Source organism: Excalfactoria chinensis, chromosome 4 (genome assembly GCF_039878825.1).
Source record: "Excalfactoria chinensis isolate bCotChi1 chromosome 4, bCotChi1.hap2, whole genome shotgun sequence".
NCBI classification, from domain to species: domain Eukaryota; kingdom Metazoa; phylum Chordata; class Aves; order Galliformes; family Phasianidae; genus Excalfactoria; species Excalfactoria chinensis.
In genome coordinates this window covers 34512839-34758848 of record NC_092828.1, presented here as the reverse complement: position 1 = coordinate 34758848, position 246010 = coordinate 34512839, and the positions used below count along the sequence as shown (strand labels likewise).

Genomic DNA, 246010 nt, shown 5'->3' with positions numbered 1-246010 from the left:
TGGCAGTAGGATGGGACTGGCTCAGTTCTCCATTTATCACTTGTATTTTAACTGAATTCCACCAACAGCTGGAAGTGCTCAGATCTCTATACTGAGAGCATGCTGTACAAACAACTCTGAAATAAAGGTAAGTGGCTTTACTGCATACAGAAAGAGGCTAATCAGTGAATTTTGATATTGATTTAAATAGGAGCAGAATTAAGCTGATTCTCCAGCTGAGTTTCAATGCTTGCTATTATTTTCCAAAAGCAAGACTACAGCATTTTCACAAGTTTAGATCAGGTATTTTTGCTTGTCTGCAAGAACAATTCATTGGAAATTAGTCCCTGTTTGGAAAAAGAAAAAAAGGACATTTTTGTGTAAGTTCACTTTTAACCCTTCCTTACACGAATAATCCGTGCTACTGTTGGAGTGTTGGAGTGTTTCTTATATTTCTGTTTTTCAGGTAATGTAGTGAATCTATGCACAGAATTGCAGCATGGATTTTTTATTCATGTATGTATATTTTAAGTAGTCATATTAGAGAGTTCATACTCAGGAATTATTTATCATTCCTTGTTTTATCAACAGTTCAGTATTTGGGCTGACAAATATCAGCAGAGAAAAAAAGCAACCAGCCAACCAGCCCTGTGGAACCCCATGGAATTGTACACAAATTAAAACCTGTTCTAGAAGATGATTTCCTACAGCTGCCCTCATGGAACTTTTCAGATACGTAGCACAGATTGGCAAACTGTGGTCGCAAGGATTGTTCCATGGGCTTTCATAGAACTGCCATACATAGGTACTACGTCCGTGCATAGGGAATAGGAAGTGCTAAGCATTGGAAATGCTTTGCAGTATCTTAAATGGAAAATAAACTAAGTCCCTAATTCGGATGCATTCAAGGCCAGGCTGGATGTGGCTCTGGGCAGCCTGGTCTGGTGACTGGTGACCCTACCCATGGCAGGGGGGTTGAACCTACATGATCATTGTGGTTCTTTTCAACCCAGGCCATTTTATGATTCTAAGATGCTATAGTTTGTAAGTTCTAATGAATACTTTCTGTAGCATTAGCAACCTCACGTCCTGCTGAAAGCTAAATTATTGTTTGTAAAACAAATTAAGGCTCACTCTCCTTATGCAATTACATCAAAAATAAAAATTATGATAAAAATTAAAATATTCAAGATTGGATCTGTATACATGGATCATTTGATCAAGCCTGAATCCCCTCTTGGGAAAGGTATCATTATGACAACCATTCTTCTTTTCTTCCCAGTGCATCTTCTATAACTCTGGTTACGTCTTAGTCTCACCTGTATAACCCCCTTTTCTCCCCTTCCCCCTGTTTAGGTATAATTTTGTAACCTCCCTTCATGAGCAGAGTTCAATGCATGCGAGATTCCTGCAGGCCCACACACCTAGGTGAGACAAATGAAATCAGCATACATGAATAAGCACCTGAGTCAAAGCTTTGCCTGAAGTGTTTTGCAAGATTCATCACTCTCATCTACTCTCTCCCTCCCATGCTAATCAGCAGAATCCTGTCTCTTCCAGGCTGGAAGGGGGGAGAATAAAAGAGCTTAGGTTAGGGAAAATGAAATTTAGCTGTTATTGCGATGCCAAGAAATGTTAGCTAGGCAATGAAGGCAGTCCTAACCAGATGGGCTGAGCATACTTTTAGCCAATCCTTCCAAAGGATAAAAGCAGCCAACTTATCACAGCAACAACGAATTTTCAATTAAAACACCTCCATAATGAGTTTACTCTCAGGCCAATGGCTTGTACATATTTTCTTTTTTTTTTTTCCAAAGACAAAATGAACTTTCACCAGTTCTAACAGTTTCTAAACTAATGAACGTATGTAAGCATAGATGATAGCCCAGAAAGAACAAAGAACCTGTGTGTAACATCCACACACAAATGCAGTGGACACATGCAGTAGCACAGTTATTAACCCTAGCAGAGCATTCTTTAACTATGAGTGACTGAGGTACCAACTATATTGCAGCAATAATGCTTTAATCGCAGCTCACTGGAACTAGAACAAATACAAGAAACACCAAACACTAGTACTTGCCTTTCCTTAGCACTGGAGCTCATTTGTACTTATAAACAAAAGCCTCCAACCCCTTCAGAACACTTTGGACGTTGTTAAAGGAAGGCCCCTGTTTAATGGATGGGACCCATTAAACACATGGGATCCCTCACATGAAGAAGAAAGCACGCTTCTCTCTCTGTAACTCATAATGCAAGGTTGTGGCAACACCGATAAGCTCACCCAGATGAGTGTTCTCAGCCAGAAACATTTGGGGAGAAAATAGATCCTCTGGAGAGGTGAACCTAAAGCCTCGTGCTACAGACAAGTTGGTGACAAAAGGGTGTGTGCTCCATTAGGCAGTCAGACTTGGCAAAATATGAACAGCATCAACTGTGGTAAGTTAAAAAAAAACAGCAAAAAACCCCAAGTTGAACAATGTGAGACAGAGACAAAACAAAGTGCTGGCTGTGCTGGTGGGAGGAGGAATCGGCTACGAGCAGGTCACGCAAAACTCCACAGCTATGGGAATAAGCAGATTACCATTCAGAGCACACGGAACTGGGATACAACTAATCTCTCCGAGACATCTCTCTTCGCGGCATTTGTTTCCAGCCCTTTTGTTTCCCGCAGACCTCTCACCGGCTTCCCGCACCCTTCTGCCCCTGGCCGCGCTGCCCCCGCCCCGGTCCGGCTGTGCCCGGGCTCTCTTTGCCCTTTGTGAGAGTGTCAGAGAGGTCCGGGGAGCCCCTAGCTGGGGGGCACTGAAGAAGGTGGCTGTAGAAGAGTCCCGTGCGCGAGGGAGAAGCCTGGGAGTTGGGGGGATACACGGCGGGACGGCGGGCAGCAAGAAAGGCGGAGGGCGGCGGGGAAACAGGGACGGCGGAGGAGCTGTGGCGGCCGGGGATGACGGCCGAGCAGGAGGCAGGGGCCGGGCCAGCGGAGGGCTCGGGGCGGGTGACGCACGGGGCCGGGAGGCGTTCGGCAAGGCAGCGGCAGGTAGCGGCACACACCGCAACGGCCGCCCCGCTCGCCCTTCCCCCGCACGCAGCGGAGCCGAGAGGAGGCGGCGGGGGGGATTAGCGGGACGCCGCGGCCCCGCCTTCCCCCTTCGCATCCCGGGCGCGATGAGAAGGGGAGATGGACGCGAGCCGGCGGGACTGGCACCATGACATTCGCCGGCTTCGTGGTGGCGCTGGTGCTCGGGACGCTGCCCGGAGCCCGCGGGCCGGGGCAGGTCTCCGCCGGCCTCCCGGCCGCTCGCGCCCCGCCGCAGCCCCCCGCCGGTTGCCCCGCGGGGCACTTCGCCGCGCCCCAGCGCCCCTGGCCGGCTGCGGCGCCAGCCCTTCCGCGTCGCCGCTCGGCGGGCAGGGTGCCGCGGAGCCGCCGCAGCTCCTGCGCCCCGCCCGGCGACGGCGGCCGACCCCGGTGCGGCCCTGGAAGCGGCCGGCGCCGGGCGGAGAGGGACCGCGCCGACTGCGAGCGAGGTGAGCGGGGCAGCGGCGCTCGGGAGGGCGGTGCGTGCGGAGCTCCGCGTCCCGGAGCGCGGCGGCGGCATCCCGCACACGGCTCCCCCGCCGCGGTCTTTGGAGGGACTGCGGGTCGAGGGAGGACGAACGCCTTTCGCCACGGTGAAAGCAAAGGATTTTCTCAGAGGGGGTTTTAAACTTTGTAATCAGCAGCTGCACCGGCAGCACGAAGGTACCACGTCGTTTTTTCCTGCGTTATGTTAGAACAAGGCGATTCGCGTTCAGAAGCGGTACCCTAAGCATTCAGCTAGGTAAGACTCGCATTCCCGTCTTGTAACCGGGTGCACTTCTGTGGAGAGTGGCTCGGTCGCCCTCGCATTCTTGTTACATTTTGAGATAACGGGGTTTGCATGTTAGCACTGGGGGCTGCGGGCATCTGTGAGCCCAGCCCCTCACAAACCCTCCTAACTGAACCCGCTGACTGCGGTGGAAGTTTTCATTCATGAGGACTGAGCAGCGATTCCAACACTCAGCCCTCAGCTTCAAAGCTCATCGGCGTTGGCAAGCCCCGCAGAGTAGGGGGTTCTATTTACCGCCGGGTTTTGAATGACTTTGCTAGAGGGAAACATATTTTTCAGCATCTCTTTGGTATTATCTCCTACCTAAGAATTCTGTCCTGTCTGTATCCATACTAAAAACCGTCACATTTGACTATTGCAATGAAAACAAAGACTGTCACCCTTGTTGCCCTTCTCTCCATATATCTTGTAAAACCTAAAGGTTGGCAAGGGATTTAGTATTACTAGTTTTGTTATTCTGAGGGCAGATCTTTCAGATCTCTGAAGAGGACGGATCTATTTCTCTCCCAGCAATAATCCTAGAAGACGTATCTATCAGATGCACAGCTGAAAAAATATTATTTAAATTATACGTAATGGTATAAACTATCACATGAAGAGCACATGGAGGCACCAAGGTCTGTATTGTGGAGCTATACTTAAGAAAAGAAGAAAGTGGCTTCTGAAGCCATGTTCAAAGTCAATGCTGTACTCCTTCGAGAAGACAGAGTGATGTTATGCATTACAGATGTTTCCTGGGAAAGAATACCAGGCAGCTGATGCCATGGTGGAGAAAACAATAACTAGACTAAGATGAAAAGAATGCAGAATATTTCACACCCTTTAACTGGTCTCAGACTGGAAAAGGGTCCCACCAGTTGCGTTCCTAATTTAGTCTATCATATTTATAGCTTTTTTTTTGGAATGTATCAGTTTGGTTCCCAAAGTACTCTGCAAGGATTTTGGACTCGTACATCAGAGTAAGGATTAATGTACCATTTTATTGCTGATAACCCAATTTTGCGCTAATTTAAATGAATTCTAATTCTGAATTCCTTTAAGTTTGGTAAGAACTTGATCAAGTAAAAGATGCTGGAAGTACTGCATGATTTGGGTTTAGCTGTGTTTCTTCACTCAAGATTGTTTCTTGTCTTTCCTTTTTGCCCAAGAAAAAGAAAATCCAGGTTAGCCCTTGTTAAGGCAGAGGACAGAGCTATGAACAGTAGGCAATACTTGACAGCTGAAAGGTGCTCCTTCTGTTTGACTCAGCAGTGAGATCTCAGTGCCTTCAGTGGGCCAAAATCTGTCCAAGAGTCTTTGTGGAGGTGATACCAAAGAATTATGGAATGCGTGTATGGTGGAACATGGAAATAAGTCAAGCTGTTTGCCCTCCAAAAAACATTAATATAACTTTGGTCTTGAAATATGCTCATTTCTCACAAGAAGAGAAGAAATGCTAGTAGGGCTATGTTCTGATGCAGTTTTTAGCTAGAGAATGGCAAACTGTCTTCCTGTCTCTGTTTTAGTACATGTGCTGGGGAAACCCACACTCAGCTTTAGGCACTCGCAATTAGTAAATACCATATCGTGTTCAGTGCCATAACTGTAAATCTCCTGGATTTTCTAGCTTGAATATTATAACTAATGTGCAAAGTTAAGTGGCTATACTTTCTGCATGTGTATATATTAAAGTGCTTCATATTTTAACAGAAATGCTGAAAAATTAAAAAAGAAAAACCCTTTGCAATTACATTAGACAGTACCAGCCTAAATTCAGTTTAATAGTTTAATAGATTTTGGTGTTTCATTTCCTTCCTTCTAAAATGAGAGACATCTGGGTAATATTTCTTATTCATGCCTTGAAAACAAGTAAACCAAATGCAAATATACAAAAATTATAATGATTGACCAAGGAAATCATAAGGGAAAATAAATGAGTCTGAGAGTATGCTGTACAAAGAACCAGCCTAAGTCTAGCACAAGGTAGTATTCTAGGTACTGCTAATAACAACTTACCTGTGCATACCCTACTCATGCTTCAGAAAATGAAGCCCACCATACACAGTGTTTATGGGGCACGTAGCTGCAGTCTTTTGCATGGTATGTTATGCTGTTACACATTTAATTTAAAGCTCTTTGAGTAAGTTAGCTGTTTTGCTTCATTTTACAGAGGAAACAATAAAAGGAAGGGTCAGTGTCTTGCCAGTGGTCACAGTACCAATCAGTGTCAGAAATGGAAATAAAGCACGCATCTTCAGAATGTCCAGACTTTTCTTTTAAATCTCTTTTATCACAGAGTGATTCCACTAGTGCCAATCAAATAATGCTTCACTAAATGCTTCCAGGCAGTTGATGGAAGCTATTTTGGGACTTTCGTGTTTCTTAATAGCATAAGGTTAAAGAAGAAATCAAGCATGATTGTCTATTTTTGCCTTCTAAGGCTGAAGCAGCTCTTCTGGAACCACTCTTATTACAGTTGCACAGCATGAGACCTAATTTTCCACAGCTCTGTACCATATAAGACAATTGCAGTCCTTTAGAGCTTATTGCATTCCTGAAATTTCAGTTTACTTTTTACAAAGCCTTAAGCCATTGATCATTGATATGATGAACCTCACTGCTGCAGAAGAACCAATTCAGCACGCTGAATACATATAATATTTATGAAACTCCTAATATAAGATTATCTGAGTATGCTATGTACTGAAGTTCTCATCTTGGATCTTTATAAGTAGTTCTGACAAACGCACCATTTTTCAAGGTTAAGCTACCACGAGAAAATAGTTATAACTTTAGACTGAAAGCAGGGCTTGGGAAAGTGGTAGGCAATGGCACCAATCACAGACAGAAACCACCCACAGTTTTGCTGAAGTCAGTGGGGGTAATTTCTTTGATTTCAGCTAGTCCTGATGTCAGAACAGAAGAAGAACATCCATCTATTTGAACTGGTGTTAGATTGGGCCTATCATGCATAGGTTATTATTATTTTCCACATACCTCACGTAAACCAATAAATTCAATTCATTCTGAAGCTGGGACAGATTCATAGTATTCTGAATCATCCACTAGTGTTCAGACATACTGCAACTTGTAATAGGGTTATGTGGGACATCCTTACACTTAGCATGAATTTGCACCTTCCTAATTGACTCAGAGGCAACAGAGTTGGAATCTCAGTGCAGCGCCTTTCTTTGGCACTGTCCCACACTGTAACACCTTGCAAAGGAAAGCAGAAGTAACAATTGCTGTTTTTTACAAATTTCCACAATTGGAATACTACTTTTGCTTTGCTGCAGACCTCTAATTAGAGAGCAGGTAGCATCAGGGGGGAAGGCACAAGAAGCATCTATTCTGATCACTCTTGAAAATCTGCATTTACAGCCAAGTTACAAACCCTTGAGCTCAGGTGTTTACAAAGAAAATACTGGTGTACTTTCACCATGAACACCATAAACCCCACTACTGTAGTACTTAAAGGAGTGGAAGTGATTCTCATTCTATGTAGAAAACAAGGTTTGAAGTCATCCAGCATTCCTAGGTGTAGGAATGGTATGGAGGAGTCCAAGGGACCACTCATGCTGTTTACAGCACAATTCCTTTAAAATACTTCTCCCTTTTAGAGTTAATTAAAAGTCTGCTAGGTGGTTTTCCTTTGCCTTTTTTTTCTTAATTACTCTGTGTCTCAGCTTGTGCCTATGTGGCAGGTGTTGCAGAGCAAGTCTCAGCAGTACTCACTAGATACCCTTGTTTCCTTCCATTTGCAAGTATAAGTTTATCTCTTTTAAACAATAATAGCAGATCAGGAAGATTCTGACTTGGGCACATACTAGGGCATCTAAAATTACTAGACTGTGTGTAAACCTGAATTGACCATCCGTTATCTTGGGTAAAACATAATTGAAAGAAATGCATACATTTTTGAGCGTATGTAAGTGAAGATGGTAGCTAAGTATTCTTCAAATATGGCTGAATGAACACTGTTCGCAATATGTGTCCTAGAGCTGATTAGCAGGCCTGCTTTGTGCTTCTGTGCTTTTGTCTCTAAATCTCATGAGGTCAGTTCATTCCTCTCGGATGTGCTCCTTCATTTTTCTGACCAGTGCTGAGAAAGGTATTGAGAGCCATGGGCAGGATCCCAGTACTCAGTGGACAAGGGAAGAACCACTGATTCTTCAGTAAGGCCCCAGAGGGCTGAGGCTCTTCAGCCTGGAGAAGAGAAGGCTGTGGCCTTTCAGTATCTAAAGAGAAGCTTTAGGAAAGTAGGCAACAGGCTCTTAAGCAGGGTCTGTGGTGACAGAACAACGGGAAATGGCTTCATGCTCAGGGAGAGTAGATTGAGGTTAGATATGAAGAAAAAAATCTTTTACAGTGAGGCTAGTGAGGCACTAGAGCAGGTTACCTAGTGTTGTGGTTGATGCTCTGTCCCTAAAGACTTTCAGGATGAGGCTGGATCAGGCCCTGAGCAACCTGATCTAGCTGTGGTGTCCCTATTCACTGCAGGGGAGTTGGACCAGATGGCCTTCAGAGGTCCTTTCCAACAGGACTCTACGATTCTATTATTCTAATGTTGATCAGCTTGCAATTCCCTAAGGTCAATTTGCACATGAAACATGAAATGCTTCATTATAAAATAAAAAATATATATGTATTGGAAAGGAAAAATAACCTACTGAAGTGAAATGATATATTTTAAAGTTCTGTTATGTTTTATGAGGTATCCACTTTACTGTAATTAGTTTATCTCATGCTCCCATAAAATAACTGCCAGTAGTCCAAATACCGCAACATTCTGAATAAGCTACAGAATATGTTACAAACATTTTCTCAGTAATTAGCTATTTGATTTGTTTGCTATGTAATTTTCTTATGCTAATCCATACTTCAAAGCATATATAAAACACATAAAATATTGTATCATTTACTTTCATTGGATTCAGTGCTAAAATACTGAGCAAGAACTGGACTGGACTTAGAAAAATACTAAGTCTCCCTTCAGAGATTTTTCAATTTTGAAACTTTTGTTAAAAAAAATAATAAAGGGGGGTGGGATTACTTACTGTTTTGCTTGAGCAGTGAATGCTAGCTTTTGCTGTAGGTAGTTTAAGTTAGGCACAGCTGTAGGCATCAACACCATCCTAGAAGAACAATGAGTCAGCATAAACCATCGTGCTAAAATTAGTTTTATTATACCATACGTTCAGTTAACTCTAATAAACATCAGACATAATAAAATGTTTAATGTTAGCTACCTGTAAGAAAAGGCTTTCTCTTTATTTCTTTCTAAATTACAGTTGACAAAAAAAGAATATTTTAAATTTGTTAAAAATCTACCTTTATGTATGGGAAATTGGTAATCACAGCCTGAACCTCTGATTAATCAGCTGAGGCAAGTATGGGGTCAGCTGCAGGAGCACAGGTGAGAGTGATGTAGCTGTGCTCCCGGAAGGGGTGGAGCTCGACTCCATCCCCTCTGAGACCTCATTTAAGGGCTGACTCCCACTGAGGCAGCATCTCTTGGAGATTGCTCATCAGTGAGGACTGCCCCAGCTTCTTCAGCCAAGGCACCACTGCTGGTGAGTTTTCCTTTGTTTATTCCTTCTGTACATTTGCTACCATCTGTATATTAACAACCAATACACTTTAATAACAATTGTGAGTATCTGGTTCTTCATTGTATTTTCTTGTGAGACAAACACAGGTCTGTTGTGTATGTTACTATAATTCATAAAATGCTGATGTTCCTATAAGCAGATGCAAATCTGCAGGAAAAAGGCAAATCAAAGTATTTTATTGACATATTACATGATTTTATTTTTTTTTAACTCCTCATTTATTAATATTTTCTCCAAGGTCTTGTCACAAAGGCTCACAGAAACAAGATTCTGTCCTTTCCAATCATTTTCCCTTCCTTACCTACTAATACCCACCTCAGTAGGGAGCAGAAGTCACCCAGAGTTCTTTGGGGAGTTGGCAGCAGGGTAAAGTCTGTTTTCTTTATTTAACAGTATGTGTCCACAGGTCTTCATGCTTTTTAGACTTCTTTCATGAGTTGTCTATCAGATGGGCAAAAGATTTCATATTTATTTATTTTTAATGGTTGGGAAAAGACATGTTGACATGCAAAAGCTGTCTCTTGTATCATCTTTTATTCTGTGTACAAGAACAATTTTTTTTCCAGTGTTGTCTCTGGGAATTCTGCAAATATAGGAAGAGCAGTGACCCATGTTCTGCCATGGAAATCATAGAAGATAGTTTTATTCTTCATGTACTCCTTTATTGAAATATTTTCATATATATAGTGTGTTATGTGTACCCAGGAAATTGCACTGATACAATAATTACGCAGGACCTTAAGCAATCATGTACAAAAATAAACTAATTTTTGAAGATGATATCTTCACACTCACTTTCTGGGATGTCAGTAATCACTTTGCTGTGACTAAAACTGATATTTCAGTTGATGATAATAGTCTACACAAAAGTCAAGTGAAGAGCAGAAATAAACAAAGTTCCTGTACCTGTCGTTATGTGACAGAAAAGCTTAAAGATTAAAAATATAAAGACAGGAAAACAAGGAGCAATATGGCTTTACTGCTATAATTAAGCCATTTATAGTCCCCTATGCTGAATGATAGCACACACTGTAGCAGGAGTTGAATAACTTTTGTTTGTAAATTATTGCACAGTAAGTACTGCTGAGACAATAGAAGGCAAAAGGAACAGACAGAATCAAGTTTGAGGTTAATTAATCCCTCGAGTCCTTTGGCAGTCATTTGACTCAGTGGTTTTATAAACTGCACTGAACGGAATTAAAACCAGAACACAATCTGTGTGAAAGCTGAGGAAAAAAAGGTAGATCTACCTATGATTATTATGATAATTGTTATTATAATATACACATACATGAACACATCACATGTACAAGGGAGACAGGTACAAGGGAGACAGGCACAAACACTGACTTTTCTCTCCTACTGCTAAAAACCCTGCAAGCTGGATGATGATGTAGCTTCTGATTTTAAGTAGATCACAGATGAGAGGCAGATGGATTAACTGAGATTTCAGGCAATATTAATGCATGCAATTAGGTTATGTTTTATAATTTAACAGAAATGTATTCTTTCTTGTTGAATTACTGTTCTGACCTGCTTCTGTAGAGTTACATCTATAAACAACTTTTTCACACCTTTAAGAGGCACTTGTCTACATTCAATAGTAGATGCATCTTGCACTTAAAATACAGTCACTGTAATACAAGAATGCAGAATCTATTAATTTATTGGATTTGTCTGTTGTTGCTCCCAAGAAACAGGCTTTCTTTTTCCCCATGTTTAGAAAATTCCTAATACATTTAGCTTGTTTTGTCTGAGAATTTACTAAAGACTCCTCATGAATTAATATAACCATCATCAAGTGTTTTTCTGTCTGAGAACAAGTCTGAACAAATGCATTCTTTGGCTAAAATAAACTACTGACATCCATGACAAGCATAATATTACATGGGTCAGAGCAAAAGCTATGCAATCCATGTGGTTGTTTTCTGATTCTTTTAAGCTGGATTGAATTATGTGGAAGATAAAAACATTTCACTCACATACGTTTTGCTCACTTGATTAGAGGTAAACAAATCTAAATATTTATGCATAGTCTGTACACACTTTATTTTGGTGGCTAGACCTCAGCATCTAAGTTGTAGCATCAGAAGGATCATAAAAGTGATGTAGCTTCAGTGTAAGAAGCAAAAAGAAAAGTTATCTGCTTTTGTATATTACTGTATAAGAATGTTAGACATGCCAGTGTACACAGAAGCAGCTTAACCAAATAATGCAAAATAAGGTGGTAGTACTTGAAAAATTCACTCTGCAGAGGGAAAAAAACAGATTCAGAGTCCAGAAGGTAGGACAAATTATATGAGACGTGGAGCATCCTGGAGACCTGTTCTTTTTGTGGATTTTTTTTTCTTTTAAGCTTCAGTGAGACTCCAAGGTGGCAAGAATGAGTTTGAAGGTACAGTGGAGGTTTATTTGAATGGAGTCTGGGGAACAATCTGTGGCAGCCACTGGGACAATAATGATGCAACGGTCATATGTCGACAGCTTGCACTTGGGTAAGTTTTTGTCTGAGTGAAAATTAGTGGACATACTTTAATGACATAACAGTATAAAGGGGAATCTTTTGCTTCCTTTAATTATGTTACATTTCAAAGAGGTCGGTGTGAAAATTAGCATTTTGTTTGAAAGCTGCACGTGGGATCTGAAAAGGAGTGGAGGGAGGGTAGATGATGCACTTTCAAAGTAAAACAAATTCTGCTTTAGTAAGCAGCCAGGAGATGTCCATGAGGAGAGAAATACGAGGTCTGATCCTAATGTTGCCTATGTAAGTGTCAATTCAGAGTAGCTCTTTAAGTTACCAAATCTTAAAAATATAAGTCAGAATTTGCTTCCTCATGGTTTCTTATCACAGGAATATTCCCTATTCCCAGAAGCATGGTTTTACCCTGGTAGTCATCCCTTATATCTTGTCAAAAGACAGCTGGGACTCATCCTAAATTTTTGGGAAATGGGGTATTTTTGCTGTGCTATCCTCATACAATTAGATAATCTGTATAGTTTACTTTTAGTGTTACAAGGTGATAACTAAACCCAAAGCCAGGCAAATATTGTGGCTTTACATTTTCATGAAAATATTTTACAGAGTCACGGTAATATTACACAGGTTGAAAGTCCGTCCCTGCATTGTGCTCTCAGCTCACTGTCCTTATTGACCGCTGTTTCCCATGGCTGTCAAAGTGGATGTAATCAACAGGACCCTTCACCATAATTTGGTCCTTAAGCTCTACATAAAGCCTAATAGTGATGCTGCAGTTGCTATAGCAAGATTGAACTGAGGAAAAGAAGAAAATGCCCATATCCACAGGAAGTTTTAAAAATAAAATGCAATTTCAGCTTCTAGAAAATCAATGTCATCTAAGCTAGGCAAAGGCATTACTTTGACTACCCTCCCCCCTCACTACTCCATTCAGTTTGTAGCTTCTTAATAAGCCCCAAAATAGAGCTGGCTTATTGCCTTTCTAACATTTCTTACAGTTACGTATCAAAGGAGTGATTACATTTGCTACAAGCAGCAGGGGGCTAGTATACCATACTTGCACTGTGGCATTCTTAATGATTATTCTACTTTTTGAGACTGGAAGCCAGAACAAAATCTAAGCTGTTTTATAACATTCAGTTCTAATCTGGACACACCATGTCAACTTAAAAAAATATGAGGATTAGACAGGATAAAAGTTTAGCCATCTGGAGGCTGTGATTTTGCTTATGACTTGAGCTGTCTACATGCAACGTTCCCTTTCCTCATTTTAATTTATTTTTGCCATCCATACCCATACCAAAACCATTCCAGAAAATGTTTCAGTTGAACAAGACCCTTATTAGAAAAGTAGTTCAGTGGTACGCATGAATGGCTCACTCTTGTCAATAGAAATGACTTGAATCTGAATCCAGGCCATAAAATACCCACACAAATAGTAGTTGAAACTTTCTATTTATGCTCTGTTGAGTGTTTGATAGAAATTTGAATCTGTATACAAGGTGAATTCAGTAGGTATTACTAATGTTTTTCAGGTCCTTACATTTTTCTGTTCCTTTTGATTTTACAATACTTGGATGTTGTTTTTAAATTGTTGTTGTTGGGTATTAGATGGAAGATAAGGTAAGATTCAGTCTGGTAAGGAACAGAAGGTGTTTATAAGTGTTCAGGGTGATGGAGGGTTGGATGGCTGGATGGACAGACGCATGGGAATGGCTGAATGGACAATAATGGATGTGAGAATGAGCTAATAGAATATGAGGTGATTTCACTACCCCACAGTCATAATCATGTTATATGCCATGGACATGTACTGAGCAATGGGTAGTGTTAATGGAACACAGGAGAGGAGAAAAATGAAGGGCCCTTGGTGTTATCTGTCATGGAAGTATATCTGTGGTAGGATGATACTATAGTTCACCTGTGGAGTGTGGAAGGACATACTGCACTGATTTTTCCTGTCAAGAACTGGGAGAACAGGAGTATGGCTGGCTCTGCCAGGGCACAGGCCGCAGTACTAAAATATCTCACAACTAAATGGCAAGATCTGGGTTACTCTGTGACTGCTTTGTGCAGAAGACTGCCCTGAACAGGAAGAAAAAGCGATGACTTTACACTGTTAAAGAATATTCTTTCTTTTCTACCCCAAGGTTTTTATCTGAGAACCAGGAATGAATAGATTTCACAAACAGATGTTTCACTCCCTTTTCCCCCAGCTCAAATATCCTACCTGATTATTTTTCTTACAGTGAAAAAGGTACATCAAAACACATACCATTTTCTGAACTGGGCCTTATTCCCGTTTACTGGAGTGAAGTGCGTTGTCGTGGTGATGAAGAAAATATACTGTTATGTGAAAAAGACATCTGGCAGGATGGAATATGTCCTCAAAACATGGCAGCTGCTGTTACATGTAGCTCTTCCCTAGGTAAAAAAAACAACAACAATACAATAAAAACAAAACATGGTTTGGCTAACTCTTTCCCTTATTTAAATGCATGCAATAATAATCAATCCTTATAACATTAGAAAAAGGAAATCTTATTAGACTTTCTGGTACGGGAAATTAAACAGATCGACTCATAGCACCATTAAGTATTTCAAATTCTTCAATGCTGTGCAAGCTTCAACAAGCAGAACCACCATTTACCCTTCCATAATCAAGAAGCAGAATGTTTCTTTAAGGTCCAAGTTTTGAGGAAGGGTGAAGCAGCAAGGGACCTTTCGTCCTAAGTGTTAGTGAACATTTTGACACTTAACTCAGATCAGCATGTTTGCAAAGTAGTTTTCATCTACTGAGAGCGGACCTTAGAGGAACAAATTTCTAGCAAGTTTAATTTCTGGTTTCCCATTGAATTAAAAAAAACTAATTGTAGTTCTTGAGCAATATCACAGAAACCACTGAACTGTCTTTTGTTTTGTTTTTCTTTACAATCAAGATAACAAAATGACCATTTCCTATATTTCCTATTTGATTATAGCGTCTGTCTTTACTCCGATCCGGCTGGCTGGTGGGAACAAGGCTTACGAAGGAAGAGTAGAAGTCTACCATGCTGGCCAGTGGGGGACAATCTGTGATGATCAGTGGGATGATGCAGATGCTGAAGTTGTCTGCCGGCAGCTTGGCCTTGGGTTTGTTTTACTACTTGTTTTCTACTCTAGCAGCAAAGCAAGAGAGGTAGTAAGACACATGGCCTAGAGTTTTCAAAAGATGCTCCTTTAAAATTGCATTAATACTTTGAAGCAGGAACGGCACATTTTTGGAAGGGTCAGGTACAGTGCCAATACTTTCAAGTCTCTAGAACTTTGACCTATCAGATCCAGTTTTCAGTGGCAAATGATATGGTATATGATGTAAATGTGAAACCATAAGACACACAAAGGATCTTTCTTGGAATAAATTCTGAGTCTTTAGTGAACATTCACTACAATTTCAGTAAAATGTCAATCAAAAACCTTAGGTACATATGAGGAGGTTGTTTTTGGTATTGAAATCTTCGCATCCATTCTGCTGTAAAGTCTGACAATCACTTTGCTTTGGAGCAAGAGCACAGCTTTGTCAGAAAGAATGTGCTTTTTGGCATGCCCATGAGAATCAAGGTTTAAGCCATAAGTCTCAGAAAACTGTCAGTTTGCATGGGCTGAGTAGACAGTAGTTTGAAGTTTCAACAGTTAAAGTTTTAAGTGATTCTATCTTAACTAAGAATGGTCCATAATCCAAGTCATAGCAGCAGAACGGGATTTTCTTGCTCCTCTTCTGAATAGCCAGGGGCAATTTTGATAGGACTCAGCAGATGAATACTCAGTACTTAAGAAAGATGCTGCACAACTGGGAGGCAAAGAGGAGAACTGTTGTGTCAGAGACAGAGGAGATGAGGACAACTGGAATGAAAGGCAGAAGAAAAATAAGGAGGAGAATGTAGAAAAAATACTACACTGTAAAGCTAAGGAGGAATGGGGCATTACTTCTGAAACAAACTGGTATGAGAACTAAGCAGGTCAGTGCAGACGAGAAAGGAAAAGAACTCACCTGCTCAATGCTGCTGAGATGTAACAATATATGTCTGTTTGCAGAAAATATACATTTTTTAACTATTACTTTACAGCCCCACAGCTTTAAACTAGCCCTTTAGTAAGGTAATTCACTGTATCCAAAACTTAACTACACCCCTCATGGTAGTTGAAAAAGAAGACAGGTACTGGAAACACTCCTACAAAAACACATTCCTGTATGACAGACACAGTGCCTTTCCAAACAGAAATGGAAAAGTCCTGACAGCTCAACAGCTGTTGAACACTGTATGATTTCTGTAATGCTGAAATAATGGACTGTCTTCAATTCATGCAGGTTTTTGTGTTCAGAATTCTTTACTCTGACATCAGCAACAAACACAAGGACAGTCATTGGTCTGCCTTCTGTTCTTAGTTCTATGATTAACTTCATGCCATTGTCAAGTCACTTAAAATCATTTTTTTTTTTTAAATTACAAAATGTAGAGCAACCAAGTTTATCTGCTTCATCAAAGTATTTGAGGTTTGTTTAATGTGCTACTGAGACCAGCAAAGCAAAGAAAGTCACTAAAGAAATATGTAGGATTACCACACATGCGCATTAAATGAAGATTGCAATTAGAACCCTCACACCCATTTGTAAAGCTATAATCCCTTCTAGGAATAGGATTCTTGAAAAGGAAGAGATAGAAAAGGAAAATGATGTAAATATGAAACAATAAGATTTATCTTTATAAGCATATTGAAACTGTGGAAATATTGCAGCGGTATGTTTAAGTCCAGCTGTTGCTGGACTTCAGCTCATAATGAAGTTGTCTATAGAAGCACACAGATGTAACACAGGCTGCACAGTCAGTTACCCCTGCAGTAGATTTTCAGGAAGTCCTATTTGCTTTTTTAGAAGCCAGATATATAACATTTTAGCTGTTTCCATTGCCTCTATGACCCTGGTTTGCTTGTACTTGTCTCAGTGTTTGCTACCTCTTCACAGGGGTGCTGCCAAGGCATGGAGCCAGGCTTACTTTGGAGAAGGCTCAGGCCCTGTGCTGTTGGATGAAGTGCGGTGTACAGGAAATGAGCTATCTATAGAACAGTGTCCAAAAAGCTCCTGGAGGGAACACAACTGCGATCACAAGGAAGATGCTGGTGTTTCCTGCACACCTCTCACAGGTACTTCAATTACCAATAAACACACAAGAAAAGCAGTGACAAATGTAGAACTGACAGCACTGGAAAGAGAATTTTTAAAGTTTGCAGGTGCATAAATCCCCACAGTAATAACACATTGTAGCAGTATCAAAAAGAGCTGGCTGTTGCCTGTGGAAATTCTACAGGTACAGCAAATCCCATTATTTAACACCAAGCCTTGGTTCCTTTGCAACATGTTAATTGAGTCTATCTGCATAAAAGCAATGGGAAATAACAGAATATATAAAGAAGACAAGTTGTATGTATGAACAATGAAACCACATACTTAGAGCCTACTTCTGTGAACTTGGCATGTAATAAGGACTCGGAGATCAAAATCTTGCACTAGAGTGGCTGTGTTACACAACACTTTACAATAACCTGGATGCATCATGGCATCTTACACATCTTCTCATTGAATGGTACCTAATGAACAGCACAGATATAGTAGTTTAATATTCTAATGAGGTGCACTAAATGTAATGATATTAATTTTATTTCAGAACAGTAATTGGACCTCAGAAAAACTGATTCTTACTTTTGTTTTTCCTTGCTTGTTAATGACACAGATGGTGCATTAAGGCTAACAAGCGGGAAGGGCAGTCATGAGGGACGCCTGGAGGTCTATTATTCTGGGCACTGGGGCACAGTCTGCGATGATGGGTGGACAGAGCTGAATACACAGGTGGCTTGCCGGCAACTGGGATTTAAGTAAGATTATTTGATATCAGATATCTGACTCCTTGACAGTGATGGTAGATATTTATGTGAATCCTATATTCTTCAAGAGTCTGTTTTTTTAAATATTAGCTGAGCGCTTCACGGAAACTACTGAGTTAAAATGCATTACAATCTGCTTCCCTCAGTCTCCATGAGATATTTATGGCCTCAATTTAGCTAGAGCAGAAAGATTCAGCTCAGTCTGTAATTCAGCAGTCTTCATTCACCAAGTTCCTTCCACTCATGTGTTTTGGCTAACCAATCTATAGAGAAAAAAATGATTTATTGTATTCTAGTTTGCCTATAAAAGTTTGTTCATTCAAAATCTTTGCTCATGAAACAGTAAAAATTAGATAGACTTTCAATGTCAGGACCTAGCTCAAAAACCTCTCACAGTCCTGAGACACTGTTAAGTATTGACTAACATATTTCAGAAAGCAGTCATTTCATACTAACTGTGTTTAGAAAAAATACACTCTCACTATGTAATTGTTACCTTGCCTTCATGTTCAAAACAGTCCAGACATTCAAATATTTATGTTATTAAGAACATGACTTAAGTATCAAAGTGAATGAGACATTATATTTGATTGAGGCCTTAATCAAAGGTAATGCATCCTGAAGTCTGCATTAAAGTAACAGTAATTCCTTAGAAATAGAGATTACCAGGGAAGAAATATGTAGTGTTCTCATTTATTTTAATGCTAATGGAACCTGCTTAATCATGGTTATTTCTCTCCATTGTTGACCTTGAGAAATCATTGTTTGTCAAGAAATATTTCCTCCCTAGTTGTCATGACACTAGTGCTGAAGTATTACATACCCTCTGACCAAAACGTGTATGTATTTGTTGAGTAGGTATGGAAAAAGTGTGCCTGAGAGCTCCTCAGAAGGAAACTCTGGTCCTGTCTGGTTGGATGATGTCAGCTGCTCTGGGAAGGAAACAAACCTTCTGCAGTGCTCAAGGAGAGAGTGGGGAAAGCATGATTGCAGCCATCAGGAGGATGTCAGACTCATTTGCCATCCAGATAACAACAGCCATAAACTCTTGCTTGGTAAGGTGTCTCTTTGGTAACATCACAATGTGAGTATTGCTGTAGGCACATAATCCAGAGAAGTACAGTGAACCTAAGGGTGCTTAAAATCTTACTGTTTGGCAGATGTGTACGAAGACGGATGAGGAAGGGAAAAAGTTCACGTTTCTCTTGAAGATTATAAGTAATCAGGCTTTGTTTAAAGGAACATAAACAGCCAAAACAGTAATAATCAACATAGATTTCTAAATTAGCAAGTTCAGATTCCAGAGATAATGTTCTCTAAATCTTTGTCTTCATTGGATTTTACATTTATTTTGCCCTTACTAATGGTCCACTCCCTGCACTCAGCACTCTCCCAAATTCTAAGGAACTGTTCCACATTATGGGAAATTGGAGAGGAACCTGTGCATTGAAAAATACAAATCAGTAGTATATCCCTCTATGTTCTTACATTCAGATAGTCTGAGAAAAGACAGAGAGAGAAAGAATGTAAGTTCAGAGAGAATGGGAAGAAATGGTGAGAATATGAAAATCTTTCTGTATTACTATGGTCTGTCATTTGGATTGTGCCTGTGTAAGTGGCCCACACTTACTAATGCAGTCAGAACAATACTAAACAGATCAAACAACATGCTGAGACTATGTTGTATGAAGAAAGAATGAAGAGATAAGAAGTAACTAATTACATAGGGGTATGACAGGTCAAAATATATACACATGAACTCCAAAGATTTCTAAATCCACATATAGATAATTAAACAAGAATTACCAGCTATCAGACATGTAAAATAAAAAACTGGAACAATTGGGTTACTCGTCTGTTCTGATAATCAGCTTCTTTGACAAAACTGTTGCCAATATTTCTTGAATTTTAACCAAGTATATTCTAGTCAGTTTTGGAGTTAGAATTAACAAGGAAGCTAGTGAAATGAGATTCGCTGCTTCTACTGAAGTCTAATGGATTTGTATGCCCCATTTCTTCAAGTTCCTTGGAAATTAGGCTTTATTACCTGTTCTTGCAACAATCAGCACTTCCACATGCACTTTTATTCTCTCTCTTTTTTTTTTTTTTTTTTTTCCTGGTCTTTACAGCCTTTTGACCTGTAAGAATCCAATGAATGTTTTACATTGCAGTACAGTTCCGTTATGTATTTGATGATGTCACTGTATCATATTTTGCAGAGAAAGATTTCCTAGACCAAAAATAACAGGAATTCAAATAATCATGGCTGTCTTTACAGATGCAAACCATCTGTGCTGCCTTGCTTAAGTTTCTGTAAAATACAGTCTTAGCTGAAGGACGTCCAGTTCAGTTAAATGCATCCATATGGCAGCATTTTCACATCTCCCATTACTGGATATTAGTTCTGTGCTCATAAATATATGTATACTAGAACACAAGCAGATGAGATAACAATAAATTGGATATAATGCATCACGAATATCTCAGGCCTCTAGCTGTGTCATGTAATGTACACCTAAATCATATCCTTCTAGGATAACTCATCTGTCATGAAGAGGGAGTATCTAACTCTTCCTGACTGGACAAGAGACAAGGACTCTATCATTGCCCTTCACTTTCTAGCACTTACAGGATTAGACAAGAGCAGGAACAGTTTAAAAGATGTGGGACTGGCTTCCCAATTATTCAAAACAAGGAAGTCTAATTAGAGTCATAAAGATTATAAAGTATGACACAAGAAGATTCAGAATGTGATTCCTTCACTTAAAGAGAACAAAGGGACCTCAAAGGAATCTGTAACTCTTTCAAGGATTCTTGCAATGCCAGCATGCTATAAAGTAGTTTTAATGGAAAGGAGAATCAAATATGTACTTTGCTTAATGATTCAAAACTTAACTACAGGCCGAGCACTAAACAACTCACAGTCAATTAAGTCTGACTAATCCACAAGTGATATTTTGTATTATAAGCATATCTGAATTATTTAAAATGCTAGAAAAATAAGCACACTGTATTCTATTAGGACATGCTGTATAGATCGTTATTCTGTTGTACAAAACATGCTACAGAGCACATATAACAAGTAAGTAGTAACATTAATAAGTTCAACACAGCGCTGTACTTTTTTTTTAATAAGATTGTGGTAAAATGTGTGACAACAATCATTTTGAGAATGGATTTATGAACTAAGGTATGGATGAATTCATCCACAAAGGTTCTGCAATGCAAATGTGTCCCATGAATGGCTACCAGATAAAAGAAACCTGTGGTGCCTTTGCTGTTCTGAAGAAAATCGTTCTGTTACTGCTGTGGTGAAATTATGCATTATGCCCTTTGCGCTATAAAGTTCAAAGCACAGAGATTACAATAATATTTCACATTGTTTTATAATTTGTACTGACTGCTTCCTTTTGTCAGACAGGGATAAGTAAAAGACTAACGGCTGACATAAAGCTTGCTGAACATCAGTTAACTCTGTGTGCTCACTGTGATGGAAATAAAAGTACTCATTGTTTCTCTTATGGGCTAACACCTGTAATTTATTCCCAGGTCCTCCCATCAGGCTGATGGATGGTGAGAATAAGAAGGAAGGACGAGTAGAGATTTTTTTCAATGGTCAGTGGGGCACGATTTGTGATGATGGATGGTCTGATAAGGATGCAGCTGTAGTTTGTCGACAGCTTGGCTACAAGTAAGGAAATCCTTTGAGCTGTTCCTCATTGCTCTATATAACAATGTTGTGCAACTAAATATCACCAAACTGTGTCTGCCTACATAATAGATCTCTTTTAAAATGTGTCTGTTTGGCATAATTATAGAAAAGCTTATTTATACCATTAGCATAAAAAATACAAACAGTCTTAAGATTTCCATTAACTAGCAAAACAGGGAAAAGGAATTTTGATGCTAAAAGGCATATCAGAGTGATTGGCAACTAAAAGGCAACTTAATGCTATTTATGAAAATAATTTAATCACAAGTCAAATATTCCAGATTACAAAGCTGTTATTTAAACGTTGTTTATTCAAACTATGTTTTTATTTATCATTTACGGTGCTACGTATGTCTGTAGGATACAAACACATTACACACAATTCATTTTTTTAACCCTTGGTTGCACTAATGTCCACTAGGTGTAGATATGATTTCAGCACTGATTAAGATTTAGCCACACCAGCTAATCATTTCCCCATTCCACAGGGCTTTTCTTTCATTTCCTGATCTGCCTAAACTTGAAATTTGATAAAATCGTTATACAAATGATTGACTTCATCCTACAATAATCTGAATAACATAATATATGAATAGACCTGATGGGACAAAATCCCCTTTATCTAAAACCACTGCAAAAGATAGAAGCCACTTCTGAACTAAGTGACAACTTTCATGAACATTTTTTGTAATGAATCATATTTATCATAGTTATCCCAAGTTGGAAGGGATCCGCAAGGATACCTAAGAACAGTAAAAGTAACAGCTAAAGGACAAACATATAAATAGCAGGACCAATATGAGTGGAAAGATTTCCAGAACTCTAGTGAAACATCTTCTGAGTGGATCTGTTAAGAAGTCTGAACTTAACAATTATTTATCCCTACCTTCTCCTTTCAAACCTCTGCAAAGACAGATAGTTGTCTTATTTCTGAATTTCAATCACGCGAGAGACCAAGGGCTTACGATTATAAGAGACAACAGAAGACATGTTTCCTGAAAAACTGAGGAGAAACAAATTTTTGAAATCTAAAATCAGGTTCCACAAATTGGTAAAGTTTGTTGGAAATGGATCTTGGCTGTCTTGTGTTTAGACAGTGGCTTTTCACAACTGTGACTACACTACCACATGCTGGAATTGCTTCTGGGAGTTCATAAACAGATCTTTGTTAAAATTCAGATTATATTCAGTGTTAAGTTAAATGTTCCTAAGCACAATTTGGGCTTCTAGGTTCACATATGTAAGCTGGGGGATGATTAATCTTGATTCTTTACATTATGACCTTTTCCCAGGAGGAGCTCACAAAGTGCCTAATAATAATGTTAACATCAGGTTTCATTAAGACTGATCACAGAACTAAACATTATAATTCAACTTCCTTTATAATGCTGTGTTTAATTCCCAGCTCTGGGGAATCTTGAACATACTTAGCCTTCCATCACATTCCTTGGGAAAAAAGAAAAACAGATTTATTATTACAAATGGGAGAAAAGACTGTCTGTCTTTGAAGACTTACATAAACAAAGAGTAAAGATTGAGAACATGGAACTAAGTTTATATGAATATATTATTCATAATGTCAGAGGCTGTCTGTGTATCTGTTTTATGAAATCCTGTTTTGGGAAATTCTCAGCTACTTATTAGTGTTCATTTATGAGGTGGAAACAAGAGAAATTCTGAGTCAGTAAAATCACTCTGTTCAAAGCAATGCCAGTTTTAAAGATGTCTCATTGAGCTAGTTTGTCAAACAGGATTAATAATGAAAAAAACACAATACAAAGAGCATTAGAAAAAAAAATGTTGGAAACAAAAAAAAAATAGCAGCCTAATCTAAGTAATATTTGTAGAGGTTAGATGCTAAGAGAATACACACCTTTTCTGAAGTACTGTCTAGTATGTGATCAGTTTAGTGTACAAAAGAGTATTTTAATAGAGTGAGCGAAGAGAAAAGGAAGGTTTTAGAACCCTTTGTGTTTTTATAAGTAACTGTGCTAATAAAACTGGACCCTTTTCATTTACGTCAGGCTTATAAGAACATACTTTCCCACTCACTCTCCATCACAAAAAAATAAATATCCTGCCTTAGTGCTACAAAAACTATCTCCTATGGGAAAATAGGTATTTTAGGGAAGTTGGTTCCCTGAATTAATCAACTAGATTTCTTGATTAACAGCATTATTAACAGCAGTAATACTGCTTCTGAAGAGCTTAGCCTAAGTATAATGTGGTGATTTACAAGAAAGTAGTTTTCAGTACCCTGAGCAATTTTAGAGCCATGCACTTGGGCAGAAACTTAGTATTTTGACACAGAAATACCTAAACCAGGTAAGATTTTGCTATATTTGCTTGTGCTATCCCAGCATTTTCTAATATCATACATGGACAAATCAGCTGCCCATGAGTATGAGGGAGTAAACATTTTTCATCCAACATTTTATCATATTATCCTTCACAAAAGAAAATACCTGGAACAAGAAACACATTGTTTGTGATTGACAAGTTAAATCATACTAAACTCATTAGGCAAAGCTTGACCTATACTGGTTTCAAAGTCAGTTAAGGCTTTGGATTATCTGGTAAATACATGGTGGCCATGGAAATTAAAAAATGTCTAAGGACAGTTGACCTTGTGGTATCATCTCTGTTTGCTGGTCTGCATGCATCCCTTTCCTGGTTTTCTATAATTTGTGAGTTCTAAATAACGGTTCCTACTTAGAAGTCATGTGCCCTTAAATATGTGGTAAAGAAATCCAAATAGGCAAGGCTTTCTGTGTGCAAGTTCAGTAAAGGAGGAAGCATGAATTATAACATGTTCTATATTATGAATTATATGAATGTAGGCAATAGAGTTTGATTCAGCCACATATCCAGAGGGAAGAAACTTTGTAAGCGATATGACTCATCAAAATTTCTCCCCATCAAAGAATTCCTAGCCGATGGAAGGACGTAACTCAGAATCATATCAACTCTTTATGACATTCCCCACATATCTTCCTCAACACTGCAGGTATAAAAAGAGACATGAAAATAGAGATGGAAAAAGAAATATTTTCCTGCCTAATGTGCCTTCATCATTAAACTCTCTTTTTCTATTCTGGCATTCATTGTACATGCAGTTACCCTTCTGTATACACGGAGGTACTGTGCTGTTATTCAGAACTCAGTATATTATATCACAGCAAAATATCTGTAAAGCTCTTAACTGATACATAATCTTTTAATTCAGACACACCTAAAGCAGATTGCCCAATTCTCTACAGACAGCTGGGTTGTTTCCCACTAGTAGTTCCTTCTTACTCTCAAAACATATAGAGCAAAACTGCTGTCAAGATACTATGAAGTGTATTGTAAATACTTAAAATATCTATTGCAAAAGTCACCAAATGAAATAAATACATGAACAATTCATGATTCTTTCTTTTTGTTTGTTTTTGAACTGCTTGATCACTCACTCGTTTGGATAAAAGGTTGATTATTCAAAAAAGGTCATTCATGCAGCAGGCTGAAGGTACGTGGCACTACATACCTACAGGGATCAGAACTTCAAGCCACAATAAAATGTCTTAGTCTGACATTTAAATAATTAAGTTTGATATTTACCCTTACACAAGCATAGGATTATTTCTAAAGTGCCTTGAGTGCTACTGTTTTGGCTTTGGCTGGGATAGAGTTAATTTTCTTTGTAGTGGTTGGAAGGATGCCATGTTTTGGATTCAGGAGAAAAACCAATTCTGATGGCACACAGACATTTCAGTTGTTGCCAAGCAGTGCTTACACTAAGTCAAGGGCATTTTAGCTTCTCACACTGCCCTGACAGCTTGTTTTACCTTTTTCTGATTCTCCTTCCCATCCCACTGTAGGAATTTTGAGTGAATGACTGCAAGGTGCTCAGCTCCTTGCTGGGTTAAACTGCAAGTACCAACTACTTGTGATGATTGGCCCGAACCTTTCCAAAATTCTGACATTTTAAATACTTGGACATTCTAGGGAAGTAACTGTACTTGAGAATAAGAGAAGAAATTATGGTTTGGTACAAGTTTAAGGAATAAGGAATATCTAGGACCCTCCATAGCATCTCCATGTTCAGCTTACCTGCATCAACTACAGATGCAGTCACAAAAAGTCAGTGAAGCTGGGGCTTTTCTGTCTGCTTTATGAGGCATCTGGGAAAAAGTCAAGTTTCCTATGCTTTGAGAAAACAGGTTGCACACAGTCAATACAGGTTTCATGCAACGCAGAAAACATTCACATTTCTGCAGTTCCCTTCTTCCTTTCTTTGCCTGTAATTGCAAACTTCCCAGTCATAACCAAACTTTTCATACTTATTCAGTTGTTAATTAATTGCTGCTTCAAAAGCATCCAACCCTCAACTTTCTTCCCCCCCCCCTCCACAGTACTTCAAGAGTTACATTTCCCTGTCTTCCTCCAATTACAGTGCAGTTTTAGAATTCACCTACATAACACACTTAAAAAATGACATGATTTGTACTCAGGATAATGAAATATGTTAATAACTTTTAACATCAAATAGATGTGTAAATCATAGCTCCTATATCCTGCAAAGATAATTTCTTAGTTAACTAGTCCATCTTACTGAGGGAATCAGACCATTAAAAAAAATATATTTTTAGCATTCACAGATGCTGTTTAATATGAGGATTAAAAAGATTATAAAAAAGCAGCTTTTGCATATTTTGCTTTATTGTAGATATTTGTAATGCCTTTACAATATAAAACAGTTGCCACACTGTGATCTGACTAGAGGCAGAAGAGCAATTATAAAACATTAATGAATTGTAGCGATTTTGTTATTTTTTTTCTGCTTCCTAGAGGAACAGAGGCAATGAGAAGGAAATTTATCACCTAGTAAATCAGCAACAGGACTTGGAATAAAACGTCGGTATCTTCACTACTCAAACTCTCTATTTCAGCTGAGTAAATGTGGAACCTCAAAAGTTTTTGATTAAAAAAAAAAAAATGTGTTTTGTTTGCAGAGGTCAAGCGACAGCAAGGACGATGGCATATTTTGGGGAGGGCAAAGGCCCAATCCATGTGGATAATGTAAAATGCACTGGAAGCGAGAGATCCTTGGCAGACTGCATTAAGCAGGACATTGGAACACACAACTGCCGTCACAGCGAGGATGCAGGCGTCATCTGTGACCACCTAGGCAAGAAGTTCCCTGGGAACAGCAACAAAGGTGAAGTCCTGTTTTGAGCACTAGACAAACATGTTCAGGTGGGGAACTGTCATAGTAGGAAGAGATGGAACCCAACAATCACACCTTACAGAGGAAACTGTTATATGAAATGAATTAATAGAAATAAAAATGGTGGGAAATTATATGCCTTTGCTGTTTCACCTTACTGCTGTGCTAGCTCTGCTAACTAATCATGAAGACTGTTCAAGTGATACAGAGTACTTGTCTACCATAGTTCACAGTAGTCATGTTTGTACAAGGGATATAAAAATACAAAAGGATATACAGTTACTCTCAACTTTTCAAGGCATAATGTATCTTCAGCTGAGGTTTGAAACCTATGTGGTCTGACAAGTTCTGCTTTCACTTACACCAAGTAAGGAAGAGCCCTAAATAAAATTCTAGGAATAATTCCAGGCGTACAATTGAAAAGCAGAAAACAACTGTGTAAATTGCTTTGTAACCACATCAAATAAATAAGTAAATAAATAAGATAAAAATACTCAGCAATAAAGAATTCAGTGATCTTCCCCAGAGCAAAATTTGGTTGCTAAAAACTACCATGAAACAAAAATCTTCCTTTTTGGTTAACTTTAATCACAGAATCACTTGCTGAGTTTAACGTTGTCTATATCTCCCTTTCTGGCTTAGATTCTCTTGCTTCTGTTTGTGGACTGAGGTTACTACATCGTCGACAAAAGCGAATAATTGGTGGGAAAAATTCTTTACGGTAAATATTTGATAAAGAAATGCCATTTTCACCTAACACACGTATTTCATAGAATCACATAGAATTCATGGAATCAGAAAGTGATCCGCTGTCAAAAGAAAGCTCAAAAAGAAACTGGATCCAAAGTTAGTAAATTTTTCCACCTTTAAATCATTTGCTACTGGTAACTCTAAGATAGCATGCTGGACTAGATGATCCTGGGAGGCTCTTGTACTCCAGCACACCTATTCAAGCTGTCAGCAGTCAGAAAATATCTAGGCCTACTAATAGCTTTTTCTTGGATGTTGATGTTGCTTACAGGTGAATCTCTATTTCCCCTCCCACTCACTCTTCTCAGACTGAATATTCTATTAATTTATTAAAATACTGAAATCAATCTATCCTATCTTAATAGGCCTGCAAATACATATCCCAGATCTACTATCTGAAACAAATGATCATAGCCTGAATTAAGGTGTTTACGTATTACTTGTGTTTTCTACAGTTGTTTTAGACATCTGCTTTGTAAACATCCATGTTCAAAGAGTTCAGAATCAACAAAGCAGATCATAATGCAAACGTGAAAGGAGGATGGAATAAGTTTTTCAAGAAATTCCTTTTCCTCTCTCCAGTTGACAGATGTCTGGTTTGTTGACTTAGAGAGTATTTGGCAATGAACTCACAGAATGTATTTTTGGAAAAATTAATACAATCTGAGAAGAAAAAATAAAGCTAATTCATGGTGGGAGGAAGTAACCAGCATGCTGGGTGCCCAAACAATCCATAGAATAATCCTGACCATTGTTAAATGGAATTCTGAATGCTGAAGGAATATGAAGGTATTCTCAACTGGTAGAAAACACATAACATGCTTTGTAAACGATGCCAGTCAGACAAGCTATAATGGACTTACATTCAAGGTAACTTACAAGCTACATTACTCTTCCATCTCTGTACCCTGCGAACAATGTCTGTGTTCTCTGTAGGGGCGGTTGGCCATGGCAGGTTGCACTCCGACTGAAATCGTCTCACGGAGATGGAAGACTCTTGTGTGGTGCTACTCTCATTAGTAGCTGCTGGGTCCTCACTGCTGCACACTGCTTTAAAAGGTTGGTCTCTTTTTAACAATAAAGTGTATTTTCAGACTACATATGGTTACTGGAATTGGGCAAAAACATTCTGGTTCAGGCCCATTGAAACTGTTCAGAAGAGTAAAATCTTTGGTTTAAAAACACAAATAAACAACCTCATTTGCCACCAAATAAAAATAAACAAATTAATTGAAAACTATTCTAGATGTCCTCTCATCCAAGAGATTTATGTTCAAAACATCAGCATCTTCATGGAAAAGCATGAATCTCGTATTTTCATGTGCTCTTTTCAGTATTTTTGAAATCAGGAATTCACTGCCAATTAAGTTACTGTAGTGTAAGAATACCAACTTGCAAAGTATGTTAGTGTACTACTTTAAGTTTTCAAAGCAATTATTTAATTGAACTTTTAAGGGCTGAAACAAAAGCACAGAAGAACTACATTGAAGCTGAGGAAGTGGGCTAGGTTTTGCACAGGTGGGCTGCAAAAGTTTAAACTTTGGACTTAGAGCCTTTCCTTTTGCACTGTACTAAAGAAGAGACAGACATATTTTTAATTAAGTTAAAAGACTTAATGTATAATATAATGTACAAATACTTATTTACTTAAACTGTTACTTTTGCTTAGTGCCAGATGCGTATCTTTTTGTTTTCACGTTTCAAGAAAATCGTGAGACTTTCTCCTTAGTAGTATTTCAGAACGAAATGGTCAAACTCCATAAGAATACAGCCTGTTTTCACTGATGTCCCACTTGTTTCTGTGGAACTATCAAAGCACTCTAGCTGCTATTACCAAACTTTATACAAAATGGCTTCATGTTCCTTTTCAAGCACAAGGAAAAAAGGGAGATCACAGGAAGGCACTTAAAGTTTCTGCATGCAAATCAAGATCTGATTAGAAAACTGATTAGAAACTCATTTGAACACCTTTATGAGTTTGATGAAACAAGTTAGTTAAATGCTTGTAACTATTCTTACATTAAGTAGTCCCCATAGCATACATGATCTGCTCTTCCTGGTGCTTGTTAATTTCATTGGGGCTCCAAGTTACAACAATGTACTGCCAGAGCATGTTCATTCCAGACATGTTCCTAAACGCCAACATAAAAGGGACTGGTTATGGAAAAAGAGCAAGTACACAGCTATAGGTCCTTGTTGATGCATCTACTTGGGGGTATGCAGCAGGCTATGATAGAACTGTTTTGCCTTAAAAACTGTGCCATCTAATTCAAAGCATGCAACTCTGACAGTCTGTGGATGAATTACTGTTCACTGTAAAAGAGAGTAGATACCTTTGGTTCTCAGCTGGCACTGGATAGATAGGACTGAACTTCCTAATTCTCTCAGAGTGATTTTCTTTAGGGCTAGGATAGGCTTCCAAGAGCTATATATAGATCAAATGCCTTCTCCACATACTTGCCATAGAGAGACAAGAGAAAGCGCTGTATATCATTTCCTATATCCTGGAAATCAGAGTATTGCTTAAATAACAAAAGTGAGCTCAACTATACTATGGAAAAAAATTAACCTTTTCTGCATGATGGTTGACTACTTCACTTATTTTGTGTACTGATGCTCTACCAGGATAGTTAACATTTGGCAAATGCTACAGGGGAAGAAACATCTACAGACAAAAACATCAGTTTTAAATGTGTATGTCTTATGTGTGTAGAAGTGCACAGAAGTATGAGAAATCTGTGCAAAGGCTGCCCCTTAAACCTCTCACTAGAAGCTAATGAAGTTTCACACATCCACATGAGAAGCAGCAATTCTCATTCTATTACAGAACTAAAAGCAGTGCTTTAAACTAAGACAGGTTTTCCTGAATCTCCATTCTTCATTATTCTGCTTTAAGTTAGCAGCATCCATCACGATGAAAAATAGCAGGACTTAAAGGGAGCACCTTTCTTTTTGCTAAAATCAAGGATTTAGCATTAAATGGAAGAAGCAAGCTTTCTACTACCTGATATTTGGCTGAGAGGAAAGCACTCTCACTAGTCCTAAACAACTTTCTTTTGCGCTTAGTTTCTTTCTTTGTTGTTGATTTTTTAAAAGAAAACAAACAAAAATCTAGATCCTTTGGTTACTAAATCAGTTTAGGAAAGAAGTGTTTTCATTTCTCATGTAAGTTATGAACACCTGACACATTTGTGATGTTATAATCTTGACTTCTACCAGGTTTTAAAAAAAAGAAATACACAACCCCTTCTCGCTTCCATATGCCATTAAATGTAGTGGATGGAATATATATAATAAATCATGTACTTGATGTAATGGAGAAGGCCTATCAACCAAAATACAGAGGCATCCATTACATTAAAAAAGAGATTTATACCAGGGAAAATCACTGTTCTCTATTTGGGAGCCACACTTCTATTCAACCACTGACAATACACACCTGCCAAGTATTGTCATTTAGAATATAAATTAAAAAAACAAACCTGTATGTTCTTGTAGACAGTGATTGACACGAACGTTCAAGTACTTATTTCATGCACAAATATTTCAGAAACTAAAAAAGATCTGCCTAGGACTTATATGTCATTTGCTGCGTGGAACCAAATGTACTATAAACTATGAAACAGTATTTTCAGTGACTGTTGGAAATGGTTTTGGCATATTATGTCAGGTAAAATCTATTTAATGCTAATAACCTTGCATATTTGTATTCCAGTCTGGTATTCCACTCAGACATATGCCAAAAATCAGAAAAATATTACTCTCAAGCATTCAAAGGTAGTATCTAGCAATAAACTGTGGGGCACAGAATCCTATTTAAAGTAGTTTTCAATGGCAATTAAGATGAACAGTTATAAACAGACTGTAGGAAGGAAAAAAAGTACGGAACTGTTTAGTATTTCTACTTGTGCAAGGAAACTATAATTTTACTTATTTCACCAGGCTCAGTTGCTGCTGAACTGCAGGGTTGAATGCCATCACACAGTTATGAAATTTGAAGAGAAATATATAACAGAATGAGATGTCAATAACAAACAATAACTCTTCCACTTCCTATTTTAGTAGGTTGTTTGCATCTACATTAAAATATTTCAAGTGAAAATAATATGAAGCCATTTTACTGCAATAGTAAGGAAAGTACTTTCTGTGCCAGCTTCCTTTTCTAATTTACTGTGAGGAAAATAGATCCTACAAAGTTGGCTAATGCATCAGCTGAGGCTGTTTGTAATCTCACCCTGTGCCTGAGGTGACACCGGAGAAGTACTCAGCCAGCTGCATAATCCATCCCAGTATTAAGACATTCTGAGCATTACTTGTGTTCTACAAATAGATTTTGTAAAACTGAAAGAAAACTGTTGGGTTACCCTTACTAAGTATATTCATAATGCACACCATATTCATACCTTCGAAGTAAATGCCAGTCATGGCAGATGACCATAAAAAAACTTGCCTATGCAAATACATGAAAAGGAAGATAAACTAATCTGAAACATCAAGACAAGTTCTATGGTACTCTTTAGGGAACACTCGTACTTCAGCCTGAGTACCTGAGAAAACAGTTTTATTCTTTTAAAATAACTTGTTGGTATTATTACATGCAAACAGTGAAGGCACTGATCCAATCTGTGGCTATGCTTGCGATCTGACTTTGCATAAGTGAGCCCTGTTTTTCCTAATCTCAATCTCAGGTATGGCAATAACACTAGGAACTATGCCGTGCGAGTTGGAGATTATCACACGCTGGTACCGGAAGAGTACGAGGAAGAAATCGGAGTTCAAGAGATTGTAATGCACAAAGAGTACAGGCCTGATAGCAGTGACTATGACATTGCGCTAGTGAGGCTACAGGGGCCAGAGGAACAGTGTGCCAGATTCAGTACCCATGTCTTACCTGCCTGCCTGCCGTTAAGGAGAGAGAGACCACAGAAAACTGCTCCCAACTGTTACATCACTGGATGGGGTGACACAGGTAAAAATATAATGATTTCCATGCACTGATCACACTACCTGAGGTTGCTTACTGAAAAATCAATCAATAAATGAGTACTTAAAGAAATGCTAAAAATTGAACAACTTTATTCTTTTTATACATGGAAATATTCTCTTCTGATCCTTAAACAGGAACAATTTGTTTACTTAATTTACTTTGCGTTTGAAAAGTGGCAATTAACTACATGACTCTAAATCATAAAAGCAGTCAGCATAATAGCCTATTAAGGTTAGCAAGCAGGAATGAAAACCTTCTTTGTTGCAATGCTCACACCAGATAGCAGATCATCACACCCTGCCTCAGAGCATAACTAACAGCTCTCATATTCAGGGATTTTAAGGTGGATACAAGAAATATTATAGAAAGATTTACTTTGATAGAAAAATGCATAGAAAAAATATGCGTAGTTAATTTTTTTTAATGACAGAACACTGATAGTATAAATTGGCTTAAATGCTATTTATGTTTCCAAGACAAAGCACCACAACACGGTAATTTTGGTCTTCTTTCCAGGAAGGGCTTATTCAAGAACATTACAACAAGCTGCTATCCCCTTACTTCCCAAGAGGGTATGTGAAGAGCGTTATAAAAGAAGATTCACGGGAAGAATGCTCTGTGCTGGAAACATCCAGGAGCAGAAACGTATCGATAGCTGTCAAGGGGACAGTGGAGGACCACTGATGTGCGAACGTCCAGGGGAAAGCTGGGTTGTGTACGGTGTGACCTCCTGGGGCTACGGCTGTGGAATGAAAGACTCTCCAGGTGTCTATACAAAAGTTTCATCTTTTGTACCCTGGATAAAGAGTGTGACCAAACTATAAACGTGCTTAATCCAAACCAAACTTTAGTAACAACATGGATAAAGCAGGACAGCTTGAACAGCACAGATTGCACAGCTGGGGCCCACTGTGAGTGGAAACAGGCACATTTTCCTGATTTGTGTGTTTTGGGGTTTTTTTTTGGTATTAAATCCAGGCTGAATACACACAACCTTTCCAGTTATGGATTACTATGCAAACAAAATCCTTCTGTGTCAAGGAAGTTTATCTTGCACAAACCGAAGATATGAAGAAAAGTGACCTCCAGCTTAGAGTAACATTAGAGCAGGAGAGCTAACGAGTTCACTAACGGATCTGCTATCCACAGGAAGCTCCAACCTTTTATATAATTAATAACAGACCTCAACGTTCATTTTTAATTCTAATTTATTTAATCAGTTCTTGACTGCTTTCCTATTACTCCTATGACCTTATACTCAGTACTCTAATTTTGGCTGTTGTTTTACCAGCTGATGAGACCAGCTGGTAAGTAACTCGATCTATACATTAAGAGTTAGAAGGAAAACAGTTGCCAATAATCAGACCTCCACTTAGACTGAAAGATATTCTTACACATTCTAGCACATTCCCAAGTAGACAGCATGCTGGAAGGTAATTAATTTCCATGCAAATATTCTACACAGCTGTACAAGTTAGATAAATGCTGGAACTATTGAATACCTGGTGCCTGTCTGAAAAGATGTACAATGTCTTAAAGGATTATTTTCTAAGTACTCAGACAACCCTGCCATGTTTAGGGGCAGTGCTATTTCAGGTCACTCATTGGAAAAGTGAAAATTCTTTTTAACCAAGAACTACACAAGTTTTATTTTTTATCCAGCAACTGCTCAGCTTTGCTGTAGTAATTCATGATGCCACGTGAAGTTGCAAGACAGTCATATGGACCCTAATGCCCTTTATGTTCTGAATATCATTTAGCAATATCCCTTTGCTAACTCCTTTTAAAAACTCCTCCCCATGGTGCGAAAACCACAATAATTATAAAAAAAAGCGCATCTAAACAAAAATACTCCATATCAAGACATATAGAAAACAACTTTTACCTTTCTTGAAACAGCCACTCCACTCACCTTAGAATCACAGAATCATTTAATTTGGAAGAGAACAGAGATCAAGTCCAACCATTAATGTGACCCAGGAGTCCCATTGTTTAAACCACGGCCCTTGGTGCCATCCCTCCTGGGATGGGGACACCCTTCACTTCCCTGGGCAGCCCATCCCAGTGCTCGTCTTCTGGTGAAGAAGTCCTTCCTAATCATCATAGAGAACCCAAGAAGGAATTACATTTCAGCACAACCCCAATTGATAGCAATCTTTGAAACAGAAGAGACTAGCTACAATCAACAGTGAAGCATGAAAGCTCAGTGCTTTTACAGAATTTTCATTATGGTCAGCTGAACTGCCTGCAAGTTTACCCTACACTGAACTTTTAGCAACAACGCTTCTTAAAAAGATGAAAGCTCTGTGGGCTGTGAAACACCCCAGTGAGTTAAGTGTGGCAGCTGTGTGTCACTACATAGTGATTGTACCAACTGTGACTACCATTTACTGCTTTCCTGGTGTTTCCTTTCCTAAGACACTCAAGCTGTAACAGTATTGCGTGAAAGTGGGATGCTCCAATTCATGTTGTAAGTGCGCATTCATTCATTCCTGTATGCTTTTATGTGTCTCTGATGTTTTAACCGATATCCAAGACAGCTCATTTGTGACAAGTTGCAATAATGTTGCAAGTGATTGTAAAATTGCCCCTCAATTTCTCTCCTCAAACTTACTGGCCCTGTTAAGGGCCACTAAATATCTTGTTGGAACTGGTGCTAAACTAGTACACACGAGGTGCTTGTATATATTTTAGTTTTCTGTAAAGCTGCACTAGAAGTGTGAAATATATTATTTAAAAACATAGTACTGCGCTCACCTACTGTTAGACTTATGTGAAACTCTCCTAGCAAACTGTAAAGCTGTTTACATTTTTACTATATGTAACCCTTTTAATGACATAGGAAGTAAGCCTGTCAAAAGGTATCTACTTGTACAGAACTTTACTCAATAAGACCCGTGATTATAAGACTTGTGAAGTAGACAACACAATGCAATAGGTGTGATATACTGTGTAAATCATTGTAAGAGTTGCACCATGAAGTGCAATACTTAAGGAAAAATATCACGTCTGTACACTAAAGGTATTAACATTTCGATTTAGTAAGATAGATCATTAGTTTTGTTTTCTTTGGGTGCTTTAATAATTAGAAGTTGAAATGCTGCACTACAGTTCCCATGCAGACAGCATGCTTCTGCTAGTTTCTAAAGCGAAATGAAACTGTCCTTATGTTATACCATTCTAATTCTTGTTCAGTGAGCCTGATGATGTAAATGTGAACAATAAAAACTGCCACACTGATTGGAACTTTTATACATAATGTCTGAGTGGATGTGGCAAGAACATCAGTTGTGGGTAAACTTCTCAGCTTGCAATGAATTCACTAATTAACAAAGGTATTCCACACAAAGTTGGCATTATCCAAGTTGGCTTATACATTTCAGAAGGAAAACATTTAATTTTCCCATTCTTCAGTTCTTTTATGAATATGCATTAAGTGAAAACATACAACAAATGAAACAGAAAGCATCCACATTCAAAAATCACTATTTCCTCCCTGCAGCAAGTAACCACATGCCTTCTGGAATGGGTTCCAAACTGCATCAGTCAGTTACTTCTTTGCCCTGAAATTATATAGTTGAAAATACAGGGCCCAGATACCAGATGAATACACACAGCAAACACATTTGGCCCCTCCTCAGCAACCCTGAAGTCCACGTGCAGGCCTGGCCGTGGTTATCAGTACACTTGTAAGGAAGAAGGGACACTTGCAGTGTAAGTCCATATCTCTTTATTGACTCATCAGTACATATGGATGCTTTACATTAGCATGTATTAAAGTTTTAACTGCAGACATTCACACACCTTTTAGACTTAACAAACTTACCTTCATCTTCCGCAGCACACTTACACTCCTAGCAACAACCCTTCCACAGTGCTATAGCAGCAGCAGAGCCACCGGTGAAAGCACAACACTTCTCCAGATTAGCACAACTGAAGCATGGTCAGCTACATAGCCAGAGTACAGCACAGTCACTAACTACTGAGATTATAATAGCATAAAACTTGGTGAAAGCCTTGAAATGAGAGCACCTAAAGATCCTGGAAGGCAGCACAAAATATGCCAACATCCTTCTAACTACATTCTCTTTTGCACAGACTGATTCCACGCTAATTTGAAATGCAGTACGCTACATCCCAGGCCCTCTGTGCTCTCTGTAAATAAGGGGCTGCAGAGTATCTAGGCTCAAGGTTTAAACTTGATTAGAAGAGTTCATTTGAGTCTAAACTGAAATAAAGGCCTAGCCTAAAAGTAGTGCTTGCTTCCCTGTTTGAAAACCAGAATACCATTGCTTACAAAGATGATTAATTCTATAAGACTACTTATCTACCTTCAAAGTAAATAAACAACAGAAATTCTAGTCACAGTTACTCCAAAAGGGTACAGGTTGAATTTAGACCCATCTTCTTCTGCCATCACAACTCAAGAATGTTTTTCCCCTGTAAAGAGAAGTTTGATGCAGTTTAATATTGCTACACAGACAGGACCAGCAGACATTACTGAACAGCATGGTGCCTTCCTAGAAGCTGTACACTGCTCTCAAACAAAGCTATTGGAGGCCTTCCCCCCTGCTTCAGATCACTGTTTGTACTCACTTCACTTACTAAGCAATGTGCTTACAGACAGACTTGCTCCTTGCACACACCGCTCAGGGACATCCATGGACCCAGATGTCTCCAGTTTAATAGGCAAAAATACTGGCAGTACCTGTCTTTACCACAACCCAGTCTTCAGAATGCACTGAACACATCCACACCCAAGCCCAATTCTTCCAAGTAACAACAGACTTTTCCTCTTCATTACAGCTTTTTGTCAGAAGATAATTACACAAAACCAGGTACACTTTCAATAAATAAAAATCAAGCTCATATCTTGATTTCAGTGGTGCTCAGATGGGTCTCAGCAGCTTAGTCACTAAATGCAATTAGTAAGCTGCTATTATTCCCACTCAAAAGTTCTCTATCAGGAGCTCATAAGACAACACATACCCAGCCACGCGGTGCCTCTGAGGACATGAACTTTTACGCAGCCTCCACACTTCCGGCTTCTGCGATCTAAGAAAGCTTGAGAAGGGGGGAAGAACTACTTACAAAACGGAGCTTCGCTAAGTTACAATGGAAAAACAAACAAACAAAAGCATCAGAAAAAGCCGCCAACCCCCCGCGCCACGAACCCCTGCCGACTCGGTTTGTTACTTGCCACAGTCAACGACTACTACCAACGGGATGGTAGAAGTTTTGCCAATTAGCAAGAAGCTGCTCTTCCATGCCTAGGAAGGGGGACAGCCACGAGCGGCAGCCCCCATGGAGTCATGGAGCGGCCCTCCCCCACCCCACCACATGGCGGCCGCCATCTTCCCCACCGCCGGCCGCTCGTACCCCGCCGCACCTCGCCCCGCCGCCGCTGCTCAGCGCCCACCCTCCCCTTACCTGCAATTGCTCCGCACCTCTGCCCACCTGGCTCAGCTCCGCCGGGTCCCAGCCCGCTTCTGAGCGGGTGAGTAGGACCGATGAACCCAACGGCTGCGCCAGCGCTACCAGAGAAACCCCTCAGCCCGCCTCCCGCGCTCGCTAACGGCTGCCACACGCGCCCGCCAACGGTCACTCCCGGAACCGGAAACAGCCCGCCACCAGGCGGCAAGGGCGGGAGAGGAGAGTGGCCCTCCCAGGGGGCGGGGGAGCCGCGCCGTGAGACAGCGGCGGACGTGGGGGGCGGCAGTGTGCCCTTCACACCACGTACAGGCTTTATGGTGCTAGAGCTCTGCCTGCAGAGCTGCAGCGGAACAGCGGGATGAGGGTTAACTGTAAATGTGATTTAAACCTTTCGTTTTATATTTCGCCACCGACCATAATCTTTAGGCGAATCATGTAGGCCACATCTGGTAGGGAAGACTCATATACTTCGGTAGAGCTCTGCTAGAGCTTGTGCTGCTGACCGCTCTCCCAGGCAGGCAGATATCTGAGCATTTGAGTACAAGAGCCTCATTTCCCAGCTCAATTTCTCAACGCAAAGAGAGGATCAGAACAGAAAATGGGGAGTGATGAAAGAAAATATTAAAAAATAAAGAAATAAAGAGAAGAAAGAGATTGACAGAAAACAGGCTGGACTATAACCAAGCTCACAACACTCTAATCCATCACACTTAGTTTGTCAAAATTCCTCCTTCATTCAGGTTTCCCTAGGCCTTGGTTTCACCTGTTAATTGCTTTCCTGTGTCTTGTCCCTTGGTACTGATCATTGTGCCTTCTTCATCCTTTTGATGCCCACAGACAAAAAAGTGCATATTTAGCCTTTGAGCTCTAAAAGGTCTGGGACTGGTAGAACTGAAAAGGAACATTAAATGAAAGCAGAAAAAACTGGATACAGAGGTCAGGCACAGCAAGAATCTTTGCTCAGCTTTTCTCTTATTACTGTTCTATTTCTGTTACACTTTGATATTATTGAGATGGGCATTGGAAGTTTGCACTTCTGAATACTACATCATTTCTCTGTCATGAAGGAATATTTTGTTTACATGCTTACTATTTTCTACACGTGTATGAAGATGTCACTCATCTTTTACCCATCTAGATACTACAGTTGTTGATAACAGTGAATTTTCCTTTGGAAACTTGCACCTTCTTTTAGAAGTTCCTCCTAAAAATGTTTTCTCATGTCTATGGAGGCACAGCTATTGAATCCCACAGGCAAGCAGTCTGAATAAAGTCTGCTTGTTCTCTTAAAAACAGTAAGTTGTGGAAGTGTTTCTATAGCGCATTAATGACTCCTGGCATAAGAGGTAAAAACTGAGCAGGAAGCAAAAGCAGTAAAATAAGCAGCTGCATACAGCGGTAACATTCACTTACAGAGGGAGAAAGCAATATTCTCCATCTGTGAAAACATTCCGTGCTCGTCCCATGCTTGCGGATTGTGTTATAACTCAGTAATAGCTGCTAACAAACCTGGAAAAGGACAGCTTTTATGAACGAAAAAATGACTTCCATTCGTTGGTACGTTTTCTTAACAGAGTTTATTGTTGCACTTCAGATACCATGCCACTATCAGAATAATAGCTATTTTTCATTTTAAAAAATTTTGAGAAAAATGTTTCCAGCAATTTTCATTCAATGTGAATGACAAAAGTATTACATCTATAAACATTGAAATATCTATTTACTTTCTTCCTGAGGAAGTTCCGCTTCATTAAGCAATGAGGAAGGATATGCTGTACACGATAGTCTGCAAATCATTGAAATGAATTCTTTCTGCACAAGTAGAACTGGGAAGGTATCACAGTATTCCAGGAATGTTTGCTCAAATAATAATGTGAACTCGTATCAGGCTCTGTGTTTACACCCCCTAATGGTCACTTTCTACTCACACTCACACTCTGATTTTTAATGGCACGGATATTTGAGGAAATCAAATTTCAGAATCAGAATTAATGAAAATAAATGTGAAGCTCACATCATCAAGCATTTGTTAAAATAACTGCTTGTGCATTTATCTACCAGGTTAACACAAACCACAGCTGTATAACCATCCACAGTAGAACACTTGACTTTGACTAGAAAATATACTTGTTTTTTTGTGACAGAGTGGTGTCTTTTTAGAAGTGATAATATTGATAATTTACTTCTGAGAATTAAACACTGACTGTAGGGAATTTGTAAATAGGTTCCAGTTCTCAAGTAATTCATGCTGTATGACTTGCTTACTCAGCTGTACTCACGTGCATCCCCTTATCTGGGGAATAACATATGCAGCTGTGGCCTGCACGTTTTGCTCAGACTCTTACTTGTTCACCAAGATGACTGCATGTTAAAAGTCATTCTGTTTTTAAAAGTTTCCTGTTAAATGTAAGAACATAGGTAAATAAAATAGTTATGGAAGAAAAAAAACACAGTCTTCATATTGTCTTTGTATAAACCAGTAATAACCAAACATCACAAAATCAGAACTGCAAAGACTCCCTAGTGGTTAGGCCTTACTTCTCTACTGCTATTGAGTCTGAGAGGACTTAGCCAACCTAGCTTACAAGCAACTAATGGTCTGCATCTAGAGATGCTAGTACTAGACAGATGCGTCCTAATAGATTTTGTGAGTTAAGATTCAAGATAACTCCCTTTTCAGATGCGCAGCACCAGGGCCAAAAGGTCACATTACTTTGTTCACAGGACTGACCCAAAGCTACCACAGGAATTCAGTGAGGATTTGCCTTTATTCCAACAAAGGAAGGACACTGGGGTAGTAGAAGAGCTCCACCCTACTGTTCCTCATCAGGACATGAAACTCACTACAGCACTTCTTCACAAAGGACGAGCTATTTGACCAGATTCCTAACAAACATGGCAGAACAGGCCACAGATCTGAGACATGTTGCCTTGTCTGTAGCAAAATACCTAGAGGGCAACCAGAGTGTACTTACTCCCCCAATCACTGCTCTCTCCTTGGTGCTTACTTATTCTCATTTTGAAGGGGCCTAGATTTCACAGGGAAAGAAGACAGGAACAGAGTTTCTGAAAACAAAGATGGAAGTACAAACGCGGCTGAAGCTCATCCTTCCAGTGTGTAGGAAGTACTCAATTTGTGAAAATCTCAGGCACTTTGTAGTACTTTTTCCCATTTTCTTCTGATTTACAATTTTCTTCTACCTTAAATGTTTGAGTGATGTTACATCAGATTATATTAAGGATAAAATCAGTCACGTCAGGATGAAAACCACAGGTTATTTTCTCCAGTTATTCAATTTACTTGTAACAAATCCATATAGATGCTTGTAGGACACAAGCTGTCCGTAGCATGCAGAGGATTTGCACTTAGAGATATTCAGAATACAAAGCATTTCTTTTATCAAATAAGACTATTTTAAAACAAGTCAGATTTTGGGTCAAACCTATATAATAGTGAATATCTAAAATGAAATGAAAACTTTTATTCTCTTATAAATAATAAAGATGTTCATCTTAAAAGTGCCTACTCTAGCAGGTCCTCATCATTAATCATGCATATTCCCTTAGCAAAAATGTGCCATGTAAAGAATATTGTTATATACAACAAATTTGTCTGGATTTTTTCTTTACAAGCCTATCAAAACCAGGTACTACAGTGACAAAATCAATAAATATTAAAGATTACCAGCTAGGGGTACAGTACGGATCTCAACATCTGTTTTCTATTTAGGGAATAACAGACTGGTTTCCATTTCATTACCTTGGAAGTTAAATTATATTATTACATAAAGGTTGTAAAACAGCACTGAGACATTTTTCCACCACTTGATGCATACTTTTAACTAATCACCCTAAAACAAATTATGACAATAATACAGAGCTACCGTGAAAAGCATTTCATTTAGTACTGCTGTAATCTTTTGTACTCCCTACCTCTTTATGCCTTTAGAAACATTCGTAGCCAAAGTTCAGTGGAGAGACCTTAAGGCCATACTCAGCTGAAATTTTCAATGATCTTTTTCAACTTTTAAGTATGGTTGATTAGACTTTATCTCACATTTAAACTGACGCATTATGAGGTGTGTCACTGAAATGTATCACAAATGTAAGGCTGGATACGTGTATTTTTTCCATGATTAGAGCCTGATTTTCTACCATAAGCTGTCTTAATTTATCTTTCCTAAAGCTTATTTCTAAACTTTAATACCAAGCTACTTTAAATGTGTGGAGCTAGAATCATTATTTGCAACTAGAAAACAGATTTTTGCAGCTGACGTAAGTTGAAGGTGACTGCAAGATGCTACAGTTTTGATCAAATTGAGGGACCCTGGAAAACACAAAGCACAGATTGAAGGCAAATAAATTAAGCAAAACCAGTAGTGCAAATTAAGGCAGTCTAAGTATGGATCTGTTTCTGCCCTTTATCAATTTTTCATTCATTTCAGTGGAGTCATTTCTCATTCACAGCAATGTAAGACCAGAGTGCAGTATCCAAATTTGGCTGCTCACAGAAGCAGGGAGTGAAGGACTGTTGATTGTACTGTTTCAGTCTGGTTCACAATTGTTAAGTATAATACTGCTCACAAGGATTTTATTGCAACATTTGTGCTTTATGTATCCAATTACATTTCTGTTCAGATGCAATATACATTCCGCATTTTGCAATTTCAGTGCAAAATCAGACAGTAGTTATGAACACAGGCCCTTACTGCATTGTAAGGGTTTGTTTTTACAGGCTATAGGTAATTTTTGTCTTCTTTTCTACAGTACTCTTGCCTGTGGATTCCAGATTTTGTTGCTGTGCACACCTAAGTAATGTATGATAACTGTACTTCTCACACTTATTAGAATATACTTCAGGTATTAACAAGCTGATTCCAGTGGCAGAAGTACACTTGGCATTTTATGCTACATTAAATTTTCTTATTTTATGCAAGACACGATAATCAAATACTAAGAAAAACAGCAGTCTAACAGTGGGCTACAAAGCCTACATGAGACACAATACTTTTAAACTGATATATAAAAATGTAAGTATTTACCGTGAAATCAGACAGGTCATGTACCTCTGAAGCTTATACCAGCTGCAGTCAACTTCCACATATGTGCACAGTAGTCCACAACTCCACAGGCCCAGAAATGTTAATGAGAAAAATTTGTCCCACCAGAATGCTAAGAAACACGTGTATTTTCACAATCCACATGCCAGCATATGGAAGTAATTTCTGTCTTTTACTATTTTTTGCAGAGGTATATTTTCACAAGACTCTGGTAGCTGCTGGAGACTTTGGGTAGGATGACAGACGTGTGGAAGAGATTTCAAAAATGTCTTCTTTCAATGCTATCTTACTTTCTGTAGTTCCTGTCTCAGCCACGATGGCAGAGGTTGTCCCAGTTTGTGTAGGAGTTTTGACAGTTCCACATTATGATCTCTGTAGTAGCTTGACAGAAAAGCCCTGCACTGATGGATATAAAAGCAGATATTTTATATTTAATAAAATGTTGTACTGTAATGGCTGTAAAGTTTGTTTTACTGGTGTCAAAACTTTACTTTCTCCTATGCAATTTATATTCTTTTACGCTATCTACTGCATCCAAGTTTATCAATTAATCGCTGAACATTAAAAGGTAGTATCAAGAGAAACAAAATATATCCAAAATGAACATGAAGACAAAGCAAAGGATCTGAATTTGCTCACAGATAGATATGTAAATTAAGTATTGTACTGAATCTGATATTCAAATTCACTTAAGTGTGATGGAAACCAGGGCTTGTAAAATCTCTTTCTATATAGGCATCTGGCAATTGGTAATACCGGTTTTATCAATATTTAGAGTTGAAACATACTGCATTAAACAAATACAGTCTTATCTCTGTTCAGAAGCCTTGGCATCCAGTGATTTTATATCAGTATAATTCTGTTGGGTAGATTTAGGTTAGATGTTAGAAAGAAGTTCTTTACCCAGGATCTGGCGAGGCACAGGAACAAGCTGCCCAGAGACGCTGTGGATGTGTTCAAGGCCAGGCTGGTGGGTAGCCTGATCTGGTGGTGGGGGTCAACCTGCCCACGGCATGCAGTTGTGACCAGATGATCTTTAAGGTCGTTTCCAACCTAAGGCATTCTGCAATTCTATGATCCTATTGAGTTCTGTAAATTGCTTCTGACTTAAGTACCACGAGAAAAAGAAATCTGGCTTACTTGCCAGTGCAGTGTTAGCACTGCTGTTCAAAATGCTTTTATTTGAATTTTAGTCGGGCTAGGTGAAACAGGAATACAGGAAAGAATAAACAAGAATACACATAAAGACGTAGCTAGAAAAGGAGACTGAACTACCATTAGATATTGCTTGCAGCGTTTGATCTGATGGATTTTGATTTTCATTGGAGCATTTGTCTGAGGAAGATATTTATGAAATTCACGGAAACAGAACCTAACCATTCTCAGAACTTTCTATGAGAGTCTGCCCTGGTCTATCGACTCTCAAAGACAAGGGAACAGATACAAAAGCACATATCTGATCATCACTGAGAAAAAACCCACTCTGGAGCTTCTGCTACTTAGCTCACTTAGGTAAAGGGAATAGGTTTCCAAATTAATTTCAGAAATTTTTGGAGGTGCTAACTTTATTTTTCTAAGGAGCACCAAGTTTCTACATATAATAGTTTCAGAGAATCATAGAATCACAAGGTTGGAAAAGACCTACAAGATCATCCAGCCCAACTGTCCAGCTACCACCAATAGTTTTCACTAAAACATGTCCCTCAACACAATGTCCAAATGTTCCTTGAACACCTGCATGGTTGGTGATTCCACCACCTCCTGGGCAGCCCATTGCACTGCCTGACCACTCCTTGGGAACAGCAGTATTTTCCAACATCCAGTTTCAGTGTCCCCTGGCGCAGCTTGAGGTCATTTCCTCTAGACCTATCTCTAGTTACACTAGAGAAAGTGTTTATAATAACTTTAGTTCTTTACATCTGAAATAAAGAACTGAAAAAAAAGTGATGCAATCCACAGCTTCTCTAAAGAGTTCATTTGTAGTCAAATAATCAAGGCTACTTAATTCTGTCTTCTCTCTCTTCTTAAGATTTGCCTGTGCAGTGTCCCAATAATGAGAGCTAAATCTCTGTGTAATGCCAATGAGAATAATGGTTTACCTCCGAATCCATAGGAGGGTATTTTCTACCTTTGCTCTTTCCGAGGCATTTGGTCTTTCCTTCTTCCAGAAGCTGACACCAGAAACCTTTATGTGAATCAAACCTGAAACAAATAAAGCAGAAACTTAATAAAGTAAGTTCACACATTCCTATTTTAAGGTCTGGAAAATTTTCTCTTCTGGAAAAGGCATCAAGCAAGTGGGAAACATAGAAGATTTAGGGAGTTAACTAGAGTTGGGTGCAGACACAAACGGTGAAGTAAATGAAGGGAAGAAAGGAGAGAAGCAGGTGCCAGTACTGCAGTGTAAAGGCTATGAGATGCTGCAGGGATGATTCCTGGCATCAGCTGAATGGACAAACTGATATCAATACATTTTAACTGAACAAGATGCTTTACTTCTGTGAACATTAACTATGTTCAGAGACTGACATGAAGGACAATGCATGCTATAGAATTAGATGCGGATGGGATTAATTCATAGTATCATGGACAAAGGCTTCAGTATTAAAAAATAAAAATATAAGAAAATCACACACACACAAACCAAAAAGCAAACCACCACCACCAAACAACAAATAAAAAAGTCCAACAAATAAAACATGTCTTCAGTAGACTCGGCTTCAATACACTCAGACACCCACTCATATCAATTTCATGGAAGATAACAGACTCATACTGAGAAGAGTAAATCTAAGGCTATCAATCTCACTGTAAGGGCAACCAAATCTAACTGTCAGATTCCAAAGCATTTGTGCACATATAGAGTGGATGCTATATTCCCGATCAATACTGTTGATACTTGCAGCTCATGTCCAAAAAGCATATATACACATATATATTTCCTTTCTTTTTATGGAAGTCAGCATTCCATGTTCCATTTACCAATGGAAATAAAATTCCTAAAATTCCTTTTTATTCTCTGTGCTCTTTGTGCATTTTTCAGATATCTACTCCTGTAACAGTGAAGCTCCATGTTTAGTGACTAAGTGTAGATCCACTGGAAATCTATTCCTCTACTGTGTTCTTCTCTAGACATTGAAGAATACATCCTACTACGGGGGGAGGGTACGAAGGTACGAGGTACGAAGGTACGAGGTACGAAGGGGGAAGGGGACAAAATGAGGGCCGCTGGGTCTGAGGTGGCAGTTCAAGGCTTAAAGCAGAGCGTGTTGGGTGCTGACAAAGGGGTTCAAAGGCATGGAGAGAGGTGGGGAGATGCTCCTTCTCTCAAGTGCCTGTATACTAATGCGCGAAGCATGGGGAATAAACAGGAAGAATTGGAGTTTTGTGTGCGATCGCATGGCTATGATCTCATTGCGATCACAGAGACGTGGTGGGACAGCTCGCATGACTGGAATGTTGTCATGGAGGGCTATGTCCTTTTTAGGAAAGATCGGCTAGCAAGGCGGGGTGGTGGAGTTGCTCTTTATGTGAGAGAGCAGTTAGAATGTATTGAACTCCACCTGGGGGAGAGTGATGTAGCAGTCGAGAGCTTGTGGGTGAGAATCAAGGGCCAGGCTGGTAAGGGGGACACTGTAGTGGGTGTGTACTACAGGCCTCCTGATCAGGAAGAGGAGGTTGATGAGGCCTTCCGTAGCCAACTGGAAGTAGCATCACGCTCCCGGGCGTTGGTACTTTTGGGGGATTTCAATTATCCAGATATTTGCTGGACGACCAATATGGCCAAGCATGCGCGGTCCAGACAATTCTTGCAGTGTATTGAAGATAACTTTCTAATGCAGATGGTCGAGGTACCGACGCGGGGCGGGGTGCTGCTGGACCTTATTCTCACCAACAAGGAAGGACTCGTTAAGGAAGTAAAAGTCGGGGGTAACTTGGGTTGTAGCGACCATGAGATGGTGGAGTTCGAGATCCTGAGCGGAGGAAGCAAAACAAAAAGTAGGATTGCTACCCTGGACTTCAGGAGAGCCAACTTTGATCTCCTCCGGGACTTACTTGGGGCCATCCCGTGGGCCAGGGTGCTAGAAGGCAAGGGGGCCTGTGAGAGCTGGCTAGCATTCAAACGGCTCCTCTTCCAGGCTCAGGATCGGTGCGTCCCTGTAACTAAGAAGTCAGGAAAAGGTGCCAGGAGACCTGCGTGGATGAGTAAGGAACTCATGTGCAAGCTCCGCAGAAAGAAGAAAGTACACGATATGTGGAAAAAGGGTCTGGCCACTTGGGAACAATATAAGAATGTAGTCAGGGACTGCCGAGATGCGACCAGGAAGGCTAAAGCCCACCTGGAGCTGAATCTAGCTAAGGAGATAAAGGATAATAAAAAAGGGTTTTTTAAGTACATTAACAGCAAAAGGAAGGCTAGGGAGAATGTGGGCCCCATACTAAGTGAGGGGGGTGTTCTGGTAACGGGGGATGCTGAGAAGGCGGAAATACTGAACGCCTTCTTTGCCTCTGTCTTTAGTGAAAGGGCTCTCCCCCAGGAATCCCAGTCCCCGGTTGTTGATGAGAGAATCTGGGGAATGGGAGATTTCCCTTTAGTCAGGGAAGAGGTGGTCCGTGAGTGCTTAGGAAACATTAATGTCCATAAATCCATGGGACCTGATGGGGTGCACCCGCGGGTGCTGAGAGAGCTGGCGGAGGTTATTGCTAAGCCGCTCTCTGTAATTTTTCAAAGGTCTTGGAGAACTGGGGAGGTGCCTGAAGACTGGAGGATGGCCAATGTCACCCCAGTCTTCAAAAAGGGCAAGAAGGATGACCCGGGTAATTATAGGCCAGTCAGCCTCACCTCTGTCCCAGGGAAGGTGATGGAACAGCTTGTGCTGGATGCCATCTCCAGACAACTGGGAGAAAAGGAGGTCATCAGGAGTACTCAGCATGGGTTCACCAAGGGGAGGTCGTGCTCGACCAACCTGGTGGCCTTTTATGAAGATGTCACTGGCTGGGTGGACGGGGGGAGAGCGGTAGATGTAGTCTACCTTGATTTCAGTAAGGCTTTTGATACGGTCCCCCATGACATCCTTATAACAAAGCTGAGGAAGTATGGGATAGATGAGTGGACGGTGAAGTGGATCGAGAATTGGCTGACTGGCAGAGTGCAGAGGGTTGTCGTTGGCGGTGCGGTGTCTGGCTGGAGGCCTGTGACTAGTGGTGTCCCCCAGGGGTCTGTGCTGGGTCCAGTCTTGTTCAACATCTTCATCAACGACCTTGATGAGGGGATAGTGGCCACCCTCAGCAAGTTTGCTGATGACACGAAGCTGGGAGGATTGGCTGACACGCCTGAAGGCTGTGCGGCCATTCAGAGAGACCTGGACAGGCTGGAGAGCTGGGCAGTAAGAAACCGGATGAGGTTTAACATAAGCAAGTGTAGAGTCTTGCATCTCGGTAGAAATAATTGCATACACCAGTACAGGTTGGGGGAAGACCTGCTGGAGAGGAGCTCTGCTGAGAGGGACCTGGGCGTCCTGGTGGACGACAGGTTGGCCATGAGCCAGCAGTGTGCCCTTGTAGCCAAAAAGGCCAATGGCATTCTGGGGTGCATTAAAAAGAGCGTAGCCAGCAGGTCAAGGGAGGTGATCCTCCCCCTCTACTCTGCCCTGGTGAGGCCTCATCTGGAATACTGTGTCCAGTTCTGGGCTCCCCAGTACAAAAAAGACAGGGATCTCTTGGAAAGAGTCCAGCGGAGGGCCACAAAGATGGTGAAGGGCCTGGACCATCTCCCCTACGAGGAGAGACTTAGGGAACTGGGTCTGTTTAGCCTTGAGAAAAGTAGGCTGAGAGGGGACTTGATCCAGGTTTATAAATACCTGAGGTGTGGGAGCTATAGTGGCGAGGCTGGTCTCTTTTCAGTAGTGCGTGGGGATAGGACTAGGGGCAATGGGCTGAAACTCCAGCATAGGAAGTTCCGCACGAATGTGCGCAAGAACTTCTTTACGGTGAGGGTGACGGAGCACTGGAACAGGCTGCCCAGGGGGGTGGTGGAGTCTCCTTCTCTGGAGATATTCAAGACCTGTCTGGACGCCTACCTGTGCGACGTGGTGTAGGGAGCCTGCTTTGGCAGGGGGGTTGGACTCGATGATCTCTAGAGGTCCCTTCCAACCCCTATAATTCTGTGATTCTGTGATTCTACTGAACTTTGATGAGAAGGAAAAGTATCAGAGGCTTTATTATGTAGAAAGCTTTCTCACAGACTAATTAGTATTTTAGGAACATAAGAACAAGTGATAATGATGATAAAATTAACTCACGTTAGGGCTTCTGAGTAATTATAATGAGGAGAGACTCCCAGAAATTTCTGTACTTCATCCATTACAGTAGATGGGTCAGTTCTTAGCTGCTGTCCATCAATAATTAGCAACTACAAAAAAATAAAATAAATGGAAATATAATTTAAAATTCATTATGTTAAACTTCAAACTGAAACTTTCACCTCTGTCACACTCCTTCATTATACGGAGAGTACCTTCCCAGATAATTAGTTCAGTTCTATTTGTCATGATCATTAATGATCTGGGAGCACAGTAAATGGCACATTAAATAAATCTGAAATTCAGCCCATTGTGACAACAGAGAAATAGCACTGAAGGATCTGGAAGGGTAAGAAATACTGGGAGGAAACTGAATGAGATTTGTCCAGAGAAGAAAAAAGGTGTTAGAGTTTGAAGAAATAAGCTGTTAATTCTCACAGACACAGGCATTTATGGATATATGTTAAAGTCACACTGAAAAGCTTGTCGCTGGAAAAAACAGTGCCGCAAAATAAAGCCAGCAAACAGTAGGCAATGTTAGGATAAACGCCTTACTTCTGAGACCATATAAAAATACATGTTATGAAAACAGTCAAACAAGCAAACTTATTTGAGAATAAGAATAAAGGGAAATGTTAGAATGACCTTATGGCAGGAATGTCATAGATATGAAATTTGCAACATCTCTAAGGCCAGGAACAGGTAAGAAATTTGTTTTTGTTAAGTGCTTGATAGTATATACATTCCCACTAGGCTACTTCAGATATGGCTAATCCTTTTCCTTTCATGTGAATCTTCAGGGCAGTAGACAATAAGTGAGGGTTTTATGTCTAAATGACCCACTGAAGGTGCAGCATGTTTGGGTCTTTGAGACTGCTGGAAGAGAAACTAAGTCCCAAATGGATTAGGCGAGCATTCATTTCCTGTCAGTTCAAACAGTTCACCTCTTTCCATCATGTTTTAGTAATGAAAAGGGGGGAGCAATAGATTCCCAGGTGGTTCTGGAAATTCTGTCCTAATTCTGTATGCAGTGCTGAAGCTTGCTTTTACATTTCCACACAAGGAGAGAGGCTAAAATCCTATGATTTGCTTCCAGGATTGGATGAAACTTAGTAGGTTTGCAAGACTATAGCGTTTCAGAGCATAAAGAGAAGGCAGAAAATATATTTTCTTTTGAAAGATCAGTCACTGGAATTGCCCATATACAGCATGTGGATTTAGAGATGTGGATTAGTGTAAGTATCAAGCTGTTCAGAAAGCAGCAGCTCATCCCAGAAGTCTTTCAAATGAGATGCATTATGACTGCTTGAGCCCCCAAATGATCCCACTGCTTTCCTAAGATGTAAGCTCTGAAAACAAGCCTTAACTGCTTTGTAGATCAGTGGTCAAAAATTATCCCTAATGGGGAATATTTCCATCCAAAAGAAAAGAAATGAGGTTTCTTCCTTAGTATTTAAGAAACAAATAGAGATAAATTTCTGCAGCATTCCTGCTTCTGCCACTCAAAAAAAAGATTTGCAAAGGAGGGTTTTGCCAGTGTAACAAAAAATCTTAGGAGAACTTTACACCTATGCTTGTTGCTACCTTTACCACTTAATATATACCTGTTGACTCAGAAGCTGTTGATCAGCTGGATGTTAGGAAATACTACTTCTCTGAAAGAATGGTCAGGCACTGGCATGGGCTGCCCAGGGATGTGGTGAAGTCACCAACCCTGGAGGTTTTCAAGGAACATCTGGACAATGTGTTGAGGGACATGGTCTAGTGAGAACTATTGGTGATGGGTGGATGGTTGCACTGGGTGATCCTGTGGGGTTTTTCCCAACCTTGGTGATTCTATGATTGTAAGCTGATCACATTTTAGGAGTACCTTATGTAACTATTCTCTGATTCAGCAGTTCTTTAAACTTGCAAACAAGTTCAGATAAAGCCTACAACACACTGTTGCTTTTGCAATTCAAGTGAATCTCCTAATACTTTAAAAGAGAAAACATAAGACTATAGAAGCTGGTTCTTTGCTGTCATCATCAGACATAAAATCTGGCAAAAAATCCAGTTGCTGATGTGCATCGTTCAGTACTCATGGGTGATTCTGGAGATAAGCCAAAAAAAAAAAAAAGATGTAGACAATTTCATATGAGTACAATGATAATGATGGAAGTGCGCATCTCATGAATTCTGCAAGGCTGGCCCAGAAAAGTTTGTGGAGAACAACGCATTTAGAGGAATCAGAGCTTCCTTGGCACACTCTGGGAAAACAGAAGGTGCAGACTCCAGACAAACTGTCTCAGCTAAGCAAGTCCTGGATACACAGAAGGTTCACACTGCAGCCAACCTCCCTCGGCTAAAGTTAACTTTCTATGTGAGATGGGAAGTAATTGAGAAACTTGATCAACACGGGGCCAGAAGGAGACCAGTAGTTTGTTATATGCCAACAGAAGTTTGCGGGGGAGATCCAGTTTTCATCTGTACTGAAGTCTATAGGTCCACGAACATACACTCCTTGAGGCTACCAGACACACAGAAAAACTGATCTCAACATAAAGGATTTATCAAGGATTCAGGATCAGTGACAGATACCAAAATGTGTAGATTATTAGAAACATCAAAATACCAAACTTCCACTATATGCATGAGTCCCAGTAGAGGCCCTGATATGTGGATGCACTGGTATGGGCAGCAGTGTGTGGCAAATTTCAAAAAACAAAATGTGCAAAAGAGAAAATAATGTGCAAAAGAGACTCAATAGTTTCACAGGTACAGAAAAGTCATGTCAGGCAAATCATAAATTCATCTAAAAAACTGGTGATGCTTGAGATGGCAAACACACTGATGTACACAAAGGCTTTATCTATATTGTTAACTACAACAAAGCAGAGACAGTCTTCTGGTCTTAAGGCTAAATGGCACAAGTATGACACAAATTCATATTGCTAAGGCCTTTCACCTGCAAAACCAAATTGGCTGCATCAAGAATACCTGACGGTATCAGTTCTTGTCATCCTTTGTGCTGTGATCTGAAACTGCCTGGCAAAATACTTTTTGCTATGGATCCAAACTTACAGAAATGTCTTAAAAGTCATGTGCTATGGACAGCAGTGGGCCAGTGTGTGAACTCTTGTAACAGTACCATTAATTTACTACTATAATCACAGCCTAATGAGGGTGAAACAGTGGGAGATGACTGCATGAAAGAACCAAGGACTGTATGAAAACAATGATGCATTTAAAAATTAAGGCATTACAGCTTTGCTAGATCACATTCATTCCCATGTGTTGTTGCCTCTTTTAGAAGGAAAAGATATTGCTTACACCCCAAAGTCTTCTACTGTCAAACCTCCTTGGAAGAGAGATTTTGCTCCCCTCCCTCCTGTGTGGATTAATAAACTTTCAGGTTATTCAGATTTGTTTTGCAGAAGAAGCTCTCAGCTGTATGGTGTGAAGGCATGACATCCCCAGCAATGTCAAGCCAACTAATTAGAACATGTCTGTGAATAATCAATGGCTTAGAACATGCTAGTGTGTACCTGGGATATCCCTGAGGATCAGCACTCACTATTCCTCCAGAATGTTATTTATATAAGGTTAGAATGTTGAGTTACTGTCTTATTCACCTGATAAGGTGGGAAGTAAGTTAGCCATCTCTCAATATGTGTAGCATACCATCCAGGTGCTAGGCATCTCTTTTGGAGAGCTCTAAGTTCAGAAGGGGCTCGAGGTCCAGCTGTGATCACCTGATAGAAACTGAATTTCAGGGCTGCAGGATCTTCGTGTGAGCGCTGATGCTGTAAAACAAGTTGCAGTGCTAAGTTTTACAGACCACAAAAGTTGTGGAAATAAGAAAAAAGCATTCAGTCTTACTGACCTTGCCATGAGTGATTGTTCACATTAGAAATTACTTTAAGAAGACCTTATCTGTATTACTTTGCTGTAAATGCTGAGATAAACACTGCTTATATATAAATATATTTTTTGTATCAGAAGAAATTAGAAAATAAACTGATACAGTAGCAAAATAGAATGCATAAATGTTTACTTTTCACTAAATGGAGCGGCAGCTTTTGTACAAATAAATTTGACATGTTTATTTTTTTTTTTCCCAGCTTACTCAAAAAAACTTAAAAAAGGAAAACTTGAACATTGGTATTTATGAGAATCGTTGGAAAATTCAGTGCAGAATTGCTCTCATTAGATTTCTAATTCAAAGCAGGGTCAGCTATGAGACTGGATTTATGGCTTTGACTTCATCTCATCAAAAAATAACTCAAAATTGATCACAGAAGTTCTAAGAACTCTGTTCTCTTTGGAATATTCTTTTTAGTGTTTTTATTTTTTCAAATTCCTGTTGAAATCTTTGGACCTGAAGAACAAAAACATAAGTCAAAAATATTAACTAGGATTAGGATTGGAGAATTTGATTTTGAGCAAATCTCATTATATGTGCTTTAAATATCTCACATATACATATATAGCAAGGTAACTGATATATAGATACAGCTTTCAATTGTATGCAATTGTTACATTGCTAAAATATTAGGTATGAAATACTGCACCATGTAAGGGATTTCATCATTTTTTTCGAATGGAATTTATGTGATATTATTATTGTAAAATAGTAAACAATTACTAAAAAACCTAAAGTTGTAAAAAGAAACATCGCTACCTTAATGTGTCCTAATCTTTCAAAACATGTTTACTGGAGATCCATGTTTTGCATTCAACTAACCTTCATTCATACCTTTTGATACTATGCCACTTTCTTATGAACTCCACTAAACACTTACTATGCTTTGTATAAATATTCCAAATAACATTTGGGAAATCTTATTTTTATGATCTGCAAAATACACCTTCAGCATTAGCATGGCTTCCTCCAATATTATAACAGAAAAAGAAATTTCAGTGCTTGAATACTTTGAAACAGTAAGATAAAGTGTTGTAATAATGTTTTCCAAGGAAGCACTCAGTGCTGACAGTGATTTAAATTTGAGGTCCTGCTTTTCATTGCACTTCAGCCATTTTTTCTTCACTGATTTTTATTTTAAAAAGGTGTTTGCAAAACAAGATCCTGGGCATATACAAATCTTATATTTTGAACACACACCAAATAAATGCGTGGATAAACTAGTATAGCTGTGTGTTGATTACAAACATTAATCATGTAGGAGAGCACTCTTACATGTTTATACTACAGGCAGACTATTGAAAATGTGATTTCTGGTACTTAAACATTTAAATTTTCCTTTCAGATGTTTATGGACAGATACCTCAGCTCATTGTTAATGATATACGGAGCACGGACTGACCATAAAAGCTTGTATTATCCAAACTCTTTATATATATGCAGATTAAAGGAAATACAAAGAGGATTCAACGTCAAAACCTGACATCTTTATCTGACTTGTGCCTGCCCATGTTCCTTAATACACATACCTGATACCAGGAATATGCCCGATCAGATGGGTCGATGAGGATGGTGATGATCTTGGCCTTGGGAATGAGGGAAGCAGCTCGCTTAGGAGCTTCCTCAGAATGAAAATAGTTGGCACTTTTCTCGAAGAGGAAGTCAGTGGTGACATTGGAAGGAGCAGGGAAGAAATCCATGTACCTAGAAAAGGAGCATCATTTTCAGAATTACTTGGAAGCCACAGAAAAGTTGACAAATCCGTTAATTGTACTTTATTCTACAATAAAATAATGGCTTCATGGCTATAAAAAAGCACCAAGAAGCTTACATTGTATTTTGATCATATTTTTCGCGCTACAAAGGCTCATCTTCTCACTACACATAACTGCATTTGCAGCTAATTTTTTCTAACTGGAAGAAATCTTTACAGCATTCATGTATCTTTTTCAAATTAGTGAATTTTCACTTTTCAGTAAGGACAATTTCCTATGAATGTCAAAAGTAAAACAATGAGTATTCCAAATTTTATCCCTTGCAGACACTAATTACAGTGCAAGAGAATAACAAAAAAGACATTTTCTATAAAAACTGCTTTTACTAAAAAACACAACAGACTTTGTTATTGTGGGTGAAAATCCACTAAAAATCCATCACAGCTTCAGCAGGTAAAACACTTCTAAACAGTGACAGCATCTTTCTCTCAATCACGTTTTTGTGAAAATATAGGTTGTATTCTTTTTAGTTTCCTTTGTGAGCAAAGGTTTTGCCAATCAATTCCCTCTGTCACATACAGATTTATTTTTTTTTTTACTGTTGGGGAAAAGAAGAAGTGGGAAATGTTCATCTTAATTTTTTCAGCTCTGTGCAGCCTGGTCTGGTGTTTGGCGACCATGCACATAGCAGGGGGGTTGAAACTAGACAATCACTGTGGTCCTTTTCAGGCCATTCTATGATTCTATGATTCTAAGTTTCTAGTGCTCAGACCTTGTTCTACTCATAGGACTGAACTATTCTTAATACAAATTATAGACTCTTGGCTTAGAAATCGTGACCACTGCAGGCTCAGTGAGAAAACTTGATAGGATGGAACTGACTGATGCACAAGCAATTTTCCTTAGGACACAGACATAACATGCATTTTTCATCAGGGCACACGTATTGTTAGCACACAGGCACTGATTGCAAGGTACTTTGAGAGAAGGAAGGATATCACCGTGGTTTAAAGAAACCAAACTCTGTGATACTTGATTCTGAGAAGTTAATTCTTATGGGCAAATTTGATTGACTTCTTCACTGGCAAAGCCGGAAGGTTTTAGATAAACTTGTCAAAAAAAAATCTGTAACAAGGTTTACATAAAGAAATGCACAACTAGTCTATTTGAGCTTCTCTGTATAAAGAACAGAATGGCCAGTTCTCCTCTTACTGTTCTACCATCTCTACTGGGACACTGCAACATACACCACTACTTCTTTTACGTGTTGAGGTTGCCAAGGTTCTGACATCTGAAAGAATGTCTTAGCTTAGCTTTGTCAAAATGACAAAGGCTAAATCAGTCAGCTCTGGCAAAGAGCTACACCTTCATCACCATAAAATAAATTGAACCGGTTGTTACATGCAAATATTCTTGCCATGAAGGAATCCTAACTAATTAATGGACTAATGAGGAGAGACCTTGTATTTAATTAATGTTTGGTAAGCTCATTATGTGGCAGCATTAAAATACTCTATCAGACTGAAGGTCTGAGGAATCTGTATGGCACACAGAATGCAAATCTAAGAGTTAAACAGCTACACCGTAGGGCAGCTCTAAGTACTGAATAGTGATCTGAAAAGCTGGCAAGGGTGAGTGGGGCATGTAGCACAGATATACAATAGCCAAATGTATGATTTCCAGAGAGGCCTGATAAAATTATATAGTTGGTCTATTAAGTTGACCACTGGGAGCCTAACACGCTGTTGCTGTGATAAGATGAAGGTAATTTGGCACATGTCCATTAGATACATCGTATCTGCTTGTTAGGGAAGGGATTAAAACAGGAGGGAGAGAAGCAACAAAGTGGCCTTCCTGCCACATGGAAATGATGATTTTGTGGAAGAACTGTCTCACTGCCTCCATCAGCACTATACACTACGCCCTGTTTGCTTGTCATCTTCCCTGACTTCAAAAAGCTTAATAGCAAAGATTCAGCTCTCTAATTTCCAGTTGAGCCAGTACCTCTCAGTTGGTAATAAATGGGTGACTTACAACATTTTGTGGAAGAAATTGCTGCATCAATTATAACTCTGCAAAAACTAAGTGACTTAAAAAGAAATTGGATCCAACATATCTGCTCTAAGACCATACAACAGTGCTCATTCTGTTAATTTTATGGATGAATACAAAGTCAAAGGCAATAAAACTTCTTTCCCTTAGACTGGAGAGAAAAGAGAAACAATAATATTTTACTGGTGCTCCCCTACCACTATAGGATGTTACTGCTATTCATCTGGTAGTGTTTTGCACTGTAGCACAAAAAATCAAGGGTGTCGATACCTCTGGTGATTCCCTGGTAGTCAAAGTGAACATGGCAGCAGTGAAACATGCTCTTTTTTTTCTAGTACCACTTATGTACCCTACGGAGCCATTAAGATTCTCCTAATTACTAGATCCTTGAACAACATTCTGAGTCTTTCCTTCTCTCACTATTACCTGATTGCTATTCCTAAACTGCACTTAAAAAAAACAACAAAACAATAACAACATATATTTTTCCTCCATATATTCAACTAACAAACATCTCTGTCTCAACTTCAGAGGTAAGTGTAATAAGAAATAAGGTCTATGTCATAGAAATAATTACAATTTAGCTATAAGAACTCACAGAATTAAGAAATACACATTTTGTTACTCTTTTTGCATATATTAATATCTGGATATTAACAAGAGAGCCTCAGTAAAATTACTGCATTTATGATTCACAGCATGATTACTATTCATCTGCATTTACTTAACATTCCAGAAAGATACTAAAGGTTATTTTTTTCTATCTCACTCTTTATATAAACAATTAACATCACCAACAGCAATGTCATTTTTGTATTGTTCACAATATATAAACTTTTATATTTATACTAATAACCCATCTTACCAATCAATCCCCCTGTGGTAGTTATTTCTATTAAAGAACTGTACCTCCTCAAAGGTTTTTGGGCTGGGGGAGTTACTAATGATGGAAGGGTGCATGACCAGGAACAAATACAAGGCGGTGGTACCTACAAACAGGACAAAAGTCTAAGATTAATATATGCATACACATATATTTTATGGGTCATACCCTCAAGTGGACTAAACTAGATTTATTATTTTTCACTTTAGTGAAGGAATGCTCATTTATGCCACTTATGTCTTCAGTGCTTTTAAATCAAAGGTATTAAAGGAACTTTGAATAGCTAATACAGAGCAGCATGACAATGCTCTAATTTGTTATTCATGCTGACAAAAACTGCCTTTTAAAATTGATTGATTATTGTTACAAAAATAATTCAAAAGTCTTGTACTCAGTAGCTAAGGTGAAGGTGAAGGTGAGAAGAAGCAGATATACAATCTTCTAATTACAAAGAAGAAAATTAACCACAAAGTTAAATTATAAACTATCACAACCTTGCAATTCAAACTATCCATTAGGAACTCCTTGACTTAAATCAAATGCCATGAAACAGCAAGTTTCTCAAAGCATGGCAAAAGCAGCACAGACAACATCTTGCAGTTAAGAATCTTCCCCACTTGAGAAATGGATGTCTTTCCTTCCCTCAGCTTTGACAAGATCTTGTCAAGTTTGCTGATTTCTCATTGTGACTCATTTGAGATACAGCTTACAGAAATCTGACAGACACTGGAACACTGCACTCATTTTAAAAATGTTTATGGTCTTTTATTGTAACTTACACTATTAAAACACATTTGAATGTCTGAAAATAAAAAACGCTATTAGATGATCACAGTCTCTACAGAGCGCTCTGAGTAAAACCTGATTAATCAGTATAATTACTTGCATTTACACATAGCCTACCTTGTTGAAACAGGAAAGACTCTTACCAGTTTTCTGAGGTCCTACAACCAAGAATTTTGGTAATCGATCACAGGTTTTTTCTTTAGACCAGATATCTCTGTGCCGTTTGTCATCACAGGGATTCTGAAGTAGAGAAGAACAACAAAGAATTTTACTAGTAATCATACCTGATAAGGCTGTTAAATTCTGTTTTTGTTGATTACCAATCTGCAAATGTTCTTACAAAAAATATTGATTTTCCTTATGAGTGAAAAAATGTTACGTTTAAAGGAATTATTTCAATAATTCAGAAATATATTTCCAGGGGCGACAAGACAAGAAACTTTTTTTTTTTTTTTTTTTTTTTTTTTTTCAGAGAATTGTCAGTAAATTCAGGAGAATTATGCCAAAGACAAATCTGATCCAATGTACTCATGATATAGGAATAGTTCAAAATTGATCAATCAGTTACATAAAAATTAAGAAGAGTAAAAATGTTAATGAATTCTCTTCTTTTTACATTACTATAGCAGGTATTATTCTACAGTAGCTGCAGCTTTTAAACTAAAAGAGAAAATTAATTATAGTTTAAGGATTACCATTCACATATACATCTGCTGATCCCCTAGTTCAAATCAGTACAGAATACTGAGTCTGAAGCGAGTCCTGATAACAAATAGTTATCATTTGCTATCTACTGGGGGGAATCAGTTTATATCTATTTTATGAATACTTCTTGCAAGTAATTTTTGAGACTGGTCTGCTGAGACAATGAGGATTACCAAGGCTGAAAAAAACCCAAAAAGGGAGCTATTCAAGCTTATGCAAATTATAGACATAAGACACCACTTCCAGTGTATGTTAGTCATTGTTGCCGGCAAATTTCTATGCTATGTTATTGTAATTATTCAAGTCCTTTGGCTACAGGCTAATTTCCATTTTCTAAATTCATGTTCTCTTAACATTATGCAGAGTTCTTGGCATTTTTTCCACTAGTTCAATGCTTTATTCAGTAACAGTAAAAATTTCAGGCTTCACATTTTAGACCAGATTTGCAATCTCACATTCAGATTCTTACTAAGTTGGCAAATCAATATCCAATGCTAGAAAACATTTAAATAAGCAAACTTAAATGCATTTTTAAGTTTGATTTAGTAATGCTTGCTCTCAAAATATTTTGAGTCATCTCAAAAGGAGTCACCACAGCATCCATGTAGTGATTTAGATTTCTGTGGTGCTCAGACAACCCACAAATTGATTGAACTGTCACCGAGTGGGTGGAAGCAGAACAACACTCCCAGTTCCCACAGTAATTTCTCTTTAGAGACCATGCTCTTATCACTGGGTCACTGGCTGAAGAAGCCATGTCAACTGCAACGGTAGCACAGGCTGCAGCTTTAGCACATTTCACCTTCCTGATACATTCAGTTTGATCACTCATGAGAAGTGGCCTAATGAAGAAGCACAACTGACAACATCAGTGTGTTAAGTGCTGGTCAGGTTCTTGCTTGGGCACTTCTCAGCTTTCTGTGAATAACTTTCTACCATATTTATACTTGGTGAGTCAATTTTTGTTTTAAGGTAGCCATGGTCTTAGTGCTCTATGCTCTTTTTGGATACACTTTTCTCTTAACACATTTGGAATAAAGTTCATGTCGTTAATGGTCAATGGCTAAAATATACACAGACATCTCTTTCAAATGCTTAATTTCTGCTAGTTACGAAAGAAGAAATAACATCAGCTACCTTTCCTGCATTTCCCACTATTCTACAAACAAGCCAAGTCACAAATAGAATGAATTAAAGATAATCTTCACTATGTGTATTATTAGCACACATTACTTTTGCAACCTTCCTGTGGAGATTAAAACAACTGGGAAAACTGCTTGGACTGAAACCCGCTATTTAAAAATACTGCTCTCCTTCACAAGAAACTAAAACAAAGAAATTCAGAAACAACAACAACAAAAAAAAAAAACTATCAAGACAACTTTATTTTAATTTTATTTTATTATTTTTTTAATCCTTTCATCAGCAAGTCTGCCTACCTGCCAGAGTGGGTCCTTTTGCTCAGGGAATAGCTCGAAGTACTTGCGAGCCAGTTGAACTGGAGGAAGAGTTTGCAGTTTCAGGTTTGTCCAGGTATGAACAAAGTTGGCCAGATTCACAAACGTATACAACCCCAAGCGGTCATTTCCGTAATTAGACAAGTGTGTCATGAAGATGCTGATCTTTAAAATAAACACCAAGAAAGTTTGCATTGAGTCACTGTGTCACTAGATGGCAGTGTAATCACAGATAATATAAATCTACTTTGCATTCTGCTCTTATTTAGAACTCCAAGTCTTTGATCACATCCATACAGATCCTGCTGTCTTTGCTCTTCATACAGTAACATCCTACTTCTCAAGTCAGCTCAATGGAATCAGTGAAGGAAACCACAGAAGAGGCACCATGAGCTGTGTGTGAACTAGGAAATGCCACACAGCCCTGGGGTTGTATAATGTTTACATAATCTTTAGGAAAACTCACTTAATGGAGAACACAGCAGAAGTATTACCTGTAGGTTTACTTCATGTGAAATACATATACTTTAATATTAGAAAAGCAAATTCTGTTTTAGTGGAAGAATTGCAGCAATTTAAATCTTGCTGCTCCAACTGTAACAGGATATGTAACCCATCACTTCTACCAAGCGAGTCCTCAGACTCTGGGCAGATAGTTAAAACATATGCAGAAACAGAAATAGAAGCATGACCAAGTACTTCCAAAGTGCATTAAATGTTCCCCCATCCAAGCAAAAAAAGCACCAAGCATCCTTCACTTCTCTGTCAATTGTAAGGCTGCTTCTAACACCGCACTGTGAAATTGTGACTTGGATAAATCCTCCAATGCTGCAACATCAGCTTCAAATGCACACTAACACTCGACATGGAACCAACATCTGCCATCAGGTTTCTTTCCAGAAGGAGAGAAACATAAATTGAATGCACATAAACTGTACTGCTGAGCAGAGCAGCAATACAGAGTGTCAGACTGTCTCCCAGAGGCTGAGGAAGCACTGCGGACTGAAACCTCTGCTTTGAAAAATGATCTGTTCTCAAAATCATTTTTTACTGATGAAACACGCTATTCTTACACTGAAATCTGTGATCTTTGGCTTCTCTAGGATGTTTCTTTCTCCCTCCCCCTCTTTTTTTTAAATAGGGAATCTATCTCATGACATATTCTCCAAACTCAGTTCCATTAAAAAATAGAAACTCAACTCTTTTTATGAATAAAACTGCCAATGCCTTTAATGGCTTGTTTCTATTTCAAGTGAAACTTAAAGTAACCACTTGAAAATTAAAAAAAAAGCTCATCAAAACTTGAATTCTGAAGTCACTTCAGAAACTGAAGTAAATATTTTGTAAAGGAATGCCAGCCTTCAGCTTCAAAAGGAAAAAGAAAAATGTAAATTTGGAATCCACGCCATGTTCTTCTGTCTTGGACTATTTCATCACTGGCTTCCTAAGAAGCCAAGAACTAATTTTCTTGAACACCTCACTGTAATGCAGTGTATTACTTGCAGTGAATTATACTGTGGAAAAGATGTTCCATCAATAGTGTCATTTGGTGACACCTCTTTGGCTAGAAAGTAAACAGAGTATTTCATTTATTTTGTCTGACTTCAGTACAATTAGGAGACGCATATTAGTCATTAGGACACGATCTTTCATTTCAGACCGCAGCAAACATGGGTTTTTTTTTGTGGTGTTGGTTTTTCTATTTTTTTTTTCCTCCCCTAAATACTCCCTTTTGGTAACAAATCACAAGCATTTTGCCAAATCTGCAACCTTCTTAAGATCCCTTTTTTATTTTAGTTCTTAAAGCAGGAACAGACCAGCCACCGGATTGTCATTCTCAACAAGGAAACAATCAGAGTGGTTCTGTAAGAAAGGTTAACCTGCTTTCTTGACAACCTCCTTCTTTTCCACACAAGTTGACCTCTGACATTTATCAAGTCAGTTCACCTCCTGGAAGCTCCCTCCCTACATGCCAAAAACTTCAGCACTGCATTGAAAGAAAAAGCAAAAGAACTTGAAAAGATTCCTAGTTCGGGGAAAATATGTATTATTTTTTCCCTGAAGGGAATTAATTGTAATTTGAAGTGTATTAGAAAGGAGACTAAAACGTTGTTTGGATGCATCACAATAAATCATTTCCATCATACAAAGCTGTTCCAAGGAAATGCAGAAATATCAGAGACTTTAGCTCCCATTATGCAGTCTTTTTTTACATCAAACAATTTATGGTTAATTAACAAAACGATGGAAGATCAAATGCTGTTTTAAAGCACTCACAACTACACCTTGCAAAGGTACTTCCATGCAGCATCAAAAATATAACGGATAACTGATTACCTTCCCAGAATATGGGAACAAATGTTCTCTCCTCCTGTTGATACTGTGCAAGCAAACTCCCAGCACAATCACTACCACTGTGCAGAATCAGCAAACAACAATCTTGTGCTTCATAAAACAACCAAAGACTGCTGACTCTACTGGGTGTATGTGGCAAGGTCTTGGTAGCAGGGGCTACAGGGTTGACCTCAGTGGGCAGAGCCCAGCAGCTGCCCCAGAGCCGGTTCTGGCTGTGTTTCTCTGAGAACAGAACACTTCATATATCACACACTCTTACAGAAAGTGGCTTAGGCTGTGATGCCAACTTACCAGACACTGCTGCTGTTTTCGGGGCACTCCTGGTGGTGGGACAACAACAGCTACATGGCCACAGCATCAGAGAGATGGACAAGCTTATCCATGTCTCCCCAGCTACAGGAGAGTATGATAGCCAAGTACCATTTGAATGGGTTGCACCTTGGTGTGGGTCCCATTGCAAGAGATGCTGAGTTGCTGGCTATTTCCTTGCACCACTTTGAGCAGAACTCAATTTATCATTTTGTAGGGCAACACAGATGCTGGAAACTTGTGTAATTGCCTTTCCATTTACAGGTGTGCAGTTTCACATTTAAACAAAACAGGGTAACTATTTTTTGCCTTCTGTATTGAGTTACGATGCTTTGTTTCATGCTATCATATATCATATCCCAACTTTTATTCAAGCAAATTCCAAATAATGAAGATGATCACTTTTCCATGACAGCTAATGATCACTATACTACATTACTAAAGATTTACTCTCTTAAAACTACAGATTGGGAGATATAAAAGGAATCCTTTGAAGGCATCTCAGAAGGCTAGACTAGTAAAAACCACTATTTGTTCAATCATCTTGCACCCCTGGGCATTGCCATATAATATAAATAGAGCTTCATATATTTCTTTATTCCTTCTTCAAAAGAGAAGCAGCTGTGAATGGATTTATATTTACTCTAACAAGCATTTTAGCCTATCTTTCAGTTAGAAAGACCCCATTTGATTTTATTATTTTTATTTCCCTTTTAAAGCTATTTCTTTCTGGGCATCTCAGCATTTTCTTTATCTGAGTGCAAGAAGGATCATCCTTTTTAGCTGTTCCTCATAAACAAACTATCATCTTGGTTGCACTTCAATGCACTCTCCACGGGATTTAATATCTTTCATGAGGGGACTGAAATGGAATGCAGACAATATTTAAAATGATGGTTTGGGACTAAACTGGGCCTCTGGGCAGCAGCTCCTTTTTTTGTTCCCACCCATCGTCAGATCAGAGCAGCAGAGGCGCTCTCCTGTACTCTGCATTCTCACCGAGCCTGGCAGACAGCTGTATCCTGAGTTCCTTTCAGCTGCTTCTCAGCACTTCTGTATTCCTTCCTGAGAATGAAAGGGCAGACCACTATTTCTGTTTTGCTCTCCCCCTCATTATTATCCCTGATGATATTTGGGATTCTGACTAGTACTGCCGTGATGCAGGGAAACAAAGACAATCATTCAGAAGGAACAGCCTTTATCTTTCTGAACGTTCATTTTGTGTTTCATATTTCCTCACTACATTTCCCAATTAGAGGCAATAGCTTCTAGGTCAACAAACTGCCAGGAAGACTGGGATTGAGTTGCCGGTATTAAATCACATATATCAAGAACAAAGAAAACAATAAATGCTTGACAATTTACACCAACCAACCAACCAACTAAGAAAATACACAAAGAATTATCCAGCTTCTAGCAAGGGAAGTTACAATCACAGAATCTTTTGAGTTTGGAGGGACCCTTATAGGCCTTTTAATGAAGTTAAGCACAACAATTTAAAATGAAGTAAAAATAATGACTGACAATTGGGTGATGATATAACAACTTTGCTAGGCGCAAGAACTGATAAATTACCAATTTAGAATATTGTTGCTATTTTAGCTGCTGAACAAATATTTACAGGCCACAAGAGTATGTCTGACTCTCAGAACACCTATATTCCAATTAATTTGCATCATGTACACTCTGTTTGCAGTTCTGATACTGTCTCTGTATTACTCTGAAGAACTTAGTTTCAGGTATTCAGAGACTCAGGAACATCAGGCTTTGCTCCATTAGACTCACAAAGTGATAGAATAAGAAATTAGATCACAGTCTGTGCTTGAACATATATTATTAATTGGTTGAAACATATTCCCTTAAGATCTGTATGCTACCAGAAAGCTGCGTTCAATTCCACAACATAAATATTCCAGCTTGCATATCACTACTTGCTCCTAGGCAATACTGCTAGTTCTGCAGCTGCCACAGATCTACCCACTTGCAAAGACAGTAAGTAAGCTAGTTGAATTTGATTTACATAGCAGTACCTGCACTATAAATGTGATGGAGCCAGGGAAGATTTAGAAGATCAAACAAAATTACAAATTTAGTAGTACTGAATTGTTGGTCTGACAGTCAGGAAACTTGAATTTATTTCCAGCTTTTGCACAAAGTTGGGTGTTGTTTTATTTTGCATTCTCCAAAAACTGTGACTATGCTTGTGATGCAATTTCCTAGCTGGTAACAGTCTTATTTACAAGCCTGCTCAGGAGGCCTGCTTTACTAACAGCTGTAAAACACTTCTACCTGGCTTTTCATTGGAAAAAATTTTGGAAAAGCAGTTTTCTTCGTGCCCACTGTTCTTCTACTGTTGGAACTACCTCTAGATAGCTTGTCTATTTTTCAGCCTTTTCTGGTGCCCATTAATTTGCTTTAATATTTTGTCCATATCACCCCCCCAAAAAACACTCAGGCTGCTATGGGCAGATTATGAAGCACAGACAAAAAAACAAGGAATACTTCTATTCTGCAGTCAACCAAAATGCCAAGCATAATCGACTTCCCTCACCTCCCCATTTGATGGCAACTCCCCAAACTGTTGCTGGAGCTCTCCAGAGTTACTGACACAGGAACAAGAGAACAGAGAAGAGGTGAAACTGTTGAATGGAAGCAGCCTCCTCTGCAGTCTTTACTGCCTCTAAGTATGAAGATGTGGAAAGCTAGACAGACAGAAATGAAAGACTTGAGCCTGATTGCCTTTGTTTTGTATTTTTCTCTAGTTCCAAAGGCTGGCTGTCGGTCTTGCTTAGGGTCACATTAAGATCCAGTAGGTTCTGCTGATGCTCATACAAACACTCTCATTTTCAGCTCTAAAGGAGATAACTTCTCCCTTGTTGCAAGTCAATTAGCTTAATAACAGTTCTACCCACTGTAACTTGGGAGAGTTAGAAATTAAAGGAAAATAGTCAGAACTGAGTGCATATGAAGATTACAATTATTTTAAGATCAATCAGGCATAGAACCTAAATCATGAACAGTCTTTCAATCAATACTGCTGTAAATATATGGAGATCACACAGCTGGCTACACATTAGTTTCATTATTAGGTAGTCAAACACTTTCACCAGATTTCTCTCCATGGGGCATCTTCCTGTTTCTTCAGATCACAGACACCCACTACTTTGCAAGGAAGTGCACATAAGTGCTGTGCAATTTTGTGTTATTTGTTTTTCTTGGAGGCAGAAAAGATACAGGAGATTTTTATGAAGTGTGATTTGCCTTAAACATCCATCTGGTAGGGATGCAAAACTCCTGATTTTTATCTTCCATATTCAAATGAAATATATCCTGGCATATCTGGGACTACGTCAAGTACACATTCTACCAATTTAAACCAGTAGAGCTTAACTCTTATTGATTTTAATGGAAAAGAAAAGCCATAAAATACTGTTTCAAACCATGTTGTTCCTCAGGGAAGACGGCCTTATATTACAAAAAACTGGGTTTACCAGATTATGTGGATTCTAGAATCAAAACATCCTCCATGTGAGGATCTGAAAACTAAAGCAAATAGATTAACTATTTGTCTCTAGCAATAAAATCTGATGAACTAGTAGAAAGCAGATCAGAGAAACTGCATTTAACAGCATCAGCCTGCTTCTTAAATTTTCATTAGTGAAATTTTGCACTTAGAAAAACAATAAGGTAAAGAAAAAACAACCAAATAACCAAAGCAGAAAAAAAAACCACCACCACCAAGCAATGAAACTGGTAAGCTTGCCCTGCATCTGGCCTTTCTTATGTTGAACAATGTCTACAGAAGCAGATGGCAGCAGATATGAATGAGGAAAGTACTACACATTCTACAGCAGAGAGAAATGTGAAATGTAATTCTCTATGAAAGTCTTCCCTGTACTTAAGGGTAATATAAAGCATGAACATTTACATGGAATCTGTGTCTTATCAACTACTGCAGTCACAAATATCCAACCAAATTCAATTCTGTGGTTCAAATTTAGGTTCTTAATGTGAAAAACATTCTTATGGAGAAAGATCCTGACACAATTCTCATTTAAATTCTCACCCTAATTTAATCGGCTGGTTTTCTTCTTCAGGACATCTGAAGAGAGTTCACTGCCTAAGTTCTCCATGAAATTTCAGTGTTGTTTTTTTTAAATGCCTTTTCAAATATAACAAATGCTGATCATTTGGAATTCCCTTCAAAGTGGAGGTTTTTTTTAGATCTTCGTAGTCTTCTGCAGTCAACTGCTTCCAGTTTTACACATAAGATCGAGTCTGCAGAGGAATTTGATAAGCTTAGATTTCCACAGCGTCATAATACATATATCTGTATTATTTTCTCCCCTATCCTTTCCACATAATGTTAGTGACTTGAAGAATAAGGAACATGGATATACCTATCTCACTAATAAGAATGGCAATGAGAAGGAAATGCTATGATGATCAATTAGTACGTGTTCCATAGAACATAAAATCTCAGTGTTAACAACAAGCAAGTTATTTCAGAGAACAGTGAACTCATTCTCCTGTTGTCTGTGTAGGACAGTGTAAGGTAATCCACCATTCACATGTCAACTGAGGCTGCCGGCCAGGCAGCATTTAGGAGAACAAGAGCTATTCAATTTGTTTGTTCTTCTGTAGCCTCCATCAGCTGCAGGTATAGGTGAGTGGCCCTTCACTTCTTTGAACATTCTGTGATTGTCAAGTGTTGATCTGGACTGCTCTAATAGCTAATCTCTAATTGCTGATCCCGTGGGAGTACACGTACATCATCAGGGAAAACGCTGGAATATGCAGTGCTGTCTTTAGCAGATTCCTGTCTGGTACATTTTAATTCTAAAGGACATTTAATGGAAATATGTTTTATTAATTAAAAACTCTGCTGAATATTGCAGATAGAATCTGGAGTCACTGAAAATTCTTAACAACTTCATCAAACAAAACACTTGCTGAATGTTTTAATATCAGTAAAGATTCTTCATTTATTTAAATATGCCAATTTAAGTGTTGCAAAAGTCAGTTGGGATTTATTTGGGAATGATTTTGGTGCAGCTAATGCAAAATAAGCAAACTGATAGAGTCAATCTTTTTTATGAGGGGATGCCGTATTTCACAAAACTAGCAGTAGGCTTGACTTATTCCGGGATATGCAGTTAAGCGCAGCAAAGCCAGAAGCCTGCTACTGTTTAAACATTTCAAAATGAAGCTAAAATGCAAATATGCTTAGTTCAGTCTCCTTTTAATTGACAAGATCATCTCTTCTTGTGACTCTCTTAATATAGTTTCAATACCACTTAGAGGCAGTTATACCTCTTTGCCAGCTGTTTCCACTGACATCCAGGTTCTTTCCTATAAGAAAGTTTACTAAAGCTCTGGGAAGCTGGAGAAAAACCAACCTTGTGCTCTTACACGCATCCACTCCTCCTCTAAAAGTGCAATCCAGGTTTTTCTTGTAGCTTTGTTACAGACCTCCCTGGATAAATCTGTGCAAGTCACACAATCCCCCTGGTAAGGCAATCATCTAACTGATAACATTGGACAATTAATACCTGTATACTAACAATACAGGGCTGCTGAAGGCTTTTTTGTGTGTGTGCTCGTGCATGTAAAAAATCTTGTGCAAGATCCTGATATAGTATGATCTTGTCTAAGGGCCACTGCAGTCAACGGGATCTTTAACATAAGAAATGAATATTAAATATTATTCTAGAAGTAGATAACAAGGTTTAGTACTTTTCAGGCTCTTTTTTTTTTTTTTTTTTTAGCTTCATGGCACTTCAGCATTCTGAATGCTTTATGAACACAATGGGAATAGACATCAAGATCATTTTACAGTCACTACCAGATCACAGTTTAACAAGCAGTGAAGGCTCATAAATACATACCAAACAAATACAGCTTGTACACCGCAAGATTAGCTACCAATTCTTATTAGATTAGATACCAATTTCCCACATTACCAGTAGAGATCATTTGCAGAGCAGGATTTCCTTTGCAGTCTGATGCTTTTCTTACCTGCAAGACCTCTGGCTATAGAATGCCCTGAGAAAATGAGAACGATACCGGTTCTCATGTCAAAAAGCTCATAGATTCACATATGGTTTGGTGCTTTTTTTTAGGTTTATTCTGCAGTTTGTGATTGATTCCAGCATACAACAAGGAAGCAGAGGCTCTCATGTGAATAGCTGCCATTACACGACCACACCGCACAGAAAATTGGAGTATTATTCTTAGGGGCATTTATTTCAATCTAGAGTAGTACTCAATTCCTAAAATAACATTCTAACAATTTATAATTCAGAAACTATTTTCACTTTCTATTAGTAATCCAAAATAAACCAGGAAATGTAATGAAGGTCTTTGTTAAGATTTGCATTTAATTTCTACCCACATTTTCCATTAAAAAGAAAAAGAAATATTTATTTACTCTGGAGATGACACCGTAATGATTTCTAGTTAATGTTTCTTCTTCATAGGTTTTTCACCAGTGACAAAAATATTTAGAAAACATCTTCTAATAGAATTTTTGCATCCTCTGAAAGGTTGGATGTTTCATGTTAATTTCTTCAGAGAGCAACCCTGACAGTTTTAATGAAACACATGAAGGCCTATGAAATTCAGTCTTCCACTTTATAATCTGACAAATGTATCAAACCCTGACATATGAATATGGGTACAAATACAAAGTGCTACAAACACAAGTCCCACAGATAAAACAAAAAACAACCAAAGATGCAAAACCTGATCTTCAAACTGGTTACCTGCCAGACTAATGCTTACAACTTTACAAACTGTTCATATGCACATAAATATATATATATATCCCATCACATTATCTTTTCAAAGGCACTCCTTAAGATTCTTAAAGATTCCAACAATTCATATTTAGTATACTGTGGTATGATATTCATTTACAGTTGCATTTAGAACAAAATAACTTCCCTTCTTTTAGCCTGCATTATATCGGGGATGTCATATTTCTCAGAACTATGTGATAGTACGGTCCACACAGCAATGCAGAAATCAGAGATCATGAAGCACTATCTAAAACCACATTTCTAGACTCACATTTAAGTAAGTAAAGTAGGATGCTAAAATATGTTTGATTTGAAAACCATAGTAGTTTCACTGTTTGTCTTTCCTCTCTGTTCTTTCAATTTGAAAGGGTTATACTTCAAGCAACCACATTTAAGTTTTGCTGTTTCACTGCTGCTGGCTAAGTTGAGGCTGTGTTACCAACAAGGAATACAGTTTGTTCTGACTCAGTGTTGCTACAGTATGGTTTCCTCCAAGTTTCCTTTGTTGAGCTAGAAAGTCTTACTTACGATCTATACAAATTCCCAAGCATTGCTATGGCACCAATACTCTCTCCCCTAAAGAATTCCTCACCTCTCTTAATGCACTTTGCATGACATGATAAACATTAAATATAGGACTGGGACATACCACTGTCCTCTAGTAGGCAGAACATGTGTGCAGAGGAAGTGAAGTTTTTCTTCCCTACATTTGCTATGTGACATGAAAAATAAAGGAGAACAAAACACAGTAACTATTCTCAGAGGATCAAAATAACAGACTTGATGATTCTGAGATTTGAAAAATAGACCTGCATATAAATTGCTGAAGTAGTTGGCAGAAGTTTCTTGTGTTATTTGTTTGCTTGTTTTTCCACTGGACTTCCATTAAATTACAGAGGATTAAAAAGGCACAAAAGTACCTTGGCTATTATTCCAAAGGATTTGAGTGGAAATATGCTCTGTTCAGCTTTGAGTGTTCTGGAAAACCCAGTCCTATGGATTAAATTTGGACAAAGCAGGTGCAGTAAGTTTTATTTATATGGTTCTCCAACAAAACAGCATCTGCCATCATTCCTTTTAAATTTCGGTTCAGTTGAACTTTGGATGAAAAATTAACAGAAAACCTTGTCTAAGAGGTCAGTTTTAACGCAACTGGCCTAATATGGTGCCATTTTGAAGTACTGTACTACACTACTCTGTCAATATTCAGTAGTTTCATAGTTTGTTCTTTATTCTATTAAATATAAAGGAAAGGTTAAACAGACACATTAATTCAGTGTACTTGTGTGTAACTTATTGTGATCTTTTCATTGAAGTTTCTATAGAACAGCAACTGCACATTCTCATAACAGGTTTAAGTGCCAGCACTTCTTGCTTGCAACTTTCTCAAACCAATGGGTGTTCTCAACATTCTGAGAGTTCTGATGAGTGGGATAATGGATTTCACCTGAGGCACTTGTCTTATAGTAATACCAGTTCTTAATACTTCACTTCTCTTAAAGATTAAATTTCACAGCTCTAATTTCATGCAGAAGTAAAACAGAACAAGAAATGTTTCTACTACTATGTTACTAACAAAACAGTATTCAAAAACGTTGGGATTAATTTTGTATGACTAACAGAACATACACACTATTATATTTTAAATTCATTGACTGAAAAGGCAAAAGAGCTAACTCCGTGAGAAATCATTACTATATGGATATCAGCTCTGATTAGCCTTGAAGCACTTACTCAATTCTCCTTTAACTAATTCTTTTTAAATAGGTTCAAAATGACATTGTACTCACTGGATTGAGAACCACTGTGAAGAACAACTCTCCACCTTGGATACTTTTGTCTAGTTCCTTTGGGCCTCCAGGATACTCTTTATAGAAAATAGTATGGGTGAATAAGCCACAAGTTTGCCTAGGAAGCACCTGAATTTAATTAAAAAAAAAAAAACAACAAGAAAAGATTCAAGAGAAGTTCACAAACCAAAACTGTTCATACATTTCATGAGATAATAACAGCCAGATAAGCAACACAACTGATCATGTCCCTTAGTGATAACAACTTGTAGTTTTGGCATTGCAACGTTGCCAAAAGTCAACAGTGATTCAGTTGAATCAATACACTGAGAGATGAATGGAGTTTACATAAAGAAACAGTGGCTTTATTATGAGTTATGACATCCAAAAATTCATCATGTTTTCTCTGAAACTGGAGATTGATCTCAGTAGGCATGTCACAATGAAACAGCTTTCTTATAATAACTGTATATTTCCCAGACTTAACATGTTTGAAGTCTAAACATCAAAGATTTCTAAAATTCTAAAAGAATTTGAAATGTAATCTGAAATACTTCAGCCTATTTCTATTTATCATTTCCACCTTTTATTTAAAAGATTGTTTTGCTATATTTTTAGATTACAATTTGAAATCATTTTCTTTTGCTCAGGTATCACCAACAATAGTAATTCCATGCTGATGTGATGAATCTTACTGATTTTTTCTTTCTTTCTTTCTTTCTTTCTTTCTTTGTTTTATAGATTTTATTCATATTATAAGAAATAGTTTCTTTTCACTCAGCTGAGCTGGTTTTATAAGACCAACTAAAAATAGCAGAAACAAAAGCGTGTATTTTTAAAGACATGCAAAGAACATATCTTTTGAATAAGCAAACCTAATAAGTGCACTTCCCAGCAGAATCTCAAAATATTTTCTCTCAACCTCAGAAAATAATTTCAATTACATCTATTTTTTTTATGGAAATTCAACAGTTGAAGATTGATGGTCATGTATAATTCTTAAACTGAGACTACCGCCAAATATTTTAGTCCAATTTAGAACAGTTAGTAAATAATAGTTAAAACTTCTAAAATGTGCAATTTTGTAGATATTCTTTCTTTTGCATTTACATTTCTCAGCATCCTTTGATATTATGCAGGGCGCTGTGATTATGGTTTGTAAATTCTGTGTTGTCATAAAATGTATGGAATTAACGTTCTTGTTCCAAAATTGCATACACTTTTTAAAAAACTTTGGATTCCACTGATGAAATATCAGACCAATTCTTCACAGAGACAGAGAATGAAGATGTATTGGACAGGAAATGCTCTGGCAAGTCTTACACAACAGATTTATTACTGTATATATTTATCACTATAAGTCCGCACATGTAAACTATTAATGTGTTTGCCCTGGAGAACTGAAAGTTTGAGACTCCTAAACAGGTGGTTTTACACAACCGTTCTCAGCAAATGGGCCCAATGTCCTTTTTCTTTGTGCTAAATGCATGTCAGTGTGTATCTCCAAATGCTATGCTTTAACAAAAATTTATGAAAGAGATTTCTGGAGATTCTCAGTCAATCAGTCCTACTCAAGTGCTCTACGCCCTCTGAGCATAACCACAAACACTTTTTTCCCCCCCACGCACCATTAAAGCTTTAAGGAGAATAAACTTTAGCTTAAATCTGTATGGTGTCAGTTTCTTCCTGGATATCTGCAGATCATTTCGTCTATAATTCAAAATAGACCAAAATAGAACAGAACATTAAAACTTTGACATATTATTATTCCACTTAGAAAAGTGGTATCCATGGTAACTGGAGGACAGTATCAGAATTAAGTGAGAAGCTCAGCAACAGTCTCAGGCTAAGGCACAAGACCTTCCCGAACTGTGGCTGTATCCAGAGGTATAGCATGGTACACACACAAGTATCTTTCCTGCTTACCAGTTTCCTAAATGCTCCAAAAGAAAGCTACTCAAGCACATATCATCAAGTATTTCTGCAAGTTGTTTTTAAACAGTCTGCAGATGATGATGTTATCTGAATTGGAAAGAGTTTGTGTCTCAGTGACCCAAAGATATTAGCATAATGCCTTCCATGTTGGTATTCACAACGCTTTAGGCAAACACTGCTGTCAGTAAACTACACTGTGAATTATGTAATACACAAAACTTGTGTGATTTGATTTGTAGCTGTGTCAATTGTGCAGTTTCATAGCCTGAGGGAGAGGCTTCCATTCCTTCACCTTGTAGGTGCCCTGCATCCAGACTGACCACCTGGGCCCAAAGCCTAGCTGGGGGTTAAAGTAACAGTGCAAAGCACAATTCGCATTTCTGTGTGACAAAATGCAAAATAAGGTCAACTGTGTATAGTTCAAATGGAAGAAAAAATATTCATGCATAAAGATCCAATTCTCAGATGGAATAAACTGGCAAAATTCTTCTGCAGTTAATGGTGGTGTGTAAATTTAAAACCTGCTAAAAATCTATCTCATTCTGTTAAAACATGCAAAGTTGACTACTTGCTTGAGACCTCTGAATCAGTATTTAACAGCAGAAACAAAACAGTTAACGACCTGTTAACTGTTAACAGCAGGGTTCCTGGAGACCACCTTCTTTAGCAGTAACATCATCAGCAAAAGACCAATTTTAATTAACAAGATACTGTCAAGCATAACTTGCTACTTACACAAAACAACATGCATTTCTTACAGTGTGAACTTCCAGGGTATGCTTTTTCCACTTGGGAAGAAAGAATTTGTAAAATGCAAGTGCAAAGGTCTTGCACCTGGGTCAGGGCAATCCCAAGCACAAATATACGCTGGGCAGAGGTTGTGTGAGAGCAGATGGATTTGGGGGTTTCCATTGATGAAAGACTCAATATAAGCCAGCAGTGTGCCCCTGCAGGGCAACTGTATCCTGGGTTGCATCAAGAGAAGCATGACCTGCAGGTCGAGGGAGGGGATATGATTTAGCGGAGGGTTTTTAGAGTCAGGATACTGGTTAGGCTGCAGTTGGACTTGATGATCTTTAAGGTCTTTTCCAACCTGGGTAATTCTATGATTCTATGATTCTGCCCGTGCTCTGCTATTGTGAGACCCCACCTGGAATACTGTGACCAGATCAGGGGCCCCTAACACACGAGGGACATCAAGCCATTGGAGTGGGTCCAGAGGAGGGCCACAAAGATGATCAGAGGACTGGAGCACCTTCCCTGCGGGGACAGGCTGAGAGAGCTGGGCTTTTCATCCTGGAGAAGAGAAGGTGCTGGGGAGAACTTACAGTGGCCATCCAGTACTTGAATGGGAGCCTACAGGAAAGTTGACAAGGGACTTTTCATAAGGGCATGTAGCAACAAGATGAGGTGAAATGACTATAAACTGGAAGAGAGTAAATTTAGACTAGATATTGGAAAGAAATTATTTACTGCGAAGGTGATGAGACTCTGGAACAGGTTGCCCAGAGAGGTTGAGGATGTCCCCACCCACTTGGGTGAAGGCATTCAACACCAAGCTGCACAGAGCTTTGAATAACCTGGTCTAGTGGAGGTGTCCCTGCTTTCATCAGGGGGTTTTGAAACTAGATGATCTTAGGGGTCCCTTCCAACCCAAACCACTGTATGATTTTAGGTGTGGTGGTAATACGATCAGAAATACAACTCACCATTATATTTTTGTGGATGAAGCCTCGTCTATACCTTGCAGGCTTCAGATGTGGGTATTCTTCTGTGCTAGTAACTCTGATATTCCAGACCTTTTTCCAGGCATCATAAAGTTGAACATGCACTGGATATACTCCAGAATGGTGAGGAGCCACTGCATAGCCCATATCAGTTGGAATACCATGTTCCTAAAACACAACAGAACAACTGGTTTCAAAAAAATTTAGAAACAGTATTTTGGTATTTCACTAATCCTTTGTGAGAGACTGAGAATAGGTCTGAAATATACAATCATTATGACATTACAATATGTTTTGGTATCTAACAGTGATGGAAGGCAGCATGGTGAAGACGAAACACAGAATTTTGAACTTAAGACTTGAATAAGTATTTTTACAAGTATTGAGACAAGAGTGATATAAAAACATTCTATGCTGATTTCTATAATCAGTGCATTAAACACTTCTGCACTCTTTCAAGTTCTTAAAGGAATTTGCTCGCAAACTAAGTATTGAGAGAGAAAAGTACTGGCACAAACACAACAAAATGGCATTTGGCACTTACAATTAAAAAAAACCATGTTTTCCACTGTATGTCCCTACACAAGTACTTAGTTGAATTTCACAAAAGATCATCCTATTTCCCCTCTAGTCTGCTAGCAGCATAAAATCATATTCAAAAAACAACCACTTTAGTGTCATCTAAATAAAAACTGCGATGTGTAAAACTGAAGATAATAAGCAGATATTCTAGAATAACACCTTTTGTAGTCTATCTGTCATTTTTGCAGACTTCTTTCATTTAACTGACCTTGCAAGTATTACTTTCTCTTGAGATTCAGTGTATTTTCTTTCCAGCTTCTGGTTTCCAATGTACTCTAATGAATTTTGACACTTTTTCTATTTTCTTTCAAAAGAAGAGCACACAAGCACATATTTCTGCTTATCCATACAATGTTCTATTGCAATATTTTTAAAAACTGCCTTTGCAAACAAAACCTTTGAATTGTTTAAGAGTTGTATTTTATAGATACATATATATCTATAATTCGTACCATCATCTTCACCATATTTTCCATTTACTCTTCATGTGAAAAGATAAGAGGTAGGTGATACTTGGGCTCCTTCCACTGAATAAAACAATTACTAAAGAATACAAAAAACTCTTAAGTCTTATCTCAAAGAAAAATGGGCTCATGACCTTAGAAAAATAATCTTCCTTCATCTTTTCTGGAGAGCTACTGCACGAAAGCTGATGTACTGGTTGGACAGGAGAGAAAGACAAGAAAAACGGGGTACATAGTTTAAAAAGTGTTGTGCTGAAAAACATGGGAATCATCCCAGTTTTTACATAAGGGATTTAAAGCGACAGGAGATTAGGTAGACATGAAAGTAGTGTTTCTGACAAGAAAGAAAAGCCTGAGCAGGAAGCATCTTCTGTATCTTCTGTAGGAAGAGCTCATGACACACTATGAGGATGCTGAACAGACCCCACACAACATAGCAATGAAAAAAATCCTGAAAGTGATATTCTTCTTCTGCCTATACTGAAGAGTTCCTGCGCTACCTGAAGTTCCGAATCTGCACAGCTTCATTTGTTTCCACAATCACATATTCACAAATATTTGGTACATAAACCAAGCGGCACATAAACAACTCACTACATGGAAGACCACATTACAGCAATAAATGTAATATATAAAAAATGTTGCATGCTTCACTGCTGTCAAAATAACCAGGTAGAAACAGATACGGTAATTTAAAATACCCAAAAATTTTACACAGAAGCTATGATATTTCTTTACATCGCATCTACTGGATCCTCTGTGTTTCCAGTCACATAGTAAAAATCAATAGTGCTGCGTGTGTTTGCCACTGAAATCCAAACACACCCCTTCCTTCCAAATGCTGTAAGAGATCTTTCTCTTATTTACGCGTGCTTTGCTTTCCAGAACAGTGAATCTCTTGAATTTTACTGTAGCTTTCATTTCAGATATCCTTTTCCTTAGATGTTCCTCAACCTAAATGGGTAAACTGTCCTTGAGTCACATATACTGTTAGGTGCATAGAGGGTGAAAAGCACAATTTTTTTTACCCATAAGTGTTTGTATCTTCACACACAAATGAAGACGCACCTATGCATTCTTAATGTTTATTATTTGTGCTAAGCTTAAATAGTCAAGATTCAATATTATATGTATCTAAGTAAGATTTGATAGCTTTACTAACAGCTCAAAACTAAGGTAATTCACAAAGAACAGCATTTGTTTCTGCTCCAGAAGAACAGAAAAAACAAGAAAAAAAATGTTATATATGCATGGGAAGAAAGCTATTGTTTTTTACAGTATAATAGTGTGTTTCACATACAGATATGGTTTAATCTCATTGGAGAACCCTGATCTTTTAATATTCAAAGTACAGTTGTAATTATTAATTCCCTATGGCCATTCATGGCATGCTAGGAACACAAAATGGGAAGTAATATTTTATCACCATGAGGTTGGCATAGCTTTTGGAATTCTGATAAGGTCTCAGTGCTCCTCTGTAAGACCAAGGCACCACTACACTGATTATACCACACCCACGGCGCATATAATCTGAGGCTCTGCAGCTAGAGTGTATTATGCATAGTGTGCCATGGTAGGAAAGAGTAAGATCTGGCCTTGGTTTTTAGTGCTTAGGAGATAAAGGAGTGGTGACATGATCTGTTACGCAGCTTTACACTATTTAATTCCATCACAGATATTTCAATTCCTCTTCCTTTTATCTTAATCTTTTCTACTTCATTTAAGCATGCATAAACATCAGAAAGAATAATCTTTACAGAACATGTAAGAAATTGTATTCTCTAATGTTTCAGTGTTCCTCATTTAGCTCTAAATAAATGTCTGGATTTTAAGATTTCTTTTTCAAGTTTTACAATATGCAGAAATAAATGAGTAACCAATATCTTTTATTCTGATCATGAAACCTACCATATTTGATGTATTAGTATCTCATTGATTTCAGTCACTAATTCCCAAGTTGAGTATTTCACACATACTATGCACATTTAGTTTGATAAAGCATCAGCATGTTCAGTCTCTTTCAAATAAGGAGAATACTGATCTTTGTTATTAAACTCAATATACTTTAAGCAAAAGAAACAAGTAGCAGGCTACTATGCCAAGCTTCAGACATGAAAAAAATTTAATATAAAATTTCTCTAAACATTAAGAGCACCTAAAGGAAACAGTAAAACCAAGCTGGCCTGTACTCAGTGTAACTACAAATTGCAGTAGACTTGATAAAGTTTTTTGTAGGGAGAAAGCACACACATCTCTTAAAGCAACATTTTCAAACACAAGTTTTAATTGCTTGATATGTCTATGCCTTTCACTTCCATTCACTGACACACGGCCACCAGCATACTGATTTTTGCACCAGTATTTCAAAGCCATCAATTCTTCACAAGAACAAAATAATTACCTACCAGCTAAATAGCAGCCATTGTGTTTTGAGCAGGGAAAAGTAAAATTAGGCCATTGGGAGAATAGAAATGTTTTAACAAACAAGTTGTGTTTTTGGAGGTATTCTGACATCACACTTCTTTATGTCTTTACATTCAACCAGTCAACAGCCTCCCACCGCTATTAGCCCTCAAACCCTATTATCTATGCTAAACACACACCTAAGTAGTGAAATTTCCATTGAAGTTTTCCAAGAGACCAGTGAAAACAGCTGAAAAGCATTTATGACAGCAGATCTCAAGCACAGGCATTGTGCCATGCTCTGCTTTTGTCTTCCAGACATCTGTTAGTTGTTTACACAGCTTCGTTGCTAAAACATACTAGACTGTTTCCAAATGTTACGTATTCTGTCCTGCTTCTCTTGAAGTGCATTAGTCAGGGCACGGTGGGAATGGCTGATACCCTGTGCACTCAGGTAGTTAGAACATGGACAGAGCCAGTTCATAGATATGTTAAGAATTCTCCAGCTCCTGCCAGCACTGATTTTCCTAAAAAACAGAAATAATGGTTTTCTGAAAACATAAATTCAATATAAAAAGCAAAAATATTACTAACTAAGGCAAATTTTTTGTTGAGGATCATCTGCTCCACCAGTGACGACTCATTGTGAAAGAGATGAGGCTGCATGTGACTCCACATATGGGGAAACCACCAAAACTCATCCACAGATCTCAACAGCAAATCATCACCTTCATCTTCCTCCTCAGTACCTGAAAAAAAAAAAAAAAAGAAATAAAAATCCTTGAAGTTATACATTATGATCTTACAAGTGTTGGAAGATATAAGATGGAAATGAGAAAAACAAAAATTGACTTTTCAAAGTACTAAGGATTTTAAATGTTTCCAAGTACAAATATTCCTCTCCCTGGAGTATCCATAGCCAGGTAAAAGATTAGGTGATCCATTTTCACAGCATTCTGAATATACAGTACCAGTACTGTCCTCATATTCATGTGCTGTATCAATAACATCAGAAGTTAAGGGACAGAAGTTGAGAAATTGCATACAAGAGTGTTTAGGATAAATGAAAATATTGCAACTCTTCATAAGTATTCCTTATCCAAATTACATTTATTACCTATGGTATGTGAAAATATTTTTTCCAGCAGCCTTTTGAAAACATTTTGCATAACATAAATCATAACACAATCTTCCTTCTAATTCTCACCATTACATTTACAACCTGTTGAGAGGTTCCCAGAAACCTGCATCTTCAAATGTACTCAAAAGGTTGCTGCAGCTCACTGAGTTATTCAGTCCCTGAATCTTCCTTTTCAGGTGCTCTCCTCATCTGTTCCTAATGATGCAGTGCCCTGGAACAGACCCTGCAGCAATTTCTAATCACTATGCTGATTAATAGGAATTGCCTGGGCAACAGCATGTAACTGTGTTGCTCTCCTGCACCTCTCATGCTACAGCTACATTAGTAAGTAAGGTGGTGACAGGCCTGAGCCAGCTAGCCAATTTGATGCTCATAAATTCCAGTCAGCAAGCAAAGCAGCTGCATTCCAGCAACTTGCTGGGAACAGGTCCTTCCCTTGCTTCCTGCTGAGGTACACACAGGACTGTGGGGCTGGCCTGGACTAAGAGCACTTCAGAGATTGTTCCCTTAACTCAACAGCAATGACCATTGCCTTGAGCAACATCTGCTCTTCAGCTCTAAATAATTTCCTAGCAGAGACTTAGCCTGTGTCTCTGACAGCATTTCAGGACTGGGAAATACCAGGGTCTAATGAGCTGACAGATCAGGACAGAAGCTCCTGAACCCCTGAGCCCAGATACTTAAGTCTAGTCCCAGTGCACTTCTATTCATAGGCTAGTCCTGTCAAAGACTGTCACATTTAAATAATTCCTTAATGGGTTACTTTATAAAGACTGCAAGAGCCAAACTTTGAAAAACTACAGCTTAACAATCTTCACTGTGCTCCTGCCAGCTGCTAGGCCACTTATTCTTACTCCTTCCAAAAAATCAACACAATTTACAAATCCCTTTTCTCTCAGTATTTTGTAAATCTAACTCTTTTCCAGACTTTCAGCCTCTGTTTTCTCCATCGGTAAGGCCTTACTCTCACTAACCCTATCAACTTTCTCCTTTTTCCTCCAACAAACTTTGTCTGACATTCCTTCATTGTTGCTGGTTTCTCTTTACCTCAGAAGGCACTAAAATAATAAAGGAGGCAGACATATATAATGTTTTGATACCTGTAGTATCATTAGATTTTTTTACTCCACGTGAGCCTAATTGGCTCTATGTCATGTTCACCTGCTACTAAGGTAAGTAACAGGAGTGGTTAAAGGCCGTAAAATAGCCACATCAGGAATAAAATCTTTCTTCAGGAAGAGATGGGCTGTAACAAAGATAGGCTCATCTCATTGAGCTTACAGCTGGTAACTAGGTCAGTTTGTACTACAAACTCGTAATATCTTTGCCAAATCTCAGTCAACCAAATCAAGGAAACCCACATGCATGCTCCATTCAAAGTATCCATGCTGTCAACTGAAACAAAACAAATAGTCTTGAAAATACTTGTTGCCTGCTGAGACACTGGCAGGTGATAGGCTTGGCAGCCAGGATGTTTCTGCCAGGCCAATCTAACCAAGAGAAGGGAAGAGGAAAGGGCGGGAATGGATGTGGAAAGTGATCCACTGAATGTAAGGAAGTTAAGGCACTATTAGTCTCATTGAATTGTGCAGGTTACACCTGGAAGACAGAAGTCCTTGCAAGTCTAGCTGATCTCTGCTAAGCCCAAAAGAAATTTGGGGAGGGACAGTGCCTCTGTTCAATTTTCAGCTCCAAATAACAGACTTCCTTTTAACATGGCAAGTAATTCTGACCAATGTACACAACTAAGCACAAGAAGAGTTATGCACTTCCATCTTCTATTCAACATGCACAGCAGTCAAGCCTACTCAAGTTCTTTGCATCTCCGTTTATGAATAAATCCTTTTTTTTTTTTTTTCTTTTTTCTTCTTTTTTTCCTGTTACCTTTTCTATTTTCATGTTAAAATCCTTCAACTATGACATGGCCTTGTATTGTCTTTTGACCCTCCTTCAGTCTCTGATGTTGCCCTAGTTTTCAACAGTGCCTTTTTCTGTTTGTCAGCAGAGACCGCCTGCTTCTTCTATACCAAGTCCTAATTAATACCTTAACTATTACTTCCTCACATAGCTACAGTGGTTTAAGTATTACATTATTTCAATGGATAAAATGTATTGCTACAGTAGAGATCAAACTAACCAAACAGATGAACTTTGATTACTCAACAGATTGCTCAGTGAAGTCAACAGAACATTTCATTTGATTAGTGCAATTTATCACAACAACAGGTCAAAAGGAACTGAATTTTAATAAAAGGCAAGGAAGAACTCCATCTATTTCCCAGCGCAGGCAATGTGCTTTATGCGCAATGCTGCAGATGTATTTATAAGCTCTACCTACATGATCAGTTTCACAGATGCTACAGCTCAAACAAAGGGTCAATCCAGCATAACAACTTTAGAAGAAAAATATTTATTTGATGTATCACATAAATTATGTCCCAGAAAAACACGGAAGAAAGAACATCATAGTATAAGGAACAGCACCAAAATGAAAGTATTTTTAGTTTTCCATTCTTACCTGTGTGATAAAATTTTCCTGAAAAGCCCAGGTTGAAAGTAAAATTTGTAATCTGTGTTCTCAAAAGATTCTGAGTGTCAAGCAAGGCCTGAAAAATAAACCAACATATAACTGTAGACTTGGTATAGAAATTAGATGTAATAATGTAAGTAGTTTGAAAGGCATACATCTTCCTATTTTTTTTTCTCCATGTAAAAGTAGCCCCTTATATATTTCAATTATCATTAAAAGATTAAAGACAGCATGCAAACTGCATCATTTCTCTCATAAACATGACTCTCTACTAAATCATGTCTTATTCCCTGGATCAATAGATTGGGAAACAAAGGCACATACCACAGAAAAACTTTCCCTGTTTAATCAGATCTGAGTAATCACAGCCAGGACCAAAGTTCTGATCTCCTGCATCCCAGACCACTGCTCGGGTGAACAGCATTTATTAGGGTTACGTTTCCCTAGATCAGGTCAAGTACATACATAGCATTTTATTCACAGTCCAAAATGTAATGGAAAAAAAAATAAAATCCAGAATGACAGAAAGAAGCTAAATTAAACCTATTCCACATCAAAAAACTTAATCCTATGCCCAAATTCTGACTCACTCATTTCTCAGACAGTTATGATACTGTCTGTCAGCATAAATGTAGAAAGAAAGGGGAAAGCTGTTACTCATCAGATACAGCTTCAGTCTTTGATTTCAATATGCTCTTCTTGATTTGTCACTCCCAAGATTTAAAGACTACTTTAAAGAGTTATCTCCCCAAATTCTTCTACTCTGCTGTTGTTCACCATTTCCGTTCTCCAAATGTTACAAAACTCAGCTCCCGGATATAAAACAAAAAACATGCAAATCAACAAAAAACATCTAGAAAGTAACAACAAAACTTAAGAATAAACAGCCTCCTCTAAAATGACACTCAGCGTGCACATTCCTCTTCCTGCTTTCAGGTGAGCATTTGATAGCTGCTTTTTAAAGAGCATTCAAGAGTTTTCAGGATTTGTGAGTGCACACAGCACAGCTGCAGGGCCACTACAGCACACACACATCCAGGAATAGGTACTTGTGCCTTGGAAAGGAAGGGAAATTTGTATATGCAAGATCAGCAATGAGTTTTCAAAGGCAGCACGCACTGCACTACTACTGTTATAATAAACTGATGAGAAATAACACCGCTGTCAAAATTAAGTACCTCTGAGCATGTTGTGAAATGGTAAGAGTTTAAAAATCACAAAAACATAAAAAAAAAAAAAAAAAACCAACAAAAAAACAGAATATTTTCAAAGGTACAAAGGTCGAGTAGGCATCCCACTTTTGGAATTCAATAACAGATTGGTACCTTGAGAATAAGGCTCATATGGCACTTGCACTATATTAGTTATAGAATGGCTTGGATCAGAAGGGACCTTAGAGCCCACCCAGTTCCAAACCCCTGGGCAGGGCTGCCACCCACCAGATCAGGCTGTCCAGGGCTCCATCCAATCTGGCCTTTAACACCTCCTGGGATGAGGCATCTGCAGCTTCTCTGGGCAGCCTGCACTTCACCACTGTTAGCAAATTGTTAGCAATTTAACCACAATAATTTTTTTGGAACCAAGAAGCCAAAGACAACAAAATGTTAGCACAGAAGGTAAGTCCAGCTCTAGATATAGCTATAGCATAGTTAGATTACAGTTTCTTAAAATACAGCCCCATTTCACAGATGAAGGTGATACCCACCTTTTCAGACAAGCTTCTGAGCACACAAGTTCTTCTTCAGGCATTTTATAGTGTTCATTTACATCAGTTCTAATGAACCTACAACCTCTATCTGCAATGTATATCAAGCTTGTTTCCTTGAACTATCCTACCTACAATATTACAGTGATAAAACCTAGGAAAAGACATCATTAACAGAGACTCTCCAACACCCACAGTAAGAGCAGCCTGAGGCAGCATGCCCAGAGGTCATCCCCATCAAGAGCTGACCACACACCCCAGCACATACCGTTTCTGCTCTGCTCTCCCCCTGCAGTGCTCAGCCTTTCCACCTATCCCCACTGGGACACAGCCAGGAGAGCGAATGCAGTCATTCTCCAATCCTCTTGCGACCCTGTTCATCACTGATCGAAGAGCCCCTCACCTCCACAGCAGCAACTGTGGAAGGCACAGGGCGAGGCCATGCCTGAGGCCTCAGCAAGCGGATAGGGCTATGGCTCTGCCTGGCTCTGGGAAGCCGGTGCTTGAGGGAGCTAGTTGGTAGCAAGAGGAGAAAGTCCTTTTTGTCCCCATCCTGAGGGTCTGCAGAACTGAATCTTGCTGACTAGGCTGACAGAATGAGTGCTAACAATTCCAAGTCATCGTTAGCACTTGCCTAGCTTTTTTATTATTGTTATTTCAGCAGAACAGAGCCCTATGAGTAAGCATATTCATTAAGTCTACATTCATCACAAAACTAAATTTCTGAATGAGCTACGACGTTTCTGCCTTCCATTCCTAGAGATCTGCTCTGGACAGGAAGGGTATCACAATGCTTTTCCATCAGCGCGCCTCTCCCATGTCCAGCAGCAGAAGTGAGGAAGGCTCCAAGGAACAACAGCAGTGCAGATGCAGAAAAGAACGCTTGAAAAACATCCTGCAAATACCAGCCTTGCTAAAGGAATGAGTAAACTAGAGCACAAAATAGAGAAAACTGAAAACCAGCTCACGACTTCTGAAGTGGAGTAAGGAGAGAAATCTTCCAACACTGTAACAAGGACTTTTGCACTGGCTGACAGCAATGATCATTGGGGAGACTCCTAATTCTAATGAAAGGTAGCACATCTACAGGAGATATTATTAAAGCCATCCTTGAGCTGCCAAGAACCAACTGAATGCAAATCTTACCTTTTGGGTGAGATGTGCAGTTAAAAACATGGGAGGTAAATGATACAGATACATGCTTCTTACATTAACAGTATGCAACTTTGAACATGAGATTCTGAGTACCGCTTGACAGCAAGCTGACATGAATGGGTTGCAAAGCTCTTTTCCTTAGAACTGAGTTCAACGGGCCCCAGTGGAAGAACATAACAGACATTTAGAAACCTCCAAAATATCATTCTGAAGGCGTTTGCATGCCAGGGAAGTAGGCTCCTCAGCAGCCCAGCAGGTAGGCAGATATTTGGATCTTCCTGCACCATACAACTTTCAAGGAGTTTAGGAGAAAAAACCCACACCATTCCATTCACAGTGATAAAAGTTTAGTCACACAGGCTTTGGGATAAAGCAAAGTCCCAAATGAGCAACTCTGAAGAGAACTTCTAAAATGTTAATGTCAAATATATTTCCTTAAAGCTATCTGCCCCCTGCCAGAAAACTCTGTAGAGGACTATCCTGTGCAGCCTCTGTCAAGGTTACATTTAGAAATAAATTCTTCATATAGTGTTTACTGCCATGCAGAATGAACCTTTCAACTATGAAGCACTGGAATGATTTATGAGCTGAAGGCCTTATCACTTACCTTTCTAACTACCTCTCAGCTTTTGAGACCCACTCTGATCTCCAGTCAATGGAAAAACAGAAAGGAAAGAGAGAGACTAGAAATGCTTGAGTAAAGCTGTTCAGAGGGAGCTTGCTGCTGCAGTTCTGAGTGTGCTGTAGCCACGTGGCTAACAGGACAGCTATGATTCCAGGTTCTCAATTAGTGGCTAGGAGCAGGGTAGGAAAACCTCATGACATTTCCATAACAATATAATTCAGTGCTTAGTTCTAGGCTGGGAGTTGGCATTACTGGTGTAACTAGCACCTTCTCACATTGAGTGACTGGGGGCTGCATTTCCTCTAGGCCAATAGTTGCAGCAAGAAAGCCCTGCTTGCAGTCCTCACTGATCTTCTATCACAAATGACACAAACCTTTAAAGGAGATCTGGAGCGCATTTTCCACGGAATGAACTTCAAAAGAGATCCCAGTGGGTTGGTTTTTTTTTTGACCATGTTATTCTAATTAAAATCAAGATATGTTCTGCTAAAATCAAGCACTGCTGTTCAAAAATGTGCCAGCTGATAACCAACTGCATATCTGCTCACCTGCTTTATCTGCATAGGGAGGGCACAGCCCTACTGTGAACCATCTTTTGTACAGACAAGCTGAGATAACATTTGAGTTGTCGTGCCCATGATTATTTTCTTGGTAACTTGACATTTTACTAATCTTTCAGGTTCTAAAAACAAAATGTTAAAACTCAGGAAAAATATATAGTAGCAGATGGTAGGGACTGTTACTGTGAGTTTCCATCAGAGACAGAAAGAAGTAGGGGGAGGAAGAGCCTGAAATTTTCTTTCTAATGCTATTCTATACACTGAAGGTAAGCCGGTGATATTTTCTTTATTTTACAATTGTTTTATGAAAAATCCACCTGGGGATGAGCTGTTATATAAATATGCTGGTAAAAACCATTCGGTAAAATCTTCCTCTGTTTATAAATAATTACGTACTCCATTTGTTATACTTCCACTGGTACTGTAAGGAAAATAAAATTGCTGGCTGTGTAATCACTATTATGTACACAGCTACAATGGAGTATTTAATTTTAAACTTTTCCTAGCTCACACATTGGGTTTAGGAAATTTATTTTACCAGAAATCAAATGTGAGAATTCAATATAGGATGAGAGATCCCTTTGTTCACCAGCAGTCCAAAACAGTCTCAGAAAGAGGCTACAATCCAAGGAACAGACAAAAGTTGCCATGAGAGTAAGACAGAGTTCTTCCACTCCTTGCATCTGACATTTTTGCAGTATAATGAAAGGAATACAAGGAAACACATTACACTGTAAATAAAGTCAGATTCTCGGGTGATTAATCAGCATGATCCCATTTAAGTTATTTCATTTTCACTTCTGATGAAACCTCTAAGCAAACATAAACTGCTATAACTGCCAATGTTATGTTATCAATCAATACCAGAGAGAAACTTATTTAAATAAGAATTTAAGGGAAAATGTGCTCTAAGATCACAAAAGCAACAGTAGAAGCCAAGAGGACAGTTTCTGAATGAACATGAAAAAGTATGAAAGTTCATAGAATCATAGAATGGCCTGGGCTGAAAGTGACCACAATGATCATCCAGTTTCAGCCCTTTGTAAGGATGGCCTCCTTTCTTGATAACCAGAATGCGTAGCTCTTTTTTAAAATCACTTTTCATTCAGAAATTTCAACTTTGTTTACTAAGAAAACAGCTTTACTTCATTCTTCTCACCTTGCAGATAGGATAAACAGAGGCACAGACAGATGACAATAGGTTGTTAAAAGCTTTTGAGCTTTTGCTCAAGTAAATCAGCAGTAAATCCAAGAGTAAAACTCATATTGCCAGAACTTGCTTCCCATCTCCATAGTCAGGAAACCATTCTTCCTCCTGTTCTCAAATGCCTCTTCACATGAGTTCCCATTATACCCTGTTACGGAGATGTCAGAAGTGTCAACTTGTCTTTGGTAAACAGACGGTAGTAATATATTTAACATCAACAAAGTCTTCTATCCCGAACATCTCAGCTTATGAAATACATAAATCAAGAATGCTTTAATCTTGTTTCATGAAGAAGAAACTATTGCATGTTTCTGTAGTCATACCAACGTATTTATGACCATTCTCCTGCTCAAGAGCTGCTAACGAACTCAGAAACTTGAAAAGCAAAACAGTTCATAACTGTTAATTTCACTTGTACTACAAAGATTTTAACTAAATTAGCAAAATGGTAGACATAAGCTCATAATGCTGCAGCATTAAGACACTAAACTTCAATTCAGCACCTTCTTCCACATCAGTAACAAAAGGAAGAAAGACTGGCTGGGAAAATCACAACACTGAGCTCTCTCTTCCCTCTTTTTATTCAGAAAACAAATCTCTTTTCAGAACATTTACTTTGCTGTTGCACATACTATCAAAGGAATCACTGAATAACAAATTAGTTTGCTTCTTAAATCACACTGGCTCTTTATTAAAGGCAAAGACTTTCTGAAAATTTAAAACAGTTTGGTATGAAGGGTAATGTGAGAGCACACAAGTTAAGTACACGAAGCACCTTCGTAGGTGCTTGGATGCAGAAGTAGCTTCTTTTAAAGCACTGTGCTTCAGCAATTCAACAATCACTGCTTGAAATCTCCCATTTGTATTTTGAGGTTTGCCTTACCATCTTTTGCATTCTGGTCCTAGGCTTCGAGGTGCTAGCAAGGTGTTCAGAGATATGGACCAGCATAGCACAGACCAGAGACAAACTGTCTCCGGGGTTTGTTCTAGCACTGCTGAGATTTACAGAAGAAAAGGAAGGAGGAGGGACATGCTGCCTAAGGAGGGAAGAGAGCAGTGAGGGAGAAGCAGGGATCCACAAGAAACGTCACAGAAGTGTGATAAGCTGAAAGTGAGCCCCAGTGATGCGGTGACAGCAGTGAAGGCAGCGGCAAGAATCTGGAGTGTATGACGGCAATGGAAGGTAGCACAGCAAGGAGAAGCATAAGGCAGTGTCAATGAGGGTCCATCCCACGTGGCTGAGAATCATTATTTTATTAGACAGACTATTTTACTTCTGAGGAAAAATGTTTCCCTCAAGATACATTATGTATTTTAGAACATCATTAAAATTCAATGTCTATTCTTTCTGGATTTCCAAGATTATCATTCTGACACCCATTACCATAAACATTTAATCTACGCAGCAGAAAGAATAATTGCTTTGGGTATACTGGGTTTATCTGAAGAATATTTTGAATACCCTTCTGACAACAGGAGAAGAATGATGACATTTTCTCTGTGTATTCTATCAATTGAGCTGGGCTACAGAGAGGGCAAGAGAAAAACAAAAACAAAAAAAAATCTTCAGCCCTTCCAGCAAAGTGTTCAGCTGCCAGAGACCATAAATTATAAACAGACCCCTAAACTTTGTGTGGAGAGGATACTGCTCTATAGTTCGGCAGAAGCAAGACACCCAATAAGACAAAATCTGGCAGAGTTATGAAGACTGCTGAAACAAAGCTGGAAAAGCTCAACTGATAATAATTATGTTGAAGTTCATAACAAAGCAGATTCTATGTGAGCTGAAGACAACTATGCCTGTTACTTTGTATGGAATATTAAAAATTAGGGAAACGGAAAAATTAGGGAAAATTAGGGAAATTTTCCTAGGGAAAATTAGGAATATTAAAAATTAGGGAATGCAATGACTTAAAGAAAAAATATTCTTTGCATTACAAATTTTTGATCTTAGATTTTGAAAGGTCTACCCTTAAAAATAGCAATCCCTTAAAAATAGGACAACTTAATTAACAGTTTGGAAGCACCATACGCCAGCAAGATGCCTGTTTACGGAGGACCATGGCAGAACATAAAACTAAAAATACGTGCAAAAAAACTTTGGAGAAGACTTTAAGTCTTATTATTTAAAAATTGGTATGTTTTAGTGACAGCTAGCTTATATCTTCAGCAAGTACATTTTGAAATTATCTAACAGGAGTGCCTTAGAGTCCAGGTACTTAATGTGCAGGACAGGCAGAGCTGTCACTGATTGCATTAGCTGGGACTATGTACTCCAACAGTCCATCTAAGGATCTTAACAGATTTCCTATAGCATTAAGGACTACACTCAACAAGTAAGAAAGTTGGTGCAAATCTTTTTAATACATTCAATAAGCAGCACTAACCCAGCAGCCTCGCTGCTCTTCAAAGCATTAATAAGATGAAATAGAAGGCTGAAGCCTGATGATGCGCATCTTGGTTTTTTCAGTATCCAGTATGAGACACGGTGAATTTGATTTTCAAAAAATTCAGGAGATAAACCAACAGTTTCTATGCATAGGTGTTGTTAGGCTGTAACACCTATGCTTATGAACTGTATGCAAACATGCAATCCTGATTACCAGAGATAAGGACCTGAATTTGATATCATCTAAAGAACACTAAAAGCAAACAAACCAAGTAGTCACTTCTGATGCAAGTCATTGGAGACAACATTTTCCAAAGCTTTCCACAAGAACACAATTTTAATGTTGCCAGAACTTCCTTTGGATATTTTTTGTATCATGTAAATAACAATCTTGATGATGGCCCAATGACACATTTCAAAGTAATTAGGCTCTTTCATCCAGATGTATCATTTGTACAATGAAGAGATTTAAGTTATACTTTTGACTAAGTTCTATCGCCAGCTTCTCACTTCTTGGAGGTTGAAATAGCAGCTAATGAGAATAAGCTCATTATGACAAGGTAAATTGAAAGTTTTAAATACTCGGTGCCAATAGTATTTAATAAAGTAATGTAATTATCATGCTGTTTTCAGGATTCTATATGGAATTCTGCAATTAGTAGCTCTTAATGAAACTGTACTTTGATGAAAGAGGTGACCATCAACAAGCAGCTAAACGATCTCATTAGCCTACAGTTAACTGAAATGAAGCCCTGCATTTCTTTTAATTAAAGGTCAAAACACCTAGGCCAATTGACGTAGAACTAATGAACACCCTACAAGTCCATATGATTTTTTTCCTGGATTTTGGTCAGGCAAGATTCAATGGAATGCTTACCTGTTCTTTCATTCACAGCTTATGAAACAGAATGTACAAAAAGGTAAATTCTCAGAGAGTAAGACAACTTAAACTGAGAACTAAGCTCTTAAACACATTTAACATCTCCTCATATTCATCCAGTTAAAATTGTTTTGATCTGATGATTTCTGTTGAACCAGTCAATATAGCTGGAAAACAAGATCTGTTACCCACAGTGTAAGCACTTAGGCAGCTGTGCCACAAAGTAGCTCACACTGTTCAGTTGCCTCAGCCCTGAGCATGACTGTCCATCTCTTAAGAGTGACAGAATAGATCAGCTCCTATTCCAGTTCACTTCTTGCCAATCAGTGTTGTCAATTTTGTACAATATTTTCAGTGCAGTTAGAACATCACATATATTCTCTAGTCACCGAGCTCATCAGTACAGGCTAGGGAATGGCCCGTATGATAGGGAGATGAGCTCTGTGAAGAAGGACCCGGGGATCCTGGTGGGCAACAGGTTGGCCATGAGTGTGTACCAATAGGGCAAGGAGTAACGGCCTAAAACTTGAACATATGAAGTTCCATATTAACATATGAAAGAACTTCTCTATGGCAAGGGTGACGAAGCACTGGAACAGGTTGCTGAGAGGTAAAGAAGTCTCCTTCTATGGAGATATTCATGACTCGTCTGGCCACCTACCTATGCAATCTATTGTAGGGTACCTGCTTTAGCAGGTGGGTTGGACTCTTGAGGTCCCTTCCAACACCTGCAATTCTCAGAAAGAACACAAATATTACTCAAACTCCTAATATTGTATTCATTGCATCATGTTTGTCTCTTATTTAATGTTTCCTCACATGCCAGATCCAGCTTTAGCCTTCACTGCTGCCACCAGACACAGCAATCAGCATCTGACTGTAGGAGGAGGGCTGCTCCCCAAGCAGGGCTATGCTTCACAGTGTGGACCGGCCATCATGTTCCATACGGCAAAGTATGTGCACTCCTATTCATCATGCACTGCCTGGTTCAGCTGCTAGAGGCCCTTGTACCCCCGACATGTGGCTCTGTGCAGCCACTGGATTATGAAAATAACCAGAAGATTCAATACTGGGAGAATTTCCAGGCTTCATCTCTCAGCAGAAGGGATTGCAGTGGCCTCACAGAGCAGCAGCTGTCATTACATCTACCCCATTCACATGCATCTGTCAGTGGCTGTAGCCAAAATGACAGTGATTCTAGAGATGCAAGTTAGATTTCAGACCCACCTTTTCACTCACTGATGGCACACAAAACAAGTAATTTGTGTCATAAAACTTGTTTTCTTATACAGATTTGTCCCCCAAACCTACTCTTATCATTCAGTAGTCTGGATTTTACCCTTGGGACTTACCTCCACTTTTGGTTCCGAAAGCCCCACCTTCCTTTTCCACCATGCTCCCCCCCTTCCTATCTACACAAATAAGAGATGGCCTGTACTATCACTAGTTTCCAGACATAGACAGACATGCCAGGGGCACATCAAAGCGAAGGGATAAAAGCAGAACTCACTGAATCCTGCTTTAGAACCTGCATTGATCTACACACGTCTTATTCCACTGATTTCCTGGTGTATAGAAGGAATCCAGCCATCTTTGGAACTGTCCATATCTATCAAGTTGGAATGAAACTGGCCTGTAGGTTCAAAAGTTGTTGGTTTGATGGATTGACAAAGGCAAACAGAGCCATTATAAATGCATGATTTTTTCTGGAAAGAAAAGTTAAAATATGGTATCACTGCTGTGTACATCAAGTACCAACCATCTGTGAATACGGCCTTGTGAACAAGCTACAGTCTGATTTATTTTGTCAGCATTAGTATTCTCTGAACCTCAGTGTTGGATCCTGGATAAACATGGATTGAGCTGCCTCCTTAGTTGAAAAGCTTGGGCTTCTTCAGTAGAATTTTAAATAAACAAGATTTTGAAAGGTTGGCCGAATTATATTGACAATCACAGCGCAACAGTGTGTGGTATTTATCTATTTTTCTACAGCATACAAATTTTAAAGCATTTAAAATTCTACAAGACTTTTCCAGTAATTAGAGTGGTTACTAACACTAGCTATGATCACCAAATAAATTTGTTATGTGTTCAAAGTAACACTCAAATCATGGGTTGAGGGAGAACATGCTGCAATTTAGGTAGCTTGAAAACTAATACTGGACATTGCATGCTGTTACCAGACAAAAAGAGACGTTACACTTTTTTTTCCCCTTAAGGATTTTAGACAAGCACAATAATATTGGTGCTAATACTTAGTTTAACATCTTAGAGAACAAATAAAATAAAGCATAAATAAATGAAGACTTGCTCTCTCTTCATTCAGATAACAAACAGCCTGTTGCTCTCCCTGCACAAACAAGTTTAGCAGAGCTACCACTGCTGTCACGCAGAATAAATTAACCATAGCATGGGCTGGGCAGCATGCAGATGTCCAGTGTACTCAGAAATGTATTTCTTGTTTCTTCCCAATGGCAGCAAATAGATGTCCAAGCTTCTCTTACTAACTTGCCTATGTAAAAATCCTTATCTACTAACCTGCCCATCTCCCTCCCTTGTCTTGGATGAGCTGATGTGTTAAGTCTTTTTCCCCCCTTCTTTATTAGTAGCTTCCAAGTTGCTGAGTGAACCTCCTCTGTTAAATCAGCACTTGTATCAAATAATTGGTAGACGATGAAAAAGCAGGCAAGGAAGGCTGGCACAAAAGAGCTGACACAAAACTCAGGGCTTGAGAAGAGTTATGATTATATGTCGTCAACACAGAGAAGACTTAAGAACTTAAAATAGGGTAATCAAAATTTGGACAGCTTCACTGACTCCTACATAGCACCTGGTCTAGGAGAACTACTTCAGCAGAGGAAATAATAAAAAAAAATAATCAAGATTTTGTGTGAAACATGGGACAACTGGTAAAGGAAACACGGGGGGATAATTTAGTTTGAGCAGTTAATACATCTCTTCCAGTTTTGCACAACTGCTCTCATTCCTAAAGGGCAAGATTACAGAAACTAGATGTAGGTAGGTAAATACCCCCAAATGACTAAATTCTACACCTAGGAAACTCAAACTGACATACAGGGATCCAAAGTGAGCTTTGCATTTCATTACACTGTAAGAGACTGAGAGTACATCTTAGTAGCAATTCCCCGCCAACGTTACATTGCTTCCATATTTCATCCTCTCTTGCTGAATTTAATTTTTAAAGACTTACATAATCCTTCCAGCTCCTTTCAGATACTACCCTCTGTTCAACTACATAAAACACATGCTGTTATAAGGAACTACTGGCTGTTCAGCCAAACATCTCAGTACCTTACATCAAGTAATTCTTGTCCACCTTCACTGCATACAGTCTCCAAACACCTGCAGCTTTCTGCTTTGGTCACCATTACTTACCAAGTTCCCTAGCCTTTATTTTTTCAGTCCTAGCGTCTCTGTCTAAGCAGTCCCTATATGTTTCTAATTAAGTGCTACAGAACTGAATGCAATATTCTAGAAACCTCTTTGGTGAGAAAGATGAGGTACTTGTGTGCCCCGGTGGCGCAGCGGTAGAATTCCCGTCTGCAACACCAGGGGGCCCGGGTTCGAATCCCCCCTGTGGAGCAGGGGGTAGAAGTGCTGCTCTGCTACACAGAGGGCTCGAATCCCGGGAGTCGGACTCGATGATCTCTAAGGTCCCTTCCAACTCGCACAATACTATGATACTATGATGATACTATGATACTTTCCTACTGTAAAATATTATTATATATTCTCACTATAAAAGTACATTCTAAGGAGCAATACTAAATTATCCCAACAGCTGCAAAGCATGAGGAATCTCCTATTTATTTATTTATTTTTAAATTGATCACAAGGATTTTATGCTTTGTTGAACATGATTTTTAATGAGGAAGTATCACTTTTATCTTGCGTTATGTTATATGCAAAAAGATCAGTCACACTGAAATCCGTAAGGAAAAAGAAACTAGAATTGTATGGAAATACAGCACCATTATTCCATAAAGGATTACAAACATACAGCCAACCTACTGAATTTCTTTCACTTTGTTTTGTATGCATGACCATGCAGATTAAACCCTGCTGTGGCACTGATATCTTCCAGACTAGATGAGAGAGAAGGATGGACACCTTCCATGCAACTGCTATTATAAGAGCAGCTACTCAATAACTGTCCCATTTCTACCTCTCATTTTTCTCTTTTAGCCATATTATGCCTTCTTGATATGACTGAAAATCTGCAAAGATGGCAGGGCCAATCCTGAACAGTAGTTCTACAGTTAATTGCTTTGATTTCTATAACTGTCTGCACTGCATTTCAATCTGTTGCCTGTGAAAATTTTATTCCATTCCATTAGCAGAAGGAATTGGACAGCAAGCTTGTCATTTGAAAAAGCCCAGAATAATTCTTTTACCAGCCGCTCGTATGGCGATGAATCTGTACAGCTGTAGTTGCATTGTTATTATTTGTATTAACAAAGTGCTTCTCTCAGCATGCCTTCAGCATGCAGAGAGACGTAATAAAGTTGCAAACAGAACAGAAAGAGTTCTCTCAGACCTGAGAGCCTGCAGTGTGTATGGCAGGACAGGGCCAAATAGGATAGTTTAGGGGTACACTGCCAGTAAGCTGAAAAGCAGTTCCAGCACACAGCCAGTCCTGAATTAGGATGTCACACATGCCACAGAATGTTAGAATCTTGCCTCAGGTCTAGTGCATTAACGCAGAGAAGGTACTTACTGAGCTCTGATGTCCCTCAACTTCCCTTTTTCTTTTGCTCTCAAGATGTTGTTATTCAGTGAACAACAGACAGCTTTGAAAGTACTGATCTTGAAACTCTGAAAAGGCTTTTTCAGCAGAAGTGAATTATTCAGCAGATTTGAATGTCTTACGTTGCATACTAAGGTTTCAATGCGTACTGACTCACATTTCACTTCGCAAGTTTTAGAATGGCAAGTTTTGCTTTCATAGCCATATGGATCAACCAAACAGAGCTGAGCTTAGGTTATATTGACTATTTTCAAAGCAAAGTGTGCAGAATTACATGCGTTCTCATCTCATCCATGAAAATATTCACATTCATTCTTAAATTACAAGTTTCTGAGAAAAGGAAAGGAGACGGAACTTGCATACTACATGGCTGCGAGCCAAAAATGATCACTCAAGTATGGCATGCTGGGTGGACATAAGCATTTGGTGTGGATTTCTTTGTAAGGGAAGACTTACGTTCAAGTGTAAAGACACCTCTGCATAACAAATTTAGTCAAGGGAAAAGTAGAACCAGTGCTGGAAAGAGTTCAGCTATATGAACACAACTACTTAGTATATTAGTGATTAACATAACTTAGTATAATTAATAACTACTTAATACTGAAATACAATAGCTAAACAGCTCTCACAGAGAACAATTCCATCAATAACAGCAATTAAACTACAAAAGGCAGACACCACCAGTAAGAGAATTCATTTAGCCTAAGGATATCAAAATGCTCACCACACTACAGAGAAAAAGAGAATTAAAAATGAAAAAGATTTCCTTAACTGCTAGAACATAGATGTGACTACATCCACGCTGCACACCTACTGATTTGGGAAATCAACAGTAGATTCATAGATGCCATTTCCTTTGGTAAGTCAGGAAGTGTGCTAATTATAAAAGCTGTGAAGTTACATCAACATCAGAAGTGCAATATGTTTTTGAGCTGCGTAACAGTTAAACTGTAAGACCTGTGACACAGGTAAGCAAAGAAACAGTCACTTAGTAGAGACATGGGTTGGGAATGCAGTACTTTTCCCCCTTAAATGCGCTAAGAGTGGTTTAACCTCCGTGTGAGAAAATAATGAGATCAATAACAACCTTGTTCTGAGAATGCTAATGAGCTTCCCGAATGGCAGCAAATCACTATGGGTGGAAGGAAACTCTCTTGCCATATGTCATGTGTGACAGTCCCCAGAGCATTTGCCTTCATTTGGTTATAAAAAGGGAGCTGTAATTCTTTTCTCTATTACTTCCATATGTCAGCTTCTGAAACTACAACACATTACTTAAAGTAACATTTCAGTGGAAGCATGTATGTATCTGAAAATTATCAAAAAATACCAAGAAATTCCTTTTGTTTTTTTTAAATCTCTTAAATGTACTATTGGCACTATAAGCAAAAACTTTAGAAAGTGTTGTGTAGAAACAACATCTGGGAAAAGTCCAGCATGTGGAAGAAGCCCCACTGAGCAAACCAGACTGGTAAGATGACAGTGGTCAAATAAATGAGAAGTTACAGCAAGAAGTCCTTGGCTTCCTCTCCAGCAGTGGTGCTTTCTCCTCTGTCCTCCATTATAAATTATTCCTTTCCAGAAAAGAAATTGATTTTGCCTCAAGTCACTTTCTGAAAACCATATGTTCTCAGAGATAGCCTAACAAAACCCACATGTGTTCAAGTAAAACAACAACTGTAGAATATCTCAAAACTTCATTGGCCAGATTCTAGGATTATTTAATTTATTTGTAAATGAGTATTTGGGCAAGTAGCTAAAGATGCAACTTGTGAGCCAGATCAAGTGAAAAATTCTGCTTAGCCATTAATTCCTTCTTTGTTTTTTTTCCCTCTGGAGGCGCTCACACTTTTGTTAGAAAAACGATGGTCCATGAGGTGGTATTGGTTTCACGTGGTACATTACAGATACCTTTAAATGGCTACAGATCCCTTGACCAGATATAAATGGCTGTTAAGAAAATGAGTCCTTAAGGCGAAGCTCAGCTTTGCTGCTGAACTGGAACATTGTGCACCAAGGAACTTGCTGGTAAAAGCAAACATTGCATGCCATGCTTAACTAGAAGATGTTACTGGTAGGAAGGGCCGGGGAGTGCATAACCAGCAGTCAAACTGGGGTAAAACAGCTTGAAACAAATCATTCTTACCAGCCCTTAAGATCACATAGGATTTACCAAACCGACAAGCAGTTTCTGCAGCACCTCTGACAATAAGAAAAGCTGTAACAGTTTTCTGCCTTCCCTAACTTCTCCTGGCCACAGCAGGATCATAGTTCACTTAGGAGTCTGCGTGAAAAAACAGTTTCATGATTTAGGATTGCATGAAAACTTACAGTGTCACAAGCTTTTAAATTAAATAAATAATAGTAAAAAAAGTTACACCAGCATTGCAAAAATAAGTTAAAGGGGAAAAAGAAATGCTCCATATACAGCTTTATGATTAGTGACCTGCCTTGTCTTTTTGAGATATCTTTTGTCTTAATGCTCCAGAGGACCCTGCATTGAGCAGTTAAGTTTCTTCGCAGTCAGTAAATACAAATGAGGATGTATGGGGAAGTATCACTGCCCTGACCCAACCCTCCCACATGGGGCACCTGCAAAGTGAAAAATGCTATCCTCCAAACGTTCAAAACCTCCACGGGGTTCCTTTGGAATAGAAAATACTTATTTGTATACCTGGTCCTAAAAGAAGTAGGACAACAGATACACAGAATATTATCCTCTGCAATGATACTTAAACTGTTTTGCTGAAGGCCTCAAAGGCCGCAGTACACCAGAAGTATGAGTGGTATAAGTGGTACAATTCTGACGATTCTCACAGGCTCAGTGGGGCCAAGGACAACCACACTGGACTGCTTTTTGTCCTGAAGAAACTTCCAAACACCATCACCAAAATAAGCCAATAAGCCATGAATTCCAGCAAACCATGAACCAACAAAAGACACCAAATTCACAGGAAGAATGAAATTTGGTTTCCTTATAACAGATAAAGCACTACAACTGAAAGCTTCCTCATGCTTGAGGCACCAACATGAATGGATTCCGAGATAGAAAGAATATCTGGAGGTCAATCAGTGCTTACTTCTTTCACATTTTTAATGCGGAGCAATGGTCCTTAGATACACAGCACCCTTTGCGCAGCTGCTGCACCTGAGAAATTCTGTAGAATTAAACATAATTTAACCAACTGGTGGGAATGGGTCAACGCAGTTACCCTACTGGGAAAAGAAATATGGCTTTGCAGCTCTTAGGGAACATGCCAGCACTGTTGTTTGACATTCACATTCTGTTTAGGGATTTCATTCTGAGGACACATGGTTGCTAAGCAAGGTTTGTGTCTTCTTGCACTTAGTACCGCACATAAGCTGTACAGTCAGTGCCAAGCCATTGGGCTTGGTTGTTTCTATCCTATGCAGGTGCAGGGTGGGAGGAGCAAACACACCTAGAATCCTCCAGTGCTGCCCTGCTAATCCCAGAAGTGACACACTCAAACAGACCTAACTATCCTCTTTCCTGTCACTTTTGTGCAGCCTCCATCTTCTGGGCAGGGATTTTTACACTGCTTTGTTGCAAAAGAAAGTCTGCTTCTTTTAAAAAGGAGAGCTGGAATGCTGAGCTGCACCTGTACCAGCCTTAAATTCCTAGAAGTTGTTACTTCGACCAAATTGCTTTTATACATTAAATGTTAAGACGACTGACTGGTAAAACATTCCACAAGCTGGTAACAGCTCATAAAACATAAAAACAATTTTAATTTTTTTTTTAAGTTGTATTTTTGATCTGAGATTTAATTCTCTGTTTCCTCACAGCGCATAATTTTCCACACTGCTGTATCCAAAACAACACACTCAAGAAGTCAGACATCCTAGGGCATCAGCCAGTCACAGAAACGCCACCATTTCTACTACTGCCCTTCTTCACCACTTTTAAGGGTAGAATTTTATTTATTATTCCAGCCAAGTCAGCATAAGGTATCACAGCTTCAGATCAAATTAATGTAGAACATACACGTACTACACACAGTAAATGCACTGAACAACAGCATAAAAGTAACAGGGCTAGTTGATTAGAAATATAAAATGATACAGCTAAACAAAAGTTCCTAGTAGATCATTCATGCTATCATTTAAAAAAAGGTTACTAAGATCTTTTCCTTCTCCCCAAAGGAAAGATTTACAGCTCAATAGCACTGAATAGACAGGAGCATCTCCAACAGCTCTGATGACATACCTATCATTTCTTTACTCATAACTTTCTGTGCGATCCTATAGATAAAGAAACAATTAACTTGTAGAATTAGGCTTTCTACCGTGACAGAACTGCCCCGTGTCTTGGCAGTTCAGGCTTTCTGGCATGTTCCAGCCACTCTGCCTCAACACACAATATACAGAAGTTTATCTGAAGGAAATTTGTAGGTCATTTCTAAGCAAGAGGAGTTGAAAAGATATGGCCTTGTATTTTTAAAAATGAAAAGCATACCAGTGGAATGCTCTCCCACTGGAATCCCCCTGCTTTCTTTCTACATATGCTACACAGGAGAGAAAGACACTAAATAGGTTTTAAACAACAGTATCAATTTAAGTTGTACTGATGAGTGAGGACAAATTTGCAATGTAAGGATTACACAGTTACATATTAGAGGAGAAATCCCTGTTGCATTAGACAAGAGATGACCACTAAAGCACTGAGGAAATATGATAATGAAGGCAAAACTGGATTTGGAACAAAAAATGAGGTTCATGTGACCAAGTGCAAATGTTTAACCTTGATCTTAGTCACTCTAGGAGTATTTTGTGAGCAAAATATCGGCTTTTAAGGTGCAATTAACTTAATCAGTGTCTGCCTAAAGATCATCTTTTTCTTTGTATTGTCTATTGTGGGAAGACAGAGAATTAGCTCTGATAGAGATGTGTACCTTATAAAACTCAAAATCTGGGCACGATGTCAGACCGTGAGTGACGGAGGCTAAAATGCTACAAATTTACTCTTTTTGACTACACCCTCTATGCTATCAGTATATCAGTACACCATTTGGCACGGATGATATGAAAGAGAATCACTAGGCGGAATGCTCTTGCAGTCCAATTCCTCACCAAGTCTAATACCAAAAAACGCTGCAAGTTCAAGATTATTTTCCCAAACGTGTGTCTCCTAATCGATGTATTGCCTAAGTGCTCATAAAATGGAAAGAAACTACATTCCTCTCAAGAATGCATATGGTTAATATGAAAGCTTTTCCTTGGCAATTACAGAAGACGATAAGAAAACACAAGAAGTATATATCATATTATGTTCAAGTGTTAGTAGGATTCCATTTGTGTATATGTTACATGACCAAAGATGCTCACTTAGGCCAGACTCTTCCCAAATAGTATGAACACTGTAGATCCAAACCTGAGCAGATGCAGGAATTAAAAGGGTAAAAAAAATGAGGCTTACGTGAAGAATGTGTAGAGACTACCAGACTTCATTTTAAGTTACCTCTTTTGAAAAGTACAAAGGATCCCACAGTGCAAAGATCACACAGTTCATGATTTAAAAGAATAAAAAAAATCACAATCTTCTGATTTTCCATTCTGAAAGCATGATCAGCTCTCAAGGAAATGCATAACTCGATGGACTGGGGAAAACAAAGAAATGATTGACCAACTTACGCATATTGCACTGTAATCCACCAGTACTGGACAGTAAGTAGAAAATTTAAAAGTCATATTTAATTTCCCTCCTAATATCAGATGGCTCTCAATGCTTTTTAGTCTGAAAAATAAATAAATAAATTAAAAGTAATGGTGACAAAAAAAAGATTGTATTAAATTACTAGACTGTTGGCTGGGACGATCTTGGTCTATTAAGATAAACTTTCTTTGCAGATATTTAGATAGATTGGCTGTCTGTTTCAAAGAATTATTTGGACTGCACAGAATAAAAGGCACAAAGAAAAATTGTAACACTGTCACAGCATAATACTCTCTCCTGCTAGACAGATATTAAGAGAGAAAAACAGTTACTGAAAAATGAATGCTGAGATGACATTACTACACTTATATTCAATGTGGGAGTCAATTAGACTACGACAATGTTCTCTTCTGTTATTCCTATTGTATCAGAGAACGATAAAATAAATAAAGATGAAAATGGATGATTACCGTTGATGCACAGTGGCAGCTACTCAGTACGGCACATGGGAGAACAGTTTTATTTATCCAGATTTTGTATAGTGACAGTCAAATCGGTAACAATCAGGAAACCTAAAAATCTGAAGTACGGTTTCAAGGCTCTGTGGTTACTTATTTGTTTTTTTAAATAAAAAATCTGTATTGTTTAATGAAACAATCCATTTATTAGTTTTATAGGACTTCTAAATATCTTTGGACAAGGTTTATATATGAGGGCTCTCAACAATCGTATTTCTGGCACCGCAGATACTCCAGCTGAAGCACCACCACTCTGCCTAATTTTTAGAGATGCAGAAGGCACTCTTTGTAGAGGGGTTGCTTTTGACTTGACCTCTTTCGAGGTCAATATATACTACTGATAAAAAAAAAAAATACCAGTTAACCTTATGACAGCAATTTTCAGATATTCTCAGCTCCAGTTCATACAATTCAAAGAAGAGAGCAGTTTAGCCTATAAAAAAAAAAAAAAGACATTCTTTTGAAAACCTGACCTTACTTGGAATCAGAATCTCCCTCCTTGGAGATCTTCCAAAGCAGATGGATATGGTCCTGGGCAGCCTGCTCTGGATGGCCTTGCTTGAGCAGGGGTTGGGCCGGATGGACCCAGAGGGGTCAGTGCTGAATCACTGATGAGTTACAGGTTTTGTATAACATCCACAACAACTCTCCAGTTTCTAAACTTTGCCTTATCCAGAGAGCAGTGCTAACCACACAGCTATTCTGGAGATTAGAAGCTTTCTGAGGTGGTTTAAATTGCTTTGCATTAATTAATGGAGTGTATGAGGAAACATCCACCTTGCATTCAGTAAGTTCAGTCTTAAAAGACGTGACTACATCCAGAAAATATTAGATAGGAAACACGCTAAACAAAAATGAAACAAAAAATGTGATATCCAATTTTTTTTACTACCGGTATTTACAATGTAACCTTAGCAGAAATAAGTCAATCTTGCAATTACACCAACTTTTCATTTAGTAACCGTTCTTTACACTCAATTCCGTCATGGCCAGTGCAACAGAACCCAGTAAACCACTGCTGTCTAATGGAGTGTCAGTTATGCAAAATACACTATACAATAACAGATTCTCAACTACTGCAAATTGATTTTATTTCATTCCTTCCACATGTCAATGTGCCACAGAGGGTAATTCATTTGATATTAATAGTAATGAAGACGCATTGTACCTGACAGCCCTAACAACACATTTAATAGAACGTTTTAACTTTTAAGTAGATGAAGAATCTGAAGGGAACGCTTTCACATTCCACTTTTTCAGAGCAAAGTTCAATATAACTTTTAAGGACGATAATTTCATTTATTTCCACTTTGATACTATTTCTATTTAATTTGATGGCTTTACTTTGGAAAGATAACATTCTGACATAGTGCAAATTATTCTCTCAAAACAATACGGTTCGTCCTTTTGAATTGGCTTTAATCTAATTTGTCTCAATAGCTGCTGGTTTCTAGGAAGTAATTCTGGCAATTTTTCATTTTAGGATAAGTTAGAATGATTATCCTCAGGTGTCATTCACAGAGATAAAATTTGAAACATAATATTTCAAATTGCTACCATACAACATAAGGAGAGGTCTATTCAGGCTTTATTGAATTGTTAATAGAAACCGTTCCTTCTGCAGAACAACAGAGTTTTGCCATTGATGCAAGTCAGACATTACCTTGTTCTTGCAGTTTCGTTTTGCACACTGGAGATCCTCAAAGCTTGCTTATCCACCTAGCTCAAATGTTGCCACCATGTTCCATACAGAAATTCACCTTTATTCTATTCCTATCCCATACTTATTTATTTTTAATAAACACCTACTTATCTAAGAAACCTATCTTAGTCATAATCGCATACGCAGAGGAAGTTTCAGTGTATGATGCAATTTTAAAATAAACTGAAGTAACTACAAGTTCAAGTCTCTTGCTTAATAACAGCATAACACAAGGCTGCTGCAGTTTGACAAATATACTACCACTGGGGGGGAAAAAATCACACACAACAACAACAAAAATCTAGTTGATAATAATAAGACTTAATAATAAGAGTTCGCGGAGTGCTATCATTACCCAACCTTTTTCAGAACATCTTTCCATGACAAAAGTTTTCACAGGAAATTTTCCCATGTTTCCAGAAGAAACCAGTCATCAGCATCTTACGGACTTCTAGCTTCTAGACTATTAGTTCTGCAGTTATCTCTATCTGCTCTGTCACAAGACTTCACAAAAAGAAAGGGAGGCATATAGCAAGAAATAATGTTATACCTACTGACCCCAATGTACAACCTCACTTGAACAGCATGACAGCATAGAGTAAAAAAGGACATTTAGGAATGTCCAACTTGAAATGTTAAGATAAGAACTTAACATTTTTAACATTGAGTCACTTAGTGACTGAACAAGCTTTTGAGACGCAATTAATACAACCTTGCTTGTAAGTAAGCGTCATAAAACTAAGATAAGAAAGGTGAAATGCTGCAGCCAGCTTTTGACAACTGAAATCGATTTTAAACATTTAAGCTAATAATCCAATCTGTTCTTCAAAATACATGCTGACATTTCTTTTTGCTTCCCACTTGTAAGAATAGCAACAAGTACATTACATGCTAATAAATCTTGGGTCCAGCTTTGAAGTCCTGTGCTGTTTGCAAGTAGTTCCAAAGTACACATTTAGGCAGAAGGTATCATCAGACTAGAGTTAAATACTCTGCAATTATTTAATTAGAACTGTGAGTGCTTGGGGGCTTAGAGAGAAATGAAAACATTGCCTGTCTTACCACCTTTCTTTAACAGTTACTTAGCAACTAGTCATCTTTAATTTTCTTGTGAGAGACTATTTTCCATACATAGTGCAGAGAATGTAATTCAGAGGTGCCCGCCAGTGAGATTACAGAACTTAGTTCAGCATGCATTTTTGTTACTTGAGAGAAAACAAGTGATATTAACCAGTGACTCTTATTTTCTTATGTTCTCTTTTAGTACCAGCCTGGAGGAGGAAGGAACTGCTACACCTTGAGTTAACGACTATGGAAAGCCAGTCATATTGGCTTCTTTCTCAAGGCACAACGAGTTTGCATCGTTATTCTTAGTGATCTGTGTCCTTTCTGAGTTTCAACTGTTAATAACTGTTTGTTCTAAAAATAATAACAAAAGTGTGATACTTTGCTTTAACAATGATTAGTTTCTATACATACTTTACCTGTACATCATTGGCATTCATTCTTGTTCCTTCCTTCCCAACGAAGATGTCATCTATATCAACCAGAAGGTACCTATCCAAGGACAGTTTGAGCTTCTTTCCAGACAGAAAAGAGATGGCATCTATGAAAATCAGCTTGTGAAGCCAAAAATTCAAGTTATTGCCAAAAAGGACTCGTTGTATCCCATCGTGGAGACCCAGGTCATGAATTACTGTAGCATGGAGAGCACTTTTAGCAGCAGGTGGCAGAAGGTTTTCTGGTGTCTTCACTTTTGCAAATATCACTGGTTGGTAAGCTGTATGATTAATCTGGAAAACTGCCCAGTCATTTCCAAGCAAAGGACCTTTCTCAAGCTTAGAGGATTTAGTCACTTGGAGCAATGGGGAATAAGGGTTAATACAACAGTCCTTAATACCTAGATTGCTGTGGATGTGGAAAGGAAAGCCCTTCAACTGAGAGCTCTGTAAGCTGTTCTCATTGCCTTTGTGAAATCCAATAACTCCTACACCATATTCTATGCAGTACTTATCTAGAAGACCTCTGTTCCAAGAGTCCATATTCACATACTTTAGAATATTTTCATACACTATGAGAGCATATTTGCCCTTATTTTTGTCTATAAGCACTGGGAGGTCACCTTTTCCAGATGCAATTTCAATGTGATACTGAAATCTGCTGGATTCTAAAATGGTTATTATATCTTGGCCTAATGTTGAATACTGACTTTCCACAAACACCAGCACTACAAGATCTGTCCTCAGGGGATCGATAGGCTTCATGGTCTTCATCTCCATCAGCTTGTATGGAAACAGTGAAAGATCACCACATTCCACTTCTGAAGAGATTTCAGAAAGTTCATTTTCTTGTTTGTAGCCATTATACAGGTAGTATGCAGAAATAACAATGCTCACCATACAAAAAGTGGCCAGCAAAATAACCGTTCTTTGAAAATGTCTGTGAAGTTTCATGATAAAACTCATGTTGTTTACTTGTCTTAGATTGATCTCAACAGCAGCATTAAAAACAAGCACAGATTCTCAACAACTTGCTCCAATCCTCTTAAATATTTATGTCACCATTGCAGCGCACACATATATCTTCCACAAAGCTTTACAGAAGGTACAGTCTAGAAGAAAAGAGAATCAGAGATTTAATTGAGGCGCCACATTTGTGAAGTACTGTCACATTCAAATTAATGGGTAACACAAATCATGCTGAAGAGAGGTTTAGAAGAAAACAATTCAAAGAACTGTGATAATTTCCTTCTGAAATTTTACATGAGTAGCATTACTTGTTCCTGCTCCCCATTATATCTAATTGTTTTATAAAATACAACTGCCGTTCTGCATTTTGTAGTAGTGCAACACCAAAATATCTCTAAAGCACAAGTCAAGAAGGTGCAGCTGGAAGAACCTCCACTTCAGTCTAACAGAAATCAAGCCTAACATTTCAAGAATCAAAAGACCTAGTCTAAGTGCTGAGCAAAAAAGGCCAGCAGGCTTTCCTCTGATGGCCCTTCCACAGGTTACCAGACCCACATGCAAACATCTCTAAATCTCACAGACTCCCTGCCTCAGAATATAATATATAACAGGGCATACTCAGGAGGCACTGAAATGCAAGATACTGGCAGCAAAGAACTTACTGCTTCTCTTAATTTGTTTTCTTTCTTTTTAGCCGAAAACGAAAAGAATTGCAAATAAACAACTGCTGATAACGCAAACATTGAGGAAATTTCACAGCCTTCCTATGACAAGGCCAAGAAGCTCGGGGAACAATATTCTATGTGATTAAGTGTATTCTATACTTTATTAATGCACTTTTGAATAAAGCTGGAGAATCTATAATTCAACATGCAGACTTTACACACTCAGGTATGCTACATATTAAAAAGTACTCCTATTCTACATATAAACAGAACCATGCCTTTTCCTGCAGCACTGAAATAATACAAATTCCATTTCACTGGACCGCATACTGTCATTCTGTGTATTGTTGGAAGGACTTTGTATTTCTTTACATTAAAAAAAACAAACAACACAGAATAACCCAGCTCTTAGATTTGAGAAAAGAGTAATATATCAACAGCTAACGGGAGGCAGAACACCCAGGGATGCATTTATGCTCCAACTTGTACCTAAAGAAAATAGTCACTTTCCAAGCCAGCATTACAACATCTCCCAAATTTTCTAATAATATACATGAAAGGTATGACAAGCTTAAAATAATTGACTACTAGAATTACAAAGGAAGGTCAGCAGTAAATTGAAGAATATTACAAATATAGAACATGGTACTGTAACTTCACAATATAGCACACAATCTGTATATAATCTGTAAATGCCAGTAGGATGAACTACATGTGTAACATTAACAGTCATTTCCTGAGCACTTAATCCCTATACGCTCAGCTAAAAATGAAAAAATAAAAAGCAGGGCTTAAAAAAGGAGTATTGTCAGTATCAAATATGAACTCTTCTATACCATCTGATAGAGACAGTGATAAGTGAAATCCAGTCAACTCAGTACTGAATCATGGGACAAGTGGTGATTAAAGAAATAGATTTTTGATCCAAAAGAAACTGAAATATATAGAAGATTAATTACTAATCAGTAAATGAAAATGGAAAAAATAACATCAAGTAAAATGAAACAACAGCCTGCCATGTATCTGTGCCACTCACCACTCCAAGGTGAGGAGCTTTAATCAAGAAGGTGGCCTTTTACTCCACATTTTCATAACAAGTTTTGTTTTGTTTTTTTAAAAAAGGGGGGGAAAAAAAAGTACTTAACAGTACCTTCCATGACTCTAAAACAATCCTGGAGACTGGTCCTTCCAGTGCCAGGTATATAATGAGCACAGAGTAAAAGGAAGAGAATAAGAAAACGAGATAATACAAAAGAGAGAAGAAACTACATGGCATCCTATCTATCAGGACAGCAAAACTGAGTGCCAAGAGTAAGAATATGTCAGCTCTCTCATTCATAATTAAGATTCCCTTTAAACCTGTGTATTACCAGATGAGCCCATTTTCTGCACACGTTCTGCTCTTCTCAACTCCTGTTCTATTTTACACAGGTACTATTTCATCAACCCTTCCCGCTCTCAGAGGACTTCCACCTGGCCTTGAATCTCACCTGCAGCTGGACAAAGGCTCATACACAGCTTTTAGACAAGGGATTTGCCTTTCGCTCAGGGACACGGGCACATTATTCAGCATTAACCAAAAATAACGTAATTTGTGCCTGTAGAAACTGGAGCCATATATTTGCAAATAAGTTTAAGAATTTAAGATACTGAAAGTAAATCTGAAAGTACCTTTAGAAGAGTTCAAATAACATTTTAAGTATTGAGATATCTGATCTTTGCCATACTACCTTCAAGAGCATTGCCTTATACAGCAGAAAAGATATATCTGAACTGGAAGGAAGGCAGATGATAAACTAGAAGCTCTGTTTTACTTGAATGAGCAAAACTAGATTTTTAAGGCATGTTTCCAGACACATGATTTTCTGTTACGGGCGCAAAGGGTTCTCAGTGAAAACTGCCTTCATTTTGCATCTCCAATGTAGCTGACTGGCTGCCAAGAAACTCATAATTTTAGCGGCCAAAATGAACGCTTACTGCATTCTGAGGAAAAATTATATACATGGCTGCCTTCCTTCAAAAAAAACCAAAAACACACACCCTGCCTTACTTGGCCTTACAAAGAGCTTCAGGTCTGGTTTACAAGTAGAGAGACACAAGCCTGCAAGACGGAACTCTTACTGACCAAAGTACCATTGCTTCCCTGAGTCACAGTCAGCCACCATTCAACATACTGTTCGAGGCCCGCTTGCTTCCTCTTCCCCAGGCTGATCTGACAGAGCCCTGGAGTACTCCTATTTTTATGACAGGAACCATTCAAGTCAGATGAGCTGGAAGCTCCCAGCAGTGTGATTCTGCTGTCTCTCTCTTCACCAGCTTTGGCTCCTATCTTGCCATCTGAATGTGATAATACTGAAGGAATTTTTCCTGGAGCAGGAAAAATTCAGAGTGACCCGAAGCAGCTGTAGGCACAGGTGTTCGAACAAGATATTACAGAAGGGTTGCGACACAAGGGCTCATAAAGGAAGAAGCAGGAGCACTTGAAGTATTTGCAGCAAAGATGTCCTAATGTGGTTCCATGGAGCAGAAAATCTGGGGCCAGCCTAGAGAGCTGTGTTTTCCTACAAGAAAGCCCATGACATTTTATTCTTAGCTCCTAATTGCAGGTACCTCCTGAGGTACAGAGTGCAGCTGCAAGAAGGAGTGGATAGAAATGCTAAGACAGATGCAAAGCTTCACACTGAGGAAATCTTTGAGACCCAGCAGGATCACAGCCAGACCTGGCATCCTCACCACTGAAAAAAAGGAAGGAAGGAAGAGGAATGAAACAGAATAAGATAAGTTTTAAATGCATGTTCTCTTAAATCAGCTTGATGCTTATGTAAGGTTTTGCTTATTTAAAGCCTGCTTTGCATGGCGAGAGTTCAAAAGAACACAGAAGAAAAGGAAAGGGAACATACATTTAATAATACCAGAACAGTTTCAAAGCTTTGACAAGTTACAGCTGTTTTCCTACAGGAACAGTCTCATTTTACTCTGAACAAAGTTATTTGCTAGATATTCCACTGGATTCTTACAGCCTAAAACATCATGCACTGGCCGTGACAGAGGTACAGAGATCTCCTGGCTGCATCACTCACCCCGCACTGCATAACTTACCACAACTGCAGTGAGCTTTGTCACAGACTCAGACACAGCTTAAGGGCAAACGGTCCCCCTCCATTATTTCTGCCAACAGCACGCATCGACAGAGGGCACTGTTTAGAACATAGCAAGGAAGCTCTCTGAAGCGGCATTTCAGAACAGGGCTGTCTTTATGGAATCTTATTTTCAAGAGAAAAGAATGCAATATTTAATAAAGAAACGAAAAAGTCATGGCAGCTTGATATCCAATATTTTAGAATAATTTTTTTTCAACTTGTTACAATAGTTGTGCATTTTTTATGCCATCACCTGAAAATTGAGACCAGCAGCTTTCATTTACATTGTCCCAAGCGTACAGTATCAAAATGTCACCTTAATGTGAAAAGTAGTGATAAACATTGCTTGAACAAACTTAGAAGTTTGTTTTTAACTTGTGGAGTCCATGCAGGACAAGATCTTGCTGTGAGAAAGCTGAGTCATGTAAAGAAATGTTGCATTTTGTTCTGAACGCAGCAAAGCTCAATGCCATTCTCTTCTATTGCAGAAGTGATTTCTGCAGCCTCAGACCTGTTCTCACAAAAATCTTACGGGCACAGGAAATAAATATCACCTTACTAACAAGGTTTACAGTTGTCACACACTCTGCTGGGCAGTCACAGTCATGGATACCTTCTGCCAACCAGGATGAAAGAGAGGTATCAGAATACAGATTTTGAACTTTGCGGTTTCTCTTTTCTCCTAATTCACTAATAAGATAAAACCGATGACAGAACCACCACCGTGATGGAGTCATACGGCTCTGGTCAGTTCCTGCCATTTGTGGCTGTCTGGAGTTTTTTGCTTTGCTAACTACAAATGACTGCATCCCTGGCTCCTATAAATCATTTCAGCACAGTAACCCTATTGCAAATATTCAAGACCAAGCTAGCTGGGGATTTCACCTATTAACGTGGTACAGTGCAGCTCTCTAGTGAGCACAGAGAGCATGAAATCAGATCTCTCTTATTTTTTTTCTTGTAGCTCCTGTCAGCAAAACCAACAGCATATGAAAGGAACTTCACCAGCAGTCTTTGCGCTTGGTGAGGAGCCCCATCCTTGGGCTCAGACTGATGCGCAGAGTGTGAGGACCTGCGCTGTGCGAGCGCCATGGCAACACTGTGAACACCATGCCCTCACTGGCAGATTTCTGCACTACGACTTCACGGCATGCCCAGCACGCACTGCAGCACAGGCTTTGTATGACTGCCTTGTCTGAGCAGCACAAACAGGCTGCTTTCTGGACTAAGGAGCTCTATAGAAACATAGCTCTTGCCATCCAATTTTCACAACTAATTTTTTTTTTATTTATTTTTTTTAACAAGCAAACAAGAAAGTCAACAACTACAGGCATCCACATACAGACAAACATGGAAAACTGCTCTAAGTATTATACTGTAAAACATTTATGTGTCAAAGTTGTGTCATGAACATCAAACATCAGTACGACTTAAAACTAAGAGAAATGTTTTGCTTTCTCTCAGTAGATTGAAAACTATCAAGATTAAACCAGTGGGCTCAGCAAAAAATGACTAAAAGCAAAAGAGAAAATGCTCTCAATTTAAGTCTTCCAAAGCCCGATATGAAAATCTGGTTTAATTTAACTTGAGAGCTATGCAAAGGCAACTATACATTGTGACCCCTACTTAAGAGCAAGAAAGTTGTGTCATGTTTATATACAAAGGTAAAACAAAACCCTCACAAACTGTTTCAGGGTAAAGAAAATCCTTTCAATTACAAAGTGCTGCGAGTTCAGGATTCATTAGCCAACAGTCTTGTCTAGTTATTACATCTGCTTGCTTTGCTATACCTATTTTTCCATCTGCCTCCTGCAATAACCCTCATCATTCTGTTCTGTGCCTGTTCTTTACCGAAGTGACTGCTCAGCAGCAGTAACAACACGCTCCTCATGTCTTGAATGAGGGATGAGTCAAGAACAGACATATTGTTCAGCACGTTGATATGGGCATTCCAGCTTATAGCGATTAGAATATTATTTAATTCCTTCGAGCAGAAAATCCTGCTTTGGACAGCTATTACAAGATTCAACCTTCAGGAAATATTCCCACTCACTGTATCACTGCTGCTAAAATGTAACTCTTGGATATGAGAAAGACGCATAAAAAGCAGCAAAGGGCATTAGAAGTAACCCCATCTGGCTTGTAGTGCTCAGATTTTTAAGGTCCAATCATGAAAATACAAAAGTGGCCTCCATGTACCAAAGTACCTCTACTTCACTCTACCGACTGAAGCATTCAAGCAGCAATAACTCACAAGTTAAGCATAATATCCTCATAAGCAGGTTGAGAACGCGGTCTTGTGACTGGATATTAAGGAGACATTTTCAGCTGGGAAGGATGGTGCTAAGAGACACAAACAGCCCAGGGAAGGCATCCAGGCTCTTTTGCATCGCCTAACAAAGCTTGTGAGCTCTCCAGTATTCAGGTAAGGCACATTTCTGAGGAATCTTTAAACAAACAAACCCAAGCCAAACAAAAAAGACTTATGCAGAACAAACATTCTGGCACATAGACACGCTTCTTTTTTTTTGAGTTCCTGGGTACAAGCAGTTTTCAGCTGCCATCATACCTCAGCCATCCTTACCTCAGTGCTGCACTGCTGTATGCAGTGCTACAGAACCTGACAGGGCAGAAACTCAGGGATCAGAATTTGTTAATAAATCAGTATTTTTAAATAACAACTACACGGTATTTAAGAGGGAGACTTCCACACAGTGCAAAAGTCAGTTTGGGTCTTTCAATTGCTACTTCACCTTCACACAAGACTTTCTAGCAGAACACCTTAGAATACCTTATGTCTCATGCTGTATTTTCCGAGACAAAACCTGTTCTTCTCCAGCAGCCAAACATACCAAGACAGGAACACGACACGACTTGCCGGCGAACTGACCCTACGGTCACCGTGTGGCGCGTCCCCTCGTCCCCGCCCGTCCCACTCTGGCCCTTATCCCCGCAGCGGGCGGTGTGACAGCGGGGCGGCACGGCTCGCCTTCCCGCCCCGACACCTGACGACAGCCAGAAGATCGCCGTTTTCTCCGCTTGCCGTTTTAATAATGAAAGATGCAAAGCCACGCGAAACAATCAACGAATGAACGCAGAAACAGAAGTTACCGAGCGAAAAGTAGCGAATGAAAGAGCAAAAGAGTTCTCTGCCATTACCCAAGCGCCTCGCGATGCCGCATATTTACGTTCGGATCGGCTGTAGTGTCCTCACGGGACTCCGGGAATTCCAGGGGCCGTCACCACCCCAACTCATTAACGATTTCTTCCCGGCGACGACCGAGTTTGCCGCCCGGCCGGCCGCCCGCAGACAGCAGAGGGCAACAGCGTCGCACAGAAGCGGCCGTGTAAGCAGGGGAGCAAAAAAACAATCGCGGCGGAAGGGCTGCGCTGGGTACCACAGCCGACACGCAGATGCCGAGCGCGCTGCCGACGGACGGAACGACCCGAAGCCGCGCGGAACGGCCGTGACGTGCCGCAGCGCCCCAGCGGCGGCGGCCCCGAGAAAGAGCGGCGACCGCGCACCGCCCGCAGACCGGAGCCGGACGTTCCGGTCCCGCCGGAGGAGCCGCCCGCCGCGCCCGTTACCTCCGGCCGCGCTCCGCCGCCACGCCGCCGCCCCGGGACTCGCCTGAGGGTTCCGTTCCTCTCCGCTCCTCCGCCGCCGATCCCGTCCCCGCGGCGGGCGTGCGGACCTGCCGGCTCCGCCGGGCTGCGCCCGGCCGCGGGGAGAGCGGCACCGCCCCGGCCCCAGCCGCGGCCCGCCCGCGGGGAGGTGCGGCGGGGCTGAGCCGCCCTGGGGTGCGAGCGCCGGGCGGGGCCGCCGCCGCCGCCCCTCCTCAGCCTCGCCCCGCCTCGCCCTCCGGAGGAGGGGCCGCGCTCCGCGCTCACCGGCAGCGAGCGAGCCGTCCGCCGTCCGCCGCCCGCCCGCGGGGCGCTGCCTCGCGCCTCCGTCCCGTCAGGGCCCGCGGCCGGCCGCGTGCCAGCGAGACGCCGCGCGAGAGGTCCGTGCCGGACCCGGCGCTATTGGGAAGGGGAAGGGCTGGGCGGGACGAGTCCTGCTGTCGCTCCGGCTGCGCTGAGGGACCGTGGCACCTCGGCCACCGGGCGGAGCCGGCGTGACCCCGAGCGGAGCGCCGACAAAGTCTCCCGGAGTTTCTTCCATAATAAAATGAGGTGTGGGTGTTTGCTTATCCGTCCCGAAGGCACACGGCTTACCGCCGGCTGCACGGCATATAGAAAGGGATGAACGAAACCCGCTATACAGCCTGCAGTACCTGCATCGTCCTGTATTTACGATCCTTCTGAGGACATTCTGAAGGTGTGTGTTTGGGCATAAATGAAATCAGGTTTGTGACTGCAACTACAGTGCATCTTTGGTCAGTACTTAATTTGCATTCTCTAGTGCTCAAAGTGTTAAATCTAGCCCCTTCTCCAGAATGTTAAACTCCAAACCATTTGGTTTTTTCTGCAGGTTTGGGACAGTCGTTCTCTGCTTTGTGATAAATGCAGTGCAAAATCGTGTAAATTACATAAGGACGACAGCTTTTCCTGAAGACAAAGAATACTGGGCCATGCTTTTGCAGCCTCAGCCCCATCCGTGCAGAGCTCATCCCTGAGCCTGTCCTGTTGCTGCGGGCTCCCCATCTGCAGAACAGTGTTGGCTTCTGGATATTGCAGGTAAAATGTATTAATGTTACAGGTGCCCTCTTGATCTAATTCATTAGCATGTGGTGGCTGTTCGCTCACCTGACAGCTGATGAGTCAATGCACCACATTAACTCAATCACAGCAGTTGTCTGCCCTAGTCTGTCTCGTTATGACTCCAGACAGAAACTGCAAGGAAAAAAGCCAAAGTCTTGTGAAGATTCCTTCTCCAAACATCAGCAGAATTTACAGTTCTTGATTCAGGAAGATGGTGGTTAACTGCTTTCTCCTTTCTATTCCTGTGACACACCATAAAGGGACAAATTCTAATGTCTTCTAAACATCAAAAGTTTGCAAAGTCAGTGTTTCAATTAACATTTCCATTACATTGAAAGCATATAAAAAAGCATAATGTGAGATGATCTAATCCCTTATTGCTCTTGCTTTAAAAAGCAACGTAATGTCCCAGGCCCCTACGTGCAGAGGATTGCTTATATGCACAAGGGCTTATTCTGCACAAGGTTATTAATCCACAGAACAGTGTCTGTCCAAAATCCTATTGCTCTCTCCCAATTCCACAAAAGGGATTTTCTCTCACATTAAGACTCTCTACAGTGTGGATATCCGGATACAGTCTTGTCTGGGGGCTTCTCTATTATGAAAGCCTTTTTCCTACAGTGTGCAGTGAGGTATAAGGTGGAAGACAGTCAGAAGTGACTGACATTCTTGGATGCGAGTTCAAACTCACGAATGTGCACCGCTTCCCTCCAACCACACTGAGTAGCTGGCACTGTTTTCAAGTTGGCGCTGGCCAACATGGATGGAGGAGTATTACATAGGGCTTGTCCTCATAAGCACCTAGATGCTCACAGGGATGTGCTAGACATCTCACAGATGAGGGTTTCAGCACTGCAAGTCAGCAGCTGTAGAGGCGAACACTTCTGGCAGCAATACTAACAGCTTTGATCCCTTTTGGTGCTGCTTTCAGTTTTTTGCTCTGGAGCTGTCACTGAGTTGTGAATTGGGCATGACATCGTAGCCATTCTTTCAGCAATACATCTTTAATGCAGTGCTGAATATGCTTCTGGCCAAGTTTCCTGCTTGATGTCTGGGAGAGAAACTGGTGAGCTACTGAACTGTACACCAGAGTGTTGTATTCAGACATGCTAGTCTGTTGACCACCTCTGCCTTGGACTAAGGGAAGCTCTGTGCTGCTGTTATCAATGCAAGAGACTGCATCCTGGCTCACAGACATGCATACTATCTTGTGTCTGTATGCAGCAGGGAACAGGCATTGAAGCTCCCCTGTTCCACACCTCAGAGAATTTGCCAAGTGAAATATTTACCTCATTTTGGATTATTGCTCCAAAACAATTGTAGCATTCAAAACTCTAGAAACAAGACCAATGCTACAGATCACAGAATGGCTGAGGTTGGAAGGGACCTCAGAAACCATCTGGTCCAACTCCAGCAAGGTGCTCAAGCCCATGTCCTGTCACCTCCGGCTGGAATCAGTGGGAAATGTAGGTATGTTTGTTACAGTGGTCATTACTACAACTCCCACCACAAATCTGTATCTATAAGATAGGCAGAGTGATTACTTTGGCCATCATTTCATAAGCCAGGGAAAGACGACTACTAGTTGAGGAGTTATATATAGTAAAAACAGATTTCAATTAATTTAAAAAAAAAAAAAAAAAGTTTAACCCAGTCTTGTCATTTCAAAGATTAGATAAATCTTTTAGCCAAACACTAATTACTGATTGTATTATTTTTGTTTACAAAAATAATAATTTTGTTTATTTTTTGCCGGTACCCAGTACCTGCAAGATATCTGCAAACAAAGACCACCTAGGTAATTGTCTGTTATTAGTATTTTTTATCACTGTTTTGGTTTTTTTTTGTGCTGAGTTCTACTAGCCAAACTGTAACTCTGGATTCATGGTGCTCATTGGATTGATCAGAAACTAGATGAAGCAAATTTAGTAAGTACGCAATCTTAACAGCACTTAAGCTATTTATTTTTAAATACTATGCAAATACTAAAGAGTCCTTAAAGGGTATTTTTGTCTTGGGCACTGATATTGGTATTGCTGTATTCATCTGACACACAAGATTAGGCCATGAAGTTATCTAAGATCAGGCAGTGACTCATGAAGGTTATGATTAGAAGTCAGAAGTTCTTGACTCAGGGCTGAGTTCAGATCACTAAATCGTATCACACTGCCTTATAATAGATGTCTGAAGCCAGGAAATGGTATTCCATGTTAAAATGAAAAGACCTAATTTCCCCCCTTAGTTAAACTGGAACAGGCTTTGTTTACAAAGTTGTATCCATATAATGAAGAGAAGAAAATGTGGTCTGAGAGTTCAGTAACGTAAGTGGTCAAAAATGTAATTGACTAAGAGGTTATCTTGCAGGAAGAAAAAAACAAAAAAACAAAACAAAACAAAGCAAAACAAAAAACAAACACAGTTCAAGTTAATAATCTTACTACATTTCTCTGTATTATTCCAGTATCTTTCATTAGCAAAGGGAGTAAAGATTATTCTGAAGCAGACAACACAGGAAACAAGCCATGCTTATGCAGTTTCTCTGAAACATCACAAGCTTTCAGGTGGAAAATATAACTGTTGTTTCTCTTCAGTAGTTCCTATTTCATTTTCAAGACCTTGCCCTGAAAAAAATCCTACTATTTGCATACATTGTAGTAATATCTTTCAAAGCAGTTGAAGGCAAGTTGCTAATTACGTGCCGTGGGTGATGACTACTTGGCAGCAGAAAGGCATTTCAATCTCTGGGCTTAGCATAAAATATTGTTATAAACACGCTGTATTCCATTTTAATCAGTGTATGGAAACAATTGTCATCTTTGTAGAATGATCAAATGGCCAGCTTTGGAATTCAAGATGCTCAAAAAATCATTAGATATATCTGCTCTGAGCTGCAAAAACATCACTTACTGCTCAAGTCACATGCCATGTAAAGTGTAAGAAAGATTCATTAATGAGGAAGACTGAGTAATTTCAGCCACAGTTTTCCAGGAAATTTGCTTAAGAAGAGAGAAGAAAGACTCTTCCATCCCATTATATCATATTCATAGTCTTCAAGCTAATAAGTATGAAAAAAAATGCAGCACAAACTCAGAACATAGTAATTTAAGTTAGCTGTTTAGAATATATGTCAATTTGATTGAAAATTCCTTAGTAATATTGAAATTGTATAGAAGAAAGTGATAATGAAGATGAAAGAAAATTACAGAGACAACAAGTTGCTAGAAGCAGGACCAACATTCTGAAGTATCTTTGTTCTTTTTAAGCAATACATAATTAAATCTTCTGTTAAAATTGATTTTAGGAGATGCAATAAAATAGGACATACTCTGTGCTAAGGAGAACTTCTATTATTACCCTAAAAACTACTCCTAAAAATGGAAAAAGAAAAGTCCCCCTAAAAGATTTATTCCGCAAAGGGGAAAAAGAATCAAATTGATATATCTAGCTTGGTATATATATACTTTCCATCCAGCAATAATCTGAACTCTTCCCACAGCTGAATGTCATTTACAGTCAGCTGGAAAAATCTTCATAATTTCATCTTTCCCTCAGCAATAGTAGAAACTAGGACTAATTTAGCTTATTTTGTTTTAAGAAAGTAAGCATCCTTCAGCTACGCCTTAAACTTTCACATGACCTTCCTTTTTTTTTTTTTTTTCTATACAAATAAATACCTTTTGCCTTCTCTGTTCCTTGAACGTGCAACACCTCAAACACAGCCTGGCTTCCCTGTGCCCTTGGAGGCAGCAAACAAAGAGCTATAAACAGAGGAGTTTGCACAGGACTTGGAAGTTATTCAGAATGCAAGGTAACGCACTGCAGGATCAATGACATGAATGTCTGCTATAAACTGGGAGCTCATCAACTGGAAATCACTGAGGTGAGAAAGGACATGGGTACTAGTCAAAGTCAGAGAATGTCTATCAACTGCCGAAGTGATGTGTCTGTGAAAAATTAGAAAATATCACAGAGGAAAAAAGATGGAAATACTTAAAGCGTTGATGCTATTGTATAAGGCTGCAATAAGTTCTGATCTGGAATGCTATTAGAAGTTTACAAAGAGTAATTCAAAGTGGAAGAGGTGGAGGGAAGAACTCTATGAGCAGGGAGATATGCAGTCTGTCTTCCAACAGGCAAATTGAAGGCTGAGAGGTCATGTAGCTGCTGCACCTGAGGGGAAGACAGAAATACCTGAGGGTAACTAACCAACATTTCAGACAAGAAAGTCTTCTGGCATAAAAATAACTGTGTAAAAACTGTATACTCAGGCTGGAAATAAGAAGGTTTCACATCAGCAGAATGAAGGAGACTCATTCTACAAACAGCAAGGGCAAAAACTGTATCTAAACTGATGATAGAACTTGAGATACTGCAGGACATTATTTATAAGACTAGTAGATTGGACTTGATGACTTAAGAGCAACTTATCAATCAATGACTCTATATTTTTTATTTATGCTGGCATCAACAACAACTAGAACAATGACAATAAATCCTCATCTTTGACATCTGAAGTTTCCATCCGCTGCTTTGTTTGTCACACCGATTGTTTCAGGCTGTGTGCAGGCACTAGTAAAGGAGAGCACCTGCATTCTATTCACATGAATTTGAACATCACATTTCAAAGCATAATTTTTTAATGAAAGCTTGCATTTTGGAACAGTAGATGTTTCCCTCTGGGGAAATGTACTAGTTTTTCACCTGTACCCGAAGGCAACACTTAAAGGAAAAAAGAGAGTGAGAAGATTGTATATTTTTGGGAAAAAAAAGTGCATGTTTTTCTGCTCATTAATATTTCAGTTCTTGCAAAATATGAAATGGATTAAAATTTCAGTTATGCTGGTAGAGCTTTTATTTTTGTAGTATTTTATTTTAATTTAATCATAATGAATTACACTAATAAGCTGACCATATGTAATCATGCACCATGCAAAGAGATCTTAATTACACTGTTCATCAAATAGGGATATTCATGATAGCACATACCATCCAGGTTATTATTCTATATTATAACATGTGATATCACATGAATGCCATATAGGAGAGGAATTTTAAAAAGGTTACGGGCTAATAAGACTATTCTATTCCACTCAGAAGACTCAAGAGAAATAATTAATTACTTCCCAAGACCCAGAGACCATAATTACATGCAATAAGTTAAATTACCTTAAAGGTAAATGCTAACCCAGAAATAATGAAGATTAAAATTAAACGCTGAAATTTCCTATTATTAGAAGTGCTGCACTGCATTAGATGTTATGTAAATATAGGAAAAAGGTGGTTCCAGTCACAATGAGTTCAATTCTACCTTCCAGCTGGTGCTGTTCTAGAAAAGAAATTGTAGTAGTTTTACACTAGCATCTGGTGGCCATACAGTAACAGTGAATTATAGCACTTGATGATGCCACAAATACTGTACACAATTTGCTATGATTTTTATTAGGGGCTTTGCCTCAAAAATGATGCTGTGGTATGGCCCAACTGTCAGACTTAACCAGTTAATTTTATTTACTTGAATGTACCACACCCCATGTGCATCTTGCCTTGTCTTAGATCAAAAATTCTTCAGGACATGGACACACACAGAGTCACACTTCTCTTACATGACATAGATACTCTAAGAGTGATACTAGTATCACCCTGCAATTCGGCAGAGGGAGCACAACCAGTATCTCCATTGTACCACATCACTGCGATTCTGTAATACTACACTGTGTTCTGCAACACTTTTTTAAAGTCTTGATCCTGCAAAACAACCATGTATACACTTAATGGCACCTATAGGAGTGGGCTTTTTATGACTTCAGATTCTGAGAACTAGACTGAGCTGAGCCAGCTCCTTCCCTACTCTCTTGCAATGCCTCGGTCAAATATGCCTGGGCAGTGAACCAGCACAAACTTGCAGTGAGAATACAAATAATTCTGCTACTCCAGTAAAGGAATTACAAGTAAGTATGGTTGTGTGAGGAGGCTAATGTCACTTCCCATAGGTGCACAGGGCTGAAGGATGGCATGCTACATCCCTGGCTTTTGCAGTAAAATAAAGGCTGGGCTTTGATTACGGCTGCTGTGGGGCTGGATTGCTCTGTATGACCCACCAACACAGTGGCACTGTAAAGACTGTGAATACATGGGAGATAATTTACCCCTTCCATGAAAATGAATTGCTATCAAATAAAGAACAAATTCAAACAAAAATAGCAAGCTACTTACAAATCTTGTGCTTCCTCAAGTGTTACTGTACCACTAGAGTGAAAGTCCTGATTAATTCTCAAAGCCTCTTCTTTTCAAGAGGCACTTCAGAAGGGCTAGATTACCAAAGCCAGGCCTGCACTGCTGCACTGTGATCACAAGGAGCGTGTGCGTTTCTTTGTGCTCATTTGCTACTGGCGTGAGCAAAGCACAGCTCAGATATGAGCTATCTGTGAGGCAGCCATCATATAGTCCTGCCGGTGAAAGGGACATCAGCAAAGGGACATCCTCATTGCTGGGAATCTCTATCTCTTTGAAGAACTGTTCCTTTTTCCCCAGGCCCCTCTCTCTCATCCCCCCACCTCCCCTATCTTTGTTCTTTTTTTCTTTTACTTTTCTACAAGCAGACGATCCCCATGGTTTGAAGTTAGCAGTCACCTTTTCTAGGTGGCTGCAAATAAGTAAGGATCTTTGACAGAGATGAAGGGAATAATTCAAATTTCCAATTTTCCTTTCTCTTCCTGCTTTCCTTCTTACTTTCTCTTATTTTTTCCCTTTCCCTTCCCTTCCTTTTTTTCCCCCTCTTTTTCTTTCTGCAGAGAAGCCAGAGATAAATAAGGTCTAAATGTTAAAAACAAAATTACATGTTATACAGAACTACCATAATATTGATATCAGCAAGGCTATTAGATGAAAAAAGACAAAATGTACTTTGCGATAGCGGTGCTCTAAAAAATAGACAGAAGTACTGTCAACATTTATATGTCAATTTATACAAAAGTAAATTTAGTCTCCACTGTAATATCTGAGCTATCTGACTAGCAAACCTTGGCTTTGCAAGATGTCAGTGATATTGCACTGTGATAAATCTCACCATGGCTATTGACTTTCCCTCCCTCTCTCCTCCCTTTCATTTACTCTCCTTATAAATCAGATACAGAAGTTTTATAATTCTTTTAGTATCAATATAACATTCTCCAACCGAATGTCTGTAGGCTACAGGAGTTATGTCATAATTTGTCAGTGTAAGAAACAGAAGCAGTAGAACCACTGGAAGTGCTTGTCACTGTGCATCTCTACAGTCTGGATATTTTGAGGGCAATTACTGAACCCCTGTGTTTATCATTCCACTCAGTGGATGGGCCAGAACCCAGTCAAAAGAGTTTCAATCTTAAAAACACAGTGATTTGCTGTAGCCATAGGGATGCTGATAAAGCTTGATGGTTTCCTGAACCTTAATACTCAGTCTATTAGTCTCCTTCAAGTATCAGATGAATAATATCATGATAACATTTACCCTTGGAACTTTTCTCCTGATGTAGAATCCCAATAGAGTAAAGGGGCAAAATATCTCATTGGTTTTAAGATGGACCTATCTATTAAATACCACAAGGAACACAGGAAGCCTGAGGCCTATCGGTTTTGAATAAGAAGCTCAAGTTCACAATGACTGAGTGGCAGAGTCAGAGGAAGAACTCAAGGGCTCTGATTCCTACCAATGAGCTTCCACCTCAGCACATTTTTGTGTAAGATATTTTGTACTGAAGTGCACTACCCTTCCAATACCAGGTCCACTCCATTAATACAGGGCACTGTTTTTAAACAAATTAATTGGCTAGATCTTTTGGGTCATCCAGACACTGTTTGCCATCTAAGAAGCTTAGTCCTTTTGCACACTGATGGATGTGCATGTTGTACCTGTAGCACAGGAAGATGCTCCTTCTTTCTGTATCTTAACTCTGCTGTATTTTGTCTCTACGGCATGAACAGTGTCCAAAGCTCTCTAATCCCATACATATACAGTACCAATAGAACAAACAAGGAATGATTTATGCATGCCTGACTGTGCTTTTTACTGCATTAAATTAAGATGAATTGCTTTGCTGGACAGGGACGCAAGCTTCTGAAAAATCCATATTTGTAGATTTTTAGTGCTCAATCTCGTGACTTCTGCAAAAGTGTTTTGGCATGCTATTGCTGTTTTCCACTTGGGGATCACTACTGTGAGATGCACACTACACGTGTCCCCAAAGGAGTGCTGAAACAGGTTCCACAACCAGCAGACTGCCATAGCTGCAAGATACAGCTCTCTTTGTATCACTTACAAATGCTGCTGCTGCTGTGTTCCATGACAGATGCCACTTTCCAGTATCTGCCAGCTGCTGCTGATGTTATTTAAGCAAAAGAATTAACCCTCTCCCACCATCATTACTACATACGCTATGCTTTCTGCCTTTGTAGTCACTTTTCATGGACAAATCTGGCAATTTATATCCAGAGCAATAATTTAGCTTTGTTGATATTTTTCAGAAAGCCTAGAGTTTGCATCTTGTGAGAGGTCATATGTGCAGATATTGTATATAACTGATGATTTTTCTTATAGAAAAACTGTATTTAAAAAAGTACATGTTATTAACAATGTAGATTTGGTAACAAAAAATGAAGTTTGCACTGAACTCAGTGGTGCAGTGGACAGTGGAAGGAAGGGATCCCATTTAGAGGAACCTCAACAGACTTGGAAGGTGGGCCCAGGTGAATCTAATGAAGTTCAACACAGCAAAGTGCAAGGTTTTGCACTTGGGCTGGAGGAATCCCAGACATACATACAGACTGGGAGGAGCAATCCTGGAGAGTAACCCTGCAGAGAAGAACATGGGGGTCCTGGTGGATGAAAAAACTATCATGAGCCAGCAGTGTGCTCTTGTGTTCATGAGACAAGCTGCGCAACTGTTTTTAATGATTTTTATATAAGCATTTCTAGAATTTTTCTAAAACTAGCAAAGTAATGAAGAATGTCCCTTTACCTCTTACTTCTCAGGCTGATGTATCACAATACTTAGCCATAGTTTTGAAATTTTCATTAATATTTTCTAGTGAGATTTGGGGGTATTATTGTTATTACTGTTTGTATGCACATCCATCTGAGAAATACTTACTAGGTATTCTCTATTTACCAGCCAAGAACTGAGAAGAGCAAGATGCAGTGACGGTCCAGGAGCAAAGCAGAGACTGAAAAGCCAGTGGAGGAAGAGGTTGATGCGGTACTTGTGTTATGAAAAAAGTATCCTGGCTTGTCACCCTTGGCACATATTTTGCTCCCCAGAGTGGAATAGTGCCTCATTATACTCAGATAGAAGGCAAAGAACCACCTCGGTCAAACCCAAGAAGTCAAAACCACCTACACTGATAGCAGCCGTGTATGTAATATAAATAGTCCCACAGACAGATGGTGGATCAACAGTATGATACAAAGCTCTATTAGAGAACAGCATCAGGAAAGGACAAAAGGACATACTGCAGCCTGGCAAGGCAGACAAATCCAGGTACCTGCCTGGAGTTTTAAAACTTCTTTCAAAAAATAGCAGCCTGTACAGAGAAAAGCTCCAAGCAGTGATGCATGTGGATACTCTTCTAATGTTGTAATATGTTAATATGAATCACAAGGAAAGATACTTAAAACACAGACAGTGTCAGACTATTAAAGCTGTCCAGTGGTGACCAGTGCTTTAAAGATGCTTTTGAGACTAATACATTTCTGACTACCTATGAAATGGATTGCCTGAGGCTAGTGAAGAATTCCCCTCCACTGAACAGGAAAATGGTTTTGTTGAGATTTTTCATGTTCTTACCCAGTCTTTTTTTGTATGTATACAATGCTTATAAAGTCAAGATTTTTAGCAAGTGAACCTTTTCTCATTTCTCACTTTCCGCTTACTGGAATAATGAAGAGGAAAACCTGCACAGCTTAATTTGCAAGAAGCAATACCTGTGATTGTAGGGTCACAGCTAGCTGTGTGGATAGCCACCTCTGTCCCAGCTATGATACCAGATAAAACTAGCTGTGGTGGGGCTCGTTATTTTCCCTGCCAAAGGCATCTTCTCAAAACTGAACTGGGAATTCTCACTTCACTATAGCCAATGAATAGCAATTAAAGGAGGTTTATTATAAATTCCTTATGCATACAAAGCTACCACTGACTTAAGAGGATTTTTTGTGTGCCAGGAAATGTAGGAATAGGTTTCAGATGGTGGTGGTTTTCAGTTGGTGTGGACACAAGCCAGCTGGAAATATTAGCTCTGGAAGCAAAAAGTTCTATGAGAATAACTATGCCCTTGAGGCACCTTGCTCTACAGGTCTTTGTTTAAAAAAATAAGAAATTGCATCCTTTTGCCTACCCCTTTAAATCAAAAGAATAGTATTTTTCCATATAATCAAAAGGCTGCACTCTCAATGCAGTCTAGCGAGTGTGATGACAACTCCGGTATTCTTTGAAGAAGTTATATGACTATTGTGCAGTAGACTGCACTGAAAATTTCCCTCATATTTTGCAGCAGACATTCCCTGGTGCAGCATTTTTTCTTTCAGTCTTAATTGAACTTTGAAGTATTCACTTGTTCATGCTGTTGTCCGTGTAAGCTTTTCATTTTTCTTTTTTGAATTAGATGCACCATTTACAGTACGCTTCCCACCAGAACAGAAATCCAACTTTACATAACAGGTGGCAATAGAAATTTTAAATCAAGTCAAGAGTTAGTAAAATGCAGTATTAATTTTATTATGGCAGCAGAATATGTATCTTTTTATAGCCCTACTTTCTGTTTTGAAATCAGGCAGTTACCATGAGCTCTATCTTTAACATTGATTTATGGAAACAAAAAGAAAAAATCCAATACTTATTCAAGAGTTGGGAAATTATCATCATATTGAACACTCAGTTTTCTCCAGTGTTAAGTTGATAGCTTAAACAGCATTCTTACAAGAGAGCTGGGAGAAGTTAAAACACATTAACCCTACTGTCACCTCATGTTCAAATGGCTGTGGTCAAAATAGGTGTTTAAATTGTACTTGCCTGTTCGGTTTGACTCATTTCTTCAACTGCTGACCAAAAGCAGGAGGGTTTCACAAGTGATCTCTTTTCTTCTGGTTTTTGTAATAGCACGTTTTCTGAATGGCCACTTGTACTTTTATTTTGCACAAAAGGGAGAGGTGCTCTGATAATTAGCTGGGGTCCTGGCTTTACAAAATCTTTGTATGGGCTCTCCACTGAGTGTTCAGTGATCATTTGATGCTCAAGGTCAATAAGAACACAGCTTTTTTCTGTCTCCTGTTCCAGCTGACTGTGCTACAGTTTGATATGTGTAGACAGGATGGAAAATGTAAAATACAAAGAAAGGACATGAAGCAGAAGAGCCTCAGAATAATGAGTTTTTAAAGTCAGAGTGTCTGATGCTATTTCTTCTTTTCCAAAATAAAACTACCAGCAAGAGCACTTGAAAGCTAACACTGCAATAAGACCAAGTTCAATATACAACCAACCTCACAGTGACCTCCATGAGTACTTTGTCATGTCATGGTTTTGTAATTTTTGCTAATGGTATTTCACATCATAACATCATATGGAGCACAGAGAAGAAAAACTACACATTCCAGAGGTCCTCATGGTCAGAAAGGGAAATACATCATGGAAGTGACGCTCTCTCTCTGCCTGGCAGCGGGTGTGGGTGTGCTTCCAAGTCGTGGAGCCTTCAATTTCAAAGTAGACTTCTCGGTCTTCGTAAAACTCTCTCCTTTTAGATTTATTAGCCTCCAATTAGACTGTATTATATTGTGTTATCTTGTATTCTGATATCATAATTAGTAAAATAAGTTTTCCTCCTTAGATTGTTGCTGCTGCTCCGTTTGTTTCCTTGAGCCCAGCTCCCATCTCCTTATCCCTTTCCCTTTTCCCTTCCAATTTTTTGGGGGGCTGGGGAGGGAGGGGGACACAGGCCTACTGCCCCCTGTCACGGATACAGATTGATCTACATAACTCTGTGACAACTGCCAACTTTCAATTATGCAATCTGTTATTCAGAACAATACACTGTAAAAAAATGCAATGCTGTTTTCCAGAGAAAATAGCCAGACTATCTAAAGTAACACATACAGATGAAATGGAGTTCTGAGAGGAAAGCTTCTCAGTCAGCAGGTGCTGTTTGTGCAAGAACACCTGTATGCTGTATGATTTTAAAAGATACCTGCCAGAAGCTGTCTGCAGCATCCAGCAGGAAAACACACCTGGCATTGGCCAGCTCCCCAAATACTACTATTCCCGTAGGTGGTAGAAAATATTCCTTTAAACACATTTAATGCTTTGGAACTGTCTCATTTCCATTTGTAATGGCCAACACATACCATTCTCTACTTGGTCCAGGATTGCCACTGAAATCAATGCACTTGGACACTCTTCAGGCTATGAGGCCAAGGTGTACATACTAAGGACCTAACATGGATCTGTGACTTATCAGTTAGCCTCTCATGACTGAGAACAAGGACCCCCCACAATCTTCACCAAAAAATACACAATTTTTTCTTTCATACAAGAAAACAGTGTTACTGGTATAAGGTGTTTCTTCAAAAATGCCCCTTCTATGTGCTTTATGACATGCAGTTCTCATGCATCAGAGAACTGGTGCTTCAGCACCATCTGCTTCTCAAAGTTTTCATGTTGCTGTCACCCACTGCTTTCAAACAAAGAGCTAACTTCCAAACAAAGAGCTAACTTCCTAACACCGCTCTCTAGTTTTCAAAAATTTCCCTGAACTTTCCTCATTCTTTATTTTTTTCAGCTTTCATACAATACACTACATAATAAAGGACTACCTGGTGTATGAAGTGGCTGAGAGAATATCAGATAAGACTTATCCAAATATTCCTGCATAAGAACGTATTTCCTGTATTCCAGTCAGCCCGTGAGACTGAAATTCAGTCTGAAAGGCTCACTGTTGATATCTTGTCTAACAAGAGAAATCCCGGAAGAGATTTTCTTCAGAATAAGCACAGTCTGTGTCCAGGTTACTGCAGAATTTCTTTTACCTCTAGAAGAAAATACTGATTATATTTGTGGGATTTCCAAGTAGTAGGGTAAATTGCTACATTTTCTATTTCTATGCAGGCAGTAAGACCCCAAAATATGATTCCTGGATGCAGATGTAAGGGGTCATAAAGTAACAAAAGTAAGCAAAGCTCTGAATAGGAGAGATCTAGTGATACTGGGTCTGTTCATGGAAAGTAGATTGTACTGCTGGGATAGATTCAGTGAAAAGATTTCAGTAGGTAATCCTAGAGTTATTGAATGTGGGAATTCATAATGACCCCTGAGAGCTGTAAGAGAGAGAAGAAAAATATGCTGGTTGGGAATATTGCTATGGTTCATCTTATAGTGTTCAGTCCACCAATAAGGTAACTTAACCTTTGGTACCTAATTTCTTCAGACCTTTGACAAAACAAATCAACTTGTCTGAGACACAATTATACATGAATGGAGTTTGGGGGAATTTAAGAGAAGAGGAAATGATCTAATATGAATCTCCCTTCACTTAAGATGTTACCTCTACAAGACGGATGGGTACAAACCTTGCTGACCTGCTGGATTCTGCACCACTTCCAACCAATGGGCCAAATCAGACTTTACACAAAAGCAGAAACAGCAAGCAGAATCAGAATGCCCAAAGCAAACCATAGTTGGTCTCTTGGAGTATCACTCCTACAAAGAAAAACAGAGAGATGAGACTATCTTGCTTAAAGAAAAGAAGGCTAAGCAAGGATTCTTCATTATGTACACATATGGGAACTGTTGAGTCATGGCCTGAACCACTGATTGATCACCTGGGGAAAGGATCTCGTCAGCTCTGGAAGCACAGGTGAAAGCAATTCAGCTGTGTGACTGGAAGGGGTGGAGGCTGGCTGCACCTCTCTTAGACCTCATTTAAGGGCTGACTGACACTGGGGAAGGATTTTTGGTTGGAGATTCCACCTTTGTGGAGTTTTTCCATGTGAGCCTAGATCTTCAGAGATAGCATTCCTTTCCTGTTTGTTCCTCTTGCCTTTCCACTTCTGTATCACTTTTCCACCATGCTAATCTTTCTTACTGTAGCAATACAAATAAGAGGACTGCTCTGAAAGTAACACCTATTTCAGTATGTTGGCCCACTATATTGGAAGTGGATGTTAATGGTGCAGTAGTAGACACTGAACCTTCCTGACAATGTTCCAGTAAATTCTGTTGCTGTGTGACAGAGGGCAGCAGAGGGGAAGTCTGATAGAATGGCTTCTCATGTCAGAGTAAGTATGAATCAAGGGTGTGTCTCTAAATTCTTCCATGTAGAAAAAAATGACACCCACTGACATTCACTGATGCTTGCTGAACACTTTTGGACAATGAACAGTGGATGTGAGCACACCAAGGTTCTGGGTGGTGCATTTCAGCTCAGAGGTGGCAACAAAAGCAGTGGATCACCTCTACTGTTGTAGTTTTATAAGCACAGCATACAGACTCTTTTTCATCCTGGCAACAATGCACAGCTAATGGTGGTGATCACATTGAAAAACACTGTTTTGTAGCTGAGAATTTGCTTTGTTAAATAGTGTTATTGTACAATTTGTATTTGTAGTAGTTTCCCTGGAAATAAATCGGAGACCTTACTTTTAGAACAACATATGTATCTGAAGGGAAGGTGCAAAGAAGAGGGAACCAGGCTCTTTTTCAGTTGTGTACAGTGCCAGGACAAGAGACAATAGGAACAAACTGGAACGCAGGAGGTTCCCTCTGACCATCAGGAATCACTTCTGTGCTGTGCAGGCACTGAAGCACTGGCACAGGCTGCCCAGAGACACTGTGGAATTCTCCAGGAGATCTTCAGGAGCTGCCTAGACATAGGTCTGGACAGCCTGCTCTGTGTGGCTCTGCTGGAGTGGGAGCAGATGGACCCAGAGGTTCCTCTCAATCTAGCTATTCTGAGATTCTGTAAAAGCAATGCATTTTACTCTACATTTGCTGTTGCAGTGGTAGCATTCTCTCACAAATGCGTTAAACTCTATTCTTACAGATTCTCAGAAGTCATTGGTGAGGTAACTGTTTGACTTGCTTGAGAACAAATTATTTCTCCCATATGTCATTTAACTTCTCTTATATTACCTTGCTCCTTTAGGCCTTACTCACTGAGGCAAAACCTTTGCTAATTTTAATGACAGCACTGCTGCAATAATTACTATAGTGTTGTACCCTAGAAAAACATAAGACTTTTCCTTTCTTTTTCTAATTGTGTTTTTAGAGGAAAATCAGCTGTGGTGCTTCCTGTATTTTATTTATTCCTGATTGTGTAGGGATATACTGCTTAGAAGTCTTTTGCTACAAAACCATTCACTCCATTGTTAATTGACATGATTAGAAGAAAAAACAAACATTTCCAACTCATACTTGAGTTCAGACACTTTGAATTTATGTAAGCAGTCATAGCCTCAGTGCTTCCAGGTATGACTGAGTGAGTGGGCTTCTGATGTATCGGTTTAACAGCATTAGCCAACCTTGGCAACTTCTGAATTTTACAAGTTGCTTTGGTTTAAAAGCAGTCTATGGTGCTGAGGCCAAGAAAGTACCAAAAGTGTTAAAATCACATACAAAAACAAATTCTCTGCTCTGCTTCACTCAGTTTTCTTGGTCTGTAACATTTAAACTATGCTGGAAGTGGAAATAATTCAGAAGCTAAGTTTTTTTTTAAAAAGCACCCCCATGCTCATTTTGGAGAAGCTTACAGTCATTTCCACAGAAAACTCAATTAATTTTCTATCCCTGTGACCAAAGAGCATGTCTTTTTCTTTTGTCAAACCTGAAAGAATTATGGAACTCAGGCACAAGTATCTGTCGTGATGCTAATGAAGCTTTTCCTTAGTTTCAATTCACTATATGCAGAAGCATCCAGACCAAATTATACTCAGAAAGGATTTGGGGTTGCTTTTTTTATTTTTTTTTTTCTAAATCAAAACCATCTAAAAATCCTATTCACTCTTAGCTTTGAAGAATTAAAGAGTTTAGTGAATCTAATTTGTTTGAAAGCTGTTGACTATTTTTCTTACAATTCTATGAAAAATAAATAGTTTTATTGTTCCTCTCTTGACCACAATTATTTACATAACTTGAAATTGAGCAGTGTTTTATTTTTGGTTGACCTGTATTCAAGAAAAGAAGCACTGCAAAAAAAATAACCCAACTAAACAAGATTAATACAAAGCCCCATGGCCTTATTATGATGTGTGCTTAGAGAGTCTTTGTTCTGGTTCATGGAAATATATCTGCCCTTACAATAAATTAATTTCATGTCATTCTTTCTGTGGAAAGTCTGTGAGAATAGTATACCTGGAAACGTGGCTGTGAAAATACTCCTGCTTCTTCGAAGCAAGTTAATTAACTGCTTTGAAAGTAAGGAAGATATTTATCTTTGCATTGTTAGTACAGACAAAGGGATGTTCATTCTACATTGGATGTAAAACAGATGGTACTTGGATTCTTAGATATAGAAATCAGAGTTGAGGTCAAGATATAGAGGTTTAGGAAATACCAGCTTTATTTTTGTTCAATATCTTTGTGCTTCCATGCCATACACAGAGTTCTTGAATTCATGAAGTAAATATGTGCACTGTGAGACTTCCTTTGTTGCATGGTATAAAATTCAATCTTTTCAACTTGCTAGCATGTTGGGGTGGGCTCTGAATGAGTGCATATAGTTTCTCTAAGTTGCATTGGAGGTGAAAAGAAGATAAAGAGAGGAATAGCAGCAACAGACATCATCAAGATGATAAATGTGAAGAGTTGGTGCTTTATGTTCGTTTTTACATGTTTTTATCTCAGAGCATTTCATCCTACAGACTGCAAGGTGCAAAGTGTGGACTTTGTAGAAAAACAGCAAAACAGAACCTGTGACCATCCAAGAAAATAAATAAATACGTGAACATGGCAGTATGCTTCTAGGTAACAAGTTGAAGAAATGCTTGTATTTGATCTTCTAACAAGGTTAGAGTTAGCAAACATTCCTCGTGTGGAAATATTTGAACACTTTATCCTAATATTTATTGCCAAAATTCTTTCCTGTAAGCCCTTGACACTGAACTCCCTAACTGTGTTAGGAGCCTTTTGCCCTGGGGTGATTTCCTACGTTGTCTAAATCCGCAGCTGGTCTTGTATCTGAATTACAGTTGTAGGAATTAATTTGTGTTACATTAATATTTCTAGAGGTTCACAACAAAATTCTCCACCAGCTAATTTAGACAGGTGCATGCAGTATACTTGGAAGAGGGAAAAATAATTTATAACTTCTGTACAAGGTTTAGTCTTCTAATCATTGTAGTTCCAGCCATTATTAGTATGTTCACCAGAAGAAATAGGAAACACTCTTTTTAAAGCATCAGGATAAACAGGCTATGTTAGATTTTAATTTACACTGTGCATTAGAGGTACTGCATAATTATCTGAATGCCTTCTAGACATCCTGCAAATAAGACTCTTGTCATCATGAGCTTCATTTGCATGAGGCTATCCATATTATTAGACCTAATAAAATAAACTTGAATAAACAGTCATTTACATAGGGTGAAAACATACAACTCAATGCAAGAAACGATTTTTTAGTCTTGAAATTCTCGCTCTGACGTGCACTGACATTTATCCGTGGTATTTCCTTCAATTGTTCTCATTAAAATTGGACTACAGTTACTTGTAGCTTCACAATGTGTTAAAATGGAAGAAAAAGAACAGTACTTCTGAGAGTACTTAATTTGGAATTAAATTAGTTTCTTCACAGATCAGAAGAAATGTACGTAGCAGAATGTTATTGCATTAAGCTAGCACGCTTCACTATGTGAGAAAGAGCAAAGGACAAGAAGATATTACTCCTCACAAAATCGCAAAGCTATAGCCCTAATCAAGTCCAATCAAGAAAAAAAGAGTACCAAAAAAATCTCTTCTGTTTTGGATGGACTGGGGTGCCAAAGAGTCCTATGTAAATTATTAGGCATTCTTCCACTGACTTCAACTTGAGCTTTTCTTGCCTAAAAGGCAGTGCTAACCATACTGGCTGCCTGTTGTGACTTGATAATAATGCATGAGGACAAATAATACATTGGATGATATGGAGTTGGCACAACTGGGAGTTGTTTGAGTAATAACGATCTCAACTCTTCAAGGCTCATTTTGAGAGAGCAGGAAACCAGTCCATCCAAAATATATATGCACATGTACTTCAAAGGTATTAATTTTTCCAAACTGGAGGAAAATGTGAGAGAAACAGGTTGGGAAGAAAATCTGCACAGAAAAATATGAATAGGAACAAAATGTATTTAAAATCAAAACTGCTGTAAAATTGCAGGCACCTTCTGCTTCAGTGCAGGGATAAAGGCAACATTAAAAATCAATTCTAACTCTATAGATGGAACAAATGAGGAACAGGCAGACACTTATACAAATTACAGGTTAAAAAAGTATAGAAATCTCATAAGGGTTGCGGAAGAAATAAAGATTACAATCCATGGAGATTAGAGGAAAAATATGTACTGCTGTTATTGAAGATGAAGAAGAGATGGAAGTGCTTGGTATTCTTTTTTTTTTTAACTTTGAAAAAAACAAAGTGATTGAGCACCCGTATCATGTGAGAATCTGTGCTTTCCAGTACAACATTAGCTAAGAAGATGCTCAAAAAAACCACGAGGAATAAATGCATTTTAGTCAGGAAATCTTGGCTGTCTTATTCCTAAGTTTAAAAGTTTGGCTCAGCAATTTTTTAAATGATATTAATTTTTAATAGAGTTTGTGTTAAAGGGCAGAGATAGAATATTATGCCACTGATATCTTGTGCCAATATTTTAAAACCTCTGCGTGGTACACTCTGCAAATACAGTGAATTTAAATGGAAAGCAGTTTGGTGAAAATCAAGTCAGGTGAATTGCCTTCTGGCAAACAGGATGGCTGAGCTGCAGCTGCAAGCCAAAAAAAGGGTTATGACCTCCAGCTGTTACTTCAGATAAGCTATCAAATTAACTCCCCCAAATATGTACGAAAGACTTATGAGCAAGGGAATATGAGCTAAAGCAAAGTTGGATTTATCGACGTTCTAAAACAAATTAGAACTGAGAAAGAAAAGGAGCAAAGGATTCAGCATCAGACATGATTAGTTACAGTTTTAGCTTAATAAAAGAGCTACAGATTTTTCTCATCATTTTTCAAATATAGAAAAATCAAAACTGACCACAATTTCTAAACTAAAACTAACAGTTGTTTCTTTGTTTAAAAACATGAGGTAGAAGTGTTTTACCTACACTCTTTTGAACTAGGCCCTTGTGTTTTGCAAAGAAAATTAATAGGTTAATTTTTACTTTCAATCCTACTGGAGAAAAGCAAGTAAACAAAACATCGTCAGCTAAGGATTCAGCTAGTTATGAAGGCAGACATGAGCAAGATCAGCATAAAACTCTCCAACTCCTCATGTGCTCACTCTGGTAGATATGCTGCTAAGCCATACCCAGAAGATATAGATGAAGAACAAGCCCGCTGCTTAATAACAATCAAGGAACTTCAAATGGACTGCAAAGGAGCCAGACGAGGGACAAACATACAACAGTGTGTTGCAAGATGAGATGATTGCATGTTGGTTCTGTGTCAGCTGGTTCTGTGTCAGCACAGATAGATCCAAAACAGAGCAAGAGATTATTATTCAAGGTGGGATAAAAGGAGAAAGGTAAATGTATGCCTCTGGTCTGACATATGTTTTGGCTCAGCTCTGTGGAAGGATAATGACACGTCTTGTAAAAGAATGTTATAAAGAACAAGTGCTAAATAATGAATGAAGACTCTGCATTGTTTATTTATAGAATATCAAGAGTGTCCTGCTAGATGCATTTTCAATTATCATGCATTCTGGAAAGCCCTTCTGTGATTGCTTTAACCTTGATTTTTAGGAAGAAGTAATGGTAATGTGCTTGTATATACCGGTATATCCAAAGTATCAAAGAAAGAATGGTGCAAATTGTACTTAGAAAGCAGTAAAATCGTACTAAAACTGTTATGCAATAAAAATAGACTGTAGGCAGCATCTGGGGAAAAGGTATTCAAAACCAATAATATCCTATTAAAACTAAAATGCAATAAAAGCATGCTGCAGAGTATTTGTAATGGTTTTCAAACCAGGGCCCTGGAAATAGGTTTTTGACCTTTTCTAGTATTGCTAGCTTAATCGAACACTTCAGGAATTGCACAGGAAGCACTCAGAAAACAGCTTGGATTAAGAAATTAGGCCTTTTCTTCATTAATTTAAAAAACAAACAAACAAAACCAACCCTCACAAATGTGGTTTGTTAAACAGTTATGCAGCAAGTAACCTTATTTTAAAAATTTAAAAAAAAAAAAATAATTAAAAAAAGAGTACTGTTGAATGTAATTGAACTGTCCTGATGAATAACAAAATAAATGCCTGCTTCAAAAACTGGGGGCTTCATAAAACACGTCCTTCTGTTTGCCAAAATGTTACGCTCCTGTACCCCAACTGCAGTCAGAACAACCAGTGTAATTGAGAATAAATACTGGCTTGAGATATTTTCTAGCTGCCGAGTAAAGAATAAAATTTGTGAACTGACCCAAAATGACTCTTCCATGCACAACTGAATCTGCTGTTACACTTTCAATTCTTCATTTTCTAATAAGTGACAATAAAAGCAATCTCACTATATAGTCCTGAAATAAGGAATATTCTTTGTATTTGTTTGCAAAGCTTCAGAGTTTTGACTATTTTTTTTTTTCTTTTTGCATAAACAATCTGCCAAGTTAGTGAAAATTTACGCGTAGTTTTGAACAGTTCAGGAGGGTGTGCTTTGAGAGATTTGCCTACAATTTTGACAACTTTTGTTACCTCTGCGACACTTCCCCATAGCAGGTATAATCTAAAATCCACTGAAGTTGATTGCAATTTTTTACTGTCAGCAAATGAATGCGAGACTTTTCACTGCTCAGATATTATTATGCTAAGGGAACTTGATATAGAAAAGCACACACAAAAAAGAAACGTTAACAATGGAAAGGTAAATTAATGGTTGTTAAACTGCAGCGGCTTAAATTCTGAGGCTCCTCTGCGACAATAAACAAACCTTTCTCAAGGTAGACTGCAAGAACAGCATGGGTGAAACAATTAGGGCACAACAGTGCTCCAGAAGAGCCATTATGGTTTAAGTAGGACTCTGCAGTGATACTGAGTTACAGCAGAGGCTTTGGTGAGAGCAATGGCGCACCAGTCAAGTGACTTTGTTACAGCCCACATTCTGTGCTATTTTCCTCTCCTGTGCTGCTGACAGGAGCCTAAAGGCACTGAAGAATGGTTCCCAGCTTTCTCAGGACAAAAGCTGTGTGAAATGCCCGGGGCTCCCAGTGTAAATGAGAGCAGCATTTGACTATAAGATACTGCCTTTAAGATCAGAGAACAGTTTTTCATCTCTGTGATAGATTTGGCGTCTTGTGGAAAGAAATCTAGGATCTGTTGTCTGCAATTCAAGACTAAGATTCTTTGGAGGTCTTCCTGAATCTCAGATAACAAATTATTTTTCTCTGCATTTAATAAGATTAATACCAGATTTGTCAGACTGGAGCACAACTCACCACGACTACAGCAGAAGTGTCATGCTCCTTGTACAGCTGGTCTTATTAGCTGCTGTGGATTATTTATCCTAACATAATGTCTCAGCCCCAAACCAAACCTTGGAAATTCACACTTATTCAGTATACCATTATAAGAACCTTCATTTAGTTCCTTACCAGAAACTCACCTCATATACATTACATACATTAATATGCTGGACTCATGTTTTAAACATCTGAAAAGCCAATTAAGCTTGTCCCTGATCCTGTTGTTTCTTTCTTTCACATTAAGGTTTCTTTATAATTGAGATCCTTATAAGGGCTACGCCTCCAACAACAGTAACATAAAAACAAGGAGCTGAATTTTATTCCTCTTGCATAATTATCTTCCAGTATGGCACTCACAAAGACTCTGTTCTTATGTAAAATAAGCAAGAAGGATTAAAAGAGCAAGGGTTGCATTTTACTTTCACCTATCAGCTGTGGCTCACAGTCCCTCTACAAACTGTATTATCTAGTTAAAAAACACACCAAATGTGACTTCACTTATTTTGGTGCAAATTTATACGTATCTTTATTTTATTTTATTTTATTTTATTTTATTTTATTTTATTTTATTTTATTTTATTTTATTTTATTTTATTTTATTTATTTTTTTAACCAGCAAGGTGGAGGAAAATAGAAGTGTAAATTAGGGATGCAAACAGGCTCTTCATTGCAGAATAAGAATAAAGTCAGAGATAAGCAAATACAGCTCTCAAAACTCAAAGCACTTATCTTGGGCTTCTCAGCCACTCGTGTTTCTGCAAAGCTTAGTGGTATAGACTCCCTAGTATAATTTGGGCTATGATAGCTGCAGGTGAAGGAGCAAGAACAAATTCAATGTTAACATTCTCTATTTTTTTTTTTCTTCTGTACTTTGTAAATTTAAGAAAAAAGTTAGTCATGGGTGAAATTTAAATTGCTTTTTACTTCATCTGAAAGAGACTGCCAGTGTCTAGGCATATATTTTCTCGAAGAAAGGAGATGTATTTTGGACATTGGAAGGGATACAGACTATTATATCATAGAATCATAAGGTTGGAAAGGACCTACAAGATCATCTAGTCCAACCGTCCTCCCTTTACCATACCTACAGAAAACCACTAAACCATATCTCCTAGCTCCCTATCCAGACACTTCTTGAACACTGCCAGGGATGGCGACTCCACCACCTCCCTGGGCAGGCCATTCCAGTGCCTGACCACTTCTGAGAGAAAAAGTTCCTTCTTATGTCCAGTCTAAACCTCATCTGATACAACTTGTGGCCATTTCCTCAGATCCTGTTTGTTGGCCAGGAGAAGAGGCCAAGTCCCTCCTCATCACAACCTCCCTTCAGGAAGTTGTGGAGCGCAATGAGGTCTCCCCTGAGCCTCCTCTTCTCCAGGCTAAACAATTTGAAGAGGCTGTAAGCATCTGCTTTTACCTGGATGCTTCTTGTGAAGGTCCTTACCACCAAAGCTACAGGGGGGTCACTTTATGAATGAGCATTCAATTCAGCAAATTATCACAGCTGAATCCAATATGCTTCCATGTTCAATGCTTAACATTAAGCAGCTTCTTGAGTACTTCCTGAACAAGCTTTGGCTCAGAACATATTTCCAACTTACAAGAAAGGCTGAATATAAAGTACTGGGATGATATTTGAGTATTTATTTAACCCTATTAGTACTCTGATTTTTTTGCCACCGGGGGCCAGGGAGATTATTGGTACAAAGGAGTTGATCCAGCCTTTGTGCATTCATCCCTTTACACTGAATCAGTGTGTATCAGCCTTAGATTTAAATTATAATATCAGTGATTGCAATTTTTTACTATTGAGACAATTTCTAGACTATCATGCTAAAAATTCTTTTCTAGAATTGTGAAGTGGGAAGAAAGGAGGAAATTTTCCATCAAAACACAAAGAGAAATGATTGCTCCTCTCCAGGACTAAAATACAAACTGAATACATTTAAAAGCAACATAGTGGTTCAGACCCCTATTTCTCTTAACTATTCCTCTTCTCATAGGAAAATCACAATGGTTTGATTGAAAATAATTATTAGGAAAGTTGCTGTTGTGTTTCAGAACATAAGAAATTAATCTGTTTTCATCAATCACCAGGACTGAAACCTATCCACATAAAAAGATCCACCAAGGGCTGACACGCACCACAGATATTCTGTGTCAGTTTCTTTCTGACATGAGTGCCCACAGAGACCTGTAATGCCTGCACTCTGTACTGGTTCTCTGACCAGGAAATGACCATCTTTGGGACAAGATATATCCTCTAATATATCTGCTACATATTGCTACTGCTATCTAATTTGCCGACTACTTTTACCTCAGAGTCTTTTTAATCATAACCATTTCCCAATCTTCTCTTGTTCATGGAATATCTGTGCTCAGGATTATTTTCCCCAGAAGACAACTGTCTGCATTTATTCAGATGGACTCTCATTTTGCATTTCTGGCACTTTTTTTTTTTTTTTTTTCACTAAGCACTATTTTGTTTGATCATGTCTCTATTCCCACAGTGTTTACAGCACCTCTCACCTCAGTACCATCTGCAAATTTTATTAACAATCTTTTTCTCCATCATGTCTGGGTCATTAATATAAAAAGAATACAGCCGAAAAGTAGTATAATTCAATACTGTGAAGTCTGGAAAACATGACATAGTCTTGTAACTGGTACTTAAAATATGCTCTTTTTTCCATAGTGAAGATCAGGCCTGTGTGTCTTTATGGTAATGAAAAGCCTAAGGCAGGTGTATTCTCTTGTTCTCTACATGTAAAAACACTAGCTGATGTTATTCACGTTCCTTCCTTTCCTTTTGTCTTTGCTTTTTTATTGATGGATGTCACTGAAACTTCACTATTTCGAATGTTGCTTTCTGCTTTATAATCTGTGTTGGGGAACTATAGTGAAGGAAAACTCCTTTAGGGGATCATCCATCCACCTTTCATAGGTGTTTTTTTTTTTTTTTTTTTTTTTTTTTTTTTTTTTTTTTCCTTTGAAAATCATTAAAATGCTACAATTCAGAAGCTGTGTTTGCAGTGCTTTCTCTTGACTGTTTAATGCATTTTCTCATGGTTGCTATGTTGGTCCTTGCACTGTCAGTACACTGCTATTTCCTCTCCAATTCCTACTTTAAAGAAAGACAAAGATTGCAGGAAAACACATTTACAATAAGATCAGGAAAGAAAAAAAAAAAAAAAAAAAGAATATTTTGAATTCAGACTATGTTTTTGTTACTGCTGATATGAAACAGGACCTATGCCATCCAAGTCTTCTTGACATTGCCTGACCCATATGAAAGTTTTCTCCATTATGAGATGATTACAAGCAATGTTTTTCCTGAGGCCTTACTGAAAATATTCATATCAAACAATGTCACAGAATAATCATTCGAATTTGTGCAAGGAGGCTCCATAGGTATTATTTTTCTCTTCCTTCATTAGAGAAGAAATTCATGATGTTTGGCAAGCTGTTCTTTCTGTAAACACTTTCGTTTCTCATCATCAATATAATGTTCTGGTTATTTAAAAGTTTGCTAGTATGCCATGAAAATACATTGCGCTTTTGAGACTGACAGAGTTTATTTTAAATTTATAAACAATGCAGTGGATTTCCTGGAAAGTAAACACCCTGGAACGAGGAAGGAATAAGTAAGGAATAAGTAAGGCCTTTACAGAGGTAGAGCCAAGGTTGTGTGCAGATGTTCAACCTGGTCCTGAGGAAAAAGTGCATTCCTCTACACATTTGCTGGGCAATGGACACAACATGGGGACACAGGAACCAGGCTGCGGATCTTATCTTAGTTACTCTCTGGCAAATCAAATGTCATAGCATTTACACTTGCACAGCATGTCTGACGAGAGCTGTGAGGATAGCAGGTACACTTGATCCCTATTCACAGCAAGTATGAAGTTCATTGTGAACTCATGACTAACTGGCATGATCATGGCTTACAACATCTGCATCATGTATTTTATATTTGACCCAGCACTTGCTTTAGAATCTCTGGACTGCTGACTATATGGTATCTTCATGCATGTCAGGAAAGATGAGCAAATAAGCAAAAACACTATTTATCATATGAATATAATATCAACCTCAGCACCATCCAAACAGCTTACTCCTTAAGCAGTATACTAAGGGAAATGTTTCCTTCCTATGATTTCAAAATACACAGAAATATCCAGAATATCACCTTTTCTGCATGCCAGAAGCAACAGGACACTGCTACAGAAAGGACAGTGGAAACCTGAGAAATATGGATAGTATCAAAACAAAGAGAGTGTTTAAGGGGCTGCAATACAATATTGTCTCTCTGTTACGGGCTTTAAAAATTAATAGGGCATGTTAAAGTCTACCCGCCATTTTGTAGGCTGCCAGTACCTTATGGTAAGTGGTTACATCATTTTATTCCAAGAAATAAAGACGTTGATAAATGACATCCTAGAGATGCATAAAGCAAGAAACACCAGTGAAAGCAAAATTAAAGCAGAATCACGGTAGTTAAACTTTGTAGTCATGCAGATGGAATAATTTTGTAAGGTTACCAGTGATAAATACAGAGAATGGTTTAGAAATACTATGTGACACTGTAAAAAAAGCCTCACACTCTTTTTAGATGTAGTTTTCCATACAAAAGGCTGTTAGAAATCACTGACTTTGGAAGCTGGCTAAGTACATTTCAAAGTGCCTCCTGAATAAAAGAAGATAACGCAACAAGACAATCAGAACTACCCGCTATTTGTATCAAAACTCAGTCTTAGAGAAGCAGAGAATAAACCATCTTTGGGTCTTCAGAAAGTGTTATTGTTATTATTATTATTATTATTACCTGCTGCCAACAACATGTTTTCAAATGGGAAAGCCGGTTCAATTGTGCCACAGACTAGGAAAAGTAGGAGGAGGAGTTCATGGTGCCTCACTTCTGCACACATGATTATGAACGGGGTACATGAATGTTTCAGGTTGAAAACTTAATTTCTGTGCTTTTAACAAAATTAGAAAATATTGCAAAGGTGTGGTAAGTATTATCCCAAAGAGGTGATGAAAATCAGGACGGGTTCTTTTCCACAAGCTCTGCTTTAACTCCAAGGAGAATACTGTATTCTGTCTTCACATTATAGAAGTGAAAACATAAAGTCAACTTTTAAGTTTTCGATGAAGTTAATGGGCCACTTTATTCTACTTTACATGATACAAAGTAATGTGTCTCTATGTATTGAACTGGAAGTATGACCATAAAGGTTAGACAGAATATTTCACAATTGGAAGCTTCTTTACTGTAACAGATTTATTGGTTTACAACCTTGGCTTTATACTCACTATTATTCATTTCTGTTCTATACAGCTGCTTTCTCCTGGAGTACCAAGGGCTCTTAATCTTCCTATTGATAGAGTTAAGTGAGAAATCTCTTATCTAATGAAAGTAAGTAGGAACCCAATTATCAGTTACTTGCCTCTATGAGTGGGTAATAGGATAATGCTAGAGCTGTCTGAAATTTTCAGATAATGCTTTTATAGGACCTTCCATACTCAAAGCACTGTAAAAAGTATTAATCCTCTTACCATCTCTGCAAAGAAAGGAAATATCACTACACACACTTCACTGAAAGAAAAGCAGGCTGAGATCAAACTTTTCCAAAAACAGATGTCCAGAACTTAGGATTAAGTTCAGAAATATCTGCCCTAAAGAGTGACCTAATTACCATATTTTAACATTTCCTAAATCAAACTCTCATTTAGATCTCGGAATATAATGTTTTCAGTTCCTATTTAGCAATGTAGTTTTGATTGTCTGCATGGTGTTTTTCCATTACAGCTGAAGTAGTTTCTTCAATAAATAGTCCCATTTCTAAATTTGTAATTGGTTTTTGGCAATTTAGAAAAATGTTTATATATCATATTTGTCAACTTTGTGCACATTCTGCTTACTCAACTCATTGACAACATTGTGTGAAGAGCACCATGTGAAAAGAGAATTTGTAATTCCCAAATAGAACATTTTTGTAGTGTAAGTTTGTCCTTATATCCAGACTGGACTTCATGTAACGTGTTCATAATTTTTAATGACTCACCATAAACAACTGTCAAGGCTTATATATAAAAAATTATTAAAAAAAGGAATATCTTCTGTGTATTTCCATTTTGCTTTTCCTTCTCCCTCTCACAGTCATAGGCTTCAGAGGTTATAAACTGTTGTAGCTCTAATAATTTCAAGAGTGCTATATTTTTTTTCCTCAGCTTGTAAGCATAACAATATTAATTTGAACCTTATGAATTTTCCTCATTTTGTTAATTGTGTTAGACTTGGATTTAAACCATTGGTTATATTTCAACAATAAATTCATTTCAGTTTAAATTCCAGAAGCAAATTAGCACTAATTCTATTTTATGAAAGGAATAGCTTTAATACCTTTTCAAATCCAGACTTAATTTGTTTTTGATATATTAAACAAGTGCCTTGCTCACATTTTAATTTGGATTGTGCTAGAATTGTATTAAATACAATAGAAAAAAATGCTCTTCTCATTGCGAAATATAATAACAGTACTTGTTTTAATTTAAAATAAAGAAATAAAAAATTAATCACAAAGCACTGCTTCCATATAATACAGAAAAAAATAAAATAAAAACAAAAATCTGACAACCTTGGTTTCTGCACTTGTACACCACTTCCACACTTTTATGGCACCTTTCTATTTCTAAGAACATATTTCTAAGTGCTAAAGAAAAATAAATTTAAGAGGAAAATGTGGTAATTCCTATTTTCTGGCAAATGGGGTCCCCAGCCATCCCTTCTTTCTGGAGGTCATAATCGTTTGGACTGCATTTTCCTCTTCCCATGTACTGCACTGAGACTGGTGATGCCATTCCCAATTCACCGCCAAGGAAACTTCTTTTTTTCAATCCTCCGTATGACATGGCCTAGAGAAGACTAAGTGGTCTGTAGCACGATATTCACTTGGATTACAGTCTTGGTCTCAGTTTCAAATGTTATAAAATAAAAATTAGACCTTTGAAACACTTTTAGGAATATATTGATATCTATCTGTGCTACTTATCCTAGAAACAGATTCCACGAACTGCTACATTTAGGTCATTGTCCTGAATGACACCCTATAATACAGTTCTATATTTTCAGGAATAATGTATTACTCTTTCTCACTTCACCTGAAAACACAAATCCAGAATTTGTTCAAGACTTCTTGCTACACCATCCTGGCCTACAGCAGAACATTGCCTCCCAGTCAGTGTGCTGTGATTTGCCAGCATGGCCCACCAGCAGCACATGACTGTGAAATCCATGGCAACATGTTCTGAGGGGCTTTTTGCTTGGACCTGTTAGCCAGTAGCAAGGGAATGAGCTGGGGATATTTGTTGTTTGAAGGCAATGAAAAAGAAAATGCGGTGACAGCAAGACTTACTTCTTAATAATATAAAGAATAGCATTAACTTGATGAATGTTTAGCTTTAGATCATGGAAATGTTGCAGCTAAAGCTAATTATAGAAATACTATGTGTATATATTTACTGTATTTTACATGAAGACCCCATCCCTGGATAAGAGTGGACATGGCACAAAGAGCCATATTCTAGAGATGGGACTCAGTACATGAGGTTGATGGTTGGACTTCCGATCTTTTTCAACATAAATGGTTCTATTTTATAAACATTTCTATTTAATATGTGGAGAGTGATGGGACAGTTATGTAGATCCCCATCTAGTTCAGACAAAACAACTGGGTCAATGTCATTTTCACCCTTCTGTTTCCTTTCTTACCTCCTACAGTCTGTCTGCTGAATTACAACTGTGCAATAAACCTAGAAATCAATATGAAAACTTGTGGGCTGCAAATAATCCTAACAAGGGAGGATGGCATGAGGAACACTGGATAAACATTGTTGACTGGTAGCCACTACACAGCACAGAGTCTGGAAAAATGGTCCAAGAGATGACAGGCCAAGTCTTGAACTCTGGATAGGAAACTTGTCTAATAATTACCCCAGTAACTGCCTAGTTACTAAGAGAAAGGCACAAAATGAAATATAAGGAAGGGACTTTAACTCTCTCTGTTATCACTGTGCATTCCTGAGCTATGCAGTGTTTTTGTGGATACTGGTATGAAATCTCCCCTCACGACATTTAAGTTAAACTGTCTTCTGAGGAGACCTGTGATGTTCCCCTAGAATACTATACCTGGAAGATGTGAGGAACTACTCAGATGCTGGATGGTTTCAATAATAAGATCTGTATTTGATTATTACAGTATGTTACTAAATGTAAAAATGATGTACTGCTTTCTATTTTCTACACTATGAAGTATTTTGGGTAGTAAAAAGAGGAAAGATGCATGCAGTCATTTTCTTCCCTTAGGAGACATAAAATCCTAAGGTTTAACATTTCTCCCTAACAGAGCCATCTGTAGAAAACATTGCAGAGCAGCATGTTTTGCAAACTAGTGACTGCTGCAACAGCAACATATATTCATTCTTGATAAAATGCAGAATTTATTCACAGCGACCAGGTGAAATATGCTACAGACATTAGTAGGAATAAGCTCAATTGGATCCCACTTACAAAGTTCCTCACTGGTCTGTTATAATTTAATCATAATCATCAACTATAAGGAATCAAAAAGGCAAATCAAAAAGTAGCTTAGAAATATGGGAAGCATGGTGTGAAACCTATTTCTTCTCCTGCCCATGCACAAAAGGGGTTAAAAAGTATCACCAGTGTACCCACTGAGTATGTCCACTCATATACAACTCTTTTGAGCACTGATGATTTGCAGCAGCTTCTACAGACCCATCATGAAAAATTTATTCCACACAAGGGGAAACAGTTCTGCTATTGAGGTTTAATAACCTGAAGAGATGCATGACAAGACAGAAAGGGTACTGCGTCTTACTGTGTCTGGTGAAGGACAACAGCAAAACTTCAGGAAAAAAAACTTCCCATTCCCATGTCTTACTTGAGTACCATACCTAGGAGGAATTTGAAGTATTCTCTCTCAAACATTCAACATTTGCTTTTCTATAATTTATTTCATTAGAAATTAAAAGTACCTCACCTCCCTGCCTTTCATCAAGAATCCCTATAGCAGTCCTCACACAAGCCACACTTTTCATTTTTTATACCAGTTCTCTTCCTAGGCCCAACCAGAAACAGGACTTGAACTTTCTTACACAAAATGAAATGAAACAGACAAAAACAGAAAAAAAAAAAAAAAAGAAAAAAAAAAAAAAAAGAAAAAAGGAAACTACTTGCTTGGGAATTGAAAATAATGAGAGAAATAAATACTGACTAGTGAAAGACCTGTGCAACATCTCCACTCATTTCCATTTCAATGGGATGGATTTACAATCCAGCTGATGCCTTGGAACAAAAATTCTGTAGGTGGACATGAAAAACCAGCCTCCCGCTTTGCTGTTAATAATCCTTTGTTAAAGATACAAGAAAGAAAACAACAGTGTTTGGTATCAACAAATAAATGTTGAAAATTTGTTTGATTGATATGTACAAAGCCACGTTCATGGTGTAACTTTAAACAGGAGAAACTGGTGTTAGATTAGCTATGACTAATAGTGATCTTGCAAACAAACAAACAAACAAACAAACAAAAACAAACAAACAAAAAAAAACAAAAACAAAAAACCCCAAACAAACAAAAGCCTGAAATGTTTATAGGATTTCTCCTCACCTCACCATTTACTTCTCTGCTACTTTCTGTCAAAGCATAGAAATCAATAGCAACACACTGATAGAACCCAGACTGGTTTCAAGATGCAGTACATAGTACCCAGTCAGACAAGAGTGATGCATTTAATTCATGCAGTACTTATTATTTCCAAGCTTAGCTTGTCAGCAGGGAAAAAAAAGTACAGAACTGAAAAGCAATCAGGCTGTTTTCTGCAAGACAAATCTTGCAGCGTTTCCCCTCTCCTCTCTCCCTCCATTATTTTAGATTTCTTTTCTTTGTTCTAATTTCTGCTCCTTTCATATGTGTAATACCATCAGCGAAAGAATGGCAGCTGTTGCCACATGCAGCCTATTACATTTCCTGGTAATTTCTAAAGTACTTGCACAAAAATTCTAACTATAGTGTGATGACACCATTCTCTTATGTGCAGTGACACAATAAATAGTGGATGCAACATGATGAATTTAGGATCAGAGATGCTACCACACAGACCCATATGAGAGCTTTTTTTGTCTACATTTTCAGATGGCCTCTCCTTTTTCAGAGAAATCCCCCCTCCCCACACACACACACACACATAGTATTTCCAGAGCTAATTAATGGCATAAATCCTTTTGCACCTTACTTCATGCAAATTCCCATGTGGGCAGTAAGGATGTTATGAACGATGAAGCTCAAATAGATTCTCAAGAGAAAACTTGATAGGTTTGTGGAGTTCCTCAAGTGCTATTAAGCACACAGAAACAATACCCATCCTAGCAAGATTTGGGATCTGCCAGTAGGTGAGGGCTGGCAATTTGAAGAAATCAGTGCCTTTATTCTTCCCCAGGTACCAGCTTATGTCCGTTAGTGAGTGGATATAGAGTAATCAAAGAGAAATAGAGTATCAAAGTGAATGTACACCTGTAACGGAACAATTCTTATGCTTCAATTAGCAAGCTTGTAACACTTAAGCCTGCTCACTTTTTACTTGGACTTTTCCTTCAGGAAGCTTGTCTTTACTGACTAAAAAAGTAATACCTGTGTGCCGTCAATCACATAATAGAAGAGGTAATATGGGAAGTTCACAGTCCTCACTTTAAGATGCTTACAGCATGAAGCATTCTAATGCATTTTTTATTTATTTTTTTTTAAACAGGGGTTTACTATAATCATCATTTTCATTTAATTTATTACTGCAATGCATACAGCTCTTATCTAAGATCCAGGAAGCCTCTGACAATAAACAAATAAATAATCAGTAGGTATTTTCTTTATTTTCTTTGGATTTGTATTTTAATATATCTTATTTCAGAGTAAGACAAAGGGAATGAAATTAAAACATGAAAACACATTTTTCTAATGAACTGGAATTATTGCATCACATTAGAAAAATCAAGATTACTTTAACTTTGAGTAAAAAATACCTGAATCATTCAGTTATCCTGTTGAGCAGGACTAAATAAATAGAAGAAAAAACTAGTAGTAAATAAAGACAGAGTACTAAACCTCCAGCAAAAGCAGAGTCTAGAGAAGTTTCAGAGATGCCAGGAGAAGCATGTTGCTATAATTTTACATACAAGATTTTAAATTAGTGTGAGGATGCATGCTTGCATAGAATTGCAAAACTAAGTGTCACTGGTTTACGGGCTGATTTGGCCCCATTACATTAGTGAAAGCTTCTGTGTAGCAGTTAGCCTCATTTCTATGCTTGCCTAAGAGTAGAGGTTTCAAGAATCAAACATGAGTAGCTTCTGGTTCTAAATGAAAGTAGACAGGCCACCAGTATTGTTAAACTAGAATTCTCATCTGCTATTTGAAATGATGTAACTTCATACATGTATATTTTTAATAAACTTCTGATGACAAACATTTTACAACTACTCTATGCAATCTATTCTATGACTAACAAACCTTTACTATTTGAGATGACTTTTTGATAATCTTAATTTACCGTTTTTGCTATTTGTGGCCCCTTCCTGCTTGTTTCATTCTATTTACATCATTAGAAAACACATAAAATAAATTACTTCTCTTCTGTTCTACATATGTTGTTTTTTTTTTCGTTTATTCAGTCTTCCTTCACAGGATCCCTAAATTACAACTTGTCGTCTAAACTGCTCAAAACGCCTGAATGCTAAAGCTTTTAGAGGAAGGAGCTGACATTTCTGCTTGTACCTCAGGTATGAGAAGCATTGGGGGCCTCAGATATCAGCACTAGCGACCTTGCAAGAGCCAACTGGGAGGAAGAGGAATTCACCTGCTTCACAGCACCACAACCACTAATCTACAAAGTAGGTGACGAAGTAGGAACATTAAGCGTGCCAATGCCACATCCATGATGTTGCACCTGATCCCAACAAGCCAGGCCTCAGTGAAAACAAAGTAATTGTTTACATGCTATCTTCTTGTTGTTATTAACAAATAAGATACCTCTCACTTTTCAATAGTCACTAATTTGATTTTTGAGATGCGTTGCACTTTCGCTTACTTCCCACTCTTGTACAGGAACATTTCTGAAGTACTTGGTTTAAGGGTTTAAAGGTAATAGACCTTTGAATTGTACATGATGTAAAATGCTTCAGAACATCTGTAGTGGACTCATGGCCCTGTCTCAGCCTCTGAACAATGACCTCTGCTCATAAAACAGGCATCCAAATTTCTTGATCTTGCAGCCTTCTATTATCCAGCATCATTGCACATGCACCAAGAACACAGAAATGATTTGCAAGGATGAATAAACAAGTCATTCATTCATGGTGAGAAACTGAGTTTTGGTTAAAAATGTGCATTCTGAAAATATGCATCCTATTTTTAGTTCTGTTAACACCTCAGTTTCAAATCAACATGGACCCATCATTAATTGTGTCTCGAAAATTCACAGAGAAACATGCTCAGAGTTTCTTAAAGCTATGCCAGGATCACAGGAAGGCAGGTCAGAAATGGGTTTCAAGCCCACTAGCATTATTTCATCACACTCTCCATAGCCACAGTTGGGCATACAATGTGAAAATAAACTCTGGGACTAAAACCAGGATCTGAATTTATTATTATTACTTTAAATCCACTTCTGTTTTGCTTGTTAATAGCATTCTGTGTAAGTGAACAAATCCAGATCCTAAAGTGAACAATTCTAAATGAGTGGTAATTCACACCTCCTTTGATGCTACGGTTTGACTGTCTAGCTGCACTCTCATTTGGGCAAGAAGAGTAAAGCTTTTCACATAAACGAAAGAGATATTTTCAAAAAGGAAATATGATTTATTATTATTTTTTTTTATTATTTTTTTCCCAGAACCAAATAAAATTTTCATCAACTGTGTGCCTTTAATTTCCATTTGGTCACTGAGTTTTTCCTGGAGAACAGAGATAAATCTGTTGTGCCACCAAACTTTCTAATTCAGATCCTGGTTTTATATATTTTTTCCTCTTTGAGACAGCTGGGCTTGTTTTGGGGTTTTGACAGTGGAGGAACACAAAGCAAAGCAAAACTCAGCATAGAAAACAAAATGAACCCAGATGTCCCGTGCCAGCTTAGAGGAATTAAGTAGAGGGGAAAAAAAAAAACAGAATAGGAGAAAGTGTTTTCTAAACTGCTTCTTCTGTGCTTTTATCTAGATTTAACAGATACATTAATTCAATTGATGTGCAGTTTAGCCAGCCGGCACCACATGAATACCTTCCACAAATGGTAGGATTTGCCTTTTTTTTTTTTTCCCCTGCAGAGACATTACCACAGATGTGAGCGTTTTCCTTCTGCTCTTTTCCTCCCACCCATCCCCCTCTGTGTAATATTTTAACAAATAATGAAATGTACGGCATGGCTCAGAGCGACTAGGCAGAATAATGCTGAAGAGAAGCTGCTGCTGACTCTACACTGTTTTGTTACTGCTGTTTCTTTCTTAACTGTGTCAGTCTTTTAATGCAGCTTCCTTTGCTGTTTCACTCTTTGCTGAGAAAATATTAATATGCTAATGACTTTCAAATGAGTACCCAAAACCATACTGACTTAATGTTTTCCTAAGCATGATAAACATATTTCTTTACCTGTGACTGGCATGATGTCTGAGAATAGGCATAGAATAAAGAACAACCAATAAACTGGGGAAAAAATGGATACAGGAAGATAAATAATAAAAAGAAAGTAATGGAATGAATACAAAAATAAAACAAAAGAAAATGAGAAGACAGTGGTAGAAGAGAAATCTGACATTTAAGCCTAGGCTCCTGGCTGGTGCCCATGGCAACTCCACTGACAAGTTGATAAAAACTATTCTCTCCTTTGATTGCTTTCAAGGATAATCCTTACTTCTCTTTCTTGGGAACCATAACAGATTTTCCCTCTTTAGGGACAGTGCAGGAGTTTCTTTTATAATGGCTCTAATAAATAATGGAGTGTTAACGTCCTTTAAGACAACTAGCTGTGAAATCTGACCCGTTTAGGACACATTTGCACAATTACATACAAGCAAGGCACTATATGGTGAGAAATATAGGTATCTTCAAATGTTTTATATCACGTGTTTATGCTATTTTAAAAACCCTAAATGGAATCCAGCATTAAAATAAATCATTTAAAGGAAACCAACTTGAATTGCTCCAGTGAGCACAGCATGTGGTATTCACGGTTTCTAAATTTAAATAAGGTTTCCATCTGCTCTGTCGTTCAAGAATCTCAGTGAAAACTATTAGAGAGATGAAGAAAGGGAGCATATATATATTTGTGCAAGGTTACTCATTGTATGTGGGGTATTTCTGAAGCAAATACAGGTTTCACAGAGTGCTAGTGCTTTGTTGAAGGCTCACAGGCACAAGATGTCAAGACAAAGACAACTCTGCCTTGGCCCAGCAGCTGGGTCTGGGTCTAGTAATGCTTCAATGCCTGAAACCTACCTCATGCACCCTGTAGCTCCTCTGAGGTTTTCAGTTGTGCTGACCATGGCACTGAGGATGCTGGAAGCATCACTTGCTCTATAAATTAAGGAAAGAATCTTCCCTGCAAAAATCATATGACTAGGAAACTAGAGGAACAGCAGGAACAGAACATGAATGGAGTTCCAGAATTTAATTTAGAGCTATCTCAGTTACTGAACTTGCTCCTAAGCAGTCACTGAACAGTTCAATTATCTTCCATTCTTTGGGGAGGGGTTGAAAATCAAGACAGTCAAAATGCCTTCAAATAGTATAATTATTGTTTCAGAGGGAAAGCTTAATTCCCTAGGCCCCTTCCCAGTCAAGATATCCTGTCCCCTTGGACATAAGGGGAATCAAACTCTTGGAAAAAGCTGTGAGAACAAAGGATCTTTCACAGTGGTCTTAGCTCTTACTCCCTTGAAATAAGGCCCCAAAATTTAGCATTTCCAGAAACTTTCTTACTAGGCAGAAAGATAAGTAGTCCCAAAACCTATATAGTCTTTTGCTAACGTCAGTGATGATAAAATGCACTCAAACAGTATAGCTCTAGCCCAGAAAAGAAAAAAAAAAAACAAAACAGAAAAAAAACCAAACCAAAACAAACAAAAAAAAAACAACACTGGAAATAAATAGTAAATTGCATATAATTAAAGAAAGTCATAAAGTTCTATTCTAGTTCTAGACTGTAAGAGATTGTTCTTTTACACAATTGACTCAAAGCTTGCTGATGGACACAGATAAACAAGTCCAAGCAAATCCTGGTCAAGGGTTAAAAAATCCTCTGTTTGAGGGACACAAATGGACAAGGCCAGGGACAATGAGAGAGAGATAAGCTACTGCTTAACAACCAGGAAGCAGTCATTTGTGTGGGCTTATCTCGAGGAAGATGGCCATTTCAGGTGTTGCTGCTCAGGACTCCTACCCAAGCACCCAGGAAGAAGGCGTATAAAAAAAGGGATGAGTGCGCATGAAGTTAGGGTTTCTGAAATCAGATTCCTCACGACCTGAGACCTGCATGCTGAAGAATAACAACAAGGTGTTTGCCATCAGATGCCTCACTTCAGAAGTCCTGCTCGCTGATGGACTCTTCTGGACCTGCTACCTGAATCCTGCTGCCTGCTCCTGGACTTACCCTGCAGCTTCTGCCTGCTACCCGCTTACTGCCCAAGGCTGACCATGCTGCTGCTGCTCTCCCCCCACTACAATTTGCCTTGGACCATCAGAATGTCTTACAATGGGACCACTGCTGGATTCTGGTGGTGACTATCCCCACTTTACACAATTCTCGCCTCTTTCTATCTTTTCTATCATCTGCCTTTCCTTCCCCATCACCCTAAATTGTCTGCCCCCCCTTTCCCCATCTCCCTGATTAAGATTTTTAATAAACTGGCTGGACCAACATTTCAACCATTGTTTCTTAATCTCATGCCAGGTATAAATATACCTAAGAACCTCCCCTCTCTCCTATAAATTGGAGTGAGATATAGACTACAAGGTATTTGTTTTGTTTAATGTCATCTAGAAAATGGGCAGAATATAAATGTGGTGGTACTATGTAATGGAGAAAACAAATGTGACTATCAGGACACACAGGAGGCCAAGAAAGCTAGACAAGAGAAAGAAATGAGAAGATGGAAGTGACTGATGGTAAAAACAAACCAATATACAACCAATAAGGAGGAAAAATGCTACCCAGGACAGATCCCTGAAAAGCTCCAGTCTCTGATCCCCAGTGGATAGCAAAGCAAGTTTCTCAGAGAGAGGTCTAAAAGAACACCTAAGTGTTTTAGGACTCTGAAGACAGTCCTTTCAATCCCCCCCACCCTCACCCCCAAAAATAATTACAAAATTGACTAGGATATCTGCAATTTTGTTATGTAGAGCAGCATGCACTTTTGCAAAAACTTTTTGTCCACTTCTTGTCATCAGTAACAAAAACACACAGAGTTTGCAGGGGGCAGAAGACACTAAGAAGATCAATTAAAATGATTAAAAGAATGCAGGCATTTCCATACAAAGGAAGATTAACAAGTTATGGGGCTGGTCTCTATGTTCTATTTGTTCAGCACTCTAATGTAACCACAATGACAATAATAATGAGCTATGGGAAAAGAGATCAGTTCTGTCCTGATTAAAGAGGACACATCTTAGGGAAGCTGTGAGACTAGGCTACAAAGTCCTGTACAAATAAACTGCATTTTTATATGACTTCTTATAGCAAGTCAAGGAGGATGTTTAAAGGCAAAAAACAAAACAAAACAAAAAAACAACACAGAATGATACAATGCAACGCATAATGAGCTAATTGCCACTAGCAGCAAAGGGCTCAGTGAGGTTTGAAAATATGTACCTTTTTTTACACAGCTATAAAATCCATACATTTCTCTAAATTCTATAATAAAACCTTCTCAAAACACAAAAATAAGAATATTACCAATGGGATGAAAAGAGAGTACCTGAAGAAGGTAGTCAAGTGTTGACTCATTTTCACTTGCAGATATCACCACAGAGATCAAGATGTAACAACTCACACTCAAAGTCAAGCAAAAACCTGAGCATCTTGGACAAGCAGATGATTTACCATGGACTAGCCAAGAGAAACATTCAGCATGGCTAGCCTGCTGCCCATGCTGTCACCACACTAACTGTAACAGCAGACTTTAATTGGCTGATTGGATTTTCTTCCCTCTGAAGCCACAGCTGTCCCAATGACAAAATATTTGACATGATGAAGCCTAGATTTATTTTTCAAAATGGCTTTCAAAGATAGTTTAGTAAATGGCAACAGGCTTGAAAAAATATGTTTGCTTCTAAAGCAGCAAGGAAAGAAATTAGGCAAGGATGGAATAAATAGGCTGGAATAAGCAGATGGCACGGTGGTTTTGATAGACGATTAGAAAATGCCTTACTGCAGCTGGAATGCAAACTAAGTATGTCTCAGCATCTCTGTCTCTTAAAAGAATATCTACATACCATGCAAAAAAAAAAAAAAAAAAAAAAAAAAAAAAAAAAAAAAAAAAGAAGCTTTTTTTTCCTTTCATATTTTTCCCGTCAGTTTAGCATAACAAATGACCACACAGTTATAACTTAGTTTTCTATATTTAGCAATATTTAATATAATGATACTTAGTGACAGCTGTTAAAGAAGAAATAAAATAAAAAGAAAATGCAAATATTCAGACTTCTTAAAATCAACTAGTAATGCAGCTGACGAGTCCCATTTTCAGACAGTTTTTTGCAGCCATGAGGGACTGAAGCATGTGTTTCTAAGTGGAAGTTAAGACTCCTTATTCAACTGCTTGAGTACAGAAACTGACACTTGAAGAAAAATGTCAAATACTGCACCAATCACAAATTAAGAGAAAAATGAATTATAATCACAGAGACTGGCATCATTACACTGGAGTGCTAAAATATTCTTGACTACAGCCTGTTCTAGTGGTGAGAGCATTTGCATGAGAATGATAATTTCTATTTATGGCTTTCAGACATGTCTTTTGGGTCAGTTATAAAAATATATTTAAGACTGCTTCATACTTGTATTTAGAGATAAAGCATTGAGTTCATGATTCTGTACAATGCTTAGAAAATTGGTCCCTAATTTTAACAGGGTTGTATGTGTAGTTTCATTACAAACAAGAGCAAGCAAGAAATTCCAATGTCCTATTTCAATTCCTTGTCAGAATAGAAAGCCATGGGTAATTCTGGTCAAGGAACCAGCTATGATAAAAATGGCAGGGCTCAGAAATTTCAGTAACTGCTGCTTTAGTAGTGTGTGTGGGGAAGATATGTTGGTCATACTGCATTGTACCCCTTCCCCTCCTGAGCTCCTTGGAATTGAATACATACATACATGTACATCATAGCTCAAAGCTTCAAGTTGACCAGCTCAGTCTAGAGGATATAATTCCTAGCAGAAAAGACATAGCCCAGCAGCATCAGTGGCTACTCTTTTCCTAGGTTCTCTATCCTATATTTTAATAACTGAGAAGCAAGAAAGAACTAATCTAAACAAAATTACTATCTAAAATATAATTCGTTGAATACACTTTCAGGGACATATTTAAGGCCTTTTATTATTGGCCAAGTTGTGTGGGAGGCCCAGCAGGAACTAACAAGGCTCATGCAAAAGGGTGGAAGATGAATTCCATATGTAAATACAGAACATAATGCAGATGGGAAGAGGGGAAGAAATCAAGCACAAATATTACAGGTTAGCCCCAAAGCTTCATATTACATATATTCTTTATACTGTTTCATAAAGAAATATGAGGAAAACAAAATAAAGAGTATCCAGCCTTTCAAAAGATAAACGGTTTTATAAGTAGAAGGAGGGAAGTGCTAATAGCTTTAATGTATATAATATTAGCACATGATTCTTTAATGTATGGCAGTAATTTCTATGACATGCAAACATTGTTCCTTCAGATACAGCTTCACGAGGACACTATTTCTGTTACAGCCTTCAGCAAACAGTAGAAGATCCACAAACACCTGCAAATCATTGATGATTTGAGTATCAAAATAAGTCAGTATTTCAGATCTGTGTGTAGAGGTACTTGAGGGTTATCTGTGAGGGCTCTTTCTTCAGACACTGCATTTGGACTGTAAGAATATTTTTCCCCCTTCCTGGACTAAGCTTTAAGAAATACAACAGAACTACTTTAGAATATATTGATTACAGATTTTTAGACAGGAAACTGGTTGATCTTTTAACATGCACTGACAACCCGCTTTCATAAAACAGTTATTTGAGAATCATTTCTTCATAAATCACACAAAATCAGAGCTGATGGCAGAGACAGAGAGAGGTGTGATCAAATACAGAGAGACAAAAGAAGCATACTATATAGGAAGTAAAAATGTGGAAAAGGGGACTATTGATTCACTTGTTCTACCTGTAAATATATGTAATTTACACTGTTTGACCAGTTATTGAGAATTACAATCACAAAACTGTGAATTCAGATATGACAAGAAACAGATCAACTGGATACTATGCTATAAGGTTCTTTCCTATTTAGGAAAGACACTACCTCTACAAAACCAGATTACTGTTTCACACTTGCAGAATTTCTGTAAAGTGGAAAAGCTTAAGTAACGAGAGATGAAAGAGAGCACTCAGCTTTTCAATGCCATGTTAAAAATAAACCCTGCACTTTGCAGTAATAACAGACAGAAACATCCACTCTTGAAACCGGCAGGAGAGTGGCTACTCCTGCCTTGCACAGAAAGCCCCATGCACAGAGGCTCAGCAGCTGCCAGCTGGTCATGTGGGAGGTCTCAGAACAAAACCATCAACACTGAGCAGAGGCCCTGCAGGCACCACAGCTGATTAACTTCCTACAACTGCAGGTTCAATATCCCCTGAACAGCATCAAAATGGAAAGAATGTGAGTGCTGTGGCCTGCAGAACTGTAAGAGCCAGGTTAACCTACCTCAATTTCCATCAGATTGACTTGGGAAATGGCTGGAGATTTCCTACTCTTCCTTCCTCCTTTTTCCCTTTCCACTGTTTTTTAAAGCACCAAATGGGTGTCTTGGCTTTCAAAAGACTGTTACTCTGTCAGAAACCTTTGTCAGAACTGAATCAAAATTTCCCTAGCACCTTACCCAAGGTGGTCAGCCAGTCTGTATTTCTGCCTCCCCCACTTAACTCTGGAGAACTCCCACCTGCTACACTTCCATTGCCTGGCCCAACCATGTGGTTCCAACTTCCCTTTTAGGGTCATACCTCAGCCTCCTCCCAAATGATTTATCAGGACTAAGCCATTCCTGTGAAGAAAGGAGTTTCTCTGCTTTGGTATTTAAAATCTACTCTGAACTTTAAAAATATCTACCTGTAATGTGATTAAAATTTCCTCTCCAAGCCATCAAAAAGTGGTGTAGGTGCAGACATGCATCTTGTTGAGCCTCCAAGCCAACCACTTCTGTGCTAGATGCATTTTTATCAAAAAGCTGTTGCTGTAGTCCAGCTGATCAGAATCCTGTCCTTCAGAGAGAACTGCAAAGAGCCTGTATGTGCATGGGAGTTATAGATTGTAAGCTAGTAGCTGGACTTCAGAGTAGAGAATTGCAACAGGATGAAAATACAACTCCCTGTATGATCATTCCCCTCCATAAGAGTTGCCTTCAATATGGATTAAGTCCTAATTCAGGAACTGGTATTCTGTTCTAATAACATAGGCAGATACTGTTATTTTCTACATGCCTGATGTTTTAGAGGACTACGTTATTGTTGATTTAGAAACAACTGTGCAAACAAGCTTTTTAAAGTTTGTGTATAGGTCAACACTACAGTATCTGCTTTTCTTCACAATCAGCAATCACTTCCACCACAGCTGAAATACAGTTAATTATAGCATTGTAGACAGCTTAAGCTAAAGGCATCAATCAATAAGTGAGATCAGAATTGAGAAAAAGCACACTACATGTTCTCCATGAAATCTTATAAATAATCAGAAATTAACTCTAGAGTTCAGCAAAACTCTTTCAGCTTGAATGTTTTCAGGACACATGAGAAACAGGTCCCCTATCACAGCTCCCAGGTGGCACGGAGCCACCTAGCACTGTTGAATGCCTGTTTCAGTGATGATACACAGAGCATAGCTACTGAAAGTGCCAACATCACTTCACGAAACACTCTGTATGTCTCAAATTACAAACACAGGCCAAGATGATATTTCTCAGGTAGAGCTGCAGGCAGGGCATCTAGCAGAATAACAAAGTACACCTGCAGAAAGAAACATCAACAAGCTTTTGCTTTATGTGTTTATCAGGAACATTATTCACAGGGTCTATGGAGGCAATGACTCAAAAAATAAAATAACAAATAAACAGGGGAACACAATAACATGTTTTACATCTGACATCTCTTTACTGTATATAAAGAAAGATTAATTCAAAATATCTCAGCCTTAGCAACCTACCACCCTATCAGTGGATGATTTGACTTGTCCTTTCCTTTAACAGATGAGCAGGCAGGAACAAGAATGAACCAAGATTCTATAAGCTGGAATTTGTAACTCAGAAAGATTCTGAAACCACTATCCACCATGCATGCAAATTTTCTAATGAAATACCCATCACTGCTTCTCATGAGCAGGTTCAATTAATTCAGCAGATTAGCACTTCAGCTCCATGATGAAATTTATCAGCACTTAAACTTTTTTTAGAATCTGAAGGACTAATGAGGGAGAGACCAAATTGTGTGTTCACCTTTGTCAATCCATGAAAATGATAACGTCCTTCTCCAACTCTCCAAAGTCTGAGGTTATAGATACAACACTTAATCTTCATCTGTACTGCTGGTTTATACAACAGCTATGTAAATACTCCCTATAGACCTCCACAGATTTTTGTTTCAGAACTTATTTATGAGACGAGAACTGTGTTCACTTCTTATGTATTCAATATGCCTGAAACTGAAGAAAAGTTGAGAGCGAATGAGGGGTATAATTTGTTAACAAGACTTAAATGCTGTTTGTCTGTTTTCCATTTTCATTTCCCTAAGCTGTTATAAATTGGTGCAAAATTGATTCAGATATTGTTATTTCACAACTTGGTCATTTTTATCTCCTGATCAGGAGAATCTTTATGTCTTTTTCTACCGCGTTGCTATACTAGTTATCTGCAACATAAATATTAAAAAGGTCATGTCAAAGGTAAGGCATTGCTCTTTTTACTGTAAACAGAACAGAATTGGGCACAGCTACAGACCAAAGTCTTTATTCCTCACCCCTTTGATAAAAATTCACTTGCTTTGTCATCTGGTGTCCAATTATCCCTCAGACAGAAAGACTGCATCTTCCACATAGAAGATAAAGGCTGACTGGATAACTTTGCTTGAACTATGTTTCTCTTTTGGTTCCTCTTCGTAAGATGAAAGTATGAACAACCACATATTTTCCTCTATCATACACAGGAAGTTTCCCATCTATCTATATACAAAGGCTCAGTGTTATTACTTAGGATATATCATGGGAACAGAAAACGCCACTGTTCAGTTCTGCTGCAGGAAGTATTATATTTGATTTTAATTATAATTCTAGATCTTTTTTTAGGACTAACTCATTTCTTATTATTACTGTAAACTAAAAGTACCAGGAAGGATGTCATGAATACCCCCCTTCACAGCCTAAGGATGGCAAAATGGCAAAGTTAATCCCCACCTCCACACACATTTCATGGTATTGATTACTGCCAAAGGAAAGGTAACAGATGTTATAAACCTCTCATAAGCACTAAGGCATCAAACAGTCAGGCTGGGAAACTGCATCAGAGAAGATGCTTTATTGGAGGTTTCATTGGTATGTTCCGCCATGGGAAAGTCACCTTATGACTGGAGAGCTCCTGTACAAACCTAGTGAAAGCCCTCTGGATTCTCTGAATCCCAAATTAGCATTATAAAGGCAGAAAAAAATGCCCCAAACACTCCCGCTCCTTACTGTCCTGAACAGCAATACAAAGTGACAAAACAGGACAGTATAAAAGCTCCACACCTGCAAATAGGGGTGAGGTAATCCACAGTCAGGTGAAGGCATTTAGAGGCATAATCCATCTTAAATCATATGGCCTACTGCATAAACACCTCTGTCCAGGTTTTGGAGGACAGGTCATTTCATCACACCTTCTTACGATGGAACTGTCCTTATTCTTGAAAACAAACAAACCAAGTAACACAGCAGTGTAACCTAACTTCCTCAACTTACTATCTAGCTAAAGCCACAAAAAGTCATGGAGATCATATTTCAGATGCCCAGTGTCCTTGCAGAAGAGATGCCTCATTAGTTTTTTTATTTGATAATTACTTTCTCATTCTTATGATTTTTTTGATACAACTAAACACTGATCTTCCATGATCTTGTACATGCTATGATACAGAACATATAAGCATCGTCCTTCTCCCATCTGTCCTCTATAACAAGGCTTACTCTGGAAGATAATCAAGGCAAACAGGCTAAAAATACCTGTGGTATACTCTGTCCAGAGAGATGGACTCCGAGGCCACTCTGGAAGATTATCTGTTGAGTTTTTTCCTCATGTAATTCTTCCCACTCCTTACTTCACTTTACAACATTTAATCCATGTTTGCTTTTCTAAAGCCACTTAGGGTATCTGCCATGCTTCTGTCAGCACACGGATACTGCAGGCACATCTTACAGACCAAAGTCAGTTTTCCTATTACAATTTCCTAATTGCATTGTTTGGTAATTAAGCACCAGATTACCGGAGTTCACAAAGAACATTTTCTTTAAACAATGTTTTCTGGTAATTCAGGCAGCTGTCTGTTCAACAAACTAGTTACACACAGAGTATATGGCCATTCTGATACTTGAACATTAAAAGTTGCTTACAGTAAGAAGAGAAACAGATCAGAGTTTAAACTTGATTCTCCTGATTATTTTTTCTGAATTATCATTCAAGACCACGATACTGAGAACTTTCTCTCAGGCTGCTTAGGCCTGCAATGAGTACAAGAGATTCTTTTTACTCCAGATGTGACCTGTAAGAGCTTGGCACTAAAGAATGATCTCAACTATACATTAATGCTACCTGTAGCATGTCTTAATAGCAAGAGACAACAAACTCACCTCTTTTTGTTTGTTTTCTGTTAAAAAAAAATAATAAATCAAATTCAGAATTCTTCTGGAAATAATTGCTTGGTTTACTTTACAAGGCTAATGGCAACCAGGTGTTTTTGCACTCTCTCATTTTAATCCAGGGAGAAATCAACATCCAACAATGCTCCATCACTATTTTCAACATGTTTATGAAGTCTAAAGACACATCTACTTAGAATAATCCAACACAGGCAACACTTCAAAGTCACAATAAGTTATTCATTATAAACAGTATTAAAGGGTAAAAACTGGCTCAGTTCATTTCCTGTATTCCACCCCCCCCACCCCCCCACCCCCCCCGCCCATCTGTTTCCAAATTGGACATCTTGGCAAGAATTTCAGCCCTTATTAAATATCTGGTCTCTTTCGACTTCCTAGTCAAGATCTTGTATCCCCATTATCAGCCTACTTAGCAAGACATGCCTACAGCCCCACAGGGGCTTGTCAGCAAGTTTACACTCTGTGAATTTATCTGTGTTGCTTCACTTCTATTTGTATTTTGTCCAGACACTGGTTATCATGTTCTCCTGTAAACAAAAGGCATCAAATTCCTATTCTTTGCAGTGCATGGCAGATTTGAAGGAGATTGCCAATGAATCAAAGAACTCAGTCTTTTCACCTTCACTTAAGGCTTCTGATTTGGGTTTTTCCTTTCTTGATATAACTGCACTCAAGTGGCCATTAGAGAAATCAATGACTCTAGTGCCATTTTTCAGTTCTGACACAAATGTCTAATAGTAATGAATATAAATTCCCTCAGATTTTTAAAAACAAATAAATACATAAAATCCCACAATAATTTCTGTACAGTCAGCTTTGTTCACATCACATACATCCTCATTACTGCTCTCTAGTCCTCTGGAAACCTCTTGTAAAAGGGAGAGAACCTGTGCATGTGCACAGAGGTTACAATTACTGTCATCAGACTGAGAAATGTCTTAAACTACTATACAAATACATACACTTTGTTAAAGCTACTTGGTTAATTAGTCAGCCCACAAACCAAGTAGCAATATTTTGTTAATTCACTGCCAGGAAGACTAAATTAATTCTTGAGAAATTAAATTAAAAATCATAAAATATCTATTGTAGTTCACTGTTCTCAATACTTTGTAAAAGCAAGGTGAAATCAGTTCTTGCTGCTTTAACTCATCTATCTGACAATTAGGTATTACAACCAAGATTTTAAAATAACAACACAGGGAATGTAGTCATACAGCCAGAAAACTGGAAATACAAGTTACATTGTATCTGTAATTGAATTGAATTATATTTAAGGCCGAAAATTTTGTTGCTGTACTACTGATGTTTTGTTCTTTTAATGATACATCTGTAAAAATGTTCTTACTTTGAAAGCACTGATGTAACTATTACACTTACTTACAGGATCTGCATCGCTTAAGTATTCTTATATACTTATGCAATTCTTATGATTAAAATAGGGCCTCCATGCTTTTTATTGCCGATACCATCAGAAAATCAGAACATGAGTAGGACACATCAATCATCCTTAATCAGCATACAGAGTAATTTATTACAGTAAGCTTTGCCATCTCTAATAATTTAATGCTACCACTCTCTCTCCAAGTTATTTTTGCAAAAAAATCCAAGAACTATTTACAAATCAGATGTCTACTTTTTTGGTGATCAACTTGAATTCCCCAGAAATTGGAGGAAAAAAGTTTGGGTTGTTAAATTATTTTCAAATTAGTTGAAAATAAATGAATTTTTGAAGACAGTCAGTGTATCAGCAAGCAGAGAGATAAAGAAGATCAGCAAGAGCATCTTCAGTTGCAACAAGAGTTGTCAGGCACAGTGCATTGTTGAAGGTGCATGTATTTGCTTGCACACAAGCTAGAAACATTGTGAGCCCAGACAGACAGAAAGGCCACCTAAGCTTGGGAACTGCTAATTGGCAGTGCAATCACCTGGGTAATTAGAGACCAAGCTGTGCAGATTCTTATTCACATTTTATCAGATAATTTTCTGCTTTTACAGAGAGACAATCTGGTCATCCTTGAAGCTGAAAAGACTGAAATCAATCCCAAATCAGAGGAAAACCTCTTCTACATTCACACAAACTAATATGAAAAATACTTTTTTTTTTTTTTTTTTTTTTTTTTTTTTTTTTTTTAACCTTTTTGTACCAGACTAGGGAGACAGGCTCCTGATACTCTGCTAATGGCTGACAGAACAATTTGTGAGAAGCAATAGCATGTTAATTATTAGCAGAGTAGGCAAGACAGAGGTGTAAAATTCCAATTCTTATCTCACTTTCAGGGAGATTTTTTTTATTTACAAAAAAATAAAACACTAAGAAATGCTCATTGAGAACCCAGTAATTTTTACAGCAGGTCTGCATTTGCAAGAGCCATTTTTTGACAACCCTTTTCAACAGCTAAGCATTAGGGGAGTCTGTGACTTGTGGAGAAGATAATAATCATCAGATCACAGTGTTGCACTGAAGCCAGCATGTTCTTTCAAGGGGATAGTGTGACAAAGGACACCGTGAAAAAGCAAACTGGATAAGAACCTATTACAGTATGAAAGACACAGCCTCAAATCTCTACTGCCGAACTTAGGTTGCCATAGACAGCTATCTGAGGAAAGGGATGGACAGCATGGCCCAACAACACAAGGTAATAAGGTCTTGATGAGCTCAGTGTTGTAAAATGAAGTAGCAAAAGTAGTGAATGAATGAACACATCTACCATGCAAGTTTTCTTTCCCTAAAGCTAAACATAGATTTTAGGTTAGGAAAAGGTTCAGGGATTTGATGTATGACTTGAAATACTCTGTCAAAGAGCACATCATAATCACCTTTTCATAGAAAAAGTAGGTGCAATCACACCACCAACAGGAAGAAAGTATTTCTACATTGTTATAGGGAAAATGTTTATGAAATATATTATAGTACAGATGTCAGATGTTAGAAGGACCCATGTAGATGTGAATAGCCAAAACATAATGTGGTATTAACAGTTTTACCCACAAATGTAAAACATAGCACCACTCGCGTCACTGTGGAGAAAGTTAACTCCATCCCAGCCACATCTGGTATGAGAACATACCCTGAATGAAACTGAATTCTTTATAGTAATTCAATAAGGCAGTGAATCTGAACTTGAAAGGGTTAACATCTGCATTATGTATTTTCTTATATTTTTAGCACATCAGGATTGCTTTTGGCTTTGCCTTAAGCTTTGACTGACATTTTGGCTGCATCTCTCCACAAAATTAATCTGTAGAGATCAAAAAAATGGCATGATAAACTTTTTCCACAGTGAAAATGGAACAAACTTGTGCTATGTATTCTGCTTCAAGACATACTTCTTTAAAGCCTACTATGTCTCTTGTGCAGGAAAAATGTAAACAACAGAAAAACCCCAATAGGAAAGACAAAAAGCAAAACAAAACAGGAAACCTACACTTTAATTTTATTTTTCAAGGGATCCTCCTCATAACATTTAAAAAAAAAAAAAAAAAAAAAAAAAAAAGTTAAGCATATAAAATTTAGTGGTAGTAAGACCTCATTTGGGTTCTAGATTATTTTGTTATACCTAAACTAAACAATCATTCCAGTAATCATCTAGCTGCTTATTCTGCATTCCGAAGTTTTAAAGGCCATAATGTTTAACACTTATTACAATAAAGCAATTACCAGCTTTTATGTTTAAACAGGAGTGATCTCTATAAAGAGACCCTGCCTTAGTGGTAGTCAGCCCTTAAATGAGATCTAGGAGAGGCGGAGCCAAGCTCCACCCCTCCCAGAAGGGCAGCTGAATTACCTTCACCTGAGCTCCTGCAGCAGACCTGTCTCAGATGGTTAATCACAGGTTCAGGCTGTGATCAACAGTTTCCCATACAGTCACAAAACAGAAGAGATATAGTGAGTATCAGGTTACCAGAACTGAGAAATCTTGGAAAGGTATCTTGGCTAATGGTATTTTTCAGAAGAACTTTATTGTTACAAAAATCTAAATATTTAAGATTTTTTTACTAGAAGAAGTTGTATATGATTAATGGTTTCTATGCTTTTGCTTCAGATTTGCATTCACAATCACAAAGCAGAGCTAGAACTCCACATCTTTGTCAAAGAAGTAATGCTGAGATATTAATTTATCATAAGATTTTACTATGAAGTCAGTTAAGATATTACCATGGCTCTATCTAGTCTAAGGAAGACTTAAGGCACTAAACAATGTAAGAAATCTTTTATATCTGGGGAGTAAATAAAAGTACCCTGAAGAGCATCAGTATCAGCAGACATTTGTAGGAAAAGAGAAGGCTGCCTTACCACCTACCAGCTTCCCCTTCAAAATGAGTAAAATATATCCCCCCTGATGAGAATAAAAGTTTAGATCGTTTTGTTTGTCATAGCACTGTCAGTGGCACTAATTCATTTTCATTAAAAATGAGATAAGCACATCATCTTACTGTGATAGCTTCTTCATTTAGCAGGGACTGAGGTCAAACTGGAGCGTGAAAGGCAATAGCATACTTTATATCTGTAAAAATACACATGGAAGAAGGAAGGGTCATTGGCACTGTCAGAGGAAGTTACACACATCTTCATGCTCACTGTTCCATTTAAAATACTGGAGGGCTGTTATTTCTACCAAAGCACACTCAACCAACAACTGGTAGGAAAAAGTGACACAATGATACAGCAAGGCTGTACAACAGGAGAATACTTTCACAAATGGTAGACAGTTTGCTGCACCCTATGTATTTATTTATGATCATATTATCATCCATATGAAACAATAAAAATATAACAAAAACTGTTATTTGTTTGTCAATGTTTATTTATCTTAGTTTTTTGTTAATGTTCTGCATTCTGACATGGATGGAAGACCTTATGATCAAAGTTCAGCAAAATTATTGTTCATATAGTTCTGGCTTTTAGGGAAACCTCAGTTATCTTTGCATTCCTTGAAACAACTATTTTGAACATATAAACGACAGAGTAATTTAAAAAAAAAAACAAAAACAAAAACATAAGAATAAAAACGTACAAGAACTAGCTACCTACTCTTGTTGACAAGGAAAATTGTAATATATATTTTAGTTATTTGAACTCCAAAGAACAAGAAATAATGTCTAGAAGTTTCTGCCTCCTCCAGATCAAACAGCTTCATAAAACCTTGTCAGATAATAGCTTAAGAAATGCTATAAGTAGGAAGGCTTGGGGTTAGAGATGACAGGTCTGATGATTTGATGACCTTCAAGCTAAACAGTTTGTGGCAGGAATGGCTGACATGTTCCTAAATAATTGCTAATACTGTAGGCAATCCCAGGGCAACAAAGTTACTGACTTCATCTAATTCTTCTTGCTTAATGAACGGCCAAGATCTAAGTGACTGACAGTTTAACATAGCTTTCATTCCCTTCAGATACTTAAAAGGAGAAAGAATAATTATTCATTTCGCAATGTGGAAAGCTGACACAACTGTCAGACATTTCATTTTGGCTTATCTTCCCCAGAAACTGCAACTTCAGGTGAGCTCTCAGTTCCCTCTGCGTTTATCGATCTTGTGTTTGCCTGACAAACAAGTGGCATGAGCAGTGCTGACTTGGTGCTGGAAAGGAAAATGACAGTACCTAGCTCCCACATGCAGGTGGATTGGTTGGTTTAAATGAAAAGAGCACAAGATGTTGAAGGTGTCTGAGCAGACCCAGAATACAACGACTGGGTGTAACCCTGAAGACAATCTCAATGAAGAGCTGTTTATAAGTACCACTTCTGTATAATGCAGGTTGCTCAGTGAAGCAGTAGCCTATGCCAGTTGCTTTAACTAAAGTTGACAACACACTGCTTAATTGACTAGCGCTAACCCAGCACAATGTACTTGCACATGAATGTGTGGAAGATGTAGCTTCCTGAATGTTTAAAAGGACAGCGTCAAGGCAATCACAAGCAGTATTTTACATTAGCATGACTAATACGTTTTCCTGTCTGGGATGACAGAAGAAAATCTCATTCCTGAGTACGGTGTTTTTTGTAGTCTATTAATACTTAGCATCTCCTGCCTGCCCCTATTCTTGGAAAATCTGCAATTTTATCAACAGAAGGCCTGTGCAGCCTCAACAGTGTAAGCCGGACCACTACAAACCTGATTTCATACATCATGGAATTCATTAGTCATTCCCTGGTTTTAAAATGAGTTGGAGCTATTTGTTACACAACTCACAGGTGGGAGCATAAGATATACACAACAGTGCATTACCAAATATATATAGTTCAATTGCAGTTATAAAAAATATGGTGGGTAACTAATTGCTTTGAGAATGTATGTTCAGACATGAGCTTGCTCTCACAGTGCAAGAGTGAAGATATATATAAGAAGATGGACTATAAAACACGCACACAAGCATCTTTGGTGTAACACAGCACTTCCATTTAGCATGAGATGTACTTGAGAGTGAGCCAGCAGTATGGGCTTGCAGCCCAGAAGGCCAACTGTGTTCTGGGCTGCATTAAAAAGGGGTGGCCAGCAGAGAGAGGGAGGTGATTGTCCCCCTCTACTCAGCTCTTGTGAGGGCCCATTTGGAGTACTGTGTCCTGGCCTGGGGCCCCCAGCACAAGAAGAAAGTGGAGCTCCGGGAACCGGTCCAGATGAGGGCTGCTAAGGTGATCCGAGGGCTGGAAAACCTCTCCTATGAGGAAAGGTTGAGGGAACGTGGCTTGTTTAGCTTGGAGAGCAGAAGACTCTGGGGAAACCTCATTGTGGCTTTCCAGCACATGAAGGGAGTGTATAAACAGGAGGGGGAATGACTGTTCAGCTGGCTGTATAGTGACAGGTCTAGGGACAATGGTTTTATACTTAGACAGGGGAGTTTAGGTTAGATATTAGGAGGAAGTTTTTCACACAGAGGATGGTGACACACTGGAACAGGTTGCCCAAGGAGGTTGTGGATGCCCCATCCCTGGAGGCATTCAAGGCCAAGCTAGATGCGGCTCTGGGCAACCTGGTCTGGTGGTCGGTAACCCTGCACATAGCAGAGGGGCTGAAACGAGATGATCACTGTGGTCCTTTTCAACCCAGGCCGTTCTACCATTCTTTGAAGGAAAGAGTCTAAAACCCTCAGATTCTACTCCAAACTGAAAACAGAATGAAAAAATCCTTTTCATTATTCTCTTGCTAATTTACAATTGCTTTGAAGACCAGCCCATGGCATAACTGTTGAAACTCTTTCTCTGCAGACAGAGCTGCTCAGCAGGGTTAATCTTTGCTGCTTCTATCATTTCCTTGATTCTAAATCTTGCTACTGGAACACTGTAATACGAACCAAGAAAATGGCTTTTTAACTGTATTCTTACATTGTTAAAAAAAAAAAAAAAAAAAAAAAAAAAAAAAAAGAAGAATTGTTGTCTCTCCAATCTTCTTTTTGAAATATATTCTGCACAATTTTTATTTATTTATTTATTTTCCCTATGGTATTATCATTAGCTACTTTTCTTAGGGATAAGATTTACCTATCTCCTTGAACATTTTGACGACTTGGTTTCATTAAGATGCAATTTTTGTTTGTGAAGTTTGTTTCAAGTCAATATCTTAAGTGGCAGCTGTGAAGTTCAGTATGAGAAGAATACTGTACTCCCAGGGGTAAAGATATTTTGATTGCTTCATATCCAGTTAATATTGCTTCCTGCTAATACTTTATAGTACTGGAGGAGGACAAGGTGAGACAGTCTGAATATTGCCAAGACTTGTGAGAAGTTGGCAGGAAGGGCCACTGCAATTACTTAACGACTTGTACTCTGCAGTTAATGAGCTGTTCCTCAATTTGTTCTATTTAATAGAGAAAAAATAAGTTACTTTGAGGAGTGCATTTGTTGTGAGGGGATGAGTGGTTTTGAGTGGCTATACTATAAAAGAACAGTATTGGCTGTAATTGGCTGTACTAGAGAAACAGTCTAAATGTATTTTTTTTTAAATTTATTTTTACTGAATAAAGTGTTAATAAGAGACAGACCACTATATTGAATGTTCAGACATTAAACATTTTTTGATAAATTATGGTGTCTTTGAAGTTACACACAAGTAATTCTGTGACATAATTAATGGCATTTTGCCTTAGGTATGCTAAAGAACTTAGAAGCAGTGTAAAGTACTTCTGATTTCTTTCTAATGGTAGACAAGTTGCATTTACTGTGAAGAAAAACAGAATATCCTTGTAACATTGAATTAAAATTCTCAGATGACTGACTCTCCTCGGAATATTCTAGAATTTGCTGTTCCTGACTTACACCTTTTCCAATAATGTTTTATACTGCTTAGACTACTAGCACAGAAAGAACCCATACATGTTCATCAAGTCATGTTCACAAATGTCCATGAGTGCCATTTTTTTTCTGCATGGAGGAATTCAATGACACACCTTTGCTTCACACACACTTCCATGTCAGATGCCATTCTGTCGGATTGCCCCTCTGCTGCCGTCTGTCACACAGCAACAGAATGTAATGGATTGTCATTGGGAAGGTTCAGCCTCTACTGCCATATCACCAACATCTGCCTCTGACATTGAGCCCGGTTTTATATATATGTATATATGTATGTATACTTCAGAGTAGTGTGTAGTATATAAAAATATATAAGTGCATATTTTTCCCTATTTTTTCTCAGGAGCTTAGCGCTGTTTCCAACCCCTTTCTCTTCCCCCCAGGGTATTGTTATTTCTTTCACTATGAAAGAGAAGCCATTTTAAAATGGCCTTTCTCTGTTCTTGCAAACAGACTGTTAGGAAATTGCTTTCACCTTTGCACAAAGAGATCAGAACTGCTGCCTTGATATGTTTGTTGGCAATCACCAACCAATGCAAAATATTGTCTTTAAAGGCAAGAAATCAACAAGGCTCAAGCCCACAGGGATTCAGTCTGCCATTCTACAGGCAGGCCAAAGGCTCAGCTCATTATAGCCAATGTCCTTCCACATGCACATGTGAATACTCTGAACTTCAGTTTTTTTATGTTCTGTATTACTGTGAGAAAGCAAATCACTTTTCATTTTCAAGATAATAAATATTACATGCTCATGGGGCTAAGTGCCTGAAAGAAGCAGAGTTTTGTCGCCAGTGCAAAGTACCATTTGTAAAGTACCATTTATAGACACCCTGGTTAGAATTCTGAATAAGCTCTAATGCAGTTCTTAATACAAGGTAACTTTTATAAGTAAAGGTAGAAGCTGAAAAACCTATAGTGCAGCAAAATATTTCCTCCACTAAGTGTTAAATGAAACATATTTTACTATTAATTGTTCTGTTCATTCTTCTTATTTTTAGAATAGCTACACCATAACAAAACAGAAAACAGAAAACAGACTACTAACATGGTTATTGCCATGGTGAGAAAGAATAGTGAGATTTAAGAAGCAGCTGGGATTCCAAATAGACATTTCTTTCTCCTACAAAACTAAAGCAAGACGCAAAAAGCAACACTTCCAATTATCCCTTCCAATTATTTATTTTGGTGTTTATACTTCAGAATCAAACCTAGAGCTTGTTACTGAAGTCAGTATTTAGTGCATCTTACAGTAAACTCTAGCTGTCCTGTCCCAATGTTAAAATTTTAGTTGTGTCTACTGTATGAAAAAAACCCATGAGAAGAATATAAACTTCAAAAATTACATCATTTATGCTTCAAATATTGAATACTGTTGACTGAGTTGAGAAAAAAAGAAGCCCATATGTAGAAGCCCATACAAGGACACAAATTCTGTTTAATTGCATCTCATCTAACAGAATAGAGGATTTCTTAGAAAATTTTCTCTGACAGCAGAAGAAACCAGGAGAACTCAAAATTGCATTCTGTGTCTTTTCCCATATAATTTGAGTGATTTTCTGTCAGTTTCAATCCAAGTGATTTTCTGTCTCCGAAATGCTTGAAAAAAAAATCATTGATTATTGTGATGCACTGTTTGTATATAACACTTCCTAACTTTTTGCTATGCATGAAAACACGTTTTTACATGCTACTTGCTAATATATTTGATTATGACATTAAGTCTCCTAATTTTTCTTAGAGGGAGAAGTAGGAATGTGTTCCGAGCTTCTCTCTATGCTTACTTATTTAAGTAGAAGATTAACAAAATCTAATTCAAATACCGATTAGTATGTATTTAGCAGAGTCAATTTTACACAATTCACAGTTTCTATCCAAAGATCAATCTTCACTTATTTTAAAGGACTCCTAGCAATCCTTTGTCATCAAATTTGCCCTATTACTTCACGCTCAAAGAACGATGATTATCTTTACTACCTCGATTACCTTGCATAAGAAGACATTTTTCTCTAGACTCGGTAGTAGTACCTTCAGAGAGCATTTGCTATTATTTTACAATTGTAATGTTTTAGGAGAATCACTATTTCCTTCAACAGACCTTATTAGATTCAATTTATGTGGAATTCACTGTGATAAAAATAAATCCCAGAACCAGAAACAGCTTTCTTCCCCCGGTTTATACATTTTACTTCATCAAGTTTCAAAGTTCAGCAAAACTCAGCTACAGTCCCTCAAAGAATACTGGATACATAAGTATTTGTATTAACGACTGTGCAAATGAATAAAAACAAACTGATGTCTCATCTATACCTAACATAAAACATTAAACAGCACAGCCAGGTTTTCCTCTCTTAACACCCATTAAAACCTTAGAAATTTTCTTATTTCCATGTCCAACCCCTCCATCAGAAAGCAGAACATTTTCCACAGATTTTGTTCTTCTGATAAATAAACTGTCTGAAGTGCCTACTATCCTAGAAGTGTTCCTGCTTTTGAGGATGAACACATGAGTTCAGGGTAGATGGCAGTTGTAAGGACGTCGGTAGAACTAGTTCTGCAGTTAACTATATCCTGACAGTCCATTTTTGAAACAGTTTTCTGATGACAGGTAGAAAATAACTTTGATGTGGAATTCTTGATTGCCATTACAATTATACCACATTATGTGTATGCGTAAGTAAATTCAAAATTTCACTTACATAACAATCATCTACTGTATCACTGGATTATCCTCTCAGGAAGCTGCTCCTTCAATAATCTCAATATTTGCTCTAATTTGGCAAGCCTGTAATATTCCTTTCGAAGATGGATACTGGTAGAAAGAAAAATAAAGAGTGCTATTAAATTCTTATTTCTTTGTCCTTTTACCACTCTCTAGATAAATCAAATGTTAAGCAAGTTTTTATAAAGTTTATAATCTCAAAGCTACAGGTCTATAGCAAAGATTAAGTTCTTCTACTGACTATTGACATCCCTTGCCTAATAAGGCATCTGAATCCATCTCAAGCTCTATTTCAGCTGTTTTTATTACTCTCTAAATATAGTTTTATTAACCTGCTTTTTAAATTGCAGTTACCCATTGGCCTGCCTGCTGCTGGTGAAAATCGTTAATCCATTATTCAGAACAGAATTATATGAGCATTATTATTAACAAGGGAGAAGATACTGTTTCAGCAGTGCCATTTAACCTCCTCTTATATAATAGAAGGTTAGCTAATGACTGACAGCATAAAGAATAATGGAATTATTAATATTTGAGGCCAACCTCCTTGCTTCTGTCTATCAGAAGTAGAAGAATCATTTAAGAGAAATACCTTGTGTGACATATTTCAGATAATATAATGAGCTATAGCATTTGCTGGTTGAATGCATCTTTCATTTCTAAAGTTAGGTTTATGTCTACCTGCTCTCTGAGGACTCAATTTTGCCGTAAATTACACCTGTGAATCATATGAGAGGAGGAAAATTTGCGAAATATTTCATCCATATGAACCATTTTTGTTATGCTTTTTGAAAAATCAATTCAATTCCAATAATTTTGAAAATGTCAAAATTGAGTCAATTTGTAGAAAAACTATTGTAGAAAGAAGCACTGTCATTTTATTAAGACAATTACACTAAGGAAAGTGAAATGAATTCTAGTAAAGGATTTTTCTCAAATGTAAAGTTTTCACTCAAGGGACAGCAAATCTAAATGGATCTTGGAGGAATATAGTTTTAAAGAACAACTTCTTTTCAGAGAGGTACATCATATTTTCATTTACTTGTGCAGCATTCTGTATTAATAGTTTATGAATAGTCCTTAGTTAACTGTGAAGTATTGCAAGAATTTTTGCACCTTGAAGTGTATGGAAAACATGGATTCAATATTCAGTAAATATTTCTGGACTGGCCCTACACTGCAATTACTCTGGAGTTTCAAGTCACAAGATACTACACTCCAGTTCATTCTCACCAGTGTAACATTTCCAGTTCAGGCCTAGAAAAAGAATGATTTTCCCTCTCTTCCACGAAAAGCCTATTAGGATACCAATACAGAAAACAAATTAAACAATGTTAAGTGTTTACAAGGTTTTCAATTGCCACTGAGCTGTGTTCTTACTGTCAATACACATCAACCAGGAAAATGACAGAAACCTAATGTGGATTTTAGATATGACCCAGATATTGTCTGTCAGAACTTGTCATCTTTGTCATTCCATCTGGGTAGTAGCCTGAATTATGTAACTATCTGCACGTTCCACAATTAAAAGAAGGATCATTTCAGGTCAGTCAAAAGCTCTTTCATTTTTTTGGGGGGGAAATACAAGATGAAACAAAAAAATGAAGTTATTTCCAATTCATCAAACCTTTGCTTAATAGTTGTGCCCCCCTCCAGGTTAAAAAAGTGAAATACTTATAAAATGAGTTTTGAACTTTATTTTCAGGTTTTTCTGTAGGGGAATTTATCTGATTCAGATTTTTTTGTTTTTGTTTTTGTTTTGTAATATCACTAAATACACTAAAAAAAAAAACAAAACACCACAAAAACAACAATCAAATGCATGAAAGATACATTGCCTGGCTTTTCTTTCAAGTTGTCCTCTTGAAGAATATTCCATTTGGCATTACTTAACTGAGAACTTACATCATTGAATAGCATGTACGATATATGTAGTAGTCTTAAGAATGAGCAATTTGGAAATTAGTCAACAACCAAGTGCTGTGAGAAAGTGTTCTAAAATAACCATGGTTCTGAATTAATTTGCACAAAATGCTAAAATGTGTATTTATGACTTCTTAATGATATCATTATCACTTCTTTTAAAATACAGAACTTTCTGCAATGTACATAGATTATCTAGAGGACTCAGTATTCCTTTTGTAAATCGTGCAACATGAATGCTGGTTACAGAATAGGACTTCCTATTTAAACATGACAGAGACAACAAAAGTTTGCAACCTCTAAGGATACGTTTCCTTATGTGACATATCCAATATCCTTAATATATAAGCTCATCCTTGAAAGCACTGCACAGAGTCCTACAGATGATGTCATGCTAAGAAGTGGCTTTCTCCTTCCTTCCTTCCTTCCTTTCTTCCTTTCTTCCCGTGGGGCACTTTCCCATCTCAGCATGCAACCAAGTGCTGACAAGATAGTTTATACGTAATGACACCAAGCACAGCTAGCTATCTAAAAGAAAATTAAATCTCACACTGAGAAGGACCCACTACCAGTTAAGCTTGCAATGAGCTGTACCTTTGCCAAGAACCGTTGTCAAGAACCACTTTTTTTTTTTTTTAATTGTTCAATATTGAGAGATTGTGCATGACAAACCTCAAATATATTTCCATCTAATTCGGAATGATTTGGTACAAAAAGACTTCTGCTTTGAATTCAAGGAAGAGCAGAAGATATTCAAGAGACTCCTTCCTCCTGGTGACTCCTGTAGAGTCACATGTGCCTGGCTATAGAGCATGACAGGGACAGGTTTTTTAAAACCAGATTATCATCATATTTAGTTGGTTGCAAGACTCCTCATATTAAATCCAATTTAAAGCCTCCAAACTAAAGTAATACATATTGGTTTCATTCTCAGCTTTCTTTTCTGTACTTTATTTTTTGAAAGCCAAAAGGGATGAATGAAGAATTCAAAAAACTTACAGAAGTATATTTTTCAGTGATGTGACACACAACAGCACTGGCCCTGTTGTTCAAAAAAAGTATTTGTATTTCATTTCAAATTAATGTTAAAATGAGGCTATGCTACTTTTTTCTTCTAATATTTCCAAGATAATACAAAAAAATTTCCACCAGAAATTGTAGCATTTGTTGTATGAAAATTCTATGTACAAAAATCCTGTTTCTCAAATCAAAATCCTTGAAAATACAGAAGACTGAACAACATCACAGTCAACTTTTTAAAACTGTGTTAGAATTTATTTTATTACATTAGTTCAAACTACTGTGCAGCCACATATATAATTTTAAATCTTTAAATCTTTAAATAATAATAATACTAATATATTGGTTTATCATAAGTTAAGTCTTTCTCAAGTTAAGGTACATCAAGACAGGACCAACTTAATTCACTTGATAGTTCCCTGCATGGGAGCTTAATAAAATCAGTTTAGCACACAAACTTGATGAATCAGTGCAATCTTGTTTGCAGCCAAGCCATCAGAAGTTCAAGAACAGGTACCATTTTATCATCTAAAAATTTACTACTAGAAAAAGGAAAACCATTTCAAAAATATATTCTGTATTATGATGTATCAAATGCTGACAATGATTCCTGTCATCAGATATCTACCTGAATCTGCTTCAGGAATCTAAAATCAGGAAAGCAGCATGTCTATTATTAGTCCAAGATTAAGAACACTTTGTATGTCTCTTCTAAAAATAAATACATGTGCCAATGGTCTTTCAAAACTGTACAAACAAATGGTATGAAAAAACAAAGGAATGACATGGAACTCCAAAATAATATCACTCTGAATTTTGCACTCTTGCTCAGACTCAGGAGCCTCTTGATCATAAACCAAAAGCAAATCATCAGAAAAAAAAATCATAATGCATGAAACTAATATAGTTTCAAATGACACAACAGGCAACATTTGATTCAAATGCACTGCTTCAAAGCTGGTGGCTGAACCGTTGGCCAGGATTTCTCACATGAAACAATGCTGCCTGAAAATGCCTAACAGATGCTAAATATGCACATCTCACACATTGCCTGAATTTGTTCATCACTGACTTCCTTTGGGATAAAAGAGACATTGTCAAAGTGATAATGATGGTGTAAACATTTTGGCCACTTAAAGAATTTTCTGAATGCTAGATAAATTCACAATAATTTTTAGCAGTAGGCTTGCCAGAACATCAACGGAAGCTTTCATTACAGCCATTCATATCCCTATAATAAAGATTGCATCAGCAACTTCATTATAAACACTCTTTCAGAGGATTTGATAATTTGGCTGTAAAAAGTATTTTTGGCTGAAACTTGGCACATAAGCAGATTTTGATATAATTTTTAAGTTAGTTTTAAACTCTTCATCTGTTTTCTAGATAAAGATGGAAAAAACACAGATTGTTCTCTTTCTTGTTTGTTTGTTTGTTCTACATAGAAAAACATCAAGTTTTTTCTTCTGAAGTACAAATTATGTGAGGAAAAGAAATTCTACGACCCACATACATCCCAGGCTTGTAAATAATTAGTTAAATTTGTGTATTTGCACTTACATATCTGTTAATTACATGTACCCTTGTTAACTGCCATTCAGGATGCTAAATGTTAAATGAGAGGGAATATGTTCAAGTTAGGAATGGTGACACAGAAAGTCACTCCAGCTTCCCAAGAAAGGCTTGAGGTCAAAGAAATGTGCTTTTAAAATACACAGAGCACTGGGCAGTCATTTTATAAATGAAATTATGAAGTAGAAAACTAACAGTTCTTCCAGGTTTTATGTAATCGCTGAATTAACAGACTGATTTAGCACATCAGCTACTTTGATAACACTGATTTTTCACCGTGCATAGAATACCCACAACCTTTGATGAATGCTTATTTTTCACACTGACCTCACTAGATAACTCAATATTATCTATTTTTTTAAGGAGTGAGACTCAAATGATTCCAACAGGTTTATCCCAGTGATAACATTAAACACTGGAAAGTGGATGAAGGCCCAAAAAATGTCAGAATCCTTTCATCTTAATGAGAGAGGGACAATGCTACATAGTTTAGTCCAGACAAAGTTCACTGATGTCACACAGACTCACTGGTAGAGAGGAATGGAAGTAAACTTCCCATACACCATCTTCTGTTACTCTCTAATCTGCCAGCACATCACTGCTTAATCAAAATCTAGTTGGGACTACCATCAGCAAACCAATGAACAAGTTCTGAAAGACTTATTCAATTTAAGATTGAGGCAATGGTGGCCACTTCTCAAGAATGAGGCTTCTTTCCTGGCAGGTGCTAGCAGGTAAATTGCAAGCATTGCCCAAGTTTTTCCAGGAAAGAAATTATGAAGTCTAAATGAGAAATGGAAGCTGTCCTTCTATACATTTCTGTTTCCTTTATAGCCATATAAGCTAAAGGCTGTCTTCAAGAAACTCCTGCACTCTACTAACAATAGAAAGAATAATTGTACTAACCTGCAACAGCCAACTTCTGCTTTCCCAAATGTGAAAGGGCATACAAAGTCTTTTTACACTGGGGAAATTGAATAAAGCTCTACACTGTAAATACTTCCATGAATAAAATAGAAATAGTAATTACTTCATTTTATGCATCTTATAGGGATTATTCACTGTGCTCGTCACCATGGGAATAAGCATGCTTTGGTTTGCCTCCCTGAAATCCCAGTGTTTAATATTGTACATGTTGGGGTCATCTAAATTAGCACAAGAGAGCCAGGGACAGAATAGAATATGCTGAGGAGGAAAAAAAAATGCAGTATCAATCTTTGTCCAGAAAAATAACATAACAATGGAAGCTTCAAAGAATCTTACCCCTTACAGGGTTCATTTTACTGTTTTCTTCCATTACCACTTATATATATATTACTCTTATCACCTTTCAATTTTTTGTTTTACTCTCAAATTAGGCAACTAAAACAATTCAATTGGATTTCAAGATTGCTGCTTTCTGTCTAAAATTGTACACAATTTATTTGGACTGAGAGAACCATTTGGAGATATTTATTTTTCCTCTGTTGAGTAATATCACTCATGGGAGTGACACAGGGTTACCAGTCACTTTCAATGGTAAGGTATGATACCCAGTTCCCTTGCTGATAATCTTGCATTTCATTGGACCTGTCCAATGAAATTTCCATCTTTACTGCCAGCTAAATCATCCTTTCTTTACCAGGATGGGTGATTTAACTCTATATCCCAGGCAATTACATACTTCCCCTGCTACAATTATAATCTCCTGAGCTCTACAAGGAGTTGGAGAAGCTCCATTCTACCCAAAAGAATGAAAATATATTATATGGTAGTAGAAAATGAAACCAAATTCACATGTGATATATCACATTTGGATATATTAAGCTTTCAATAAAAACAGCTATCATCAACAGATGAGTAATTACTGGAAAAGAGGAAAAAGTAAACTTTTTCACAAAGTGAAACTAATCTGGGTGAAATTCACTTCTATGACACCTGGACATCATAGCCTTGCAAGTACTAAAGAATAAACACCTATTCACAGGAGATGGTGAAATCTGTAAAGAAATTAATCCTTACTTAAGTTATAGGCCAGGACATATTTGTACTGGGAAATTAAGTTAGTGCGATGTAGGGCAGGGAATTCATTTACACTTTCTGGACATGCACCTTTTCTTAATGTCTGCATGAAACTGCTGCACTCCTCATTCTGTACAGCAAGCAACTGGGGTAAGGCTTACAGCACACGGTTAGACCTTTGTTTTCCATGATGTACTAAATCACTTTCAATTACCAAAAAAAGTGAGCTACATGACAGATGGCCCCAAAACACTATCCTTCATGGTTCATTACCAGAGTCTTGTAAACAGGAATAGGTTTTCTTACCTGTCTGTGAAGACACTGCTGAATGTCTTATTCTGGGAATGCTGACTATAAATATGTTGGTGCTATTTCATGGTACAGAACTTCCAGACACTGCTATTCCCTTACCAAATTAGCTGCCACTGTTTTGAGATTAGATTTGCGTACAGAATTTTAATACTCTCTCATTTCTGAATGTAAATCTGCCTTTACATGGTGCCTCATGCACTCTGGAAATTTTGTCACACAAATAAATACAGAACAATCCTCTTGGTCCCATTCTGGATTTGTCCTCAGCAAATGACAGGAGAACTTACTTGAAGAACTCACAACTCAGCTCCCAATTGCTCTGCAATGTATGGATGCATTATGTGAATTACAGACTGCTTCACTGTGCCACATAAAGAAGCTCCCTTTTTTGCTAAAAAAATGCTAAAATATACTGTCTTTTGGTACTACGTATTCATTATCAGATTAAATATGCTTACAGGAAACACTGAAAGTGGAGTACTGAACTTTTACAGGGCATTACTGCTTCTGGCCAGTTTGGAAAGAATTGGTTTGAAGAACTTGACTTTTAGCTATCTGACTCAGGTGAACTTCTGCACAGGACAGTCTGTTTTGAAGTAAAGGCTACTAAAATTAGTACAGTATTTTTCCAGGTAAGAGTTTATAAACATTTTCAACCAGAAGAAGTTTTTCCTGAGTAAATAAGTACAGGACAGGACAATGAAAAGCTAAACCAACTTGTTATTACACTTCACTATTCATGACAGCTGGCATTTATTTGTTAAGAGAAGGATAAATACATGAATGTTTTTTTAAAAATACAGTTTTAACTGAAGAGATTATTTTTTGCAAGAAATCTGATTTATTTTTATTTATTTATTTTTTAAAATGTAATTTAGAATATGGCATCCAAGAGAAGCATTATAAACCTTACACATAAGCCAAAACTGTATGATATCTTGGTAGGAATTTAGAAACGGCAAAGTCTGAGATAAGATACGAATAGTAAAGAACTTCTTTGATCTTAGGAAAGATTTGCAAAGTCTCAAAAACAGTTTATGAATTCCTCAGATTTTTTTTTTTGCTGTACATATTTTCCAATTTCTTTTTAAGAAGTCTGTGCAGAAGAGATGCAAAAGTTTGAGAGATTCACGTTGGATTAGTATAACTGCTTCCCTCCTTAAAACTCAAAACGCTTATTTTCCTCTGATTCTTATATTTATTGTATTGTAACCCTTTAAAAGGAAAATATACAGTCACTAAACAGTATGATATTGGCATGCAGCAATAAAAAGAAAACACAGAAACAAACAAACAAAAAAAAATTTTAACCTCACCCCCAAAAAAAAGCATAGGCTGGCAACATACATGTACACACAGCAGCAACAGTAACAGCCACAAATGTTCCATGACCATTTCTCTTGCTAAAGCCTCCATGAGCACCCTGGCTAAAGTGCACTGGAATGCAATGGCAGCCCTCACCATGGTTCACCTTCTACCCTAAGCATTACATGCAGCTTAATTACAGATAGAAAACATTTTATCGAATTAGGTAATTCTGCTCTAATCAAGTGTTTCTTTATATTTTGCTGGCTAGTAGCTCACATGAAGTACAATTCATGGCTACAGACAGTTTCAGAGGCTGCTCTTGATGGCTAGTATGACTGCATGATGACTACCAAGTTTAACTCAGCTTTTGAGTAAGTATTATTTTACCCTGCAAACAGACCACCAGACTATTGTGAGCATACTTAAATAGGAAATGACTACTGATTATCAACAACGGTAGCAGAATATAGCCTGGGACAAGCATGTGGGCTCTTTAACTAAAAACATGTAATTTTCTGTTTTTCTGGAAAGGCTGATTTTCACCATCAAGATGTAACTGTGTACAGCATTAAAGATACTACTCTTGTGTTCTTGGGTTGAGATCTCAAGAAGTGGTGCCGCTGATTGGTGGGACAGATGTCCATGTTGGTTTTGCTGGAGAAATGGGAAGATGAATATTTATGGAGTTTTGCATTAGATACAGGCTGGATATTGACCCTGATCTACAACTCCCCATGCAGCACTATGAGAACCTATCTCAATTATGTATTCTTGTTATTAATCAAAAGGTTTTGTCTGCAAGTATTTTTATTAGGTTTTTTTTTGTTTTTTGTTTAGAAAATAGCAAACCATTTTCTTAAGGACAAGAGAAAATTATTTTCATTGCATAATATATTTGTAGCCCCAAATCCACCACTCTTAAATCCAGAAAAAAAAAAATCATATTATCTGTAACTAAGGCAGTATAATGCCACTTTCCCAGGAAAGCTTTTTGTTTACGCAAGTGAAACAGCACTGTCGTAGCTCCAAAATGCAATTGCCAATAATATGAGAGCAGTGCTAGGTAATGCAGAACTGAGTTGTGGGAGTAAAGACCAAATCTTACCTGCTATAAACATCTACCCTTTGCAGTGCTGTGCTGTTAGCAAATGTGACCGTGACTGTTTAGGCTATTGCTTTTCTGTTACCTTTCTTATGACCTGCATTATGATTTGTGTTTGCTTTTATTTGAATGGAGGGCAGCGGAATATACAGATGAAAATTAAATTGGGAGGTTGCCAAGAACTAAGTATTTTTCATGTTTTGCTTCCATTCTTTTGGGCTATAAAACACAGCAGTAGGGACAGGACCACCAGCTTCATTTTCACATATGATCTACAGTGCATCTGACCAGCTGTCTGCACAAGGTGGAAAGCTAGTTTATTATTCTCTTGCACCACCTAACCTCTGATGAAAAGCATCTCCAAACCATTCCACTCAAACAGGGATTGTTTCTGTAAAAACAGGATGTTTTGTATCCATGTGTAGATTACAGATGCTTAGAGACAAAACAAGGGTAGGATCCACATAGCAGTTTTTTAACAAAAAGTACAGATTTTTTGAAACTGCTTCTTAGAGGAACATAAATAATGTTTTCTTATTGTTATAAAAGGATCACTTCTGCCTTCAGTCTTTCCACCTACTAGATATATCTTCCTGGATCTTTCCCAGTGTACTCCCCAGAAATGGAGTAATGGGGATTGCACTCAATTACTTCCTACAGGGAATCACTCACGCCTTTTCCTCCTGAAAGACTGAAAGGACAGTCAGTGGATCTGCATCTACAATATGAAGATTATGCAATCCTTTAAAGAAGCAGGAGCTAAATCACATACAAAGAAGCAACTTGTGCACGTCTCTCCTCAAGTACACACTCTCCTGCTTGTGCACATCTTCTGGTTCTTGTACCATGTGCACTGAGGCCATAACAAGAAAAAGGGAGAAAAGAAAAGCTTATCTTTAAAACCTTAATGACTAAAATAGAGCCAGACAGAGCAGCGAGAATACTGGGAGCTACTGAGTGGGTACATTTCTCATTGCTCAGTGCCAAACAGAATATAACTAATACATCACAAAGGGGAAAGTTGTCTTAAAGTCTATGTATCATTCAAACCAAAAGCAACTTAAAATTCAACACAGAATGATACAGTGACACTTACAGAAATTTGATAACAATCCTCACATACAGATACAAAAATAAAAAAGCTTTAAAACACCAGCATATATAACCAAAGAATGTGAAGGAAGTCAGACCTTAACATCTAATCTTCAACATTGAATTATCTAGAAGCACTAAGCTAAGTATCATATACATACAAATGGCATCAATGCAGTGCTTGTGTTTACTCTTCAAGACACTACTAAAAACATCATTTTTGTTAAGCAGAACACAAACCCTTCCCCAAACAGGACTAAACACTTCAAATACTCTGGAAACATACAATAGTAATGTTTAGGAAAACATTTGTGTGTCAGTAGGAACAGTTCTTACCTGAGTCACTCTGCTGCATCACAAATTCAGTTCATGGGTGTTTAACTGAGAGCACATTGCAGTGTCAGTCTGTTTTGTCTGTTTGTTTGTTTATTTTTTCTCAACAATCACTTGGATCTCAATACAAGCATTTTCAGCAGAGGATATTTATGCAACATCTGTACGATCAAACTTTAAGGAGACTGAGCACTAACTCTGTATTTCCTTCATAATAGGTTTCCTTCATACAGAAATATGTCAGTGATAAACACAGTCTTATTTTTACCATTTACCATTTTGCCCTCAGAGACCCTGGTTAAAGACAGACTTCCACTGAAGTGGGTGCTGAATAACAGCCTAGAAAGCCATCAACTCCTTTCATTTTCTTAAACATTAAATTCTCTGCATCCAGGCTTTGTATTAATTTTTAATATATTTGTTCTGCCTTCATGCTGCTAATGCAAATGTGAAATACAGCCTCTTGTATGCTTATGAACTTTAGATTAATCCTGCTTGTCTCTTAAGTAAATCTGAGAATGTAGATACAGGATAAAAATCTTCTTAGAAAATTGCATGAAACCCCCTGTTCCCTCCAAGGCTTTTGATAGGAACCCTGCTGAGCAAAGCAGGGCATATGTTATTGAGAGAAGTGGGAAAGTGACAGATGTTGAAGACATTTGTGAACAACACAATTGGGTCCATAGATAGATACAACCGTATCTGATTAGGTAGACAGCTCCATTCATCTATTTGTACAACAGCCAGGAGGTCTCTAATTGTTTTGCAGATCACTTAGCAATTAATGATGCTGTTGCCCTTGGACAGATCATGCTACAGATCAATATTTTCTGGCAAAGTCAAAGCAGTGAGAAGACAGTGAAGTTACTCTATTAATAGAGCCCACAAGCAAAAGTTGGGATGTGATCCTTCTTGGACAAGAATTTATCTATGCCACAAAAAGATATTATGAAGTGAATCGGAGAATTAGAAGATATCCGCATTACATTCAACCGAGAGTAACTTACACTGTATGTTACTTTACATAAACAGTTTCCTATTTATTCTTACCACATATTCTTTTTAAGTTCCCATCTCAAATAATTAACACTCTTTTAGAAATTCCATTTAATGAAAATGAATGCGCAGAAATTTTTTGCACCAAATCAAAGCAAGGCTGGAAAAAGGAGATCAGACTGATCAGACTAATCAGTGAAAAAATGTGGGAAAAAAAAAAAAAAAAAAAAAAAAGCAATAATATGGAAGGGCTACAGAGAATAAAAGATCTTCAGTTAAATTTCACCTTGCATTACCAGCACATGCATATTATGGACATTGCTGTTGTAGAACAGCTTTGCTTTATGGTTACAAGCTCTAAAATTTGGTACTTGAAATTCTGTTTCCTTACACCTTTACAGAGTATGCCTGTTCAAAACACTGGGGAACTGAAGTGATTGGACTAGTAGCCCACAGTAAACTTATGTATTTTATGTTAGCAGGGTTGATTTTGTTCCTGTTGTTATCTAGTGAAATCTCAGCTATAAGGCAAGGGGTAACATTTGGTTTCATAAAAGCTGATGGTAAAGTTTTAGTTGATTTTTATCCATTATTTCCCTGGTATGAAAAATGACCTCCAATTTCCTTCTGGAACAAACCTTAAAATCAAACAAAAAGTAATTGTAACCTACATTTTTAAAGCGTAAAATTAAATAATTTGTATAAAATTGCAGTTATTTACTGCTCACGTGGCTCAAAATGCTTATTGTATCTAACGTGAAGACTTCACTGGATTTCCAACACAGTTTTACATTATAGATTTTAAGTGCCTCAGGATAATTTAAAATGAGAAAAAAATGTAGTCTGAAAATAAGTTATTTTCAATAATCCTATTCCAGTTCATCCATACAGCTATCTGTGCAAAACCAACCTTATCAGTCCAATATCAACTACTTGGGAATACCTCAGACCACCAGGTATCTTACATGCTCCTACAATTTGTGTAACAACAGATTATCCAGTAGTGTTATTTTACTCCCTTCACCAGAATTATTCCAACACATAATTTGGCCATGAAAACCTACTTGAGGATGTGAATGATTCACCCTTTAGGAAACCTACGGGAAATCAATGAAGAGATGGAAAAATTCATGTTAAGGATAACCTTTAGTGACAGTATTGACTCTTGGGAACTCTAATGGAATTCCTCATGCACTCCACATACATATTTAACATGGAAATATTTTAATAGAATTTAAAAATGTATTAAAAAGTCTAATATTTGTAAAGTTCTTTACAGGAATATACTGAGATGAGCAATGAATACCCTAAAAAATAACATTCTAAATTAGCTAATCACCTTCCACCTCTGGATTTTTTCTTAGTGCCATTTCATCCACAAGATGTCTCCAACAGAAGCTTTATTTTTTACCAGTCCTTTTCTAAAATAATTTTCACTACAGAAGCAGATGAGAAAAGGAGTAATGCAAGGGACATTGAGATGCCATGCAATCCATCTCTCTACTGCAAGAAATGACCAATGATAGCTCCAAAATGACTGTCAAGTGGTGGAGGCTCTCCACACTCCTGACTTTCTCTGTTCTTAATGGGACTTGCTTATGCATCTCCTTCTAATTTTAGCAAACTTAAAATTTTCTAAGACTTTCTAGTATTTGATAAAAACAACAACAACAACAAAAAACAAACCAAAACAAAAAAACCTTCCAAAGTTGGCCTACTCTTCTCCTTGAATGAATGATTGAATTCATTTCGCACAGATTTGTCTTGAAGGGCAGTGTCCTGCCTTTGCACAGCTACGCTTAGCATACTGTGTAGAGCAATGGGATTACAGAATCATAGAATCACAAGATTGGAAAGGACCTACAAGATCATCTAGTCCAACTCCCATTACCATTGCTACCACTGCTACCATTGCTACCACAAGTCACTAAGACCTTTGCATGTATGAACACATCACTGCATGTGTTTTGTGAGGGGTACTGCCTACTGTATAAACTCCAGTACAACAATTGCTTTCTTGATAATATTTACATTCTTTTATTTGTGAATACTAACATCCAGATCCTTTGCTCTCAGAAATTCTGTTCTGTTGTCTATTGGGCAGACTACATAACTGCTGCTGGTAAGCTATCAATTTAAAATTAAAAACAAATCCACATTTTATTATTTACATTGCTTAAATTTTGTTTCATTTGTTTCTGCCAGTGTAATATTTTTAAAGATTTAATTTAAAATTTTCTTCACCTTCAAGCTACATCTGCTGATTTTAATGCAAACTACAAAATGCTTTACAATTCTAAGGTATCTTATGTATTGTGAGAAATATAATAGTGATTTTGAATGTCGTAGATTACAAAAAACATCAATCTTAATATATAAAATCTCTGCATATAGGTCTAATATTGTTAAATATAGATAGAATAAAAACTGATAATTCATTTTCATAAATAATGTATCTACGATAACTATTTGAATCACTGTCTATTCTTACTGGACATATATAACCTTTCTCAGGCACTCTGTCATAGCAAATCCCAAGGGCTTCTGTAGAAGATCAACAAAACACCAATGGAAATAGAAGGTTCCAGCTCACTAAAATCCTTGTTATTATATGCTCGACAAAGTCATTGGGCAGTTGGGAACTAAGCATGAGCTTCCAACAAGGGCAAAGCAATTTATCAAGGATTTATGCCCACAAACTGGCTGGGAGAGTGACAGTGTTACTGTCATCCTCTGTGGTATGAGAAAGATTATGAGTGGGAAATATATATTGGAACATAAAACAAAAACTGAAAGTAGCAAAAAACAGAGGCCTCTTCCAAATTTTGGAATGCATCCAAGCAGAATTTGCAAAGGGGACACACAATAACTCTCAAACATTCTGAAATTTGACTTGTTTGACTCATCACATTGGTCTTTAAAAAAAGTCATATCAGTTATCCTCAGGGTACTCTATGCTCTGACCCTTAAAGTCTGGGATGGGGAGCAGAATAAACTCACAATTCAGGTTGGAAACATTTAGAGAACCACTACTCCACCTGGACTGTCATAGTCCATAGGGCCAGATGGAATTCCAAGGGTGCTGAGGGAGCTGGCAGAGGTGATTTCCAAGACATTTTCCACCATCTATCAGTGGTCCTGGTCAATCCCAGAAGAATGGAGGCTTGCCAATGTGACTCCCATCTAAAAGGAGGGTTGTAAAGAGGATCCACGGAACTACAGGCCTGTTAGCCTGACCTCAGTGTCAGTGAAGGTTATGGAACAGATCACCTAGAGTGAAATCACACAGCATGTGCAGGACAACCAGAAGATCAGGCCAAGCCAGCATGAAAGACAGGTCCTGCTTGACCAACCTCATCTCTTTCTATGTTTGAGTGACTCACCTGATGGATCATGGAAAGGCTGTTGATGTAGTCTACATAAATTTCAGCAAAGTCTTTGTGTCTGCCTGCTGGCAGCCTGTGGCCAGGACAGGTACACTTTTTTCTGGGTAAATAACTGGCTGGAGGATTAGGCCCAGAGAGTGGTAGTAAATGTAGTTAAATTCAGCTGGTGATTAAGTAACAAGTGTTGCTCTCCAGGAGTCAGTAATGGGGCCGGACTTGTTTAATGCCTCTACTGATGACCTGAACAAGGGGACTGAATGCACCCTCAGTAAGTCTGCAAATGACAAAAAGCTGGGAAGAAGTGTTGAACTGCCAGAGGGTAGGAAGGCCCTTTAGAGGGATTTGGACAGGCTAGGTTGTTGGGCTGAGGCTAATGGGATGGACTTCAACAAGTGCTAAATTCTTCAGTTTAGCCACAACAACTTCAGAAAATGTGACAGGCTTCTGGCAGAGTGGCTGGAAGTCTGTGTGAAAGAAATGGACCTGAGACTGTCCATCGACACTCGGCTAAACATGATCCAGCAGTGTGCCCAGGTAGCCAAAAAGGCCAATGGCATCCTGGTTTGTATCAGAAATAGCACTGCCATCAGGGAGGTGATCATCCCCCTGTACTTTGATGTGGTGAGGAAGCATCTTGAGTTCAAATTTGGGCCGCTCATTACAAGAAGGACACTGAGGCCCCGGAGCATATGCAGTACAACAAAGTTGGTGAGGGATCTGGAGCACAAGTCTTATGAGGAGTGGCTGAGGGAATCAAGATTGTTCAGTCTGAAGGAAAGTCAGGGGCGACCTCACTGGTCTCTACAACACACTGAAAGGAGGTTGTGGTGAGGTGAAGATCAGCCTGTTCTCCCATGTATCTAGTGACGTAGGATAAGAAAGAATGGCCTCAAGTTGTACTGGGGGAAGTTTGCTTTGGATATTAGGAAAAATATTCTTTCACGAAAGAGTTCTTAGGCACTAGAACAGGATACCCTTGGAGGTGATGGAGTCATCATCCCTGGAGGTGTTCAAGACAAATTTAAATGTTATACAAAGGGAAATGGTTTAAGTGGTAAGTGGATGGTTGGACTAGATGATTATGGAGGGCTTTTCCAACCTTGGTGATTCTATCTTGCAAGTATAGGCTTTTGCAAGTATAGATTTATTTATTTTTTTTCCTCATATAAAGCAAATCAGAAGAATTCAGAAAAAATGTTTTAGCAGGGGTTTTCATCAGGAAGATGATAATATACATATTCTGCTTTCCATTCATAATCAAAGTTGCACTGATTTATCTGCCATCTGCACAGGGCATTCTAGGTTGAAAGCTACTTAAAGAGAGTGATTGGCTCTGTGAGGTGAAATAGATTATTACATTTTCAGGTACATTTTGTGTACATTTTGATCTAGGTTGCTGGTGAATAAAAAAAGTCACCTTCCAATATATATATGAGACCAATTATCAGCTGACAGAATTTATATCACATAAATAAAACCCATCAAATTGGGTTGGCAAATTTGCTGGCAGTTTCAAATGAAAGCCAAGAATTAATTGGACACAGAGACACACAACTTTTCCATTTTGAAGATGAATTCCTGCAATTTGAAATTCAGTTACATTTAACATTGCCTTGAGGATTTTCATTTCTGAGAATGCTTGCCAGGGACTGATGAGAAAAAGTAGGGAAAATATCCCAGAGTTCTATTTTAGTGAGATTGTTATACTATGTTAGTGAGATTGTTATACTATGTCCATCATTATGGTAGTTGGTTGATAAATATGAGCCATGGGGCTCTTCCAATTCTTATGGCCCATTATTCATAATAATGATTCTGCAAGATTATGAGCATATAAAAGCAAATCTTGCCTTCTCCTTAGAGCAAAACTTCTTTTCTTGAATTTGGCCTACGGAGAGGAAAAAGCTAAATCATGTATTTATTTTACTATCTAGCAGCTTTTTGTAGAGATCTACTTGAATAAAGCTGGTAATCTGTCAAGCCTTTTTAAAACAAGATAATTTGTACTTCATCTAGAGGCCAAGTTCAACTGGACAGAATTTTAGTTTAAAATTTTGCCCTTCTGGATAGTTAAGATCAAAGTTGCACTAAGATAGTTTTTTTCCAAATAAATCTAAACAAAATCAAGTTATTTAAGATCAACCCAGGAGTGCATCCTAAACTTGATGAACTCTCACAGAACAATCTTGGCAATCTGTACATTTTCCTTTAACAACCTGATGAATTTGGTAAACCCATTTGCATTTGAAGACACACAAAAGCTGAAAAAACTATTCAGCAGGCATACCAAGCAAAGAGAATATACTAAGGCACACTGTTTCTAAGTGATGAGTCCCTAGAAACCTGGAATAGTAATAGCCAGCAGTTAAGCGCAGTTTTGTCAGTCTTTCAGAGACAAAAGACCACAGGACAGGACTGTGAGCTTTGTCTCCTTTCATGACACTCCTAAATGGAAGAAGTGTAAAGAAAAACCAAGCCAGTTGCAAAGGATGAGCTATATACACCTGTCACAGCAGATCAGTGAATGGCACTCTCCAGAATCTCTAGAGATCCTCAAGTTAGCTGTATTCATAGAATTCCTATTTTCAACATTAATTATTGGCTCAGAAAACCTCCAGAAAACAAAGTCTGTACAAATCATGATATGCTGCCAAGAAAAAATGTAATGTGCATTTTGAAGAGCTCCATTTTGTCAAGCTTTCCATTTCCACAGCAAAGCTGTAGCATATGCTGAACCTGTGCCTCCTGCACCTGCATGTCAGCTGGCATTTTAAAATTTGCAACAAAAGTAGTAGAGAATAGTACATAAAAAACTAGAACTGAAGGAGAAATAGACAGTCACATCTGAAATGAAGTTGTCAAATTATGGAAATCATCTGTACAAAATGACCCCTCTTTATTTAACATGAATGAATCTATACGAAAATCCACAGGCTGCCCTAAAGTCTGTGGGATCTAATGCTACAAAAAAGGTAACCCTTTTAGTAAAATTTGTAAGAATTTTACAAAATTTTTAAAAACCCCTAAAATTTTACTAAAAACAGTCCCCTGGTACTGTGTGCTCCTGTAATTGTGCTTGCTAATATTATGTGGTTTACAATACCATGTAGTTTTTTTGTTTTTTGTTTTTTTTTCTACTGTAGAATAAATACTTTTTCCCTTACTATTTCAGTGTTAATTTTCAAAGACATGTATCCTCTACCCATACCACTTATTTCCTTTACATCTAAAGATTCACAGATGATACGTTCAAATCATACTCATCTCTTCCACTTACTGCCTTAACATGCCATTGCTGTGATGCTTTATATAAATTCTGCTGCTGTGGAACTCATGTGCTAGAACCATCACTGTTCTTCTGAAAACACTCAGCATTCAGTTTCTTCTCGTCTGTTTTCTTTCAACTCTGGGTAACCAGGCAATTCAATAAAATTTAAAACCATGATTTTATCCTTACTTCCCTCCATACTATCAGGCTGAGAATATTGATCAGAAATAGAAGCTTTACTGCACTAACAATCCTTTCTACATATTTGTGTATTCTAAACAAACTTTATGTCTCATTTTCTACCTCTGGGTTGTATTTCCTTGCATCTGTCCCTATAACACACATAGATTAATGACACAGAAAATACCCAAAATGACTAGAAATTTGAAAGCACACACTACTCTTCAGAAGAGAGTAGGATAACCTTGTGTCCAGTCTAGGAAGTAAGTAGGTATGAGCTTATAAAGTCTCATACTGCTGGAACAAGTTTAAGGTAACAGTAATAAATATTTTGCATGAGATTCAGACTCCAACTTGCTATTCTTTTCTGTAACTAGGCCCACTAGTCTACTATTAACTTTAGATATTGGAGGAAGGAAATAAATTGATTCAAACTGAACTGGGATCTTTCATTCTCAGAAGAACAGATATAACAGTAGGAATGAAATTAGTAATTAGTTACATAGAACTCTCCTAAGAAAATAAAGAACAGAGAACACTAAAATAAATGGAGCTAAACATAAAGTACAAGTTTAAAATGAATGTACCTGCTCACAGTACAGCCGGCAAATTTTATAATTTGATTAGGAGTCTGAAAGCATAATCACTCATGTAGTATAGGATAACAGAGACTCCTGAAAAGAGATTGAGGTCTGTAACTTTACATCACCTAATAATTCAAGTGATCCACCTTCTTTACTGAAGCTGAGTCATTTACAAGGCTTCAGCTTCTAGAAATGAGGATGAAAGTCACAAAGAGAGAAAATTCTCTAAGAAAAATGGGAAGTGTGGGCCAGGAGGAAGGAGGGAGAAAGGAAAGCAAAATGCTGGTTGGAGTAAAAGAAAGAGAACTACCACAAAGAGAAATGAAACCCTTGCCTTAGAGAAAAGCAATTTAGCTTTATGAACAGCTACTCACAGAGGGTCAGGAATATGAACTATTAAAATTAAACAAGTTTATTTTAATACGCCTTGGTAACTGTGATTGATCTTACGGAACTGCCGTTGACTATACATCAGGAAACAACTTGGGATCCAGTTTAAAACAGAGTTTTTATTCCTTGTTTAATGGATTTTAGTATCTAAGGCTAGTACAGTGTTGTAAAAATGATTAAAACGTGCCCTATCCCCGTGTAATCAATAAAGCTTCCCACTCAAAGACTGGCTCATTTCCAGGGACTCCTCAGCATGCTTGGCCATGCTGTGTCTGTAGAATTCCAAATAAGTCATCTATCATTATTTCTATACACAGGACTCATTAGACATCTCATCCTTCAGCTTATTAGCACTGAAGTCAGCCATACAATCAAATCAAAAGGTCACCTATTAACAAACATGCAGTTAGACCAAAACATACATCAAAATCTTAACAGATATATGTCAAAATACAGTAGCAGAGATGGATAAAAGACTGACAGAGACATTCAAGACATGAAATGCAAAGCATTTACAAATGAAAATTGGGTGAATTCATTCTAGTTTACCAAAGGAAGTATAATGCGGCAGGTTAAACAAATTGGTCTTACATTTTGTTGAACACAAGAAGGAAAATCCATCCCTCTGGCTCTCAAAATTCTTACACCACTGAAATTCTAACTTCTTTACATTCTGTGAAGAAGTATTTATGATGTAGAGAACACAACAAACAGCTGGGGACTTCAGGTGTTGGTTCTTGTTTGTTTTTTTCTTTCATATGAACAAGGTTAGTTAAAAATATGATACACTGTACACTGCTTTTCACTAAAAAAATGGAAAGAATTCCATACCAACTAGATCTCCTGGCATGCAGGTATCAAAGTTTTTTGGGATTGTTTCCCGGATTGAGCAAATTTCATCATGGACTTTTTACTTGCATTGTCCTTGATAGTCTTACACACACTTCTTGTTCATAAGTTTGTCATGTTTTGAAAAGAAACCTTCATTAATTGGCCTGTGAGGAACCACCTAAACTACTGGTCTTGTTTGTGGTTGTTTAAGTTATTGTACTAGAAGAAACAAGGAATGCTTATATGCAATGTTGCTCTTGGGCTAAAGAAATTTATTCTTGTCTTTGCTAGCTCTCTTGTCATTTTGCTAGATTTTCTGCATCAAAGATGGTCTGCTGCATTTTCAAAAAGTCACCGAACTGGAGAGTGGTGAAAAGTACCACCCAGTTTCCAAAAGGACTAGGAAGAGAAGCGTTTGTCAAGTTTCTTTTATGTGTGGAAAGGTGACATGAAATTGAACTTAATCTAGCTGAAATCCTATCCACCAAGAAACTGAGGATGAAATGCTCACAAAGACATGGAGCAATGTATTCTTTAAGCAAAAAACCTACTACATTTGTATATGGACAACTGCTAATGAATAAACATTACCTACATAAAGATCAAATCAGGTGTGTGGATACATTTTTAACATGGTATTTGAGACCAATTTAAAAAGTACATAGTTAGCTTCAATTTTTTTGGACACTGGTTCTTCTCCCTGGCTTCCTGAGGAAAAGTGTAAAATTTACTATCTTTTTCTGCTTTGTTTCCATCACAATGCTTGCCTGCTACACAATCCTTAAGATGTTGGTTATTTGCAGTGTGATGTGAAAGTGTTATTTTTGCATCCCTATTCTTCCTCTTATGTCTCAGTATTAAGGAGTACATGCTGAAGTCACACTGAATTGACTTTCAACTAGAGAAACACATAATCACAATCCATAGGCTATATGCCTTGCCATTTCCCTGAAGTGCTGGAAGAGTTTTCACAGACCACAATGAGTCTTGTGCTGCACTGAAAGCAATTCCATCAGTGCCTGAGCTAGCTGACTTACAGCTAACTTGGGAACTTCTTTGTGGATCTGAGTTAGCAGTAAGGACATTCAAATTCTGAATTGCCAAGCTAGATTTTAATTTTAACTTGTGTGGCATTAATACAACCTGATACAGGGGAGGGAGGAATCATAAAGCTTTAGGAGGCTAGAAGGAGGCACTTTCAGAAAGGGAAACACAGACTGGACTGTACAGAGTTCACTGTACTAATACTGTATACTGTACTCAGATACAATACTTAATTTTCCTCTACTTAATTTTTAGGTAGTATATCTAACAAAACACCAATTATTCAAGATTGAGTGGAGACTATCAATCTTATTACCACATGAAATAAAATGTAACTTGGCATCTGTTTGAGGTGTTGTACATAGAACCATTTTGGTTGGAAAATATCTTCAAGATCATCAAGCTCAACTGCTGACCTGACCTAATGAGTCCCATTAGTAAAGTACCTCACTTAATGTCACATCCACATGTCTCTTTAAATACCTTCGGAGTGAGGCTGACATCATCTCCCTGGGCAGCCCATCTGAATGCTTGACAATCCTCTCTGCAAAGCTCTTTGTAATGTCCATTCCAAACCTCCCCTGTAGCAACTTGAGACTGTTTCCTCAAGTCCTACAATTTGTCACTGGAAAGCAGAGATCAATTTCTCTTTCACTGCAATTTCCCTTCCATGCCACCTAAAAGGGGATAGTCGCTTCCCTAATCTTGCTGTTCATGCTACTTCTGATGCTGGCCAAGATGCCATTGGCCTTCTCAGCAGACATATGCAAACATATCTGTGTATGTATATGCACACATTTACAGAATCCCTGTGTGCCATACATTTTATAACTGATTATATATTAGAGTAGTAATTGTTGGATATGTAATGAAATGCTCTCTAGTGACAATATCTTACCAGAAAGAAGCCTGAACAAGGCCTGAACTCTTCTAAAAAGGAAACAAAGGATTCATGAAACAGTGTTTCAGGATGCTCTACTGAAAAACAACCCAGCTTGAGCAACTGGGTATCATGGCAGCATTGAAACTACTGGATGTAGACAATGTCTACTCCTTACTCTTGCTTTTAAAGTATTGAGCCTCCAAATACCAAAGAAGAAATAAGGATGAGAATCTAGGTGATAAGAAACAGATGTAGTTTTTTTTTCTGAAGACAAAGGGACCACCAAATGAATAAAAATAAAATTATAATTATTTTTCTTTTTCTCAAAGACTGGGGTAAAAATAAATGTTTTATTGATACAACAACAAATAATCCTGCTGGATGAAAATTTAATTTGTTCTTTTAAAGATCTGCTTTTTATTGTTTCAAAAATTAAGCACATTATTTGGAATCAGACCTCTGCCACCACATGACCTATATGGGAAAAGAGTAGCAAGTGAACTGCCAATTACATGAATAAAAGCAGATGAAAAAACCACTGAGATTTGACAAGAGGTAAACATGAAGGCTGAATTTTGGAGAAAGAGAAAAATTCCTCCTGACATAGCACTACTTGGGCCAGAAAAATCAACCAAACAAATAAAAATCCCACCTTTGGTTTTCAAAGAAAATATAGCCAGTACCAGCATCGCCTTTTGTATTATACTAGTTATCATCAACAATACCCTTTTGTTGAGAAAAACAAACAAATCCAAACAAGCGATCAAACAAACAAGCAAACAAAACAACAGAGAAGAAACTATTTTAATAAACTGTGCTTGGAGTTCTCACCCGCCTTCTGCCTTGTATTACCTCTACAGACATATGAACTTCGTTTGTTCAGTGTAAGAATAGAGATCTGTGTCTGGGCTGGCTTGTGTCCATCTGTGCTTATACACAATGAAAACACAAATGCAGGAAGATCATGAGTTCTCCTCTTTATCACTTATTTTGCTCTTTTTCTGTATCTCTTTTCTTTTTAATGAAGAAATTGAAACCAACCCTTCACAAGTGAATGGAGGCCTTAATACTAGATAAGTAAATAAATCTCTTCTTTGATAAAAGCTTGTTTTGCTTTCCCATCAGTCTTTGACATCTTTCATATCTCCAGCTAAGCACCACCTGCTTTTCCTTTCCATTTTTTCTGCTTTGAGGATGGTGCAATTTTTCATTACACATAAGTTTCTGATATGAAGTATCTTTTAAATCAAGCCATCAAAAAATAAATTATCACCCTGTGCACCCTTTGGCACCCCAAGCACACTACTGTTCTTAAGTTTAATCTGATTCTTTACTTGGTTCTATATTTGCCACAGTGCAAGTTATTCTAACTGGATATGTTGAAAGCTCAGAGAGATTGTGCTATTTACTGTGCCACAAAGCTTGTTTTCTCCAGCTGCAGACTTTGCTCTTAACTGTTCCTCTGTTTTATGAGTGTTCATCACATATAATTGTCTGTACTTATACACAAAAACCTCTAGTTTCTCACACAGTTTCATAATAATGAAATAGAACCCACTGAGAAACATATCAGAAGTAATGTTTTCAAGACCTTATATCTCCAATTTGTAAGAGGACCTGGTTGAGTATTTTTCTATAATTACTGTAATCTATATAAAATCATACATAACAAGAAATGACAAGACAGAACATAAGGAAAAATAACGATTTAAAAATGAAAAACTGGCTTGCTTAGAAAAGTAGTTGTTCTCATGCTAGCCCATTAGCTTTAATGGTAAATGATTTTTGAGGAGGAGACAGAGAAGCTAAAGTTTATAGTAAAGTGTCAGATTCTTTCAGAAAATCTAGCCTGAGTCAAAGAATTTAATTATAATTACCCATTTATTCTTCATGCTTTCACTAAGACTTGTTGCAATTTTTACATAGGAACACATGAATAATTAAGATTTCAATAACTCTTTAATGATATTTTCTTGTGAGAAAAGAGATTTGTTTCTGACCCTTACTGCAACCACTCTCTTAGATGAGCTCTTTCTCTCAGTTTCATGAAAATATGAGGCACGTTGGAAGCCAAAAAGCTCCCTGAAGCCCATTCTAAGGTTAACACCACTATTTGCAAATTTACCCTCAAAACCATTTAAGTAGTATTGCAAAATATTTCCAATACTGTATCACAGATAAATATTTTCATCTATATTTATGTAAGAAACTCTTATCTCAAGAGATAACTCAAAGTTACAGAGATTAGTATGTTTTTTTTTGTTTTTTTTTTTTTTTTGTTTTTTTAATGAGTCTCTCTCATTTCTGGTTTTGTATTTTTCTTTACTATCTTTGTCCTTTAAAGTAAATGCACCCCTCTATATCTAGTTCTCCTATTTGCATTAATTATACATAAAGACACTGCAATTTTCTTTTCACAAAAAATCATTCTTATGTTCAAAATTTAAAGGTAATAATATTTGACAATTTAATTTGTTTTAGTGTAATAACCAAAATTGATCCATTAACTCAGGTATATATTACCACTCTGGAAGAAGAGGAAATGCTAAATGCTGTTTAGATGAAATGTAATGCTGGCCAAACAATGACTAAAAACATACAACTGAAATGAAAACGGCATGAACCTTAAAATGCAGAGAGCTATTTTGTGCCTAAATCTGTACATTTCCTGTTGCATTCAGAACAACTAAAACCCTTCTTTGCAGGAAAATATGATACATACTCAGTGACCATCATTTCTGGCTGTGCTCTTAAAAAGACAAGGAAAAGACTGACAGAAGTTTGGAAAATATTGAGTTAATATTCATTTATTTCTTGCTTGACTTACATAAAACAAACAATTGTTGTCAAAGTAATGCCTCTTAACTCATCTAATTAGCAAGGTCATGCTTTTTTTTTTTTTCTTTTTTTTCTTTTTAATGAGGGATCTCTCACTTGCAAGGATACTGAGAAACTTGTGAACTCTTTGTGGGAAGTCTATTCATTCTTTCATTATCAGAACTTCAGAGGAGCATTATTTTACATTTCTTTAACTCTCTTTCAGGAGAATAGCAACTGTATTTTTAAGTAAGACACAATGAATCTTTCAGCACTGCAGTACTTAAATGAATTATGAGCTATTCTTGAAATATTTGCAGAGGAAAGGATCTATGCAGGGCTGTTTCTTATAATTAAATATGCATATTAAAACAAATAACCTCAAATATAGGAAATACTTACTGGTGTCCATGTGACAAAACATCTAGCAGTAACAGCTTATATTCCAAGAGCACCTTCCACTTGTTACCTACAACTGGTTATCTGATCAGGATTTATATGATGGATAAGCACATTACCCATCTGTATGGGAGATTGGTAATCACAGCCTGAACCTCTGATTAATCAGCTGAGGCAAGTGTGGGGTCAGCTGTGGGAGCACAGGTGAGAGTGATGTAGCTGTGCTCCCGGAAGCGGTGGAGCTTGACTCCATCCCCTCTGAGACCTCATTTAAGGGCTGACTCCCACTGGAGCAGTATCTCTTGGAGATTGCTCACCAGGGAGGACTGCTCCAGCTTCTTCAGCCAAGGCAACACCGCTGGTGAGTTTTCTTTTACTTATTCCTTCTGTGCATTTGCTACCATTTGTATATTAACAAGCAATACACCATACAAATGAAAGCAGATATTTGAACTCTGGTTAGGATGCTACAGCCAAGTTGAGCCAGGTATATCTGGCTGAAAATACTGCTAACTACTGGACTGATAAGTCCATTCAGAGACAGAGTTGGAGGTTTAAAAGCATTAAAGAAAAGAAACAACTATGAGTCAAGTTTGTAGCAAGGACATAGGAATCACCGCTGACAATATCAAGAATCAATTAAGGTAACTTAAGCTGGCTATGGAGCAGCTTTTTTAGATATGAAGACCTATATCTTTCTAAACTACAGCCATTAAGCCTTCACCTACATGGAAGATGAGAAAGTCTCCTTTGTGATTACAACACAAGTAGGAGAAAGGAACCTTCATTCTGGCTCAGCAAAAGCAGTAAGGCAAATTTCAAACATAAAGCAATACTACAAAATAGAAAAGATGTGTTCTCCTATAACCAACCACCTTCTCTGACAATAACTATTCTGATCATACAAGCTTTAGTACAGCATGAATGCCATTTTATGCTTATGTCTTCAACAACTTTCTTAGGAATTTTCATAGATTTTGTGCTTGGCTTCAAGAACGCTTCTGAATTCAAGCTATTTTCACAGATTATCAGACATCAGTTAAAACTCATATCTAATGCAATCCACAATGGATACCACCATTGACTCATAATAACTTCTGTATTTATTAGAGATGCCAGAGCTTTCATACAGCATGTTGCATTACCTCAGTGAGCATTTTCTTTGCCTAAATTTACATAAAAGAAAGTATATACAATGGAAATGGGATTTCCAATATTATGCTAATAGTTTGGGAGCAGATCCCTTAACAGATAACAAAGAGAATCATGTGAGGATTTAAAGAAAAATGAAACCCAAAACATTCTTCATCTAATTAAGAATTTTCTAATGATGTCATTTTAATTAGGAAAAAAATGGTATCAACATCAAGTTTTTATATGGAAGATACGAAGGACAAATAACACACATTCAATTAAATCTCAGATTGAAATAGGCTACATTATATACTAAAACTAAATCTCTAGAACAATTGAATCAGCTAATTTATAAACTCATTAAATGCAATAAAAACAGCTGCTTATAACATCATGAAATCAAGACTTCCTACACCATTAAATTCTGCATATGTAAAATTATACACTTTACTGAAACAATGAAATAGATAATCAAAACCATTAAAACAAATTTGTCCAATACCAACGTGACATTTTAATGTAACTCATTAATGATTGATTTCTACACTGAAAGTGATTATTTTGTGAATTTGCACAGAAGATATTGCAAAAGCCAACTCTATAATTTGTCTTGCAGAATCTCCACTTGGTGCTCATTGCCATGCTCTGTCACGTTAAGAGCTCCGAGTGAAAAATACACTTCTCTAAGGCAGATTTTACAAGATAGCAGCAAAGAAGGAATGCTGTACTTGCATGTAAGCAATAGCCTCCAAAGACAGTGGAGAGACAAAAAATGTTTGAAGTGCTTATTGTAGAAATTCTCATTTTCTTCAGCTTGTTTCAGAGGTTCACTCCCACCCAACCCCAGGTGCAGAACTGAGTGCATCCAGAGACACTTCTCACGTCAGAGAACACACCACAGATAACTAACTTCAGAGACTAGGAACCATGGGGTTTACCAAAGTAACCATGAGTCTGAAACTGAAGACTGAAAATCCTTGGCAAAGTAAAACTAACCTAGTCTTAACTTAATAATTCCAGATATTTATATCAGTACGTGGTATCACTTACATTTCTAGAAATGCTGTAATTTCTGCTCTCCAGGAATAAAGCAGTTAGGAGCAGAAAGATTCTAACTGGAATAATAGATATATTTTTTATCATTGTTTTATTCATCATGAAAGTGGTGCTGAAAGCTTCCACAATTTATACTGGATTATTATTATTTTTTTTGGTAGTTAGATAAGTAGGGCCTTTTATGAATGGAGTCTGGAGAAAGTGTTGATGCTAATTTGCATAATTATAAGTGTGAAAAACTCAGTCATTCCTTCTCTGAGTCTTAATAGTCCAGTGGGTTAGCAGCAAATTACAAGCCTCATTGGACAAGAAGGTTAGATGTTTTGTGAAGGTGTCTGTGTAGGCTGTTGGTTAGAGGGCATTGTAAACTAACAGACCGGGCTCAAGATGGGAAAACAAAATAAATAAATAAACTGGTGCTTATATCTCTCTGATAGCCAGGAGAAAAAAAAAAAAAAAGCCGGAAAAGCACAAAAGCACTCAGGATATTTGTTTGCTGTTATGCTGTTACAGGGAAGTTTTGCTGTTAAATCTCATATTATCACTTGGAGTGAATTCTGTCTGAATTCTTTCACGTCACAGGCAGCAAAATGTTCTCCACCATCAAACAATGGCTGGCATCTGAGCTAAATGCTAAAAGTGGAAGTAGGCTAAGCTTCTGACTGAGTCACCTATTAGTCTGCCTATTAGTCCTCACAGCAGGCAAGCACCTGAACTTCAATGCTCAGGCCCATCTCTACTAATAAATGGGTTTAGCAGAAACTGAAGAGGTCTGCAACATGATGTAGAAATTCATCTCTGACCTGAGAGCACTAAATCACAGGATCAAACTCTTGATCCAAAACCTTGAAGCTCTTTTTAGCAGCTAAAACCTAAAAGCTGAAGCCTTTGTGAATTAACCTTTTCACAGGAATGGCAGAAAATACTGTACTGTGTGAGCTTTGTTTCTTTGATTATCTGCTGTACAGTCTAAAGAACCACATTTTGTGATGGTCTGAATAGCAGTAGCAGTTTTATCAAAGATTAACTGAAGTTTCATCAGAAAAGGATGATACATATTTCACACTTTCAGAAATTGAATGTAAATTAATGCACTTAAAAACTGATTGGTGATCACACCACCAGGTATGTATGTATGTACGTATGTACATGAACAACAGACAGAGTCTACTGTAAGCCTGAGAAGTAAATAAATTAAAATAATAAAACACGTTCTTTCGCTTCAGAATGACTGAAACTAGCATAATGGTTATGATAGCCAGAGATAAAATACAAATGAATTAAGAGTGACTACTAACCCTCCTGTACTTTATAGGAAGAAATACAGTCTGCTGTACTTTGTTGCAAAGCCAAACTCTTCCTCCACCAACTAAACATTGGTATTGTTGAAGTCTGATTATCAGGAGTTGAAAATGACCTGCGTGGTGAATGATTTGCACTCTGAATAATGTAACAGTTAGACAAAATAATGATATTTATCCTTCCGTATCATCACCTGTGGTTCCTAGATGCATGACAGAGTATCAAGGAATTAAAGTACCATTCTGATGAAACAACTCAAATATTTGTTGTACTAACCTGGACATCCATTCTCGGAGTGTTCTACATTATAACTCTGCCATCCACAGAAGCTGAACTTGCAAGTTATTTTCTCAGTCCTTCAAAAGAGAGAAAACAGTGTACATTACCCACTATCTAGTTACTAATTCAGAAATATTTTTATTTACTTCCAACAAATAATTAGTTATTTTTACATATCAAGTTGCATGGTTTAAATTATAATCTGCTTCTAGAAAACTTTCTAAACAGCTTAGCTGTCAAGCCAAAAACTCCAAAAGACTAATGAAAAACCTCGTGCAAGCAGAAATTACATATTAACTTATTTTGCTGAAGGAAATTTCTGTATTGTGATTTTTTTCTTTTATATTCAAAACATATTTAATATTTAGGCCAGAAAGTAATATTTTGTAGGATTTGCCTATGCCTACGTGTTACAAAAGACTAACAGTCCAAGAATGACAGTCAGATGTTCTATACTTCTAGGGAATTCCAAATTTTACACAGAGTGTAAAAAATCCTAATTTCCACTGTTGTTTATAAATGAATAAATAAATGAAATTAGCCTGGTTAACATAACAACAGCTATTGATTCAAATAATGACTTTAAGCAGTGATTAAGAATTAGACCACAGACCCAGTTCTCAGTTTCAACTCCCAATATATAAGAAGGTTTATTTAGAGAAGGAAATAGGCTTGAATCAAACTAACAGCAACTGCATGAACTCTATTCTACAGCTCAGCATAACAGGAATGAAATTACTTTCAGTTGGTTATATCAGTAGCTCTCACTATGCAGTTCTAAGAAGTGTAAATGGAAACATCTTTACTCCTTACTAAATAAGACATTGATTGAACTGTTTTAAATCTTCTTATCAGAAATCTTTATATTAAAGGCATATGGAGCCTGCAAGAATACTTACAAACTAAATTAGGTTATTTCTTTTTAGCATCACCAGATATCTTTTGGGAAAGTACATTCCCAAATTTCTAATAAAATATAAAAATAACTGTGTCTTTTAAGTGTTTTGGAATGTAAGTTATAGAACTAAACCATACCATTCAGACTATTGTTTTCTAACATATTCACTTCTGTATTTGTTCCAGATCTCTGACTGAGAACTGGGTTGGTCTTAGACTGCGAGCAACAGTTTTGGTTTTTTTTCTGATTTTTTTCTCCTTCAGTTGAATGGACTATTTCACACTGGTGTGGTGGGAAAACTTCCAGCCCAGGCTAAAGTCACGTTCTACAGATGAATGGATTTTTTCCAGAATAAGCCAACTGAAGTGGTTCAGCAGAGTGCAGATAACACTGGAGTAACACAAGGAAGGGAGCAGAACTGCAGGCCAGCAGTAGAAATACTCCTTTCAATAGCAATGAACAATTCAATAGGCTCAGCTACAATACATAGCTCTACTCAAGGATAAAACATCACAAGTCAGCTTTGTCTGAGCTCACTGAAGTCATGTACATTTACACTGGCTGAGTGTAAATTTTCTTCAGAAATTCATACTTCTGACAAATAATGTAACAAACTCCAGGGCATACATACTATGACAGGAACTGTTGCCTCTTCTATTACTCAAAAAATTTATATCACTTTGTTCAAAAAACAGCTACATGAATTATTAAATAAACAAAAGATTCTGACAGGGTTGTCTCAAAAGAATAGGGTGCACAGGATGCTGTTAAAGATCTGATTTGTACACAGCTATGATATTTTTTTCTCTTACCTAGTTTACTATCTCACCTATATGAGAAATAAAGGGGTGCTGCAGACACTGTAGCAAACATAACTAGTGTTTAAAAGCTGAAAATTTGGCTTCAAATTGTTCAGGTCAGGGATTCTACAAGGGTCATTTATTTTAAATACAGATGTGTTCTAAAGTCATTTTATTCCACTGAGCCCTAAATCAACTTGGAGAAACTCACTTATTGAGACAGTAACTGTGCAAGTTATGCACAGCCTCAGTGACAAGCAGGAAAGCAAAGGGCAGTTCGACACTATAGTTAAGCTTTGGTGAAAAATGTACATTCACTCCACTTGTTCCCTGCTTTTCTGCCTTCCTTTTCTTTGCTCCTTGGCCATATGATATATGATCTCGTCCTGTTCCTTGCATACCACATACTTCCCCTTGCATCTGCTTGGTGTTTGAATACCAAATTCTTTGTTGAGTCTTCTGGCTTTTCTAAGTCTGAGGAAAACTGCATTACTGCTGTCATTTTAACTTGCTACTGTGTTAGTGTGTGGAGCAGGCTTACAAAGGTTTGTATTAAGTGGCAAAGTCTGTATAAAGAAAGTACCCAGAAGAAGTGGACAGTATCATAGAATCACAGAGTATCTCAGGTTAGAATGGACCCACAAGGAATATAAAGTTTAACTCCAGGCTCCGCATGGGACCACTCAAAGTTCAAACCCTATGTCTGAGGGCAGTGTCCAAACACTTCTTGAGTTCTGTCAGCTTGAGGTGATGACCATTGCCCTGGGCAGCTTGTTCCATGCCTAATACCCACTAGTGAAGGGCATTTTCCTAACACCCAACCTGACCCTCCCCTGACAAAGCTCCAGTTGACCTCAGCTGGCCAAAGGGATTTTCTATACTGCATGACATCATGTGGAAAACTATAAAACTGAGGGGAGTTGGCTGAGGGGGCAGTCACTGCTCAGGGACTGGCTGGGCACTGATCATTTGTTGGTGAGCAACTGTGTTGTGCACCACCTGTTTTGTAAATATAAATACAATTGTCATTACTATCATTTTTATATCCCTTTTCAGTCCTAGTTTTTATCTCAAGCCATGAGCTCCACCTTTTTTTCTTCCCTGATTATCTCCTGAGTTTCACTGGGAAGGGAAGAGAGTGAGCAAAGGGCTGAATGGTGTTTAGATGCTTGCCCAATTAAAAGACCAAAATATGTTATGTGCTATGTTACCCATTTATCATGTAAGCTAAAGGCATGTACACATGTTCATTATGAATGAGAAAAAGGGAATGAGGAATGCTTCTTGCCCTTTTGCAGAGAGTTTTGGTCAAATAAAAAGTACTAATACAGTATTTCCAGACTTAAGACTAGTGTAATGACTCCAGAAGACATCAGCAAGGGGATGGTGGAGCAAGGGTTTTGGTGGAGTATGCTCCGAAGTTGCTCATCAGGGATGTGCAGAAGGAAAATCAGATAAAATAATGTTATTAAACATGAGAAAGCGTAGTGAACAATGTAGTTTGCATTTCTTAGAGTAGTTCCTAGTAGGCAGGCTTGCAGCAAGGCTTTTTACAGAAAAGCAGTCTGATGTAGCTGCCTTTTGTAGTCTGCTATCTTCTATGGCAGCCTCAGATAATTTGTATCTCTTGCTTTTCAGCACATCTTGTGGGAATAAGCTGCTTGAATAGGTCCCTACAGCTCTGACCAGCTCTGTGCCTTGGAAAAAAAAAAACAACAGCAAGCAATGGGATGAGAATTTATTACGGAAGACTCTCCTCAGCCTTAAAGCTGCTGGAGTGTATTCTCATCATAATCTGAATCTGAACCTTGTGTGCAACCACACACGCAGACAGTGTTCATTTCTGACAGTCATTTCTACCAACATCACCAGCAGTGCTCCTCAATATGGAATAAGCAAGAGCACACAGACCATTTTCTGACATTGTTTTCCTATTCATCACCATGAGAATCTCATCAGTTTTGGAAAAATGAGAAGTGAAAATTCCATGTTATTTTCCAGATTCTTTTGTCTCCATCTTAACTGTTTTTTATAGTTACCCCCTATGTAGACTTGTCACTCTCCCATAGGCTTCTTCCACCCTTTTTGAGAAGCATTTGTTTGGAAGTCAATGAAAGTTAAGTTAATATGACTGTTTGTTTCCTTGTCACTAGCATTTCCTTTTGTAAAAGAATAAATAAAATCCTTTATTGTTGCACATGAAATACAAGGAGAGACTTTCTAATAAATGGAAAGATACAATTTTCTATTCACTGTTAGCAATGCATTAAAGACATCTAGGTACAATAATCCTCTAGGAAAAGATTCTAATTTGCTGAATGCACATGTTGCAAAGCAGGTAAGGGACCTCTCAGAGCACTGATCATGGCTCCCAAAAGTTCTGACCAAACCAGACACTAATAAAGAGAATTGCAATGGTCTGTCATGTGTGTCAGTGCAGGCAGCGCAGCAGAAGCCATTTGAGATTGTTCCCTGCTGTTCTCCAAAGGCTGCAGCAAGGGTAATAAAGAGGTGTAAGAAAAGTTCAATACCACTGAAAAATTCTCTTTATACGCTAACAACTTTGCACAATGTCAGTAAGCTGAAGAAATAAGATTTTAACATTAATGATAAATGCTTTATTCTAATGTTTTATGCTATACTCAAGAAAATGAACACAACACTGACCTCGCAAGCAAATTCATTTTCATATGGTATAAGTAGAAAATAAATAAAAGATATGTGATATATATAGCTGAAAAACAAGAACTGTATTCTATAAGGAAAAATTACATAAAAGCACAGCATTTTGGTTCTATTATTTTGTCCGCATTAGGCTGAAATCAATCCCTTTCCAACTCAGCACACAAACCAGACAGCATGTAACAAAACACCTTAAAACTGCTTTAAAAATAATAATAATAATAATAATATAATCCAGAATAAGAGAGAAATATTAAAACCAAAAAGAAACCAAAGGAAAACATTTATATGTGCAGCTGATTTGCATTCTTATCAGGATACTTACCCTCAGAGTTGATACGTGGATTTGTTACCCTGTTACCCTACATTAATAATATCAGTTATTTTCTGTGTCAATTGAGTGCCCTAATAGGTTTTTTTATAGATTTTTCAACATTTTGCCCTGAAGCTAATTGCTGAAGGCAATTCTTCTCTGAAAAAGGCTTGCTGAATTATCAAGTCCATGCTGGTAAAAACGAACAACACAGATCAGTTGCTTTTCCCATTTGCTGTAAGAAGCAGAGTCAAGTGCATTCAGTTGAAGAGAGTACTTTTAAAAATCATGTTATTTCTTCTTTTTTTTTTTCCCCCTGTAGAACAAGTTGCTAACAGTTTCAATGAAAAGCAGCAAAGCTTACTTATACTGAATAACTAAAATGAAGCCCAGAAGCTGCTGCCATTGAAAAACTCTCTCTAGTAGATTAAGATTCTAACATGAGAATGGATTTGCAGTATTCCTGATTGTTTCCAGTAAATTTTTATCATTCGTATACACAGAGATACTATGGCTCTATTCCATTGTTACTGGACATTAGGAGAGATTTCCTGTGATGGATCATTTACAAATGCAAGTTAAGGGCACAAGTTATGTGTGAAGATGTGATCTTTCTAGAGCTGATGTGATCTTCGTGGATTTCAGCAAAGTATTCAAAACAATTTCTCACAAAATCTTTCTGGACAAAATTTCCAGTATACAGCCAGACAAAACCATAACTTGATGAGTGATCAATTGTCTCATGAGTTGTTATCAAAGAGTAAATGTGGTTACATCAGGCTGCCAGTGATTAACTAGGCCATCTCTCTTCAGTACTGTTACAAATTGTTTTTATGCAGGACTTTAATGCACATTAAGTTCAGAGATAACATTTAACAAGGAGTACCTCTAAGGCAGAGAGGCCTTGCAGAGAGATCCTGATAAACTGGAGCACTGGGCAACCACCACCTACATGAAATTTAAGAAGAGCAAGTGTCAGACCCTGCAAATGAGTCTGGGCACACCTGGATATAGGTCGAGACTGGGAGACTGGAGGCTGGAGACCAGCTTTGCAGAAGTAGATCAGGGGGTTCTGGACAACAGCAAGTTGAATCTGAGTCAGCAGTGTGCCCTGGCAGCAAGAAGGGCCAATGGTATGCTGGAATCCATCAGGCCCAGCTCTGCCAGTAAGTCAAAGGAAGGAACTGTTCTGCTCTGCACTGATACAGCTTCACCAACCCTGACCTGATGGAGATCATGGAGAATTTGGACAATGCTCTGACAGGGTTTGAATTTTGGGTGGCCCTTCATGGAGCTAGGGGCTGGGCTTAGTGGTCCTTGTGGGTCCCTTCCCACTCAGAATATTCTGTGATCCTATGGATGTTAATTTTTGACGTCAAGAGCGAGGAGTTGACTTTGTCTACTTCAGCACCAATGCAAACACTTATTGTACCTCTGGGATGACAATTTTGACAGTGTTTTTTCTTTCAGTCTCTTCTGAAACCATTCCCCCTCAAGCGTGTTTGCAAAGACTTGCAGCTAGCTTAGTATGTGAATGCACTAATAGCACACACTTCTTGGACAAGAGTTCTTCTTACTAATGCAGAATAAATCAAGACCATTTCTATTTAAAAACAAAACAAAACAAAAAACAAAAACAAAACAGCCCACTTTTCTGTTGTAACTATTTTTATCCAATGTCCTAGGAGAAGAATCTCAAAAAAAAAACCATGACAAACAAACACTCCAAAGGTGACCAAGTGGGAAAATTGCGTGTAACAGTACCAGCCTCTTGAACTACAGCGCTTTAAAGTAAAGAGAAATAAGATACTCTAAAATTTTACAATAGGCAATAATAATGCTTTGGATTCAAGTGTAAAATACTACTGAAGATAATGCAAGACCTTAGAAACCTAACCTATTATAGATTATATGCCTGTAATATTAAATTCACCTCACTAAACATTTGATACAAAGAGCATGTTTGATCTCTGTCCAGTGAGTGGGAGATATGAAGAAACTGGTATTTCTTGAGTATGATTCTGCTTTTTAAGACTTCTCCTGAAGATGGTTTTGATAACTGTTTGTCTCCATTTACTATAAAGGGAACATAAATTACAAGCACAGATACAGACATAGTACATAGCTACTTTTTTATTATTATTATTATTATTATTTTTTATTTTTCCTTTAGTATTTATACCACTTTCAGATTTCATGGTTTACTTTGATGTAAAATCAGAACTGGATGTTGGAACAAAATCTTTATATATTCAAAATAACATAATTTTAATTGCAAAAAATAATGAAGATTCGGATTAAAAACAGGTTAAAAGCCATAAACAATTACTGTGGTTGAATAACAGGATGGGAACAAGATAGGACAGAGTACTTTAAAATGGCAGCAGAACTAGTCCTGCTTAATTTTATCAGGGGATAGTTCAAAAAAAGACACAATATAACTCCAATAAATCTATTTGTTATATCAAGTTTCAAAGAAACTGAAATACTAGTTTGGATTTCAAAACAAGAAGAAACAAAACAACAGGCCTCTCAGGAAAATAAGATTCAGACTGAAATAAATGCAGATTAAAAGAATGAAAACCCAAAACAAACACTGCCAATCGGGAGAGGTGAAAATTCAGAATTCAATAATTCTGAAATAAACCTAGGGGTGACAGTGGAAAGCTAATTATACCTCTATTCACAATGCGATGCGTAAGTCTGAAAGGTTAATGTAATTTTGTGTTGCATAGACATACTTATTATATCAGCCAGAAAGAACTAATAGTCTTCTCTACAGCATGACAACACCTGACATATTGCCCTGGGTTCTAAGGAACTCATTATTATGATTTAAAAGAGTAACATATGACATTTAATCTCAGTACTTTTGAAAACTAGGCTCAGATGACATTTCCTAGCAATTTTATGAGGATTTTGTCAAATTCAATAGGCTGTACATTAGATAGAAAAGAACAACTCTATGATCTGGACTGAATAACCATGTTTTCCATATGATTGTAGTCTGTTCTGAAAATAATAATAATAATCAGACTTACTACAAACTGTTAATTAACATTTCTGCAAGGGAAAAATTTCTAGACACTGCCTCATCTCACTTCACAGTGCACTGGCTCCTCAGCCACTGGGCAAGAGGAAAGCCCAGTACTTCCAGATATAGCTTGTGTGCTCTTTACACTATCAGCAAAGCAGCAACTTGTCAGCTCCGAAGCTGCAGACTACAAAGGTATTTCTAAAGTATGCTGGCATTCAGAGTACTAACATATCAGTTAAGCAGAGCAGACAGAAGAAAACTGACAGGAAATTATTTAAAAACTGTAGTTGACAATAGTGATTATTTAAAAATAAAGCAACAAAACAGCCAAATGGGATGCAAAAGAAAACCTTTGTCACAGAAATACTCTCTTGTTTTTGCTAATGTTCCAGTCATGCTTTGTACCTACAAGTGAAGATCAAGAATGAATCTTAACAGAAGAAAAGGAAGCTGAGAGGAAATGTACTTTTTGTTCTAGAACTCTTAGAATTCTTCTTTCAGTTTTCACACTTTCAAAGTACAACAGAACCAAAGAAGATATTAACCAAAGGGACAAGGCTTTCCTTTGTGTTCTGCACTGATGAGTGTAACTTTTCCCATGATACTGTTCTTACAAACATACTCTAGGAAGCAGAAATAGGTCTATATCTGTAGAAGCTCCTGAGCATTTTCTTGAGACACTCCTAGAATACAGAAATCAGTAGAATTTTGTTGATTGGCTGCTTGGTTTCTCTAATGATTTCAGGTGATTCACTATTACAGTGATGAAAATCCTAGCAAGTAAAGCCTGTTGAAATGTTTGCCCTTTTTTAGTTTTAATAGAAAGGTCTTTAACCAAGTTGCCAGCATCAACTCTTCATCCTTTTATTTTTATTTACTTATTTTTCAGTCTGCTCCTAAAACCAGAATGAAATGATGGACTGTATTATTATTTCCTCCATGCTCTATCTCTGCCAGGGATCCAGCCATTGCAATCAGTACTTCTGGCCTATCCCTGAGAATGTCCAGAATTGTTATTATCCTTTGGGAACTAAATAGTAAAATTTGAAATTGTCTTTCAAAATAATGCAAAGTGAAGCTTGATAAGTTCGTAAGCTCCGGGTGCTTGTTTGTCAGAATTTGAATCCCTAGGGAAAGGCTTGCTGTCAATCTCAACATGTCATTGATTTTCTCTCTACAGAACTGAAGCTCTTATTTGGATTCTGCAGCCTGCTACCCACACACATTTGAAAAGTAGATGATTGTAATTTTCTAGCTTAAGAGCAGTTCTATAAATACAACCCAACATTCAGTTTTACAGAAGAAAATTTGTCTGGATGAACTTTGTGTGCAAGTGTTCCGCTACTGTGAGTAATCTTGCTGTGAAAATGGCACCAAAAGGTTTATTTTCTGTAGCTTGTCAATCTGTCATCAGAAACCATTTTAAAAAGGGGCAATTCCATGAAAAATTAATGTGCTACACAATCAAGCTCAAAAGAATGTGTCAAATCAGCAGTTGACATGCTAGAGAAGCCAATGTTGATGTAAAACATTTTTATCCATTAATTTTAATGAATTAGAATATTACAGTCCACAAAAGATGTATAAACACACTCAACTGCATGACAGCAACAACACTGTGCTTACAAACACCACTGGCTACTTCTTGGCCAGAACAGACCATTCTCTGTCCTGTTAGTTGATGTACAGATCCCCATTTCCCACAGAGCAGAACAGCTCATGAATATTTTTCTTATGTTCCTTCAAGGAATATAACCTACCAGCTAAAATCACAACTGCCCTTTAATAAGGTGTTGAATGCTGTCAGCAATACAAAAACAAACAAACAAACAAACAACCCATTGCTGAAAAGAAACATGCCAATTCTTCCTCACCCAGGATATACTACACATGATGAAAACATTTTTTTAACACTGTATTTGTTTGAGGAAACTGAGTTGGCTAATTGCACAAAATGCAGAGGATGATATTTAATAAAGAAAACTATGTGATAGAAATGTGATTCTTCTTAATTGAATGTTTTCTTTATCCACAATTTTGAGGAAGAGAATCAGTAAAGTTTTTTTTATATATATATATATATATTTTTCTTTTTTCTTTTTTCTTTTTTTCTGTTATTACTCTTCTGCCTTTGAAAAAGTAGTAGGAAGATGTTTCCTTTGATATTCAGATGTATTTTATCAGCAGACTACAGACTTTGGTATTTCAATGTATTTTCTTCATAGAATTTCTACTGGGGCTCTTGTTCATCCCCATCGTTGTCTGAAAGACTGCCTCATTTCAAAATCACTAAAATCAATTTAATATCACAAACTGATTCAGATAAAAAGAAAGTGATGAAACATAACTGCTTAAAGCAGTACCTACACTAATATTTCTGTTGATGAACACTAGCTAAGAAATGTTTCTCCTGGCTTTTCAAGTTTTCTATCTTGGGAATCAAATTTCTCCAGTGAGATAACATAACAACAACAACAACAATAATAATAATAAAAGTTTTACCCTTCAATATTTTTCCCCAATACAATTTGTATCAGTTAAAAAAAACAAAAACAAAACCCCAAAAAACCAAAAAATCCAGAGAAGGCAATATTTTGGATCCTAATGGAAACCAGAGCAGCAACATTGGAGGGGAGCAGGGCAGGGATTTGGTTGTGAGTGACAGGTCTGAGTGCAAAGAAGTAATCCCGCACAGAGCAGGTATGTTTTTGATGCAGTCTGTAGGTAACATTTTTCCTGTGGAAAAAGCTAGTACAAAATCTGTGCCTCTTAGAACACTGGGAAAGCCCTTTCAGAAACATAAATTATATCACCTGCAAATTGAAAGAAAAAAGTAGATATTGTGAAAATCTGGACCCTAATGGAAAATTAAATTGATTGTGCATAAATAAATCAGATTTTCTCAATCAGAAAAATACCCAGAAGTAGATTTATTCCTTTATCCTTTTAGAAGCTCTTGTTCACATAACTTCTACAAGCCTTTCTGTGATGTGTTAGTTTTAATTCTTTGTTAGTACAACGATTTCCATATTCAAAATAGGGAAAGTTTGGCTGCTCCAGTCTGTGTGCCCTATGCAGCCCAGTGAATGCTGATCACCTTTGCTGCCCAGAGGTAGTCAACATCAACCTCATCAGTATGCAGCTGTCAATCAGGCATGCACACCTCCTTAGTCACTGAATAAAAGAAATGTGTGCCAACACCACTGGATAGTATTTGATCTGCAAAGGACTCAATAGTTGATACTATGAACTAAATCAACAGTCTCTATGAGATCTTGAATATTCTAGAAAAGAAATCTTGTCAATGACACACTGAGATTTCAAAGAGTTTTTGGCATCAATACAGTTAATGAATGAGCTTTGTGTTCATCTTCAGCAGGATATTTCCAAACAAACTTCTGTGTTTAATTGAGATGTTGCACCGGGAATAGTAAAATTTCATGAGAAACTTATCTTTTTTTTTTTTTTTTTTTTTTTTTTAATGGAAGGAATTTTATGTTTGTTGACTGAAACTCTGTTTCTTACAACAGATGTATGAAAACCAAGGCAAGGAATTGCTAATTCAATAAATGACTCTCTACATAGAGAATTTTTTTTCCTGTGACACTGTACAGCAGTCCTTGTAGATCTGGTCTAGCAGTCTGCTATCATAGAATCATAGAATCATATCATATGATCTGAGTTGGAAGGGACCCTTAGGATCACCTAGTTCCAACTACCCTGCTCCAGGCAGGGACACCTCCCTCTTGACCAGGTTGCTCAATGCCCCATCCAGCCTGGCCTTGAATGCCAAGTAGTGTTATAAGGGAGAGGATATCCACAACCTCATTGGCCAGCCTGTTCTGGTGTCTCACCACCTACACAATAAATAATTTCTTCCTGATACCTAGTCTAAACCTATCCCATTCCAGTTTAAAGCCATTTCCCCTCATCCTTTTGTTACATGCCCTTATAAGAAGTCCCTACCCATCCTCCCTTCTGGGAGGCTGCTCTAAGCTCTCCTCAGAGCCTTCTCTTCTCCAGGCTAAAGAGCCCCAGCTCACTCAGCCTGTCCTTGTAGGGGAACCTTGTGGGTTCCCGTTTTGATCTGGTCCTGTTCACCACTTCCAAAAACCCTACTACTAACCAACATATGCCAACCTGCTTTTTCCTCTCTTTAAGCTCTTTACCAATTTACTCAGGGCAGGACAGTGGTTTGCAAAGTTTACACTGATGTGGATGTAGCATGTTCAAAGTCTCACTTAAATATCTGATATCTGAGACTCATCTTTTCTCAAATAGGAAATAGATTGGTGACTTTCCTCATCATGGCACTACATACATGCTTTTCCACCTCTTTTTTTTTTAGTATTTCAGCACATTTCATGCAGACACAAGCTCACAAAGCACACAGTGCTCCACAAGTGGGAAGTACAAATAAGAGGATAACAAATGGACACACAGAACATAGGAGGGCTGTGCTGTCTTTCAGCTTCCCAAGATGTTCCGCATTTAGTCATTTAGTATTAGCAGTAACGGACATCATTCAAAAGTACAACAAGACTTTTCATGACTAGTAAAATACAAATGCACTGCTGGGTATCAACAAAAAGTAGTGTAATTACTTCAACAATGCTATGGTTTGGCAGCTGATGAAAAGAAAGAAAGGCAGTAAGTTATTCTTTGCATACATTTTTTTTAAGCTTCTATAGTGCAAATATCTTATGCAAACAATGCTGCTTTATCTTAAGAGACCACCCTTGGGATAAGGTAATTTAGTTACCTTGCAGAGATGTGTGCTTAATTAAAGGTCAAACTAAATTGTACCTTGAAATCTTAGCAATATTTTCAAGTTTGTTCTTGTGCCAGAAAGCTGCTACTGAACGTGGCCTTCACTGTAGGCTTTACTACTTTTCATAATAATCACCCGCTGCTGATCATTTAGTCATCATATTTCTCCACTGAATTCTACATGGGTTCATGCACTTTCCCATACAAGTCATATCGAAAAAAAGAAAAAAAAAAAAAAAAAAAAAAAGCAACTCATATCACATTTTGTTATCAGCCAGTCTAATGTTATAGAAAAAAAAAGAAGCTATACTTGACAGAACATGGTATGTATATATATTAACACATATACAACGATCACTATCATATGAGCACTTATTAACACAGGCGTTCTCAAATTATATTGGCTTTTCTGGCATGTAAGTATGATATAGTCTTCATGTAACATTTGACTAAACATTATACAGGGAAACAGACTTTTCCGTGTAGCCTAAAGATACATTTGCCACTAAATTCAGTAAGCTTTGGATAACAAAGTTTGACCACTACTCCCTGAAACACAAAACTTTATTGTCCTCTAGTATTTTCTTAGCAAAAGCTTCCAAAAAGCTTTTGACCATTGTGCCAGCCATATGCAAGTCCACTTTCAAGTTGCTGACTGCAGTACAGCCACTACAACTAACTGGAGAGTCTTGCAGCAGCATACAGGAAGGATACAGTGGTCACGTGTTTTTCCAAACATGAACATGAACTTACTGCTGCTAGAGACTGAAAATCAAAGGCTTCTATGCATTTTCCTATTAGCACAGGGAAACAGAGCTGATTTGCACATGCCATATATTATATTATTAGTTCCATGTGCTATGTAGAATATGCTGTTAGAGCAATAACCGGGCTCTTTAACAGGATGGAAGAAAGACCACAGTGGACTGCAAATGCCAGTTTTTTTGTTAGTTTAGTATTCATGACCGTCTAACATGAACTCTCTGTGTTTTGGAAATGTTTGATGTCATGGCCTCTCTGTGCTTTAGCAGAGAAAAATCAAAGAGCTTATAACACTACTGGCAGCATCACACAGAGAAAGATGCAGACTGCAATCCACAACACCAAAAATCAATACAGTTTGACTACACCAACTTCCATCTTAGTATTTATTATTGCCTATTGATGCTTTTCATTGTAGCCTATAATTTAAGCAAAAAGGAAACCTTCATGCTAAGGAGTCATCTATAATCTAGGTGCAGTACTTTTAAAACTGTTGTAAAAAAGCTCTGGACCTGCAATCTCACTCTTTTTTTTTTTTTTTTTTTTTTTTTTTTATTTCTATTTCATTTATCCATCTAACCACAGAAAAATCAAAACAATTTCAGTTGCACTCTACTATGGGAATGACTGATACCTGCAACTGAAATCTAACAATCTGAGATATACAGAATTATAGGGCATCAGGATAGGAAATGAAATAATGAAATACTTAAAAACAAGATTTTATGACTTTAATTTGTTTGAAGCATTATTTCAGAGCTCATTTTGGAGAACATACAGGGAAGAGTTGGCAGATCTCTAACTTATTTCACCAGTATAAAAATAATCTCTTAAAGAAGTATAGAAAACGATAATAGAAAGTGAGACACAAAATGGTCTGTTGGACAGGGGAGGCATTTTAGCAACCCATGTTTCAGTCTCTTTTGTTTCACTGCTTTGTGGCATACATTCGAACACATAATTTCACCTGTCTTTCAAGCAGATATTGAATTATTTCCTAAATGACCTATCAAAGTCACTGTCACCAGAGAGACTTTCTGGAAAGGAACTCGATTATCCACAGGACTGAGCAATTCCTGTGAGGAAACTGAGAGAGGAGGAGGGATCAGATTACCCAGGGATTCAGAAAAACAGCCCAAGAACCTCCCATGTCACTGCTTACAGTAATTAATAGAAGACATTCCACTGAGTTCAGACAGCTTTCAGGTCACACACAATTAGTAAAACCCTTAGATGTTTCCAATTCCAGTGACAGAAGCGTGGTCAGGACTTTGTTCAAAGTTCCTGTTTACTTACACCACCAATACAGTATCCTACCCATGAGTTTGCACTGGAAATAAACATAACCTTCATATTGGTTTCTAAAGGTTTTATTCCCTGAGAAGAACTGTACTACTTGTGAGAGACACCAGTACCAGTGTATGGGAGATTGGTAATCACAGCCTGAACCTCTGATTAATCAGCTGAGGCAAGTATGGGGTCAGCTGTGGGAGCACAGGTGAGAGTGATGTAGCTGTGCTCCCGGGAGGGGTGGAGCTTGACTCCATCCCCTCTGAGACCTCATTTAAGGGCTGACTCCCACTGGAGCAGTATCTCTTGGAGATCGCTCACCAGGGAGGACTGCCTCAGCTGCTTCAGTCAAGGCACCACCATTGGTGAGTTTTTCCTTTGCTTATTCACTTATATACCTTCTGTACATTTTGTTTCCATCTGTACATTTAAAACCAATACAACCAGTAACCTTCAATTCAACATAAAAGACATTTTTAGAGGCAAAATTTGGAAATACTCAATACAGCACCACAGTACAGAATCATGATGATATTTTTGAGCAATTGCAGGAGGAAATGCTGTAGCCCAAACTAGCTTTTACACCTGTCAGCTTTTGCTTTTATAACAACAGTTGTGACTGAAATTTTTCTGTATTCTGAGATATTTGTAAAAAGTTGATCTTTACTGCAGATGGGCCCATTTGTAGCTGTTTGCTGTTCATGCAGAGTTTTCAGATCATCTGCAGCATTGAGTTAATTTGAATTCAATCTTTTGGTGAAATCTTCAGTCACTGATCAGTGCACTCTAACGCAAGGCAGATTCTAACAGCTATTATATAACATTGTCCTACACTTGGGAAAAAGATAATAATGAGAACAGAAAATGTATCTACTGCATTCTCCTGACTGTGCCAGTTTTCTTCTTAATGGTCAGTTATGCAAGTGTCCCATGAGAATCTTATGTAGTAATTTTGCCAGAATGAATACTCTCAGCTCAAAAGACTTCTTTCCTAAGGAATCATAAAAGTGAGAGGTGACAACTGCTAGATCATCTTATACCCTTATAGTGTTACTACATTGCACATTTAAGCCCACGTTGTATTGAGCCTTCTTTATTACTGCTATGGCACTGAAAGGATTTTATTAGTGTAAATTGCTGAAAGAAAAAAATCCATGAGAGTAAAGTGGACAAAAAACAATTCATGTAATTGTCCAGATTATTCTCTTCTATAAAACAAAACCCTCACCTAAAAATTTAGAGTTGCAATTTTGCATGGCACTCTAAAATCAGAAAAAAATGTGGGACTTCAATTTGAATCACTGAATCACTAAAGTCAGAAAAGACCACTACGATCATCCACTCCAACTGTCCACCTACCATCAAAATTTCCCCGCTAAACCATCTCCCGGAGTACAATACCTAAATGTTTATTGAACACATTATAAAAACATAACTGGAGGTAACCTGGTAGTAGATTTGGGACTGTGCAGTACACTGCTACTATGGAGATTTCCCTCTGTTAGATGGCTCTGTTTACCACGTGACAAGTTTGGAAACAGCTCTGCTTCAGAAAAGCAAAACTTTCAAAGATTTAAGCAGAATGTGCTTCTTTTTATAAAAGGAAACTTAATGAAATGAGAATAATGATAAAAATATTTTGTTTTTTATTACAAAACTTTGAACTACAGCCTGACTTTACACTTATGGTCCTTGGTGAGACTAGAAAATGTAACGAAATGTAATTACACTGGTGTAAGCAGTGTACTTAAACTGCTTTTTGATCCACCTTACACCAGCACAATTCACAACTGTGTTGAAATTTTGACAGTAAGCAACAATGTTACCACAATTTTGTTCATATTACTGTTAATATTAGTAAAAAAGTGATTTTAGAAGTAGTGATAGTGCTGAATTAATTAAATACTATCAAAAGCAAGCAAAAAATTAGAACATTAAAATCAAAAAACAAGTAACTGAAAATAGTTAAATATTCATGCTTTTTAAACTCATCTAAATGGCACTGTGAAATGCAAAAATCTCTGGTTCATTATGGAGAAGGAAGGCTTTAACCTAAAATATCTCTAAAGGATTTCAGAATGTCAGAAGCTTGGGCATATAGTCCAGCTTCATAATGAGAGAAAGATCAAATAGGAGAGCTTCCGCTGAACTTGGGGCTGCACTGCCTTTATGTCATGTAGGCATACAGTCAATCCAAGTTGCTCTTAGTAATTAGTACACATAGGTCAGTCTGAAAATAACGTCTTCTATTTGTTCCAATGGAAACTACAACAGATTCGAAGTGTACAATAATGCTATTTGATAAAGTAAATTCTCAGCCACAATACACTGTTTTTGAACATAGTCAGCTATGCATTTTTGCCAGTGATGAACAAAAGTCTGCATGCCATGCCTGTAAAAATCTCCAAGGATTCTGCAAGGATTGATGAGTGTCAGTGTGTACTGCTACACCACCAACACCCGCCTCTGTTGTTACAGGCCAACATAATAAAACAGGCATAACATCTGGAGTAGCCTTCAGATATGTGCATATATACACACACAAATCTACACACATACACACATATAACCTTAGGGGAATATAAATTATGGGAACCTACAGAGGCTGTGTTAGAACTGTACACAGTATGTAAATAACAATTGTAGCACGGAACTTGAATGGCTGTAGGTGATTACACTCTCCACACATGCCTAGGGAGTCTGTGAGCCCATTTACTGCTTGCACTGTGCTCACTGGTCTAGAAATGCCGTTCAGTATCAGTAAGGTAGCCTGGTGCATTACTGAGTTGGAAGAGGAAGCTGGTTAGTATGTGGAAGAAGAAAAGTATGTGCAAGAAAAGGATGGGAAATAACTCTTTCAAGATTTCGGATGGATAATTTCATTAAATACCTGAAAAGATTCTGTGAGAAAACAAGTCAGCAAGTCTAGGTAAAAATGAAGCCAGAGACAACTCCCTCAGATCTTCAAAACATCATCATCATTTAGGTTCTGCTTTCAAGTTCAAAGCTGAACAGTGTCTAGATTTTTAGATTTAGATTTTTTAGATATTAAAAACAACAACAACAACAAAACAAAAACACAACAAAACAACACAAAACAAAACAGGTCAGTGAGATAGTAAATGTGAAATTAATCAAGAACTATAGCAAGATTGTGCTTTTAAAAAGGACTCATTTAATTTTTAGTAACAAGGTTGGTAACTTCACTCTTATTTCCAAGGCTTTATATAATAGATAATAATGCTTCTCCTCAGAATTGAGATAAGAGCTAGTTGAGGCTGATATAATCTTGGTATGATCTGTCAGCCAGCAGCTGGACAGGTACAGTTACATAATTACTTAGGGGACAAACCCCCCAAAAAGGCATTTTGTTGTGCAGTAAGATTATAGGTTTTATTTCTCCTTTTATGCAGCAGCATGCTCTCCTGAAGTGCTAGGTTCATGAGATGACTTGTCCCTTGCAGCCTTTGGGACACAGCCTGAACTCTTGACAGAAAAGACCAAAGTTACAGAAGTCACAAACATGGAATTGGCAGCCTGGGAGGAAACAATGCATTCTAGGTCTCATAAAAATCTGTTCAGGGACCTGCTATAGTCTGGAGTAGGAAAACCGAACTACTATGCTTAAGAAAACTAATGCATGTGTTCCAGAAACTCATTTTATTTACTCAGACTAATTCTAGCACATCAGCTACGTGCTCCTTGGTGGACTTAATTTTACACAATTAATTTTGCACTATCACAAAGACCAAATAAAGCACAGAATAATCCAACTGAATTCAGACAACAGATAAAAAAAAACACACCCCCAAAAAACAACTATAAGGGGCTTTAAGGAAGACAGTGATTAAAAACGAATTTTGGTTTAATTATAAAACTTAGTACTTCATACATGTTGTACTGTTAATATTTAGGGTTAACACTTCCAAGTAACACTTTCCTTCAGTCTGTAAATTACAGTGAGTGCTTTATCAGATTATGACCTGCTGTGGTCATCAGCAGAATGCTGAACAGACATCCTAACAATGATTGCTGATTTGTAATGACAAGAGAGTGACAAAACGATTATCAGTGACACATTGAGTTTGCAAGACAGCATTTAGAAAGGAGGGAGATAAAATTCAACTGATTCAAATATTGGTAAACAAACTCCACAATTCTTGCCACATTTATGTATATATGTATGTATATATATATATATATATATATATATAAGTGCTACATATATATAAGTGCTACATTTCTTTCTTAGCTAGTAAAAGCAAATACTGTGTGAAGTATAGAAGATAACCAGATTAACAGTTGGACTTTTTTCCAAAGATTCTAAGTATTTTGAAAAAATGATGAAACAAATGGAAATCCTGTAGGCCTGCAGGAATATATGTCAAAAACTCCCCTGGAGATGTTCAAGGTCATGTTGGATGGGACTCTGGGCAACCTGATCTTGTGTCTGACTCAGTGGGAGGCAAACCTGCCCAAGGCGAGGGCGCCAGAACTGGACGATCTTTATAGTGCTTTCCCAGTCTTTATACAATTGTACAAAATCCAGTAATGGTGGTAGAGGTAAATGATGCCCAATTACCGAGAGATAAGAATCAGGCTGCAAGACTCTAGAATGGGAGCTTCAGCTGGAAATTGAGAGGTTTTTATGTTGCAGCTCCTAGTAATGTACACAGCATGTGAACTAGGAACAACCTTTTCAGGCTAAAGAGAGATAGCCTTGCTTAATTAAGGTGAGTCATTAAGATAGGACCTACGGGGATAAGGATTACTTCCACTGAATATTGTGAGATGAAATAATATATATTAATCATGTTTGTTCATAGAAAATCTTTTGGAGGCAAATGCCGAATATTTAAAAAATACCTCCTCCTTAATTTTCTACTTGACTTTCTATTTATTTTTTAAAGAACAAAACTGAAATCAGAATCACAGAGAACTTTATGCTTCCAATTTGCCTTTGTGCCAAAAGTGAGAAACAGCTTTAGAGCAACAATTCAAAAAAACTGAAAAAATTAAAACTAATTTTTTATTCCTCATTTACCTATTTGAACTGCTATTGAGCTATTTTGCTCAAAAAAAGGCTGGAGTTCAGATAAATTGCTACTATTCGTATAATGTTTTTAAAGCAGGAAATGCTCAGTACAGGGAAGTACAGAGAATAGTACTTTCAAAACATTGGTTGTGTACACTTATGTTAGGAAGGACTATTAAGTCAACTCAGTGATAATGGAACGATATTAAAATTCTGAAAATATTCCATAGGATGAATACACTAGGGGCCTGTTTAGCAGTATTGCTGCACTAAAAATGTTGCTAAGACCAGTTTGAATAATTGGCTATTATATTTTTTTCTGTCAAATGCAAATCTCAAATAAAATCAAACACTGAAGCTGTTAACTCACGGGAGAAATTCAAAGCTGATGATCACCAAGGCCATCAGTATATTTAAACATTACAGACCTAATGTGTTGCATGTATTTGCTGAAGGCTCTGGAAATAAAAAAACCTAGCCAATTGCAAACTGAGTTGGAGCTAAATGATACACTGGGAAAGAAGCAAGAGAGTGATGATGAAACAATAAACATATGGACATCAGCTTCCTTCTTCAGTCATGAGCGACCATTAAAACCATTAATACTTGTTTCTTGAGCGTTGTGAACTTAATAATTCATGGTTGTAAATATTTCCAAGATGCAGAGAATGAAAACTGCTATATACCTAAATACCATACAAAGTTGTGTGTTTTAGCTCTGAGACCTGAAAACCAGAGCAAGTCAAAGTAGTTCAGCTGTTTGGTAGTTACAAATCATTTGCAACTGTGTTAGCTCTGGAAAGCATCAGTCAGAATCTGGGCCTTCACAGCACTGCGCAGATGATACTGGGAGAAGTTACAATTTACTCTGAAGCAAGGCACAGTACCGAGAAGGAAAGTGACTGATAGTAGGAGCAGAGTATATACACAAAGGAATTGTTTCAAATAATTTGGATGTTTATTTTCTCAACTAATGAGAGGGACCTGTCTAGAAAAAGTGTTTTCAGTCAAAACAGACTCCGTAGCTTACAACATAGCACAGTTAATCTTTGGGAAAATTTTCAAAAATTGAGAGAAATCATATATATATATGTATTTTCCCCAGTTGGATATATATTTGTCTGTCTTATTTAAAATGTGTTCTTTAGCTTCCCTTCTGAAACAGCTGCCGGATATTCTGTGTGATAACTCTTAATTTGATATTCAGCACAAGCAACTTCACTTTGCTTCCAAAACGTCAGTGGGATGCAGATGTTGTATTGTGAATTGTCACTGTGCTATTAGAGCTGTCAAGGGTCAGGCTGGACATGTTGGCAGCTAGCTAGGAGCAGCTGGAATTTCTGGCATATTCTGAGAATTCTCTCTGGGGAATGAAATGCTAACAACATTTATTGATTCAAGATTTGAAGAGATCTCAGTAGATCCATAACCATTCCTGGCAATTTCCTTACATAAACTATTCCCCCAAGTCCCTTCCTTGTCCTTGATATTCTTCCTCTTCATCTCATCATCCACCTATATTCTCAAATACTCTGCTGCCTGGAACTACTCTGGCAGGGTAAGCATCTGTTCACTGGGATTTAGAGCTCTGCTGTTCATTTCATATTCCTCAAAATAGAAAGCATTCTATGTAGAAAGCATTAAGGCATCACAAGCAGAAGCAAGACATTGGAAAATCTGAAAGATCACAATCTCACAGAGAACATTTAGATATTGATGCAGCTCAGTGGCTTATTAGGAAGTTGTCAAGATCTCAATAAATTATCTCAGTATATTTGTTAACATCTACATTTTGAAATTAACTTGTTCTTTTAAAATCTTACTTCACAACAACTATTATGTAAGTGTCAACAGGAAATATATGAATTAGAACAACACGGGATATGTATTGGCCTTCTGTAGCAATTAAAACTGGAAAATTCTTACACCTGAATGCAGTAATGTTTAGAAAAAATAAAACATCAGATCAAGAGCTACAGAATTTATATCAATTCATACAGTTTTATTCTATAACATGAAATGTTCCTCCTCTTTCACTTGACTGTGATTGGAAATAAAGTTGGGGAAAAATGTCAGAGAAGAACAATTTTAAACACTGCAGTAATAATGTGTTGCACTAACTTCGCAGTAAAGGTTGGGAAAAGTACAAGTTAACAGAACTATCTTAGTGTCACAGCTTGACGAAAACTCAATAAGCAGAATGCCAAAATAGCAACAGCATCTGCACATCAGATTTTATTGACATTAAGGAGGTCATTTTACTTCCCTGTACTCCAGGAAGCTTTACAATTATGGATTTTCTTCCCAGACCCCACACATAAATATTTCTCGCCCCCCTCTATGAGAGCTCAACTATTCTGTTATACTAACAGTGTCCTGGAGCTGCCTGTGAGCTAGTTACTATTGCTTTTGTAATTGCATTATAAGCAAAAATAACCATTTTTCAAAACTAGTCTAGAATGCTATAATTACACAATTACTTTCATCCAAATATCTATGTATTTTTAGACATTCATTCAAATATATCTTATTTTTTTCTAAACTATTTTCTGTCACTGCTACCTATTTTATACCTATTTATTTTTAGGACACATCAAGAAGAGTCCAAAATCCAGAGAAAAAGTCATAGATCTACATCCAGGCTAGTAAGTCACACTCAGAGAGCCCCAGCTATGTTTGTGCTCCATATCACACAGGAGGGATTCAGGCACAAAAGACACCAAGACTCTTTAACGTTCCTGCCACTGCCTCTCTAGCAGCCTTCTCTGTCAAATCCTTGTAGTGAAATGTGGGAGTAGAGACATGGGACTGAGCAAATGAACAGACAGATATGTAGGCAATCAGCATGCTGTGTTCCTCTTCAGCAGCTCATCCTTACTTTAACCTGCCACCTAGCACATGCACTAACCCTTGTAGCCTGTCGGCCTGAATGCCAACATGAAGCGCATCTTTTTGCCTTCTCTTCTTCCATCTCTGCTCAATGATATATTAGCTTGTCACAGAGGATTCGGCATTATCTCCCTGGAAACTGGCTCTGAACCTGGCATCCCTCCCACAAGTGGATTTTACAGATCTGATGAAAAATGGAGACAACAACTCATACTTCCCAGTACCAAACCTTGCTCTCCTCACTCCCAGAAGCTGTAGGAAAGGAACAGATTCTCCCCACTTGCCCTGGTAACTCAGCCCAGCACTCACCTGGGCTCAGCCAGACAGAAGCCATTTCAAGACTTTAACGGAAAGGACTGACTGTTTGGCATACTGAGCATTACAGCAATGCATTTCACATGAACCCTATTGGATTTACACTAATAGCTATCTTTGGAGAGGCTAGTTCCTGTATTGATATGTCATTTGATTAAGATCCCAATATTCCACCCACTGAACATTGCAATGAGAAACGGTGAGAATGCAGTGAAGGTATGTGGGATGTTTCTTTAGCAGGCAGTTGCAGGAAAGGCATCAGCCTTTGGAGGAAAAACTGAGGAGGAAACATACATACACAAAGAACAGCTTCAGAGATAATGCTGCCCTTGTGTTTCTGGTTTTCCGAATGATGCTCTTTATGAAACTTCACCTAGACGATGCTAAGGGTGAAATTCCCTATTCTGGATTTAAACAGGTACCTTTGTAGAGGGCAACACAGTGAGCAATGAAAGCATTTCTATTCTAGTGCTCCAAAGCTAGTAATGTAGCACCAGGGAAGACTTTGTGCCAGTTTTCCTTCCACTCACCTGGGGCTTTGGGAGAGGAATAAATTTGGCTCTTGCTGTTCATCCATGGAGAATACTAGTAATTCCTATCTTTTAAAGTAACACAGTAAAAGAAGGGATTCATCAACATGGAAACCTAGCCCTTAATGCTTTATTCATTTCCTCCTTTGTTCTTGCAAAGATTTCACTCTTGCTGTGGAGTGTGCAACTTTTTGGAAGATGGTGTTACAGCTATTTCTTCAAGACAACTGCTTCTGAATTTCTCATTAATAGAATATGTCAGTTCTGTGAATCCAAGGAGACCTACTTTCATTTTTTGTTACTTTTCTTTCCTATTTTTTTTATTTTTTTATTTTTATTTTTTTACCTTTCTCCTATTGTATTGCTGTGAGGAGATGACCTACTTGCAGTGCAGACAGAAAGCAAGTAGCCTTTGGAGACTGGATGTCAGCACTTCCAGTGAGCGCCATGGGAAGGCTGGTGGAAACAGAACAGGCTCCTGTCTACATTTAGGAGAAACTCTTCAAGTAATTAAAATTTCTAATTTAGCAGTGGGCAATTGGCTTAAAAATATTTATTAGAATTAATATATAATGTATAAATAGTGCTTCAACATACTTTGGATCTTATTAATATATTATGATTTATTTTAACAACCAGAGTATAACAAATTGAAGCTAGTGAGCCCCATGATGTTTATAAGCAGTATCACTTATGGTCGGTTATCAGTGGCATGCTTTCTGAAATCTCATTATCAGTTGTTTAACACTGCTGTTTAAACAGCTTGGCCTGCAGTCCACTGGAAAAACTGGTTTAGAAAGTTTTTAAAAAACAGCCCAACTTTTCCCAAGAACAAACCCAGAGAAAATACATAAATTTAACAATTAAAAGCAAACAAGCAAAATTATAATCTCTTAGCTGATGAACTTTCCAGCTTTCATAATTTTGAAGCATAGACTGGATTACTGATTACTACCAGATTTATGGCAAAGGGAATGCCCAGGTATTAGGGAGATGCTTACTGATGTCCAACAAATATATGTCCAAGCTTGAAAGGATTAGGAAGTCTGGAGCTGCCATTTGCCAATATTCAGTGGAAATAATTAAAGACTGGCAAGGCAATTCTCAGAGGAGTCTATAATAAAAACACTGCTCAGAAAGAGCTGTGAAGATAAACCTGTTAACATTTGTGAAACACTCAGATGCTCCGATAATGAGCTCCATGAAAAGCCCATGAGAATAGTAATAAATTTGTAATCAGTGTGGTATTAGGATGTTGTGTAGTAAATAGAACTGCATTAGCTGACACTGAGCACTAAAATAATTATCGAATTGCCACTCATTCAATCATAGCTGTTTACTTTGCAGATTGTCTAAAAGAAGGACTAAATAGAAAATAATGTGTATATTTTGATGTAAGAAGATATAAATAAGAGATCATTAAATTACATGTGCAGAAGTGCCAAATTAAGTCCAAAAGTTCAAAACAAATTCTGTACTTCAACTTCTGAGGGTTTGACTTAGCAGCCTTAACTTCTGTGTACTTCATTTACAACAACTGCTTATTTTATGTGTGTGACTAAATGTCATTACATCAACTGAATAGACTAGATTAGTGGGCTGATAACAAGAAAAGTGTGCCAACTTTTTGAGTAAAGTCTATTTTGTTCTGCACAGGTAAAAGAATGTGGGAAATAAAATACCCTAATCTAATAGCACCTCCCCTGAAAGAAGTAACAGTTTGTTGAATTGTCATCTTCAAGGAAAATCTGGATTCACCATTTTACAGCTGCGATTTTGCTCCCTGTTCAGTTTATTCAGATTTATGAACTGCACATTGTGTTCCCTACCAGATCCTTGACCTATTGTACGCTGCAAATTTATTTTTCCTGGCAGCAAAAAGGGAATAATTAAACTAGGTTAACTGGTTGCATTCATGTATAAAAAAATACTTCAGAATACTTCAGACAACTTGAGTTTATTTGCTTTGCAAGTTTGTGTTCAAATGTTTATATATTTATGTTGGCTTCCTTTTTTTTATTGGGAGGAAGTAATGACACAACTGAAACTGAATAGAAGACTGTCTACTCACAGGTTGTACTTTTCTGTCTTGTTTTGTTTGTTTTCCCAAGATTGAACTACAACAGCACAGTGCATATAAGCCACCACTGCTTTAAACTAAAGCATCTTTCTCTCTATGAACATTCATTTTGTTTGATTACAAACCTCCACAGTAGAATTTTCAGCTATCAACCAGAAATACAAACATTAGTGAATAACTTCATTTCTCTTGGAGAAAAATAATTAAAGCATGCATAAAAAAAACCCAAAAACCAAAAAACAAGAAACAACCTCTTAAACCCCATGTTGCATGCCTCAGTGGGTTGTTATTGGGTTGTTATATTCCAGCTAAAGAACATTCATGAAGCACCCAGGTTTTTTCTGAGCAGGAAAAGATAATGTCTCAGCATCTTCAATACAGTGACACTGTCTCTGAGAGATGCCAAATGCAGAAAATGGTGCTCAGGTCTACAGCAGCACTGTGGCTGTTCAAAGAAAGCACTTATTGATGTAGAAAACTTTCTAGGTCTTTGGTGCTTCTTTTAACCTTAAAACATTCCATTCATTCATTTTAGCAGATTTTGAGAGATGAAATAAATAAATTTCTTTATCATTTGTTCCCATTCCCTGCACTGCTAACCTCTCTGATTCTCTTTCATTAGGGGAATTGAAAGAAAGAATTGCTTTTAAAGTTTTTCCATTAAAATAAACTTACGTGTAAAAATATTACTCTGGTTGCATTCCACAAAGAGAAGTTGGTCACCAAAAGACAATTTTATTATATTACTCTTTGTTAAAAATAGCATAATGAACTAACAGAGATCAGCTGGTTCTCACATGTGCATTCAAATTTCATCCTACTGGAGGAAATTTTCCTTTGAGATACAGTTCTCATCAGGCTCCCTGCTACACCTGATAAGCAAGAACAGGATCTCCCTAAATTAAAACAAGGCTTGAAAATAACAAAGCCACACGAGAGTTAATGAATCATCTAACAGACATTCCTTGTTCCCAGAGAGATGTATTTTCTAAAGATTGATCTTTATAATTTGGACCACTTTTTTTGTATTTTCTCAGCTGCTAAAATTCCATCTTCTCTCTTATTCTCTGCTTCTAGGATTTCAGAGCTGTAATAGATCTTCAGGACTATCACAGTGGGTAACTCCACCCAGAGTTTGCTGGCAGAGCTGACGCTATCACTTCATCTCATTCGAACTCTTAATGCCATCACAGCATGACACACACATTGCTCTCTGCCCTCCCTCTTCATAGAATCTTCACTATGACAGTAACTTACTTTTCCACTGTTCCCTTTTCACAGTTCTCAGCTTTCATTCCTCTCTGTATTTCTCATTCCTCTCTCCTTATACTTCTATGATACAAAAAAGAAAAGATGAACATGACGGAAAGAAAGAAATGCAAATATTATGTTCTGACTACCTTACTGAGGTCATATAACTTCTCTCTGCTGTGAATTCAGCTCTACCTGGAAACAGCACGTTGATCTATTTTTCAACTCCAAGCTCTGTGTTGAGTCTACCACTGGGACCACAACACACAAACAATAAAATAAGAATACCAGTTCTCATCTCACTGTTTTCTCTGAATGTTCACTCTGCTTTCCACACAATAACTACATTCTTTTGGCAGACGACATTTCATTTCTTACAGTCAGAGACTTCCAAAATACTAATATCTCTTTATTGAGAAAGATTTCCATAAAACAGTAAATAGGCACGTATTTAGATGTTATGACGTCTTTCAGAAATATAACTACATATCCACAGAGCCTGAGACAGAGATACTTACTTCCTGACCTCTTCCACATCTTTCCATTTTTAAGCATGTATCTTCAAAGTCAGGTGGTAAGGAAAGGTACCTGGGGATTACTAATAAATTGAACAGTATCTACCCACTGAACTCCATACTCTTCAGATTAGCAAGTGACAGCAGCTGAAGAAACCCGTCTCTTATCTTTTTATTTAAGTACTTTTACAGTAACTTCACCATTTATTATTAACTCAATGAAATACTGCCTTTCACAGCAAAATCAAATTAAGAAAGAGAATTGAGACCAAGTGGCTTGAATAATTACCTAAGCAACATTTACTTGCTGTTAGGGTCTCATTATTTTGTTTTTATTTTTATTTCTCTCTGGAATTTTTGTTTCAACGTCCGTTATGCTTTACATTAATTTTACTTATCTTTGCATTAATATTTTTAGACTATTAGTTTCCTGTACATTTGACCCCTGAATTGTGAAAAGTACTGAGGGAAAAAATTCATGCCAGCGATACGTCTTGGCAATGCCAGGGTAAAAGTACAAACACACCTCAGGTGCTGCTGTGACTATGAACAGTAAGTGTAAACTGATGTGATAATGATTTTGCAGATTCAGTCCATACCTTAACAAGGGAGTCTAATCTCTTTTACTACAGGGAATTTGACTGCCATCAAGTCTTGTTTATTTGGTGAAAATTTATTCTCCATTGGTAGGATCTTTTAAAATACAAAACATTAGATTGACTCTTCTGACTTTGACTTCAGGTGGGAATTTTAGTAACTTTAATGTGACAGATCAATACTGAATACTTCAAAAAAATTCAGAGAAAATCTGCAGCTTTCCTTGTCTTTTTCTCCTTAGTGCTGGCCTTTTAAGAAAAAGAAAACAAAACACAACACAGAAAAAGAAGGCTGCTGATTTACTTCCCAGTCCAGAGCTCTTCACTCAGCCACCCTGCCAACAGCTATTTACTAATGCCAGCACAAGTGTGTGAAACAAGCTGCTCCTTCTGCCGCATTCAGGATTTCTGCCACAGCTTCTGTGCCCCTGGTGCCCTCAAAAAAGTTTGAAAAAAGACCAATCTGCTATTAAATGCCTAGTTCAAAGAAAGCCTTTGAATAAACACAAAAGCCACAGTCCCTCAACACTTTTCTGCTCCCAGCATTTCCATGTTCTACTTGGAAAAAAAGGGACCACGTTTCTGTGCAAGGTAATCCCTGGGAACGTGGCACTGATAATCAACACTTAATTTTTGTTACGTAAAAATAAAAAAGAAAAGTATTTCAGACTCAGTGTTATCCTGAGAATATGGAAGAAAATAGATGATGGTGAAATGAAAGAATAATGTAAAATGAAACATTTCCCTTCCTAAAACACAAAAACCGGCCTTTCAAGAATCAGCTAAGAGCACTGCCTTATTAATCTCCCTCTTCAGTTGTCTACTCAGTGCATAAGGTGAGGACGTCAGAAACAGTGATGAAAGAGATTAAATAGGTTTAGAGTGACTTTGTGGAACAAATGTAATAGATTCCAAAGACTGCTGCTTAGGGCCTTGCTCACTGGATTTGCTGCATACCAAACAATACATTGAGAACAACTGCTGTGATCTGCACTTTGCATTTGCTTTCAAAAAGACAAGAAGGACAGTGTCCTGAACTCCAAAAGTGCAGTGTTTGGAATCCTCTATTTTATTGCTTCCCCCCTCCATCTTTTGGCATATATGCAAAATCCAACAAGCTCTCACATTCAAATGTGGTGTTTCCTTTCCTCTTTCCATACTTTCCATTATAAAAATGTGTAACTTATTTTCCCCCACTAAATAAGAGAGTAGAGAAATTCAGAGTTCAATGGGGGACATTGGAGTACTTTTGTTCAGTAAAACCGGGTACCCATATTAATGTTACTGGGATTAAATTCTCTCTAAAGGTTTGATTCAGCTGCTAAGGTCACTGACAAATGGCAATTTACTTTGTCAATACAGGACTAAACAAGAGATTAAAGAAAATTTGTGTCTTAAAAATACCAAGCTTGGAAAACTGATCAGAGAAACCCTACTAGAGCCTCTTCAGATGACACAGGGATCATCACTAGGCATTGTCAGCAGAGATAAAAACTGTCCAGGTACACATTCCCAGCTAATTGTTGGCTGAATCCAAATGTGAGTATTCACAACTCTAGACACACTATCAAACTTACTTTTGCTAGTTATGCTACCAGCAAAATGAACACACTCATTGCACTGGAGTTCAGGGCAGACAGAGAACAGGAATAAAATGTGGTCATCTTTGGCATCTCCTGGCTAGAGCATTACACAGGAAACAGCAAATCTGCTTTCTATTCCATTCACTGCAGGGTGGGCTTGGGAAGTTTTCAGCTTCTAGTTCTCTGGAGAACCTTTCACTGTTAGTGACTTTCAGGTAGCTGTTTCTGTGGCTGTAGAGCCTCTGGAAAGCAGGATCTGTTAGGTGCATGTAAGAGGTATCCTAATCCTCTAATCTGGTGATCAGAGTCATAAGCATGCTTTGTACTTAATTGGGCTATGAAAGTAACACTCTTTTACTAGTAGTTCTGCATGTGACTAAACAAACAGCTAGAGAATGTGAAGAATGTAATATTTATCTATTTATTTATTTATTTTTATTGTTCAGTATACCACCTCAATTAAAATTGCCTTCCCATAGAGAAGCACTGGCACGATGGATATTTGTAGATTAAAATAGAAGCAGAGAAAAAATAAAAGGAGCCTTAGATACAGCTTCATTTTGTACCTCATTCCTGCTCCTGAGCATCTGGACATTCCCAGAGCTCTATGGGAGTTGAAAGCTATGTATCACATGAATCTCTGATTAAAATGAACCTCCACATGAATTATCTGTTCATGTAACTGTTATCGCTGTGGCAATCAGACTACTTACTCGCTGACTTCTGGAAATCCATAAAAGTTGTGAGGTGCTCCTGCTGGAGTTTTGATACCAGAAAAGTTTTAAGTATGTTCCATCACGTGGAATGTTCATTATTGGAATATTCATTATTCATTCATTCCCCTGGTCTCACCTACTTTTTTTTTTTTTTTTTTTTTTTTTTTTTTTTTTAATAAGGAGTTTGTAAAAACAGCCTTTTACCCTTGAATTCCAGTAATCAGCCATTGGAACTGTATGTCACTCCACATTACAAAGCATTTAAAGTTGTCTTACTACTATAATTACCAGCATTATTTTTTCAATACAGAATTCATCCATTCATCTGTTTTTGAGTAATTCATTCCAGTTGTGAGGTAAGAGAAAATTTTCTTTAGAAATGAATAGAGGGGTTCATCCATCAAACTCTTAATCTCTTCTTTTAAGTGCTTGGTGCGCTGAGCGAGCACCAAAGCTCTGAAGTAGGCAGTAAGCCAGTCACAGTTTCTTTCCATTTTATTATTTCTAGTGGCTTAACAGAAAGTCAACAGCCTTCTTTGAACTGTTAATGATGTGTTACTTCTTTTAACAAGTGAGAAGGCAACTAGTCCTGAAAAAGCAATTTCAGAGCTGGATATATCCACCACCACATCCCCTACAGACACCCCACAAACACACACACTCAACAGGAAATTTAAGACAATGACTCCAACTTTAGCTGGAGTTCTTCCCTCTATATATCACATAACCAAGCCAAAAATACTGCAAGGTCCTCTATCATCACAGGTTGATGCCAGATACTATTTCTCGATTCTCTGAGAAAAATAACAAAACCTCAGCTACTGGCCTTAGACATGCCAGTACCTCCCTCTAAGATGTTACAGACATGAGGACAGATGGCCAACTTGAATGTGTATTTCTGTGCTTCCTTTCAAATTGTTTTGGCACGACACGATGGTATTCAATGTCTGCCTGGTATAAATTACAACTTTAAACTGGCTACAGCACTTCCAAAAAGCAATCCATCCCACTTCTTTTCAGACACACTCTTTCCCAAAGTGGGGATGTCTCCTGCCATGGTGATGGCATGGTGATCTGACTGGAAATCTACCACCAAAGAAAAAGTCCCACAGTAAATATCTCTATGGACATAACCAAATACAGGAGTGAGAATGGCATTACATTAACATGGCTTGCAGATGATAAGGCATTTGCAATGAAAGATTTTTTTTCGTCAGGTGTAATTGTGCTATCTACAATTTAACTAGCTTAGCTAACATGATTGACAAACAGAAAATGTAACAACACAGACAGTTCTTTCTCCAAAGTAAGCTCACAGCCTGGGAGAGATTTAGAACAGATAGGTAATGCTGGATGCTCTGCTATGTGCCTCCACTTCAACTGTTTACCAACACCAGGCACAGCTGGGGTGATGTGCATCTAGCCACACTGCATTTGCTACATCTTGTCAGTGGCTACTTCTGTACAGACTTTGGAGGGGTGAAAGAAGAAAATCTATCTGGTGCACATTACTGACTCTAGAGATATATTACAGAAAAGCATTTCATTTAGCCTCATTTCTAAAAATGGAAAGAACAAGAGAAAGACATATTTTCTATTTCCCATCTGCAGTATGCCACAGTACACCTAAGATAAAGGTCAATATGCTATTCTAGAGAGTCAGAAGTAACAAGATTCAAAATAACCTTATTGATATTTTGAAGCCACTCTGTGATAAAGGGGGGGATCTCTACAGACTGATGTGTCTCTCAGAAATAGAAAACACTATTTTTTGTACTACAATATTTGATCTATCAGTAGTTCTCAGAGTCCCTACTATTAGTTCAGTTAAATTAGATGATATAGTAAATAAAGCATACTTCAGCTGCTCCACCACTTTCCCCATGATTGAGGTGGAGCTTACAGGCCTGTGGTTCACTGCTTCCTCCATCATGATGGCAGAGTGCCATTTGCTTTTCTTCATCCTGGCTGTACAACTGTTTGAAGATTCGTGGCCACTCGATGACATCAGCCAGCTTCCCTACCACTTCTGTGCACAACACATCAGGGCACACAGACTTATGTTCCTTTGCTCACTTGTCCTTTAAACTGACTTTCTTCCAACAAAGGTAAGTCTTCCTTACTATGGGCTTTCCCATTTCTGAATGCAACCAGCTCCAGAAACTTTTGTTGCATATGAAATGTGTGTTTCCAGCTATTGCTCGTTCAAGTGTTAATAAAATGTATAAAGAAACAGAGAAACAATTTATCTGCTTATTTATTTTTTTTTTAACCAACTCTTCTTCCTTTTACTACACATGGACTATTTTTCATTCACAAGATGGTAACAATTTCTTCTAGGAAACAGAATTGTAAAAATCTAAAATAAACCTGAAATAGTATCTTAGAGTTAAAATGAAGAGATTCGGAGACAAATTAATGGACATCCTGTCCAGAAGATACAATCTTCTCTGTATTCCAGAATAACATACTTCTCCACTAACTGATCTACAGTTAGAAGAAAACTGAACATTGTTGGGATGTCTTATTTCCACTCTAAATGGCCATTGACATTTTCTATGTGAAGTATGCAATAAAGGAAATGCTGAAGGATTTGTGTACTTTCTTATGCTTGTTAAGCACTACTTGAATTTTTACTACTACACGATACTTAGTTTTGATTAGCCAAACTCCAATTGATGAATATCAATATTGCTTGCCTTTTCCGTGGAAACCACACACACAAACTGCAAAAACAGAGCCAGACAAGAGTTCTCTCTTCTTTGGATTTGTCTACTTGGTCTCACTTCACTGTAGTAGTCTCAGTTTACAGTTAGTTGCTCTATTAAATGTCAAATACTCACTATAGTGTATTTTACTTTACACACTGAAACTTGTACATGCATTTATTTTCATGAAGTACTCAACTGTTTGTGCATTATTTTCAATAATAATAATACCTGATATATTTGTGCAATATGGTCTTTCCAAATATCCAATTTACATGGTAATCCTGTTCCTTTAACCAGCATTTACTAAGAAAACTCAATGATGAATACCAGGATGTTTGAACTTCTTCTTTCAGTAGGAACATAAATGTCTAAAGGGAATGATAGTGCTGTTTAGCTATCACAGAATGGCTTAGCATGAAGGGAACCTGAAAGATCATCTAGTTCCAACCCCAATCATGAGTGATTACTGAAGGAAAAATAATAATAATATAAAGACACGTTTCTAAAAGCTACATGAACTGTAGAGTCAGAACAGCAGCTGTCATAATTCAGAGTGCAAGCAGGAGAAATCTATGAGTAAACACGTACTATTTAGAAAGTAATGCCACTGTGATGGTGAATGTTAAGGAGAAACATTACATAACAGAAGTATAAACTTCTGTTTATACTGAAATATTTATCAGTAATAAAAGCAGAGGCAAATAAATGCACAGATCAATGATGCACAGGAGTATCTGGTTTGTTCAGTATATGGGAACTTATGTACATTTTTATGAGCAGCTCACTATGAACACACACTCTTGAACAAACGGGTAGTAGCAGAACACCACAAGTATCCTTTGGCTCTACTTATCTGCTTTCTGAATGGTTTTAAGCTTAAAAGACGCTTGATGCTGGCATTATGTCCAGGAGCTGAATTTCACTTCCATGTGAATAAAGACTTTACAGGAAATGACTATTCTGCTGTAGGAGGTTATTTGTTTTGTGTTTCACAAGCTGATTAAAATGCTTTGCAGAGGCTATTTTAAGGATGTTGTCTGGTTTCAGCATTTCTGAGACAAACACAATGAAAAAAAAGCAGCGTTAGAAGTGTTACTATTCCGTTTGTGCCTGTATAAGATGCTCCCCACTGATTGATTTTGTGTCTGCTATAATATGAGGTTCTCTCCTTACTAAGCTATGCTATTAAATTAAGATATTGATCTATCTCAGACTGTAGCCCCACAGACAGCTCAGATCATATTTTGAAATCTAATTGAAGTGTTACATTCATGGGTTACAGTTCAGGCTGGTGAAAAGGGGGCTGAGTACAGAAATGTCTCTTCTCACTTCCATCAAAAAGAAGTCATGAATTTTAAGACCTCAAGAAAACTGTAGGGCTCTAAACTCAAGTTCAGTGACTTTTCAAAATCTCTGTAATGTGCTGTGACTTTCAGAAGATTGCTCTTGGAAAAGCCTTTATATGGCTCTGCTAAAGATTCTGCATAAAGATTCCATTTAGAAACATTTCAAATATAGTTATGTGCAAGAAGCAAGTTTCTCCTCTTCGGTCTTTTTCAGATGGACTGGGATTGAAGCAGGCTTGTCTAGCCTAGGGCATTTCCTTTTTCTTCAATGTATTTTGTGCACAGACAGTGATACACTGTATTTGTTTTAATGCATCTTTCTGTGCTACACAGAGTAGTTTAATATTGCTGCTTGTGAAGAATGCTTTGGTCTAAATTGCTGCAGGCAAGGAAAACTGTGCTTACAAATTCTAATGCAGAAGGATATAGAACTATTTTTAGTCAACATATTGGAAGGTTCAGAAACACAGTAATATATAATCATGTTAGGTCTTTAAATACTTGTGATAAAATCACTGAAATGTAGAGCTCAAAGGGCTGTCAAGAAGATTTACCCATGCCCTGAGACAGGATTAATTATATTTTGACCACCCCCAAGATGTTTGTCTAATATAATTTCAAATGAAGGACATCACAGTCTTGGGCAATGCTTCACTAATATTGTAGTCAGACATTTTCCCCCTATTTTTTCTCTATTATTCCCAGTCATAGCTCCAAGGGGCATAAAAAATGTCTCTAATCTCTGAAGAAAAGGGCACCCTCCACCAACCATTTTAAGTATATACAAGACTGCTATTGCATCTACATTTCTCTACTACTTTTATTATTATTATTTTATTTCCTGGACTAAGGAAACATCAACAGCAGTTCCCAAACATAGAACACTCCATCCAAGGCTTCTACTTCTGACTATTAATATTACGCACATATTATTACACTACAGAAACACACCTCCACTAAAGTCACTAAAGTACATACAACAATCCAGTTAATGCATATTAGCAATGCTTATTTTTCCCTAGAGTATCTTTTTTTTTTTTTTTTTTTACCTTTTAAGAGGAAAGGAGGGAGCCAGAAATAGATGTAGAATGCATATCAATTGCTGACTATGTGGTTGCTACTGATGTGTGTTTTATTTTTTTTATGTCAGTGAGACACTGTACGACGATTAAAACCTGTTAGGGAGGGATGGGATCCATCTGTGTGTCAGTGATGTGTCGTTATGACCAAGCAGGAAAAGATTCAACCTTTTTCTCTGAATTTTGAATTGGTTTTGTAAGTCAAAACACTTCCTTTTCCCTGTTTACCCTTTCTGCTAACCTCTTGAACAATGGTAGAAACCAGATTTGCTTGACAAATCTCTGCTGACTATTTTTCAGAACTTCATTCTGCTGTTCTGGCATACAACAATGTCGTGTAGAATTAGCCTTGATACCTGCCTGAATATTTCAGTTGAGCTAAAGAGCCTTTAATTACTTCAACTTTCCTCCTTAACTTCTGATCTCCTTCAGTCTGATAGGTTCTTAGTGACAGATGGTCTAGTTCAGAGGTAGTCTGGACACACATACCTGCTAATACCTTATTATATGAATACTTGGAAATACAGTAAGCATGTTCTAAGTTTATGTTTTTTTTTCCTCTCTCACACTTGTTACAGTTGTGCTAAGTGATAAAATTCAAGACAAAGCAAACTAGATTCATTCAAGATATGCAAACTAGAAATACTTGTGAAAAACAAAATCAGAGGTAGATCAGTTATTAACACTCTATAAGAATCCCTTTAAAACTTTTATATAGTCAGACTCCATGTAATAATTACAAAAATATTTTTCATCAAGAAAATTGGATAGTACTTAGTCACAGCCTTTTAACAGAACAGCTTATCAGTGAACTATTTGCTTTCAGACTAACTTTGTAATTCTTTACACAGTAAATCCACAAACCTCCTATTTAGTTCTCTTCACTCTCCAAAAAGATTGACTTTTGAACATACTTAAAACTAATCAAACTCAGGACTTCATCCAGATACACTATTATGTGCTTATAATACAGAATAAATTTTACTTATACAGATTTTTCTTGAGTTAGTCAAGTCATGCATACGTAAATTAGCAGGATGTGATCCTTCTGGTAGCATCAAGGTACTCTTTGACAAAAATCTCATACTACAGAAAGAGGAAACTAAATTAGAAGTGGAACAAACAATGGCAGAAAAGCTACAAGTTAGAACTCCAAACTAGTTTTAATTCTTTAAAGTTTACGTATCTTTTCATTTGTTCCTGCATACAAATATTTTAATTACATATAATCTATAAGGATATATTGTTCACATACTATACATTTTGAGTGGCTAATTTTATTTAGTGTGTAAAACGTATTCACATATACTAAATCAATCAGCACTTGATGTAGGACATGCATTGAAAATTACCGAATAGCATCTTAGTCTTCACGGCTAATTTGATACAATCACGAGTTAGCTTTTCATTAGTTTGAAGTTTAAGAGCATAATTAAATATAGTATAATTTTAGATATAATTTATTAAAAATGAAACAGAGGGTTAGGTTTAGTAGAAAATGAAGTGTGATAACACTGCCTATAATAGATTTTTCCATGCCTTTTTGAGCTATTATTCCCTATTGATTCCGAATTTAGTGTAATATAAAAAAAATAAAAATAAAAAGTTACAAACTGAGTAGATTTTATAGTATCTTTTAGGTCTTCAACAGTTTCCTTTTTCTCCAGACGTGAAACACTTACTTTTATGAAAATAAACCAATAAATAAATAAATAAATAAAAATCTTTCTTTTTGTGAAAGTAAGGTTGAAAGAAAGGCAACTCTTAAAATTTAATGGGAAACTTGCTTTAAAAAGGACTATATCGGACTCCCTTTCGAAAGAGCTATACTGACTTCAAAGTGGGAGGTACACTACATGAACCACCATATAATGAAACAGAGAGAAGACTGGTCCCAAATTATAGTCTGACTCATGCAGAGATTTAACATTTGTGAACTGACTGTATTAAGTGCTGCTGTTAGCTGGCCTTGGATGGATCTGGTCAAAAGCTGTGTAGATCTTGACTCAGAACAATAACTCATCTCATAGAAATGTCTGACCTTGCATGGCTTCTACCTTTCTCAGAGTAACCAAAGAGAAACTGGAACTTATATTCCATGGTATAGTGAAGAACATGAGATTAATGATGCTGATTTAAAACTTTGCTGATGCCTAGAAAAGATGAGTAACTATTCCATTTCTCTCAGAGAGTGGTCAGGCACTGGAATGGCCTGCCCAGGGAGGTGGTGGAGTCGCCCCATCCCATGAAGTGTTCAAGAGGCATCTGGATGAGGAGCTATGAGATATGGTTTAGTGGTTTGTTGTAGCAGTGTTAATGAGAGGATGGTTGGACTAGATGATCTTGTAGGTCCTTTCCAACCTTGTGATTCCACGATTCTGCAACTCTAGTAATAACACACGATCCCTTGAAAAAGCAAAATGTTTGTCAGTGATACTTCAAGATTAGGTGTGCATGTTTTGTTAAGGCTAAGTTTGAGTTCTGGTTAATTTCAGTAACAGAAGATCACAATAATAACACTGGTCTGCAAATATTTGGGATCTAAGCTTTATACATAACTGAAAGTCAGTGAAGTGTTCAATTCAATAGGATAAAAACTTTTTGTGCTACTTGTTAGACTGGTCACTTATCTACTCATCCAGCCTGCAGCTAAGGGCAATTATGTTAGAAGTAACTGTGTGTTAGACAGTTCTGACACAAGAAAAAAGTTTCATGTAGTTTAAGCCCTAAAGCATTATGATTTACATCCTTCTCAGAGTTCTTCAATGTTTACAGATATATTCCGGATATTCTTATCTGCATAAATGGCAACCATTCTGTGAGTGGAGCTCTAAGAAGAGGATTCAGTAAGTGGAGTTGTAGGAAAATTAGAATCAGAAAACTTTCCTATTAGAAGCTGAAAATCAAGAGAGTGGTATAAATGAGTGAATAGTTTGTAAGTTTTGTCTTCTTTACAGATGTCTTCAGAAGCATAAGACTTGGGGACAGGCAGGAAAAAAGCTGTGCTTGTGAATCAAGCTACTATTCTGTGACATTATTTTAAGGAAGGCTCTAGATTACAGGAATTCTAGATTACTTTACTATATTTCCTCCATTCAGAATGAAACTAGGTATATCTCTATCTTCTTTTCTCCCAGCTAAATGAAGATGACTAAAGATGGGCTCAATTCCCAAAGGATTCAAAAGTAATAGTTATTCAGTTCTTGTTGAAAACAGTCAGACCGCACAAAGTAGATCAAATATCAATTGTTCTCTCCTCCTGCAAGACCAAAGTAGCCTCCAAAATAATTTTAGAAGTGTTTGGAGTCCTGACGATATCAGGCACTTTTTGCCTATTCAGGTATTACAATCACTTTCCCCACTCAGTCACAGATACAATTTGACTCTTGCATTTTTTAAGGAACAGCACATTTTTTAAGGAAGCACTGCTAGCCCCAACTTACTTCCTGTCTGTATAGATGCAGTTCATGTTGAACTTTCTCCATGGGCTGCTGTACATGATTGTTCAGAAGGAGTGTGTTTACTGTGCTAATTTTACAGTACTAAATGTGATCGCTGCAGTTCAGCAAGCTGTTGGCACACCTGAAACATGGTTAAATAGCTTGCAGTTAATAATTTAAGTGTTCACCGCCCAGCAATTACAGAAAGAAATTGCCAAATTATCAAATATCTGGCTCCATAAAAGCTTGTATGAATCCAGCATATTCTAATGAAGACTGTTCAGTTCATCCTTTAAGATAAACATTTCAATAAACTAGCATGAAAGGCCTAATGATATCTTAACAACTTAACCTTCTACTTTGTTACAGGGGAATTACATCAAGAACAGCCTTTTTACTTCAAAAAATATTTCTGAACATGCCAACAGAAACAAACAAACAAACAAACAAAACCTGACATACTTTGAAAATCCAACTTGCAAACATTCATTCAATTATTTTTATTCCTTTGACTCAGATCTACAAAAAGGCTGAAATGCTGAGGGGAAAACTAAAGCAGGATAAGGCATCAATATCTAAGGCTGTAAATCTCTAATCACCAGCAATGCTTTACATGTATATAATTATAGCAGTATCTTAGGTTTTCCTCTGTGACTAAATTTATATTTTTGTGCCACATCTAAAATTGATTCCATTTTCATGGATGCAGACATCACAGTCTGATGGTTATTTTATTGCTACACCATTCCAGAAGCATCTAACTAAATACCCACCCACCTAACTCATTCAAGGTCCAATAATATAGATGCAGTCCAAACACATACTATACATACTCAAATACAAACAGCCACTGAGCACTCCCTGTTCATACTGGCTAAAGCATGTGTCTTGGACACAGAAAATTTAGATTCGCTGTTCCCTTTAACCTGAAAAAATTAAAATGAAGATGTCTTAACTGAGTCTCTATACCTGACTGTATATCATCTTTTCTTTGGATTACTGTCTATCCTCCTGCTGGAAGTAAGCTTTTATTAGAATCAACTCTTTTTAAAAGGAATATAACCTAGCAGATAAGAGATCTGAACTCCATCTGCTGCTCCAAGGAGCAGACAGCTCATTTTACATTACGCAATTATTGCATAAAATGCAACCAACTGTGAATTCCAATATATTACACTGGGTCCTTTGCACTCTAGAGCTTAACATGCTGAGAAGGGAAGGGTTAATATACGGCTTCTTTTATCAACACTTCTTTTTGGTTAAGTAAAGACTCCCAGTTCAGCAAGCTGGCCTGCGGTGACTCTTCAACTACAAAGCCCAGTGCAGGATTATAGACACTAAGTGAACCAAAGAAATAAGCTGCACAAAGATGTCCTTTTGTGGTTACAGTCACTCTGTCCCTAGCTTGTTATGGCCTGGTCTTTTCATAATCTTCTCAACTTTTGTAAAGGCCCATATGTCCTATCCATGCTTTCAGAGGAGGTATAGGTGAACTTAGACAAATGATAAGTGCTCATTACATTTCCTGATAGCACAAGTAAGATCAGTACATATACTTGAATGATTATTTCAATCATTTTCTACTATCAGGAGAACTTGTTTCTAAATACCAGCTAATCATAATTCAGATTCCATGACAGAATTCCTATAATCACAATTGTTTATTATTGCCTTCCATCTTTAAAAAAATGAACAAAAAACATCAAAAGCAAACATCAAACTCTACAACCCACAGTGAATGGCTTTCTTCCTCCATTTGAAGTCAACCACAACATTTCTATTTACTTCAGTAGGACAAAATAATTTAAGACATATCATGCTGAAGTATGCTGCTCTAAGCACACTAAAAACAAACAGCTTATGAAGAACACACTAAGGTTTACCTTGAATATGGGTAAGATAAAAATGGGAAGCCTTACAATATTTGCAGCAGCATTTTCTCAAACAGTTTTTTCAAATAATTTTCATAGACAATATTTATACCATGTATAATGTTACGTCCCTGTTGACAGTAATGGTCCTTTCTGAACAGAAAAGTAAAACTTAACATGCCAATGTTGACACTTACATATGTAACAATATGAATTAGTTCCACAATCTTTCTGGGAAACAAAACAATAGAAAGCAAACAAAAACCTTTTCTGGGAGCTGCAATCACGCTGGAAAAATGTTTACTACAGAGAATCAGCAATACACAGGCATCCTAGATTGAATCCTCTCACAAAGTGCAATCACATTTGAAACACAAAACAGAAAAGATGCAAATCCTCAAACCTGTCCAGGTGCCTCCATTATGTGCTACCCTGTGTAGTAATTAGTCATGCCACTGTGTTTCACACATTGCCATCCACTTCACAGATCCTATACTTCAGTGTTTACAAAGACATTACCCAAGTAAAAACAAAGACTGTGTAGAGTAAAACAATTACGAAAACTGAAGAGTAAAACAACTACATGAAAGCCTTCAGAATTAAAATAGCATCTTCTAAGACTTATCTCCATCGTTACTATTGTCATTACAACATCTTAAAATGAACTATTAAAACTAAGCGGGTGTTGAGATTGTAATGCCCCTTTGACTCAAAACACTTTTAAGCGAATGAAGTGAAACAACTCTGATCAGTAAAACATTCTTATGATTGAGGTGGTCCTTCTTGGAGTGAGAACTAAGTTTAGAGAGTAAAAAAAAGTATCAATTATGTAGGAAGAAAGCAAACTGTTTTCTCAATTGTCTCTGTCAAAGCTACTTACTGCCAAAGAGGCTCTTTTCAAATATAGAAAGCATGTGGGAAGTAGAAAAGCATAATGTTTTAGTAAGTCTGAAGGTTGCATAAATGAATTTGATAAACAGACATTTTCCTAGCAAGTTTTAAAATTTCAGAAGATAAAAAGTAACAAAAATCTATTTCAGCATCATTTTTACCACAAAACGCTATACCTTAATTTAATGAAGAAAAATACATTAGTTTCTCCTCATCGTAAGAACATAATCCTTTTATACCCACTTCCTCAATACTTGAAAAAAAAATAAAATAGTTGAAATTAATAAACACATAAATAAAGGGAAACATGTTCAGTCTGAGACATATGGGAATTACTAGGTCATGACCAGAACCAGTGACTGAGGACTAAGTGAGGAGGCACGGATAACCTACAGTGCACAGGTGCAAGCAATGCACAATAACCTAGGGCGACCCTAGGTCCACCCCTCCTCACTCTCATTTAATGGTTAACAGCCAAGTGAGCTGTTCGGAGACTTCACCAACCTTCAGAAAGGGTATGTCACTTGTCCCTGTATCATCTGAACTATACATTGATTAATACAGGTGTGTTCATGTCTGGATACAGGGCAATATCATTTGCCTTCCCTTACTCCACATAAGGGAATACAGAAATCTGGAGAACAATTCTTCATGAGACTTATTAAATGTATCTAACATTCACTAAAACATGCCAAAAAAGTATTTTCCTTCAAAGCTTAAGCTTTGCCACCACCAAGAGGGAATGGTATTGACAAATGCAAGCCAACATTAAATTAAAGGGCACATTTTCCAGTACTTGAATATTTTCACCCCTTTTTCACTCTTCAGAGGACAATATCATGATTCTAAGGCAAAAAAGGCAGAAGTTTCTGCTCATTCAGTTCTACAATTTTTACCACTTTAAGATAAGTTGTTTTAATTTTTTTAAATCTGATATAATTAATGATGAGGGTCATGTAACAGATGTAGGTCTCTAGTTCTAAATTTGCCTGTTCTTTGTTTTCATCTGACGCTCATCTGAGCTGGCGTTCCAGTACCTCGATTGTGCACCATTACAACTGAACTTAGCCCAGAGGAAACCATCAGATTCAGCTTTTCCCTAGCACTGTTGTTATTTTTTTTCCACAGAATCACAGAACTGTAGATCTTGGAAGGGTCCTCTGGAATCACTGAGTCCAAACCTCTGCTAAAGCAGGTTCTCTACAGCAGGTCACACGGGAGATGACGAGATGACCAGATCACTTTTACGGCACTATAGGCACAAATTATTTCCTCATGCAAAAATGAAATTTTCTGGGTGGTGGTCTGGATAGAAATTTGAAGCTCCTGTCAAATACCAGTTTTTCAATGAGAGCATAAGTCTATGCAGAAAAAATTATTATGAGAGGTCAGAAAATGGAAAGTATTAATTTGAAAGCCAAAAGAATCATAGTTTGCTCTTTTAGAAAAGCAGACAAGCTTTTAAAATCATCATGGAAGCTCTGAATTCCAAAGTGCAAATTTCACAAGGAGTTTATTGGGAAATGAACATGAAATCTCAGAACCTCAATTAGTGTTAAGTCACACAACTACCTATGAAATCAACAGAAACCCTCAAAGCTGCTTTTCTCTCACCTCAACAAAAGCAGTCTATTCACAATGATACAGATTAAATAATCAGGCAAAGCTTCAGAATTTAGAGTTGCTGGCTTTCATAGATGGGCTACATCATGCACTGTCTATAGGTTGCCTTATGCAACATGAAAAGTCTCCTCATCTACAGGCTGAACAAATAAGCAGTGCAGCATTTGGAAAAAATCTGGACTTATCAATGCTGTACGTCGTGATTACTTTGCCTATCAATAGGAGCTTAAGGCTGTCCAAGAAAACCAGGTCATGGCTGATATCAGAACACGAAAGGTTCTTGTATTGTGTTACTGCATGAAGAGATTTTCAGATGAACAGCTGTGTCAGAAGTGACACCAATGACAGCTCCTGATCAAAGCATTGTACAATCTAAAATGTCCACCACCAGGTACTTTGTACACTCATTGGTGGTATTTCATTTCCTCCTTTGTATTAATAACAATAATTTTGAGTATGATGTAAAGCTTGAATGTTTTCAGAGCAGTGTTTAGTACGTCTTATTGTTTATTTCAGAAGCAACTAATAATTCCAGTCATATATATAGCTCTTTTCCCAATCTAAAGAAAGCCTCAAAATGTCTCTTAGAGACACAAATACTTTTATTCATGTTTTATTTATTTGCCAAGGTATACAGGAGTAACCCAGTCTGCCTTTATCCACCTATGCCTACAGAATCCACTTGTTTCTGCCTCCTTGGGTGTTCAGTGGATAGAGATGGTCACAGCACTATCAAAATTTTCATTCAAAAGTGAGTAAATAAATAAATTAAAAAAAAAAAAAAAAAAAAAGGGTGGGGGGCTAGAATGGAACTGCTTCTAAACCCTTGTTAAGTATTGAAGTTACCAGACAAACATGCTCAGTCTGCAACTTTTCACCAGCTGAGCGAAGAACAGCTTCATTATTTTTAACTTATACATATCTCTAATTTTTGGACAGTGCTGACCACTGAACTAAAAACAATCCAGAACAGAATCTTTCTCAGTCTTGCCAGCTTGATTTATTGGAGAAAGGAAAGTGCATGTTTACTTAATGATTAATTTTTACACATAAACTTCAGAGAAGGCATTTTTTTGTAGTGATAATAAAGAACTCTTCGAGGCTCAATTGACTGAAAGCACAAAATTCCTCATCTATCTCAACTTTCCTCAATGTAAAGTGAAACAAAACTGTATGGACCTAGATTCAGACTTTAATCTCATTTTGTTAGATGCAATTTCAAGTAACTACACTGATATGAATATAATTACTTCAGAGTCAGAATAAATTATTAGAATCTATCCTCTTATGACTTTCAATTTAAACACAGATTACATATGGAAGGAAGACAAAGAAGAGAAGCTTCTAGTTGTGTATTTTAATGACCACCAGTGGGTTTACTTACAATGTTTCGATCAAGAATATTAGCAAATATAAAGCAAAGTTTGTAATCTTTTTCTTTGTCCCACTTTCCTGATCCAAACACATTCAAATTACTAAACAAATTCAGAATAAGAAGACCCTAGATTTTTTGTTGGTTTGTTTTAATAAGATACGATGCACTACAAGCTCAGCTCCTATTTGCATGGAGAGATGAAAGCCACCTCAAATTTATTGTTTCCTTGTTAATCTCCTCCCATCATTAGTATTAATTTGAAAGCGTGTTTCTTAACTGAGTAATTTGTCTGGAAACATATTCCTGAGACATTTAGGAATGATAGACATTAAGGAAGACATGATACTTTATAGCAGTCACAGAACTTTGCCATCAGAGACCGATTTTAGTTTTCAAGGTTATTTTACACATTTGATGATGCACTACCCACGGAATTAATGGTTTGAAAACACTTTTTGAATTTTAGAGACCTACTGATGAATTCCTCCTTTAGTAATCAAAATATCTCAGAGGTTTTGCAATAA

The 246010-nt window shown here is 37.8% G+C and overlaps 2 protein-coding genes, 2 long non-coding RNA genes and 1 other non-coding gene across 11 annotated transcripts; 2 read left to right on the top strand and 3 right to left on the bottom strand.

Annotated features, from left to right (window-relative positions):
• The first annotated feature begins 3031 nt into the window (after positions 1-3031).
• Positions 3032-35746, top strand: PRSS12 (serine protease 12). Of its 2 annotated transcripts, none has more exons than XM_072334656.1 (13): positions 3032-3507; positions 11796-11934; positions 14165-14343; positions 14897-15047; positions 16918-17096; positions 17684-17825; positions 18693-18889; positions 21384-21525; positions 26541-26746; positions 27398-27476; positions 28442-28564; positions 32194-32474; positions 33009-35746. In XM_072334656.1, exons 1-13 carry the CDS (start codon positions 3189-3191, stop codon positions 33314-33316), a joined length of 2445 nt encoding a protein of 814 aa, XP_072190757.1. In that variant the 5' UTR covers positions 3032-3188; the 3' UTR covers positions 33317-35746. The 2 variants fall into 2 exon arrangements, with proteins under 2 accessions (XP_072190757.1, XP_072190756.1); XM_072334655.1 differs by having other exon boundaries at positions 3060-3507; positions 11802-11934.
• Positions 35747-36206: 460 nt separating this feature from the next.
• On the bottom strand, positions 36207-38113 carry LOC140251816 (uncharacterized). Its single transcript, XR_011903472.1, has 3 exons — positions 37923-38113; positions 37482-37556; positions 36207-36932 (listed from the first exon to the last, which is right to left on the bottom strand). It is a non-coding gene; the product is annotated as an uncharacterized lncRNA (long non-coding RNA).
• Positions 37680-37810, bottom strand: LOC140252332 (small nucleolar RNA SNORA24). The gene has a single exon (XR_011903613.1). It is a non-coding gene; the product is annotated as a small nucleolar RNA SNORA24 (small nucleolar RNA).
• Positions 38114-39484: 1371 nt separating the features above from the next.
• Positions 39485-165375, bottom strand: LOC140251467 (bifunctional heparan sulfate N-deacetylase/N-sulfotransferase 3). 6 transcript variants are annotated; one of them, XM_072335280.1, is made up of 14 exons: positions 165305-165375; positions 105493-106619; positions 82814-82901; positions 79749-79903; positions 75688-75873; positions 72044-72172; positions 60772-60954; positions 58771-58867; positions 57824-57947; positions 54721-54895; positions 52902-53072; positions 49288-49397; positions 45085-45187; positions 39485-43386 (listed from the first exon to the last, which is right to left on the bottom strand). In XM_072335280.1, the coding sequence occupies exons 2-14, from the start codon at positions 106471-106473 to the stop codon at positions 43267-43269; spliced, it is 2622 nt and encodes an 873-aa protein (XP_072191381.1). In that variant the 5' UTR covers positions 106474-106619; positions 165305-165375; the 3' UTR covers positions 39485-43266. The 6 variants fall into 6 exon arrangements, with proteins under 6 accessions (XP_072191381.1, XP_072191377.1, XP_072191379.1 ...); XM_072335276.1 differs by lacking the exon at positions 165305-165375 and adding an exon at positions 113913-114018; XM_072335278.1 differs by lacking the exon at positions 165305-165375 and adding an exon at positions 113870-113959.
• On the top strand, positions 114322-126825 carry LOC140251702 (uncharacterized). The gene is made up of 3 exons (XR_011903456.1): positions 114322-114602; positions 114756-114961; positions 124135-126825. It is a non-coding gene; the product is annotated as an uncharacterized lncRNA (long non-coding RNA).
• Positions 165376-246010: the final 80635 nt, after the last annotated feature.

Excerpts from the sequence above, each read along its gene's own strand:
- PRSS12 (XM_072334656.1), top strand. The coding sequence starts at position 3,189 with ATGACATTCGCCGGCTTCGTGGTGGCGCTGGTGCTCGGGACGCTGCCC. Across the intron at positions 18,890-21,383 it reads CAGCCATAAACTCTTGCTTG|GTCCTCCCATCAGGCTGATG; the intron begins GTAAGGTGTCTC and ends ATTTATTCCCAG. Across the intron at positions 26,747-27,397 it reads CCCTGGGAACAGCAACAAAG|ATTCTCTTGCTTCTGTTTGT; the intron begins GTGAAGTCCTGT and ends TTTCTGGCTTAG.
- LOC140251467 (XM_072335280.1), bottom strand. The coding sequence starts at position 106,473 with ATGAGTTTTATCATGAAACTTCACAGACATTTTCAAAGAACGGTTATT. Across the intron at positions 75,874-79,748 it reads TCAACAAAAAATTTGCCTTA|GAACATGGTATTCCAACTGA; the intron begins GTTAGTAATATT and ends GTTGTGTTTTAG. Across the intron at positions 57,948-58,770 it reads TGTAGGACCTCAGAAAACTG|GTACCACCGCCTTGTATTTG; the intron begins GTAAGAGTCTTT and ends TCCTGTTTGTAG.